The sequence below is a fragment of the Topomyia yanbarensis genome, chromosome 1 (assembly GCF_030247195.1).
Source record: "Topomyia yanbarensis strain Yona2022 chromosome 1, ASM3024719v1, whole genome shotgun sequence".
Lineage (NCBI taxonomy): Eukaryota > Metazoa > Arthropoda > Insecta > Diptera > Culicidae > Topomyia > Topomyia yanbarensis.
Window position 1 is genome coordinate 50,281,084 of NC_080670.1, and position 243,793 is coordinate 50,524,876.

The 243,793-nt window shown below is 38.4% G+C and overlaps 3 protein-coding genes across 5 annotated transcripts; 2 read left to right on the forward strand and 1 right to left on the reverse strand.

Moving 5' to 3' along the window:
* Positions 1-19,158: 19,158 nt before the first annotated feature.
* On the forward strand, positions 19,159-31,953 carry LOC131676306 (zinc finger protein GLI4-like). Its single transcript, XM_058955422.1, has 3 exons — positions 19,159-20,869; positions 30,566-30,727; positions 30,798-31,953. Exons 1-3 carry the CDS (start codon positions 19,655-19,657, stop codon positions 31,374-31,376), a joined length of 1,956 nt encoding a protein of 651 aa, XP_058811405.1. The 5' UTR covers positions 19,159-19,654; the 3' UTR covers positions 31,377-31,953.
* Positions 31,954-32,223: 270 nt separating this feature from the next.
* LOC131677586 (shootin-1) lies at positions 32,224-75,152 on the reverse strand. The gene is made up of 7 exons (XM_058957476.1): positions 74,679-75,152; positions 59,130-59,701; positions 58,543-58,910; positions 58,363-58,475; positions 53,841-54,003; positions 53,107-53,587; positions 32,224-32,836 (listed from the first exon to the last, which is right to left on the reverse strand). Exons 2-7 carry the CDS (start codon positions 59,530-59,532, stop codon positions 32,406-32,408), a joined length of 1,959 nt encoding a protein of 652 aa, XP_058813459.1. The 5' UTR covers positions 59,533-59,701; positions 74,679-75,152; the 3' UTR covers positions 32,224-32,405.
* LOC131677584 (protein Skeletor, isoforms B/C) lies at positions 42,166-239,860 on the forward strand. 3 transcript variants are annotated; one of them, XM_058957475.1, is made up of 11 exons: positions 42,166-42,743; positions 171,167-171,240; positions 171,354-171,505; positions 215,390-215,501; positions 234,278-234,697; positions 234,775-234,795; positions 234,862-235,219; positions 235,279-235,759; positions 235,818-235,948; positions 236,004-236,173; positions 236,237-239,860. In XM_058957475.1, exons 1-11 carry the CDS (start codon positions 42,659-42,661, stop codon positions 236,405-236,407), a joined length of 2,175 nt encoding a protein of 724 aa, XP_058813458.1. In that variant the 5' UTR covers positions 42,166-42,658; the 3' UTR covers positions 236,408-239,860. The 3 variants fall into 3 exon arrangements, with proteins under 3 accessions (XP_058813458.1, XP_058813457.1, XP_058813456.1); XM_058957473.1 differs by lacking the exon at positions 42,166-42,743 and adding an exon at positions 109,279-110,723; XM_058957474.1 differs by lacking the exons at positions 42,166-42,743; positions 234,775-234,795 and adding an exon at positions 109,277-110,723.
* The last annotated feature ends 3,933 nt before the right edge of the window (positions 239,861-243,793 follow it).

A 243,793-nucleotide genomic window follows, 5' to 3' on the forward strand; every position in this document is an offset into this window, starting at 1 on the left:
GCGATATCTGTGTTGTCACAGTTACATTGACTGTCGGAAACGTAGACAAAAAATATATATATTGTTCAGCATACCTACCGCATAACGAATCATCTCCTTCTGATGATTTCAAAAGCGTTGTATCATATTGTAGCAGAAATGGGCTTCCGCTCATTATCGGCAGTGATGCGAATGCTCATCACATCATTTGGGGCAGCTCAGACATCAATCTGAGAGGCTCTGAACTGATGGAGTACATAAGTAGTACAAATCTCCATATTCTGAATGTGGGAAACCGACCAACTTTTGCGAGGTCTGGGAGGGAGGAGGTGTTAGACATAACACTTTGCTCTGATAGAATTTTGCATGAACTGGGAAATTGGCAGGTTCCAAATGAAACTGAACCGTCTCTATCCGATCATAAATATATATTTTTCGAGCATTTTGATGTCACCTTCAATGTGGTGACATATCGTAATCCTAAGTCTACAAACTGGGACCTCTTTTTGGAAAACTTAGCGACTAAATTTCATGGATATTTTCCAACAATTAGTCAACTAGACGACTTAGATGACGTCGTGGATACGACAAACTCATTCATATTAGCATCCTACGAAGAAGCTTGTCCACTTCGTACTGTTAAATCGACTAGGGGAACCCCTTGGTGGAGGGCTGAGCTTGATAGAATGAAGAAAGTTATGAGAAGAGCTTGGAACCGGCGTCAGCGTGATGACTCCAGGGCTTTCAGGTCAGCTCGTAGTGCATATAAGAAATGTCTTAGATCTGCAGAACGGGCTGGCTGGCAAAGCATATGCACTAATGTCTCTAGTCTGAACGAGGCTAGCAGATTAAATAAAATTCTCTCCAAATCGAATGATTTTCAGATGAACTCCTTGAAAACCAGAGATGGTGTTTATGTGACAGACGAAAAAGATGTTCTTAATTGTCTCTTCGACACACACTTTCCAGGTTGTATCGATCCGGAGTTGATCAATGTTCACAGATCTCATTCTGGTGATTCGGACTCGTGGGCGTTAGCACGCACATTGGTTTCCACTGAATCGGTCAAGTGGGCAGTTGACAGCTTTGCTCCATACAAATCACCCGGAAAAGATGGAATACTTCCCGTGCTACTGCAAAAGGGATTTGATATTCTTAAACATGTCTTGAAAAAGATTTTGCTTTCCAGTCTTGCTACCGGGTATATCCCGAAAGCATGGCGAGAAATAACTGTTAGATTTATTCCCAAAGGGGGGCGCTCAAGCTATGAAGAATCCAAGAGTTTTAGGCCTATCAGCTTAAGTTCTTTTCTTCTGAAAGCTTTGGAACGGATAATCGATCATCACATCAGGAACGTTAGTTTAGTTGAATATCCTCTGCACAAAATGCAACATGCATATCAGTGTGGGAAATCCACGATCACTCTGCTTCACGATGTTGTTTACAACATTGAGAAAGCCTTCTCGCTCAAGCAATCTAGCTTGGGTGTATTCCTAGATATTGAGGGTGCTTTTGACAATGTGTCCTTCCAGTCTATTCTGGAAGCGACGCGCTGTCATGGGATACCTGCATGTATCTCAGGTTGGATAAACGCAATGCTTAGTAACCGCATACTTTGCTCGTCACTGCGACAGGCTGAGATACGGAAGTTGAGTATTTGCGGTTGTCCTCAGGGCGGCGTTCTGTCACCTTTGTTATGGAACTTAGTAGCTGACGGCTTGTTGAAGAAACTCAATGAGCTTGGATTTCCAACCTACGGGTTTGCTGACGATTACCAAATACTAATTACTGGATTTTGCATCGGAACAATCTTTGACTTGATGCAACAGGCATTAAGAGCTGTCGAACAGTGGTGTCGACAAGTTAAACTATCAGTTAACCCAAGCAAAACTTCAATGGTTCTTTTCACGAAGAAGCGAATAACAACCGGGGTTCGTCCCTTGCAGTTCTTTGATTCTGAGCTGCTGTGTGCAGATCAAGTCAAATACGTTGGAGTCATATTGGATTCCAAACTGAATTGGTCTGCTCACATTGAGTTCAGAGTCAAGAAAGCGTGCATGGCCTTCGGGCAGTGCAGACGAACTTTTGGAAAGACCTGGGGTCTCAAACCTAAATACATCTATTGGATTTACACGACAATTGTACGTCCAATACTGTCATACGGATGCCTTGTGTGGTGGCAGAGGGGAGAGGTGGTGACAGTCCAGTCAAAGCTAAACCATCTGCAAAGAATGGCGCTCATGGCGTTGACTGGTGCTTTCACCATGACTCCGACTGCTGCTCTTGAGGCACTTCTAAATATCAAACCATTACACATACACTTAAAACAAGAAGCACTATCATGTGCATACAGACTGCAGGTTACTGGGCTTTGGAACAGTAATCATGTTGATCTTGCTACCAGTCATACACGATTGTGGTCACAAATGGTTACATGGGGTGAAGATATTCTTGCTCCCAGCGATATTACACTCACTTGTAGTTTTCCTTACAGGACATTCCATGTTAAGATTCCCTCTCGAGAGGAGTGGTTGTCTGGCTTTATGGAAAGACAACAACAAACGCAAGTGGTTTGTTACACTGACGGTTCTCTGATGGAGGGACGTGCTGGTGCTGGTGTCTACTGTCGTGAAATGAGACTGGAAGAATCTCACTCACTAGGTAGATACTGTACTGTATTCCAAGCAGAAATCTTTGCGATTATGTGCGGGGTGCAATCGGCCCTTCAACTGAGTTTGTCCGGCAGAGTTATAAACTTCTGCTCCGATAGTCAGGCTGCAATCAAGGCCCTTAGCTCAGACAAATCCCGGTCCAAGCTAGTGATCGCGTGCCGAACCCAAATCGAAGAACTAAGCATTGTCAACACTATCTACCTTGTCTGGGTGCCCGGACATTGCGGTATTACTGGAAATGAATGGGCTGACGAATTGGCCAGGGCAGGTTCAGCGATTGACTTCGTTGGTCCTGAGCCCGCGCTGCCAATTTCGACAAGTTGGATAAGGGAAAAAATACGGTCCTGGGCTTCGTCCGAGCACCGCAATTATTGGAGAAATCTACAAACGTGTCGCCAAACAAAGGCGTTTCTAGAACAACCATGCCCAGTGGTTTCGAAAAATCTCTTACATTTTTCGAAGCTCCACTGCGGCATGCTGACCAGGGCTTTAACCGGCCACTGCAAACTCAATTATCACATGGCAACTATTCAGCGCGCTGAGTCTTTTTCATGTGATCTTTGTGAATCCGACTACGGAACTTCATATCATCTGATATGCAACTGCCCAGGGCTAGCGCAATTGCGATTACGAGTCTTCAGCCGTCCTTATATAGACGAAACCATGTTTGGTCGACTGAAACTCAGAGACATACTAAAGTTTCTTATCCAATGTGGTAAAGAGCTTTAGGCTTATTCGCAGGCAAGTTGAACTACTTGTGAGTTTAATTTACCTGTTGTTTATTTTTTGTTTTGTGCTGTTTTTCCCACCCTTCCAAGTCTACTTCCCCACACCTCCTTGTCCTTTCCTTCCGCTCAGTAAATGATGAAAACACACGGCAAGGCACAAATCCCCGACTATGTACGGGGAACGTGCCATTTGAGCCAATATATTCTGATCTGTAGGAGGTAGGATGGGATGGTAGTCTGAGGAGGATGTGATGAAGAGGGATCTAAGGGGAGTTTGATGGGCACGATGGAGGGGGGGGGGTTTGAGAGGATATTTGTGCAAATTGTGGGGGAGTAACCCTCCGCCACGCACCCCTATTAAATCCAGAATATCTATTTATGTCAAAAAAATGGCTTGGATTAGGTTGACGATTTTCAGAATAATTGCAAAACTTCTGGATGAGAAACAAAAAGTATATATTATGATGATATAGGCATGTGGGGAATCCTATGTGCCCGCACCTACCAACTTGTAACTCCGGAACCAAAAGTTAGATGAGGATGAAATTTAATAGCAGCTAATTGAAGCATTGCATCCATCATTTCAAATTTGGATATGGTGGAAATCGGTCATGAATTTTCTGAGGAATGGGTGTGAAATTAACTTTGAACATTGGCACGTTCTCCGGGGCATTAAGATCGTCCTAGACGGCGAATGTGAACAAAACGACAGGCCTGCAAATCAAAGTTATTTAACACCCATTTTCATAAGTTTTGCATCATCTAGATTTCATGGTTGTATACGTTTATATGGGGGCATACACATGCGCATGCACATACACACATTTGCCGATGTAGGACTGTAGGACAGTAGTTCAGGGGCTTAACGAACCCCCGGACCTACTGCGAGTTGGGGAGTCTCGCTAGGATATGGTAGGGGAAGGCAACGTTGGGCTTTACTAAACCTCTAAAACTAAAAATATAAATCCGAAAGCAGCTCCGTCGAAGCGAGTCGGTGCCGCTTCCGTTAAGGTTTTATCCAAGACTTTAGCATAAAGCACCCTCACCCAGCTGGAGTGCCAACCGCCACAATCGGATCGATACCAGTAAGATCCTAATTACGGCATACTGGCGGACGAGCACGGATGTGAATAAGAATTTCATCGTAATTTATCCACAGACCGACAGCCACGCCATTCCACTACCCTAGTAAGGATGGGTCGCACTTCCTCGAAACGGCGAGTGGGCTAATGGTACTGGCTGGCCCCAGTCCCAATAAAGTTTTGGTAGGTCTCCAAGTACGTTCGAAACCCGGCACCTTAGCCGGTGGAAGTAGGCTCATTTGACTAGCGCCGATCCGGCTCTGAACGCGGTACCCCATGAAGGACCGCGTCAACCTTTGCATGCGACCTCACCAAGGATACCTACATTTTCTACGGCTGTAATTTTTCTGCCTACATTCTCCTTTCTCATACGACGCTGCTGTCGTTCGCTAGTGCAGGACGGCCAGCGCTGTACGACAGACTGTAAGCAAAGCAGTAACATGGCAAAAAATACTGCCCCCAGTACAGCCACCAGACGCGAGCGGTACAGTTTCTCTTTCCTGACTTTACACTTTTCAATATTTTTAATCTATTCAATATATTTAATCACAAACGACGGCAATGAATGCGGTTCATTTACGCCACGACCGTCATCAACGCTTTCGTGTGCGGGCCTCTCCCTTTGACTATGGAGAGAAAATTGTATAAAGCGAAAGACGCCACACTCTCACCGAGCATTCAGAGTACAGCAGCAAAACAAAAATGTATTTTACTGCTATACGGAAAATTGTGCTCGGTTTGGCTATCGTTAGGGCAAGAGCAGTAATGATGTGTCGCTGTAGCGGGCTGTACGGCTTGTATAAATGTAAATGTACCGGAAAAATGTAGTTTACCGGTACCGTTCTCATCCCTGGACTTCACTGCCCGCAAAGATAACCATGGGATCATGTGAGGCGACTAGTTATTACGGGCGTAGATAGCGGCTTGGAGTTGGGACCCAAAAAGCATGCAAGAAGACAAAAACAACAAAAATAAAAAAAATCTAATGGAGCAACTGTGGTGAACCCGTTCGCCAAAGGTGGGCTAGCGAGGTCGCCGACCCAACATGACGAACAGGTGCAACATCAAGTGCAACCGCAACAGCAGCAGCAGCGAGAGCAACCCAGGGAGGCCATACTGAGCACGAGCGGCGACAAACCAAGGACGCCAATGAATGCTAGGATTTCATATGCGCACCGCGAAACCAAGCATTACACAAGAAAACCAGCAGTCTGGGTTACCTAAAGTGACGAAGTTGAGGCAAAATATCGAAAGATCTAGTGATTAGCATCAAATCCGCCATAGCAGCACCCGAATGCGAACAGATGGCGGTACTAGAGCGAGCTGAAAACGCCGAAAGGACGCAGAAGACCACAGAGATAGCGGAAGCAGAAGCCTTTGAGACGCCGAAGGGTGGCCGGTATTTTCGTTCTGTGAAAAAAGTAAGGGAAACACCAGGAGATGAGGAGGAACCGAAGAAGCTCAAGAAGGTCGGTGAAAGACAGCGAAACAGTCAACAATTGCAGAGTGAATGGCGAACCGCAGAAACCGCTGTAGAGAAAAGGAATAAACAGAAATAAAAGGAGGAAAAGAAGAAAAAAAAAAAGAAAGAAGACCTTCGGCCGCGTTAGGAGAAATATAAAGAAGACGCTCTAGTTGTCAAAACAAACAACGGCGTGACGTACGCTACGAATCTGAAGAGGGCGAGAGAGGATCTCAAGCTGAAGGAGCTGGGAGGGAACGTTTTAAAAACCAGGCGTACTCAGAAAGGCGAAATGCTGTTCGAGCTGAAGAAAGATCCATTGATCAAGAACTTGGCCTATCGGAACTCGTGGCAGAAACGGTCGGAAGAGAAGCAAATAAGAGAGCTTTAGTTCAGGAAGCAGTGGTCGAGTGCAGGAATCTAGACGGGATCACAACGGAAGACGATGTGAGCAGCGCGCTGATAGAGAAATGTAACCTGGAGAAAGAGCAGATAACAATCAGGTTGAGGAAGGCGTACAGTGGCACACAGACAGCAGTGATACGATTATCGCCAACCGCAGCCAACAAGCTTATGTTGACTGGTAAGATCAAAATTGGATTGTCGGTGTGCTCGTTACGATTGATCCCTAGAGCTACTAAACAAATAGAGGTGTTTCAAGTGCCTGGGTTTCGGCTATCAGGCAAGAAACTGTAGAGGCCCGGACAGATTTAATCTGTGCAGAAAATGTGGGGAGAAGGGACACTAACTAGCCTGCCCAGAAAAATAATAAATTTTTGAAAACTCAATCGGCCCATCCCTGAGTCGATTGCTAGTCCCACCAGGAGTACTTACTCCAAATTTGAAGCAAATCGGACAAGTATAGCTACCGGACCAACGATCATGAAGTTTGTATGGAATTTTTCGACAATTTACATGGAGAAAACCCCCTAGCTTGCATTTTCACCGCTAGATGACACTGTAAGCATCATATTATCGCTGTACGTAAAAATAGTACACACAGAGCGAGCACCAGGCGATACACTACACCATTGGTCGGCGAAATTGCATCGTGACGCGGAGAGTGAAGGCTGGCGACCTTTTTGTGGAAGCTTTTCATACTGACATCCTAGGTCCTATTTCTAATGCCGATGAAATGTTGGGAACATTAGCGAGGGCGTGTCACGTATCAATGCCGAGGAAAATTGAGCCGAGAAACTGCCAGCGTATTGGCAGAACGAAAGGCTCAGTATCCTCCGTGCTGCCTGCCTGAAACGCGTTGCCGTGCCGTGATGGCTAAGATCAAGAGTTCAACAACGACAGCTGAAAAGTGTGCTGACAAATTCAAAACTATCGTGGACGGTCTCTTCCCGAAGCACGACCTAACCGAATGGCCGCCTACACCACACGTCGATGCAGACGGTGGAAATGCTGGGGACAATCAAGTCTCCAACGACGAGCTCCTTATAGTGGCTGAAAGCGAAGGAAGCTCCCGGTCCGGACGGTATATCCAACGTGGCACTGAAGACCGCGATCCTGGCGTTTCCGGACATGTTCAGGATAGTTCTACAGAAATGCCAGGACGCAGGCTATTTCCCGGACAGATGGAAGATCCAAAAGCGGGTGTTGCTGCCAAAACTATGGAAACCACCAGGAAATTCAGCATCGTCTCAGCCTATATGCCCGAGGGGCAAGCACTAGCTGGTTTGAGTGCGTCGTATTGAAAATACCAGCGTATTTTGAATATAATTAAAATAAATAATGAAAGTATTTAAAATTTCTGCTGTTGTACTTAATAAGGTACTTAATGTAATTAATTTCGATATGTACGTACTTAAAGTATTTAAAGTACCTGTTGTTGGTAATTAAAATATTTTGCGTATTTAAAGTACGAAGATGCTGTACTTAAAATCGTTTCAGTAATTCAAGTACAATGAGTTTGACACGTACTTTGCGGTACTTAATGTACTTTATGGTACTTGAAGGCACTTAAAGTAACTAATTATGTAAGACTTTTGGCACTGCGTCGTATTGAATATTTAATACTTGCCCCTCGTATATGCCTGCTGGATACTCTTGGTAAACTCCTGGAAAGGGTCATCCTCAACGGCCTGACGACGAATGCTAAAAGTGAGAACGGACTATCCAGAGGCAGTTCGGGTTCCGGAAAGCGATATCTACGCGAGCGAGGAAGCATTGAAGCAAAAGAGAAGGGGTAATCGCTACTGCGCCTTAGTAACGATAGTCGTGAAAAACGCGTTCAACAGTGCTCGCTGGGGGGCCATCACCGTAGCGCTGCACAGAATGCGGGCTCCGGACTATCTGTGCAAGGCCCAGGAAAGTTACTTTCAGAACCGAGTAGTGGTCTACGAAACGAACAGAGGTCGATTAGGGTCAAGGCGGGAGTACCTCAGGGCTCCATACTCGGCCCAACGCTCTGGAATATTACGTAAAACGGAGTGTTAACACTGGAAATGGCTAGGGGAGTGGAGATCGTCGGCATTGTAGATGATGTTGTCATGACGATAACGGGCGACACCCTTGAGGAGGTGGAGATGCTGACGACAGAGACAATGGGTATCGTAGAAATCTGGATTGCTAACGTCAAGTTGCAGCTGGCTCACCACAAGACCGAGGTAGTGCTGGTCAGCAACCGTAAACAAATCCAACGTGTCGAGATCAGCGTCGGGGGACAATCCATCCCATCGATGCGTGCACTGAAACATCTGGGTGTGATGGTCAACGATCGGTTAAATTACAACAGCCATATCGATTATGTATGTGAGAAGGCTACGAGAACAACTAACACATTGGCAGGGATCGTACCGAATAACGGAGGAGCAAGAGGCGGCAGGAGACGTCTCCTGACGGGTGTCTCATCCTCTATACTGAGGTATGGCGTACCGGCCTGGGCTGCAGCGCTGAACTCAAAGCGGAACCGGACGAAGTAGACAAGCACGTTTCGCCTAATGATTGTTTGTGTCGCGAGTGAGAACAGAACGATATCGTCGAAGGTGGTATGCGTACTTTCCGGGATGATTCCCATCTGTATCACTCTGGCGAAACACGTAGAATGGAATGGAGACGTGGACCAGCGGAGAAATGCGCGTAATGCAAGGAGACTTTGGGTAGATAGGAAGCACGGAAAGGTGAACTTCCATTTGATGCAGTTTCTGTCCTGGCACGGATGCTTTCGGAAGTACCTGCATCGGTTTGGACACGCTTCGTCGTCCCTTTGTCCGGAGTGTGTAAAGGTGCAAGTGACACCAGAACACGTGGTCTTCAAATGCCCCAGATTTGAAGAAGTTCGTAGGGGTATACCTGGTGTGACAGTGGACAATATCGTCGAAGAAATGTGCCACGTCACGCATATCTGGGACGCCGTCAACAGAGTGGTTACGAGTATACTCTCCGAGCTGCAGAGGAAGTGGCGAAGGGACCAACAAAGTAGCGCCGTTGGCTAGAACGCCACCGTGGAACCACAAATTAGGAAGTTTCGGAAGAAATTCCACCGCCGGGAAACTCTCCGACGGTGTACACTGGATCCTCCGCCGGGGACCAGCACGCGACGTAGAACCGAGTTCGGGTCGTCTGGCGCCAGTGAACCGAACTTCAGGCTCACCAGAATAACCATGAGTACGCTAGATCCATTAGACCGAGTAGACTGCGTCGAATAGCTAGCAGTGGGTCGTTGGGGCACCAGTGATCCGGAAGCTACGCTGCACCCGGATAAGCTGGATGGACGTCAGCACCTACTGGCTGGCCCGTTGAGTAGGCTAGGTACCGCCAGGTACTAGACCGAATAGACGAAGATGAGAGATAAATGGCACACGGAAACCAACATCGGTATCGCGAGCAACAAACACCGGTACCGAGAGAAATCCCGTTACCGGGGAACTCTCAGTCGGAGTAGGATGATATCCGAGTTGATCTCGATAAAGATGGGAGCTAAATGAATCAAGGAAGCGGGTATCGGTGTTGGAAGAAATTCCTCCGTCGACGAACCAGCAGTCGGAATAGGGTGAATTCACCATCGTAGACTACCCAAGTAGATCGTGATAAAGCTGGGAGCGTGAATCCCACACAGTGCCAATACACTACAGGCCAGTCTTTTGAAGCTTTTTAAACCTTACTATAAAAAAGACATTTATCATACTCGAGGAACTGAATCGAATGGTATAAGACACTCGGCCTTCCAGGTCTCGGTTAACGAGTCGATTTTCAGAGTAATCGCATAATTTTTATTGACAAATTTATCGGTAAAAATTATCATCAAAAAATGTGGTGTACCTGTTAATGTGGACACACCAATTTTGAGGGTATTCAATGCGTTTATATATAATTCAACAAACGAGACGAGTGATGTAGGAAATGTCTCATCAAACTTAACAGTTTAAAAAAACGGTTTAAAAAAACGTAAGCTAAAAACCTTTTTTTAAGAACACCCTACACCTTGATTTTAAATTCCAAGCAAAATGCAAACTGTAGCAGGTGGAGCTTATATGTCTTCAGCAAACATCTCTAAAATTAGTTGTTCTACTACTTCACCGAAGGTAGTATGGCTCTATCTAGAAAGATTAAAAAGTGATACTAACTTGTTTAGTGTTATTAAAGTGTTAAAACTTCTACTAAATTTGCATTTTGAACCATTGTACATCGGTAAAGAGAGGAATTCCGCCACCGGGCAACTCTCAGTCGGAGTAGGAAATTCATCGCTAGGGACTACCCGAGTATTTGTTCCAAGGTAAATGGCTCGCGTAGCCAGAGGATCTAAATGGCCTACTGCATGCAGAGACGGGTGGCTTGCAAGACGGAAGCTGGGAGTTAAATGGTTCAAATTATGAACAATTTATTGGATTAAGGGAGTAGTCGGAAAATTACCCTATAAGAGTAATGATTTCTTAAAATTAATTGGACATATTTTTAGGGGGGGGGGGGGGGAAAGTTTTGAAAATTTAGAGCATGGTACTCAAGTGAGAACAAGGATGTGAAATATACAGATCCGAAAACTAGTTATTGTTGTACTGTAGCAAATAGTAATGCGTTATAGTGCTGGAGTTACCAAGTTAATATTTTAAGTTTGATGCCTGCCGGCAGTCCGGCTTTCTCCCGTTGCACTTTCCCGTTACACACCGTCCTTATAAAACAGGGATTGACGACTCACATTTAGCGAACTGTATTGCACTACAGCGATTGACGATCTTATCGAACTCGAACCGGCTATATTTCTAGATAAGGGTTTCTCGATATGCGACATCTCCTGTAAAAACATAAATCTTCCCTACGCATGGAACAATTTCCCCCACAGAAACGCTTTGTTGCCACTAAGTGTGGTTATATTATGAAGACACAGCCCATGAACGATATTCATCAAAATTAGTTTGTAAACAGATTGTCAGAGTGTTTTGAAAACAGAAGGGGGACGAAACGGTAACCGCGCCACGCAAGGCATAACTCGTCTCAGATTGACTCATTTGCTCTAACAAAAGCATGAAATAATCACTTCTAAAGTGACTTCTCCCCCCCTATTTTCTGACCGGCCAAAAGTCAGCTCCCGGGAGGGAAAAACATGGGAAATAAATCAGCATGCTCAATATCTATCGTCTCTCAAATTTTAATGAGAGAAGTGTGAAGCCAAAGGGTAGGGAGCACATAGTCCCTAATGTCCCCTTCGTGCTGAATATATTGGATGGAATTGAGTGACATCTCTAACCAGGCGCTAAATTCCGCTGGTTATGGGTGTTTGGTGTTTTCGGTGAAACGTGATCCAGCGGTGAGAAAGTGGGTTTGCTGCAACAAATCGAGGAATTATTGAGAGATTTGAAAATGGGGTGGAGTGGATCAATTGGCGTGTTTTTCCCACGTGTGGTCAAATTGAACACAGCATCATTGAGCCGAGTCGGTGATAAATTAATTATCGTATTGCATTTTATATTACCAAACAATCCAAAAGGATTAAACGAATGTCCTTAGTCGAACGTTGAACTACCCACTTCACCCATCCACATACAAACACGCCAGCTGCTGTTTATCTAAACAGGGCACTAGAGTAAATATTTTTAATTGCGGCTTGTAATGGTAGCTCTAATTTCATTTTCTTGTTTTTTCGAACGTTAAGCCAAACATTAAATTGATGGTTACGATTATGGGTATGAACTTGGCTTTCGGTGGCTGGTGAATAGTATGAAAAACCACTTGAGATTCGGGTTCATAAAAGTGTGGGGGAACATGTGTCAATCGGAATCTTATCGCGGCACACATTTGGGGTGCACCGAATATACCAATGTGGATCTGAATCGCTTAGGTTTGATTAATTAAATATTAATTGAACATGTTATTCCTTCGCTACATTCAATATGTTTAAAATGGATAATAAGCGGAGAAAATGGATAATAAGCGAATCCTTCTCATCGGCCTAAGATTATGGTACATACATTCAGAGCTAACAAATTTCACGAAAATCAAACTGAAATCCGATACTTTTCTAGTCCTTAAAACACACTTCTCACATTGCCCGTTTTTCTCATCTGGCCCTACCGTGAATTCTACTTATAGTGGGCAGCCCATAAATGCATATGTAACCAGCAATCGTACAAGTTTGACTGATGGCATCGTGTCAAAAAAACGAGATGACAAGTCAGAACCAGAAAAAAAACGGTTTGAGGTCCCGTCAGCGACGTCGGGGTCATTTGCCCTGCATCGCTGGATGGATCGTTAAAGGAATCCCAGATGGTTGGATGTGAAATCTAGGACCGTTTCCACGTCTAAATGTTTTTTTTGTCGCCAGTTCGGTCGGACAGTAAGTTAATTACTATTTGAGTAATAACAAATCCAAATGTTTTCGATTTAGACGACGAACAAGTTTATTTTTCCTCATTCGGGCATGATCGGGTGTTGGATTGCGCTGATCGTTATGCTGTAGTTAAGAGGAAGATTAGTTTTACAGGAATGTCTCGTGTAAAGTTGAATATGGAATGAGCTGTCATAACCTTTGAGTGATTGATGAGCATTTATTTAGTTATGGCGTTGCAGTTTTACTTTTAGTGTTATCATGTTTCATAGGGTTTTGATTTTTTATACAAATAAACATTTCATGCACAGTTTTTTGTGGATAAACAAATGAAGCATTCATAGCAGCCCTGAGCATTATCACGAATCATTATTTTCACTGCTACCCAATACATTCAAACATTTTTGTAATAAATTATTTTTTGTCATTTTTGCAGAATTTATAGATGTTTGAGATTAATAAATTGATCAATTTTTCCTTGAATTGCAAGAGACCTGAAACCCGGGAGCCCTTCACACCTGTCCAGTATGGATAAGCATCACAAAAACCAAAGCCTTGGTCCAATTAATGAAACATGACCTTGTATTTTGACACACTCTATAGTCAATTGTTGGTGTACAATGAATTTTGCATAAATTTTGCTTGCAGTCATATATAAAAATATATAACCTAAAAATAAAACATTTTTCATCTGCCCAAATAATCGTTACTGCCAGCGTCATGGTATTAACCCATAATTAGTTTTTAAAGTTTTTGCGCTCGATCTCAAGAAATGTCCAAAATTTCATCTACAGATGGGATACACAAATCAATTTGTTTTTATGTTTTATCGCGTATTTTTTACTCTACATGGGCACACTTGCTGCACGTGTTTCAAATATGGAAATACTATGAAAAGAGGTAAGACCTAAAGTTTCGGCCTGGAAAAACAGCACGACACATGTTCTACCAACCATTTTTTTGTGTTTCGACTATCACTTCCACACAAACACTGGAAGTGTGCCATTTTAAATGACTTTGGCAAAAAATAGTCGAAATTTTTTTGATAAGCTACACGAAGTATTCAATTCACCATGCGCCTAGCAAACACAAACCGGTTTTTGGGCGAATGAAGTTTGTGAATTAGGGTTATAATTCTCAGGTCATCGGAAAGTAAATTCAAAGCCGTTACATATTACAAATACAAAGTCGCGTTTTACAAATGCTTTTGTGAGCTTTTTAGCCTTGTGGCACCAAAAATTTTTTTTTTTGAAATTATCATTGTCTATAAGTCTAATTACGCTATCCAATCTAGACACTACTAACTCTAAACGACAATCAAACAAAAAACCTGTACTAGCCTGCCCTAACTCTATTAACTTGTAAACACACATATTTGAATTGTGTGCACCGATTTTGGCCTTACGGAAAACCGATCAACTCTTTTCCATCCTTGCGCACTCCATGTATGGGGTCAAAAGTGTGTTTTATTTTTAATGTCTCACTCATAAATATGTTTTTCTTTGCTTGGTTTCTCGTAAATGACTTTTTTTTTCTTCTATTTCACTGCTCTTCGGCATTCGGTATTGAATAGAATTTACAGGAGTATGTACCGCTAATATTGAGATTTAGTTACTTTATTATTGTGCTGGTGGATGGCCCTTACCACGTAAACCCATAAGGGTGGAGGGATGGGGGGAGGGGTCATGAGAGCGACGCGAATTCGAAAATGTCTACGATTGTCTACGAAAGGGAGAGGCTATTTATACGTACTCTTTTCGGAAGAAAACCAAATATGTATCTATACCACATTATAATCAAATGTCAATGTGCAAAAATAGTACTTGGAGTTTTTCCACACTACTTTTGGAGTATTTTGCCGTTAGGTGGGGAATCGAGTGTCACTTACGCAGATAGGGTCAGTTTTTCTAGGCAATACTCCCACGAGCCGGCCGTTTGGAGTTTAACTTGCTTTTGTTTTGAAAACAGGATACTCTCGGTAACCGGCTACCCAGAGTTTAAAAAACCATCAAGCATATTTGTGTATCAGTTTTAAAGAACCTCTGACAGACAATTGAGTTAAGATTATTACTGCATTACGCCTCGATAGTGGTACATGGAGGAGACCGAGACGGCTTATGGGTCTTCTTAAAGTAACGAGCAACCATTAGTAGACACGACTCGCAGTGGGGGTGATTGTGTGTCGATTTATCGGTTGACTACGTCATCGTTCAAAGGCTTGTTAGAGAAATATAAATTAGGAGCCTATAAGGGTTAGTGTAGTGATGATTGTAGTTTTTAGTACAAGTCTAAAATTGTTATGCGCTAGTCGTACGTCTATCTGTGTATGTATTCGTCTGAGCATTTGTGACAGCTGGGTCAGAGAATGGATCCAGAACTGACGTATATGATAGAACAGCGGGTAATCCTTCCTAGGATTCGTTTGTTACTTTTTCTGGAGTTCAATTCGAGCATTCGGCAGAATCGGATTGGATAAATTAAGGTACGATTAATTTACCGATTCACGTGAATTATTTCCGGTCAGCATAGCATGATAAAATTCTAACAGAAGGCAATCATCGTTAATGGAAAATAAGTAATATTTGCTGGTATTTAGACGAGTTCAAGTAGTTTGGCTGCATGTTACATGTGTTCGTTTCTTCTACTTCTTTAGTCGGTTTTTGTTGTACTTCTATTGTTTTGCTTTTCAACTATTCATGTATTTTAAAAATAATATTGGTCAATTCATACGCTTCTAATTAATCTCTTTTTTCTTATTTTAGCGGCTTGTTATGTTTCCTTTTAGTAATATATCATAAATTAGATTCATACTAACACTCACTAACACAATTAATTGCATATTCTCTCGTATATACTTACAATCTTTCCTATTCCAAATGTACAAACGATCGTGGCATTCGCGATAACACAAACCTGCAATTGCAATCATTCACACATTCTTACTTCCACGATCTCGCCAATCTTAAACGCCCCGATAATTAAATGAACGTTTTAGCACCTCTAAATTTACAAACGTGTTCTCAAGCCCACCACTCGCGCGATTATGAATCGGTCACATCCGAAAGTCTCTACCGCCACTTGGACCAATAAAAATGACGCTCATATTCACTAGACAACAACAACATTGGAACATAAGCGGGAATCTAGTGCTATGGGGGACATCTTTTCTAGTTTCAGAACACACGATCGTGAAGACCTTAGGTCCACATATATCTTAGCCGTACAATAATTATCACATTCAAAATCACGGTCCTTTGCAATTGGCCTTGAGCAGTGTTTTCATGGGTTAGATTTTCCGTCTCGACTGCAATTGTGAGTGATTCTTCCCTTCCGAGACCCTAGCTCTACAATTCCAGGAGGATAACTCTCGTAATAAAAAAGAAAGAGCTGCTAAAACTGATGTCAATGGCAATGGGTGGGCGCTAGGGGGTTAACCCCCCAAATTTTCCAAAAAATATATTTTAAAAACCTTGTTTTTTAGCGACTTTTAACAAATTTGTTGCTCATTTGGTTTGAACAAATTATTGAGAAAAAGTTGAAGAAGGCTATTTCTAACAACCAGACAATGGTCACGAGATTCAGTATGCTTTATACTTTTGCTCTAACCAGTGCGAAGCGAACGACAAAAATAGTAACTTATATTGTGTGCCTTGTCTGAAAAATAAAAGAACCTGTTACTATTATTCTTGCTGTAGTAAACTGTCGAGATGAGTGAGTAGCAGAAGCAAGAAGTGGTGCTCCGGCCAAATATGGCGATTAGAAAATTATTGATGACTCGCAGAGGACTGAGCATAATGCGGAACATTTCCTGAAGGTGTAAATGGAGGTTAGACTGAAGGTGTAAATGGAGGTTAGAAGTCGCGTTTATCGATTTCTACCACGTCAGGCATTTAGCGCCCAACAAATTAGCCCAGACGACATCGCTCATTTCGAACAACTTAAAACACATGGTTGTGTGTCACAATGCTATAATTGAGATCCTCCTTTCTATGGACGATGAGAAAATCAATGTTCCGCTACAAGATCGGATACCGCTTACTCACAAATTCATGTCACATTTGGGATAAATGGAATCCATTCCAAAGGGCACGTATAGGAAATACTTTCCGGTACAAAACATAATGCGATAGTACCGTTACACAGAGAATTCTTTGCTTTTCTTATCAAGGTCAAATTAATACGTGCCAGTTCTGTGTAAAAAAACGGTACATTACGGTCTACCCTTCTTAGAAACCGCTAATTTTGAACAATTGCAAATTTGTGGCAGCAGCTCAGGTAGTATTGACAACGGCAAAAGTTGCGTCATGTACCTCAAAATCTACAACCAGTACAATCATTGAGGAAGTTCACACTCGTAAGGGCAAGAAGCAAAGAAGAAATCAGATATTCCCGAACATAAAGGCAGCAACTACGATGATGACACGGAAATGTACAATAGCGAGATAGAAATGAATGACTCTCCCTCCAAGACATAGTTGATGAGCAAAAAATATTTCTACGCCTCGTATACAGGTTTCCATGTGCAATGGCTAAACGCTTGCGCGATCTGTCATTTAACTGTTATGTTTCCAACAAAAAACACCTTTAACAGGCCAACGTGGGTACCCGGGTACCCACAAACTGCAATGCTCATAACTATGGCTTCCTTTATCCGATTTGGACACTTAGATTTTTTGGATTCAGGAACTCGTCCACTTTTTGATTCTGTAAAATTGAACCGGATGAATGGATCTGGTGCTTGGTAATCCGGATTTTCCTGGGTAATGTTCCTGTACTAGGGTATGATTTGTAAATTTTAATAATGTTCTAGCAATGTGAGTATCAAAACTCTTCAAATTGTCTCGGAAGTCAGTTATTTATTGTTACGGGACCCAATGGCAATTTTAAAAATGGAATTGGAATGAAATGGCCACTCACGGCCCCACGGGAACCTGCTCCGGAATGTCCGTTCCGGGGTCAAATCACCAAATGGTTCCAAAACCACGAGATATAGCCTACTGATGCAATTCCAAGAATTTTGATACCCATATTGCTAGTATTCCATTGAAGTTCACAAATAGTATCCCAGTACTGGAACCTGCTTCCGGAAATCCGGATTCCCGGGAACCAAATGAAGCAACTTGATTCATGTTTACCAAGTCCAAAAGCGGATGTTCCTGAATCCAAAACACTGAAAATCATCAAAATCGGTTGAAAATGACATTAGTTATTGGCATTTCAGTTTTGTGGGTACCCGGGTACCTACGTCGGCCTGTTACGTAGTAAAAAAATTCAGGAGCCCCTCATATTTCCCCCCTTACTATATCAAGAATATTATTAACCCAAAAGCTTGACTTAGTGAAGTTCTAAGATGTCGCAAAGTTTCAATTTCCAGCTAAGGATAAAACATAGGAATTTCATTAATTGAAACCTAAAAAGGTACCCGGGTACCGCGTCGGATACATAACGGTTAAACTCGTTTTATTATATGTATTGTTTACATAAGGAAATATATAAAAGACCCACGGCTCCGCTTGTTTGAATCTTTGAATTTTCATATTCATTGATTTTTTTTAAATTTTAACCTTAAGGTCATTCGCCTATTCGGGCTAGAAAAATCTCTTATGCAAATTTTCTATGTGCGGGCCGAGACTCGAACCCAGATGCGCTGCGTACAAGGCAATCAATTTACCAATTACGCTAGGCTCACCCCGTATTCATTGATAAAATATCCTCTCTGTCCTCTGTTTAGCAAAATGCTTGAATGCTTAAATGCACACCTCTCTGTTAACTTGAAATTTTAAACTCGATTACCTCGAAATGTTATTGCTCCAAAAATGCTTTTCCGTGATCACGATTGCCGAAAAACTACTCAACATATCTTCATTTGTTCGTTATTATTTTTTCTTGTGCCTTAATGATTTCTTTTTTATGCATAAATTTATATTTTGCTGATAAGAATTAACACAATTTTTACAGAAAATGCTCCCGTATGCAGAAAAAAGCTATTTATTCGACTAATCGTTAAAGTATGTCGAATACTCCTATACCAATGGAATTGGAGTTTTAGGATTTTAGTTTATCTGCTGGACTTCCATCGTGATCATCACAAGCCTCTTTAACAAAAAGGGTGTTTGGGGAAAAGACCATAATTCCACTAATTATCAATATTCATTTTCTAAGCTAATGTTTGATTTTTTCTCCGAAAAATGTACTATCAAAAAGCTAGAACATTTAGGGCCGATTTCTTCACTCTCGCTTAACGCTTAAGCCAGCTTTAAACGTACTGGTGAACCTGGTTTAAAAGTTAAGCGAGGGTGAAGAAATCGGCGCTTAATCTATTAAACTTTCTTCAAATTTTTTTCGCAAAAAGGTACGTAAGTCCTTAAGCACTAGGAAAGATCAAACGTAATAATGCATCGCCCCTGGGACCTGCATACAGTTTGCATTCTGGTTTTGCCCTATCACTTCACTTCGAGTGGCCGCCTAATTAATCTGCGGACATCCTAACTATGTTCGTTACACTTGCTTTCGGGAATGCTTCGCCGAGTGCAACCATTACGTCTCACTCTAGCACGCGTATTTCCAGCGACACGATCCCGATTTTTCCACATTTTCCCACCACCCCGCCCGCTACCGCTGCGTCAACGGTAGCATATCGCGAGATCACATCACCAACGAAAAGTAAGTGCCACACAGAAAACGTGCGTTCACCCAGATCTGACGGGACCACATGTGCACGAGACGATCCTGCTGCCGTTGCTGAGATGGTAGATGAGAAGCGAGATCAGCTCTTGCTTCTCTTATTTTTGTCATTCGTTTCCAAACGCCCGATCCGTCAGGACGTGCTTTCCGATTAGTCATCTGAGCATTTGTCAATTTTCCTCTCGATCGCGCTACTCGCAGCCTTCCCGCAAGTTTGTACAACACATAGACGGGTGTGTTCGTGTTTCAATTTATGCAGGATTTGTGATGTGTTGAAGATGTTTGAAAATAAGATGTTTGTTTCCAGTCAGGTGAACAGTGCACAGTTTGACATTCCAAAAGTTATCGATATTAGTGTACCAATCGCGAATTTCAGTAATATGTCACTGCTGACCCCGACTACGCCCGGTAATCTTAAAGACCCGGTTTATTTCGGGGAAATGTGTCCCGATGCAAAGATGTACTATGGTGATAAACCAAAGTGTTCGTTTTCTCCGGCATCATCAAGTCATTCATCGTATGAAGATAATAATGGCGAGTTAAGCAATGAGTTCCCTGCATTGCTAGGTGGATCAGGAAGTGCGTGTTATACGAGTTACGTACAGCACTCGACCACTATGCAACAGAAGAACGATGATCTGTACTTTAAATTTGATCCGGAATACATCGAAAAGCTGCAGTCATCGGTGTGTTTATCTCCGGCGACCACTATCGCGACCCCACTGACCTCCAACAGTGTTGTAAATTCTGAGTACTATAATTTCAATGACGTGAATTGCCAATCCAAAAACCAAAGTCCGTGCTCGTCACCTTCGTTGGACCCCTGGATCACTTCATCGCTTTCAATGAATTTCACAAACCCATCATCACTACATCCGTCGGTCTCACCGAAGCACAGTAACGTCGATGCTCAATCTGCATTTCAACAGTTACCTTCGATCAAATCCGCCTTTGGCAGTTCCATTCAATTTGATGATAGTTCTAAAAACATTGGTTTACACAACCCGCAAGCCTGCTATATGATCGATTACTTCGATACGAGCTTCTTGGATCAGTTTAATCAAAACGTAGAAATCAGCAACAACTCGAACACGAGCAGCAACAGCAACGATGCCTACCAACATCCGGAGGAAAACTACAACCATTCTGAGTTGGCTGAAAAACCGAACCGAGAGTTCAAGGATATTTGGCAGCAAAAGCAACCGGAACCGGAACGGCAACCTATGGTAAAGCGGGAAATACCTGATGAGGACGACGAGGAAGATGATTCAGATCAACCGCTGGAGTGCCTCTGGATGGATTGCAATTTGAAGTTTCCCGATCAGGGTACTCTGGTGACGCACATCGAGAAAAAGCACGTCGAGGTGAAAAAAGGAGAAGAGTTTGCCTGTTACTGGCTGGACTGCCCGAGAAGATACCGGCCATTCAATGCCAGGTACAAGCTGCTGATCCACATGCGGGTTCACTCCGGGGAGAAGCCGAACAAGTGTCCGGTGAGTGTGTTTATTTACTTAATTCTTGTATGGGACATTCGATTAGTCAGAGTCACTAAACAGCTTTATTCTAATATGAATAAATGTTAAAAAGTGGGTGGAGTTCAATAAGAATCGAAATTTGTTTTTGTTGTTGTAACGACATTTAATTAACAAGGGACGGGAAGGTGTGAAATAGTTTTCAATATTAAGTAACATAGTACTCAAGTAAGAGTAAAGAGTTGAAGGAAGAAAGTTTAGAAAAGCGTTGAATAGGGTCATAATAGCAAGCTTATGTCGTTCTTCATTGAAAAACACCGGGGCAGTGGATTGCACTGGTTTTGCACTTTCTAACAGAAGTGGGAATGAATCACGTCTAGTGGCTTGCTCTTCTGCTAGAAAATGCAACCCCAGTGCAATCCACCGCCCCGGGGTTTTTCAATGAAAAATCCCATTAGAGTTTCCCGTCGACTTAACCTTTTGTCTTATACACGCAGCAGTCAGGATATTTTGGTATTGAATACGAATGACCTGAGTCTGCGGCATGTCGGACAAGCGTAAAGTCACTTAGTGAGTTATGTTGTCCGTTCCGACATTCACTGTCGTACATTTGTGAGCATATAAATTCATCTGACAAATTGTCTTAATGAATAAAAAAACTTTAAAGCTAACTATGGCGAACAACACGAAAATGGTTAAGTAGCCGTTGACGAAACACGTTGGACGACATATGGTCGGTGTTAAGTCAGACCGGACTAAGTGACAAAATATTGATTTCGAGAAAAACGAGTTTCAAGTTTGAATCGCAGCATCCTTTACATTATAAATGAAAATTTATTTTTGCCATAATTCTTGTTTATTGTTGCATATTTTAAATCTGGCAAGAGTCTAATGTAGCTGAAGAAATTCTTTATAAAGTACTATCATTATCTTATTTTTTGATGTTTTGCGACTTAGTCCGCTCTGACTTAACACCGACCATATTAAAGTCAAATAAATCTGCAAATTCGTTGAACCGCACGCAAATGAATCAAAACGGGTCATGCTGACCGTATTGCGTATTCCGAGGTTCCAGGGACAGGAGGTTTCGGCGACGAAGAGGTCTCTCTGGAGCGTACAAATTTAGCTGCATAAGCAGAGAGGGGCAGTCAATATCGCCCGTCATTAGTTTTGCAGCGAATGAAGCTTGTGAGGTGATCCGTCTTACCTCCAGCGGTTCGATGTTTAGCAGACGGCAGCGGTCTTCGTATGGTGGCAAGTTTATTGGGTCACGCCATGGTAACTGCCGCAGAGCGTACCTTACAAATTTTCGTTGAACACCTTCAATCCTGGCGATCCAGTTAGCATGGTAAGGGCACCATACCACAGCATTAGATTCCAGCAAGGAGCGTACGAGCGAACAATACAATGATCTTAAACACAAAGGATCCCGAAACTCTGCTGCAATTTTGAAGATGAATCCCAATTATCGGTTTGCTTTTGATAGAATATCGTCGTAGTGAAGTTTGAAGGTCATTTCACGATCCAGAGTGACGCCAAGATCCCTGATGTGCTCTACCCGCGTTAAAGAGCTTCCACAAACTTCATAATCATATGCAATTGGCGAACTTTTCCGATGGAAGCAAATCACGCTGCATTTTGCGATACTTAAGCACATAAAGTTCTTTTTGCACCATTCCTCGAACAAATGCAGCATACCCTTTAGCTCCAAGTAGTCAGATAGGCACTTGATGATTTTAAGAATTTTCGTATCATCCGCATAAAAGAAACGACAATCAGACGGAAGCAGCAAAGAGAGATCGTTTATAAATAATGAGAACAGTAACGGGCCGAGGTTACTACCTTGTGGAACTCCGAACTGGTTTGAGCACATTTCCGATGTTGTCGAACCTATTTGAACCTGTACACAGCGGTTCGTCAAGTACGACCTGAATCAAGCAACGACCATTGCTGAGAAGCCAAGTAATTCCAATTTTTTTAAGAAGATATGCGGCATCGATTTGCCATCCGGAATCCATGTTTCGTATGCAGTTCGTGGTAAAGTGCATAAGATTAGTCGTTACGGAGCGTTTTGGAAAAAAAGCCATGCTGTTCACTGTCTGTGTAACTCTTGCAGCAGGCGAACAGAGTGTCGTTTACGATTATTTCAAAAAGCTTTGAGCAGGCACATAGAGAAGTAATTCCTTGATAATTGGAAACATTACGTTTATCCCCTTTTTGAAAACTGGGAACAGGTGGGAAAACTTCCAGCGTGCAGGGAACTCACTTTGTTGAGCCGAGAGGTTAAACAGCCTAGCCAACGGGCTACAGAGAGCAACTGCACAGCGCTTCAGCACAGACGACGGAATATCGTCAGGGCCAGCAATAAACGAGTTTCAATTTTTGCATGGCAGCTACTACCATGTCGTCTGTTATACGCGGAATACTGAAATCAAACACATCACACGGCATCCGGCACGTTGCTTCTTCTATCTGGATCGGAGTGGCGGAACGATCATGGAATACTTGTTTAAAGTGCATTACAAAAAGGTTGCACTTCTCGGTTTCGGTGCAAGCAGTTATATTTTCTGAAAACATGGAGCATGGCAGCCCCGTTTCTTTTATTTTGGAATTGATAAACGCCCAAAAAAGTTTGGGGTTCCGACGAAGGTTCTCTTCAGTGCGCTTGACATGACGATTGTACAGGAAGTGATTGTAGCGGCGATATTGGTTGCTTGTGGCATTCAATTGTCTTTTAAAATACGGCGACCGGAAGCTGCAGTACTTTCGCAGGGCAGCTGATCGCGCTCGCTTGAGAGCGCGTAATCTTGGATTTGACCACGGTGGTTTCTGCGGGGCAGTTTAGGTGGAACGGAACGGGAAACAGCATACTTCACAGCGGCACTGAAGCACTCCACAGCTTCATCAATACTGGTGGACGATTCAATAAATTGCCAATTGGTGACTAAAAGCATAGCATTTAATGCGGTATAATCTGCTCGACGAAAGTCCAGAGAGTTCGAAATGGAAGGTTCTTCAAAGATGATTTGAGTGGGCAGATTGAATTCCACGCTAAGAGCCGGGTGATCAGCATCAATATCAATCAAGGACTCGATGGGCGATGACACTGCGGTGACCGGCAAAGTAATATCATTTGCGAGTACGAGATCCAACAGACGTTCGTTCCGGTTCAATAACTTGTTGATTTGAGTGAATCCATGTAAATTGAACCCATCCAAGAGAGCGGAGCTGGCAGCCGGCATATGCGAGAGTAGAGGGTCGACATATGGTATGTCTCTCTCAGAGAAACGCCAATGCAAATTCGACTGGTTATAGTCACCGAACAGAAGAGCGGGAGTATGAGGACTAAATCGTGCAGATATCGAACCCAACGACTCCACGTGTTCATTGATACTCACCGTATCAAATTTTCGGTCGGGAGGTAAGTATATAACTCCAATACTGAGTGCGTTTTGCGGTATATCAACAACGACCCACAACTGTTCGAGCGTATTGGAAATGGTTGCGGAATCCATGTAAGCGTTTAGTTTAGTCGACACTGCTATTAAAACACCCCCGCCGCGAGTCTTGAGGTTGTGTAAGGGGGACCGATTATTCCTAAAAACGGTGTATTGATGTCCAAACAGTTGTGCGGAAAATATTTGGGTATTTAGCCAGGTTTCCGTTAGGACGATTATGTCGTACTCAGCTTCCGAAACGGCCAAGAAGAATGCGTCTATTTTAGTTCTTAGGCCGCGTACGTTTTGGTAGTAAACACGGATACTAGTGGAGGGCTCTCCTGGATCGGGAGGCACGGGGGCTTCCTCAATGCTTGTTATTGGCTCCAGCTGGTCCGTTATATCATTCGCGCTAGCTTGCGAAACAGTATTATCCACGGAGAGTGTTGTAAAACTATCCTCAAGGCTACGGGCTGCGGACTGATCAGCAGCATCGAGTGAAGCGTTGGAGCAGCGGGCGGTGTCGTCGTCCGAAAGCGGAACATGCTGCAACACGGAGTGAATTAGTGTTGGGGTCGTGTAAAAAATAGTGTCCGTGTCGTTATCATTATTGTTGGCTTGGTATCGGAAGTTTCTGGCTGCTTATTGTTCTTGCAGTATACGTTTATATTTACGGTAAATATAATGTACTGTTTGTGCAGTGGATAAGCAAAAAAGCGGTAAGTAGAATTGATTGCTTGCTTTGCTGATAACTAGAGCTCAACATTTTTCTGTTTCTTCTGAGCGAGATGAAAAGGCACGAAAGTTTTGTAAGTAAGGGATTTTTGTAACATTTTTTAATTCCACTATTTCTTGTATGTACGACAGTTACGCTTCTATCGCAACCCTACTAGTGTGGCTCATCAGCGTCATATCATATCCTACAGTCGAAAATAGGACACTAATGATAGTGAAATCACAAACATATCTCGCTAAACCGCCCAGGTCAAAATCACGTTAATCATGTAAAGTCCTATATTGCATCAGCCACACGCTGTTTGCCTTTTCATATTGAACGGTGAAAATCGATATCCGTGTGTCATGTATTATCGGACACAATTTGTTGAGATCGAATATTGTCTGTATGTGTATGTATGTACTGTACGTGTGTTACCAACAATCTCACATCGGTTACTCGGAGATGGCCGAATCGAACTTAACTTGAAAGGTACAATGTTCCCATTGGCTGGCTGCTATTGAATTTCATCCTAATTCGACTTCCGGTTCCGTATAGTTACGGGTTGAAGAGTGCGGTCACACAGTAAATTTTCAATTAAACTGGTACCACCATGATATCGCGATGGTACTAAACTTATTAAAATGGATGCAAAATTACTTGGATTTGCAGGTCTAGATCCATAACAGACTAACCAGCGTCGCGTTGCTCACATTGGCCACCTACAATGGTTCTTGATTCCATAAAAGCAGGTACTGGAAAAGGAGTAAAATAATTTTCAGAAATTGTATTAGTATTTTTGATACTAAATGTCTAGTGAAACATCGAGATTTGATGTTATATCGAAAAACTTTTTTGATCCTCCTAGCAGTAAGATGAGACATTTCTCATACCACTACATTGTTTTTGAATAATTATTTTTTTCAATTTTTGCTGAATACGCACACGACTATAAACAATGGAACAAATAAATAAAATGAATCAAATAAATTCCGTAATTCATTTCAAAATAAATAAAACAAACTAAACTAGTAAAGTGAATAAATATTAAGATGCATAAAATAAATAAAGGAAACAAAAATGACTTCAATAAATAAAACGACTCGATTATTCGAGGAAAACGCTTCGATTATCCGGGTGATTTAAAAAAACAATCAAATTTTAACTAGAATGTCTGATTATAGTGCTCGATTATTGCAGTCAATAGAACTTTTTCCGGGGAATGGATGGTCTAGGGTTAACCTCCTCTCTGATCTGCCTCAAAAATCGCTTATCGCAATTATCAGCGATTTACAATATAAACAATAACCTAAATTATTGTGTTGTTTTGAACCACCCCTCGGTCCACTCTTAATTTTAACAAATTGCTTAAAAACTTTGTTTTTCTTTTGATTAAATCTCGGGTACTGTTTGCACTAGAACCAATCAGCGAGATGATTTTTGAAGGATTTGTTTAAGGAATCTAGATAAAATACTAGCTTTTAGCGGTAGTGTTGCCAAATATGCAACTTTTTAGTTCTAAACTAGAAGTACAATTTACTCGTAATACACCCAACGGTTACTGAAGGCCTTTTTGACACATAAAATGCCTACTTTGCTCGGTCGGTTTCCGACACTCTCTTCGGATTATGATAATATGCTTCTCAGGATTCCATTTGGATACTTTCCAGGATTCTGATCGAAGTTTTCTTAGCTTTCCAATGAAAACTATTTCAGAATTTCGATTCAATCCTTATCAGCATTTCTGCGGTGTTTTCTCTGAATTTTGATGCAGGATTCTAGAGAAAAGCTTCCTAGAGATCTGGTGGAATCCTTCTCAAGATAGAATTCCGCGAAGATTATGAGTTATTCTAGATGCTGATAGAATCATATTCCTATTTGCAATGACATCCGGTGTAAAGGTCAGATGAATATCCTGCTCTGAGTTCCAGTGGACTTTGTCACAATATTGTTCTCCAATTATCGCCTTCAACAACTGATTCCTGCTCAGAATTTCAATGGCATGTTGTTGATAAACGATTACGTTTCTAAACGACTTTAACTTTTGTATTACACAACATATGTTTACAGTGACAAGAAAGGCTCTCAACTGGGACTAATAACTAGCACTAACAGTTATAAATATTGCTGCCAGGGATAGTTTCCGTTAATGCCACCAAATGGATTTGGGAATGTTTTCGTTGTTTGGAAATTATATTTAAAAACTGATAAAACTTTCTAGTTTAGACTGCCTTCATCTACTTTTTTCATGCAATCCCGAATAGAAATGTACAGTAACAAAACCATGATTTTCACTGTGACAGCACAGTAATTTTACAATAATTTACAGTAAGTTTTAGTGTTATGCTACAATACAAAAACAATAAACTTTAACGTTTTTACAGCAAATTTCTATGTAAAATAAACTTTTACTGTAAAAAAGGGGGGTGGTTATGTATCTTAACATAAAAAAAATCGATATTTCTTCATACATTTTTTTCTCGATAACAGTAAAATTTAATGTGAATTTACTGTATCAGTTTTTTGCTGAACAGTAAAATTTATTTTTACATAAAGTTTTATCGTAAATCTACTGCGAGAACTCTGCATCGAACAATGTTGAAACAGTAATAACTATAATATTTATTGTTTTATGATTGTTTGTAGAGTAAAGGCTATTGTAAAATTCTATCCGAGATGGGACTATATCGGAAGGTAAATATTGAGCAGCTTCTAGCACTGCGGGAGAAGCACCTATCTTTATTAAACCAAGTTTTTCGTGTTTTGTGACGCCAACATTTCGAAGGAAAAATAGCTTTGGAACCAATAAAAAAGGGTTAACAAGATTCTGTCAGTCACTGGAGGCGATTTCAATTCTTGGGTAGCTCAAGCGAAGATGGATATTAGAATATGTAAACAGGGCGCTAGCAGTACGTTCTCGTTGAGGCAGCCGGATACCCACCATCTACATTACCTTTGGAAGTTCTTTGCTGGTTACAAACATGAGTGGGAGAGTTTGCAACGACTACATGTGTAGTGATTACCTGATAACCCGGTACTATACTGGTCAACTAAATGATGCTACAAGGACAAAGACAAGGATCTCTTTGTGGAGGCACAAGTCGCACGCTTCTAACTAGAATGAGAATTAAAAGAAACGCTGTGATATGTGATACCACCACGTAAATTAAACTGGAGCCAAGAAACAGACGATTCCCAGCTTACTTATTTTTTTTTATTCTAGTATACGAGAAATCGAATGATTTACCCCGGAAAATCGAAGTTCCGGGTAATCAAGTTTGACCTGTATTGCAGAAGACACACCTTATTAAAACAGTTTCTCTTAGATTTTTTGCACAAATAGCTATAAACAATTAACACATACCAGTAACTCGTCACCAATATAAATAATAAATGAAAACCAACTCAAAATTCAAATTACACCCTTTGAAATTCTATTTGATTTTGATTATATTTGATATCGGCTTGGGCCAAAACAGGTACATTTACATTTACCATAATAGGAAAATTTACCCTGATCATTTTAGTATTAATTTCTTCGCGAATGAAGCTTAAATCCATAAAATAGGTAACACACAAAAAGTTTGACTCGATTATCCGGATGATTCTATTATCCGGGGTGAGATTATTTTGAAATCCTCGGATAATCGAGTCCGAACTGTACAATAATAAAACTAATACAATGTATAAAATGCATAAAATGAGTAGAATGAATAAAACGATTAAATTAATTGGATAAAATTGAAATAGCTAAAATAAGTCAAATAAATAAAACAACCACAATATATAAAACAAATAAAATAAAATAATATAAATAAATAAATAAGTGAATTAAACGAATAACATAACAAAAGAATATCACTAATACAATGAACCAAATGAACAAAATAAACATAATTAATTAAATGAATAAATACAATGAGCAAAACAATAAAATTAACAAAAGGAGTAAAATGTATCAAATAAATGAAACAGGCATAGAGTTTATCACTCATATGAGTAAATGCGTCCGGATAATTTACCACTGCGACAACAATAACTCACATTTTCACACGAGAAGTAATTGGCACTCACACAACTTCTCCGGATTAATACAACGCATTATTTTTCCGGAGAAATAAATCGTCCAGAGAATGCGCGAATGAGTTGATCGTGGTATCCTTTTTGTGCTCTCAGCCTTGCTAACACTACCCCAAAACTTCTATGTCGCTTTCCTTGACAATGAAGCGTATATTTTAGCGCTTTTATTGATTTCCATGAAAATAAAATATTATCAGCTTCTCCGGCGAATAGGAAAAAATAGATAAATTTTATCGGGATTCATCTTATCTCGGAAAAGTTGCACATCGGATATGTTTTTTTTTCTAACGTGAGTGAGTGAGACTTACAATGCCTGGAATAAAATGAACAAAATTAATAAAATCAATGAAATTAATAAAATGAACCAATGTATTAAACAAACGAAATGAACAAACTGGCACGGTCATAAGATACAGGCTTAAAATCTTACGAACTAATTATTTGTCTTCCGCTGGCAGGAGTCGAGCTTAGGTAGCATTACTATGAATCGCTCAAGTCTGCCAATATGTCTCCCGGCAAAAACTTTTCCGTCTTTTCCATAAAAAACCGGTTCTCATGGTAAAGAAGGACAAGTCTGTCATTGCCGGGAGGCACGTTGGTAGACTTGAGCGATTCGTAGTAATGCCGCCTAAGCTCGACTCCCGCCGACAGAAGACAAATAATTACTCCGCCTATTTCACGTCCTTGCTCTCACTTGAGTACTATGGCTCAAAATTTCCATTACTTTTCCTACTCAGTGATCTCTATCTAATTGAATGTCGTTAAAAAGTAAAAAAGAAAATGTGACTACATATTAGTTGAAATAAAAAAGGAAAAAAGTGTGAACCTTCGGTCGGCCACCAAATAGCACAGATTGAGCACTGGGCAGTACTTTCTTCCGATTGACGCTCACCAATCGTTCTCATTGAATTTAACGTCATAATAATTTAATCGGGAAATGGTTTAAGGGAGACAGGCATACAACATTTCGATTGCAGATTATGAAAGTTCCATTAAGGCCATCTCATAAATTGCGTGTGAATAAGGAATGGTTAGAAGCATTTTCTATTCTTTATTGATTCTACACAATGGCATCAAACTACCCGGATTAAAATCTTATGAACTTTTCTGTTAGCACCAGGTTTGAAGTATAAAATATGTTAGTGTTGAAATGCGGGAATAAGCTGATGGCGGTGAATGGACACAAAACCCAAAAGATCACATTGGGCATTTTCGATTCGTTTTTGGCCGTGTTGAGGCCAATTAAGGTAAAATGTGGTCGCGTCAAGCTAAAGTGCTATTTTGAATTTTAGATTATTTTTATACATTTTTGCCTTTGAACGAATAAAAAATATTTGAGCGTAAAAATAATATTCGTCAAGACTCAAAACTTCATGCTGAAACAGTAATCGCAGAAATAAAAGTTTTTCTCCATCATAATTATTTTTAACGAATGGCCGCTTTTATATCTTATTGTATTTATATAACCAGTTTTTTATTTTGCAGTTTTCTGGTTGCGAAAAAGCCTTCTCCCGATTGGAAAACCTAAAAATTCACCAACGCTCACACACCGGAGAACGACCGTACAACTGTCAGTACATTGGCTGTACCAAGGCCTTTAGCAACAGCTCGGATCGGGCCAAGCATCAGCGAACCCATTACGATACGGTAAATCACACCCGAACCCCGCAGTGCCGTCGCATAACTTTTAATTGATATCCCCTCTTTTTTCCAACAGAAACCCTACGCCTGTCAGCTCCCCGGTTGCTCCAAACGCTACACAGACCCGTCCAGTCTTCGGAAGCACGTGAAAAATCATGCCTGCCGTGCGGAGGGCCAAATCCGTCGCAAATCACACAAAGAGCATACGGTCGGTTCATCGGTATCCAGTAGCACGATCAACTCACTTCGAAGACATTCGGAATCCTCCATCAGCAGCCAGTACGAACCACCTCAAACACCTTCAGCCGAAGCTGCCGACAACGGGTTCGAATTTGACGAAGTATTCGAGGATACCCCCAATACCGTCCCATCCGATATTGGAGCATGTCCTACCGGGAATAATGTAAACTTTAACGATATATCCAATTGTTTTGCGCACATGTTGCCACGAAATGGGGAACCCAGTTCCTGCGGTGGAACTAGCGTAGCCTGTCAGGATGAGTACATTTCGTACGAATGTGTGAAAAACTTTCTCGCTGATGGCGAGTACTTAGAGGGATACCCGATGGAGGTAGGGTTGATGGAATCCGGAACGGAGAGCGCTACCAAAATAATCCCTTCTTTCGAGTATGATTTTTTTGATAGCGTTGTTTAAACCACTAATGTAAATAAATCAAGGACAAGCCAAAGATTATTAATTTTTTAGAAAATACCGCTAAACGATTGTAAGATATTGGTAGTATCAAAGAGAACCCCGTACTTAAATGAGGAGCTTTAAGAAAAGATTGGCGTGTTTCTTCCGAAACTTTAAGTTTTTCGATTTGCTTTATTTAGTTATAAGCCAAAAACCTATTGAAACCAGAATCAATCCAAAGGACATTGCCAAATCGATGTAACCGCTTCCAGTAGTTTCGTATTTACATTAATAGATCTTATTCGCCTAGGCTAAGGATATGCACGTATACCAAAATTGTACTGTTATGAAATTGTTAGAAATTTTATCGACGAGCAGAAAAGCTAGTGCAAGCGCAAAAGACATGTTCTCTATTTGTATAGAAATTACAAAAGTTCAAAAAAGCATTTGTGATCATGTTGGTGTTTCTTTTCGGACTGAGTTTGTCTTCCTGTGGCCATTTCCGATGTGCTGTATATTTGAGGGAAAATCACAGCCATGTGAGACGAAGAATACTATGTATATATTTTTGCTGAGCTCAGATTTTTCCAAACATTGTTGGATCTCTTCTAAGGTTAGACATGTAAGTCGAATTATAACGATTGAAATAAACCTATACCTTGTAAAGTGGTGTTTTTATTAGTCGAACAATTATGTTAATAGAAAGTATTTGCGTTTTCAACTTATATAATCGGACAAGATGGCGGATCGTCTTGATAGCTCTCGTGATCGGTTCGCCCGGTCGAAAACGGCAATTTTTTCCATGACCAATAATCATAAATATATTACGATTCTTCAAATTAATAAATGAGTTTTTCTTTTGTGATGGTTCTTATTTATTGGCATTATTATCATTAAAAACAACAATTTTAAAATTAGCTAAGTAAACAGGAAAACTTCTAGATCTAGCGGAATCAGTAAGTATAAAATGCAATATGTTAAGTTGAATCACTTTCCGTGTAATTCTAGTAATTTGCGCATATTTATCTATATATGATGAACGTCAATCATTTAAACATCAACGACACCGGTAATCACAGTCCGAACACCTCTCCGTCCAGTATCCGTAACGTCAACCACAGCAGGACCGGACACATCAGTACCCATCTGTTTTACTCCACACAGCACTCCCTCTGAAGCAATCTTGTCTTCACCAGCAGCCGACAGCACCAGGTCGGATTCAAAAATGATCTTTGATTTGCGATTCCGTCGCTTCATTCGCTCTAGAATTTCATACATTTCGCGAAGGGCGGGATTTTTCGCTACCATCTGACTGTAGCTCTGCTGACTTCGCCTGCTGCTACCGGCGGCCGAAGCAGAGGTGTGAGAGCTTGCTGAGTCGGTGTTGGGACTGGAATCACCTAATTCGTTCAGCACGTTCGGTTTGCGGCGTCGGAGTGTCACACGGCCGCTCTTGATGTCGGCAATCACCGAATCTAGACCTGCAACGAGAGAAGATTTTACGTTAGATTGGTAGTTGCATGAGATTATGTTGTGCGACATTATGTACGTTTTGTGGTTGAAGTTTATGCTGAATAAAGAGGAAAAGCTTTTGGAGGTTACATTGTCAATGATAATCCTATGGATATATTCACAACAGCACATGCTACGAATCGTAGAATACACTTTAGGCTGTTAATTGGAATTAATTAATTGGAAGTTTCCCTTTAATCATTACAAAATCATATTTTTTTGCTACGGTGCACAGTGGTTCAAAACAGTGTTTTGAGGTACTTAATTCATTGGTGAGAAAACTGTCTATATTAGCGATTTCACATATTTTTTTCTTTTTTTTTTAAATTGATCATAGTAGGTTATAGAAAATTTACCGGAAGCCACCATCTTGGGTTCCAAAATGGCGTAAATAACCAATTCTGGCTTTTGCTGACCATCCGCATTACTGATAGTGGTTTTCAATGTTTTGTGGTAACGGAAAATCGGTATCTTGATTCTCAAAATGGCTTCAAACATTAATTTCTGTTTTCTACTGAGCACCCCCTTTCAAATGACATCCATATTGATGACGGTTCTCACTGTTTTTTTGGAACTGAAATCATCTATTCCACACATGGTGTCTAGTCCAACTTAACGTGAAGAAATGTAACTCAATACCCTTTAATAGAAAAACTTCAAATATTCCCATAGACATATACTTAGGAAACCAACTTGTAGAAAAATGCAAAATTGTACGAGATCTAGGCGTAATCTTAGACTCCAAGGTCACATTTGTGGAACAGTACAATACCATAATAAATAAAACAAATAGCATGCTGGGCTTTACCAAACGCTTCAGCTTTAATTTTGAGGACCCTTACACAATAAAATCATCATACAATACATATGACAGCCCAATTTTAGAATATACTGTCCTGTACGAAGAACGCATCGAATCAGTCAAAAACACAAATTCTTTTGTTCGCACTTCGTAAACTAAACTGCACTTCCTCTTCCATCGTATAAAGCACGTTGCATGCTCATTAATATGGGTCATTCCGCGCGGAGTGATCAAACCACGTGTAATCGACCCTCACGAAATTGAACCAATTTCTGAATTTGGAGTTGTGGTCAATATATCAAAATCTAAGTTTTCGTGTCAAATTGAACCACCTCTCGGGCCATGGGTACACCCCCAAATTGGTAAATAAACACCAGTAATCTCAATATAATTTGAGCCTATCTTTAGATACACCGTTTTGAAACAAAAAAACACCAATTTCTTCTATAAAATCGCAAGCGCACAATGACAAAAATCCAACTAGAATACTGAATTTACACATAATTTATCGTCAAGTATACGAGAAATGATGAAAAACTACGTTTTTGTTTTGCCTCTAGCAGATCAGTGTGGGTTTTTATGACCATTTGAGAATTTCCTTAAAATTTGTCGATAAAAATGGAATTTTTTATGAAAAAATGCGAGTTTTTTTTCTTTCAAAACGAAGTATATCGGGGTTGGCTCAAATTATATTGAGATTTTAGGTGTGTTTTATGAAAACATGTCTGAGAAACACGATGAAATTTTCAAAATAAAATATATGCACAGCCAGAAAAATTAACTTTTGATTTTGCCTGGAAAAATAGCGCAGTTGGCAGCACTGCCACTAAAAACTAGACTCTTTGTACAATTTCCTTCCAAAAACATCTTGCGGATTGATTCTAGAGTAGATAGAACCGGAGATATAATCGCAAGAAAATTAAGGGGTTTTAGCAATTCGTCAAAACGGGGGGTGCTCCCATAGAGCTAGGGGTGATTCAATAGACACCAAAATTTGTAATTCTGTATATTGGCCCTAGATGAACGATTACTGTAAAAATGGTTTAAATGTGTGATGATCGATTTCAAGTTTTCATCTTTTTTATCACTTCACGTGAAATAATCCATATACAAACACTCAAAGAACGCCGCAAATTTACCATGCTTTGCTTCATCAACGACATTATTTCTCAACGTGTACAATCCACATCATTACTTTCGCAAATAAAATTATATGTACCTTGCCGTCAACTACGAACTCGTAATTTATTTCAAAAACAATCTTTTAGGACAAACTATGCTAAAATTAGCCCCGACAATAGAATGATGCGTCATTATAATAAAAATTGTGAAATAATTGACCTTTCCATGTCCAGAAAACAAATTAAATTTGAACTAGAACCGTAGAAATAATGTATAGTATATAAGTAAATATTGTAATACCATCCTATGCAATCTACATATGCATATGCAGCATATGCAAAAAAATACTTAAATTTATGCGATGGTTCTTCAAAACTCGTCCGTCACCCCATTGGGATGCCGAATATATCCCATAGCAAATCGTATTAATTAGGCACGGAACTGATAAACGGCTTTGAGCGCTACTAGGTTCAATTCCAGATCTTTAATGGCCGGTTTTATCCAAATCGGTCAAAAATTGACGAAATACGAAGAAAAAGGTAAAAAAGTGTCCTCTTTGCCGAAGGAACCAGGTTCCCGGAATGTTGTGTCAATTCGACCAAAATTTTTTAAAATGTTCTCTAGTGTGCTTGTTGATGAAGTTTAAATTGCCGAAAAACGGGATTTGCAACCTGTGGAAAAATGTCATTTTTGTCGGAGGAACCAGGTTCCTGAAGTAACCCGGGGTGTGTCTAATTTGGCCAAAACTCTCAAAATGTTCTCCAGTGCACTGGTTTTGCAAAATCATGAAATTTAATACCCCGCAAGACGCGTTTTACAATCGGTCGAAAATTGTCCTCTTTGTCAGAGGGATCAGGCTCTCATAATATCCCGGAGTGTGGCCTATTAGACCAAAACCCCTCAAAATGTTCTTTAGCGTACTCGTTTCGCCAAATGAAGTTTGACATGCCGCAAGACAGGGTCCAAATCTCGCGTGTTTTTTTCGTAAACGGCCAATAAGCATGCTGTCAAAATTCACTTTGAGAGAAAATTCCAGACAAACCGTAGCTCGATTTTTAATCTGCGATTAATCGTTTGGCTAGAATTTCCTCTCAAAGTGGATTTTGACAGCATGCTTATTGGCCCTTTTTAAAAAAAAACGCGTTTAATGTTTCCTTTTTGTCGGAAGCACCAGGTGCCTGGAGCATCGTAGGTTGTGCCAATTGGACCAAAAACTTGTTTTTTGCAAAATCATGAAATTTGTAGTGCCGAAAGACTTTGGCAACCAAAAAGCGTGGGCATAGCGTAGTTGGCAAATCGATTGGCTTGTACGCAGCGCACCTGGGTTCGAGTCCCGTTCCGCACAGGGTTAGAAGTTTTTCGTAAGAGATTTTTCTAACCCGAAGAGGCGAATGAATTTAAGGTTAAAACCTCTATAATCGAAATAAAAAAAAAAACTTTGGCAACCAGTCAAAAAACGTCACTTTCTACCGGAGGAACCACGTTGCCGGAATACCCCAGTGCGTGGTCAATTTGACCAAAAATGCTTAGAATGTTGGTCAATGTATTTGTTTCACAAAATCATAAAGTTGTTTGCCACGCAGGAGTGGTTTGAAAATCGCTATGAAAGTTTTTCACTTTTCGGAAAGGGAGGTACATAGTATTCATGGATTACTATACAATGCCATCTACATACTTTTGGGAGCATAAGTGCCTTCCGAAAATATATTTGAATTATGAAAACAATCAACTTTGCTTAAGACAGTCTATTCCCAACCAACAAAGACATCGGACGCGATACCCAGTGTAATTTCTGATTCCAACCAGACCAACGCAAACAGTTACTTTTATCTGGTGTACGTTGTCTGCAGAACAAAGGAGACGTTACTTTTATTCTTGCGTGGTGATCAATCAAGATGACTGCGTCTTACCAACAAAACGTTGTTCTTCGGGCTGACAGGGTGGCCAATGACTACCGATCTTTTCGCATGAGACTGAGTATGCGAGATGTGAAATATTCGCTAAGTGGTGAAAATGCTGCTTCAGTTATCGGAAGTCACCGTTATTCAGAACGAGCATGTCAGGAAATCGGTGTGTATATAGCGTTCAACAAATTGACTCAGGCGAAACGATTCATTTCGCAGCACAACTTAAAACAAGTGCTAGTTCGTGACAACGTTCAAATCAAGCTCCCCATAGATAATGGATAATGAAAACATGGAAGTTAAGATACATGATCTGGCTCCTCTTACCTGCAAAGTGACTACAAAGATTCATGTCATATTTCGAAGAAGTGGAATCAATTATGGAACACACATGGAGAAACTATCGTCCGGGTATTTTATATGATGTTTTTGTGGTGAGAATGTGGGTAGACCAACTCATTCCCTCGTACTTTACCCTACAGCACAAAACACTATGTGGTAGTACCGCAGTACCATGTTGCAAGATGTACTTTTAGTATTAGGATTAGTTGATAAGAAAGTCTGTGCGATTAATAGTCGAAGGCCTATATAAATAAATATTATACAGAACAGAAAGACGAACAGGAAAATACTGTGAACAGACGGACAACTCTGCTCATAAACTGCTGAGGAAAGTTCATCAGTTCATCTACGGAAAGAACTGTCAACACCCAGTCTCTAATGGCATTCCCAAACCACAAATGGATGGCAAATTTTTGGCTGCAGTTCAACCTGCAAAACCTGCGTCAAGTACCACAAACTCAACAGCTAATTCCATCAGAGGGTTCACGATCGTGACGCGTAAGGGAAAGAAGTTAGGAAGAACACCTGAACGTGAGCGCGATAATGACATGGACGTGTACGACGACGAGAAATATATAAATGACCCCCAAGATACAGTTTGCGAGGAAGCAAATATTTCCTCGCCACGAAAGAAGATCTCCGCGCGCAAGGGCAAGTCACGCGTACGGGATCGGATAGACTCTCTTTTTTATAAATTTATAATTATACAAAAAAGCAACGGCTCCGTGAAGCTCACGCTTTGAACCGTGACTAATAAACGAATTAAACAAAACAGAATTTGCTGGCGCTTCTATCAAAAAATATAACTGATCTAGATCAAAGTCATGGTTGTCAAACTATGGCCAAATTTTCTTCTAGACTGTAATGTTTGAATATACGAATGGAGTTTCTTCGACTTTGTGGTACCTATATGGTAATAGTAAAAATGATGTATCGCTCGAAGTTGAAACTCCATTCGTATATTTATTTTACCGAATACTTTAAACAGTCAGATTGCATACACAGACAGGTTCTTTTCGCTGTAAAAACAAAGCTTCCTGTCCCACTGTGCGATGTATCTTTCTGGCAGTGAATATAATTTTTATGTCAACTCCGAAATTGAGTGTACACCCGCTATGAGATTTATTTGTTTATTATTTTGAGTGGATATCGATTACATGTTTTAACACATATTAGGTGATTTGGACGAAATGTTTTACAGCTTTTTGGAGGGTTTAACTGAAATTTTCTATGCCGAATTAGATCATAGAAACTACATCAGTTTATTGTCATTTTTCGAAGAAACGGTTGATATATATATATATATATATATATATATATATATATATATATATATATATATATATATATATATATATATATATATATATATATATATATATATATATATATATATATATATATATATATATATATATATATATATATATATATATATATATATATATATATATATATATATATATATATATATATATATATATATATATATATATATATATATATATATATATATATATATATATATATATATATATATATATATATATATATATATATATATATATATATATATATATATATATATATATATATATATATATATATATATATATATATATATATATATATATATATATATATATATATATATGTATATATATGATTAAAAAGACCCTAAGATCATCGAAAATAAGTCCCTAGCTAGTTTAATTATTGTTTAGATAAGGCTTCATTCATAAATGACATAGCATTCAAAGAGGTAGGGAAGACTTGATATTTTGCGACGATATGTGACGATGTGGAGGTAGGGTCCAAGCAAAGCTACGTAGCATTCTTTGAATTAGAAAAATGTAAATTGAGTTGTGCACCTTCATAATAATAAGTACAGAAATAATAGAAACCCCCCCCCCCCCCATTTATTTAAATTTGTTTATATATCTTCAAGCCTTGATTACAGAGTTGAATCGAGTGCTCTGTATTAGTTGAATATGACTTTTCAAATATTTTACCTCTTTTGTAATTTACAATATGTCTGAAAACGAAATTGAAAAGTAGCAATTTTCCATCCCAAATGCATTTTGACGAACATGTAGGAAATAACAGTACTGAAATTTGCAATTTATTTGGAATTTTTTTCAAGAATTGTATACTTCACATTCCGAAACATACCGCGACCGCGACTACTATTCATTTATACCTGAATTTTCAATTGACATTTCCGTCCACGAATTATCTGAACACGACTGCACTAAAACACCTAGACGCATCAAAAAGACCTGGATCTGACGGAATTGCCCCAATATTTTTAAAAAACCTAGCAAAAGAACTTACTCTACCATTACACCGTATTTTCAACATGTCACTGAAAAATGGAACATTCCCAGAAATATGGAAATCATCCTTTTTAGTGCTAATTTTCAAATCAGGCACTAAATCAGACATTCGAAACCATCGAGGTATTGCCGTTACCTCATGCATTCCAAAATTATTTGAAAAATTAGTAAATGACAAAATATTCCAGCAAATCAAAAATCAAATGTCAAACAAACAGGATGGCTTTTGTAAAGGCCGCTCAACAACATCAAACCTATTAGATTTTGTAACATTCACTGTAAATGCAATGGACAATGGCAACCATGTGGAAACTCTCTACACAGACTTTAGTAAAGCATTCGACCGTATTGACATCCCTTTATTACTCTTCAAACTGCAAAAATATGGCATGGAAAATAAACTCTTGAAATGGCTCGAATCATATTTAACGAAACTCGAACAAACAGTTCGCTTTCAGAATATAGTCTCTGAACCAACTTAATGGTAGAAATAATGTATAGTATATAAGCAAATATTGCAATAATATTCTATGTAGTCTACATATGTTTGACGAAAATAAATAAATGTAAATGCCAGCAGCAATACATGCACAGAAAAAAATATTTTGTAATTTTAAGTTTATTTTCATGCACATATTTGGAGTATGAATATAAATGTAAAATTAAGTTCCACCAAAAATCCCAACGACTTGTTGTGCTTTCTGAAAATTATAGTTTCTTCAGACGGAAAACCAATGCACTTCCATGTATTTTTTACACGCTTATTGCTGTAAAATGACTGACATGTAATATTACACGAATGAAAGTGTAAAATTGTATGATTTTCGGTGCTCTAATTGAGTGCATTGATTTTAACGTAATTTTCAATCAAAGTTTTGATTCAATCTTTGGATGTTTACATTCGTTTTGATTTACATGTCGTTTAAATTTCATTATTTTTTTGTGTGTGTATTTCTATAAAAAAAGAGAAATAAGAAGGGGATTGTTATAAAGCTATGGCATTATCCAGGATGGGGGGGGGGGGGGGGGTGGGGATTTGGAACTTTGTGACGAAATGATTCGAAGGGTTTCAAAATCGCCCAAAAAATACTACGTCATTTATGGATGAACCCTAAATAAACTATTGTCATAAACTTTTATCGAATTCGAGCTTCTAATGCATAAGCAACAATGACGCCCGCGAATGCTCGCAATCGCACTACACTCATTTCAAAACTTTTAATTTTCTCTTTAAAATGAGTCGATGCTAGTTTGACGAAACCTTGCGATAAGCAGTAAAAATTTACAAAAAAACTGTCAATGTAGACGCGTGGTTATCTTTGATATTAAATTTGAATAATCACTTTATAGTTAGATTAAGGCCGCGAATACATGCACAACTTTCAAATAACATTGCTTAAAGTTCGGCAAATATTTCCAACCTTTAATAGATTGAAAATATTTACTGCTATATATCATTATCAGAAACTACGTAACTAACTGTTAAATTGAGTGAACACAGATGAGTTCTGGTCATTTGATAAAACTGTTTTGTATTGTACTGATTCATCTTAACCCATTACTACCAACTAATTTTTCATGCGGAGCACAAATTGAGTTTTGCGGTGGGAAAAAATTGAACCAGTCATTCAATTAAAAATATTTAGCTGATATAATAAGGTGCAACTGGTGAAAATTTCAAAATGATCAGTAAATTGGTTTTTAATACATCGTTATCACCTCTGAAAACTAAATAATAACTTTAGAAACACCATCAGGGTTGCCACTATTTTTCAAATAAAATCTGGTAGTTCAACTAAAAATGTCTGGCAAAATCTGGCACTTGACAGCAGCGACCTCAAAGTCATCGAAATTTTGCATATATTTTAGTTTTCATTGAATGTGCATCAATCAATTTTGGTAAAATTTGGGACATTATTACCCAAATTTCCAAAATGTGTATGTTGCAGCTTCTAAAACATAAAAATCTGGCAAAGATTTGACTTTTATCTAGAAACTGCCAAGACATCTGGCTGTATAATGGCATCCCAGAACACCATAATGAGATGTAAATCAATTCGTTTCAACATTGAAAATAAATTCAGCCTACAGTAATTACTATTAAAAAATCATTTGACTCGTAAAGATTAAATATTTACTTTTGAGGGACCCTAATAATGACTAAAGTATATTTCTAGTATTTTTTATAACTAGAATAAGAATTCAGCGTACAAAAAATTCTTCAAAGAAACAATGAAGCTTCGCAACAAAATAGTTATGATTGAGTCACCCTAATGAGTTAGAAATGTTTTTCTTAGCTAGTACATATTAGTATCAAATACGATTCAGTGCACGTAAATTAATATACAGGAATTCTAAGGACAGTTTCAACAAAGTAAGTATTTGTGAACTACCCTAATGAACATTAAATGTATATTTTTAATGTTTTAAGATCACAAATATTGACTTTAGTGAACTAATTTTGATTTTAGAACTCAAAACTTTGACTTTGGTTCACTATCTGTTTCAAACCTAACCACTGTGCATTGTCCTACAGTTACAAAGGGACTCTAACTTTATAAAGAAATATCCCGACTACATACTCGATTTCCAAATGAAACGTGCAAAACGAACAGAGTCCATAATAGCACCACATACCCTACTCACGTAAAGCTATACTTCGGAATGCATTTATCGGCCAGCCAGCACTGGCCGTTTTGTTTGCTCTTGCTCGTCCTGCACTACTCGGTTCAGTTTGATTCCTGCCGTGGCGCGAAGTGGACTGTATCGAGATTACCGCGGAATCTTGAACCGTGTGTGTTCTTTCAGTGACGCTTCCTGCTGCCTGTTGAACCTTTCCGTTTCCCGAGCTGCTTGATTTTGCACGTGCGTTTATTCGTAGTAGGATTGCACACTTATGGTGGCTTCCTGCGGTTCGGATCAATTATGTGTTCAGTTATATAGTTAAGTAATAGAAGTGGTGCCTAGTGATTTATGATAGCTTAGAGTTCGTTTCGATCTAGCCGTTTATCGATATTAGATCAACTGATTTCAACTGGGCATTGAGTGAATATTTGCCTTAACTTATCATTAAAGAGCGTCGGTCCAGTGAAACAGCAAATATGAGGAAAAGCTCCATCGCCCGGAAGTTGATAAAATCGAATCGGTTACTGTGATGGCGGAGGGAGCAGATAAAGGGAAATGGAAGTCAAATTCGATTAGCAACAAGTGTGCAGTGATTTTTCCCCTACATGCCCCCCACACCGGCTGTCAGCCTAGTGTAGTGGAAACCAACCGTTTGTCTACATGGTGATGATGCGAGTTCCGCTTGTCGACTATCATATACAATGGCAGCTGATTTGCATGATCGTTTATAGCCAAATCTGGAGCAGTAAGTGCAAATGTGAAATTACAATTTTTAATAGCTTTTAAAGGCTTCATTTTTGTGCATTGGAATTTTCGTAGTGTAAAACTTGGATGTTTAATATTCAATTATTGTCTGTTGTAACTTATAGGGTAACATCGATAAGGGGCAACATAAATACCCGTTCGATGACGGGTATTAGAAAAACAATCATTTTGTGAAATTGGTAGATTATGAGGGAGAACGCGACGACGGTGTAAACTTCTGAAAAGTTATCTCCCTATACATTTGTTGATCTGTTATGCCGTTTTTGTTTGTCCCCTTGAATTGAATTATGTAATCGATAGCTAAAAATTGCAAAAATTTTGGCAATGTGCAAAAAATGCAAGAAGCTTCGTTGCATGTAGTGAAAGAAACAATATTGAAGCCATATCATACATTCCGAGTTCAATTAGGGACAGTTTCAGTACGCGAACTAGTTTACAACTTTATGAACATTATTCATAAAACCAATGATTGACTTATGATGATTTTCATAGATATAGGAACATGAGTTCATAAAATCAAAATATTCTCGTGAACTATTTCACGAAATTCGGAATCTTGTTCATGAATCCTCTCAATCCCCGTGAACTAATTCTTGATCTCTAATATTTTAGCCACGATCCAATATGTGTACTCCTGAAATATTTCAGAAAATCATCAAATATTATTCATGTATTCGTAAACTCGTTCATGATTCCTAATATATTTGTTGAATAATATTATTCATGTATTCGTTAACTGGTTCATGAAAGCTAGTATAATAATCAACTTACCATTCGTTTTCGTGAAAAAGTTCACGAAATCATAAAATAATTTTTCATGTTTGCGTGAACTGGTTCATGATTCCTAGTACATGATTTACAAGCTATTTTGCGTGCTGGCGATACTTAGAAGATATCATTTACAGTTTCATGAAACATTTTTAACTCTTTCACAAAATTTGGAGTATTATTCGTGGAATCATTTTTGTTCCATGCACTTTTTCATGAAATGTCCAGATGCTAGCGACCAGTAATAGGCACGAGCAGTATATATAAAAAAAACTATTACGACCTCGAACATCAATATTCATTTAATAAGGTATTTTGATGTCCGGACAGAAAACGAAAACTGCACTGAGAACCCCAAATAGTGTGCATGATATAGTTCACAGAACAAGATATCGCGAATCAGTCACATTTTTATGATTCAGTAAAAGTAGAAAGTAACCAAAAAATAATAGATCACGATAAGGCGAAAATAATTTACGAATACCATGATAAAACTGCTGATATCATGAACATTAGTTACATTACTCTTTGAAAGTAACCCGAGCAGAAGAAAATAACTGCGGAATACTAAATTTAGGTATCAATACCAACGACTGTTTACCACAATATGGTATTAATGAGCTCTACATAAGAGGTAAAATACCAAAAAAAATAACACAGACATGTTCTACAAATAACTATTTGATAATGAAACGAGTCATTATAATACCTGAATAATAATGAAACATTTTTCTACCTTCCAATAATAAAATTCACGCAGTGGAGGTATTCAATATGGTATTGGTTTGGTATTTGTAAAACGCTTTTAATCCACCTAACAGTGTGATGAGACATTTCTTATAACTCTTATCACTCTCTTCGGATATTGTATCGTTTGAGAACATTTAGATCTTGATGCATCGCGATGTTTTTGATAACACATACTACATGGGATAGTGGCAGGACTCAGAGAATCGCTCAAATCAGCATAGGACAACATCAGTGCTAGAAATCTCAAACCAAATCAATGGGAAAGCGAAAAATGGCCCATAAAATAGACATACCAACGAATTATTGTTAATGCTCTGTTAATAAAATATCTAAATTGTGGTAGGAAAACTGAATTTTCCTAAAGGGGTTATATATTGTACTGAGCCAAAAAATTCGAATTTTTTTTTTGAATCGATTTGAAGTTTATACTTTACTCAAATTTCCAACGCGACTGAGAACTAAGAAATCAACGCTTTTTCTTGAAAACTACTAGCAGTGACACCATTCAAAGAAAATCAACAGTGAATATTTCCAGTGTTTTATATTCTAGATTACATGATTCAGTGATCGAAACCCAAAACTTCATAAAGTATTTGAAATTATTAAATTAAAATTTGTTTTTGCTATTGAAATTGACAAAATTATAGTATCGCCCCTTTGGCGATTGTTTACATTTTCGGTCCCACCTATCAGCATTAAAGTATCGCCCTTACGTTTTTTACAATAACTACCGTTTTACACCACCGATTTCGTCCGGGTTTTTTCAATAGCGATCATTGTTACTATTTACAGCTGGTATCAGCTTGATAATCCGAAAAAAATACGAAAATAACAGTTTCGTCTCTAAACTGCTAGCAAAAAAAGTATCGCCCTGTTTGTTTGCATGGAGCGTGGAGGGCGATACTTTAAATAATCAAACAAAAATACAGTTTCGTCCGTTGTATTTTTTGCTGTAGTTTAAGAAAGCAATATCGTAGAATCCCAATTTTTAGGTTAATTTGTTGCGTTTCAAAGCCCTCATTCGCATGTATGAAAAAAGCCTTATGTTTATATTTGTAAGTATCGCCCTTTTCACAAAAAAGCGTTGAAATGGAATCGCAGATCCTGATATCACGCTATCTCTGAAGTGCATGCGTGCATAGTTCCAAATTTTACTTCGACTTCGACTTTTTCTAAAGGTGACTTCCCAGTAGTATCCTTGATTTGAATTATTATCGCTAATCCTAATGCCAAAGAACAAATAAAAACCTCTCGAAAACGAACCATTTGGGAAAATCATCATCATTACTGGAATTTTCATTTTCACGAAACTTTTCGATAACCTTTCGTCACTTGCGTTAATGCACTGGGTGCACAGTGCTCTGAAAACCTAGCGAAATCGTCTTAGGGCACCAGCGGGTCTAATTCAGAGCTATCTGCGCGGCGAGTTAAATCTGTAAAGAATACTACAAATTAATTTCTCTTCCATCATTTTCAGTTCAGCAATTCGAGAGATCGTGCTCACCGCAAGCCATGAAAAATAGACTACGTTGTGAAGCGATGGTCACTATTTATTAAAAAATCACGGTTAAATAAAAAATAAAACTATTAAAAAATTTCAAATAGTTTTTAATTTTCACAAACTTATTAGGAAAAATTGTTTAATAAGCTTACGTAATATTGTGTAGGAAAAAAGCTGAAAGTTTCAGTATTTTCTCCATCTGCAACATATAAACCCTTAAGTATACCAATTAATTGGTATACGAATTGGAATAAGTTCGCCAAATTTTGGAAGAAGTCTATAAAATAACCCCTTGAAAGCTACCTAAAAATTGTTGTAGTTCGATGCAATAAAAAATCCCCAAAAATGAAATGTACCTATTAATGTGAAATAATACATACAATAAAGACCCATTTTTATCTATCTCATGGTGTATTTTAGGCTGACAAAATGGGGACATTGACTAAATCGGGCATTTTTTTTTCTTTATAATAAACTGAAGCTGTTAAAATATTCTTCCCGTCCCTTGATGTAGTCTGATAACTATTTCTGATTATGATGAACTTTTTATTTTTACATATTTCCATCTTCATGATAAGGAAAACATGCGCAAGAAAGGATTTACTCCAATTCAGTCTTGTTCGTCTGCTAGAGCCCATCAAAGATATGTTCATATTTGGCTGATAAAATCGGGGTTTCAATGTATTATAATAGATATTCAGCATTCGAAGAAGTTTCTTGTGAACGAGTGTAGAACGACTTTGTTTCTACTTGCTTGCCAGAAATTCGGTTTGGTGAAAATCGATCATACTGTCCAAACGGCATAATTCCGAAACCGTAATTTTTGAAGTTTTAAAATTATGCAGAATTAATTTTTCAGAAAATATTAACAGAGTTCGTGTTGTCTTTAGCGAATTTGTTGAGACTTTATTATAATCATGAATATTAACCTGAGAAAATTCACCATAAATACTTCTTGGACGATATACCGTCAAAATTATTTTATCGAATGATGCGCTGTTTAACGTTTGTAAAACTCATTGAAGATACTAAACCCCCAAAATTGGCGGTTTCAAAATGATGCTATCTTAACCTTAAATTACTGTTTTTGAACGTTTGACCTATACATATAATTGGTCATACAACAAAAATCAAATGCTCATCAAAATCGATCAGAACCTGCTAGAGTCGAATGGAAATCGTCATTTTTCATAAATTTCTCTCTACATTCGGAAAGTGTTATCCTCGTTATTAATCATATTACGTTTTCGTCTCAACTCGACGCATTCCAAAAAAACCTGTTTTAGGTGGGTGCAATTGTGCTTTTCTCATTTGTCCAGACTACGATTCCATGGCGGGTTATGTTCAATACAATGGTGGAAATGAATATTACATGTTCAGTACGATTTGCACATACATACAACGGATCGACAGCCACGATCTTGAGATACTATGTGATACTGAAACATCGCTTGAAACCAGCGGCGGATCATGGAGAAAGATCCGGAAGGTCCAGGCCCTGCCGAACATTTTCAACTTGTTAAGAAATTTTAAACTAGTTTTAATTTTAAAGTAGCAACCCCTCACTGCATACTCCCTCCGGGCCGGTATGATTGACGATTTTTAGAGTGATTGCATAACCTTTCTATATTAGAAAGGCAAAAATGTACCAAAGTCCAAAAAAGTCAATTTTTGTCAAACATCTCAATGTTTCATGCATTTTAAAGTCATTTGGCATCAAAAATACAAATTTGATTTTGAAATTTTTCATTTCATTTGTGCAAATCGATCCAGCCATCTCTGATTAACAAAGGTTACATTTTTTTCCACATATACACATACACACATATACATACACACACAGATATATTCCGATCTCGACGAACTCAGTCGATTGGCAAATGACACTCGGCCCTCCGGGTCGGGATTAGATTGACGAATTTTAGAGTGAATGAGAAAAGCAAAAACATTTTTAGCAAATGTTGAAAGTTATGCATTTTTTTGGTGAGCAGTTCTATGTTTCATAGACATTAAATCAATTTGAACTTCGCTTCCTATTAACTAAAGACCCTTATTACAGTACATTTCTACAAAAACAAGCTCAATTTGAAAATAAATCTGAGGATTATGATTGATTACAGAACTCTGGAATTTTCTATTGGAATGTTTCCAGGCAAGAATTTGATATTTATGCAATTAGACAACTGTGAAATCAAGACCAATAGATCAGTTACATATCAGGACCCCATTCCGACAATTTATCAAAAGTCCTCATGATGTTTACAACAACAGGTTATCAATGTACGGATCAAATAATTGTTATTGTAATATTGAATTAAATCAGTCTGCATCAATAAATTTTCAACTTCAATCCAATATTTTTTTGGGTCTGGTGGGGGAGGGGTGGGGGTTGTATGGTGTTAAACCCCAAAACTTTCTCTTGGCTACGCCGTTGCTTGGAGTTATTTATTTCGCTTTTCATTTTCCGATATGTTTCAGATCGATCCGATGGTTATAAGTTAGAAAAAATGCAGTCAAAAGGTTCGCACAAATGAACATTTTTGTACTGATAAGTTATCAAGTTCCTTCCAGACAACTTGGAAGTGTTCGGTGATTATTTCTAGCGGTTGTAGATAGAAAAATGAAATACAAAATTCGATTTATCGAAATAATGTTTGGCTTATTTCAATGGATTATTACTATATTGAACAATAAATAGGCGACAAAGAGTAATCCACAAACAACAAGCCATAACTTTTAAAGTATTCAAAATAGATATTTGAAGTCTTCAGTAAAGTTATTCGCAAAAGTAAGAGCTACAAAATTGCTGAAGGCATCATTTCGATACAATCACTTCCAAGAAAATTTGTGAAAATATCTCACTCATAGGGGGATTAATCAGCAAAAGCACAATACCAAAAGAAAGGTCATATTGCCTCCATTAAATTCTCCGAAGATACTATTGACCTAAAATAAGCTGTTTTGGCGTTAATAATAGATTATATGTTTTTGGTCATATTTCTGGCAATGGGAAATGATAAAAATCTTTCGTCCGCATTTAAAATTAAATATCTCTTTTGATAATAGTCCGATTTCAACAATCTATAGCTTGTTCGAAAGGTATTCGTTAAACCTGTCTAAAAACATATAAATTGTTAATCTATATTATCAATTTCGGCAGATAATTCAAAAAAACTGCAAAAAACGCCATTTTTACGCATTCAAACATTAATATCTTGGAAACTAAACATCAGAATCAAAAACAAATTAAAAGCGTTCATACTGTTTTTTAGTTCTTTCATTCAAAATTGGTTTGGATAAGATCGGTTCAGCCATTGCTGAGAAACACGAATGAGAGTTTGTCAGTTACATACACACACACACAGACATTGTCCCAAATCGTCGAGCTGAGTCGATTGGTATATAAGACTCGGCCCTCCGGGCCTCGGAAAAAATCTTGAAAGTTTGAGCGAATTCCATACATTTCTTTTATAAGAAATGTAAAAAGAACTGGAATACATAAATAATGCTAAAATAAGTATTATACCTCATTGAGGTATTAAGCAGGTATTGAAAAATGTTTCTTCAGTACCTGCTTAATACCTCAATGAGGTATAATAATCAATTAATACTAAGTTTTGGTATGAATACCAAAAAATAGTATGCTCGGGTTATTGCTCAGTTATTTTCTCCTGGTCGGGAAGCTCTACAATAAAATATCAAAACAAATAAAATGTCACGATAACATGAACAGAAGTTACAAAAATCGTGACTAATATCCTGAACTAATGAACACAAATCACACAATTCACGACAAAAATATCTAAAATCGAGACTAAGATCCTAAAATCATGAACATGAATGACTCTATTCAAGACTAAAATATCACGAAAACACGATCAGAAGTTACATATATCGTGACTAAGTTCCTGAAATCATGAACACAAATCACACAACTCGTGACAAAAATATCTAAAATCGTGACTAAGTTCCTGAAATCATAAACGTGAATCACTCTACTCATGACTAAAATATCACAATAACGTGAATAAAAATTACAAAAATCGCGACTAAGATCCTGAAATCACAAACTTCAATCCGCGAGTCGCATGAATGAATAAAATCAGTGGCGGATCCAGGAGGAGGGTCCTGGGGGTCCGGAATATTTTTACTTGCTAGGAAATTTTAAATTAATTTCAAGTTTATATTAGTTTCAAACTTAAATTCATTCCAAACCAAAATTGACCAACCAAGCTTATATTCATTAAATAAAGTTATTGCGTACTACTAACTGTACAATGTTCATTTTAAATTCGAAATTTCGGACCCTCCCTCCCCCCGAAATTTTTTTCTGGATCCGCCCCTGAATAAAATAGTACGGTAACGTGATGAAAAATCACAAAAATCGCGAATAAGCTCTTGAAATCAAGAACAACGTTTGACTGTCGGCTGCGTATTCCCAAATCACGAACATGAATCACAACAAAAACTAAACATGTCCAGGGAACATGTATATATTCGGGGCAAACTAGTTTTTTGAAAACACAAATAGTTTCATGGATAGGAGGTTTATTATTCATAATTTCAGGAACTTGGTTACGTTTTTCATAAATCTTTCAGTTCACGAAATCGTGAACGGATTTTTTTGTGTGGTAAACAGCAGTCAGGTCTATTAGGTAACCACCATCGCTGTTTTTAAAATGGGAGTTGGTAGCTTGTTAATATTAAAAATGTATCATTTGGTTCACTTTCTACTTACGTCTTCCCAAGCCGGTCATAGTGAACAAGCCTACAAGACTTGTATTGAATTGGTTACTAAAAAACCTGCCTTGACAAAAAATCCTATACAAAAGAATATGGCAAAGAACCGTTATTGTTATTCCTACATCGAGGATGGAACATGAATGAACCTCAAGGCGATATGCGCGCTTAGAATCAACATTATATCGATTGATTTCAAAGGTGACCAGACTCGGCGAAAACTTCAATGGAAGAGAATATGTGGTTTTTCCGAAGTTGAATGTCGACTCTGACCAGTTTTATCACATCAGGAATAGTGTATTGCTCACAATTAAGAAGTTCTAAACAAATCTAAACGGGACAATGTTACTGCGTACTATCTTAACTTTCCTAAAACTAAAAACTAGTTATCTTAACATTCAAATTTATTGTTGGCATTTTTGGACCTAACATCGCGACGATCAAGATGGCTGTCATACGCTAATCAGAAGAATTCGAAAGGCTAAACCAAATTTGTCATGCACGGTCAAATAGTATTCTTGACTATTATTTCTTGGCAAATGCATTTCCAATATCAGTTAGTTCAGTTCGAAGCAAAACACATCATTTCTTGTACATTTGGCATTCTTTAGCTTTAGATTTATGAGAAGAGAAGAATTCCGAAAAACTAAAAAAATGAACAACAAATACTTCTTTCTTTATTTTGTCGGTATTGTGAGAATTAGAATGTGCGATTCTTTACTTTACTAATCTCCTAAAATATCAACGTTCGCCGTTCAACGTGCTGATCGAACATGTGAAAACTGTGCTATTAAAAATACCCAATAAATAGAGAATTTTGCGCTTTGTTTATGAAAGCCACCTGTACACATCACGGAATACAAATATTTATTTTTAGTGATCAAGCCAACGTTCAAATGGTGGATGGTAAATTCGCCATACTTCAGCATTCCCCCTTGGCTAAAACAATCTTCATTCTCAAACAACGGCAAGCTACTATGATGGTCGGATTACCACATGTTAATTCTGTCAGGTTTCTGCTACATTTTGCAACTGCTATTAAGAGAAACGTCACACAGTATTTCATTATTGCTAACCTTCAAATGACTTTTTATCTTTCCAATAACTTTTACAATATGCCTCTTATTAGAATTATTCGATTGCAGCACGATTCTTCTCTGCCATATTCTTCTTTGTCATTTTAAACGCCATTATCATTAACTTAGGGTGTCTGAGGTTTTCCTTTTATTTTAATTCTGCGTATGATAGAGTCACTTGCTAATTAATTTTCAGATCAACTCAGACCATCTTGCGTGTATAATGCCACTTGGCGGTGGAATCTCTAACTATGTATTTTCTCCATTTATTTTTATGTTTTGTTGGCCTACTTGGCTCAAATTTGGAAGTCTTATAGTGGCATGAACAACCATGCTAAAATACATCTATTTACACTTGTTTAATGATGCCCCCCTAGTTTATTAGTGCCCCGAGTGGTCTTAAGACGGTCCTGACTTTAAGACTATTGGAGAAAATTTAACTATACATCAACTAGCTTCGAATTTAATGTCAACATATTCACTATGCCCAAAACTGGAAACATCTACCGCCATCGTCATGAGCAAACATCACTATCTGCATATCAGCATTACCGCTTAAAATTGGTAGTCGCTTTAAGAAAAGTGCACCCGCCCAGGTCTCGTTTATTCCGAAAGTGGAGGGGAAAACCAGCCACACAACCATCTTCCAGACAGAAATGTATACAATTTCCATTTTATTTAATAACGCTGTGGTGCCCGATTTCGTTAGTGTTATGTTCATTCTCCGTTCATCCACTTTATCGTTTTCGCAAGCGTCTTGCGAAGGGAAAACGGTAGGCGGTATCGGAAAATTGCCTTGCTTTCTACTACATTCTTCGTCCAGTTCGGAGAAATTGTAAATTAAATCAGCTTGACGCTTTTAAGGATGCGGCTGTTTATGTACGTGCACCTATTCATGAAATCTTACCCAACTTCGAACATTTTCCAACCTATTGTCCCTAAACCTACTAACTGACTACGCAACTGTGCTGAGCAGTGGCAGTAAATGTCAGTTTTTGTGGTTGTACAAATTCTTGACCGATTGTGGTGTTAATTATTAAAGTGGATTAAATTGGGCAGCCTCAACACAAATGTGTTGGCAAACGACCAAGCTCATATAGTTAACTATTTAGAGCTGTCTTCTAGAGAAATGTTGGAGTCAAGATGCTATCTGGGCATAGTAACATTTGTCAATTCAGCAGACACCCTATCGTACAAATGCACCACTCTTTAAAACCTACCAGATAATAAACTCCTGCCCGTGAAGAGAAAACTAAATTAGAACATCGTTGAAAGTAGTTCAAAGTATGTACCCACTTCCCGTTCGCAGGATGTTGCACTGAAAGGAACCACTCACCAGCCGGTGCAATTGCAGTGAGAGTGTTTAGTCGCTACCGAGCATTGTTAGTACAGCTACCTACAGCCAACGTTGCGTATAAGCCACACATAAACAGTTCTGAACATGAAGGGGAACGAGTGGGTGGTTAAAGCTGCGGAAAACTACTCCCAGACCGATCGATACGACCTACCTGTTGCTTGCTGCTGTCTGCTATTCGCATGCTTCATTCCGACGTGATTTAATTTTTGCATAGTGATTGCTTCGCTTAGTCCCACAGTACTTGTTCCGGTTGCTGCTGCACCAGCTGAAGAAAATCGTAATGGCGGCGGAGGAGGAGGTGGAACTGGGGGTGGAGGTGGAGGTGGTACTGTTTGGATTGGATCCAACACCGCCGTCGAGCCCGCGAATCCGCTCACACCGGACAGCAACGAATCGTTGTCACCGTCCCCACCACGGAGGCTCAGCTTGTCCAGATCTAGCTGGGAGTAAAATTGGCGCTCCTGCAACTGGCTGGCGCGAAGTAAGCTTCGCAAATCCCGTGCTTCTTCCTCAGCTCGTTCGGCGCGGTTTAGCGTTTCTGCGAGATCCTGCTTTAATCTATCCACCTCCAGCTGGAGTGTTATGATTTGTTCGTTGGTGTTGCGCGAAAGCTCCTGTTCCATTAGTGATTTCTAGGGTGTTTTGTTTTATCGAAATTAGACATTTGGGATGATAGCTTGTTTAAGGGGGAACTAAGCAGTCAGTGCAATTACCAAACCGCATAACATATAATCTAATGTAGGCATGCTTTCTTTTATACAAGATTGTGGTTAAATTCCTCAGCCAAACGAATCAAAGCTACTATTTTCGAATTAGTTCGGTTATACGATTTGTTATTAACTGCTCTAGAGGAAAATAAAAATAAAATATAGTTAGACTACTTACGTATTCTATGAACTGCGCCTCAAACGTTTTCCGCTTGAGTTCCATTTCGGATCGGATTTTCTGAATTTCTTCGTTGGGACCGGTTTTCGAATCTACCGAGTCCCGGTTTTGACGAGCTAGGTTGTCGCGTTCTCTTCGCACCTGGATGTATGAGTTCTCCAATCTGGGGAATAGTAAGGATAATTATACGGTTTTTATTTGCAAAATTGTTGGAATATGAGCATGAGAATATTATTAGGAATGGTCCGAAACATAACATGATGCGGATTGTGTGACTAAAGAATAAATTAAAGTGACCAATGGAATTAATGTTTGACATGCGCATGAAACTTATTGTAGATGTACGTTTTCGATATATTTGCACATCTTTTGATAGACTGAGAAACGTGAAGCTTCGTGAGACTACTCATACTAGTCGTCTACGTGAGGGTAGAATAACAATTGTTTGACACTTTTGTTGTGAAACGCAACCATCCCGCTTGTTTTTGAACAGCTTGACAAAAAAAACGAAAAGTTACACTTTTGGGTCCAACGCAACAATAAACTTGTCAAAAAAAATGATTGATATGCCTTCGTTAAAGAGTTTATTGCCCAAATAGCCATATAGAATGAAATTAGGCTCCTAAACCAGTGTTACGAAATTTCAAAATCAGTTACCTATTTCTGCTTGCATTTACCGAAACCGACATTCCGATTCAACGCCTCCCTATTCATTCACTTTCCAACTGACTGAAATTTCGTGCGGAATCGAATGCTTGAGTGCAGCTGAAATATAAATTCATTCATCAACAAAAGCATTCATTTGTTATTATGTCGACAGTTTGAAGACAGAAGTTAGCATCTTCTACATTTTCGAGCATAAGTGAACTGCGTAATCTATATTTGGTGCACTTTTGATCAATAATCCCTCTCAGAGCTAGCATGGAAAGAAAATTCACTTTGCTTCTGAAACCGAACATGTCCGTACCTGAAAGCGCTGCGTCGGGAGAACGAATGACGATGGAAACGAACCAAAAATTTCATTCATCGCTGCGGGCATGAGTTGAATTTTGTTTTCTTTCAAGTTCATGCAGCGATGTCAATTTTTTTAAGCTCTGTTCTAAACCATCGTCTGTGGACCTTTACCTTGTTTCGATTGAAGAACGATAAAGTTTACTGAAGTTTTTTTTAAAGAAGTTAGATATTATTGCAATAGCGGTAAAATATGTACAGTATTGGACAAAACATGTTCAACAAATGTTTTGTCCAATACTGCACGTATTTGAGCGCTATTACATGATCACGTTTATGATGAGGTTTGTTCGCGTAGGGTTCGAGCGTTTGAATGTTAAAGCGTTTAATCGCGCGGTGTTTGTTTGTCGCGTGTGCTAGCGTGTATGTAACTTCGCGAGTAGGGCAGATCGGGGTTAGTTGGAGATGTTATCAGTTTTATTTTTTTTACTGCTTTGCTTTAGGTAGATCATGCAAAATAGAACATGTTGCACGAAAAGGCAGACTGTTAGCAACATCTCTGAGTTTTATTAAAATATTTGATGCATTGTCTCCATTGCAAATTTCATTGAAAATAACTTAGAATGTAAAAACCTAATATAAAAACCAAGCGTAAAAATCGGACAGGGATCCTTTAGCATAATAATCGCTTAGAAAGTTCTCACTCGAAAAAGTAGGCTAGGATGAACCTCCAGTATAATTCTCTCGCTGGAAAATTTGTGTAACGTAACCTTCAAGATTAAAAAGTCGAATAAAGAAAAGTCCTTCGCAAGAATCGTATATATTTTTTAGTGTTTTTATACTGCAGATTGTTTTTAATTGACTCTTATATCGAAGAGCTCCTGTCCGATTTTTACGCTTGAAGTTTATATCCTATTTTTACATTCAAATATATTTAAAACGAGTTTACAAAGCATGTTCTGTTTTTGTGATTTTTATTTTCGGTGTCTCATTTAGTCCACTGACAAATATTCTAGCTAGTTTTATAGAATATAGATAGTTTTTGTATATCGAACAATAGTTATAGTTACTCTGACTAGTGAAAATCGGAATACTAGTGCTGTTCCACTTTTAACGAAATTAGGTAGGTATTCAATTAAAATGAACATAATCCACCATGAAACGTTTATGATTGAGAAAGGTACAATTGCACCGCTCGGTCGATTAAAACAGGTTTTTCACATTATAAAAACTACAAAATGTGTATGATTTGCATCATTGAGTAGGAAAATGATTAAAAATAGGCGATTTTGGGTACAAAATGACCCAGTACCCCACTTTTCACTTAACACTGCTTACCAAAACAAAAACAACTCTATGGATATATAAAAGTGATTGGAGGCTTGTGAAATAAGACTGCTCGACAAAACAAAACATCTTACATGTACTGAGACGTGCGTCAGGATATTCAAATACCCATAAAATATTTGAATATTTTTGTGTCTTCAAAAAAGTTGTTTCTAACATCATTCTCAACAACTTGACCGAAGATATCAAGCCTTCTAATAATGTTTTGAGTTGATTCTTAATAATTATTTGCAAGGGATTAATCACCAGAATTTTTTTTCATTAGATGCGCTGAATTTATGTAAAAAACTGGTTTTGACCATTTATTTCAGTATACTTGATTTCAAGAGTGCATAACGTGTGAACGTGACCTTGTATACTAATTACGCCATCAATTTATCACTCAAGTATAAGCCATAAATAGTAACTTACTTCTCTCTCTCTCTCTCTCTCTCTCTCTCTCTCTCTCTCTCTCTCTCTCTCTCTCTCTCTCTCTCTCTCTCTCTTTATTGTGCGAAATTTTAATCCCACCTGGTGGCTATTTTGTATCATTGGCAGTACAAAAAATCCTCAAATATTCTTAAAAACAGATTCTGACGCACTCATTTTCCATCATTTTCCTTTCCTCGTTCCGAAAAACAAAATAAATTCGGTCTTAACCAACTCAAATTATTTTTTCAACGGATAATGTCAAAAATGTCAAATTAACATGAATCCCTCGTTTTAGGGAAATAGAGAAATGGATGATTTTTTATTGTTGGAAACCCTCCAATATCAGTATAAATTAATGATCTTTCAATAAAAGTGAATAAAATATGCTAATTTTCATTTGTTTATTTTACTAGCGAATTCAAGAGGAGCCCTCAGCTAGTCCAAATTTAATATTTTAAATTACCTTATGAACCACTTTTTATTTGCGAGCCAAATCTGCGCATACATGGCGTAAATAATATTCACACGATGAAGATATGTTTCAACTGACATGATAAAATATATCATCCATTATTAAAAGAGTTCTAATTCGTAAAAATTGACAAATTGAAAAAAACCCGCACGATGGTAATATTGAAAAATTCAATAAATTTTGGAAAATTAATTTGACTATGTCTAAGGGTGATTCAAAAATAATATTTGGTCATAATTGCTTAGGTGAAAAACTTTGACTAATTACTCGCCGAAGTTATGATTATTCATACCCTCAAACAAGTGAGATTTTTTTTAAACAAGAGTGAGATTTTTTTAAACAAGAGTGCCCCTTACCATCAGAGGCCATCAGCGCCAAAAAATGATTATCATGTTGAAGTGATGCTTCAACATGATAATTTATGCCTAACGTCCATTATGCCTAGCCTATTTCTGCCGAACGTCTATTATGCTTAACATACGTATGCCAAACCTCCGTATGCCTAAAGTATTTATGCCTAATGGGGTACATCCGGGCAATACAGGTATACCTCGACAATACGTACCACCTTCGCTTCGTTTAGCGTTCGTTTTATCGAAAGGGGTGGGCGTAGCGTAGTTGGTAAATCGATTGTCTTGTACGCAGCGCACTTGGGTTCGAATCCCGACCCCGCACATAGGGTTAGAAATTTTTCATAAGAGATTTTTCTAACCCGAAGAGGGGAAAGACCTTCAGGTTAAAACCTCTATAATTCAAATTAAAAAAAAAAAGTTTTATCGAAACGTACGTAGTATCGAATCACAATAACAGATTTCAAAGTGTTACTTTTTCTTTTTAATATCGTATGAAACATTACAAAAATAATACTAATCACTAAATTAATCACCCTAATAACGATAGTACTAAGTGTACTTAATTTTAGAATGTTATGGTTTCCATCAACCAGAATGGTTTTTTTGATATTCACCAGACTTTCCTAATTTTGTAAGTTTTTCTCGAAATGTTTCGTTGAAGTAAAACGTGGGGTCTCGCTCTAGCATATTCTATCCCATTACTTTGACATATGTGTACCCGGGGCAATGTGTGCCAAACTAATGGGCCTAGCATATGTAAGAGCGAGATGATAAATTATCAGTGATAACAGCGACATGCGACCTCTAGTAGTTATAATCTCTTTTGATTTTACCCTAGAATGATCGGATAGAAAGGGCAGATAATGTTCTAATTTACAGTGTCATATCCTTATTTAATAAACTGACACTCAAATTATCAACAATCAACAATATGTGGAACTCCACATGTAAATCAAGCAAAGCTTTTTCCCTTATCTAAGACACTCACCGCTTGCTTGTATCAATTGATTCCAGAATGTTGACCGACATGAGGCGCGCGATTTTGCTGAGTTCAGCATTTTCCGTACGCAACTTTACGTTTGTCTCCTCAACTTGTTGCTTCTGCGGATGATACAAAATTCTGTTATCGTGTAGCAATGCTTTTCTCTCTTGTTCAAACAAAACTTACACTCTCTTGTAGCTCGGATATCTTCTCGTTTGCCTCATACAATTGAAGCTCTACATTGTTCAGATAGGACTTGAGCTTTTCCATCTCATTCAGCAGACTGTCCATTTCGCTTTCCTTCGAAACATTGCCATCAACAATGGGCACTGCATTCGAGGATTTTGTTCCGCTTTTTTCAGCATTTTCATCATCGCTGCTACCTGCATCTCCACCGGTGGGAACTATTTCACCGAGCTTTTTCTTCAATTTACGATTTTTGTCGATGAAGTCACTTCGTTCCTTTTTAAGGACGGCCATGTCGGCTTGAAGGGCACCTACGCTTTTCTTCAGCAGTTGATTGGTACTTTCGAGATTTTGATTGCGTTTCGTCACTAGAATGGCAAAATTTTATAGGAATTTTAGATGTAGTAGTATATCAACGTAAAAAAATCAAAGAGTAAAAATATGCAAACACCCGTCAATCATTATATTCAAAGCAGTAAAAACTTTTTCCCGCGGTTCGCCGATTGACGGAGTTTATGTAACTTAAATGCGAATCAAAACCGCTAACGACTCCAGTCAACACATATACCTACATACGTCATACTCACTTTCTTCGCACTTGTTGATCAGCCGGTTGTGATTCTCACGCAGCTGCAGATAGTCGTTGGTGCTGATTTCAGCCGCTGCTGAATGGCTGCTGCCGGTGCGGGGAACATACAGCGAACTGTGCATACCCATGGCCGTGGCAGACCGGGAGGACGAGGCCGAATTGGTCGGTGAAAAGGTGTCGCCCTCCAGCATCATCGTCATCAGTCTGCCCGGGTGGCCCTGCTGGTCTTCGTGGGTCGAGGAAGCAGACGATGTCGACGGGGATTGTGAGTTTCCCCTCGACGATTGACCCTGGCTGATCGTGTTGGCTATGTACAGATGAAGGGAGCTCTTGCGCTTCGGAATCGGTATGCTGCTGCGTCGGGGCGGCGATGTGGATGAGGAAGACTGCGAAATGTCCATAGTGCAGGCCGATGGAATTAGAGTCGGATGGCAGACATTAGCGGGCGCAATGAATCGGTGTGAGGGCTTGTGCGGTATTGAATGTTTGCTTTAAATTTCACCTGCTGCTTGGCTGTAGCGGAAGACAGGTTTGAACTACTCAAGAGCGAAGACGTCCAACGGCGATGTGCTGAAAAAAAACACAATAAGTTAGTGGTACGGCCGTTAGCGCGGGTTAGGAATTAAAAGTTTGCATATAAATCACAATTAATCTTATGGTTGGTCATCGTTGGGATGATTGACGGCGTTGTGATTTTCTGAGAAAACTCGTGATGTAAATAGTTCGCTGTCTGTTTGGTTAGCCGACAAATATAAACATTGCAGCGAAAGCGACTCTACCAAGGTATTTAGAGTTCTAAGGTGATTCGTCTTTGGCAGTAACTAGGTGAGGAGTGAGGTAAGCGTGCAGCAGACTGCGGGAAGAAAAATGACAGCCAACAACTTTGTTTACCCACTGAAATCCAAGCAACAAATGGAGAGATCTAGTAAACAATGTTGTTAGCTGTCGTTTCTAAAACCAACATGGCTGATCGGCGTTTTTGAGGATCGTATCACCTGAGAATTAAAACTCCTTGGACTCTACTATGACTCGGATCCATAAACGAAATCAGTATCACCAACGAAGCAAAGATTCCAATACTTAGCGAAACAATGTGGCATGCAGACTAATGAGCTAAAAAAGAGCTCGTTTACCGTACAATTCGAAAGACCAAAATAACTAGATCTTAAATTAGTCTATAGACGACAAGAGATATTAACAATACACCAGTTATTGACCAATATATTGATAGTGTAAGGCAGCAGCGGTTTTCAACGGAGTGTAAGTCATTGCGTTTCAATCATATTTTTTTTCGATGCTATGAAATTTTGCACGCCAAATGAATTGTTGCGGCGAGTCTAGATGCACTGAGTAGAACTTTTAATTTCCGTATATTGGAATCGAACCTTGTTTTCAATCGGCAAGCCGATGCGTAGAAATATGCTATATTTCTCCTTAAGAAAATTAGCTTAAAATTGGTTTAGGGGTGTCCACAAGCGATATCTCCAATTTTTGGCTAGCCTCAAACTGGTGCCATAGTCAAGAACCAGATTCTAAGCACTCGAAGTCGAAGCGCAAATTTCTTAACTTAATATGGCATGCTAGCCATGACATACTAAGGAAAACTGCATTCCTGGGAAGCCAAACAGAATTTGTGTATTGAAGCAATATTGTCAATATTTTATTGATGAGATAACTCGTTTAGAATCCGCCATACATAGGAACGGGAAACCATGCATCGATGGTGAACATTGAACCTCGCAATCCAACACGAATGAAGCTGCAGACATGGAGAATAAAAGAAACTAAACAAAACAACATCACTAGGTTATGCGCTTCGCTCTGCGCAAATCATAAATAGGCATACCACTTTTTTATGAAATGCGTGTCAACTTAAGGCAGGCTGGGGGCCAATGTTTACTGATACACGCCGGCGCACAACTCAGGTAAGATTTTAAGCGAGAGAATAACCTGAGACCGTTGCCTTTATGTGTGCTGTTTCTGTCTTTGGTCACGAAATTATAGCCTATACAGCACTGTACGTTGCCGGGAACAACTTTCCTTCATTTCCGCTGGCATGTTTAGCATTGTTCGCGGATTTTCCTTTTCTTCGCTATCGTTAAGCCCTCGAACAGCGTATGCTTGGTCGGTTCACTTGTTCCGATGGAAAGTTTCTCCTGTTGGATCGGGTCGAGCGGTGTCCGATAACAGGTTCGGCTGGTTTTTTGCAACGTGACCTCTATTGCACTTGCACTCTTTAGATGGCGGTCAGTTCTGGCAATTGGCCCTTGTGGAACAAGCTTTGTAGTGTATTGGTTTCAGGAAACATTGCATGGGGAATGTACTTTTCAGTAAGGTCCACCTAATGTCATGTAATTATCTCAGCAATTGTTGAACCGATCTTAACGATCTTAATTTCAAGAAAAAGTCTAGCATGACAATTTAAAGCGTTTTATAAGTTTTAGGTTATGGTTTGTAGTTTACGAGAAGAGGGTGATTTTGTGAAAGCACGAACTGTTTTAGTAGGGTGACCATACGTCCCGGTTTCCCAGGACATGTCCTGGTTTTGCATTGACTGTCCTGGTGTCCTGGTTTTTCTCCTGTAAGCCTAATATATTTCTATTTATTCAGTCTTCGATTTTCACTATGCTCCAGATCGCAGTAACGACCGACCACAACCATAACTGCAACGTATACTCATTAGGGTGGGGAAAAATAGATTCCAGCTCCGAACAACTTTTTAGGTACCATTTGGGTCCTAGAACATCTGTGCAAATTCTTAGCTTGATCCCTGAAACTATATTTTTGCGCCAACGCCAAGTTTACATGGGATTTTGTATGGGAAAATTAACTTTCACAAAATAATTCCTCCAGGAGTCGCCCATTGCTCCCTAAAAATAAACCGTTATGTGACTTTTGTAGAAAATTTAACAAAGAAACAAAGTCTCGAATACTACGAAACGATCTGATGCTTGAGAAAAAAGTTATTACGCAGAAACCGATTGATGCTCTGACGATTGATAAAATATTCATTTTTTCTAGCACCACTGCTGTTGGTTGTCCAATTATATACGCAATTTTGTTTTAATCTTCTCTTAATGTGTCTAGATCGTTTATCTGTACAATTTGGCCACTACGCAAGGTTTTGAGGGATAAATTGAGGCTTTAAAAGGAAAGTTTAAAAATTTGTTTATAATTAGACCGTCAGAAGCAGTAATGCTATGAAAAGTTAAATTTTCATCAATCTTCAGGGCACCAATCGGTTTTTGCTTAATAACTTTTTCCACAAGCATCAGATCGTTTTGCAGTCTTCTAGACTTTGTTTCCTTGACAAATTTCCTATAAAAATCAAAAGACAAGAGTTCGTTTTCGCTTTCTCGTCAACAAACCTGAGCTTCTGTATTTGCTTCTCGGGACATAGCTCGGGACAAGTCAGTTGCTTTGAACGTTCACATGTGTCGTGCGAACCGTTTGGATTTTTTTGTGTCTAACTAGTGCTAATTTGGGTACTAGTTTAGATACATCGTCTAACAGGACACCCAGATGGTGCTAGTTACTGACGAGATGAATTCGAAACACAAAAAATAAAACTTCATTTATTTGTTTTTATGTGGACAGTTTGAAGGCAGAAGCTTGCATCTTCTACATATTCGAGCATAAGTGAACTGCATGATCTATATCTGGTGCACTTTTGCGCAATATTCCCTCTCATAGGTAAAATGGATCCTGAATGCGCTGTGTCGGGAGAACGAATGAAGAGGAAACGAACCAAACAATTCATTCATTGCGACGGGCATGAATAGAATTTTGTTTTCTTTCAAGTTCACGCAGGGATGTCAATTTTTTCAAGCTCGGGCTCAAACTGATATTATTTATACCGGGCTATCCGCCAGTTTTCATATAACAATCGATTAACGGAGAAATTTTTGGTAACAACGTTAGGTTTTGCGGCTCTCAAATCGAGAGATAATGGTTGTCAATGGAGATTGCCAGGCATAGCGCAGGGAAGCTACTTGGGATACCTGATGTTTCTGATTTACGTCCATGTCGTGTTTTTAGTACTAAAACACCTCGCCGGTCCTGCACAGACCATCTCAGCATGAAACGTTTGCTTATGGTGGTGTAGCAAGAACTGCCCCTGTGGAATTCCGATGAAGGACTTTCTGTAAGAGCTCTTCCTCCCAGACTCCCATAACTTTTTTACTGTCCAAGCTCCGCCTGCCAGACCCCAGAACTTTTTAACTGCCGAAAACATGCGGAAAAGGCAATGTCGATTGAGAGGTAACGGGGGGAAGCAGTACCCTTTCGACTCTCCTGATTTTTTACTCGTCTGATATGGTCACCCTAGTTTTAGATACATAACTTCCGACCAAAGCATTTTTTTCGCATTTATGAAAAAATAAAGCTTAAAATACCTTTCAAACAAGACATATATTGTTAAAATCCGTCAACAAATAGCGTAGACATTAAACATTAATTTTGTATTATTCTTTTACCATTGTCCATTGGTCAAAATTGAAGCCGTTCCATAAATAGAGCAACTTTACTGGTGTTTTGTGAGCAAAACATCGATTATGTACTTCAACAACGCCTTAACTTATTATATTGTTAACTCGTGCGAAATATCTGACGCGCTTTCATTGATGACGAGTACTTTCCTTTTACATGAGCACGTAATGTTTCGAACGGAACCATGAATTGTTTAGAGGTTGATAGAATACTGGCGCCATCTTGAACAGATGCAATTGCATTCTTTGTCCTCTTCATTTCGTTTTTGCGTTATTCGCACGAAAATACACACAATTTTCCTTCCAAAATAATTCAAATTTACATTATAGTAGTGATCTATACTGCCCATAATCACAAGTCAGTCCCATGTTCTATGGTATTCCCTATCTACATGAGACTGACTTGCGACTATAAGCAGTATAGTGCCCACAAACGGCTGACCTACCGAGCCCCCTAGCGTATGTTTCATGTTGATGTCCGTATTTTTTCAAACTTAGCAAAGATAATGCCACATACCCAATAAAATCTTCATCAGTTCCGTGACGATATTACTTACAAAAATTGTTTGTTTTTGTGGATTTGACCCAGACCCCTACGGGTAGGGAATAGAATGATTTATTAATATAAACAACCATATATGAAAGTTTTACGGCCAAGCGCAGGATTTAAATGGTTTATGTTTATGTTTATTACCTTCACCAACAGGCCCCTTGGCCCCAATGGTGGTTGCTTAAACTAATTACATTTTAAAATTGACAACATATTCGCTTTTACCGCATTCCGCGTCCGGTTGAAGTCAAAGGCCGTCGCCACACTGTTAAAAATTCGTTGGAGTCCGGTTACAGCGCTCTGGCAACCATAGTTGGTTCTCCTGAACGGAACTCGCAGAAGGGAGTTATTGCGTAGAGCTCGAACGCGGGCTTGAAGATCCAGACGCCCGAGGATTGTAGGGCAATCCACTCTGGCAGAGAGCAAGTCCGAGACGAACAGGGCTCGAGAGCAGTCCCTCCGAATGCTGAGTGTATCGAGGTGTATTAGCTGGCAACGGTTTTCATAGCTCGGCAGCTGAAATCTGTTTCGCCATGGGAGATGACGAAGGGCGAAGCGTATGAACCTGCGTTGGACAGCCTCGATTCTGTCAATCCCGTTCTGGTAGTACGGATTCCAAACAGCTGAACAATATTCTAAAGTTGAGCGGACCAACGCGCAGTAAAGCGATTTAAGACAATATACGTCCCTGAAGTTTTTCGCTATTCGGAAGATGAACCCAAGCTGTCGTGATGCCTTATCCACGATGTATGACGTATGTGGTTTGAATGTTAATGCCGAATCCATGATGGCTCCGAGATCTTTGATGTGAGAGTGTCTTGGAATGCTCGAGCCGAAGAAGTGGTAGTTAAACTGAGTCGGTTGGCGTTTCCGCGTGAACGTAACGATTGAGCATTTGCTCGGGTTTAAAACCATTCTGTTTAGATCACACCACGTGCTAAAGCTGTCCAGATCCCTCTGAAGAAGCTCGGCATCGGTTTTATCCCGTATTTGTTGAAAAAATTTCATGTCGTCGGCGAAAGAAAGGCGGGATCCTTGTAATGTGAAATTGACGTCATTAAAGTAGAGGAGGAATATTACTGGACCGAGATGGCTTCCTTGTGGTATGCCGGATGTAGCAAAGAATGGTGCAGATAGACAGTCCTTAATGCTGATTTGGAGTTGCCTTCCATCGAGGTAGGAACGAAACCAGCGCAGAAGTTGTCCATGAATGCCGAGTTTGTCCAGCTTCGCTATTGCGATATCATGGTTGATTTTGTCGAAGGCCGCAGATAGATCCATATAAATAGCATCGGTTTGAAATCCGTCAGCGAATCCTTCCATTACATATGTTGTGAACGAGAGCAGGTTTGTCGTTGTCGATAGTTTAGGCATGAAACCGTGTTGGTCATCTGCAATGTATTGTTTGCAGTGAAAGAAAATAGGAACTAACACAACCAGCTCGAACAGTTTTGATGCAGCACTTAAACACGAGATTCCCCGATAATTGTCAATTTCGATTTGCTTTTTATGAACTGGAAACATGTGCGCTGCTTTCCAGCAGGAAGGGAATGTACCAGTAGTGAGTGATAGCTCGAAGACTCGCCGAAGTGGTTCAAGAAGCCCGCTGATGCACTTTTTGACAAAAATCGAGGGAACACCATCTGGACCCGGGGAACAAGATGCTTTCAGTTTGGCATTTGCTGCAAGAATGGCAGCATTATCGACACAAATTCGGTTGATGGTTCGTCCTAGAGAAGGAGTTAAATTAGCGGCGGCAGCGACTTGTTGTGGTGGCAAGCGCTCGTTGGAAAAAAACGCTTGAAAATTTGTCGGAGAACAGTTGGCAAATTTCCTGGTATCCTATCCTGGTATGGTATCTATTAGCTGCCTATAACTGGTAAAATGTATGTACCCAGCACTGGAAAATTAAAATCTATGAAAAATGATCAGCTAATTTTTTGGGTACATTTAATTTAAACCGATATAAAATTAGGAAAACATTAAAATTTCTGTATAGCAGCACCTTCATTTTATTGCAAAAAATATTATATCACAGTTGGTTTTTAAAGATGGAAAGGGACCATTCATAAATTCCGTAACACTTTTAGGGGGACGAGGTGCGACAAATTGTGCCATATGGGGGAGCACCCATAACTGGTTATATTACCCTACTAAAGTTCTTCCAAACCTACTTTTCAGTTAAATTAACATTTTTTTACCACTTTGTGTTGTTAGGTCCCATCAAAAGCTGGCCCACTTCGTCAAAGGCTCAATAACTTTTCCTTAGCTTCATTGATTTGCAATCTCCGACACTTACAGCGATAATCGAGATATACAGTGCCGGTGCAAATGCGTGTTAGTGTGTTTCGTTCTCGAAAAGTGTCGAATAAATTCAAGTCAATGTTTGTATGTATATGATTTATGGACTCCCAAACGGCTTAACCGATTTCCGTCAAAATTTATACATAGTAAATATTTGTTATGGAGCGTGTTTATGTGCTATTGATTGGGGATTACCTGCTTGCCAGATGGCGCTTCGGAACAAAATGTGTTTTCCTCCTATTTCGTTGAAAGTCGCAGCAACGCGCGATGGATATTAGCTAGATGTGAATAAAATGCTAAACAAGTGACACCTTCTGGTACTAGTGAATAATAACAATGAATCTGACTCGATCATTCCTACATTACTAGTACACGGAAGTTAATCCGGCGCAAACAGGAGCCAAAAAATACTTGCTCCTTTTTACTACGATTTGCTACCAAAAGCAAAAAAAGAGAAGAAGAGAGTACAGGAACGATTTTCTCTGGAGTACTTCCAGTTTCTCCTGGTGCTGCAACAAACCAGCTGTCTGGAAATAGCTTGATTCCACGAACACAAATACTACACCGGCAACAATTTTGACTTTTTTCGGAACACTGCTAATTCAAATGGTAATTAGATGCACTGATCATATGCTAAATATGAGCTTTTTCCGATAGCTCTAGTTTACCCACAAGAGGTTTGAAGTTTTTATTAATATATATACGGAAACTCGGAAATAAAAACTTAAAATAGAAAAAAATCCACAGTAACTCTGCATACCTCAAAACCTTTGGTCGCGTAGCTTATTGTATGATGAGCAGCTTTGTTGAAGGTTGCATATTGATTGGAGTTTCCTCAATAAAGTTATTTAACTTTGAAGACCAACCGATTTTTTGGAAAATTCCTATTCTAAGCATGTGCGAGAAAGAGAGGCGACACATAACTTTATATCTTTTTACTGCAAAATCGGATCAATTTGCAGTCTTCTGCAATGTTGATCCTTACACCTTAAACTATATATTTGTAGATTTTGGGATGCACAAGATGACACTGGCATTTTGTACTGAATTTATTGCTTCTATTGCCTATTTTTCATATATTTTCACACACAAACTTCAAAACTTTTGTGAGTGAACTAGAGTTTTCGGAAAAAGCTCATATTTGATAAATGCTATGCGAAGCTTATTACCGTTTGATTTAACAGTGTTCCAAAAAAAAATAATCAAAATTGTTGCCGGTCTAACCACTACGCATCGCACAGTGGTCCCAAAGAGCGAAAAAGGGGGTTTTTAGATTGCGTCAAAACGGTTGACTTTAGCAATATGTTGTCTTTGAGAAAGTTTCTTGGAGTAGAACTCCTCTTCTTTTTGTTTTATCGGATTAATGATTAATCTCCCTAAAAGTGAGTTACGAAATTTATTTTCTTCAGTAATTCAGATAGACAAATACTTACTTCAGCAAAGTTGTAGAGAAACTAGTTACAAACATTTTACCCGAAGACTTCAACTCTCTATCTTTTAAGCTTTTAGAGATATGGGACATTATTTGTAAAAGGCCTCTTAAAAACAGTTTTTTCATCATAAGTTTTCTTCTAGATTTTTTCCATTATATAAATGTTCTAGAACATTGTTTGGACTATTAAATTGCATTACTTTGCCGAAGACGGAAACTTGCTATCGATAATATGTGATGAGATATTCACGTTTTTTGATTGAAAATAGCACTTTTTCCAAAGCCGGTAACTTTTAAACGGGCAAAAACGGGCAAACCACTTTGTAAACAAATTAAAGTGCAAGAAAAGCACAACAAATGCTGATAAAATCAGATTTCCCCAAGGCGGCCCTCTATGGAAATACTAGAGCTGAAGTTTGTCTCATTCCGTCATCAAATGCAAATGATTACTCGCCGTTTGGTTGCACTTGCGCCATTGTTATGAAGTAGGCGCAAGGGAATTGTCAGTTTCCGGTGCCAGGCGTATGCATTGAGTTTTTGAATAACTGTAACTTTTGACCCAAGCAAACAGAAGTTCGGATAATACTTAAAAGCACACTTTAAAATTCACAAAAGGTTCTTAGCGAACTTTCAAGCCGCTCAAGCTTTAATAGAACTTGTTAACCCGCTATTAGAACATAAAACGTATTGCAAAATTACTTAAAACGAGAAGCTTATGTAGCTCCTTTATATCAACTTTTGGGAATTTATTCAAGATGTGCTTACAAAAGTAATTATTAATTATTACGACTTTAACCCTTTATTTCAGAACTAACAGTGGGGGTGGGCGTAGCGTATGGTAGGTGTTGGTAAATCGAGCGCACCCGGGTTCGAGTCCCGACCCCGCACATAGGGTTAGAAATTTTTCATAGGAGATTTTTCTAACTCGAAGAGGCGAATGACCTTAAGGTTAAAATATCTATAATCGAAATAAAAAAAATAACAGTAATACACGGTGATGTATTTAATGCCGGAACAGCTCTAGTATGGACAAACTTCAGCTCTAGTATTTCCATAGAAGGCCGCCTTGGGGAGATCTGATTTTTCCAGCATTTGTTGTGCTTTTCTTGCACTTTAATTTGTTTACAAAGTGGTTTGCCCGTTTTTGCCCGTTTAAAAGTTACCGGCTTTGGAAAAAGTGCTATTTTCAATCAAAAAACGTGAATATCTCCACACATATTATCGATAGCAAGTTTCCGACTTCGGCTAAGTAATGCAATTTAATAGTCCAAACAATGTTCTAGAACATTTATATAATGGAAAAAATCTAGAAAAAAATTAAGATGAAAAAACTGTTTTTAAGAGGCCTTTTACAAATAATGTCCCATATCTCTAAAAGCTTAAAAGATAGAGAGTTGAAGTCTTCGGGTAAAATGTTTGTAACTAGTTTCTCTACAACTTTGATGAAGTAAGTATTCGTCTATCTGAATTATTGAAGAAAATAAATTTCGTAACTCACTTTTAGGGGGATTAATCATCAATCCAATAAAACAAAGAGAAGGGGAGTTCTACTCCAAGAAACTTTCTCAAAGACACCATATTGCTAAAGTCAGCCGTTTTGACGCAATCTAAAAAACCCCCTTTTTTGCTCTTTGGGACCACTGTGCATCGTATAGACGCATATTACTGTAATTCTGAAACTACCGATCTTGGAAAATAAAAAGTAAACATGAACAATTCAGTCCAATCCAGATTAAGTTTTTAGGATCCGCGTAGTTTTCGTTTCTAAATTTATGCATCCGGTATTGTAGAAGCTGTAAAACAACAGCTGTCAATAGTATATTCAACTTGGATCACCTAAAATTTTTTTGTATCTTGATATTGGGTCAAAAATCAGCAGAGATTCGAAGACAAATCGTTTTTGACGTAAAAACCCTTGTTAACAATTGATTTATGGTAGTTTTATAGCCTCTCATAAAACTTGGATTGCACTTGTAGAATTGTTACTTAGGAAAAAACGTAAACTGCCATAATATAGCTAAAAAATATTCAATTTCGATCGGAAGGATATTGGAAATTATGAACGGTAGAATTGAAACCTGGAAGGCATCGTAAAACCTCAGTCCAGACATATCGCATCATCTGATGTTTCGCTGAACAAATCGCGACAAATCTTGCTGGCCAATTGAGGAGGACTGGAACCTTGAGGTAAGAGGCAGAACTGTAAGACTACGAGATACAGGGCTACAGAGCTACTTCAAACAAAATAATTGCTTCCCATCCTACTGACTTTTGGAAGCAAACCATTTTGGACTGATGAAAGTAAGTTTGAACTGAAAAACACTAAGAGGCGGAAGCGAACGCGTTCCTCGAAGTAAGAGCGTTTGTAACCCCGATTTTCTCTAGAAACTGTTAAGCACGGAAGATGATCACTGCTACTATGGGGCTGTTTTCCCAGAAATGAAACTAGCAATATTGTCAGGATTGATGGGAAGATAACCAGTATATCCCACGTGAAGATTTTGGATGAAAACTCCGTTCACTCCGGAAAATGAATATGAGGCGCTATATTTTCCAGCGGGACAATGACCCCGAGAATACATCAAAAATTGCTAAACATTATTTCCAATCGAAAAAAATGCCAGATCTCAATCTTATTGAACATCTGCAAATAATTTTGGATGACAACATTCCAACGGATTGGCTGAAAATCCTAATGATTTTTGATACGGTATTCCTCTTCTCACCAAATGTTGCAAAATTAAGGCCAAAGTATGTAGTGTAAAAGAGAATCTTAGAAGTCACACAATATATACAGATACACAATCCACGAATATTGATTCCTTTGATATATTTTGTTTTCAACACTGTTTATTTTTCATTTTCTAAGTTGAATCTCCATTGATTGAAATAACAATCAATATGTATAAAAAATGCATGTAAGATTACTTGTTCAAAACCTTTCTATTGCCGGCGTTACTTTAAACATGTAATTCCCACAAGGCTTTAAAATTTTGTGCTGGTTACTTTTTTAATCCCCCTTCACTATAATCGATTACAAAATTTATATATAAGTTCTATAGAATACTTTTTTTTTTGTTTCGCCCTCAAAAGCCAAGCTAAAATCGTGACTTCAAGAAAATGAGAACTTCCTTCGATACGTCGAAAAATCAATATGCATTGGCAAGAATCCTGGGATTCAAGTGAAATGGGTCGTTTATGTCACTTTATTTTACCAACTATTAGTCGTAAACCTTGGTTTTATAAACTAAACGTTGGAAGATTATTTATACAAATCGATTGAATGCATACGTCACGGCTTGATGCTAGCAGAAAGGGAGAAGAATGATCGCATGATCGTTCTAGGCGAGGATTTGTGAAGAATTTTTTGCCGGCGTCGGCGGTAAAACATGATGATGAGTTATGTTCTACCATAGACCATGCGGTAGACTTGGGTGAAACGCCCAACTCCTACTCTGCAGAAGGCAAAGAATTCTTCACATTTCCTTTCGATCATGCCCATATGAGCCTGCCTAGTTCTAGTTTTCCGTTCTAAGTTTATAACTGATTCGCTCTAGAATACCTATCCGTCTTTCAATTTCATTGCTTTCGTTTCTCTTAGTCTCAAATTTGCCGAAAATAGCCAACAAAATCGATACAGAAGTTACCTTTACCGCATTAATATTATTGAAACTAATTTATGTGAATGTTCAGAATCATATGAAGACATTGACCATATTATTTTACATTGTCCTAGATTCTTTGAAACAAGACAACATTTTCTCTCTTCTCTTTCTGCCACAGTGAGACAAACTTTCCATTCTGTAAGAGATGTATTATAAGTAATAGAGAATTTGTTAGCTTTAAAATCATATTTGAATTCCTTTTAAAATCTAACATCAAATTTTAATACTTCATATATTCTAATATCTTTACAGGTACACAATGGATAACTGATGATGAATTACTTATTATGAAAATTATATAATCAAGACAGTTAAGATGAAGTACAGCTTCGATATGGTTTTTCTTTAACGGAGTGAGCTAAACAAGTTAAGGAATTTATTATATTTACATATTATTGAAAAAATAAGTAGATCTTTTATGCCTTTTTGAAAAGAGATTCAAATTAAATTTCACTCGAAGGGGCGTTTCCCTACTTCTAAACAAAATCAAAGAGTAGTAATAATAAATAATAAAATTAAAAAAAAGAAACTAAGAACCAGTGAAATTAAAAGCCTCTTTTTAGTTGTTTTGTAAATGGGAGACTTGAAAGCTCGAAATCGCTCGATCATTTCTATTTCTAATTCAAAGTTTATTCAAACTAGGGAATTATAACCAGCCGGTTCTCTAAGACCCCTTGCCTTTTTGAGGGTTAAAAATACAGTTCCTCGTCATATTATTTAAACTATGAAATGGATTTTTTATTTATCGATTTAATGTGTTATTCCTCAATAGATCTCCGTCTTTCTAACACTTGGAAATATTTTCTGTAGTTTTTTTTTAACATTCACCATGTGCCAAGCATATGCCATCTAAGCAGGGTAACATACAAAAACAAACAGAGAACTGTGCTTCATCTTAGTGGAGAATAATTAGGTACAAATCAATTTTTTCTCCATTAAGGTGAAATTTGTTTACGCGTGAAGAGCACAAAACCTATAACTAAATTAGTTATGGAATTTGCGTTTCGACTTCATCTCATCAGAATCCGACACTAACTTAGTGACAGGATCGACGTTAGCTTTAAAAAAAACGGAGGCATAATTTGTGTTACAATTTAATGTGTTCTTCTATATTCAATACCCGTTTTACCTCACTTTCAGTCAAAGTAGGTATGTAATATTTGACCGAAGTCCATCCCACATATGCACACACAAACGCTGACATTTTAATCAAAATCGTAGAAAGCCAATACGATTGGTAACAAAACTTTGAAAAACTATCCCTTAAGTATAATATTACCAGAGAGTGTGTATCCCAATTAGTCTGCGATTCACTACACACACCTGCTTGAAAGCTCTCGCGAATCTATAGCGGCGACAAGCGATAGTCGCAGCTCTAACACGGTCAAGCACACCAAATTAGCACTGAAAAACCGCATCTCGAAACCACCCACTTCACAATGGCCGTAACTGGAAACAACCACATTTTTACTAGCGGCAATGCCGCTCTACGACGTGCTTACCATTCCAGTCTGTGGTCACTGGACAGCCAAGTTGCGCACCCCAACGCAGATTCCAATCACTATTCCGTCCGTTTCATTGAGCTCTCCATCAAGTGTCCATATCCTCAATGAGTGGAAAAAAATGCTTACGAAATCTCCCAATTCAAAGCATCATTGAGTTTGGCACAAACTCGTCCCAAAGTAGAGGTACTCATATTTTTGTTTTCGTCGAACAATCTTAATGTTATTTTACTGATTCGAATACTTCTGTAATTTGGTTATAGGGTGGATACATGAATATTTTAAGTGTACCATTAGCAACCACCACAGGCGACAATACTACGTTTTGTCAATACACGGAGTATTGATTATAGTTTTGATAGTGTAATCGGTCGTAATATCACTGAGTTATAAGTTTCCAGAATATTTATGTAAGCATTTGCATTTATTTTTAAAAAGCGTAGCTTTCCTGTGGATTGGGGAATAGTATTACAGCAAGAAATTTGGTTAAATATATGCTGAAAATTCTCAAATGCCCTTTTTATTAAATGGAATACTAAAAACATGTCAAGTTATGGAACATGTATCTACACTAACTATTTTGCATGGATCAGGTCATGATTCTTTGTGAAAATTTTCTCAATCTTACACTATTTAATTTATTGCCTTTCCTTTATTCTGTAAACATCAAAATATATAAATTTTAGCTTGCTTTTCGCACGGGCATTCGCGCTACATGTTCAGTAAATTATATCATCACTGTCGTCCACGAAGTCAGGAACATTTAAAACGTCATGACTAGGCTTTGTTTTGACTTTCGTATTAAACTATCCAGCGATATGATGTACGACCAGCCCCCTGTTAGGCAGCCATTTTGTCCTAGCTAACATCTGCCTTTGTTAAAATCAAAACAACCCAATGCTATTGCATGGGCGACGTGGGCCTAGATGCAGCTGGGCCCATCATATGTTGACTACTGTCAAAGTCCGTATATCTCCATAGCGGATGACAAGAGTGACACCCTGCTGTGTACGACACAACATAGCTCTGCTTCCATTCGTCTAATGTCCCACGGATATACTAATCCGTGCAACGAAAGTAGCTTGTATTAAGCATGGGGCTGGCCGAACCTCAATATTTTTTGCCGGCATGACCATATATTTTAAGCTCTCAGAAAATAATAACCCAGTCATATAATCCCAACCAGATAATTATTCTCACGTAACCCGATAGGACTCGCACAGGATGTGAATTATAACCAGCCACAGTCCAATCGATACGACCACGTAAACTGGTACATAGTTCGATGCAAATCAGCTGCGTAGGATAAATTTTGCACCCATTATATGCAATGCAGTCCAGTTCTGAGTAGGTAGGTGATCGCAAGATTCAGTTATTCCAACGAACGAGATAACCAGTCATAACATTCGATATCGCGCCAATACATACAAAATAATCAACTGCCACTTGCCGACAAGGCGGATGAATCGGTTTCTACTGTACGTTAAATCTTATCAACTTTTTGTATGTCACCCCATCAGCGTCCTACAATAGCACACCCCCACACAAGACACAACTAGCATACCGTTAAGAACTTAATCGGTGCCACTAAAGTCCGTTGAACTTACATTTCTGCAGCAACCATGTAACGAATGCGTAATTAATCACCACGACGCAAAGAACATCCGCCCGATTCGCACAACACTGTTCAGACTGCTGTTCAAAACTTTAAGCCACGGGATGACTCACGCTCTGTAGCTTTGATCAACTTGTTTTTCTCTGTTTGCTTTTATTTCTTCACCATTCTTCACATCTGCCACATCCAAAATCCAACAAAGCTAAGTGCACACAACAATCCCACGGTTCCACCGGCACACTACTACAGGAATGCATGCGCGGCTATTGCAGCCTACCCGGGCTGAACTCGCGGGAACTACGAATACACAACGAACGAAGCGACACGCGCAAAGACAACCGTTCAACTGAACGCTAAACTAGCAACTGGTTGGAAGTCGGGGTATAAAAAGTGAATTAGGTATAGGCACACAATGTTAGTAATAAGCACAAAATATCAACACACTTGCTGGCCTATAGCACTGTTGTTGGTGGGACTCGCAGAACCGCACGCTGAACAGTGAGAGTGCAGGGATATACGGCGGATGGGCTTCAGGCAGGTTTCAGATGTTTGGTGGGCTCGAAAGAAGAATGTTTACACTATGCAGGGTTCAATTTAAGGGGGTGGGGAGAATTTTGGGAAGCAAAACGCCATTCAATGATCGATGTACGGTAAAATTGTTGAAAAGTACAACCAGGTGCAGATATTATCTAATTTCTTCATAACTAACTAGTCGTGCTGAATCGAATGGTTCCTACATCGCACACCTTCCAAACGTGGGGTACAATCATGTTTGGAGATGTTGCATGGTATTTCTGGGTATCGCCTAAATGTATATAATGTGATCATAAAACTACCATGACACTCGAGTTTACCAAAGTTTCGCAAAAGTTTAATAGCATTTTTAGCACTAGCGACTGTTAGTGTCGTTATAGTAATTGTACCAAATGAACTGTTTAGAAGGAAACAAGAACTGGGGCTCTACAATTGATTTTTATAACCGTTCGTCTTAAAATCAAGACTAACTGAGGGAAACGAGGGTTCAATTTTTCTAAGATAGTTTGGGGGAGCAATGTTTGAAGAATGCAGTGGTCATCAGAATGCACCGTAATGACGATGGTTTTGGAAATAGACGATCTGGTGACTCTGCTTATTCGCAAATTTCGAGAATTTCTTGCTAGTGTTTCAGTTTTTCGATCCTAGCTCACAGATCAGGAGATGAAACATGGGAGATTGCCAGGCAACCTCATTCACTTCTAAGTCAGGAAAAACCCGGGGAATCCGCTCAATTCAGTATTGTGAGGCTCTTCAATAACATTCTGGCAGAGCTATGTCTGCGAGACCTCCAGAGATTTGTTTACGATTGCCGAAAACCCATTTTGCCAAGCGTTCGAACGAGACCGCATGGTAAGAGTGGAGGGGGAGGGTTGTAGTCATCATCTGTTATTCATGAATGCGGTTCTTACTAATAGGTGTAAATTTTCAAATTTCAATTGATCTGAAGGGTTTGATAGTGCTAATAAGGGCTAATTTGTTTTCCAAAAAAATATTCTCCGGGTGGAAGATTTTTGTTTCAATTGGCTCCGGTTACTAGCACGGAACTGCAGAAACTAAATAATGCAGACAGTCCAAGGAAGCGGCGTGTTCTCTCCCGATGTTAATATGCAGTCTCTTGAAAAGAGGGCATTCGTCAAGGTTGAATAGCCACATTCGACTAAAATAACATTTTTTCTGTTCAAGATTTGCGGCTCGATGCACGATATTAGTGGGAATCAATGACGAACGATCTTCGGTTGGATTTTTTAAAATCCGATTTCTTGTTCTGTAGGCTAGTACTTAAAAACCCCTTAAAACCTCCCTTATCTCGAAAACTCAACGTAGGGGTTAGGTATTTTTTACTTAGAATGTTCATGCAAAGTTTGAAATAAATCGGTTGAGTAGTTTTTGAATGGCAGTTAATACCGCAAATCGTGTTTTTTTCCAGAGACTTTCTACAAATAGCTTCGTCACCGAGTCACTTGTCGATATTTTGCATAGAAAAATTACAGAATGTTATTGACATGATACAATAAAATGTATAATAGTTTTGATTAATTCGCTTTCAATTTTTTATATCTAAAAAAAACAAAGGTTCCTCTTTGAAATGTTGCAAATCGAAAAGTCGTTTCGATGAAAAATAGTTTTAAATGGCATGAAACGTGTCAAAGCAAATAAAAACGTTCAAAAAACTTCGAAAATTCGTCTCGTGGACTTCAATTTTTTGTGAATAAATACTCAGGAAGATTTTTTGTCCTAACCATTAAAAATTTCTAACAACTTAATACACAACGTGTAATTGTTTGAAAAAGAAATTTTATACAAGCCTTAAGTTCATTTTGTAAAAACATCACAGCTTAAAACCCAAGTTTACAAGAAATAAAAAAAAACTTCTTTGAAACTTTAAACATTTTTGTATCCATCCAATTTTACTCACATCCTTCACATTAGAACAAAACCAAAAATCACCCGAAGTTTGGGGGTTCCAACTAACCTGTCGTGAAGTAATGTTAGAAAAAAATTGGAACGGAATTTCACAGCTACGTGAAGTTGTAATTTTAAAATTGATGCAAAGTAATTTTATTTTCACAGTTATACAGTAAATATATATTTATTAGATATAGTAAACATCATTCTATAAGTGTGCCAAATTTCATGCAATTATCTGAAGTAGGGTTTGAGATATAAAATTCACAGCTTTATCGAGCATTAAAGTTTAAGGGTTAATATCTTAAACAAGCTTCAACGAAATATTTGTACCGGAAGCTACACACCACATCCCATATTCTAAAAGTATTATTTCACGAAAATCAGTGATTTTGCGAAAAATTCAAGGATCACTTTACATGGCTTTACTCCGTTATAAGAAACATTGCGACAATTGTTACTGCGACTAACACCCTGTTAAAAAATCAAACCAGTTCTATTTGCCCGCATGACACATATATCAAGAGCACCGACGCGAAGGCCTGCCACGCTATACTGATGTGTGTTGCGAGTTGCCTTCACACGACATCAGTCTGGCTTGTACCCGTGCGTGTGTAGAGGAAGTCAGCAGTAGCAAGAACAGCCTATAGTTTACCGATTTCTACGAGATAAAACAGCCGCTCCTCTCGGTTTTCTATTTGGACAATAGAGAAGAAATATATGTAGGTACCCCCATAAACCATTTCTTCGCCGCTACCCATCGCACACAGGTAGCGCCAAAACAGCCCCCGGGCTAAAGTACTTTCCAAGTGAAAGGTTTCCATTTTTTTTCCTTGGAATCACGTTCGTCACAAATTGTCTGACTAAACAAAATCATGCAACGAGCGTTCCAGTGATGAATGACCGTCGTTCGATCGCAATTTTGTTTTGCTTGCCAGCGACATTGATAACGACCAGTTGCAAAGATTCATAATAATATTGTCTTGCTCAGATCTGACGGTGACTCAGAACTATAGCCAGGTTGACTTAGTCGTTTCACAGACAGCTGGTTTCTCAGTTCGTAGGTTCCCGCCATGGTACATCGGTACATCGGGATGGTACACAAAGGTCTCCTGTTGCGGTAGGATCAACACTTCAGTTTCAGCTGGCAATATTTAGGGTATATCATTTCAGCCGAGAACATTCATTGGATTAAAGTTTCGCTTATCTGTTGAAATGTCAAAAATATGTTTCAAAATTGTCTAAAAAGTCCTCCACGGCACTATGCATAAGACACATTAACAGCAGTATATACGTTTGTGAGTTTGGTATTTCGCTATACGATGATTGCCAATTATCCTTAATACGTCTGATGTTATAGAGAATAAAGCTAAAACTGAAGAAACGTCGACTTTTGCTTTTTTTCTAGAATCCACTAGCATTTCCATACTAATTCGAAATAAACCAACAAGCAAAACAGTTACTGAATACTACGAACATAGTCTGAGAGCCGTGTATAGGAACAACGCTATCATAATTTGCAATCAACAATTGTTTTTGACTTGTGAAGCGTGCTATAGGTTTTCAAATACAAACACGATGATCGAAACAAAGAACACTCAGCCCAAAACAATTGCTCGGCCGTCTCCCAATAAAAAAAAACTAATGATTTTATATGCAAAGTTTTGAGCCACGTGCATTGTTCTACAAGTACCTACATGTTGATGCTGTACCATTTCCATCCTTCGTTTGTGCATTCAATCGATTGTTCACGCTGTATGGCTCACCATTATATGCGTTATATCAGAGAGTGTTAGGGTCGTCGTCGCTTGGTGATGCCGTTACGCTTCAGAAGTCAGTTGATATATTCAACATCTAGGTGTCACTGTGCTCGCGATTGAGTGCTGTCTCTGCTAAATCGTTGCAGAGGATTCGGGTAACCAGTACCATAACAATAGTTCTTGTATTCATTTTATTTAGTTGATTCATTCATAACATTTTATAGAATTTTCCATACTTTTGGAACTGGAACACAGTTCTATTAAAGTAAGTAATACGATTCGCCGATTTGACCATTTAACTGGCGATGCGGAGCTAATTGGTAATTTTTAAGGGGGTCTCCTCATCAGTCAGCTTTAAAAAATCGATCTCTTTGCCCCAATCGACAGCAATATAATCTGAGAATATTTTTTCAAAGTTTCAGAGTATAGCTGATCAACATTTCATGCCTGTAAATTCTCTTTAATTTTAATTTTGTCCTTCTAAAAACTTCAAAACCCATTTTATAAAAACCATGTATTTTTACAACACCGTACACGATTACAAAAAACTATAAAAGCTATGTATACAACTAAAACTTTGTTTTTAGAGAATTTAATTGAGGGAACTTAAAAAAATCTTAAAAATCTCATTTTACAGTGCTATTAACACACGTGGTTTTAATAAACTAAAAATCGAGTATTTTACGATCATCATCTATCCTGTGCAGAAAAACCTGCCGAATAAGGAAGTATTTCACTTTTTTGTTTCAGGTGAACATTGCGGACTGAATCGTGCATGGAATTTGAATTGTCCGCGGAGAACTTTTGCGCGATAATAATTCCTCCATTTTTATTTATTTTGACCTTCAAAAAAAATTATTGTTGAGTAACTTTTATGAGCCACAGATGAGGGGGTTATAATCAAAATATTCTGTATTTGGAAGTGACTAAACACAGAATATTTTTATTATCATTCTGAATACCAAGGGGGTAAAAAAAAATGGGAACGCTTACTTTGACCGCTCATATCTGAGCTGTTGCTTAAAGGGTTGTATACAAAGTTAGATCTCAAAAAATCGAGAAAAAAAATATTTTTAAATATTCTGAGAGTACATACTTTTGAAAATATCTGTGCGAAATTTCATTCAGATCGGAGCACTAGATTTCAAACTACAGCCGTTCGCAGCGCGCTGGTTCTTCCGCGTATGAAGTTAACACAAAACGTTAAGGGGTCATGCATAAATGACGTAGCATTTTAGGGGGTAGGGGGGTATACCAAATTTGTGACGAAGTGTGACGAGGGGGAGGGTAGGGTCAGAAGTTGAGCGACGTAGCATTAAGTTTATTTTTTTTTGACAGGCATCAAAACCCATTAATTGGAGAAAAAATTTAATGTTCCTCCATTCCCAAGTTGCTTTTCACGCAGTTTTTCATTTAGTAAATTTTACTGTTCGCGGAATGGCAGGCTCGCAAAGAAAAGAAAAGATTTTTCATGTGGATTTAAATTTCCACATTACTTAGCTAATATTGCTAACTAGTAGACTTATTTTGGTAGCTGAATTAAATTTTCTTTCGGATTCATTCAAGGAAAATTTAGTAATTTAGTTCAGCTTATGTTTCCTAAAATCGTTGGCAGCTTCAGGATTGTGAACTTCTCTTCATGCTCTATGACATGTAAAATTCTAAACAAAACTATCCACACTTTATTTGATATGAAATGGGCTTGTTTTGTAGACAATTTGCTGTTATAATGAAAATGTTGATAAAAGTCGTCAAACATTTTGTAAGAACATATATTTAAAAGAAGTGAAAAACATACGTAATTTTTTTCATCTCACGGACGCGTTGCGTGGGGGGGGGAGTAGGGAAATGCTACGTCATTTACAAGGGGGAGGTATGAATTTTGTGACCAAATGCTACGAGGGGGAGGGAGGGGTCGAAAATCGCCAGAAAAAAGCTACGTCATTTGTGTACGGCCCCTAAACGCAATTATCTCGGAACTAAGTTGTTTAAAAAGTACCGTTGCAGTGAACGTGATATCGCAAAGCTATTCATCCGACCTTCATATTTTTTTTGAATTGTTTGTATTTACATTTTTGTGTACTTTTGCATCCAGAAAACTTTGATGCCATGAATTTTTGTTTAAAACTTTAAACACCACAAACCTCAATTTTTTGGTTAGCATGTTTTTTTCGCAGGAAAAAAAAATTTATTGGGAAACTGATCCGTTCAAGTACACCACAATACATTTTTCTTCAACAATTTTTTTTACTTTTTTGATTTCAGTTGAGCGATTCGGTATGGAGAGCGTTCACCGCAAACCTCTGCCAAAAAAAAACTCGCTACGGGGGATGGGCCATAACTCCGCCAACCTTCAATATTTTTTTTAATTCAACTTGTTTTTTCGAACTTCGATAGTACTACCAACGAGCAGTCTTTTGCGTTTTCAAAAAGAAATGCATAAATCGCTTTAAAAAAATCACGAACTTAGCTCACTTTTTCGCCACAACTATGTATATAGGGGAACATGGGGAGACTTGACCAGGTTTTCAGTTAAAACTGCATAAATCTCTAAAAAAGCCTTCAATCCCTCAAAAGTCATTCAGATATAATGCGCAAAGTTATTGCGCGTCTTCATGATTTTTTGCAGAATTTTTAATTTAATTTTTGAAAAGTTACAAAAGTTTTTCTGTGATCGTTTTTTTCTGGTCAAGTCTCCCCATTGCGGGGAGACTTGACTAAGGCGTGGGGAGACTTGACCAAGAGAATTTTGAATAATCATAACAAAAAATAATGACATAAAACCTACTGTAATTATTTTTTTCCCTATTGTCGAGATCCTTAGGTAACAGTAAAAAATATAAAAGAGTTGCATTTGATAAATTTTGATTTTTTTAATGCATTTCTTTTCAAGGATTAACTGTACTGCTTGCATTGCATGTTCACACGTCACGAAATCAGCCCTACTATTGCTAACTTTGTTTACAAATATTAAAATATAAAGACTTATGTTTGGGGTGGAATTTTTTTATGGCGTGATTAACATTAACAGTAGATACCAAAGCTTAATAAATATTAGGAATTTTGTATCTTTCTTCAGCTGATCGCCACTTGGTCAAGTCTCCCCATAAAATCTTGGTCAAGTCTCCCCAACATTAGTTATTGCGTTCAATGTCATGCAAATTCTAGTAATAACTTTTCCAATGTTCCAGTTTATGTTAAATCGTTTCACTGCTCCACAAGGATTAAGATGGTATATTAGTACATTAATAGTAATTAGTAGTCGAGTAGATATATCCATACAAAGTTTGATAAAAAATTACATCATTTAATTCAAATTTATTAATCAAGTAATATTTTCTGTAAGGAAAGGATATTTCATTCCAAACTTTTAAAATTACCTTAACGGATCGAAACAAGTATAAAAATATTTTTGAAAATAATTTAAGAATCGAATAGAAGACGCCATAGCCGAAAATAGAATTTTGCGCTTGGTCAAGTCTCCCCATGTTCCCCTAACCCCTTAATCGATTTTAAATCCGTCTTCACCAATGGAAAGGTATCACGCAGAAAAAATAGCATATTTAAACCAAAAATATGTGTTATTGAATCCAATCATTTATTGTTTATCACTTTAACAAACAAACTTATTGGTTTGAAAACATTTTCTTATTAGAACAACAACAAATTTTTGATTTCAATAAATGCATTTTTAGTATCAATAATTTTCTTTTAATTTCAATAAAATAATTATTGAAAAACGGAACGATAATTTTGTTTTATTAAAACAATAAATAAATTTTATTGAATTTAATGCATAATTTTATTGAACCTACAAATCTTTTTTCTGCGTGTATGTCTTTTGTTGTCTGTTGTTAAGGTTGGACAGAGAAAGAGCAAAAATCGAAAACGAAAAAAGCAGTTTTTTCCATATCGTGTGTTAGATCTTCATAAAAATCAATCAGCTTATCGAGAATGTTGTTACAGTACTGCTGATTGATTTTTATGAAGATCTTACGCACGGTGTGGAAAAAATGCTTTTTTCGTTTTCGATTTTTGTGCTTTCTCTGTTCACCCTTAATACGAAGAATAGAGTTGTCTAGCGTAAGTTATCGTAAAAAGAACAAAGTCAGCGAGAAAAAAAATGGGAACGTTACTTTGACTTGCCATATCATAGCTGTTTGTTCACCGATTTCAAATTTTTCTTCACCATTGGATAGGTACATCTTTTACAAAAACAGTGATCATATAATAATGAAAAAGAAATTAGTATATCTGAACTAATTGTAAAAACAGTAACTGAAAGTCAGTGTAGACAAAATGAGCTTTTCTGTTCAATCAATCGTATCTCGACCGTTTGTCAATCGTTTTCAATTTTCCTTACGCTAATAAAACTTTTATGTAAGCAATAGATAGTAGATTTTCAAAAAATACTGTACTTTTTTGAGGTTTTAGGCGGTATGATTTTACCAATGCGTGTGGCACATGGTTGTTTAAACTTTTTTCCGCCTTGTTTAGTTTTACGGTTTGAAATGTATTCCACATATTACATATGGATATTATTATATCAAAATGTTCGTACAAACGTGGAGAAACGTAATATTATATGTAAGTTACAAAATAATAGTAAATAATAGAAAACATTCAACAAATACTAAAAAGTTCAGAATTTTTAAAATGTTCGTCATATAACTAAATTTCAAAACGATGACCGATACTTTTTTGTATACCAATCGATTGTAATTGATTTCGGCTACAATTTCTTAACGATCAATTTTTATATTTTCTAAAAAAAATCACAAACATACGAAGAAATCATTTACGATCGATTGCTATAAAAAGGTATAAGTCGTCCCTTTGAATTCGGCGACATTTGCGAACAAAATGAAATTTCTGATGTTCTACATAGTTTTGTCTATTTTTTGAGAAACTGAGAAATGAGAAAACATAAACTCTATTCTTCTAATCTAATTCAATGCCGAAGTATTAACAAAAGACATACCTTTCTAGTGGTGAAGACAGATTTAAAATCGATTAAGTAACAGCTCGTCGCTGTTGTGCTATCTTATGACAAGCGCCATTTTGTACATTTCGAGAAAAACGATTTTTAAAGTTTGAGATTGAATATCTTGAAACTTATAAATGGTATAAACAATTCAAAGAACACAAATGATGCTTCAATCTATTCTGCATTAATCTCTCAAATATTATGAAAATCGGTTAACTACATCGCGAGTTTTCTTTAAAAATGTAAACAAAAGTCGGTCTCACACGTGTCATAGGTGTGTATTGATGACAAAATTTGTATGGAATGTCATAATCGTGCATGGAAAATTTTCCATAGAAAAAAATCATCAATTCTTAACTTTTATTCATATCTTTGGCTTCATTTGGTCTATAAACAATCGGTGAGATGCATTTTGAAGGAAGTTAGTCATGGAATCTAGAAAAAATAGCTTTTTTTGGTTACAGTGTTGCCAAATATGCTATATTTCCAGTTTAAAACTTAAATTGCATTTTTCTCACAGTTCGTGCATTTTTGTTTCGAAAATGATTATTCCATTGTATTTATCAGATAGTTTTACATGTAAAAACATCTCATACATAAAGATAATTAGAGCCAATCCCCAGACACAGTCATTTGAAGCAAAAAATTAAAAATTTCTCAGCACGTTTCTCGCTATATCTCAGTAACCAAGCAGAATGTCAAAATTCGCTAAACGCCACTTTGTAGAGATTTTTTAGACAAGTAATGTGGCATATCTAACTCAGTTTACCCCAAAATGGCGTTTGTCATAAGATAGCACAACAGCGACGAGCTGAGATATGACCGGTCAAAGTAAGCGTTCCCATTTTATTGACCCCCTTGGTAGTCCGCGTAACTTTTTATCCCCTTGGTATTCCGAGTGTTATAATATTCATTATAACATTATAGATACCAAATCTATAATAATGATTGAAATATTCTGCCTTTAGGGGAGCGTCTGGTGTAGAGGGCAAAAATAATCGACTTCTTGTTTATCCGCTCAATTGTTAGTATTGAACCTCTTTTTTTCTTCCTATTATTTTAAAGAAAAATGAGCGAATTTTACAGTAAAATATAAGATTTTTCGGTTTTCATAAAGCTATTTTCCGAACTTTTTTCAATTTTTTGTGGTTCATCGATTCACTACAAGTCTAAGCATTACAAAACTTATTGAATTTCCCGTATCAGACAATTTTATTGAGAATTATCGTGTTCACCGCGGCACTCCTCGACTTGGAAATGGTTGGACGTCTACTCTTGGAACGCTCGTATGACTGAAAATATTTTTTTTTGGTACACAATGAATGTATAAAGCGATCCTAACATTGTTGTCTTGTCTTCAAAATCGTAAAATAAAATAACTTTAGTTTTCAGCACTTTACAACAGAGGCTCCTCTTTACTCTCTTGAATTTGATCCGGTTCCCCAAAAAGCAATTAAGTTATTTAATGCCAATGAGATGCACACTGATCTTGTGTTCCTAGATGGAATGAGAATGTATGCGTAAAGTTTAACCCAACTTAAGCTACTTTATTTAATTTAACCCTCAAAAAGGCACGTGGGTCTCAGAGCCCGGCACGTTACAATTTTTTAGTTACAAAAAAATGTGTATGCAGTATAAGCTTGGGCATGGAAATTTTGATAAGTAGCTTTGAAATCTATAACAAAAATAAAGAATTGTGAATTTTTCATCTATGGAGTGATGCGCAGCTATGTTTGAATTTTTTACATGCACAAAAAGGCAAGCCGGGCCTGGCAGACCCGGTGTGCATGCAATATTTACTAGGAATACCACGGGTTTTATACATTGATATTTATCTGAAAAAACATTTTGATGAGTTCATCTTCTAATTAGCAGGTATTTTTTCCAAGTTTTAATTGATTTTATCTTTTTACTTTTCCTTATAAGAAAAAAAAAAGCATACGATAATGACGAATGCCATATTTTTTTGGATAAATATTTATATTTCACCCATTGTGGTCTACTTGACAATTATTTGGATGCAGCATAACCTAACTTTGTCGTTATTGTCTATTTTTGTTGTCTATTCTTTGTGTTATAGTTGTCGTAATTATTCAAATTGTAGCAACAAACAATTGAAATGGCTATAAGACGATGCGAATGATATTGCTTCCGACGATGAATCTGATGCAGACTCGGAAGAAGAATCTGAATATGTACTTCGATTATGCATCAGAAGAAATTAATGCCAACCCAGAAATATTTATTGGTCGTGTTCAAATGAAATGGAGCTCAGAACCAATCGACGGTCGACGTGATCTTTCGAATACCTTTTGGAAAAATATTTCACCTTTTTACATCCATCGCCTTATACCCTGAAATCGGGATTTGCTGCGTGTTCGTACTCATCATCCTGTAATTCCGGAACCGGATGTTGGATCAATTAGAAATTCAACAGCAGCCAATGGGAATGCTGTACCCTTCATTTGATACCAAGTTTGTAAAAATCGGTAAAGCATTCGCTGAAAAATAGGTATGACATTATCTTAGAAACTTTACCACAATAGATCTAAATACTGGTCGCAGTGGTTAGTCTCCAACAAAAAAAATCTTAGGAACTTGGTAAGTTCCCCAGGGACATCAAGAACCGTCATAGCTAGCCAATGTGGTCGAAGCGCCTTCGGTGGGTCATTAATGATCTAGACATGCAAAGCCAAGTTATGTTGCACACATTTTAATAAATATTGCATCATTTGAACATCATGGTGGTACCAGTTTATATGGAAATTTGCTGTGTGATCGTACTCTTCAACCTGTAACTCCAGAACCAAAAGTCGGATCAATAAAAAAAATCAATAGCGACCGATTGGAAGACTGTACCTTTCATTTGAGGCTAAATTTGTGCAAATCGGTCCAGTCATCTCTGAGAAAAATCGGTGAGACATACATCATCATACATACATCCATATATACATACACACATACAGTCATTTTACGATCTTGACGAACTGAGTCGAATGGTATAAGAGATTTGGCCCTGCAGGTCTCGGTTGAAAAGTCGAAATTTCGACCGATTACATAACCTTTCTATACGAGAAAGGCAAAAAGGAGCTTGAATTTAGACGGGCCTGAGAGGCCCGGCTTGCCCTTTAATGTTAGGATTTGAGCTTGCCTAGGGTTAACCTCAACCGTCGCACTAACACAACCACACATGGATCAAAAAATATAAAATGAGTAAAAATTATTTTGGAAATACTAGATTACTCATACAGTGCACAAGCGTCTGTTCCGCATCCCCAGTATTTTAGCGATTATTTTGCGTCTCAAGAAAAGTAGTCGGTAAAATCCGATTCCATTGGATTGACTGTAATGAACATAAATAGAACACACCGTTTAAAACAACAACTTCACGATTAGAATCAAGCTAACTATGGCTCAACATTTTCAATACGTACAAACCTAAGAGGCGTGATTTACTGTTACACGTAGCAAGCGGGAAGAAAACCAGTCGCTAGGATACGTGTGCAAGTTTCAAAGTATTCCCCAAAACTGAAAACACTCGGTTGGAATGCTGATGAGTGCCGTTTTTAACACATCCATACGGTTGCAGTGTTAAAATACAGCGCGCAGTGCAGTATATAAATATGTCTGCCTGCGGCCGCTGTACTTTCCCACCCAGCGTCCGATGGTAGAATGAAGGAGGATGAAGTCATTTATAAAAGCGTAGACTACCGAGTGCCCAAGTCTGTCGTTCCAGACTAGGAAAGCGCAACCTCCTGTATGGAAAGGTATGGTATTTTAGCTATGCTTTACATTATTCCAATTTTCAATGCCATACTATCAAACATCAATAGCTTTATCTATTCAAATCAATTCTTAGAAGTATTCCTGAACTATATGTGCAAATATATTGAAAATTTATCGTTATATGGCTAAATTATAACCGTTCAAAACCTAATCACGTTGAATTTGTCATTTTTGTTGAATTTGCAAAGTGTAATAATGAGCTAAATAAGTTTGTTTATAAAAAGCTCTTTAGCTTTTTGAAGAGTTAATATTGAATTGTAAGACAATTAGACACCAAGTAACTTTGTGGAAGTATATAGTAGTTCATTTTCATCTGTACATATTGTTTACCTACTAAAGCTAAAGGTTTTCTTGCCAATTTTAATGGATAAAGCGGCCGCTGTTTCATCGTCCATTAAGGGGATCTTCTCCTGGATTCGACGAAAACTCAAAGCAATATTTCTAAATTTTTGTGGAAAAATTAAAAGACATACGAACTTCTGCTTTTGATCTTTTATTCTTTAATTTCGATAATTAGAAAATGTATTTTTTCCTTCAAAAATTCAAAATGATGACTTCAAAATGGCGTTTTCCTCGAAACCATGTTTTTTTTTCTAACGGCAAGAACAAAACTTGTTCTATTTATCTGATTTCTTTCATCCGAAAAATGTTTAGAACGATATACTTTTTTGTGTGACTTATATCAAACGGGAGGGAATGGATTAAGAACTTTGATTTAAAGCTATCTTTGTAATCGTAATTTGAAGTCTACTGAAACATCTATTTTCATTTTATTTTACCCTTGGTTGAAAACCAATCTGTTAAATCGAATCCTGAAGATACCACTACGTCATCAATCCTCGGTTTAGTTTTGAAGCTCGCATACACAACATCCAACAAGGTAAAAGCGATTGATTATGACTAGAATCGGTTGTGTCACTGGAGCCGGAATGCAAATTAGAACCAGCTGGCTGATTTTCTGACTGAGCTTAACTGTGTAGTATTCCGGCGCCAATAACGCAACCAATTCTAATTAGAATCGATTGTATAACTGGAGCTAGAATACTAACTACAACTTCAACTACATCTACTTCAAGAAATAAACATTAGTGCGTACCCTGGAGCAAATTGGCACACACGAATTTGTGGCAAGTTGATACAGTGTATCAACTGAATTCAATATTTTGTCATCGATACGGTAATTCCAAAGATGGAATAAAATAATCACTTTTTGTATAAAATTATAAATTTGATTCCAATTTATCAGTATGGCAAATGTCATAACACGGAATCTTGCTTTCAAACAACGGTCCTGCGTGGTAGTGCAAAATTCCTAGCGGTAGCGATAAGAATTTTATTTTATAATTCGAAGTAGCGTACTGTCTCATATGGTGAACACTTGTGTCTTCAACTTTTAACTCAAACAATTTGAAATTCTATTAGAGCTTCGCCTGTCAAATGCATTAGCATCGCTTTTTTATGATGCGATGCGATGAGCTGCAGCGATACCTACTGTAATATAATGTAATGTTCAGATGTGCTCTTTTCAATATTATCGATGCATTTCCCAAAGGAACCAAAGGATCATCCGGCATTTGCCATGGCCTGCCTGACACAGGTCATAACCATAGGTAGATTAAACATTCGAACGTTCGAACATTTTGAACGTGACGTTTGCCGCTCACGGTCATCAAATCCATATCCACAGTTTGGATAAAATTCTCGGAGTAAGTCAAAAACTATTGAAACGAATTAACAAAGGTAATGATCCTAAAATCATAGGACATGTCTGCATTGCTCGACGCGGAATTTTTCTAGTGAATTTATAATAAAATTTATTGCAACAATCAATTTTATTGTCCAACAATAAATTATATAGTTAATTAACATTTCGTGTTACTGTTTCTAAGAACAGTGTTCTGTATCTACTATAGTTCCGAAAGGCAGGCTGAACTGAAAGTGTTAAAAATGATGAATAAAATGTAATTAGACATTAATTGCAACAAAATCAAAACAAACAAAGCAATTCCCCGATTGCAAGATAGTGCCAGTTAACGAAATCTATCAATATTTAGGTAACTTATGTGTTTAACTTTACAAACACCGAAACAAATCAAACCTTGTCTATCTTTGCCGCTATCATTGTTTAACATATTGTTCAAACTCAATACAACGTGTTATCGCATAAATTGTTCGTGAGGCCCAGAGACAGTAATTGGATTCACTTTTCCACTATTAGTCCGAGTAGCTAGTTCTAAAGCTCTGTCTGATGCCAGCAAAGCTATGTTAGTTTTTAACTTTCCCTTTCAAATCCATCCCTCCATCCACCACGATTCATTACACAATTTCACGAGATGTTTTCCATTCTCACGTCGTAACAAACCTTTGCAGCCGACCGAAGTGCAAGAGATTTCATTGCACACCAACTTTTCCTTTCGTTTGTCTCGATTAAGCAGCACATACCTGCCTAGATGCTCCAAACGGACAACCAATGCAACATTGGTGCAGGGTAGGTACAACCATAAGGGAAAAAGGTGAATGTCTCACCAATTGTTCCCGGCCGATGCAGGTTTATATGTTGATACACATTTGCATATTTAAGTGCACAGTACTTTAATGTTGTTCGCACGGGATGCACCTGAGTCCATGACCTGCCACAAGATTACATCAACGGTAAGGAAAACACGAAGGGTCCAAGGTGGAACGACATGCGTGTTGGAAACAATTGCTGCAAGCCAGCAGCCAGCCAGTCTGCCTGTCGGCTCCCTTTTTTCCAGTCGTCCGTAACAATGTCCGTCGTTGTAGGAAGTGAATGAAACCATTTTATACATCAAAGGGGAGAGCATAATGATAACAGAAGAAACAGCAACAATAATAGCAACAAAAGCCACAAGCATGGCCTTCGCCGAAGAACGACGTGAAGTGCGAAAGAGACGGCTGTATGTGACGGGAGAGGAAAATTTTCAGAATTTTCAGAGAACGGGGTCAGGGCCGGGGGGCAGATGGAGCATCAGCAAAGAGAGGTTTTTCGTGCGCGCATCCAGTGGGTGGGTGGTGAAGGCGCTCTGCTACTAGCGATTATTTGCATGTATTGGTGAAATCCGCCGGTCTATTTCATAAATGGCGCTATACGAAAGTGATTATCGTGAGAGAGCAGTAGTGAAGCATTCAGTCGCGGTGCGGCAAATATAGGAGGAAATTAAAAAAAATTCATCCTTATTAGCGTGGAGGGCATGAAAATCAGAAATTTGAAACCAAAATATGCTTTACTTGACAGCAAATTGTTTGATTGTGCATATATGAATTTCTCTTCGTCTTTTACTCCCAATTGAGGAATTCCACGAAAATCTTTATAATCGTGCCAGGGACGAATGACCACAGAGTTAAAATACCCTCAAACAAAATTATCCTATCCTATCCTTTATAATCGTGATCGATCATATTCGATTCCAATGAAACTTTACACTTTTCACCCATATGGAAGACTAAACATTTTCTACAGTCAATGAGATCATTTTTAATTAAGAGCTATTTTTAAAAGAGAGTTTTTGTATGTAGTATTTAAAAAAAATCGATTACCGTATTTTATACAACGTGACAATCTGAAAACGTGTTACAGGGAACGCATACTTCTGCATGGAAAAAATATACTGATAAAAATGTGATTTCATTTTTCACAAAAGGAAATTTATGTTAAAATTTTATCTTGCTTAAAAACTCTTTTGCTACTTTTGTTATATTTTGTCAAAACCTAGAGGCAACAAATATACTGCTCCTTTGTCATCCAATTAACCACGTATTAAACATGAACAATAAAAAAAATCGTCAGTTTACGTTTCATCGTCGTAACAGCCATGCACTGCCCCGTACTAGGAAGAAGGAAAGAAAGCTCCCGCGCTCGCCACAAGAGAAGGAACCTGTTTGCACAGATTCAAAGCAATTTCTTTCAAAAAAAAAAAATTGAATGTGCAGTAGGTTGCGAGATATTTGAAGTTTTCTTTTAACAAAACAACGTTTCTCCATCCTGAACAATAGGGTTTTCAGAATACTCACAAAATTTCCTGTAACTTTACTTTTGATATCAAAGCAATATTGTAAGCCATTTAAAAGCTACATGAAAATAATAAAATTATGATTCAACTATATAGTTTCATCGGACCCTATGGTTGAATCATATATTGTTTTCGTGTATTTTTCTGTGTGTTTATCGCCTTGATAGCAAAGAGAAAGTTGCAGGAAACAATATGAATTATAAGAAAATTTTAAAAGTATTTGTTCGAAGATCTGTTTTTGATAGCATATTTATGATCCAAATACGTTAAAAAAGTTTCTTACGCCTTTGAAACAAATACAAATACATACAGGAATTAATAGTGTTGATGGAGCAAAATTGCAAATATCTCGACAACTGTCGCATTTTGGAAGACTGTTGTTAAAAGCATTTTGATTTGCTCTATTTTATCTATCAATTAGCACAAAATGATGAGCTTTCTCCGAAAACTGTAGTTCACTCACAAGAGTTTTCAAGTGTGTATGTGAAAATATATGAAAAATTGGTAATAGAAACAATAAATTGAATACAAAATGCCAATATCATCTTGAGTATCCCTAAATCTGCAGATATATAACTTAAATTGTTCTGATTTTGCAGTAAAAATGTATTCTGATATGAAGTTATGTTTTGCCTCTATTTCTCGCACATGCTTATAATAGGAAATTTCAAAAAAATCGTTTGGTCTTCAAAGTTAAATAACTTTGTTGGGGAACCTCTAATCAACATACAATCTTTAACGAAGCTGTTCGTTATGAAATAAGTTACGCGACCATAAATTTTGAGGTATGTAGTGTTACTCTGTAATTTTTTATTAGATGTTTAGTTTTTAGTTCCGAGTTTCCATATATATTACTAGAGTAACTTGAAACCTCTTGTGGGTGAACTAGAGCTATTGGAAAAAGCTCATATTTTGCATCAAATTACCATTTGAATTAGCAGTGTTCCCAAAAAAAGTCAAAATTGTTGCCGGTCCAGTGTGTATGTATTAGACCGGCAACAATTTTGACTTTTTTTCGGAATACGAATTTGAATGGTAATTGGCAATGAAAATCATATGCAAAATATGAGCTTTTTCCGATAGCTCTAGTTTACCCACAAGAGGTTTCAAGTTTCTATAGTTATATATGGAAACTCGGAAATAAAAACTTAAATTCCAATAAAAAAAATTCACAGTAACTCAGCGTACCTCAAAACTTATGGTCGCGTAATTTATTTTATAACGAACGAGCTAGTACCCATCGCGCGTTGCTGCGACTTTCAACGAAATAGGAGAAAAGCACAATTTGTTTCGAAGCGCCATCTAGTGAGTAGATAATTCCCAACCAATAACACACAAACACAACGCTCCATAACAAATGCCTACTATGTACCAATTTTTACGGCAATCGGTTCAGCCGTTTGGGAACCCATAAATCATATACATACAAACATTAACTTTTATATATAAAGATAGATAGATAGATAGCTTTGTTGAAGATCGCATATTGATTGAAGGTGTCCCTAAAAAGTTATTTAACTTTGATGACCACCCAATTTTTAGGAAATTTCCTATTCTAAGCAGAGTTAAAAATAATCGAAGCTCTTTTTTGACGACTGAAAATGAACCTGATGCGACTCCCGGTGAATAGAAAAAATATTCACTCAAATATCCATGTTATTCAGTCAGTTGAATATCGTACAATATATTCATTTCACTAATTATCTAGGAAAATGTTTTCAAATGCCGGTAAAGCATATGAAACAACAATCATCGTCGCTTACATTGTGTCAGGGCCTACTTTGATGCGTTTGATTCGTTGCTGCACGGTCGCTTCGTGTAATAATCGGAGACGAATGAAAATCTACATGGATGAATGGGCGGTTTGTTCGTTTGACGTTTTCAGTTGCGTCACTGAACATTGAAAATGAATGCGGCTGAATATGATCAATTTTCATTCAATGAATTTGAATATTTTTAACTTTGCACACCGACGGCTGCGCTTCCCTAGTCTGGCACGACAGATTTATGTACCTAACGCGCAACGCTTCTATGAATGACGTCACCATCGACTATTTAAAGAGCAGATTTGGTCGGGCAAGCTCAGTTAACTCTTGGACAGCAGGCAGAGCAGAGCACTGCGCTGCATGCTCCCACAGCCAGTGTAGCAGAGGCTAGCGTCGTGGTACTAGTTGCCTCTTTCGCACCACCCATCATCACCAGCGTTGACTCATTTTGCTTGGTGCGTATCTTCCATTCGTGTACGGACACTATGTACTGGCACAGCTTTTTGATTCAAGCACGGTACACCGTTCGCTTGGGTTTATTGTTTGAGGCGAATGTGTTTATTTTTTTACAATGGAGAAGACTGTTTACGTACTAACCCAGTACATGTGCTATTGGTAGGTGTCCAAGCTACCACACGGGGTGTACTGGGGGCGAGTCGGGCTTGAATGGTGACGCTGCCATTAATACCGACTAAACTCCGCCATCGTTCCCCCAGGAACTACCTTTCGTTGCGCGAAGCGAAAGCTTTCGGTTTTTCTTTGCGTTGTCGTCTCCATGACAGGCTAAGGAGACGAAAACTTTCTTAGCAACAAATTTACGCGAATGGATAGAAGAAAGTGCGACGAAGGTTTATTATTTACGTTTCATCAATTTATTGATTCCACGAGATTCATTTCCACTCAACCTATCCCACTTTGATTCTACCAGTACATAGGTACTACAAAGCCTATTTATGAGTGGATGCACTGTCACTAAAAAATCACTGCAAAAAATGCATCTAAGTCCATCCATAAAACTATTTTCGATTCTTGTATATGTTTTGCTTCGATATATGATTAAGACCACTGCATTCGCTACATTTATGTGTACTTTAGGAAAATTACAATAACGGCAAAATAATACTATAAAGCTTGTCCTATACAAGAACTGTGACTGTATTGTCTAAAACATGATTTTTAAGCATCGGTCTGGTTGTTTACCCCACACAATAGAATTTTTTTTTAAATTATGAAGCAGTTCCAGATATTAGTTCGGTTTTCCATCACAGTTTTCTGTCTATTTTCTTTAATCGGATTCGATCGCTCATTGTAAATAAAATGTTCTGATGAGCAAGACGGTTTGATTCATGAAGTGAACTGTAGAAAGAAATGTTTGATTAATTATTAATCCAAATGTAATAAGAAATTAAATATTTCACGTATTGCAGTCCTACGTCTGCAATTCGTACAACCCCATAGGGCTGTCCCTTGTAGTTTTTACTTCAAAATCGGATCAATTTGCAGTCTTTGGCAATGTTGATCCTTAAACCTTAAGCTATATATATGCAGACTTTGGGATGCACAAGATGATACTGGCATTTTGTACTGAATTTATTGCTTCAATTGCCTATTTTTCATATATTTTCACCTATACACTTGAAAACTCTTGTGAGTGAATAAGAGTTTTCAAAACAAAAACTCATATTTGACATGTTTGACCGTTTGATTTAACAGTGTTCCGAAAAAAGTCAAAATTAGTTGCCAGTCTAGTTTGTATGTATTTACACTAATGTCATGTAATTCTCTCAGCAAATGCTGAACCGATTTTAATGAAACTAGTTTCAAATGAAAGATCTAACGTAATAATTTAACACTATTATTTTTGTTTTTCGATATGTTGTTTACTTTCTGAAGTGATATTTTTTTTAAAAACGCAACATGTTTTAAGCAAATAATTTTCGAACAAAGCGATCACGTCGCGCAAAACATAGAATGCTTATAAATACCTACCTTTCAAACAAGCTATAAATACAAAAATGAGACCGTTACATACTAAGTATTACTTTACTGGTACTTCAGGGGCAAAACTATACCGATTTTAAATATCGGGGTAAAGAAACACATCTACGTGATTCAAGAAATTGGATGCTGAAAACAGTTTGTGAATTACCTCAATAATAAATAAACTATTTCTCAAAAATTAATATGTAAGTTTACTTCAAAGACAAAACAATGCGTGAGTTGACTTCATAGTGAACTTTTTTTCTAGAGTTCATATATTTATCCCTTGGATTCGGGGCCGGCGTCACACTTTTGGCCTGAGTGGGTAGTATGCATACAGTGAGGGTAAGAAAATAGGAATTTGTCTCATTTTCGCAATACACACGCTTGAATTACATTTACATTAAGTACCTTGCTGTGTGTTTGTGCAAATGGAATCATCTTACGTCGATATTTTCAAATGTGTGCCCGAGATACATACGTGGGAGACTTCAAATTTATGAAAGGGTCCAAAATTTCGAGTGGGTAATTACCCACTCGGTTATTTTCGAGTGGGTAGTACTACCCATACTACCCACGGTATCCGCCGGCTCTGGTTGGATTAGGCATTGCGTTCAACCGTGAGGAAGATGATGAAGGGTATATTAAGTCACAGATCATCAAGTAATCTACCTAGTAGTAAGATATTCTCAGAAAAATATTTAACTTAACTGGGTAATAAGGATGTTTGAATAAGAACATTTTTAAAAGAGACTTTCCACGTGCGTTATTTAAACTCTTCGTATCTCTATTGAATTTTGAATAAAAAATGCTCAAATATGTCACGTGAAAAGTAAGAACGCCTTTTTCATGATGATATTATTGCAAATATATAGGGGTGAGCGGGGCTGGTTGGCCGAAGGGGCAGGCTGACCGAGTGCCTTTTATGAAAAGTCTATTACGCGCAGTAGCGACATCTATAGTGATTTTGGTGGGGTATTAGGTCACCTACGTACCGACGTAATTTCAGGTGTTTCGGTGGTGTCGTTTGTACAGGAGCACGTTTATTCTTTTTTCGGCACTGGTGAGTAAATTTCTGTTTCTGAAAAATAATATGTGTAACGCAAATCAATTTACATCCGATTTCCAATAACTTGGTACTGCTGGAAAGGATATTCAAAACCCAACAAAATGGTATAACGGTTACCAGTGTAACCTTATATTTGTTTGTGTAAATCGTGATTGTTCTCGAAAATAAACATAGGGGTAGGTTGGCCGAGTTGTACATTTAGTGTAGAGTAATGTGCATTTTGATATTTGTGAAATGCCATCCTTTTTCAAAGCAAAATTTGATATTAGGCTAATATTGATGATTATAAGGAAAAATATACACGAGAAATTAGTAATCAAAATAATTTAAAATTGTTACCAAATAGAAATAAGAGATTAGAATCATTGAAAGTCGGGAATTGTTTATAAAAAAGTTGATTCCGATATTTTATGAAGTAAATGCCAAGCTGGTTTGAGAGTCTTTGGCGTGGACCCCTTCAATCCTGAAATTTTTCCTCCTGAGGAGTTTCTGGTAGGATTTGTCACAGATCGACCCAACCCCGAACAAAACTCGTCCATTAGCTTAGAATCTGTAGCAGATGTCAGCCTCTCTGAAGACGTCAGACCTCTTCCCAAGATGAGTACACAATCTGATTTGAAGAAGTGGCAAGGTCGTAAACGCCGATGGACTCAAATTTTGACCGATTCCCCAATAAAAGCTGTATTGGAGGAGCAGAAAAATGAAATCAAACGTAACCGTACGCTGGCGGATGAAAAAATCAGCGAGAGCTGGTAAAGTAAGTTCACTAAAGCTGCCAAAACTAAGACCAAATAGGTTAAAAAGACTAAAAAGTGAAGAGTGGATTTTATTTTCCTTACTTATATACGAAATACTGATGTTTATTTTTAATTAAAAGTTTTCCACTGAAACATTTGACGTGTTTAACTTATTTTACCAAACTCGGGCAACCTACCCCAGCCATGGGGTTGGTTGGCCGATTTTTCTTTCCGCATTTGTTTGTTAATAACTTTTTCCCTGATTTTTTTCATGAATGAAAAAAATTACATATGTGTTCAAGGGTTGTATCTTCATGACAGCACAAACCAGTTTTCAAAAAGTCTAACCAGTACACAAATTCTGAAAGTAAAACTCGGCCAACCAGCCCCGGTCTCCCCTACTCATTGTATTGGTATGAAATATTATGAAGAATGACGGATCAAAGCCGAAAAAAATCTACGAAATAGATCAGGGAAATTAGTCTTCCTAAGACCCCACTCTCGATGGTGGATGCAAGTACAATGTTTCTTCTAACTTATGATTGTCCATTTTTGCTCTGTACTGAGTACAATTCAATTGATGTTTCAATGGCAGACACAATTCGTAGAGGGGCGTTGGATAATTCAGTACACGTTTCGTTTGAGTTCTCCGTAGTGTCTAAGCAAATTAGCGAAGATTATAATTAGAGTTTATGCATTGGACAGATAGTTCTTACTACATTTTTGCCATACACATTACTGTGTAGCAACAAATGAACCCGAAGGTACCCTTTTCATGACCTATGTGACCAGAAACATATTTATTCGCAGAAAATTAAGACTTGTAATTTCAAGCAAGTTTTCATGTCCAGCTGCACTTTCAATGGCTACTTGCGTTTCCAACAATTTCAATACTTATCCTGACAGTTTTTCATAATATTGGTTTGCATAATACCCATTTATCCATATTTCCGGAACGAGAATTCCGAATTAAGCAATATGCACGCTATAAGGATGACTGAAAAGATACTGAATTATAATCAACTGAATGCACGGCTTTTGTGTTATCGACATAGCCTAGAAACTTTACACTATTTACTTTAACGCAAATAAAAACTTTGAAATATCTACCTGTCCCATTCACGAATCACATTTTACCTCTGTCGCTCTCTGTTTAAGAGGTTTGAAAGCGCATGTCGTCGCTGTTGTGCTATCTTAAGACAAACGTGGGGTGAACTGAGTTAGATATGCCCCGTTACTGAATTTTAAAATATCTGCAATGTGGCGTTTTCAGAATTTTTAAATTCTGCTGGGTTACTGAGATACAGCGAATCACGATTATGACAAACGCCAATTTCTCGAGTGAGTGCAAATCAATCAACTTTTCCTACCATAGTTTTTTTTCCTGCGAATTGTTGGCTTGTGTTTACAAGATTATTGAACAAATTTCCTTTTTAGGTTTCCACTAGTTTTGGAAAGTATGCCGAAATGTAATGATGGATTATGCAAGAAGAATATTTGTTCGTCCATTCGCCTGCCAACAATAATATTGTTTGATACATATTGTCTCTAAATTGTTGATGAAACCAACTTTTATTTATTGATTTTCTCGAATAAACGAAGAAAATTGTGAAAAGTTTGTATTCCAGTTCCATCATTTTGTAACCTGATATTGCTGCTACCGCATGAAAAATTATAATATTAGGCATAGTGATCTATAACGCATAATATTACGAATCAATTATGATTTTTTTTATATGAACTCTTCTGTGCACATTTGTGACACCTCGTACATATTTTATCATCAATACACGCTTATGACACGTATGCGAGCGACTTTTGTTAATATTTTAAGCAAAAACTGTCAATATAGTCAACCGATCTTCGCATAAATCGAGAGATTACTACAGATAAGATAGAAGCATCGATTGCCTTTTCCAAAAAGATATTCAAACTCAATCTTTAAAAATCGTTTTTTTTTTCGAAAAGTGCTAAATGGTGCTTGTTAAACAAATTTGACAGTCTCCGTCGTGCCAAAAAGTCTCACGGTGTTCCTAAAACCGTTATTAACTAAAAAAAATGACCATAAATTTGGCATACGGCATTCGAAAGATACAGTATCCAAGCATCTTCTCAGTGAATTTCAAAATGATCCATCGAGGGATTCGAGAGATATGGCGATTTGAAGTTTTATGATACGTTTCATAAGGCTACCAGCAAACACCCACGGGTTTGGTCCAATCTCTATAAACAAAAAAATATTTGTCTACTTATTTAGTACATGGCATTCAAAAGATATAGTAATCAAGTATATCCCTTGTAAGTTTGAAAATATTTCATTGACGGAATCGAAAGTTATAACGGTTTGGATGTGGTATACGGTCATAAATGGGTTTTCTACCAGACTTCAAGCGTGAATCCATGTTTGTCCATTGACTATTTAGATCGTTTATAGTGTCGCGATTTTTAAAGGAAACCCTTACCATTTTATTACATACATATAATGTACAAATGGTTTTATTAATATGGTGCACTGAAAAAATATGAAAATAGGGTTGTCTACCAAACCTTAAATATAATGTGTAATTTAAAAAAATAGATGAAAGTTGGAATGTTTACTTCAAAAGGCCATATCTCAATGGTATGTTGACTGATTCTAATTATTTTTTCATTATTGAACAGGTAGACGTTTCATCGTTAATTTTCATCAAGAAGAATATAAAATAGAGTTGTCTACATAAATAAATAGACAATATAATTGGTCTCAATTATATGTATTATAAATATTTAGTGATTATTTTTGTATTAAAAATAGCGGCCTATCAATTTTTATATACTAGTTGATTGCAATTGCTGTTTACTACAAATTATGGATATATGAAATGTTAAAACTAACACAGTCGTGATTCACTGGTCGCTCAATTTTTAACTGGAGCCGCTTTTTAGTTGGACCTCCGCTAGTTGGTCCATTGTCGACGACTCATGTTAAATTCAATTCGACAATAAAACTGACAATAGTTGTACTTGTACTAATAACATCCCCTTTGATCCCCCTACTAATAACATCCCCCAGTTTTAACATCTGTCAACCCAACCAGCGAATCACGATTGTACAAAATTTCCAACAAAAACCGTATCATAACATAGATTGATCTCAATCAGCAAATACCTTCATATTTTTGAATATATGTATTGAATTTATGGTTTTATTTTTCCATGATTTGTAGTTTGCGTTCGTTGCATTCAACTAATGTATAGAAATTGATAGGTCGTCGTTTTGAATATAAAGATATTTGATAATACATATAGTTGAGAATAATTAAGTTGTCTATTGTTTGAAGTAGCCAACTCTATTTTATATTCTTCTTGATGAAAATTAACGATGAAACGTCTACCTGTTCAATAATGAAAAAATAATTAGAATCAGTCAACATACCATTGAGATATGGCCTTTTGAAGTAAACATTCCAACTTTCATCTATTTTTTTTTAAATTACACATTATATTTAAGGTTTGGTAGACAACCCTATTTTCATATTTTTTCAGTGCACCATATTAATAAAACCATTTGTACATTATATGTATGTAATAAAATGGTAAGGGTTTCCTTTAAAAATCGCGACACGTATAAACGATCTAAATAGTCAATGGACAAACATGGATTCACGCTTGAAGTCTTGTAGAAAACCCATCTATGACCGCATACCACATCCAAACCGTTATAACTTTCGATTCCGTCAATAAAATATTTCCAAACTTGTAGGGGATATACTTGATTACTATATCTTTTAAATGCCATGTACTAAATAAGTAGACAAATATTTTATTGTTCATAGAGATTGGACCAAACCCGTGGGTGTTTGCTGGTAGCCTTATGAAACGTATCATAAAACTTCAAATCGCCATATCTCTCGAATCCCTCGATGGATCATTTTGAAATTCACTGAGAAGATGCTTGGATACTGTATCTGTCGAATGCCGTATGCCAAATTTATGGTCATTTTTTTTAGTTAATAACGGTTTTAGGAACATCGTGGTCTAGTTATTGGAGACGCTTCGTTGATGGCTCGTCAAGAGAAACATCAATGAGTACTCTTTGGAACACAGCCAGAAGAATGAGGAATCGAAACGTAACTAATGAAAGCGAAGATTTTTCGAATCGCTGGATATTTAATTTTGCCAAGAAAGTTTGTCCAGATTATGCTCCTGCGCAGAAAATCATGCTCCCACAAGTAACCATTCCATAGATTCGCCTTTGACAATGATGGAATTGTCAATTGCACTCTTCTCATGCAACAATAATGCTCCGGGTCCAGACAGAATTAAACTTAACTTGGTGAAGAATCTGCCTGACCTAGCAAAAAGACGCTTGTTGAATGTATTCAATAAGCTTCTTGAGTAGAACATTGTCCCGCACGACTGGAGACAAGTGAGAGTTATCGCCATTCCAAAACCGGGAAAACCAGCCTCCGACCATAACTCGTATCGACCGATTGCAATGCTATCCTGCATCAGGAAATTGTTGGAAAAAATTATCCTACGACGTCTCGACAATTGGGTTGAGGCGAACGGCTTGCTATCAGATACCCAGTTTGGTTTTCGGAGGGGAAATGGAACGAATGATTGTCTGGCGCTACTTTCGTCAGAAATCCAACTAGCTTACGCAAAAAAAGAACAAATGGCATCTGTGTTCTTAGACATAAAAGGAGCATTCGACTCTGTTTCCATTGATGTTCTCTCAGAGAAACTACATTAATGTGGTCTTTCACCAATATTAAATAAATATTTATACAACTTATTGTCAGAAAAGCACATGCATTTTTCATATGGCGATTTGGCAACATTCAGAATAAGTTACATGGGCCTCCCACAAGGTTCTTGTTTAAGCTCCCTTCTCTACAATTTTTACTTGAATGACATTGATAATTGTATTGTCAGCCCATGCACTCTAAGGCAACTTGCAGATGATGGCGTGGTTTCTGTTACAGGACCAAAAGCCATAAATTTACAACAACCACTGCAAGATAGTTTGGATAATTTATCAAGTTGGGATTTGAAGCTAGGCATCGATTTCTCTACGGAGAAAACAGAGTTGGTTGTTTTTTCAAGGAAGCGTGATCCAGCTCAGCTTCAGCTTCAGTTGGTTGGTAGAACGATAGCCCAAGTCATGACCTTTAAATATCTCGGAATTTGGTTCGATTCTAAAGGTACATGGGGAGGTCACATTAGGTATCTGATAAAGAAGTTCCAACAAAGGATAAATTTTCTCCGAACAATAGCCGGATCTTGGTGGGGTGCTCATCCAAGTGACGTGATAAGATTGTATCAAACAACGATACTTTCAGTAATGGAATATGGATGCTTCTGTTTCCGTTCAGCTGCAAACACTCACATTATTAAATTGGAACGAATACAGTATCGTTGTTTACGAATCGCCTTAGGTTCCATGCAATCGACACATACGATGAGTCTTGAAGTACTAGCGGGAGTTCTTCCCCTAAAAGATCGATTCTGGGATCTCTCCTCTCGTTTACTTATACGATGTGAGGTTATGAATCCATTGGTAATTGAAAATTTTGAAAGACTTGTCGAGCTTCAATCCCAAACCAGATTCATGACAGTGTACTTCAATCACATGTCACAAGAAATAACGCCTTCTAGTTATGTTATGACATGTGTTAATATACTAGATACTCCCGATTCCACTATTCCATTATTCGACATGTCCATGCAAGAGGAAATTCGTGGAATCCCGGATCACCTGCGCTCTCTGGAGATCCCTAAAATATTCATAAGTAAATACCAACACATTGACTGCCATAAAATGTTCTACACTGATGGGTCACGAATCAATGAGGCCACTGGCTTCGGTATTTTCAACATTAACACCTCGATCTCTTTCAAGCTTGCAGAATCTGCCTCTGTTTACACAGCCGAACTAGCAGCAGTTCACTATAGTCTGGAAATCATTGATACTTTACTTCCTCGCCACTATTTCATCCTCACAGATAGCCTCAGCACAATTAAGGCACTACGCTCTTTAAAGCTTGATAATCATGCTCCGTTCTTTTTGAAGAAGATACGAGAATACTTAACTAAATTAACAAATAAATCTTATCAAATTACCTTAGTGTGGATTCCCGCTCATTGCTCCATACCGGGTAATGACAGAGCTGATAATTTAGCCAAAATAGGGGCACTGGACGGTGACATCTATGAAAGACCTATTGCCTTCAATGAATTTTAAAGCGCTTCTCGTCAGAGGACGCTTACTAGTTGGCAAACATCATGGGACAATGGTGATCTGGGACGGTGGTTGCACTCAATTATCCCTAAAGTATCAACGAAGGCATGGTTCAAAGGGTTGGATGTAAGTCGAAACTTCATTCGTGTGATGTCTAGGCTCATGTCCAACCATTATACGTTGAATGCGCATCTCCGCCGTATTGGGATCGCAGAAGATAATCAATGTGCTTGCGGAGAGGGTTACGAAGACATTGAACATGTTGTTTGGTCTTGCACTGAATATCGTGAAACCAGATCCCAATTAATAGACTCCTTACGAGCCAGAAGAAAACCATCCTATGTTCCTGTTCGTGATATCCTCGCTTTACGAGATCTTACATACATGGGCCATATTTAAATAACTATCCCCACAACGTTTCTAGTTTTTTCCCCTTACCACCCACAAACAATTTAGATTACTTCGCAGTTAGTTAAGTTAGATAAAACGATATAAATAAAGAAAAAAATTAAAGGGTTGTGTACAGAACACGACCACGGTGACATTAAAAATGTAGCTTTTTTCAAGAGCGTGCAAATGAATTTTATCTATCACACATATCGACTCACGTTCTTCCTCACTTGCCTGTTTTCATATGTTACAATTTGCTATATACCCTCTCCATTAAAACAAAATTTATTGAAGGTCATTTAACGGTAATCTATTATTACAATTAATCAAGTATCTCAATAGGTGATTGGCGTTATTTGGTTGAGCCATCTAGTAAAAATAGGCTAGTCTGTCCAGAAAATATATTCAAAAGAAAAGTTCCATATTGAGAACTGTGATGAGGAAGCCCACGCCCGCCAACGGAAATATACAGATTCTCCATGAAATATGAAATTTCATTTTCCATTTAAATTTTCAATAATGTACTAATGAACTTAAGTAAACAATCTTAAGGTTAAGTATTTCTTGATCGATTAGTGATTGAACAAATGAAATTATTTGATAAATTACATTGTTATACAACGTTCGCACTACCAGTTAAAACGGGTTTTTATGCTATCTTGGTGACATTTTTCTTGTTGCTAATTATTAAAACGTGTTATAACTCTGTAGTGTAAACATTGTATTATTAAACCAATTCTGCAGCGTTTTATGTTATATAGGTTTTTATGTGGTAATAGGACTGACATAATTATATCTTCAGTACAGCGGTTTGTTTCATAATTTAAAACAGATTCATTTTAAAAATTAAATTGGTATACCTAACCCTTCTATTTGTTGTATACTTTAAAACGCGATTAGAACTGTGTTTTAAATACATAGGGCAGGACAGACACTCTGACTGCATAAACTAGGAAAACAATTTTAAGTCCAGTAACGCTTAAGACATGGCTTGAATTTTAATCGAAAAAGAACACCCGCCTAAACTGCTGCTGGGACGGTAAGTTCTGTTTTAAAATTTTTCGTTTTGTGCAGTATGAAACAAAAGTGTTTGAAATTAGAAAACAAAAAGTTCTGCTGGGAATGTGATTGTTTCCGATGCAATTACAGATTTTTTTTACGCGTAAATGAAAACCGCGTAAATTTCAAAAAAACGCGTAAATGAAAACCGCGTAAATTTCAAAATCCGCGTAAAAAATACCGCGCAATAAAAACCGCGCAAAAAACCTGAGTGTACTCTCCTATATAAAATACTACGCTGCTGAACAGTGCAATAACTACAGAAGCACGTTGTCAGATGCCTTACTGATAAAAAAACATATAACCGAAATATGAAACATATGAAAGCCAATAGGCTCTTTACTCTACGCAGCTACAAAGCGCCGTAAACATGGATTAACAAGTTATAACGCACACGCATGCATAAAATAAATATTTTTTTTCAACGCAACACTCTCAAGCAGCACACATAAGTCGCATCCTGCCGTATTGAATTAAATCCAAACCACCCCACCCACCCACTTTGCAAATCATTCTGTGACACCGTGCTGGTACCCGAAAAATCCGCACACGGCCACCGCTGCCGAAAATGCATAGCGTCTACCGCTTAGTGCAGTGTCCAGACGCTCAGGCCATGATCTTACCCGTTCGACATAAGAACAAAAACTGATTCAAACGTTTACGCGTCACCTCTATTTATAAACTAACCGTATATGGTTTAGTCACTTAGGTGCGAGTGTGTGTAAATGCCAACGTTGCCGAAAATCGATAGCGCTTATTGCATTGCCCGGAGACGATGTTGCTCGTATGGGATATTAGCAACAACTGATTTAAACGGACATGCGTCACTTCTATTTATGACTTTTCGTGTTTGATTGAGCTACTAAGGTGCCCTCTAACGACGGCTGTGTCTGAGAAATCTGCCTCACGAATGGTAATTTTCCCATTTTTCGTGAACTTTTTAATTTTACCAATTTCCAAAAGTCTACTTTTATTGGGGAGATATTAAATTATTACCAATATTTAAGTTAGGTGTTTCTGAATCGATTGGTGTATGAATGATTAAAATCCATCTAGTAATATCGGAGTTATAAGCGTGCAAACCTTACATAGTTTCGTTACATGGGAGATAGTTTAGATTTTAGAATGACACCTAGCCCCAGATAGTGGAGTAAGACATTTTTAATGTCAAAAAAACAATGATTACAGAAAAACTATCAATAGGTTTACAATGAAATTCAAGAAAATAGAGTATAAATAAAAATATTCAAAATGATGATTATCCTCAGTGTTATCATTAGAAAGTGAATTTTTATTATAACTTGATAGTCTTAAGAACTTTTGTAACATGTTATGTAAAAAAAAACCCCGGCGTAAAAAAGCTTTTGCAAATGCCGTGTCAAATAAACGTTTTATGAGAAAAAAATGGCGCTTGTCATAAGATAGCACAACAGCGACGATCTATTTACTATTTAGTAGCACACTTTTTGCAGGAAAGTACAGCGATAAAGTAGGAAAGATTCAAAATGTAAGAAAATGGAAAAAAATATTAGAACGAGCTCACCGGCAATAAATACGAGGTCCAATACAATCCTACTTCAATGCGGCATGCACTTTCCTGGTTGTAGATTCCTCCTCCAGTAATCGTAATATCTGCCAAAATAATGCTATGTTGTTGTTCCTTGGACAACTTTTCCTTAACGCAAATGTTGATTTGAAAGCGCCTGCCACTTTTTTTTCGACTTCCCTATAATTCCTGTACTCGATCTTCTCGGCGAAACACGACTTCGGTAGGAACCTGCATTCGGCGATCACGTTTCAATGTCGGTGATATAGGGATAGCAAAATATCTACAAATTGGGTGTTTCCTAATACGACGTATATGAACTAAATACGTCATTTCCGGTTAAGTTTTCAAGCAAATCACTGGCTTCAAACTACACTAGATAGTTGTAGAACTTCTTGCATTTTTCGAAAATTGACGGGAGTTAACTTTTTCATACGGCGCCTACGGCTATTACGTTTCGAATATGATTCAATAGTGATATGTGCAAGAGATGTCTCATCTTATTGCTAAGTGGATTTAGTTGGTTTTTTGTAGGTATTGTATTTTCTGCGTCTTCTGAAACTCGCGCCTGATTTCTTGAAAAATCGGCAATGTTCCGGATTTTCAAAGCCCCATATATTCGGCGACAGTTGCGTGCAGTGAATACAGTGGCGGATCCAGGGGGGAGGGTCCTGGGGGTCCGGACCCCCTCCGAAATTTTTAAACTTGCTGAGAAATTTTAAAACAATTTCTATTTTATTTCGTTCTAAACTTAAAATCATTCCAAATAAGATTCGACCACCAAAACTGATTTTAATTAAATGAGGTTATTACATATTACGTACTGTACAATGAGCATTTCATAATCGAAATCTCGGACTCCCTCCGAAATTTTTTTCTGGATCCGCCCCTGAGTGAATACATTCAATTGCGTTTTGATTGTTGGAGTTTTTCTCAAATTTGGTGTGTATTCTTTATAATTTTGCTACGGCTTCTGAATTGGCCCTGTGAGATAAGCCCTTGATGGAAAACTGTGCGGTGAACAAGTTTGATTGCGTTTTGATTGTCAGAGTTTTTCACAACTTTCGCTAAATAGCTCTCTGTATTTTTGCTACGGTTTCTCAATTGGGCCTTCGATTTGATGAAAACCGGTCATGTTCCGGAACTTAAAACCCTATATCTCCGGCCAAATTCGCGTAAGGTGAGGAAATTTAATTGCGTCTTGTTTGTTCGAGTTCTTCACAACTTTGAAGTTTGTAGTTTCGCTACAGCTTCTGAATTAGGCCTCTGATTCGATGAAAACCGGTAATGCTCCAGATTTTCAAAGCCCAATATCTACGACCACAGTCGTGTGCGGTGAACAAATGTGATTGCATTTTGTTTCCTATAAAAACCCGCAACTTTTGGTGTTTATATTGATATACTTTTTCAGCGGCTTTCAATTATATATTCTTTTTTCGTTGGATAAGTGGGTACTGAATGCAAAATTAACGGTATCTTATCTGTCATATCGTTCGGTTTCTGTGAGAGATGGTTAAGTGGAACATTATGTTAAAAAATGCAAATCAATAAATAACAAAGAGAAGAACAGAATATTCTCCAATAATTGAATGTATGTATAAACGATGCAAACTTCTGCGTTTTTTGAATGCTATGTGGCTGTCAGATCTGATGTTATTGAATGTCTTTCTAGATTTAAAGCAACCCGATGGCATGAAATAGCTGTCGAAAGTTTTTTCGAAGAATTTAAAAAAAACGAATCTGCTTCTCCTTAATGTAATTTTTTTTACAAACCCCCAATTCATCATTCAGGACTGGTATAGTGTAGCTGGTAAATCGATTGTCTTGAAAGCAGTTCACCTGAGTTCTAACCCTTCACATAGGGTTAGCAATTTTTCAAACCAGAAAAAGAGGCCCTAAGGTAAAAACCTCTATTATAAAAAAATCATCTGAGATGCAAAAACATTTCTGTAATAATGTTCTCTGTAATTATTGTTCTCCTAAGCGAACCTAACAACTTTTCTAGACAATTATTTAAGGTTGGTCGAACCACTTAGTTTTAAGTTAGTTCTTGGATGACTTGTTCCGAAATTTTTAATGTTTAGTTTTTGGAGCTAAAATAAATTAAATTTTTGCTGGGACTTTTTAGCTGAGAACATAGGTTCGAAAGCTGTTTTATGTTGGTGCTTCAGGTTTGTAAAGTGGAATGATATTTATTGAAGATGTTTTAAATTATAATATTTTCGAAATATCAACGGTTTACCCAACCACTTTGTACATGATTTAAAAATTAAACTGAATACATGACTAGTAGGTAGTACCATTCAGAAAACTTTCATCAATCTACAAAAAACTGTTTAGTGTAAAAATATTATTTGGAAGTGCCATTAGTGCGCTTCCACCTGCACACCTTACGCTTCTTCCTAAGATAAACTAAGCTGGATAATTTATCACAAATAATACAAAAACTCTTAATTTGCCTCACCGTCATAATACAACCACCGTTGTACACCGTCACCAATACCACATTGACTTCGAGTGAGAGGGAAAGCATTCCATCACACCACACGTTCTGGTTCCATCCAAACACCGGCTCTGCGCCACCCTCCCGGTAACCGCGCATCGATGGTGTTCGCCATACCACCCCACATTCAAACCATTCCGAGAGGGCTTCCAATCCCCTTCCCGGATGCCACCGCAGCACCGTGTGGTACCAGTACCGAGGCACTGATGATTGTGGCTTTTGGTCTTGTGGGAACGGGCACCGTGAGCAACAGCTCTCGGACGTTTCGCTCTCAATCGACTCGCGCGCCAACTCCAGTTGGGGCTTTGCGGGAGCGTACGCACAACTTCAAACCGCGACCGACCATCAGTCCGAGACGAGAATCCCTGGCGATAACATTCGAAACCAGCCACTGCCCACGTCGTGGAGGTAGTGCGTTTGGGGGCAAAAACGCAGCAGTAGTTTCAAGTACCTGTACACCAACCCTGAAGAAATAGAAAATTGCAGTACAGACAGGTGGCACGGCATTCGTAGACTTTTCCTAGAAAACGAAGCACTGGGGCGATCGCTTTGGATCGACAGATACCTTGGCAGGATATTCTTCCGGATTCGGTTATGCTGATTTCTTTGGAATGTAAACGCACATACTACAACAACACATCAAACTATTCAACAATTTGGTGAATTTATTACTAGTGATATTGTTTTTTATTATGCATCTCTGCACTATTGTGCAGTCAAGAGTGAAACAGTTGTAGCTTTTTTCGACTTATCTGTACTAGTATCTTCGCAGTGTACAGTATTGGAGCCAAGTAAAGTTCCGGCGAATTACTAAATCAGAAAACGGTTAATGTAAAAATTTGAATCAGCAAAAACTGGGCGCGGCGTTGCACATCCTGGCGTGAAGAAGGATTTTTTTTGCTGAAAAAATGATTTAACCTTGGGAAGAATCTAACGCAAATTAGCAAAATGGTAGACGCCATGAGTTTAACTGTAACTTGAAGAAGATCAATCAAAAATGTGAAAGTGCAATAAAAGAAATCGTTTTCCTTTTGTTTCATTTATTTTTCCATCGTCGTCTCTTTGGATGCACACCCACTGGATACACAACTAAAGCCAAGTGAAATTTACACGACTGTCTATTGAAAGTTAGTAAAAATCTGTGATATCTCTATGAAAACGTGTGACAATAATTAAAAGTGTAACATATAGTATTTTAAATGTGAGCATATAAAGTAGCTAGTTTATAGTAAACAACCAATCAAGCGAAAATTATCGAAGAAAAGAAGTTCAATTACAGTGTGTCCCCAGACAGGTGCGATTGGAAAATTATCTAAACGGAAAACAATTCCAAATTTTTGGTCCTCGCTGACACGAACGTGAATGACCGCCATTTTGAAAGCATAAGGGTTATTCTCGAGTCACCAGTCATTCTCTCTCTCTCTCTGGCTCCCAGTGGGAACCTCTGACGCCCCTCCGAGTGGCAACCGGGAGCTGAGCGGAGAAAGTAATCCAGCCAGCCAGCCAGCCCAACCAAACCAACCGACAAAACATCCTGCCAGCCATCATCGGCCGCCATCATGCTTTCCCCCATCACCGAGGGTGGAAGGACACACGGCCACAGCAGAACAAACCACCGATCGGCCCCACCGCCGGCGGTATACGACGCGTGCCCCCGGCCACAACGAAATGATTTTTGTTCTACGGCTACTGCTGCAACCAAAGCCAGGGATATCGTCCTAGTAGGACTAGCACTGGCACTCCTACTAGCCGCGCATGGTGAGTACAAGTGTTGTTTGTTCAGTCTGCTTGTTTGTTTCAACTTTCGGAATTGGATACTGTTTCGTCGAACGACGAACAAACGCCGGCAAGGAATGGTAAAAAAAAAGTAGCGGTGTTTTTACTGTTGAAGTGCAGTGCGGGCTCAAATGTATATTTTTTTCAAATAATCGATCGAATCCTAACTAACAGCAATGCAATTCATGACATTAGAATATAAAAAGTGATGGACATGATTGGAAGCGCTTGAACAAGGATAGGACAGCCTTGATTAATATTAAGATAATGTTATATTCTTAATTTATTCTTAGTACCTTAAATAATTTGGTTGGTATATTAATCATGTTGAAACCGCCATTCCAAATCACTAATGTGTCTATGAGACGCGAACATGTTTTTTTCCCAGCATCAAGAAAATCGTCTTTGCTTATTAGCATACAATACCGCAATTCATGTGCTATTCAATGTAGCTTCTAACTGCTCTCAGTCATTAAAATTCTGCGCTAACCGACAACCCTCAGAGTCACAAAGTCCAAAAGAATAATGCCGACGCCCTTCCTAGAACGCTGTTCACAGACAATTCGTTTTTCGCATGGCTATCATTCATGCTGGGGGACAATTATAAAATTTTTATTTTTACCTTGACTATTTTGATCCGCCTATCGAAGTCTAGCCTTTTTTGACTTCACCCGCTATACCGGTAACAATTAGTGCTTCCAATCAACTTTGGTATTATAAGAATTAGGCCAAAGTTAATCCGGATACCATTATATTGTTAAACTTCTAATCATTAAAATACACACAAAAAACTAAATTCCAGGGCCTTGAAACTAATCATAATCTCAAGCTTTCAAAACATTTTGAACTAACCATCGAAAACTTAGATGCCAGTGACATGGTTGAAAATATTTGGAAATAAATCATTATTCTAAAGTTTGAAAAATTTTATTGAGTGTGGAACTAGAAAACAGCTCGACACAAAGTTAGTAAAAATGACATTCTGTCCGTTTAGCTGGAAATATTTCATGCATTGAGAAGAATAAGCCTAACCTTCTAATAAAGATGTCAGTGTTAAAATGCCGGAATCTTTCGATTCCTGATCGTTATGATTTATCACCTTTAAATTTGTTGATTTTTTTGCGCTATTGTGCAGTTACCATATTCTTGTATTAAATTTCGAAGTATGTACTACAAACACAAACAAAGTAAAACGATACATTTTTCAATTAATTAATAATGTTGTCAAAGCCACTATTGCTTGTGAACGAACCATAACCCATTTATCAATTTATCAAATTAGGTCCTGGTTTTCCCATTTTCCTTATTTCATTATTTTCTCCAGTTTTAGGACTTTTCAATGTTTTTCAATTAATTGAATTTTTCAATTTTCTTTTCACAGTTATAATTTTATTTTTCAATTTTCTATTATGCTATCCGCCCAACCTTTCTATTGTTTTCTTTTTCAGTCTGCCTATGTTTTCTTTTTCATTATCCATTTTTTTTCCTTGAACTTTCCTTTTTTCGTAGTTCTGATCTCTCTATTTCAAAGTATTTTTCTTTTTTTGCATTTTTATTGGAATTCCGTATTATTTCATTCATTATCGAATTCTGTATTACCTCATTATTGTTATTTTACTGCATTTTTTCCATCCGCAAAATTTTCAATTTTTCCTGTTTTTACGTTATTTTTTTCGCTTATTTCTAATATTCTCCATGTTTACCATTTAATTTGAAAATCATATTACATTTATTTTCTTGCAACCTTTCTCATATTGTATTTTAAATATTAGTTTTCTTTGTTTTGATTAATTTATTTCATGTTTTGGGATTTGTTTGTTTCTCTTTAAGTTTTTCTATTTGTATTATTCCTATTTCCCATTGTTAGTTATTTTGCGAAGAGCTACTTTTCATTTTTAGTTTTCTGTTCGATTTATCTGTTTTCTTGTTTTTGAATTTAAATTATTTCCTTTTCTCGATCTTTATTTAATGATATTTTTATATTTGTTTGCTTATGTTCTATTTGTTTTTACTTTTTTCACATTTTTCATTTTTTCTATTTCTTTATTCAAATTAAAAAAAAGTCTTACTTCTGAATTTCTCCATTTTTATTCATAAGGTAAGGCGGGGCAAATCCGACCTAGTAAATGGTTTTGGCTGTAAAATGCTCATTTTACATCGGATCAATTCGTTTTATATGCCAAATTAAAAGTTAGACTCCTGGGCAACTTTCTATATATATAGCATTATATTTATATCTTGGGAATATATTGAGATACAAATGTTTTACAAAAATGTTCATTCTTGCTGTTTTCAAAATGGTGGGGTAAACTCGACCTCCCATGTTTTTCGTTGGTTTAGTACAGATATTACTCAAATTTCATGGTGTTTCAATGATAAATCAATGAATGTTATGTTATTGAATTGTAACATGAAGAAAATGGAGTTCAATGCCAATCTTGGAATGCTAAAATCACGAGCAGTAGCACGTAACGATATTCCCATTTGCATCGGAGCAATTGCTAGACGAATATTCTAATTATCATGTTTTTGTGTCTTTCGTTTGTAATTATGAACCATTTTGCAAAAAAATAATAAATAATAACAATAAAAATATATTTCAATTTGATAAATAAAAATTTTCTTAGCAAAAAAGAGGTCGGATTTACCCCAATATTTAGAGGTCGGATTTGCTCCACTGCGTCATTTTTCATGACGATGCGATTAAAAAAAAATATGAAAAAGGTTGAACTAAATTCATCTATACCCTTTGTAGGACTTAAATCAAAAAATTTAAATCAACTTACATTTTGTATGCAATCGCTTTAACAATCAGAAATATCCTGTAGTCAATGATGCACAAAAGTCAAATCAAAAGTTGTAAAAACACACTTTTTGTCGTATCTCAATGTAGACTATTAAAATGCTGTCATACCATCATTATGATTATTTTAGATGCTCTACACGACACCATTGATATTAGTTCACGTAGTGCTTCTGATTTTCGGTAACAGAGGGGGGTCGGGTTTACCCAACGGTCGGATTTGCCCCACCTTACCCTACTATTAATACATTTTAGCTATTTATTAAATTTCTCCATTTTTCGAGTTCATTACTGATTTCTTTTTTTTTTCTTGTCCTAATTTAATTTTTTTCAATTTTTGTTTTTATTCTACAATCGCTACACTAATATGACATAAAAGTTCTTGAAAGCCACAAAAAGTTAGGATTTGTGACCGGTAAAGTACCAAAATTTATGTTGCCAGCATTGAATTGAAACTCAGAAGAAATTATCGTTTATTGCTTAAGGGGAGCGTCTGGTGTAAAGTGCTCAAACCAAAAGCTATTTTGATTTACGATTTTGAAGGCAAGGCAACAATGGATCGTTTGTGTAATGCAAAGATTTATTTATACATTCATCGTTCATGAAAAAAATATTTCCAGTCACGCAAAGCCACACATACGAGCATTCCAAGAGCAGACGTCCAACCATTTCCACGTCGAGGAGCACCGCGGCGAACACGATAACTCTCCATAACATTGTCTGACACAGAAAATTCAATAATATTTGTGAAGCTTAGACTTGTGGCTACTCGATGAACCAATGAAAATAGAAAAAACTTCAAGTTTTGGGGGATGGCATCATGAAAACCGAAAAATTTTATATTTTACTGTGAAATTCGCTAACTTTTTCTCTAAATAATAGGGAAAAAAATAATTCGATTTTCTGTGGTTCATCGACAGGCTATACATATTGTGCATTCTTATGAAAAAATAAGTCGTTTCGTTGATTATTTTTTGAGTTATCGCCAATTTGAAAAACGCGGTTTCAAGAAAAATGCTATTAAAAGGAGTCTTATATCAAATTGCATCCCGAAAAAAACGCTGTAGAAAATAACCCATTGGATATTTCTCTTGAAAATTTGGGTAGAAGGAATCTAGCGTCTACACTGTATTTTTATTGGCGATTCTACGTTGAAACGTTTCCAAAAAGCGCTAGAAGTAAAGTGTTGCTGATTTCATTTTGTTCTGTCATAGTAGATATATTTTCTGTAAACTTTGGTAAGAAAATAACTTTTAAACAACATATCACCTTTAAATTTGTTGATAATTGTTTACGAAAACGAAGGAAAGCTATCATTTTATAAGATTTTTTTATTTCGATTATAGAGGTTTTAAACTTAAGGTCATTCGCCTCTTCGGGTTAGAAAAATCTCTTATGAAAAATTTCTAACCCTATGTGCGGGGTCGGGACTCGAACCCAGGTGCGCTGTGTACTTTTATAAGATGATGAGTAATGCGAAAAGGGTGTAAAACATGGTGGATTCTAATATTATTCGTAAAGCTACATGTGCGCGGTTCCGAAATGTAATTTGTTGAGCTGCCAGATGATTTCGTTTAAAATTTGTATTGTAATGATAAACAAAACTGCATTTCTCTGTATTCAATAAACACTGGCGACTTGCACGACTCTATAGGTTACATCATCAGATCTACCATAGTTTGCAGATGAAACTTGGAATTGCAAGCTGCTATCGCATTGCAAAGTACTAGATCATGCTGTGTTGGGTGTTGTCCCGGTAAACAATAAGGCGAACGAGATATTTGCAGATACGTCATTTAGTGGGACAACTGACAGTTTGTTGACTGAATTTAATTTAGTTTTTTTAGTCAGAAAACAATAAATAAGATTTAAAAATAATATGAGTGTACTCGTAAGGACACCCACTATCAATGCATATGAACAACTGACACAATATTTCCAAATTAAAGATCCCGATTCAAAAAAACTTTAAAAATGTTATTGTTTATTTGACAATAGTTTGTTGAAGAAATTGCCATTGTAAGTAAAAACGACTGCAGGTAGTGCCCAATAAAAACGTTTTCAATTGAAATTTCAATCAAATCTGTATAAATCTGGTAGAAAACAGATAAGTCTGTATAATTGGTAGCTCTGCTCGTGGCGCTTTTCTTCGAAATGACACTTCTATCTAAGATATTATTTCTTTACATAAAATGGCAATGTTTAAAAACATGCTTACTGCTATGTTGAACCAATAAACATTTGGCAGACTACGGGAGAATTATCCAATTTTAATAGCGCATCTTTTGAATGTCTGATTCGGTGCAGATAGCTCTAATTTACTATTAAAAGATGACATAGAGACTCCTTTTTTGGAGCGTGACCTTCCACCTCTTCGGAATCTACTTGCAACACCAATTTTAGTACTTTCCGGTTACAAATTACTTTCGTAGTTTTCAAGGAATTTTATGTTATATTAGTGTCGAGCTGGTAGAATAACAATATTGTATAACACTTTTGTCGTGAATCGCCATCTTTCCCGCTTGTTTTTGTACAGTTTTATAATCAATCAAGAGAAAATGAAACTTGTTTTGTCATATTTTGCGCGGTGGGGAGACTTGACCAGGAAAAACGATCACAAAAAACATTTATAACTTTCGAAAAAGTAAATTAACAATTCTTCAAAATACATGAATACTTTTGCAGATTACATATTATTTAGAGATTTACGTAGGTTTAACTGAAAACCTGGTCAAGTCCCCCCATGTTCCCCCACTATTCCCAACAAACATATGATTGGGCGTTTAAGTCAACTGGCAAAATTCACTTTAAGTGGAAATTCCATACTCGCCATTCAATATACATGAACCATAAACTTGAATTGATTTGAATAATTGATGATAATACGATAGATATCATTGTTTTTCTTGGAATTATTGAATTGAGCTGTATTTAAATGCTAAAAATTTCGACGACGAAGAACACTTCAGTCAGCTAATGGAAAGGCGCTTATAAAGCAGTCTGTGCTTCCGACTTTTCGATCTTTACCGCTCGACGTGCTATTACAAGATTCAAGATTGCAAGATGTTTAATTATGATGTTATTCCAATGAAAAGTGTATCCGTCGATCAATATTGGCAAAATCACTCCAAAGACAAATCCGTAGATTTCCATAGAAAAATTAAATTCCCGTAGATTTCATCCGTAGATCAGTAGACAACCTTCAAATTCTTAGATCTACGGAGATTTCCGCAGATCTGACATCGCTGTATGTGAACACCTAAAGCAACTGGCGGGTACGATTAGCCAAGCACAGAAGCTCTGGGTCGCTGCCGAGTATAGGGAAACGAACTCTTATCTTTTAGCGTGAGCGCTAAATGCTTGATATTCTGTAATATTTTGTCCCTGAAGTAGAAAAAATTGGATGAAGCAACTTGCGCACACCTAACTTAGACAAAGTGGATTTGAGTGTTTCGTGTTCCACTCGTCAGTGACTGACACTAACTTGCTGGCACAAATTTGGTGTTTATCCTCTAACTGACAGCAATTTGGTGTCAGTTACTGACGAGCGAAAACTGCAACATTCAAATCTAACTTTTCTAGGTTAGCTGTAGTGCCCTCATGCGGTTGGTTCATTCATTTTTTTCTTTAAAGAAAAAAATGTTACATATCGTACATTTTGAAGTTCTGAAACAAATATGCTCAATGATTCAGTTACTCTGATTATTACAATTGTCATTGGTAACAATGGAATGGAAACGTCCTACACGCTTAAACTATTTTCCAATAATAAATGCGACTGTAAATAATGGCACTGGTTTCTTATTTGAATCTCTGTAAGTCGACACCGAAATGTCAAGATATGGAATTATTTTCATCAATTTCGATTTTTGTTTTGCTGGTTTTCTCAGACAAAAAGTTATCCGCACAACGAAAAAAAAAACTACTATCCTATGCCATCTCAGCAAATAATCGTTCCGAGTTCCGGTAAATTAATTCTTTTACCAAGACTCCGATGTAACACCATTTTATTGAGAAAGCTCTGTGATTTATTTTACCAAGCTCGTATTATTAAGTAGATGCACAACTTCGCTAGACCCTATAATTCTACTACCTCGCATTAAATGGCACATCATTTTGACTCCTCTAAGGATTTGTTGATAATTGATGTTTGCTAGTTTGTATCGTTCGCTCCATTGCCATTGCATCATTGATCCGTCTAGTCCAAACAATTGCCAACGCAAGGAGAATGGCATGTAATTGTTATTCCTCATCTCATGTTGAAGTCGTTGAAGTTGCTGCTGCTTCGCAGTTGCAGGTGATCTAGACTGACGGCGATGAAACACGTGACTCATTCTTTTTTTTTACGCGACTGTGTTGGACTTGAAGGTTATTCCAACCAGCACAAAAAAGAACGGTTCACCTTTTCGTTGCTAAGAAAATGGAATAGCTCTCTGGACTATTATTCAAAAGCAGGACCGGCATCACACTTTAAGACCGGTTGGGTAGTAAAGTAAGTATAGTTTAAGAGGTCTATTACTAAGCATTTGTCACATCTACGCAATACACACGCTTGCAATAAGTTCACATAAAATCATTTGCGGTGCTTTTGTGCAAAATGAAACGAGGCACATCGAGGTGTGGAATGAATGCATTATGTGCCCGAGACATATGCGTAACAGATATCAAAAGTTAGCTTATTTGGAAATTTTTGAATGGGTTGCCCACTCGGATATTTTCAAGTGGGTAGAGCTACCCATACTACTCACGTCATCCGCCGGCCCTGTTCAAAAGCACGATTATAAATGACAAAATTTAAGCTAAAGTATCAGCCATGCTTCGATGATTCCACACGGACTGAATTCTTATTTAAATTCAGTTTTATCGCTACACGAACGGCTATCAGAACAAATCTACGGTTTCCGAAAGACAGAAAGTTGCGAACTGTTCAACGATGGCAGTGTTGTGGTGGTGCGCGTCAACCAGTTCAGCGCCACCATCGTATCGAGAGAAAAGTTTTTTGCGCCAGATTACGCAACTTGAACGCGCACTCAAGACCGGTACGACCGCACTATTATCAAGTTTTCGCTTTCTTTCGTTCGGCTGTGCGGATGAAAAGTGAGACACGGGGTTTACACTTTTTCAGTTCTTTTCGAACCCGGTATTTTACGGGTGTGTCTGGTGCATCGTCGGTGCGACGGTGGACGTTGTGACAAGAAATTTAATTAAACTTTCGCGGTGCCAAACCCTTTCGATCGTAATGCGATGTAAGATTGCCGCTGATTAGGTATGAAAAATGTTAGAAACATGAAAAACAATTTCAAATATAGCAGTTTATCGACAATTTACGATCAGAGGAAAAACTATTCAACATAAGCCGCAAAAATTCGACTTCCGCTACTCCAAACAGATCGTTAGTTTAAAAAGACCTCCACTTGGTTAATACCTATACAGGCTATAAATTTCAAATATTTTTATTATTTGAAATTCAAATTGAAAAAAATAAGGTTTGTATTAAAGAGACAAGACACGACCACGGGAACATCGGAAATGAACTAATGTTTTCTAAGCGAGTAATTTTCATTAAGGAAAAATTTAACTTCAATCCGTCATACAAATTAATCCTGGAATTGCAGGGAAAAATAGTTATCATGGTTTGTAAATAAATAATGGATATATTTCATAGCTAGTTAAGATATCATCGATGTTCGCCGCTTTTCAGTGTTTTTCCCGTATTTGTTTTAACGTTGGGTGGTTGAAGTTTTATCAGAAACTATATTTTACGGCATTTCTATGTTAGTAGTCAAATTTGGATCGGAGACAAAAGAGAACTCGAAATCAAATACCAGAATTGATTGTGGAACCGGAGGCGTTTGTAATAACGAAATCACCACAGTAATGTCATTAATTAGTAAAGACTCTTTTTATTGATTATAGATTACAATTGTTCTGGAATATTTCAGATACCAGTGAATTGCATCTTTTTTCGGAACGCACTAATTTATTTTGAATCGACCAATATAAATTGGCTGATTTTCCAGGTTTTTAAGGACATTATACACGCGAGCCACAACATATCTCCTACGCCACACACATCCCTCTCTCCTGCCTAACCATATACCTGACATGAGAAAATATAAAAATATGTTTTTCAACACATTAACCTTGCCGGAGTGCCACGAAACTGCTACTTGAGAAAGCTAAAACATTTTCCTATACAATCAACCCGAGTTTTTGACGGAATGCCATCTATAGTTCTTATTTTGTGCGAAAATATCACCCCTCTTCACGTGTGGTTTCTTTCGAAACACTCTTATTTTTCTTCTTCTCAGTTTAATCGCACTTTTTCAAATGCAAACGCCACTGAAAAAAACACCCGCGAAACTTTAATCGTTTACTAAAAAAACTTTAAATTTTCCGCCACTGTGCAGATAATCGAAGACAAATGTCTGAAAACTTTCATTTGTGCATTTGAATTTTTACATCAAATTACATTTTTTCTCAATGTAAACAAGCGAGTCGGTGCCTAGCAACAAGCGTGCGTTCCTGGCTTCCACATATCTAGGGTGACCATACGTCCTGGTTTCCCAGGACATGTCCTGGTTTTGCATTGACTGTCCTGGTGTCCTGGGGAGTCGAGGAAAATGCTTAATTTGTCCTGGTTTTTCTCCTGTAAGCCTAATATATTTCTATTTATTCAGTCTTCGATTTTCACTATGCTCTAGATCGCAGTAACGATCGACCGCAACCATAACTGCGACGTATACTCATCCTCAATCGGAATGCGACAAACAAAACTTAATACAGTCGAATCTCCCAATTGTATCTTCCGATGTTTTTTTAATCTCCCAAGAGTGCCTCGTCAATATCGATGAAACAATGGTTACCAGCGCTTCTTCTCTGCTTAAATCGTCATTCAATCCGGGACCCGAAGAATTCCCTTTGGTACCTCTGAAAAGACACATCGGCATTTTGGTGCTTCTGCTTCTACTTGAGTTCTCTTGCTAGTGGCTTTTTTCGTCTTACTGGAAATCCATTCCATAAAAAGCAAAATAGCACCTAATAATATATTTCTATCTATTCAGTCTTCGATTGTCACTATGCTCTAGATCGCAGTAACGACCGACCGCAACCATAACTGCAACGTATACTCATCCAACAATAATAAAGTGTGTGAACAATAAAGCACCGTTACTTTCATCGATGCGATATCGATAATTCATTTCAAGATGTTTGAAACTCAACAGCAAATTTGCAAATGCAGTTTAGATTAACGGAAGTCGTCGTTATACAAGCTCACCACACTCGTTACTGATAACATTTAAAACTTTGGCTATAACGGAAAGCTACGCAATGTAAGACAACATGCAATACGTCGTTGAGCATGATAATGTTAGGACCAAGATACCCGTTTATATTGACAAAGATAAGATTGATATGCATCTGCTCAATCTACACCTGGGTATTATTAATAAATTTATTACAACCGTCATGTCGGAATACGTAACGGTGAAATCCTTTAAGTTTAAAACCCGGAGAAAATTTAGGTATTTCCAACGGTTTTTGTTTCGTGAGATGTGATCTGTTCCTTCATATCTGAACTTTCAATTTAAAGCAAGACGCGTGACCAAATCTCAAATCACGCTGTGCACGTATGAAGGACAGGCCCCTACGTGCCCTACGTTGTTACACACACTACGAGAAACCATGTACACAAACCTCTAACGAAGCAATATCAACTGCAAGCATACCCATCACACAGCCCTTCATCAACATCAACTAAATCACAAACCACCGGAGTTGCAGCTCAGGCACCAACGAATACTGGAACAACAGAACGTACGAACGAACGCACAGCGTGAACGATCATTGTGATGTGCCTACTACTTACCAAACAACTGGCAGCACCACCGATAATAAAGTAAATAACAAAGAACATGGATACGCGATCGTGACCCGTAGGCCCCACAAGCAACTCAAACCAGGTAATCATGAAAGTCCATACAACATTAACAGCGAGAATAGCATGAACGATAAACCTAGAGAAAGCAGACTAAGTGATCCACAAGCAACAAGAGGCAATGAAATAAATAGATTTTCAACAAGAAATAAGATCTTTAGGCAAACTAACAAATCGCGTATACAAGATCCAATGGATATACAATAAAATTCGATTTATTTATTTTTATTTATACATTGATAATATTAAAAGTTCTACGGCGCAGGTAATGCATTGAGGAGTGTCGAATAAAATGGACGATTAACATGCCTTCACGCCTGGACGCTGAACAGCGACGAATCGCCGAGTGTAGCATCCTACCTCAGTCAAAAAAATGTGGACGAACAACATAGCGGGGAGTATGTAATGTCGCGCTCAAATACGTGCTGCGAAATTTCAAAATCAGTTACTTATTTCTGCTTGTATTTAACGAAACCAAAATTCAGAATCACCGCCTCCCTCATTCATTAACTTCCCAACTGACTGAAACTTCATGCAGAATGGAACGCTTGAATGCAGAGGAAATATAAATTACTTCACCAACTAAAGCATTTATTTGTTTTTATGTGGAAAGTTTGAAGGCAGAAGCTGGCATCTTCTACATATTCGAGCGTACGGGAACTGCATAATCTATATCTGGTGCACTTTTGCTCAATAATCCCTCTCATAGGTAGAATGGAACCTGAATGCACTGTGTCGGGAGAACGAATGAAGAGGGAAACAAATCAAACATTTCTTTCATCGCGACGTGCATGAATTGAATTTTGTTTTCTTTCAAGTTCACGCAGGGATGTCAATTTTTTCAAGCTCGGGCTCAAACTGATATTATTTACACCAAGCTATCCGCCAGTTTTCATATAACAATCGATTAAACGGAGAAATTTTTGGTAACAACGGTAGGTTTTGCAGCTCTCAAGTCGAGAGATAATGGTTGTCAACGGAGATTGCCAGGCATAGCGCAGGGAAGCTACTTGGGATACCTGATGTTTCTGATTTACGTCCATGTCGTGTTTTTAGTACTGAAAACTCCTCGCCGGTACTGCACAGACCATCTCAGCATTAAACGTTTGCTTATGGTGGTGTAGCAAGAACTGCCACTGTGGAATTCCGATGAAAGACTTTCTGGCAGAGCTCTTCCTCCCAGACTCCCACTACTCCTACTGTCCAAGCTCTGCCTGCCAGACCCCAGAACTTTTTAACTGACGAAAACATGCGGAAAAGGCAATGCCGATTGAAAGGTAACGGGGGGAATCAGTACCCTTTCGACTGTCCTGGTTTTTTACTCGTCTGTTATGGTCACCCTACACATATCTTCACCTTAAATGACGATGACGCTTCTAATAGTGTAGGACAATGTCACCATCAAGAAACTTGATAAATTATTTCAAAAGCGTCTTTTGGCAGAGTCGTGCGGGGGTATCGTAAGGAACGCCGCGCTGTAGATTTTCTGTGCCGAAGTGGAATCCAGATAAACCTGCTCAGCGAAATCAAATATCCGACGGTTTGAAAATTCCACGCTTTTGTTGGCCTTGGTTCCGTTTTACATACGTCAGGCCGTACCTCAAAGAACTCAACGATGTTACCCTCGTTAATTCGTCAACGAAGCGGCGCCAGTAGTCACGATATTTGGTTTTCATTAAACTCTTCATTCGCGTTTTTGACGTCGCGTACTGTCGATAGCGAAGAGGTAACACATCATCTCGGAACGCCTTATATGCGGTGGTCTTCTCCGCGTATACGTGTAGGCATTGTTGTATGTTCGCACTCTTTTCATCTGATGAATGTTTCGTGTGAGGACATACAAAACATTGATCGATCGAGACTACGATCAGTAGATGGTCGCTAGCCTCATTGTATCATTTCACCCCCGTTCAAAATTGTCAAATCGAAGTTATCGCAAGGATCGTGAGTTAAGGAAGATCGATTCGCATCGTAAAGGTAACCCCATGCCGTACCACGAAAGTTAAATTATCCTGAAACTAGTCGTGTAGAAACCGCGTTTCTAGAAGAATAAACACCTAGAAAAAATCATGTCAATTTACGTCTCCTGATCCTGACATATACGAGCATCAAAAATAGCAGCTTTACGTTTGATTTTAATTTCACATGACGCTGAATTTCGTACATCACGTAATTTTACTCCACATATAGCTTTTGTTTCGACTGGCAGTACGTGTAATTTTATGTCATTGCGCATGTAAAGTATATGTTTCATGTAAAATTAAACGTATCACGAACACATTAACATTTCGATCCCGAAAAGCATTCCTCCGTAAGGGGTATTTCGATCCAGGCGAATTATATTAAATTATATTATTAACATTTTTAACAAAACGCATAGCATCTCAAACTTCTTATTAAAAATATGAACTCCTTCGGATGTACCGTGAAGTACTGGGAGCTCGTTATCTGATCCTAATACTCCGCGACCAGGAGCTATTTACTCCAGTTTGGTTACAACACTTCCAAGAGACGTAGCTTTCGGAGCCCTGTTTGGAGACACCTTCTTTCCAAAGATCAGTAATTGTTCCCTCTGGTGAGCCATCGGCGACGCCCTCGTTTGGAGTCGAGAGAGCATAATAGTTCGCCAAAAGTGGTCGCTCAGCTTTGTTTATCATTTCAGCGAAAGAATGCATGGAACGTCCCTCGAGGTAATATTTAATTTATCTCAGCATAATTTGTACGTGGAAAATATCGAAATATTATGCAGACACTCTGCACAGTAAGGACCCTTTTCCGCATTCTTACTGCTCGAATCTGCCACATGCTTCTCGGCATACTTTCTGCAGCGGACATTATTACTACAATGGGTGGTCCGATCGTTTGCAATTAGTGCAATTCATGACCCACGGTACTAATAGACAGACAGGAAGCCGAAACTCGTACTAGAGGATGTAGTTCGATAAAGCAGTTCCAGCGAAGATCTCCCGATAAAAATTCGAATAAGGGTGAATTTGTGTATGTATTCTTTTCATTCAACGCTTGCATCCGAGTATTTTCACTGACTGAAGTAAGCGGCCTCTAAAACAGCAAGCCCCATACTTCAACAGAGCCTCGCATGACAAACTCTTTTCGTTGACTACACCTTCAATCTCTACCCTTACTGCTGCTATGTACACATTACCACCACTGCTTGTATATAAACATTAGCTACCACTGCACTGACCTTGTCCGAGCGAACCTTTGTTAATTCAGTCGCAGACAAGAACCGTTCTGTCAGGTGTTTGAATCTGTAAAAGATTTAGTAATTTAGTTTTGGGCCGAAAAGAATGTCTTACACAGAACGGTCGCAACGACCCCCTCCTCTTCCTTTCCCTTCCCCCTTTCCTTAACGACTATGTAAAGCCTAAAATATTATGTTAAACTTATTTGTATTTCAGGCCATTCTATTGTAGAACAAATTCCTGGTTTTCTTTTTGTGGGTCTTTCTTGTCAATCTGCTTTGAAATGTTTCCGATGGTTAAGGTAAAAGTGTCCTGCTGAAACAAGCCAGAACGTCGATCCTTACTGGGTAAAGCCGTGAACTAGTCGGTATTAGCAATTACCGCAGAAGATCAAGCGACATACAAATATCCACAAGTCAACTATTTTTTCAACTACATGTCATTTAATAGTGCATGTAATATCATGTTATATTTAAATGAAAATCGTGTAAATTCCAAATCACATGTAAAGTTAAAATACAGGTAATGGTAATGAGTTCTGAATATCGCATGCATCGGGGGAGCCAAGGATGTCGTTTTTGATTCTACCTCCATTTCGCCATCGAGAGAGGGAACCATCGACACTGTCAACGCATGGGGTCAGCACCTGCATAGACGGGAAAACCATAAATGTGTTTAGAAAGATTTAAATCATTTATCGTGAAACCGTTTCCAACGACACACAGATCTAGCCTATAGCTGGCTATTGTTTTATACTCACTGCGCGAAAAAAGACTGAGCAATACAGCCACTAGAAAAGAAAGCACGAAGCAATACCTAGAAAAAGCGTATATTATCACACACCGCACCGAATTTAAATACACCCGAACGGTCTGAAAGTTACTGTACGAATAAGAAGTCACCCAACTATAAGGCTAATATGAACTATAAAAAATAAATAAAATATTTCCGATTCAGTGAAGTGATAAGCCATCGAATGGTTGGTATTAAATATGTACTTCGTATGATATTGATGTTGAAATACATTGTAAACTAAATCCTCCTCCCCTCCTGATATGCAGGATATCGTGAAGAGTCACAAGCTGGCAGCTAAAATGACTGCTGTCGATTCGGCTTCCTCTTTTTATTTCATCGCTAAAATCAAACCATTGCCTTGGCGCGAAAAAACAAAATCGTTTGTAACTGTCTGTCGTACCGTCAAGTCACCAGTCACCGTGCGTTTAAGCAGATTTGTCGTGACTTCAAGCTCTATTTTCTTATCAAAACGATAATCGCTCTCATAGTCACCGTGAAAATATTTTCATAACACGTCACAATTTAGAAATTATATGAAACTATTAGCAACAAAACGAGAATTAGGAGTTGAGGACATTTGTTTGGAACATGTCATAGTCACCAGTCACCGTTCTATGCACCATTAACTGTACATGAAGGGATCCATCAACCGTGTATTTAAAATTTATATTCAACTTCATTTAGAATGTTTCAATAAAACGATAAAACGATAGGATTTGTGATTTTTAGGGAACTAGTTCCATAAATTTCGTGGTTTTGAAACTGCACGGTGAATGGAGCACGCACGGCGACTGGCGACTTGACGGTATCTCAGATTGCTTAGAAATTGTATCACTGTACGTAAGCATGTCAGCACATGCAGATGAATAGATTCTCTTCGCGGAATTCCGTTTCGTACGGGAAATAAGTGGCGAGGGCTTAGAAAATATTCGCACATGTCCGAGGACCATTCCGCCCTTCAATTAAGTTCCACAAGATGACGACATTAATGAACTCATGATGAATGAAGTACATTTTTGACAATCCTCGGTGGTTTATTTACATCAGTTGCGTGTGTTCGAGTGCAATTAGGTTTTACATCAATGGACATAACTCCACAAAATGAGCCGGATGAACTTCGTTTGACAATTCTCGGTGGTTTGTTTACATACGAGTTACGTGAGTTCGTGTGTAACACATGAGCACCCGTTGCACTCGAGCTAACAAGTAAACAACCGAGATTTGTCAAACATGAACTTCATTCATCATGAGTACATTAGTGTCGTCATCTTGTAGAACTTAATGGATATTCATCTGTTGCATTCGAACTCATTTAACTCCCGTATAAACAAACCACCGAGAATTGTCAACGAAGTTCACCCGGCTCTTTTTATGGGGTTATGTCTGTTTGTGTAAAACTTTATCAATCATATTGCAGAAATACTATAAAAATTTACATAGTGGACCGATCCTTTCCAAACAATAAAATATGCCCATCAGTAAGCTTTTGGCATATATATTTCATTCAACTTCAATGCCATAACCGTACGCTCGCACCTTCCGACTAACTCCACTCATTAGGTTCTGTACAACATCTGGCTGCAGCTTCTTCTGTAGTGAAACCCACTTTTTCTTCATGCCTTCTTTGCATTTTAACTACATTCGATTAGCTAGAGATTGCTGGGTAGGGAAAGTTATGAAAATTATAGCCATAGTACTCAAGTGAGAGCAAGGTTGTGAAGTAAACAGATCGGAAAACTAGAAGTGGCAGGGTCCTTAAAATAGGCTTAATATCTTACGGGCTGTCGGGGTCGAGCTCAGGCAGCATAACTACGAATCACTCAAGTCCACCAACATGCCTTCATGTCTTTCTCAGATTTGACCTTCTTGAGATGCTTGCGTAGTGCCTGCTTCATAATTTCCCAGTATTTTGCTATGGGTCTTAGTTCCAGTGCGTTGGAGGGAGGGGGGTTGATGGAGACGAAAGTGACCCCGTTGCTTTCGTACTACTTCAGGACAACATTTGAATAGTGGCACGATGCTAGACCTGGCCATAAGATCGTTGCTTCAATAGAGGAAGCAAGTGCTTCTGTAGACACTCCTTGAGGTATATTTTCTGGTTTACAGTCCCGGTAGCCACGAAAGGCACACTTCGTTTGCCACATGAGCAAATCGCTTGCCAAATCATGTATTTATTGAAAGTTTCTGCTTCCTTACTTTCTCCGGAACAACAGACTTGTACTGGGTGGTGAAGAACAGTAGCCCCGAAAGCTGCCGGAAGTCCGCCTTGACGTAAGACTCATCATCCATGATGAAACAATGAGGCTTCGTCAGTATCTGGGTATACAGTTTCCGGTCCCTGACTTTTCCACTGTATTTTGTCGTTCGTCACGATTTGGAGCCTTCTCCACATTGTACATTTGCAGTCGCTCCCGGTCCTTGGCTCTCTGAACGAAAAACTCGGACAGATTCAACTTTTTGACAAAATCCCTGACCGAAGCATTGCGATTCCGCTTAAACGCTTTCACTGCACGCATGTGATCCTGATCACTAATAGAAAATCCATTGTGAACGCATTTCACCTTCCGTTCGATGCTCAGAGTTTGATAGTAACGTTTAATCACACGACTCACCTTTGACTGCACGATTCCGAGTTGTTTCCCGATGTCCCGATGAGAGAATTGAAGATTTCCCAGGGGCTTGCGCAAAATCATTTCGTGACGTTGTCTTTCAGGTAACGCCATTTTTTCCAATTTTCGAAAAACTGACTGCGATAAAAAAAAACAGTAAAAAAATCCACACTAAATTACTTCTACCCTAATTTGCAAGAGAAAGTATCCAATAAATTATTTTCTACAGCGTTTTTCCGTGATGCAATTCAATGTGGGACATCCTTTTTTCATGAAAAAATTCCATTGAAAAATTTGCATTGAAAAATTTACTAAGGTTGATCCAGAGAAGAGACCGCGATTTGCAAAATAATTGCTCACGCATCGAGTAGTGCAAAATAAACGAATCGAAAAAAGGACTTTCACAATCTTCATTTAATATAAATAAATTAGTTTTTAATTTCTTCAATAATTCAAAGTATTTTTTAAATTTGTTTTTGTGATAAGAAAACTTATCACAAACTCACAAATAACATCGGAAGCATCAGTACTACCTTGAAAAAATCTCAGATGATCAAAAGCGAATTCTTCTACCTTTAATTTTGCAAAACAAAATTTAGTGATTCTCAATGGATTCCCTCCAGGTTAACACAAATTAAGCAGAAATAAGCTCGGTTCAATATTAAAGCCGCGTTGTGTCACCCGACACTTGACCAGCCGTCACTCTCAACATTGACGTACGGGTACGGGAGAACGCGCCAGCTCCGATCAAATATCTCCAAATATTTGCCAAAGATCTTTCAACGTCGTCATCTTTCCCATGCTGGTCTATAATAAAATGCTACCGCTCGCCTGGCTGTAGATATACTGTAGACTGGTATGGTAGCGGGAAGGGTAGCTGGTAAGAAGCTCGAAAGCAATAAGCCGCACTCTCTGGAGGGTTGTTGTCATTTGATCGATTGCTTTTTCATTTGATTTGGCACGGCGATGGAAAACAACAATAATATGCGGCAAACAGACAAACCGGGCTTCAGCTTTCGGTCTACCCACCCGTTATATATCCCGAAATAGATGCAAGTTTGGAAGATTGCTGCGTCTTCCACAAGCCTCGAAAGAATAAATCAATAAAGCATGACTTTTATAAGACATATGAGTGGGTAACAATCAGGCGCAGAAATATGTTTGGGACGAATTGTTGCTATCTGCGTAATTTCGCAAACATACAAGAATCACTTGTGTATGGAGACTTATTTTATGGTTACGATACTATATGTATGAATTTGAACCATGTCTAAAATGTGATACAATTCGATATTTCAGGCGCTCTTGAAGGACAACAGTCTCTTGTATCATATAAGACTCGTTTGGTCTCGTATCAAATCGCCATAGAATCACGAGTTTGAGTTCCTCTAACATAGTATCGACGATACTAAGCACCTGCTTTCACCTTGATTTAACTTGATAAAAGGAATTATAAATTTCCACACAATCTGCATCCGTCAGGCTCTTTACCAGACGGCTCGGCGACCACGGAAAATCCTTCAGCCAAGGTTCCCAACCCATGATCCACACACACGCACACCGCTGCATTCGGCACGTATGTGACACATTCACTTCCCTTCCCATCACATCCAAATGGGCTGACTGCACAATCAACTTTTCCTTCACGGTTTATTTATATCTTTCTGCTTCCTCGCAATTTCGCTGCTATAGAACCGGCGCATTATTCCGGCCTGATGGAAACCGAGAATAAGGGAGAAATCGACCCTCGGTCGGGGGTGTGACTTTGTCGTGTATTCCGTACTGGTTTAACAAAAAATATGATGTGCCACCAAACTAATAACTTTTAATGAAGTGTTTTCCGCAACAGGAAAATAGAGGTTCCGGTGATTTTTCCCCGTTTCTCCTTCCCTTTCCCGGCACGGTAACGTTACATGATGGAACGGTTTGGGGTGAGATTCCCCCGGTTCACGCCTACGAATCCATTCGACGATGGGAGAGGGGGAAATCGGAGTAACGAGTGGGATATGATTTTTGCATTAACGCTCCGACACAATGGGTGTCGACTAATTGCAACCAGTTCCTAATTGAAGGTGGAATAATTATCTGCTCACAACACGATACACATATCCAAAATCACTGTCCTTGTTTAAGGCTCAATGGGAATGCTATTTTTCGCAACTGTGGCTTTCTGGGAAAAAATTATTTGAACCGAAGTGCGTAATGAGCTTTCTATTGGAGCTAAATAGAGTGTTACAAGTATTTATGCCGATGGCAACAGATCAGGTCACGAATTAACCAGGCATGGTTCATCAAACATGTTTGTTGAATCAGAACCATTTCTAGGTTTATCTATCTGTGCCATCAAACTAGAAGTTTCGACTTGGGCAAGAGACCTACTACTAAACGATAGGCGTAACGTAGAAAGCGCTCGATAAGCTAAGACATTAATACATCCACATACAACGAGAGCCGTAAAACTAATGAATCTATAACGAAATGATTTACGTATAATCATAGGTTTATTTACTGGACATTGTCCTGCCAAGTATCATCTGAAAAAATGGCAAAGGTCAAGATAACATTTGTCGATTCTGTAACTACAAGCCCGAAAGCTCGGAACATATTCTTTGCCATTGTGCAGTAATTTTTCTTCGCAGGGAGCGATACTTCGGAAGGCGTCTAATGACGCCTCGTAAGGTATGGCAAGTGATGTACCAAATCGGGTTTTTATAATTTTGGGGAAAAAACCCAAGGTTTTTCCCGGTTAAAACGGTTTTTTCGCGGGAAAATTGGGTTTTTTGAAATTTTGTGATATTTTAGTAATTGAACATTAATGTATTGTTATCCAAACATTTTTATTTTATTTATGAGCATTATTGTCATAAAGTTTTGCATGTATATGAATTATGAATGGTTTTTCTCGATTGAATCATTCCTATAGCGGTGATCCAACATTTCTTTACAAATATTGTGGTTAAATAAGTGATAAAACTTTTCAACACGTTTTGAGCTAAGTCGATTGCGTTTCTTACTGTGAATCCACCTAAACGCACTAAACATTTTTTCTACTGTTGCTGATGTAGTTGATGCCGAAAGAATTCGGATTGCGATTTGTGAGAATTCTGATTACGGTTCATACTAATGACGAATGTCAAGGCCACTCGCTTTCTGCATATTACTCGCTTTTACTTTTCACCGAACAAAATAGGTATTTTCTAAATTTTGTTTGCATACCTACCTCATTTTGCTAAAAGTATAGCAACCCCTAAAATGAGTAACAAGCAGAATAAAAGTAGTTTGGGCATCACACGATTATTCTAATTTTCACTAGTTAGAGTAACATTGACTAAAGGGCGAACACGAAATTATTGCGACACCGAAAATGTCATGCCAATTTTCTTATAATGTTTAAAATCAAACCAAAATTTTAGTTTTATACATATATTTACTTCAAAAATCAAAAGAAAAGTTAATCGATGGAGCCTTGAGTGTAAAATTGAACGCATTTTCACTTTATGCCCTCCATCAAAGTCTTTACAGTGTCATCCGGTACCAGTTACTCAGTTTTTTCCATTTTCTTAACATGTCCTTCTCGTCTTTGACTGTCTTTTTGCTCTTCCGAAGTTCCCACTTTATCATTGCCCAGCACTGCTCCACCGGGCGCAGCTCCGGACAGTTTGGCGGATTCATGTCCTTTGGAACAAAATGGACAGAACTGGCCTCATACCACTCCAGGACACTTTTAGAATAGTAGCATAATGTCAAATCTGGCCAAAATAGCGGAGCTTCGTCGTGCTGCTGCAAGAACGGCAAAAGATGCTTCTCGAGGCACTCAGAGTTGTAGATCTCGCCATTTACTGTGCCTTTTGTCACGAAAGGCTCACTCCTTAGTCCGCAAGAGCAAATGGCCTGCCAAATGAGATATTTGCTCTTGCCGGTGATAAACTCCAACCCCGGAATTTGCTTAAAATCGGCTTTTATATACGTTTCGTCGTCCATCACACAGCAGCCATATTTTGTCAGCATCTTCTCGTAGAGCTTCCGTGCCCGAGTTTTAGCCGTCGATTGTTGCCGCTCATCGCGGTTTGGGAAGTTCTGTACCTTATATGTATGTAGTCCAGCTCTCTTCTCTGCATTCTGGACGTAGCTCTGCGACATGCCGATCTTTTTAGCCAAATCATGGCTTGAGACGTTGGGATTTGCTTTAATCAGCCGCTTTACTATTCCCTCCGTCTTTTTGTTCTCCGTTCCCGGTTTTCTTCCAGCTCCTTTGCCGTGGTCCAACGTCAACCGCTCCTGGAACCGCTTCAACACTCTGGAGACGGTTGAATGGTGGATGTTCAACATTTTTCCCAACTGCCGGTGTGACAGCTCAGGAAATTCCAGGTGTTCGAAAAGAACTTGTTCTCTCGACTCGCGTTGGTTCACCTCCATTTTCGTTGAATCGAAAAACACGACTTCGAGTTTGACAGCATGTAAACAATACACATCAATGAGAAAGTGTGCAAAATTTGGTTGATTTTTACCCAATGGTAAAAAAGTTATGCCCTGTTGAATGTGTCGCAATAATTTCGTGTTCGCCCTTTATTATTCCCAGCATTATATGAAACAAGTTGGAAAATGGAATGGACCGAAATTAAAGTCGCAGGAACAGAAAATGCTTCATAAAACCCGTTATAAATATTAGAATGTGAAAATTGGATTTAAATTTCAAGTTTCAAAATCGGACAGGAGCTTTTCGATTATGTCCTACAGAATAAAAACTGTAAAAAAGTATACCCGGTTCTTACAAAGAACTTTTCTTTATGCAACTTTTAATCTTGAATGTAACGTTGTACGGAATTTCCTGTGAGCGAATTATACTGGAGGTTCATCCTTGTCGACTTTTTCGGGTGAGAATATTCTAACGGCCGATTTCTTCACTGGTTGAAAACCGGTTTTCGCTGAAAACCAGTTTTCGGTTGCTGGTGACAAATTAGCTGAAAACCGGTTTTCAACGAAAACCGGTTTTCATTTAAGTGAAGAAATTGGTCGTAAGCGATTCTCGTGCTCAAGGATCTCTGTCAGATTTTTACGCTTGATGTTTATATTCGATTTTTACATGCTAAGATAATTAAGTTTTGTTTTTTTTTTGTGTTTCGAATTCATCTCGTCAGTAACTAGCACCATCTGGGAGTCAAACAGTTCACACGTTTGGAATTTTTTGTGTCTAACTAGTGCTAATTTGGGTACTAGTTCAGATACATCGTCTAACTAGACACCCAGATGGTGCTAGTTACTGACGAGATGAATTCGAAACACAAAAAAAAACAAAACTTAATTAAAATTAGGTCTTGTGCCCTTAACGCGCAAAACGGTTTAGTCCAATTTTTATAGCATGCTAAGATATCTGGAGTGGGTTCTACAAAATATTTTTATCCTTGCTACTTTTATTTTCGGTCTCTCGAATGTAAATGCAAGGTTCTTTAACCGCTAGATTTACAGAGCAGCGTGTACTCAGTGCACTAGCGCAACTGTCGAAAGGTTAAACAACATTAAATGAACATCATACATTCGGTAAAACGAAAAAAACCCATATTTTGTCCGGGTTAAAATGATTTAGGAAAAAACCCGGTTAAAACCCAAAAATAAAAACCCGGGAAGATGGAATTTTTCCCATCGGTACATCACTGGGTATGGCATATCTGTCCCAAACCGATCCTAAGCTACATTAAGAATATACTACCCGGTTGGGACGATATATGTGCACAAAACAAACAACTCGCTTCTAACTACATTGGATTCGGCCAATTTGTAACATATAGAGCAAACAGGGGCAGGCATAAAAGATAACCTTAATTGAATAGTGGTCGTAGTGGCAAAGTTTCCCCTGACAAACAAATATATCAGGTTTGCATTGGGCTCAGGTTTTTTTATATTTCATCCAACAAAAGATCCCTAAACCTCTGCCGCCCAAATTATTATTGATTCCTAATTGTAATGAGAAAACCGAAAATCTTAATACCACTTCACTTCATTCCTTAAATTTTCAATATTCACCGGCGGATTTATTTAATATAATGATTTCAATGAGCAAACTATGCATTTGGGAATGTATTGAAGAAACATTCAGAGTAGTGCCGAAAGCGGGGTTGGACATCAGAGGGTAACACGAAAGAAATTCCAATTACCCGAAACTTGTCAGCGCTACTGGTTCATAGAAACATTTGCTGCGTCAATAATTACACGGTGCTACAGTGATTTTGTACTTTTTAAGTGACCTAGTATAGGTTGTAGATCTCGCCAAATGCAACACAAATCAACGTTTGAAAAATGTTGTATACCCTCCAAACCTTGATTTATGGCAAAAAAAAACTATTTTTCGGTGCTTTCGACATTAAAAAATTTTCCGCGCGGGTATTTTTAAACCGATTTTTATTTTTTTTAGTGTTCTGGAAAGAAGCAGAAATTATCTTCCCAACGGTATGCTATATTATGTTCTTTAGTCTAAAAAGCTTTGCGGTTTTGGGTCAACAATATGAAAACAACCATAATTTTGCGATTTTTCCATGAAAATTATGAAGATTGCTCAACATTCTTCTAAAGATGCGTATTTGTATCAAATAAAATTTAGAGAGGGGAGCATTCAATTTCGCATCCAACGACCTATTTATCATCAAAATCGGTTGAAAAATGGTGCAGCTATTAATTGTGTTTCCAAATTAGAAACTTGCTCGCATGAAATCTTAAGGGGCTAGTGAGGTATTGTCTCGCACTATAAGCTGCTATAATTATATCTTACGTTAGTTTTTCCTACCTCAAGCTCAAAGTTTACACAAATACTTTTAAATCTATTTTTTGAAAATTTTATATGAGACTGTCCCCTGGAAAGTTCATGCCAGCAAGTTTCCAATTTCGAAAACTATTAATAACTCTGCCATTTTTGAACCGATTTTGATCATAAATAAGTGGTTGGATGCAGAATTAAATTGTCTCCTCAAGTTCTTATTTAGACAAAGATGCTCCTAATAAAAATGTAGAGCAACTTTCATATTTTTATAGAAAAAAATCGCAAAATAATGGTTGCTTTCATGTGGTTGTCCCAAAACCGCAGTACTTTAAAAAAAAAGAACATAAAATAGCCTACCGTTGGAAAGGTCATTTCTTTTTCTTTACAAAACACTTAGAGAATTTAAAATCCGTTGAAAATGACCGCGTAGAAAAATTTTTCGTCTTGAAAATCCTGAAAAATGCTATAAATCAAGATTTTGAGGGTAGATTGAATTGATCAAACGTGGTTTTGTGTTGAGATCTACAACCTTTAACAGACCACAAGTATTCATTTTTTTAAATTTTGTAGTACCGTGTTATTTAAGAAATTGATAGTAGTGGGCTTAAGAATACCTAACTTTTAATCGAAAAGACATGACGTTCAACAGTCATCCATCAAGTTGTGGAGGAGTTAATTTCCATAAATTTTACTAAAGACATGTTGTCATACACAGTTACGGGTTTGGACGATATTTCAATGAAAAATTCTTAATTCTTTCAATTTTTACTAATAACTGTTTTGTTGCATCCTATTTATTGTTTTCTATGCTCTGCTCTTATTCTTTTGAAGTAGAATACTTCCAATATAGGGACCCCGTTTCAAAGTTTTCGGCTGGAATTTTACACGATGTTTTGAACGGGAATATCTGCTGTTGTATTGAATAAAAAAATAGATTTTGACGCTATTTGATTAAAAATATGTAAAACAATTCGGTAACTAATTCTGTAGAATGTACAATTACTGAGAATAACGGAAATAGCGGATTTTGTGAAAGCAGTTATTATCTGTACCATAATTGGTCTGTACAATTCGATTACAAGCAAGCCAGACTTTTTTGTAAGGGGAATCTTTGCCACTGCGACCACTATTCATATTATCCTTTGTGGCTGCCCCTGTTTGCTCTACATGTTACAAATTGCCGGAATCCAATGTAGTTGGAAGCAAGTTGTTTGTCCACATGTGACGTCCGAACCAGGTAGTACATTGTTAATGTAGCTGAGCATCCGTTTGGGACAGATATGCTATACCTAGCGAGGCGTCATAAGATGCCTTCCGAAGTATTGCTTCCTTCAAAGAAATAGTATTGCACAATCGCAGAGAATATGTTCCGAGTTCTCGGACTCGTAGTTACAGAATCGACAAATGTCATCTTGATTTTTGTCATTTTTTTCAGATGATACTTGGCAGGACAATGCCCCGTAAATAAAACTGTGATTATACGTAAGTCTTTACGTATATGATCCATTAGTTTTTTGGCTCTCGTTATATATGGATGTATGCATTTATTAGCTTTCCGAGCGCCTACTACTTTACGCCAGTCGTTGGTCTCTTACCCAAGCCGAAAGTTCTAGTTTAATGGCACAGGTAGATATGCCTATAAATAGCATGTCAGACTAATTTTCGTTCGAAATTCCACCTGATTGACAATGCAAGTAAACTATTTTTTTCGATGGCCGGCCCCTTTGACTTCAAACGTAAACTGAGCCAAGTACAAAACCGGGGGTTGTATGCGAGTGCGGTATCATTCGTGTGGAACACTCGTGCTGGCTAAACAGCATGTCCTGTCGACTGAGTCCATCATTTGCTGAGAAAGGGTCACTACACTGAGCGTGACGGTGACGAAGCACCCGTCTACCTGGTGGCAGTGATGGAAGATCTTGCCGCCACAGTATTGGAGCTGGTAGTAAACGCTGTCCGTGATAAAAAGTAGACCAGAACCATCCCCTATCATCTGCAGCTGGCTATTCGAAATAACGAAGAGATGAAAAAAGTGCTCTCCGACGTGATTATTATTTATTGTCTTCGAATTAATAATTTTCGTACAGACTGAAATACTACACTAACTTAAACCTATTTTCAATTTGAACATTTCTCTACTTAAATTAAAGTCAAAATGATAAAAAAACACTATTGAAGAGCTGACAGCAAACATCTACCGGGTTATTTTGGCCGTACTGCGCGCGATGAGTAGAGCGCCGAAAGAAGTCCATTCTCCGCAGAAACCTACCAGGAACGTTGAAGCCCAGCTTAGCGAGAAGCAGAGGGCAGTCAATGTTGTCAGCGAGAAGATCGAACACAAAAAGTCGCTGCAGAAAAACTCTCCTGTTTCTTAGCGAAGGCAGGTTGATAAAAGCACAACGATGCTCATACGGTGCTAGTTCAAACCGATTTCGCCAGGGAAGCCGTCGAAGGGCATACCGGACGAAGCTCTTTTGCACCCGTTCTATGCGATTAATATGTACGGTGTGATACGGGGCCCAAACGATAACTCCATACTCTAGAATGCTGCGTACCAGACTGATGTACAGTGCCTTCAGGCAGTAGACGTCGTTGAAATCTTAGGTGTTTCGTTTGATGAGTCCTAGTACTGCATAGGCTTTATCAGTTACTGCATTGAAGTGTTCGATGAAACGTAGCTTACGATCAAGTATAACACCAAGGTCCTTGATTGATGAAACTCGTTCTACTGGGGCAGCGCTCACTGCATACTCAAACGGAATTGGCGAGAGTATTCGTGTGAATGTGATTATGTTGCATTTCTGAATGTTTATAGTCATTCCGTTTCTATCACACCAACTCATGATCCTATCTATGTCCATCTGAAGTGCACAACAATCTACCAGAGTCGTTATGATGCGATAAATTTTCAGACCATCTGCGTACATCACATTACACGATGTCAATTCGCTGCAAATGTCATTCACAAAGAGCACGAAGAGAAGAGGTCCAAGGTGACTTCCTTGAGATACACCCGATGTGATGTCGAATGGGTCTGAAAGTATAGTTCCAATTCGCACAGATGCACTGCGGTTTGTTAGGTACGAGAAGATCCAATTGGTCAGCCAGTCCGGAAATCCGATTCACCTGAACTTTTTAACAGCTAGCTGATGAGGAAGGCGATCGAAGGCTTTGGAGAAGTCTACATACACTGCATCAATTTGTTGTCGTTTCTCTAATTTATCAATCAGCGTTGACACATAGCTCATTAGGCTCGTCGTTGTTGAGCGCTTTCTAACAAACCCATGCTGATCTGTAGTGATGATGTGTTTTACTGCATGGTAGAGAATATCTAACAGCATACTTTCAAAAACTTTTGGAAGGCCGCTCAGGATTGAAATTCCCCCGTAAATTATGACGTCATGGACATTACCGGCTTTATGAATTGGTGTTATTAAAGCCTCCTTCCACTTGGCGGGAAAAATACTTTCACTGAGAGAGCGATTGAAAAGCATGGATACGGTACAGCTAACGATGAAGAGCATTCCTTGACGAAACACGGTTGTATTCCGTCCGATCCTGGTCCCTTTGAACCGTCAACACCACGTAGATTGGTGTACACTTCGCGTTCGGTGAAAGATGTTACAGGTTAATTCAAGGAGAACGTCGGCAGACTACTCAGGTAGGATTCAAACAAAGGTGGTGGGTTATTACTTAGCACACTTTGAAAGAAAGACGAGAATAGATTTGCTGACTCCGCAGGTGTCGTTGAGGTCCTGTCACGGTAGTTCACGTTTTCAGGAAATCCACGGGTGGATGTTTTGTTCCGCAAATAAGCCCAAAATTGCTTCGGCTCGTCCTTCATGTTACTCTCAAGTCGTGAAACGTATGATCGAAAGCAAGATGCATTCAATGATTGAAATTGTCGCTCTAAATCTCGCCTCATGGATACTCATGGAGGAAATGCTAGTCGCTGCTGTTTCATAATAGTAATGCCAAATGCTTTCGCGAAATCAAAATATATTACGTCCAATTGTTGACGCTTTTCGACTGCTAGAACTAGAAAACCTGTTTACGTCATCAAGTTCGAAATGGCCGCACGTTTTTTACAAATCCGTTTTGACGTTCATGAATGATATTGGAAGATGCATCGCATTGTGAACAAATTTTTGCAGTACTTTTGCCTGACAATTCAGTAGCGAAATTCGGTCTTATACGGGACGGCCTTCTCCACGTACACGTCTGAGCACTCTTTGTCGCAGCATGGGTTGGAAAGCCGTCCGCGAGAGTTCGCGTCTGGTTAGAGTTTAGCCTGAGCTTGAATCGCAGTTTCGAGAATCAAGCCAGCCAGCAACCCGTACTCTTCCTCCGCAGGAAACTCTTGTGTGGACTCGCGTTTGCCGGATATCGCGGACGCGTAGCAATCAATATTTCGTGTGAGGTCATACAAAACATTGATTGTATTCGTTGGCCCTAAACCGTTAGCAATATTAATCGATTGAAAGATAATCTCTGACGTGGGGACCAGTTATTACCTTCCACTGGCAATCTAACACAGCGATGTCGAGCAGAGGGACAAGTCTAAGGTGTTCGGGCGCGCGGCGAGAGCCGGAATCCGTGTCATTTTATCCGTGTTTAAAATGGTCATATTGAAGTTGTCGCAAAGCTCCTGGAGTGAGGTAGATCGATGATGTCCATGAAGGCAATCTCATTCCGTGCCGTAGAAGTTGAAATCACCTAAAACTAGCCTCAACGCGGGGAGGAGTTCCGCAATATCACAAAGCCTTCGGTGGCCAACTGAGGCTCTAGAGGGGAATGTAGGTAGGAGTAATATAAAGACCTTTTCCTTTAATCCTAGTTTAGCAAGCGACATCGTCAATGTCTGGTGTCGAGGGGATTCGATTAATTCGATTGAAAGAATATCACTTCTTAATCCGCCAAAGTTTTCTCGATTCAAGCAAATAACAATGAAAGTTGAGGTCTATTCCTGAAGTAAACCATGTTTCGCATAATGCAAATGCATCGGATTTCAAGTTATTTAGTAAAAGAATCGATTTTCGAGATCGCTGAAAGAAGGGAGCTTTTTGCAGTCAGAATGATTTTACTGCGTGAAGAAAGGTTATTATGATGCTTTTAAGAGGTTCAGAAATATTTAAAGTTGTAAAAATACGGTCCAGCTTCAGTTTATTCTCGCGCTGTTTGTACGCGTGACACGTTAGGAGATCATGTGGGTTTCCCCCGCAGTAGAGACATTTTTCAACATCCCTTCCACAGGAATCATCCACCTGATTCCTACTGCATTCCCCTCAAGAACCTTATTGCTACAATAGAAGGCTGTATGTCCCAGTTATTTGCAATTCATGACCAGTGACACAAAAAGGCAAACAGGTAGACGAACCTTGTCAAAGAGGAGGTAGTTAGGTAGAGTAGTACCTTCGAAGGTCACCCGATAAGAGTTTGAGTCGGCATATGACCGCTTCCCGTCAGCTGCGACTAATGCTGAATGCAAACGTTTGCACTCCAGTATCTTCATTGGCTGTAGCATGGTGTCTTTGAAACAGCCAACCTCATGTGTCAGCAGATACGCAATTCAAACTCGGATCGGTGACTACCCCGGAACATTGAACCCTATTTGATACTACATATACTCTATACTCTTTCGTAAAAGGCTCATAGCCAGCTTTAAGCTATTTACCACCACCATGCCAGGTTTGAAGATATTTACCACCACCCGAAACTTATTAGGGTATATTTTCGATATTTCTATCACGGCCGAATATCCTTCCACTTGTTGTCTTTGGCCCGGAAGAAGATTACTTAAGGCCCGGTGATCGAGCATGGATAAACCTTAAACCGGGGAGCCGATTTTGTTCCGACATCCATCTCACCTTGAGATGGACCACTGTTAGGGGAAATCATTTTTGCACGTGCCTATTTCCCAGTGCAAGAATGGGAAGTGTTATATTATAACAATACTAAACTTGTGTATATAACAGTATCCAGACGGTTTATTAGAAAAAAAATACTGCTTCACTGCTCACTGGTCGGATAAAAATTAACTCGCAGAAACACAAAAGAAAAGAAAAATACTGAAACCTCGAAGAGGCGGAAAGTGCGCAAGATAACCTTGGCAGCGAATTAGCACCATTCTTTTTAACGTTACACTACACGGAATGATAGACCGATCGGTCCAAAAGTCACATAACAAATGACACTGATGATGATCGTGAGTAGTGATCGAAATACGTTTTCTTTCGATACAAGTGATCTGAAAGACAGGCTTTAAAAATATACCATGCTCAAAATATTCTAAAATCCACCCTTATTTACTTACACCTACTATTACATTTCTAATCACTTCATCAAACAGAATGTACACCCCATAAATCACGGCGCCACCAGAAGAGACCTGATCGTTATTATTACATATTTATTATTACCCATCAATTTGCTTTCCTACTGTTGTAGCACAATTTAATCGCCATAACAATCACCGGGGTAAGGCTTTTATGCTCGTGCGCTCCCACCAGCAGACGATAATAAACAATAATGTCGCTATCTTTCCCGGAACATCGTTATTATGTGATCCCTTTTTCATAACTTTTTATGAACTGGCTACTGACTACATCGAAGTTCAGTGGTGGTGGTTACACTCGGTAGACATTGTGGAGCGGTAGTGGCTGTACCTAATATACAAAATAGATTTCACTGAATGGAATGCTTTTCGAACGATGTCTTCTCTAGCATCACCATCATCAGTCGGACACGTGCTCCGGTAATCATGTTCGTATTCAAATTAAGTCATAAATAAAAATCTTCGTTTCACTTGCTGGATAAACTGCAGGATTCTTCGGGTTCTGTCCTTCACCGCCCCCTGCGGTATGGACCCAGTTTTAGCAACATTTTGTCACGGTTGTTCGCCGGTTTGTTGTTGATACTGTGATTTGGATCAAAGCTATTATTACCGCTATCCTTTGTCGGTAGGGTGCTACCGAGTAGGGCCAGTGCTGCCATCATTTCTGAGCTGGTAATGGCGATAATAAAATAAGCGCTATCGAAATGACAAGTAACATACATTGTGTTGGGATGGGGTCCCAGGTCGAAATTCGTCGATTTTAGGGTAAACTCAAATTTACTGACATACAAATTTACAAGAAAAACAGTTTTAACAGAGGTTATCAAATCTAATACATCTTGTAATCTTTAAGCATAAATGGCCTGCGTTAAGCCAAAGTGAATTGAGTGCCATAATTTTTTTCTGGCATTTTTCAAGTAAAAATTCATTTCTTCTATAACTATAACTAATTTCTATAACAGATAAGAAGCACTTATTTGCTTTCAATTAGTTTTAAAGGCTTTAAAAATAAAGTGAAATGCAATCCGGTGTTATGGCATCGCTTCCGTTTGCTTAAATCCTCAAATCGTGCCTTTGGATCGATAACGCAGTCAGGCAAAATCCACCCTCTCTCACTGGCAATAAGCACCATGCCCAACCGTACCCACATCTTCCCCTCGGGCCTGTTCTATAAGCTGCTTCATAACGACGTGCCTATTCCCGTTGTTAGCTTACATCGATTTATCCTTTCGTTTGCACAGGGTGTCCCCTTTCGTGGAGATTTTCCAATTTTTCTTCTCCCATTGACTGATCAAAAGCAACAAAAGACTCGACAGCGGCGGTAAAGAAAAGAAGTAGCAGTATCATTTATAGATCTAGTTATTAAAAATTATTCCCCCTTTTTTCGGTTTCGTATCACAATCAGATATGATGCCGACATCCTTCGAATTCAACGGACCCCTTCCTTTGCCACATGACCACTGAGAGCTTCTTCCATGTATATTATGAACATCACGCACCAACGCCTTTCGAACCGAGCTGACTAGGGTATTTTTTTTAAACTTGGGCAACCCAGCACGTAAGCGGTCACCGCATAAATTGGATGTGAAATGAACAAGATTTTGCTATTTATGCCTGTTTTGCCGCTTCTAGAGACATTCTCGATATACCCAGCACATTCATAGGACATTGTAAGTTGGTACAGCCCAACGATGGTTGTGGAGGCGGGTGCTGGTTGATTTATGACCAGTTTGACTTTTTCATGGCAGTTTGGCTGTGGCAAGATTGTGTGTCATTTCGATACAATTTTATGACCACAAATGATTGCCTCGAGTTTGCGGTACGCTTTTGTAACTAGCCACTAAAATCCATAGCGCAAACTAGACATAAACAAAACTGTACTACTCGTATTGTTACGGGTTCAGCCAATAGATTACCGAGAGATCAGATGTAAATCGCCTATTGGTTTGTCTACTAACTGACGTAATTTTCGACTATACACTGTAGTATATTTTTAAGCGAATCTGACTGCGTGCAAAAGCAGTCAAATTCCGAACATTGTGTTTTCAGGCAAATTTTTTTCAAATTTGGCAATTCATAAACTTTCAAAACAATAAGGTTCACTTAACCCACCCATATGAGAATTTAAGCGGTTGGCCACCAGAAGACTACACCCGCCATAAATAATGGTTTGTGCCGCTGTAACCGCAGATAAGCGATTTACAATCGGTTTCGTTGAGCCTGGCGTCTACGAAAATGCGACATATTACCGGGAAAATATTCCAGAGACTGCTTTGATGCGATGGGCTATAAAGATAAACATTTCGCTCGCAAACCATGGACGTTTCAACAAGACTCGGCACCGTCTCACAAAGCACGAGTGAACCAGGAATGGCAGAAAACCAACGTTCGGAACTTCATTTCGAGCACACAATGGCTCTCCAATTCACCAAATGCGAAACCAATGGAGTATTCTCTCTGGACCATTTTGGAGAGCAAGGTCCGAAGCCAAAAATACACCAGCCTCGAGACGCTGAAGAAAGCCATTGTCCGTGAGTGGGCCAAAATACCGGGCTGCTTGATTTTTGACAGTCTCAAGACTATAGTCAGGATAAAAGGTGGTCATATCGAGCAAAAGTGAATTATTTTTGATAATTTTCACACATTCTGCACTATAAAGTAATTAAAAATAATTTTCTAAACCGCATTTATGGTTACACTTTGAGTGCCGGACCCTGTAGTTTTTTTTCAGGACTACTACTAATCTTCCAATAAGGAGCCAGAAAAGGCAGAAGTGTAAGTTTTTGAACGATAGTAACTTCCATTATACTGTACGAAATTATCAATTTTTGCATATATCAGTCGAAAAGTTTTTTTTACCAATACACGTACTATCGAGGTATGGATATAAAAAAATTCAAAATTCAAATGATTTCAAATTGCAACTGTCTGGAATTGGCTCGAGTTGCACGTTATTCGGAGGTTTGTGCCTTGCCATCACTTTTCTGATGGGAAAGGAAAGGGAGGTGAAGTTAGGAAAATGGAAAATGGCAACACAATACATACACTCAATCACAACATTAAACAATAAATCGCCTCTATTATCACTCCCGAAGTAATAATGATCTCTTTTGATAAAACCTATAGTTCTTGGCAACACTGAGCCAGGAACAATAACGTATCCTTGAATTTTAGCTCCCTGTGCATGGGTTCATCTATATATGGTGTAAGTAGGGGTTAGTCCACTACTCGGGTTCTTGTTTGCCCGGCGGACCCTTCTTTTCAGGACGGCCTAGGTGCTCCTACCGGAATTTCGGATTTTCGTATAATAAAAAACCGCAGTGCACTTCCCAGGGGGAACCTTTGTCCACCCTGCTTCGTTCTCCTTGGCTATTAGCTATAGAGGACAGCTAGGCTCGTTCGACTTATCCTCTATAGCAAGAACGGTCGGTGTTCGGTTCCTTGGATTTTAGCCGGGGACGCAATAATGCTCCTTTACGGTTAGTTGTCCCACTTCGGCGAACCAACACCACTCTCTTCACTAGTGCCCGAACCACGACCGACACTTTTCGACGGGATTACTTGCCGTCGCACGCGCGCACTCAACTCTCTGTCCAGTGGCGAGAAACTGTCCCGAAAAAAACACTATTTACCGACGTCTGTTCTACGCCGTGGTTCGTCACTTTCTGTCTTCTCGATGGCCGCCTTCCTCACTCGACCGAAAACAAACACCAACGCCAAAAAACCGCACCGCCGCATAGCTGTCATAGTTATTGTACAGCATAATCAGACCTCTTTTTTCAGCGAAAGGAGATCGGTAACCTAACTAAACCCAACGTATACACTAATGTTTAACAAAATTTTCTACACCTACCTGCACGCACAAACCGTAAAACTATACAAAAAATTACAGACTAAACGTGAACGGTATCGAACAGCAGCGAGCATAACTTTACGTAAACAATACACTCTACGGAGTGTATACGCAAAAAGGGTATATTTCCACCCAGTGCTAAATTGTTACCCTGACGGGTTACAATGGAGAACCAAAAATCCGGATATTTCTTTGCCATGGTCGGACTCACATCCAGCGGAAAAGTTTTTTTTTGATTGCAAATTTACAAGCTAGGCCAATTCTTAGCATGTTCGGATGTAGCCCAAGTGCGAATCTTTTACTTTCTCCGTTTTTCATGTAGACTTATAAGAAGCTAAACTTCTACGAGCAAATATCCAAAAATATAGAACTACATGAAAAGATTTCAGGGTCAGTCGTCGGTGATGACTCCGTACAGCCTGGAAAGTGTGTTTCAAAGAGGCAATTGAGTTCTTCGTTAGGCGAGTATCGTCTCAGTTTCAAGTCAAGCCATTTCGGCATTCCATCAATGGGTTTCTCTAGAAACACGCTTAACTCGAAGCGAACAGCCTCTTCTATTCTGTACCTATGAGTAAATTTAATTTATCCATGACCGCGCCCAAATGACTTGCAGCTTCAATCATAGGAAATACCCGTGAAACGTAGTCGCCAAAGGCCTCTTCGAAGAGGTTAATGTGGGATTAAAATATGTAACGATATCTAAAGGATTAAAGATGAAATATTTATGATCAAATAACGACGGTTAGAACTCGTTCGGACGAGCCAATTTGCGAACTCATGCGCAATACTGTCAGAGCAGAAAATGACATCTAACACCTTTTTCCTACCAGACTGTGCAAATGATGAGTTATTTCCTCTATCGAGTATATGCAGATTTATTCTGTTTGATGGAATCTCAATTCAGTGTCTCTCAAATTGATATCTCAGCTGCTCCAAAATATGATGTACATTTGCATATATCTTAATTATTAGTGAAAACCCATTTCGGTCACAATATGATACAACCCTTTTCAAATCATCAGAAGGATATGATTCATTCGAACAATAGATGTATTATCTGTTTATGTTACAAATAGTCATATTTATTGTGAAAGCACAAATATCACGAGTGGTCAAGTCGAATATAAGAGTCAATAGCACTATTCGCAAGTACACATGCACGAGTTATTTCACGTGGATTTTCCATACCATTTTCATCGAGAGCTACGAAGACGAGAATAAGTAGCTTTGCAACATATAAGCATACTTAATAGAAATATGGTTTGTGCACTAAAGCTATGGAAGTTTTTCCATCCTGCGCAAGGCAGAATATATTCACAGTTGCTATACGTTTATGCCGAAGATTAATTTGTGCTATTCAAATTATTGTTCATCGCAGTGCTGCACATTTCATCACTAGCACTTATTGAACAGCAACTAGAAGATACAAAGAATTTTTTTACTTTTTAATGAAATTCAATTAGTTAGAGTTTACTGAGTAAGTTATGAATATTTAGAGCCATAATGCTTAGATCAGGGATGTGAATTTCTTTTATTCAATTGCTTTATTTGATAAGGCACGTTTGCGTTAGCTTAAAGATGACTTTTTTTGTTTTACATTTTAAATTTTTAAAAACTAAAGGATTACATAATGATATTTTTTGTTGTAATGTAACTAAATACATTTTAAAGCTATCTTATACATATACACGAGTGGGTAATATAATTTTCGTCAGATTAGGAGGATCATTTAGTTTTTTCATAGTAATACAGTTTGAAATATTTAGCAAGGAGATTATTGGAGTGAAATATACAGATCGGAAAACTAGAAGTAGCACGGTTATTAGAAACAGGCTTTAAATCGTACGGACCAATCTTTTGTCTTCTGCTGGCAGGAGTCGAGCTTAAACCGCATTTCACGGCAAAGACAGGCTTGTCCTTCTTTACCGAACCTTTTTAAGAACCGACACTTTCTAAATTTTCATAACTTTCCCTATTCAGTACTCTCTAGCTAATTGAATGTCGTTAAATAGTAAAAAAACTGTGACTACATATTAGTTGAAATAAAAAAAGGAAAAACGATACAAAGCACGTTGGCTTAGAATCACTTATAGCAAATTCAGAAATGGGTATGTGCTTTCAAAGTATACCTGTATGGAGATGAAAAATAATTTCAAAATTCAAATAATTTCAACTCTCTAGCTTTAAGAAATATACATTGTAAAAGAAAGAAATTAGTGCCATCAAGCTGATGCAAGCGTGCCAAGTGGATCAAAATTCTGTATAATTGATGATTTTAACGCTAAACATCAATCCTGGAATAGTGCTCAAAGCTATTCCAACGGTGATATACTGTTTAACGATGGCTGTGCTGGAATGAATGCACTAGCTTCATAAGTCCTTGTCGTTGTCAAAACTAGACTATATGACCGAGTTATAAGTAAAGCGGTTGTAATTTCCCTTCACAAATGCAACGCAATTCGACCGTATTCCCTCTTCCATCATATGACGCACACTGCATACTCATTCACATACAATCACTTAAAGATCGCTGCGAATTTTAAATGGTTTATCTTGTTACCGACATTATTTCCCAATCCCCATAGCCCAATCTGTATCATTACGTTGGCAAATAAAATTTTATGCACCGAGTCGTCATTAAAAATCTCGTAAATTATATTTAGAAACACTTTAAAAAAAATTATGCAAAAAAGCCCGTTCAATAGAATGTTGTGCAATATAACTAAAATTATGAACAAATTTACCTTACTATGTACATAAATAAATTAAAATTAACTTTAAAGCCTATAAATAATGAGTAACATGTAAATAATCATTGTAAAATCATTTTTGTTGCCTCCATCTGTTTGACGAAATAAATAAATAAATGACTGCACAGACGTGGCCAACATCGTTTCTGTAAACAATCTTCTTGGCAGATATTCAGCGGTAACTTCCTGTTGGTACGAAGTTTACACCTGCAACAGAAGTCCTGCCGAACCAAATATTTTTTTAGGAAACTTAGGTTTCTCTATATAACAGAATTATTTTGTTGCATTTCGTTGCATAACATTACAGAAAAACATGCCATGAAGCCAGTTGAAGTCTTCTTTGTCCTAAGTTTTGTTATCCATTACCACGTAGGAAAATTCTGTCAAATATCCACAAAAAAAGTGTTTAGGCTTCATAATTTTGCTTTCACTTCACGGACGTAACTATGATTTCTTTTAATGACATCATTCCTTAAAGATGCTTCGTATTATTCACCCACACTTTACATTTTTATTTTTTACATTTTAACGACATTCAATTAGCTCGAGATTACTGGGTAGGGAAAGTTATGAAAATTAGAGCCATAGTACTCAAGTGAGAGCAAGGATGTGAAGTAAACAGATTGGAAAACTAGAAGTGGCAGGGTCATTAGAACAGGCTTAATATCGTGCGGGCTTAATCTTTGTCTTCTGTTAATGAGGGTCGAGCTTAGGCAGTATAACTACGAATCACCAGAGTTCACTTACATGTGTCCTGGTAATGATAGACGTGTCCATCTTTACCGTGACAACCGACAAAAATTAAGCCACGCAAGATCACCACTGAAAACCAGTGTTTCAAATAAACCACACATTTCACACCAAGGAGCCTGTTTCCAAAGGAGCGGTGGAAACCAATCATTGTTATGCACGTTTCTGGGAGTGAGTATAACAATCAAAGCAATCCAAGTGGGTTTTGACTCTTAGGTTTTCACTCCTGGTTTTGGCTCCTCCTGTCCACTCCGGTTTGTGATTCTTCTTCTGTCGCCTCTTATAGATCGAATGTAATTACAAACTTTGATAACAGGTCTTCAAAATTTGTATGTTTAATTCCTCAATTATCCCAACAGAAGGTACAGGGTGCGCCAGCTGGATGTATCTTTTTTCAACATTGAACAACTCCGCCATTTTTTTAGCCGTTTTCACAAGTAAACAAGTCTTTTTAGGATATTTTATGCCATTTATTATAAACCAGGTTTAGAAAACAACGTTGATTAAATCACCACCCCATTTGATACACAAAAAGCAGCTCTTTTGCGGCCATTTTGCATGACATTGGACAGCATTTTGGGCATAATCGCAACAATTTCAGCTCGTATATTAGCTTTGAGTTCGCCAAGGTACTTAGGTTTGCTAGAATACACTTTACTTTTCAAGTAACCCTACAGAAAAAGTCTGGCACCGTTAAATCCGGAGAACGAGGAGGCCATTCCAAATCACCATTTTTTGAGACAGCGCATCCTGGGAATTTGCTCTGCAAGAACTTGATTGCGGTGTGGCAAGATGCCCCGTCTTGAAGTTTTTCAGACCTTTTTTCTGCATTTGTGGACAGACAAAGTGCGCCAAAATCCAGCGGTAGCGTGTGTTGTCGATGGTCTCTCCCTCTTTAAAAAATAAGGACCAATGATTGTTTTGGAACACACTCCGGCCCAAACAGTTACTTTCTGGTCGTGCAGTGGTGTTTGATGTATGACGTGTGGATTCTGTGTCCCCCAAATTCGACAATTTACTCCGCCGGAAAGGGTGAAGTGGGCCTGCCATATTTGTTACGATAAGCACGCAGTTTTCACTATTGAACGATCGTTTTCAATGTAAAGCGCTACGATTTCAGCGCGTTCTTTTGGTGTAATCGACTTATACACAAAATGGTTTCAGAATTTTTTTTATCTGTCAAAATCGGCTGGAAAATGGCGGAGTTGTTCAATGTTGAAATAGGATACATCGAGAAGGCGCGCCTCGTATATATTGAAGCAAGTCATTTGTTTTCAATTTAATTTTCTTTAACAAATATATATTTCTAACAATTATCACGGGCAAATCTCAAATCCGGTGCAAAAAGGTTTCTGCTGAAGTGATGAAATCCAAAAGTTCAAATGCATAGTGGAGGGATGCAAAACAGGTGTACTATTTATTACTGTAATGGCCTAAGCCTAGCCTAGTACGCTAAACATTAAATGCTGATCTTCGAGGTCTATCGAAAAGAAGCTTTCGTCATGAACTGTACCAATGATCTGTTTTTCATACGTATCCCAACCTTTGAACGGAACGGATCGTTATATTTCACAGTGGTGTTCGGTGTGTAAATTTCAGAAGAAATTTCAGTGAGTGAAGGTCATCCTTTGTTCGTTCGTTAGCTGACATTCTGCTGGTGCCGGCAGTAAATCCAGTACATTGTTTTCGCTGGTGCGGAACAATCGACGTTGTTTGCAGATAAGTTTTGCTTTATTTTTTTTCCTCGTTTGCTTTCTTTCCTTTTCCCTACTTTTACTCTACCTTGTAATCAAATAATAAGACACATTCCCGTTTATATAACGCTCTGCCCTCGTGCTTAAATGGCCGAGGGCGAAATACCATCTGATGTAATCATGGAAGTCCCTGATCCCCCTAATACTCGCATTGCTCCCCGTATAAAGCAGTACCCAGAAGGTTCCTCTGGGCCATGGGTGGTATATTTTCGGACCGGAGATAAACCGGTTAATATATTAAAACTTTCTCGAGATCTGACTGCTAATTACCCGACCGTAACTCAGATAACACGTGTTCGGGCAAACAAGATACGTGTTCTAGTGAATGATCTCGGCCAGGCAAACGCGATTGCTTGCTGTGAGCGCTTTACGCGGGAATTTAAAGCGTACGTGCCTTGTGTGGCCTGTGAAATCGATGGGGTAGTGTCCGAACCGGGCCTGAAATGCGAAGAACTGTTGGAGCACGGGGTTGGCTGCTTTAAGGACCCCTCTCTTGAACAGATTAAGATCTTAGAATGCAAACAATTGTATACCGCAAACACCGAGGGAGGTAAGACTACCTACTCTCTATCAGGCTCGATTCGGGTGACATTCGCCGGGTCCTCTCTTCCCAACTACATCCTCCTTGACAAGGTTCGCCTACCAGTTCGCCTGTTTGTACCACGGGTCATGAGCTGCAGCAATTGCAAGCAGTTGGGCCACACAGCCACATATTGTGGAAATAAGAAACGATGCGGCAAATGCGAAGGAGAGCATGAGGATGACTCTTGCGACAAAGAAACTGAAAAGTGTATTTGCTGCGGGGGCCCTTAACATGCTCTTAAATCATGTCCTGCGTACAAGCAGCGCGGGGATAAAATTAAGCGCTCCCTTAAGGAACGCTCAAGGCGTTCTTATGCAGAAATGCTAAAGAATGCTTCGCCATCTGTCCTGTCCGAAAATTCCTTTGCTCTTTTGGCTGGCGTTGAGCAAGAATCTGACGACCCACGAGAGGGAACATCTTTGGTTAACCCAGGGGAATCCAGGAAGAGGAGAAATCCAGCCTCCCCTACATTGCCTCGTAAGGGTGCCAAGGTGTCGTCCACTCAGAGTGCGCCAACTACAATCAATAAATCCAACGGAAGTGATGCACAAAAGCCGAAGCAATTTGCTCCAGGACTTGGAAATATTAATTCTAACAAGGAGTACCCACCACTTCCAGGGACATCAAAAACCCCAAGTGTCCCCTTTTTTCAAACATACTCAGTCCAGTAGCGGACTAATGAAATTTTCTGACATAGTGGACTTAATTTTCACAGCTTTCAATGTTACTGATCCTCTTAAAAGCCTTCTGATACGTTTTCTCCCTATAGTGCAAACATTTTTGAAGCAGTTGACTACTAAATGGCCCCTCCTTGCAGCGATCGTATCCTTCGATGACTAAGTCATCGAACGAGGTCACCGATTCGATCACTGTTCTACAGTGGAACAGCAGAAGTATCCTCCCGAAAATCGATTCCTTTAAATTTTTACTAAATAATTTAAAATGTGATGCTTTCGCATTATGTGAAACTTGGTTAACTTCCGATATAAATCTCAACTTCCACGACTTTAATATAATTCGTCTGGATCGAGAAAACCCCTATGGAGGAGTACTTTTGGGGATCAAAAAGTGCTATTCTTTCAACCGAATTAACCTCCCTTCGACACCAGGCATTGAAATTGTCGCTTGTCAAGTTTTAATCAAAGGTAAAGACCTTTGCATTGCTTCCATCTACATTCCTCCTAGAGCCTCGGTAGGGCACCGAACGCTTTGTAATATCACGGAATCCTTACCGGCACCGCGGCTAGTTCTGGGAGACTTTAACTCGCACGGTACGGTATGGGGCTGTCTTCATGATGATAATAGATCAACATTAATCCAAGATCTTTGCGATACTTTCAACATGACCATCTTAAACACGGGAGAAATGACGCGGATTCCTACACCACCAGCACGCGCAAGCGCGTTGGATTTGTCGCTTTGCTCGACATCGCTACAGTTAGATTGCATGTGGAAGGTGATCTCTGATCCCCACGGTAGCGATCATTTGCCTATCGTGATTTCAATTGATAACGGTTCAAGACCATCGAAAACAATCAATGTATCGTATGACCTCACACGGAACATTGATTGGAAGAGTTACGCGACCGCGATATCCGTTAAAATCGAATCCACTCAAGAACTTCTTCCGGAGGAAGAGTACAGGTTTTTGGCTGGCTTGATTCTCGACAGTGCGAATCAAGCTCAGACTAAACCAGTACCCAGCGCGAATACCCATGGACGGTCTCCCACCCTGTGGTGGGATAAAGAGTGCTCAGAGCTGTACGCGGAAAAGTCCACTGCATATAAGGCCTTCCGGGAAGACGGGTTACCCGCTAGCTATCAACAGTACGCGTCGTTAGAAAGGCGAATGAAGAGTTTAATGAAAGCCAAAAAACGCAGTTATTGGCGCCGGTTCGTCGACGGGTTAACGAGAGAAACAGCGATGAGCACTCTTTTAGCTACGGCTCGACGTATGCGTAACCGTAATAGTACCAACGAGAACGTGGAATATTCAAACCGTTGGATATTCGCTTTCGCCAAGAAGATCTGTCCGGACTCTGTCCCGGTACAGAAAACGTGCCGCGCCGCGTCTCCTCACGATACCGCGAACGAAACACCGTTTTCGATGGTGGAGTTCTCACTTGCTCTCTTATCGTGCAACAATAACGCCCCAGGGTTAGACAGAATCAAATTCAACTTGCTGAAGAATCTGCCTGACACTGCAAAAAGGCGCTTGTTGAATTTATTTAACAAGTTTCTTGAGGGTAACATTGTCCCTTATGAATGGAGGCAAGTGAATGTCATCGCCATCCAAAAACCAGGAAAACCAGCCTCCGACCACAACTCGTATCGGCCGATTGCAATGCTGTCCTGTATTCGGAAGTTGTTCGAGAAAATGATCTTGTTTCGCCGCAACTCCAGCTTTTATTAATGGGTGCAACGATCAACCAGGTTTTCACATTTAAATATCTCGGGGTCTGGTTCGACTCTAAAGGTACCTGGGGATGTCACATTAGGTATCTGAAACAGAAATGCCAACAAAGGATCAATTTTCTCCGAACAATAACTGGAACATGGTGGGGTGCTCACCCAGGAGACCTGATCAGGTTGTACCAAACAACGATATTGTCGGTGATGGAGTACGGGTGTTTCTGGTTCCGCTCCGCTGCGAACATACACTTCATCAAACTGGAGAGAATCCAGTATCGTTGCTTGCGCATTGCCTTGGGTTGCATGCACTCGACCCATACGATGAGTCTCGAAGTGCTGGCGGGCGTTCTTCCGCTAAAAAATCGATTTTGGGAACTCTCATATCGATTGCTCATCCGATGCGACATTCTGAACCCGTTGGTGATTCAAAATTTCGAGAGGCTCGTCGAGCTTAATTATCAAACCCGTTTTATGTCCTTGTACTTCGACTACATGGCACAGAGCATCAATCCTTCTTCGTACAATCCCAACCGTGTCCGTTTCCTAGATACTTCTGATTCTACTGTATTCTTCGACACATCCATGAAGGAAGAGATTCGTGGAATCCCGGACCATATACGCCCGCAGGTGATCCCCAATATATTTTATAATAAATTCCGAGAAGTCGACTGCGACAAAATGTTTTACACTGACGGATCAAATCTCGATGGGTCCACTGGCTTCGGTATCTTCAACAATACTATCACCGCTTCATTCAAGCTCAATGATCCCGCTTCAGTTTACGTCGCAGAGTTAGCTGCAATTCAGTACACCCTTCGGATTATCGACACTCTGCCCACAGATCACTACTTCATCGTTTCGGACAGCCTCAGCTCTATCGAGGCTCTTCGTGCGGTGAAGCCAAAAAAGCAACTCCCGTATTTTCTGGGGATGATACAGGAGTCCTTGTGTACGTTATCTGAAAAATCTTATCAGATTACCTTTGTTTGGGTCCCCTCTCATTGTTCTATCCCGGGCAATGAAAAGGCCGACTCATTAGCAAAGGTGGGCGCATTAAATGGTGACATATACGAAAGACCAATCTGCTTCAACGAATGTTTTAGTATTTGTCGTCAGAGGACGCTCAACAGTTGGCAAACCTCGTGGAGCAATGGGGAACTTGGACGATGGCTACATTCGATTATCCCAAAGGTATCAACGAAGCCTTGGTTCGGGGGGATGGATGTGGGTCGGGATTTTATTCGTGTAATGTCCCGACTTATGTCCAATCACTACACCATGGATGGATGCGCATTTGCGGCGTATTGGGCTTGCGGAGAGTAGTCTGTGCGCTTGTGACGAGGGCTATCACGACATCGAACACGTTGTCTGGGTATGCGCCGGGTATTGTGACGCCAGGTCTCAGTTAAAGGAATCCCTTCGGGCCCGAGGTAGACCACCCAATGTACCAGTCCGAGATATGCTGGCAACTCGTGATTTCCCCTATATGTCCCTTATTTATACCTTCATAAAAACGATAAATATCCCAATTTAGCCCCTCTCTTTTATTTCTCGTTTTTAGAGTTTCCTCCTGCCTTGTGGAACCGATCAGCTCCAGAGTGCCACTATGTAACCGCCGTCGCCCTTACCACTACGCCTGCATAGAAGGAAACTGAAGCGAGAGCGACTCGAGGTCCGATGACTTTTGAAGGATTCCCCGCGGGTCCAAAGAATACCATCCGCCAATCCGGTACTCGACGACTTACTAGACTGAGGCGCAAATTTATTTCGCTGATCCCCCTCCCCCCCCCCCCCCCCTTCGAGCGAAAGTTGCAAGTTTTGCTCTTCTTTCCCTGTCTCTCCCCTGTCCTTGATACAACTGCTGCTACACTGATGCGGGAATAAGCCACCCTCTGAATATCTTGACCAAGCATAAGTTTTAGTTAAAAAATTCAAATTAGTATTCTGTATTCCTAGTTTTAAGATAGCTATAATTTTTACTCTTTATTGAAACTCTTGTCCTCCATCTTGTAAATAGAATTGAATCCCTAGTTTTAAGATTTCTGTGAAATTTCTCATAAATATTTGTTCCCCCCTTTTGTGTACTAAACTATATTGTTAGTTTTAGGATAACCGTAAAATATTTCGTAAAATACTATTACTCCCCCTCTTGTATATCAAAGTGAATCCCTTGTTTTAAATTTTTTCATAAAAAAATCTTTTGGCCCTCTCTTGTATATTGAATCTTATTTCTAGTCTTAAGATAGCTGTAAATTTTCTTTTCCTTTGTAAAACAAAAATATTTCAACATTGTAACCTCCTAGTTTTAAGATATCCAAAATGTAAAAACAAAAGTATTTGGCACCGCCAAGCTAACGCATTTGTGCCTATCAAATAAACGAAATGAATAAAAAAAAATGATCTGTTTTGCTTTTGTGCTTGATAAAATGCGAATTGAAAAGCTAAATTGAGCTCGGGCTTTTAAACTGTATGCTGCAATTATAATCTAGTAACCTGTTTTCACTCCTTGGCGGTTTTCACTCTTCAGGAGCCAAAAAAACCATGAGTGATGAAATCATGGATTTTAATGATTTGTCAAACTATGGTTTTTTCAACGCATGCTGATTGGAGTGATATTTGAAACACTGCTGAAAACCTGTCGACGATTAGCATCAATCTTAATGATGATTGCTGCTGTTCATCTCATTTTTATCTTCCTAACAACGGTGCGAACGGAAAGGTCTGGCATTCTTCTAAATGTTTGTCTCACTATCCCATCCATTTGATCTATTCTTTACATTGTTTTCACATTTCTTTTATTTGTAGCTGTTTGCAAATGCAGCCAAGCTTTTTTAGAATTATTATTAGTGTTATTAGATATCCCTTCGTTTGGAACGCACATAACTTCTCTAACATGAATTTCTTTTGAAGCTATTTTTGAAAGCGCCTTGTACATAGGGTAATGTGTCTATGTTTGCAATAGAGCCTATTATGGCCCTATATAGCAATTCTTGGTTTCGAACCAAGGCAATGACAATATCCATTTGGCTAAAAGAGATGTGTGTGTATACAATCCATTTGGCACTGACCGGCAGTGCTTTTATAGAAGAAACTTGTCTGCATCTATGTAGTGATATATTTATTTTCATCGATAGATGTACACATGTTTAGCCCTGAAAATAAAAGGCTATAGCTCTACTGTACATCAAACGACCCATTTCAAGAATACCTGTTCATACAAGTACATTCTGAGGCCGCCTTCATGTACAATAAACCCCGCGCGGATACATCCACGTGTCAATTGGATATTTGCAATATATTCGCACTTCCAGAATGAAAAATATTTTTGATTCTGGCACGTATTTACAAAAAGGAAAATATTTATGACAAGCATTGAAAAATGACGCGAAACGATCTCACCAGCTCTGAATAAATGAATTCATAAGATTTCTGTGAAGAATTCTCCACCATCCGTGAAATTGTTGCATCAGCTACACAGGTCCAGACGGCGCTGTAGGCGCTAAGCGGAAGGAATAGGCGTTTTTTGCGGCTTGCTTCACATCTTCAATGGCAAAGTTGTGACGATAAATCTCTATGCAAAATCACAATTTTCTCACGATATTTCAACCTACTAACACGTAACTCAACAGGAAAAACTACCTACTAAACGATTGACTTCATTTTCCTGTTGAATATGCAGTATATCACTGAAAGGCTTTGAAAAATATTGGAGGTTAACGACAGCACGTCTGGGCGATTCGCCAGTGCTGCCACCTTGAATAAATTGGTTCGAGTTATGTTCTTTGTTAGTTATGCACATATTTATTCAGACCTATTGGCTAAACCTTTTACTTTTTATTAAGATAAAATTACCTTCTTGAATTATCTGCTAGTTCACCTCATTCACATACTGAAGCGAAACAGAACGAAACGACACTTGGCAAATTCCACAATTGTGAATTTATTTTAGCAGGAGAATCTATCTATTATTAATTCACTAGAAAAGCACTCGTTATACGCTAGGATAGGTCTAGTTTTATAATACGTGATTCATAATGACGGTGGTAAATATTAAAGGGTGTCCCACATCAAATTGTATCATGGTAAATGCTGTAGAAAATAAACCATTGGGTATTTTCTCTCGAAAATTTGGGTAGAAGTATTTTAGAGTGTATTGTTTATACTGTATTTTTATCGCCGTCTGTTCTTCGAAAATTGGGAAAAATGGCGCTGCCCGAACACTAACATCGCGAATTCGTTTTGCGCAAGCACCTGGAAAACCCTCAAAAAGAGAAATGCGGTCAGAATATAATAGTGTGCAGTGAAAACGTTTAAGTGGAATCCCATGCTTCGGTCAAGGATATGGCTAAAAAGTTGAATCTGTCCAAGTCTTTCATTCAGATAGCCAAGGACAGAGAGGAACTATATACGTACAAAGTGCAGAAGGCACCAAATTCTTACGAACGGCAAAATAAGGTGGAAAAGTCCCGGCCCGGAAACTATACCCCCGGATACTGACGAATCCTCAATGTTTCATGGACGATGAGATTTACGTCAAGGCGGACTTCCGGCAGCTTCTGAGGCTACTGTCCTTCACCGCCCAAGTTTGATGTTCCAGAGGAAGTAAGGAAGCAGAAACTTTCAAAGTTTGCCAATGAATACATCATTTGGCAAGCGATCTGCTCGTTTGACAAACGGAGTGGGACTGCAAACAGCGAGATCTACCTCAAAGAGTGTCTAAAGAAGCGCCTACTTCCTCTGTTAAAGAACACGAGGGCCCTACACTCTTTCGATCGAATCTAGCTTCGTGCCACTATTCAAATGTTGTCCTGGAGTGGTACGAAGCCAACGGGGTCACTTTTGTGCTTAAAGACATGAACCTCCCCTTTTGACGCGCCGGAACTAAGCCCCATCAAAATATACTGTAGCAGGCACAACGAAAGCATCCCAAGGAGGTCAAATCTCTGTAGAGAACCTGAAAAAAATCGTCGACGTCGTGGCAGACCCCACACTCGCTAGCTGCGTGCAATCGAGGAAGATGCGCATGCGGTGTGATTTCAATAAAACTAAACCAAGATCGAGTAACCTGGAAATTTAAAATACATTCGGTCATCATTCGGAGTATCTGGATATTTCAGCCACGGCGATGATGATGATGGCAAATATCACCACTTACCAGTCAGATAAATGACTTGTTGGACTATTTACCAGCTTGCCTAGGCACAGTTGCTATACGTAAAATTTTACAACGGATCAATACACTCTTGTACAATACCCAACAAACATTAGGAGCTGAACTATAAGACTACTTGCTGATTAAAAGCAGATTAAAGGCTATTTAACCTGAATAATACATTCGCTGAACTATTTAAACATTAACAGTTTATTCAGCCTATTTAATCTCCAGTATTCGCCACTTCAAACTAGGCTGAACTATACTACTAACAAATGTTGCAGCGACAGCATTAATGCTTTTATTCAACCATCTTAATTAGACTGAATTACGAGTTGAATAAATGATGCTGTTACCAATACTATTACCTTTAATCATTAAGCTGAACTACATGTCTTCAAAAGGTTGATTCTACCTATACATTTGCTCTTATACCACCTTTGACTTTTAGCTGAATTATGTGTTTAACAAAGGTAATTGTACCTACTCCAAAAATTGACACAATTAGCGAACCATGACGAATGGTAACCGACCTGGGTTCGAATCCCAATACACGAACATTTTTTTTTTTACTTTCAAGTGAAATACTTCTCACTTAGAACCCTTTTCTTATTCTATTTGTTGCTTCAACGGTTTGCTCTAGTAACATTTATACAGTGTTTTTTTACAATTCATGCAGTTAATTTGCAATTTCAATTTCGGCCTGAAAAAATGTCTGCTAACAAAAAGAAGCTAACAAGTTGGTTCGATGCATCAGTAAACCTAAAAAATAATTCATGCCAAGGACTTGCATATACATACACACTTAGTTGAACCCAGCCAAATCCCCGCACAGTCGAGTAATAAGTAATGTTTTTATTGATATTTCGGAAAATTCTCGATTTTTCGAGACAAAAAGATCGATTGTAAGAAACAAAAAAAAACAAAAAAAATCTCGATTCAATGACAATTTTGAAACAAAAATCGATTTTACCAGATCAATTTACAGTTAACAACATCGATTTTGAAAAATTCGTTTCTACATCGCCCATTCCTATTTCGAAGTAAGTGCCTATCTGTGGACTATAAAGTCCCTGGAATAACATATGATTATTACATTGGCGGCAACTGTACTCCTAAATCTTTCAAGCGAGATATATTTTCTAAGTGTTTCGGTATATTCCAATCGAGATGTTTTCATATATTATGGTTTAGAAACAATAACAATAGCAAATTTATTTTGCTGTTTTATATCTACTGAGTTTTCAGCATGTGAAACCAACGATTTACAGTTTTTCAATGTAAAAGCTTGCCAAATCATACGCGCAAGGGCGTAAATTTTCCTTTTAATTCAAAATGGTCTGTTTACTTATTGAACACAAGAGAAAATTTTTGTTCGAACTATGCTGTAAATTTTTGACATCAGAATTGTTTCCATGTACCATTTGCCAAATGGTATGGCAAATAAATGAAGGAGATTGCCACCTTAGAATTATAAATGGCTTCAATCCATCATTCAGTTACCACCACTTTCATATGACACTCATTTTTACTTGTCTAAAAGTTTTGTGACATCCGTAAGTCCTCATCTTGGATACAAAAACGTCTACAATCATTAGTTTTTGAAATTAGTAAATTGTCCAATTTAAAATTTCCGAATGTTCTTAAAATTATCGCATAAAAAAATTATCGTAGGTTGGGATTTGAACCCAAGCCAACCAGATTCACTCAAATCTATAAAAGGCTAATGTAGTCTTTGTACAGACTCTATTCAGCAGCCTAGACTTTTCGGTACATCGGTGAAATCTTAAGCATTCGATGTATACAAGATTGGTGCAGACAGTAAGGTAAGTGCTTAGTATTCAACAGGTTGCTGGTTCGGATCCAGGTACATGATACGACTTCCAACAAGGTAATACAATTTTTCTATAATTGTAACGTAACACTAATAAAAGTATATGGCTTCCAAAGAGATTGATAGCGTGTGTAACTTGAAATAAATGTCTTTTTAATAATTTTTATATGATAATTTTCTCAGCTGAATAGCGGTAACGAAAAGGTTTATTGATGAAGCTGAACTGTGGTTTTCTTCAGGCTGAAGAATTGTTCTTTAATGTGTCTTAATCAGACAAGCTGAATAAATTCTCCAAATCCCGGATGTTTAAGGGTGGAATAAACAATATATGATTACACGTATACCTACAATGTTCAGCTAGAGCTGAATAAAGCAACTGTTAAAACGTTTAAAAAACCACGAAATGTTTGTTGGGATATCCTATCCGATGAAAGGGCAGAACCAAACGCGCGCCAGACCAAGTAGGTAATCATACAAAGTAGTATGCCGGCTAGAGTCAAGCAGACATTAATTCCCCGTCGGTTATATAAGTTTAGCTCTGAGGTGGTGATTGTGGCTAGACTGATCTTGTTCGTTGTTAGTCTATATCGAGCGAAGCATGGCAGAAGTGGATGTCTGCACGAAACGAGGACAGACTAGGTTTTGTGGTGTGTCTGTTTTGAATGGCTAAATGACGCGCGCAGATCGCGAAAGTGAAAGTAAATTCGCCTGCGCTGCGGTACGTTCGATTGACTCAAGTTACCTAACAGTTGATGTTATGTGTCCACCATTCGGATAAAGTGCGTATGCGATATATTCTCGTGTTAGATAAATGGATCGAAATAACTGGGTGCGTACAGATTCATTTATTATACAGAAGTAGGGAAATGACGTAAGATGACTTTCCAAAAAGTTGTTGAGACATTTTTAGTACAATTGTTATGTATATTTGAGTCAAGATAACGAATACATTTTGAATTTCCATAATAAAAATGTTTAACCTGATTCACAAGAGACAATGAATCTCCGTAAAAATAAAAATATCGAATTTCAATAATCTATTCCAGCCAGTGTCTACCCCGATTTTCTCAGCTTCTATATATTTATAATATCGAATATTCCAGAAATCAAATCCCGCTTACATAAATCATAACCATACCTCATTAACCACCTACATCCAGTGCGCACAAGAATCGAACCTACAATTTGACCCTCGGAACAAAGCTCGAAATGCAGGAAGAAAGTCCAACGAAAGCCGCTTTCATCGAAGGTATCAATAGCGCCAGATAAGAAAACAACGCTACACAAAACACTCATAAAACCTCATCACGATGCCGTCGTTCCATGCGACCCGATTCTCCTATCTCTTTCTGCCTGTACACACCGTTTGTTCCTCGTCGATCTAATTTTCCACCCCCAGCATAATAGGATTGTATCCGTCAGCGTGAACCGTTTTCGTCTCATTTCCATTATCGTCGTTATCATCGTCATTAAAACCATCTTTGTGGGGCTCGTATTTTTTCCGCTTTCCACACGGCATACACAGGGGTGTCGTCCTTTTTTTCGTTCGTCACCCGTTTGCTTTTCGCTCAGTCCTTGGGCCGTTTCCAATCGACCGACGCTAAATCAGCAACACTAATGCTTTCATCACAGAAAGAAAAAAAAAACGCCAAAGCAAAAAGCTACCTCTTCGAATCTCGAACAAATCACTCCGACGGTTCCGGTGCTCCGGATTGTACATAAGCATAGGATATGAAGGAATACATCACAGATATCATTCTGTATATATGTATATATTCCGTATCACCACACAGAAAGTGAGACCCATGCAAACACGAATACACGGAAACGATGCTGACTGACAATTCAGCACCCCCCCCCCCCCTTCCACTCCTCCTCGACAGTAATGGATATGTGGTTGGGGACAATGATTCGCAATCAGGCCAGGTGAACGGATAACCGATTTGCAATGATGCATCGCACTGAATTCGACACGCATGCATTTGCCTCGATAGGTACACATATGTGTTGTATGTGGGGTAACGTGCCTATAATAACAAGAGAGCCTATTGTTACCCTATTTCGTACCTCTTGATTCCGAAATAAGTATATGAGATAATGGCAATATCAAATTGACTCAAAAGGTGTACAATGATAAGATCTGATTATTTTCTTCATTAATATATGTTTAGAACTATCAGCTAAATACAACTTTTAGTTAAATCTAAATTAGCTTCTTAAAATATTTGCTACCTCATTCGCATACTGACCTGAAGTAAGCTGCAAGTGTGCATAGCGATACTCACGAATATATGCGGCACTTTCCTGCAAAATATATCATTACACCGTCACAAATGTATCTAACTTTACACTCAAAAAACCTTATTGATTAATTACCAATTTTATTGTTGAGCAATTCACAATTTAATTACTTGTTAAACGCTAGGATACCCCTAGTGCTATAATAGGTCATTCAGAACTACGGTTTTACCAACTCTAGCAGCTTCCAGCACACAGGAAAGAATCATTAGTGCGAAAATTTATCGTAAAGTAATCTTAGGTACAAGAATACAATTATTCAAGCTATTGAACAGATTGCTGATGGCAGAAATTTTATATTTATCTGCAATAAAATTCGGCTCAAGTCAATGTAATATTCGATGTGAAACTAGTCATTCCTAGTTGTTAGTCTTCTAACAGCAATTTACTGCAAGCGCAATTCCTTTTTCTATCTCCCAATAAAAAGCCTCCCGATTTTCCTCACGGTCAAATCGAGTTTGGTCGGTTAAATCGGGCGACTTTGAAACCGACGAATTTACACATTGTTGCACCAACTCTTATCAGATTTGGACATGAGCGTCTGGCAACACGCCAGGCTACGAAATCGGTCGAAGTAAAACAACTAAATAGGTAAATTAGTCGACAGTTTAAAATTTATCGAAACCGTGCTGTTTCGCTAGAATATTTTATAAACATGTTCGAACCACTTCGGCATTTGTAAAAATATTTTTTTTGCTTTATTTTTCACATTGTTGATCAGGATCCGGCTATTGGCTGTAGGGGCGGTGAAATCATCTGATTTTCCAAACTAGGACCGTCTTAAATCGTTGCAGCTCATCTTCAAGCGGTTTTCACTGCAAAATAAATAGTCATAAGTGCAATCATTCAAACAAGTTGTCTATCTAAAACACTTACATTTCAAGCATGAATATATAATCTGACAATAGCTCAGAATCAGTATCTTTCGTTCGTCTGTTAGCTGCAATGTATGTTTCCGGTTTGATGAAGGTTCTGCCTGTTCATGCGGGATATTACTAATCAAGTACAAAAGGAAATACCAAAATCTTAATGAGTTTTACCGAAAATTACACGAGTGTAGAATATCTCCATTTGTTTCGCCCGATCCACAGTATTAGGCAGTAAAATATTTTATCAATACGTTGAGAGACGACTGCTGTTGTCAACGATACGCAAACCGATTTTGTGACAAGTAAATCATCAACCGAGCTTTCAATCGATATAGTTGAGCACGTTGAAGACGCATTCTCATCAACATAGGCCATTTTAGTCGGCCAATCAATAGGACAATCTCAAATGCACCCGATTGCGTCAGTCGAGTGTGTAACTAGCAAATTTTCTATGGGGCGGCTGATGAGGTTCTGTCTAAAGATACTAGGACGACGCCGCTGGTTGAGTGGTAAGCGCGACTGGGTAAGCGGTAAGCACTGGTAAGCGCTAGTCTGGGTTCAATCCCAGCCGAGGTCGTTGAGATTTTTTCTGAGGTGAAAAGATCTGTGCATCGCAGCGGAAATAGGCCGATGCAAGATAAACCATAGAACTAGAAAAAGAGGGAAAAGAAAGAGACTAGACTGACATTTTCCGTTTGGAATTTAAATTCAGCTATAAACTTTCTACAGCCGAAATGGACTTCCATACGAAACATGGCGTCTCTTTTTTATGCTAGTCGCTTTAGTTCTGTCGTATGTGTGATGTTTATCAGAGTTTATGTAAGAAGAGTTGACTACAATTCCATATTATGTCTTTAAAAGAGAGATTTGTAAACTAACTTTTGTTTTAATTTCTTTTAATTTGCTGTAATTTCAATACAGAAAACATTTGTAATTGCTTCTTCAAAAAGTTAAGATTAACGTGTATTTTCTAAGCAATTTTACTCAGCTTCAGCAAAACATTATTTACAAAAATTACAAATGAAGAATTAATATTGAATTGTCTAAGATATGGATCAGTCATTCTTTGTCATTCCAAAGCAATCAAAACTCTGCAGTGGGGAGCGAAAGTAGTATTTTTTATTTTACAAGTCATGCAAAGGCGTTCATGTTAGATATTTTTCCGCGCCTCGGAGATGAAGTTATTGAAAAATAGGCACACTAATGAGAATGTAGAAAATTGAGTCATTTTCACTAAATATGTATTACATAGAAGAAAAAGAAATAGTACTGATAGTCTGTTCTTTATTCTGCTAAATATTGTAAATTATATTACTTCACTTAAAAGTTATTCAAACAATAGCGCGGCACTCTCCCCAAAATGGGCCCATTACCCTACATTTGTACGCACGGACCACTTCGACGGGGTCGACAAATGGAACTTGAGCCACAACTATCGATCGATTGGAAATATTTCAACCACGGCGTGGCGTTTCAATTGAAATGTGATATGAGTTGGCCCCTTTGAAAACCGTGATGCTTTTCTCGTTGGGAGGATTTTCTTGGAACAACCTTTAAAGTGGTAAATAAAAGTTAAGTAAAATTTTCAATTTGTTTACAAGACGATGAGATTTTTTGACTAGGTGAAGTAAGGAAAAGTTGAAACTACTTGTAATACTGCGTTGAACTTTTATGCTATACTTTTCATTCGATTATAATTTAAACTTGTTCGAAAAAACAGATTTAAAACAAAAATATCATGAAATATAAACGTAAAATGAACGGCTTTAGGTAGCATTAGAGCAGTGAGTAGCTTTTGCGAATTATAAATATATTTAAAACATGTGGACAGCAAAGGATTCCGCGGTATATGTATGTGTTCAAATGATTCTCCCGCATCCGCATCAAATGTCGGACTAACATTTCTTCCTTTTCCAGCAAACGTGGGTGGGACAGTAATGTCGAGGCATCTAAAACATAAAAAAAATCAATTTAATTGAGCGATAGAAAATAAAAGTCGCAAGGACAGATCATGCTTCGTGAAGCCCGCTCTAAATATAACAGAATGTACACATCGAAAATAAACGTCAAAAATAGAAATCGGACTGAGATCCCTCAGCATAAGAATCGCTTAAAATGTTCTCAACCGCACAAAACTCGCAAAGGATGAACCTCCAGTATAAGAGCCGCATAAAAATATATAATTCGTACGCGGTAGTTTCCGCATATCATGACGTTCAAAATCGAAAGTCGGCTAAACAAAGCTACTTTTTAAGAATCGGATTTATTTCTTGGCGGTTGTTATACTGAATATATTTTAGCCGAAACTTGCAGGGGAAATTCCCAGTCTGGTTTTTCTGCTTGAAGTTTATAGCCGATTTTTATATTTTAATATATTTGAAGTTCTACGAAGCATGTTTTATCCATGTGACTTTCAGTTTTGGTCGCTCAATTTTAGTTCCGAATTGTTTTTTTTTCTTAGAATCCTAAATATTTGACATATTTCAACCAGATGTGATATAACCCTCTGTTATCTAAATGGAAGTAAAATGTAACATAAACCAAACAAGTTATTTTGCTTATGTGTCATTTCAATCTATTACTTGGTGAACAGTGAACAGCCTCTTTAAGATTTATAGACAGCTTTGTTAGTGTCTAATAAAAGTAGGTATTGAGCGAATTTTTCAGCGTTTAGTTCATTGGCCCATTTGTTCTGATCGAATTTTAACATTTGTCGTCAAAGGGTTAAAAGTTATATTTTTGATCAGTTTGACTTACCTATTATACCATGTTTTATGAATGAAGCAGTAAAACCAGCTGCTTTCTTCTATTCAATTTGTATAGAACTTTTAAAATCGTTGATTGGAGCTTGTAACCCATCAGGGTAACAATTTGCCACTGGGTGGAAATATACCTATTTTTGGATACTCTTTCCGTAGAGTGTATTTGTTTTGGCAACATTACGCTCATCGCTGTTTTGTACCGTTCACGTTTAGTTGTAAATATTTGTTCATTTTCGTGTTTGTGCACGGTTTTATTCATGCAGATAGGTGTAGTAAATTTCGTTTTACATTTGTGTATACGAAACATAGGGCTTAGGTAGGCCACAGCTCTTCGCGTGAGGAAGGTGACCATCGCGTAATAGGGTAGATAGTTACGAACCACGAAAAGAGAACCGCGCCGTGTTTTGTGCCCCGGTCGTTATAAAGTTTTTTGGTAGGACACATTCCAGCCGGGAACAATTGTGATGTTGAGTTGCCGGAAAATGGCAAGCTACTCATCAAGGAGTCGCTCGCTTTCCCGGCTAATTATGAAGAACCCCGAGACACCTATCCGACGTAAAACCGCTTCGGAAGAGGAATACATCACACCCCGTCGTTCATCCAGTAAAATCAGTAAAACCCGGCCGTTGTTGTTCCGGCCGGACGGTACCCGCCAACAGCAGCAGTTCGACGGGAAGCGGAAGAGACAATGGCATACAGTTGGTAAAGTTTTTATTTGTTTGTTTACCTTTTTCTGTTTATGTACGCGAATCCGAGATCCTGGTAGGAGCATCTAGGCCGCCATGCCAATAAGGGTCTGCTGGGCAGGAAACCAAGCAGTAGGAAAACCCTTACTTACAAGCTCTAGGATACTTTTATCGTCAAGATTCGTTCACTTTGTTTAAGATTACGTGGATATTGATTGCGATAGTAACTGCATAATTTGCAGCAGTTCGACGGGAAGCGGAAGAGACAATGGCATACAGTTGGTAAAGTTTTTATTTGTTTGTTTACCTTTTTCTGTTTATGTACGCGAATCCGAGATCCTGGTAGGAGCATCTAGGCCGCCATGCCAATAAGGGTCTGCTGGGCAGGAAACCAAGCAGTAGGAAAACCCTTACTTACAAGCTCTAGGATACTTTTATCGTCAAGATTCGTTCACTTTGTTTAAGATTACGTGGATATTGATTGCGATAGTAACTGCATAATTTGCAAACCGAGACTTTTCAACCAGCTTCAAATCTTTAAAAATAATCTCGGTTGCCGGCCGCTCAGGGCAATCAATACATAATAACATGATAATAATTGGTCGGTATTAAGTCAGACCAGACTAAGTCGCAAAAACATAAAAAAAATGAGATAATCATAGCACTGGATAAAGAATTTCCTCAGCTAGACTCGACTTTTAGCTGATTTGAAATATGTTACAATAAGCAAGAATTAAAGCAAAAATTAATTTTAAATTATAATATAGGGGATGCTGCGATTCAAACTTTAAACTCGTTTTTCTCGAAATCAATGCAATATCACCTAGTCCGGTCTGACTTAACAGCGACCAATTGGTAGTCTACTAACAAATTTCCTCATCCCGTGGTATGTGTGGAAACGCAGAGGATTCCTCGGTCTCTATCGGCAACATGTATCGGACTAACATTAGACTCCTGGTCTGCATTCGGACGTGACCGTGGGCGCGGGTATATGAAACATCATGTTAATGGCACACGCAGAAAAATCATTCGATATTCAACAAAATGTGATGCATCGTGACAAACATGTTTGTTATCTCGGGGTTAAGAAATATTTTGGTTGATTTCAATTCGGAATGCAGATTCTGCAATCGTGATAGTAACCACCAAAACTAGACATGTTGATCATTTCAACAATCATTTTGGTTTGATCACCAATAATTTTAATCACTTCAACTATCAGTTTTGTTGAGCTTAAATGTTATGTCAGTTGCATTAGCAAACATTTTCGTCCTAAATAAACATTTTTGTCATTATGAATGTCATGATTTTTTATATATCAAAGAAACGTTCATATTTTTCGTACATGTTTTAGTTATGATTGGTAATTAATTAAATATACTTGAATGCGGCTCCAGGTCAATTGGCCTAAAGCAGTTCGGCCGAATGCCATTTGGTGGAATGGGTCATTTAGACGATTGGGCCATTTAGCCGAATGCCGTTTGACTGAGTACTGTTTATCCGAAAGAGTTGTTTGGATGAATGCTAATAGGATGACCTAATGGGTCATTTGGCTAAATGCTACTTGGTGAAAAGGGCCATTTAGCCGAATGCCATTTGAACGAATGTCATTTGACCAAATGCCATTTGGCCGAAAGTCAATAGGCTGAAGGTAGTTTTTCATCATATTTTCCGCAATTAATTTGTTTATTTGTTGTATATTCACCACCTGGTTCTCCTGAACGGTAATCGCAAATGACAGCTCGAATGCGGGCTTGAAGATACAGGCGTCCGAGGATTCAATCAGGCAATCCACGCTGGCAGACAGGAAGTCCGAGACGAGCAGGGCTCGAGAGCAGTCCCTCCGGATTCCTACAGTGTCGAACTGTATGAACTGACAACGGTTTTCGTAGCTCGGCAGCTGAAATCTGTTTTGCCAAGGAAGATGCCGGAGTGCATAGCGTATGAACCGGCGTTGGACGGCCTCTATTGTGTCAACGCCGTTTTGGTAGTGCGGATTGCAAACAACAGAACAATTTCCTGGTGTCAAGCGAACCAACGCGCAATAGAGTGATTTTAAACAGTATACGTCCCTAAAGTTTTTCGCTATTCAGAAGATGAACCCAAGCTGATATCCACGATGTATGAAGTATGCGATTTGAACTTTGTGCCGAATCCATGATGACTCCGAGATCGTTGACGTGAGAGTGTCTTGGAATGCTCGAGTCGAAGAAATGGTAGTTAAACTGAGTCGGATGGCGCTTCCGCGTGAACGTAACGATTGAGCATTTACTCAGGTTTAAAACCATTCTGTTAGATCACACCACGTGATAAGGCTTTACAGTTCACTCTAAAGAAACTTGGCATCAGTTTTATTCTGTATTTGTCGAAAAATTTGCATATAGTCGGCGAAAGAAAGGCGTAATTTGATATTGACGTCATTAAAATAGAGAAGGAATATTACTGTATCGAGATAGCTTCCTTGTGGGATGCCGGATGTAGCGATGAATGGTGCAGATTGACAGTCCATAATGCTGATTTGGATTTGCCTTCCATCGAGGTAGGAACACAACTAGCGCAGAAGTTATCCATGAATACCGAGTTTGTCCAGCTTCGCTATTGCGATATACCGGTTGATTTTTCTCGAAAGTCGCAGATAAATCTATATAAATAACATCGGTTTGCAATCCGTCGGCGAATCCATCGACTACATATATTGTGAACGAGAGCAGGTTGGTTGTTGTCGATCATTTTGGCATAAAACCGTGGTGGTCGTCTGCTACGGCAGTTAATACGAGATTCCCTGGTTCGGTAATTTTTCTCGACATCGTTTTGCCGGCCAACAAAATAAAACATAATTCGTTTCGGTTTTATTTGGCAGCAGAATGGTATGGATGTTAGGCAACACACCATTCTGGGCAATGGTCACGCCGGAGAGCAATTTGTTCAGCTCTTCGTCATTTCGAATGGCCAGCTGCAGCTGACGGGGAGGAAAGTCCCGGTTGTTTTCTGCTAGCTCCAATATTTCGGCGGCGAGATATTCCATTACGGTAGCTAACTAGACGGATGTTACGACACCAACACGCTCGGCGTTGTAGTCCTTTCTCAGCAGACGGTGGATTCGACCGACAGGAAACTGGAGACCGGCTCGAAACGAGAGAGATTTTGGGTTTCCTTCTTTGCCGCATCCAGACAAACTTTTTTGCGAGGGAGTGCAAAGCTGATGCAAAAATGGAAATTAAATGCATTTTTTCTAATTTGATGCAAATTTGTTATACATTCTTAGAGTGATCTGCCCCTAGGGCGGGACCTATCCCGTGCTATGACGATTTCGGATATTTTTCACGATCGAATCGACTGTCCCGAGCTTCTTAGCGCGATAAATATGATCATTCACCCTCGTTCTCTTCGCAATATTCCTCCGATTACCTCTTCGCCGGACTAACTATGGAATTAACGGAGCCATCATTGGCTTGCAGCGGACTTTCAACACAGTGTCATCCGAGTTTGATCTTCACATTCCACGTTGCATATTGCAATCTGATTTTTTAAATATATTAAGAAATTATCATTAGGACCACACTGTGTTTTAAACAATCTACCACCCTGGTGTTTTTCAATGAAAAACTGCCGGTCGAATTTGTATAGAATATTGCAAATTTCCATTTTCTCTTCCAGCATTCCGATCAAACTCGCTCAGTTACTGCCGAAATCGAGTCACCTGAAAATTTAATTAAACCATGATTTGACTGACGTGCATTCCGTTCGATAAAGAATAATGAAATCGAAATTCAAAAATCAAACATCAGCTTCTGTCCACTTACTTGGTGAACAAAAAACCAGCTGAATTGATTCGAGCAGACATGTCTCTGACGGTAAGCGTCGCTGTCATATTGTGTCCCCTTCGGCGGATGTACCTTCCTTGCCGACAGTTGGCATACTAGTCCTGCCAGTTCTGCTGATATGCGTTTCTCTAGCCGTTAGGAGTAAAAACTGGCTGCCAACATCAAGGCAAGCGGTCCTGACAGGGACAGCATAACGTGGATGGGGGGAAATGGATGGAAATTACAGCTTCAATTGTTGTCAGCATTAATTACAAATTGTTGATGGCTTTATTGTATGTGACAAGATTTGTGACGTGCGGATCGTTTAAGTGCGAAGTATGAATTTCCAGACCAAAGCATGCTGGGTTTAATATTGCATGTGGAACTATACATGGGACACAAACTTATTAGGAATTGTACCTTTCTACAACAGAAGCTTAACGTATAAAGTACTGAATCTGTTTTTTTTTCTAATCTCTTTTCAGTGGAATCCAAAGCCCCAGATCACTATTTCGGGCGCGAGATCGGACATTTCAACAGCTTCGGTCACGGAGTTCGGGTAAGCTAAGCAACCAAATAATCCTCTACTAATTCTAAGTCGAACACCAGGCTCCTACTATAATTGTTTGATTTTTATGTCTCTCCTTCCTCTATGTTCACCCCGAAACCCAGGGCCGGGTATTTGCCGTCGACGAATCAACCCTGTTCGTGAAAGGCTTCGCCTACGACGGCAGCGCACCGGACGCGTTCTTCTGGGTTGGCAATTCTCCCCGACCCAGTCCCGAAGGCTACATCATCCCCTACCCAGAGGAATACTCCGGGAGGTAAGTTTTCATTTAGGATTACAGCTAGATAGATTGAGGAAAGTATACCTCGAGCCGTTTTTCGTTGTGCGGAAGGCTAGACTCGAGGATTATGTGTAGCCGGGGTTGATACACCAGACGATGAGGACCTGTCAAAGATAATTTATTTATCTTGCTAGAGGATTACAATTGCGAGGGGGAGTGGAAACGGCATTTTAAGTCTATGTAAATGACTGACGACACTGCTAGCGCAGGATGTTGTCAACTATTTCGGTGATCTCAATTAGAACACCGACGGGAGGGAACTGAGGAGTATATTGATCCGTGATGCCATATACATGTTAATTTATTTTGCGAACAGTTAGCTAAAAATGTCGATCTTTTCTTATCGAATTGCGTACAGGTACTATACAGAATTCAAAGACTATATAATTTACTTACAAACATCACATAATCTAGAATTAGGGCATACAAGCCAACATGCATAATTGAATTTCCTTTCTACAGTAAAGAAAACTTCTCTTCTGTTTATAACCAACAACTGTGCATTGCAAGTTGCCTTTTTTTAAGTATATTTGACGTTAACAAAGTTCCGACGTATTTTGCTGTTTGATAATAGGATTTTACATGTTCTGATGAAAATTTAAATATTGTGACATCTTTGATGTAAAACTCAGACTGAATGACCTTGGGAAAGGTGCACATCTTTCATTTTTACTTGTAATTAAATGTAAAATTATGTGAATTGAGCTTTATCCTTTTATGTGCACCGTGCAAGACGTAAAGTTACAAGACTTTTTAAGTGTGTAGATTACCTGGCATTCCGGCCACCGTATGACAATCGCTCTTGCTGGAAGTTGATATGCATAAATTCAGCATAAATTTTTATTTTCACACCCTCTCGGCGGGTTTCTATCGACTGCCTGGAAGGAAGGGAATTTCAGTAATATATTTCCTTCCCTTCACGCCGAACCGAAAGAAAAATGGACTAAAGAACTCAGAAGAGCGACATCTCAACATCCGATCTAATCTATTTCGCTTAAGAGAAGCTTTAGGGACCATTCATAAATTACGTAACGCTTTTAGGGGGGGGGGGAGGGGGTTCAACAAGTTGTTACATAGTGTGACATAGGGGGGAGGGGGAGTAAGCTAGATCGTTACGTAACATGTTTTCACCGAAGAAAAAAAAAATTTTTTCAAGGAATTTGTTACGTAATAGGGGAGGGGGGGATAAAGAAATTTGTGACAATTTGTTACATGGGGGGAGGGGGGAGTAAATTTTGGGTAATTTTTGCGTTACGTAATTTATGAATGGTCCCTTACTCCCTGCTGCTGCTGTGGCTACACACTGTTGCACTTGCTGGGCTGCTGATTACAGCTTCCATAACCGCTTCACTATCCTACGGTGAAAACCGTATGAAGAGCTGCATCCCGCAATACTGGTATGTAGGACAATTTTGCCAACAATGCCGTCCTAGATTATACACACAGGAGGGTAGTGGCTGTGCGGTACTCATTCCAGTACAAATCTGCCACCCTCTCCTTTCTCGCCGTCAAGAGCAAAAAACGTCGTTCAAAATCATTTACGAGGATTAACGGCCCCTAATGTTACCACACTAACATTTTGTCACGTTTCTCCTGCTGAGTGCGTATTTCATCCAGAGCTGCCCTTCCACGTGAACTGCATGAATGGGAACGATGGCACGGCCTAGGAATTAAATGCTGAATGAAGGAGGTGGAGCTGCCACTGATGATGATCATCATTACGTTTTATAAGTTAATTAAATTGTACGGTGCAATGGCAAGATAAGTCCGTACTTTCCTTATATTGCGAATTATTCCCTCGTCGTCTGGATTCCGTCTACCGGGCGGACCACGTATAGCGCGTAAATTTGTATGGTAAAATTAAGCCCAGAGACTGGCGCCAGAACCGAGACCGACAGCGTAATTCATACGAGCGTATCTGCTAAGGAATTGTGTCAAGTAGTTTTTCAAGTGTCTCGTCATCAGATCCGTATTATTTAATAAAACCTCGGTACCGAAATTCGATAGCGCAATGCTGGCCTTCTATTTCGACGTACTCCGTAGCGGATTACTGTGTATAAGACTTTAACAGAATTAGTGGAAAGACTTGACTTCCAAAAAAACTCTAAAGGTCGATCGACTCCTGAGTCGAGATGCATCCGGAGTGTCGAGTTCCATCGACGCACAGTGGCGTAACTAGACCAAATTGCTGGCCAAAATTATTTTGCACGTTTTTAAGCCTTATTATATCTCAAAGAGCAGTAAAAAGTGATTTCTTACAGTTTTGGACAATATACGAATGAATAATTACCGCATTAATCTTCCTAGCAGTGTAGTGAAAAACTAAAATTAAAAAAAAGTAAATTACACTTCGATGTTGATTTCTTCAAATTTAACGATGTTATTGGGGATGCCGGGTGTCAATTAGAAGGTTTCGCACTTAAAGGTTTTGATTTTATGAACGTAACCCCACAAATTAAAATATTTTTTTGCTCATAACATTTCATAATTTGCGATAAAATTGAGCTAGTGCAATAAAGTTCTTCCGCCAGCTCATCTTCTAAATTACCAAACTTATCTTAAATATAGCAGGAAATTGTTTCAGAATTTGAGAACGATATTTTCTTATGTGCCTTTTGATGCTATCGGTATCTAGAAAATAACCTCGTGGATGGTTCAAAAATAGGATACTTATATAAATCAAAATTGTATAATATGTCAATAATGAACAATGAAATAAAAAGATTCAAATTTTAAACAAAATTCCTAAAACCATTAGTCAGATGCTTGTCAGTAATCTATATGAAAATCAGAACAAACTTTCTAATTAATAGACTATGTATGAAAAAAGCATTAATATACAGTATCAAAATTCATAACAGATACAACCTGAAAAATGACGATTTACCAACGTTTAGAAAGCAACTTGTGTGCGTGACTATTCATATAGTAAGATTCGGGTTAGTTATATTTCACATTCTACAATAAGCAGAACGTGCATGCGATTGTAAATATAATTGTCATAATGGATTGCATAGATTAATGAACAAAAGGTCTTAATTTTTAATTATCTTGATTTAAAAAAATATCCACATCACAATAGAATTGAAGAAACTTACGGAGACACTAAATAAATCATTGTATACCTTCATACATAATCTAATCTAATCAAATTGAGATGTTTAGTACAGCCTCAATAAAGGCTTTGTTGCTTATTTTGCCCATATTTTGGCATAAACATGCCATTTTCAAACTGCTGTAAAAGCGGCAATGTGATTAATTGGGAATGTTTTTTCGTGAAACGGAGAGAAGAGAGCCCAAATAACCATGTCGTTTAAACGGATTTGCCCGACAATACCCGACAAGATGCTTTTTCCACAACCGAATTTTTAATAATATTGATAAAATTTGCGCATTTTGAACCCAACTCAAAAGAGGAAAAAATGTAACAAAAATAGATGTTCTTTGGTCAAACTTGTTGGTGTTTGTTATGCAAATTACGATTTTATACCAGATATTGACTTTGTATACTTAGTTTTTGGGCGATATGAAAAATTGTGAAACAATGTAATTCAAAGTTAGAAAATCCGTTAGAAATTCACCATTTTCAAATACTCACATACAAAAATTATCAATCGAAAAACCTATTTTCCTGTTGTCATTCATTAGAGTGTGGTTTGAAAAACTATTTTGTAGAAAAAAATTGGAAAGAGCACCAAAAATTATGTTTTGCTATTTTGGCCAGGATTTGGTAGTAGTTACGCCACTGTGCGATGCATGAGTCTATTTCCCACACGAGGTGTCTTCTCCAAAGATGAACTATCGGATCAACGGACAGTGATTCCTCTTGATACAATAGTTTGAAAACCTCATAAAGTGGAGTAAATATTGTTAAACATAGAATTTCAGACTTAACCAGACATTTTGTGACTTTAGCCAAAATGTCAAGTTACCGTAGCTAATCTTCATGAAGTCATTGCACAATGCAATATTGTCCTAACGCAGTATTTGGGAAGACAAAATAGTTCCCACAGATGCATAGTATCTGAATTAATTTATTTGGGCATAAACATAGGTCGGCTGTGGTCTACTAGGAGGTTGATGACAATCTATTGTCACTCTCTGGACAAAACCAGCCTAGAGGCCGTGTGGCCGATAAAAATCAATCCACTGGATTCCTGCTCCCATTTCGTACAAATCGATTGAGAACAGGAGACTCTAAGTCAAGGTGTTTCTCAGTGTCGAGAACAGAAATTCTGGTAGAACTAAAATATGCCAGTTGCGCCCGGCGTTCCAGGGGCCTTTTTTCCAAAATTGTAGGATTCAAATGATGATCATGTCCCTAATACCCATTTCGCGGTTTGCTATAGTCGATTTTAAGCCAACGTGTTGGATATTCTTTCTGTCACAGTCATACATAGGAAATATGTACGCCCAATGTTCCGTACATTTGCAGCAAAACGAATCATCGCCTTCAGTTTAGGGTTCTGGCCGAAATTATCTTCCACTCATAACCGGCAGTGATGTAAATACCCATAACATAACTTAGGTTAGCACAGATATCAAATATGTGCAATGTAAGAAATCGCCCAATAATAGCATGATCTGGCAGGAAAGTGGTGTTAGATAAAATCCCTACGCTCCGACAGTATTATGTACAGTAGCGTTCAAAAGTCTTTTGTAGGTTGTATTTCGTCGGTAATATTGGCATCTCTGTTATCGACAAAGGAGAGCAGAAAAGTCTAACGACGAAAAAATCCTACGTACGTCGCTTTCTATTGTTATAAGGAATCGCAAAAACTTTAGTTTTAAGCTCTAGGTTTGAAATTACGAGAGATAGGTACCGCGTACCCTTTCCAAAAAGAGGTGTCAACGGGAAAATGCTGCATAGCCGCGCTTGTGACAAAATCACCATAAAAAATATATTTTGTTCTTCACAACTAGTATTATAAGTCCCAATTTACAAGATTCCGATTTACCTCTTTATTGCGTCTAGAAAAAATCCCGAAATATGCCTATTTTTTCGTGTTCTACAGTGGTATGACCCCTTAACAGCGCTGCCCTAGCGACTGAATTCTAAACTAATATGAAATGATCGAATAAAGCACTAGATGCCATGTAACAACTTTGCCAAAGACACCATAACTCTAAAACGAAAGATAAGAAAGGACGCCATTTCTCAGAAAATGCAGGAAATGAAGTACCTACAAAAGACTTTTGAGCGCTTCTGTATGAGTTGGCTGGCTCGTATCGAATGAGCTCGAACCATCGTAATCAGATCATAAATACATCGTCAATTCTTAGTAACTCTTTAGAGCGTTGCTAAAAATGGAAGAATTTTGAATTGAAAGTCGTCTAGAGTTCAAAGTTTATATAGGAATTGTTTTATCAATATCCTAGTGTCTCTTATCAAGGAATCGGTAGTAGAACAGTTCCGAATCACGCATTGATTCGTATCTCATGTGATCAAAACGTTAAAATAGCATTAGAAAGTCAAGTAGAATTATACTAGCGTCAGATCTGCGGATGTGGCCAAAAAATTTGGATATTCACGACATTTTAGATCGTCAATAGGCAAATCTACAAAAATAAACTCCTCCGAACTCCGTTTCTGAAGTTGGAAGTCAATTCTGTTCAGTTTCATCACATCAGGAACGATGTACTGCTCACAATGAAGAAATTCAAAGCAAAGTTAAACGAGCCAATGTAACTGTAACTATCGAGTAAAGTATCCCGCCCTACTTCATCCTATTGGATCAAACTATTCATCCTCAAACAACGTCGTGCAGGAATCAGAATCAGTTAATTCTTCACGCTAGAAATAGAAGATTCCTAGCCTTAAGCTGTGCTTTTATCCAACCCACTTGCCATTACAATATGTTTCTTTAGATATCATAGATACCCGATATGATATTATGCTTCAATATTTTATTCACTAGTATTGGAAACCTTAGGGTGGCCAGGATTTTCATTTTTGTGTGGGTATTCTGTGCATGACAGAATCGCTTGTCAATACATTTTGGGATCAACGCAGATCATCTTGCGTATATAATGCCACCTGGTGGCAAAACCATCTCTTTTCTCCATATATTTTAATGGTTCTTTCTATACAAACATAATTTTTGATTCAAATTTGGAAGAGTCTTATTTCGTTTTTCATTGAAAAACACTGGGGCGGTGGATTGCACTGGGTTTGCACTTTCTAGCAGAAGTGGGAATGAAAAACGTCTAGTGGCCTGCTCTTCTGCTAGAAAATGCAACACCAGTGCAATCCACCGCCCCGGGGTTTTTCAATGAAAAACCCCATTAAAGTGGTATGAAGATCCATTCTACTATACATATGTTTCATGATGGCGACCCCTTTGTACAATAGTGCCCACGGGCCCCGAGTGATCTAAGATGGCCTTGATGGTAGCAGCATACCAAGAAGCTTGTCCGTTTCAAGTCATTAGTGTTTCTAGAAGAATCCCTTGATGTAATGTAAAACCTGCTAGTTTATGTGACAAGCGACTAACGACGAGCTCAAAGAAGCGTCGATGCGACTAAAACAAAGAAAGCCCTCGGTCCGGATGGAATACCAAACGTAGTGCTGAAAGCTGCGATCCTGGCATATCCGTACATGTTCAGGATGCTACTGCAGAAATGTTTAGATTATGGCAATTTCCCCGAAATGTGGAAGATACAGAAGCTGGTGTTACTGCCAAAGTCAGGGAAGTCACTGGGTCACCTAGCCTCGTACAGGCCAATGCCGCAGCGCTACACAGAAGAATGAGCCAGATTCTGAAGAGCTACTTCCACAGTAGAGTACAGCTGTACGAGACGAACGAAGGGCAGAAGTCAATGCGAGTCGCAGCGGGCGTTGCTCAGGGCTCCATTCTCGGTCCAACTCTTTGGAACGGGATGTACGATGGAGTCTTAACACTGTGGCTGGCCGGAATAGTGAAAATCGCGCGTTTCGCGGACGACGTGTCACTAACGGTGATGAATGAGACACTTGGCTAAGGACGCTCCGGCTCGTGGTCGTACGATTGCGTACAGAACAATATCTTCGGAGGCCGAGATGATCCCCATCTGCATGACATTGGCACAGGATATCAAGCGCTACAATCAATGAAATGCATGAAACGTGAGGAAAAAGATGATGATGAAATAAATGAAACGCTAGAAACGTGAGGAAGATGATGAGAATCGATTCGATGGTGACGTGGCAGCAGGAATGGGACAATACGGAGAAAGTAAAGTGGACCTACCAGCTCATCCCAATCATGTCGACGTGGGTCACTAAAAACACGGAGAGATGACCTTCCACCTGAAACAGCTCCTGTCGGGCCACAGCTGTTTCAGGAAGTATCTTCATCGGTTCGGGTACGCAACGTCACCGTTGTGCCCGTGTGAGAACGTCGAGACACCGAAGCATGTGGTCCTTGAATGTCCGAGGTTTGAAACGACGTGCAGGGAGCTTCTTAAAACGGAAGGACCGGGCATCAACCCGGATAATGTAGCTTACAGAAGGACAAGCGATGTAAAAACAATAGAGATGATGATCGTCTTACAGTGGAAACGGCGTGATGAACATCGAGCAACGGTTTCGAGAGAGCAATCACCGCCAGGGAACTCTCCGCAGGAATAAGCCAGATCCACCGCCGAAGACTGGTCAAGTAAACTGCAACAGAGCACCGAGTATGGGTCGTCGAAAAGCCAGCGAAACGGACGCCACGTTCCATCCGGAATCGCCGAACTGACACCTAGCCGATTGGCTCCGTTTCGGGAAAACTTCTCTTGCCGGAGAACTCTCCGTCGGAGTCCATCAGGTCAATCGTCGGAGACTAGACCGAGAAGTTCGCGAACAAGTCAGCTTATCAAGGAAGTAGTGCTAGATGGCACAAGAAGGGAACTAAAGGGCTAAAAGTAGTGCAAAATGGCACCGGACACGGAGCCAAAGGGCTCAAGAAGTTTTGGTACTGAAACCAAAGAAGAATCGGGAGAACTTCATTCGTCGGGGAACTCTCTGTCAGCGTACAGTTAGATTCACCACCGGGAACTAGACTGAGTAGACCGCGACGAGACACCACCAGTCGCGCCGGAGCTCCAGTATACCGGACGCCCTACTCCACTGGAATCGCCGAATTGACCTCGGCATCTGGCTGGTTGGCTCGCTTTCGAACTTCTCTCGCCGTGGAGCTCTTCGTCGGAGTAGGCTAGATCCATCGTCGAGGACTAGATCGAGCAGTTCGCGAACAAGTCGGAAGCTTAACGAGGAAGTTGTGCTAAATGGCACAAGGGAACGAAGGGCTCAGTAAATTAGACATATATACATTCATTTATTTAGTTCAACATCAATTTCATGATAACACTGAATCAACAATTTGCCGCCACAATACTCAATTTGAAGCTGCAGCTCTCCAAAGTCGGTTATGCCCAATATTCGCCAAATCACGTTCCACTTGGTCCGCCCATCGTGCTAAAAAACATATATACATACATACAAGATATATTCATATCCCTCTCGAAAAATTTTCTTACTACGCCTGAATCCAATATAACTCGAAGCCCGGTTGTTATTTGTGAAAAGAACCATTGAAGTTTTGCTTGGGTTAATTGATAGTTTAACTTTTCGGCACCACTGTTCGACAGCTCTTAATGCTTGTTGCATTAAGTCAACGATTGTTCCGATGCAAAGTCCAGTAATTAGTATTTGGTAATCGTTAGCAAACCCGTAGGTTGGAAATCCAAGCGCATTGAGTTTCTTCAACAAGCCGTCGGCAACTAAGTTCCATAACAATGGTGACAGAACGCCATCCTGAGGACAACCGTGAATACTTAACTACCGTATCTCAGCTTGTCGCAGTGATGAGCAAAGAATGCGGTTACTAAGCATTGCGTTTATACAACCCGAAATACATGCACATTTCTGTACTCATTCATCTTAGCTCCGGTATTCATCCCACACACTTTGAATACATTAGTTACAGGTCAAAAGCTTGGAATCGCTGACGCAGAAACAAATTTTCACAAACAACACTACTTCGATTGCAACTCGGCTTACAGTGATTGGATTGCGCTTAAATAAGCATCAGCACGCTTGCTTCGTTCCTAATAAGCAGTAATCTCGTTTGGAAAATGTGAAATACTCGTGTTTAAGCTAAAAAATAAAGACGAGTGCAACGCACTCTTTTTTATCCTTTCATTTGACCTGTAACTAATGTATTCAAAGTGTGTGGGATGAATACCGGAGCTAAGATGAATGAGTACAGAAATGTGCATGTATTTCGGGTTGTATAAACGCAATGCTTAGTAACCGCATTCTTTGCTCATCACTGCGACAAGCTGAGATACGGTAGTTAAGTATTCACGGTTGTCCTCAGGATGGCGTTCTGTCACCTTTGTTATGGAACTTAGTTGCCGACGGCTTGTTGAAGAAACTCAATGCGCTTGGATTTCCAACCTACGGGTTTGCTAACGATTACCAAATACTAATTACTGGACTTTGCATCGGAACAATCGTTGACTTAATGCAACAAGCATTAAGAGCTGTCGAACAGTGGTGCCGAAAAGTTAAACTATCAATTAACCCAAGCAAAACTTCAATGGTTCTTTTCACAAATAACAACCGGGCTTCGAGTTATATTGGATTCAGGCGTAGTAAGAAAATTTTTCGAGAGGGATATGAATATATCTTGTATGTATGTATATATGTTTTTTAGCACGATGGGCGGACCAAGTGGAACGTGATTTGGCGAATATTGGGCATAACCGACTTTGGAGAGCTGCAGCTTCAAATTGAGTATTGTGGCGGCAAATTGTTGATTCAGTGTTATCATGAAATTGATGTTGAACTAAATAAATGAATGTATATATGTCTAATTTACTGAGCCCTTCGGTTCCCTTGTGCCATTTAGCACAACTTCCTCGTTAAGCTTCCGACTTGTTCGCGAACTGCTCGATCTAGTCCTCGACGATGGATCTAGCCTACTCCGACGAAGAGCTCCACGGCGAGAGAAGTTCGAAAGCGAGCCAACCAGCCAGATGCCGAGGTCAATTCGGCGATTCCAGTGGAGTAGGGCGTCCGGTATACTGGAGCTCCGGCGCGACTGGTGGTGTCTCGTCGCGGTCTACTCAGTCTAGTTCCCGGTGGTGAATCTAACTGTACGCTGACAGAGAGTTCCCCGACGAATGAAGTTCTCCCGATTCTTCTTTGGTTTCAGTACCAAAACTTCTTGAGCCCTTTGGCTCCGTGTCCGGTGCCATTTTGCACTACTTTTAGCCCTTTAGTTCCCTTCTTGTGCCATCTAGCACTACTTCCTTGATAAGCTGACTTGTTCGCGAACTTCTCGGTCTAGTCTCCGACGATTGACCTGATGGACTCCGACGGAGAGTTCTCCGGCAAGAGAAGTTTTCCCGAAACGGAGCCAATCGGCTAGGTGTCAGTTCGGCGATTCCGGATGGAACGTGGCGTCCGTTTCGCTGGCTTTTCGACGACCCATACTCGGTGCTCTGTTGCAGTTTACTTGACCAGTCTTCGGCGGTGGATCTGGCTTATTCCTGCGGAGAGTTCCCTGGCGGTGATTGCTCTCTCGAAACCGTTGCTCGATGTTCATCACGCCGTTTCCACTGTAAGACGATCATCATCTCTATTGTTTTTACATCGCTTGTCCTTCTGTAAGCTACATTATCCGGGTTGATGCCCGGTCCTTCCGTTTTAAGAAGCTCCCTGCACGTCGTTTCAAACCTCGGACATTCAAGGACCACATGCTTCGGTGTCTCGACGTTCTCACACGGGCACAACGGTGACGTTGCGTACCCGAACCGATGAAGATACTTCCTGAAACAGCTGTGGCCCGACAGGAGCTGTTTCAGGTGGAAGGTCATCTCTCCGTGTTTTTAGTGACCCACGTCGACATGATTGGGATGAGCTGGTAGGTCCACTTTACTTTCTCCGTATTGTCCCATTCCTGCTGCCACGTCACCATCGAATCGATTCTCATCATCTTCCTCACGTTTCTAGCGTTTCATTTATTTCATCATCATCTTTTTCCTCACGTTTCATGCATTTCATTGATTGTAGCGCTTGATATCCTGTGCCAATGTCATGCAGATGGGGATCATCTCGGCCTCCGAAGATATTGTTCTGTACGCAATCGTACGACCACGAGCCGGAGCGTCCTTAGCCAAGTGTCTCATTCATCACCGTTAGTGACACGTCGTCCGCGAAACGCGCGATTTTCACTATTCCGGCCAGCCACAGTGTTAAGACTCCATCGTACATCCCGTTCCAAAGAGTTGGACCGAGAATGGAGCCCTGAGCAACGCCCGCTGCGACTCGCATTGACTTCTGCCCTTCGTTCGTCTCGTACAGCTGTACTCTACTGTGGAAGTAGCTCTTCAGAATCTGGCTCATTCTTCTGTGTAGCGCTGCGGCATTGGCCTGTACGAGGCTAGGTGACCCAGTGACTTCCCTGACTTTGGCAGTAACACCAGCTTCTGTATCTTCCACATTTCGGGGAAATTGCCATAATCTAAACATTTCTGCAGTAGCATCCTGAACATGTACGGATATGCCAGGATCGCAGCTTTCAGCACTACGTTTGGTATTCCATCCGGACCGAGGGCTTTCTTTGTTTTAGTCGCATCGACGCTTCTTTGAGCTCGTCGTTAGTCGCTTGTCACTCGGCTGTGTTTGCTCCTTCTTCTTCGCAGTACGGTATCGGTGACCAGGTAGTTGGATCGTGCTTCCGGAAGAGACCCTCAACGATTATCTTTAGCTTACCAGGGCATATTTCAGCTGGTGTCGACGGGCCTTCATCTTCGTCATGACGACTCAGTACGCGTTCCCCAGGGATTGGCGTCTACTTCTCAGCACAGCTACTTATGGTTAACTGGCTTGTTAAGCTTTCTAAAGCGTTCCTAGCTTCTCGAAACGTCGCTCCTCTCTCACATTTCGATTTTGTTCTCTGAGCCCGCCTTCTGGCTCTATGACAAGCAGCGTGTAGCGTACTGAGCTACTCATTTAACCAGTAAGCTAAACGCCGTCTACTGCATGGCTCCAGTTTTCGTGGCATTGTAACGTGACAAGCCGTCACAATCCTTCTTGTTAGATCAGCCGCATCAACATTCTTGATTCCAATCTTCTCTTTAGTGGAAAAAACTGTGTTTACCTACATTGTTTCCACTAAGGAGAAAGATAGCATAATGACAACTATAGATTTTAGAATTACACGTAGCCCCCGATTGTGCAGCAAGACATTTTTAATGTTTAAAGAAGTCAGGCTACTTGTGTGCACGGTTAAATGACTGGTGGATGTAGTGACCGGTAGGTAACCCAGTCGAGCTGTCAGCTACTGATGAGACGAAGTGAAACCCAAAAGTCAGACTTTTTCTAAATGTTTCTATTTTTGAATATACATTTCCATACAGTTTTAGCCCACAACATATTTGCAGCAAAAATCTTCCTTAATCAACCCAGAGTAATTTTTATAAAATATTTTGTCAACCGAGCATCAATCCTGCCAAAGAGACGCTAATCATCCCATTAATAATCGACGATTCCCGGAAATGAATCCCTTCAGATATAGTACCGAGAACAGTCCGCGATTCTATTAAGCTAAAGCCGATATCGTAGTCTGATGTCATTGTTTCTTGAAAATCCCCCGATGCCGAACTTACGACAGCAAAACAATCATCGAATCAAACAGACACTGGTGGAAAGGTGTATGAATCATTATGAATGGAAGATGCTATACTACTATATAAATATTTTCCACTGCCCGAAGGGTCGCTCCGGTAAATCCTTTTGACCATCGTAGTACAGCCGGGAAATGAAAGACTCTTTGTCATCGAAATTCTGACAGTCAGTCTGTCCTCTAGTGGCGCCATAGGGATTGTTTCCATAGCACTTCTATACATTCGACAAAATTGTACTTCTCAACACGAACCACGCTTGCGAAATTGGAATAGGAATAGGTTGCCTAATGTACTTCATTGTTGAAGCCACGTGCCGAACCGGGTGGCCTGGGTAGGGAAATTCGTTTAAAATGATTATTGCTATGTTTTCACCTTCGGGCAAACGAGGCGGGGGTGTGGTTGTCATCGAAACTGGGAGACGAAGTGTTTTATTCGGAAGACGTGCCATTCAGTGACATGACGCCGCACATTTTTTGGCGCGAATCCAATGCGTTGATAGCCGTTAAGCCACACCGGAAATAATCTTGAACAGCCTACGACGACGCAGTCCTCCCAGCCTACATCATATTCCTTACCCTCGTTCGTTCGTACTGGCACGAATCGGAGGGTGAAATAGCTTGTTGAATGCTAAAAGCGATCTTTATTTTGTGGCATTGAAGCGTGAGCTTTGGAACGAATGGCGGGACCGTGTTGGAAAAAAATCATATGGTGTCAATCTTACTAAGTGGAGTGCCAATCTCATAAATGAGTAAACGTGCAATGAGTGCAGTCTTTGCCGCCTCAATGCAGGTGAGCAGCTTGCATTGTGTGGATGGAATGTGTTAGAAAAATCGTTTGCGGAGGCCCGTTATATCGAGTATTTTTATCAAATGATAAGTGCGGGAAAGCGGTGGCGAAGTACATTCTTATTTACACATTCTTGTTCGTTACATTAATTTGACACGGTTAGCTGAAGGAGCATAATAAAGTTAGTGTATCGTTTAAATGTTTACAAGAATACCCCAGTCGGTGTTGATTTTGATCCGGGATTCCGTCCAAAACCGGATCGAATTGGTTTGACTAGGATATACAAATAAATTAAAGCTTCTTGGAATTGTTTGCTAGATTCGAGGATGTACAAAAAATTGCATATATAAATATTACACAATTTGGTTAACAATATAAAAAAATGTGAATCAAACTACAAATTACGATACAAACGGAAACAATGTCGAATAAGTTACAAAAATTAAATTTTTAAAATTGGTCGAATGGCAGTTGTGCATTGTTATCCATCGAATGACCAATCTCTTACAATTTTCATGTCCGAACAAGAACAGATAAACGAAAGATTGCTTGCAGCAAGCGTTGTACGCAGGACTATTGTGTCTACGTAGCGTAAACCGGGGTGACATTGATCATTTTTCGAAGTAATCATTACATATTTTTAGACGCAACACATTTTATTCAAGTTTAATATTTTTAAACCATGTACTGATGTATGGAGAACAAGATTGGATGGTTTTACCTAAAATTGTCCGCTTACAGCTATTTTTCCAAAAATGATTTCAAGTCAAGTCCGTTTTCGTATTCCGGGGTGACTTTGATAACCTGCATGTTCACCCACATTAAGTTATTGATGTCAATGTTTTTCATTCAAATGTTTGTTTAAACTAATTCTAGAAAGATACTCATTGTTAAATAGATGTTAATTGGTATTATACAAAATATTTCAATGTACTGTAAAGTTCGAGTAACCAAAATTCGTATAATTTGTGTTCAACTAGAATAAAAGAGTCTAAAAACCTTTAAAACTGTTAAAATTGCTTCGTTTCAGTGTTTTATCAATGTACAAAAAGTTTCATCCATTTTAACACGTTGGAATTTAGAACAATAAAAAAATTGTTGCGAATTTTAGCTTAAAATAATTCGAAATAATTGCCGACTAGTTTCACAAAAAATGTATTATAAATAAACTAAATTTTTAAACTAAATTTAGCATATCCCAATCCAAAGGAAAATAAAAACTCGCTTGTAATTTATTACTCCTGCTCAAATCTGAGATTTATTTGTTTTATAAAAAATAGATACTTTACGAAGCTTCGTAAAAATCAGGTAAAGTCAAATTTCGGTTTTTTGTGGTTTTTGTACCCAAAAACCAAACAAAAAGTATAACAAATCAGTATTTTATAAGTTTAGAGTAAAAATCATTTCAAATTAAAATGATTCGGTAGACTATTCTGGTTTAATAAGCGATCTACGAAAAAAGTTTCGAGTGATCAAAGTCACCCCGATGATCAAAGTCACCCCGGTTTACGGTACCTGCAAAAGCCGTAGAGATCGATAGAATGATCTCCGAACCGGGTTTGAAATGCGAAGACATTTTGGGGTATGGGGTTGGCTGTTTCAAAGTTCAAAATTCCAAAGCGATTGCATTCAGCGAAAACAGCGAACAACTAGAGTACAACTTATTCTCTATCATACTTGATTCAGGTGTCCGTCGCCCGCTCTTCTCTTTCTAATTATGATCTCCTGAACAAGGTGCGTCTAACTATTCGCCTGTTTGTACTGCGGATCATAATCTGCACTAAATACAAAAGTTAGTCACCTAAAGGGTGTTAAACTCAAAAATTGGTCAAACCAGAATGTGTCTAAATCGGTCAATTTTTTGTGTTAAAAATAAAATCATGCTTCTTTTACAAGTTCTACAAGTTTCAGCAAATGCAAACTGCAGGATCTATCGTTTGCCTCCTTCCATCATCTTTTGCACAGCTTTTTTGGCTTGTTAAATTTATTTAACAAGTTCTTTGAGGGAAACATTATCCCTCATTATAATAATTATAATAATAATTATTGGAGGCAAGTGAAGGTCATCGCCATTTCAATACGAGAAAAACCAGCCACAACTCGTATCGGCCGATAGAAATGCTGCCCTGTATCTGAAAGTTGTTTGAGAAAATGATTCTATTCCACCTCGACAATTGGGTTGAGGCAAATCTCTTACTATCAGATACATAATTTATATTATAAGGGGGTTTTTGATTTAGTTTCTATCAACATTTTCTCAGAAACGCTGCACCAGCATTATCTCACCGATCTTAAATAACTTTTTTCCATTTCATTCACGATCTAACATCACGAGATAGCTACATGCGGTTTCCTCAAGGCTAATATCCAAGACCCGTTCTATACAATATTACGTGAATGATATTGACGAATATCTTGTCAATTCCTTCACGCTACGACATCTTGTAGACAACGGGGTTGTCTCTGTAAGAGGACCCGAAACTATCGATTTGCAAGGACCATTGCAAGATACCTTGGACAATTTGTTTGCTTGGGTTCTTTAGCTGGGTATCGAGTTCTTCATGGAGAAAACTGAGCTGGTCTTTTTGTAGAACGCGTGAGCCAACACAGCTCCAGATTCTATTAGTAGACGTAACGAACAATCGGGTCTTAATATTTAAATATCTCAAGGTTTGGCTCGACTCTAAAACTATTTGGAGATGTAACCTGAAACAATTTTTTTTCCAAATGATCTATTTTCTCCCGACAATAACCGGAACATGTACCTAATTACAGTAGATTGTGTCCCTTGTCATTGTTAATAATAATGAAGAAGCGGGCTCTTTGACTAAGGTTACATCTATGAAAGCCATATTTGCTTCAATGAATTATTCTGTATTTATAGTCGGAGAATACTCAACAGTTGGCAAACTTAGACGATGGCTACATTCCATTATCCCGAAGCACAGTGTCGCCTAACCGGACAAAACCTCAAAATTTTATTTTAGATTTTTCATAATTTAACATTTTTCTCTGTTTCTTAACAGGTTGAATAGAATCTTCTCAAAATATTAAGTCCTGAGGACGAAAGAGTTTTTTTTACAGAATTTCTAAGGTGAAATAGATGATGAATTCTGAGGAAAACTATTTTCAAACCCAAGTTATTCAAATGAATATATCTTTTTAGTTAAGATTCCGATTGGGGTCAAACTAATTTTTTTGAAAGGTTATTCGCTGTACTTATAACTGCCATTCGATTTAGTCGATATAAGCCATTCTTCTCGCTCAGGCCTGAAAAACAAATAATAAATCGTGCAATAATTTAAAGTTACAATGTTCAAAGTGGCTGTACTTTTTTTGAAACAGTTCGGAAAGATCGCTTGTTATTCATGATACTTGAAAATTAGTGTACTTTCCGAAAATAAATATCTTGTTTTGCCCCTTTCTGCCACGAGGTATGAAAAAAGGTGTCTTATCATTATCAACAATTGAAAAAATGTGTATTCTGCTAAAAAATTCACCACACCTAATTTTTTGAAAATGAATTTTCGGAAATAGTGCACTTTATATTCGTAAATGTTGAATTTTCGAACCACCCTAAGTGTCAAAATTTTGAGGTAATAAAAAAACAAAAAATAAACATCAAATATGAATTCAGCGTCACAAAATTACCCTAATGTGAAGTTTTTATCAAATTCGGGCCAATTTTGAGGTTTTGTCCAACTTTTGTATGGAAGGTGATCACTGTGCGAAGGTTTCGACGAAGCCTTGGCTCAAGGGTATAGATATGGGTCGGGATTTAATTCGGGTAATGTACCGGCTTATGTCAAATCACTACACGTTGGATGCACTTATCGCTAATCCAAACTAGTTTTTTAATTTATTACTTTTTTGTTTTTAACGACATTGAATTAACAAGCGACTGGCGGGGGTCAGCTATTTTCGTCCGCGCCCCTTATCACCTATTTTGTAAGGTGATTCATCAACAGTGCTATCTTTGAAAATGAACTACCTTGGTTGAATAATTAATAATGAATAATTTTTCCGATCTTATTTTATTGCAAATCATTATTTTATTATTATTCATTATATTCAGAATTGCACATAGTGTGTCGTATGTAATTTTAAATGATCTTTGATTTGATGGCATCGCAAGGGAACACGTATCCGCCGGTTAATGCCAATCTAGCTGACATCTCTTTGGACTGAGCAAACTAATTTATTTGTTTGTTTAGTGTTCATTTGACCAAATCGGGAACTAATCCACTGGGTATTTAATGTGCGTGAGGAACACGCATGGTATTGTCTAAGTGAAAAAATGGGAATTGATAGTTTCTCTAGAAGAATCAGAAGCCAGCTACCAATTCGCAGCAGTCATACCAGCACGAAGAACATACGTTTTATTGACATACTCATTGGCTCACTTTTAGGCCAATAAATCAATTTAATTAAATGAATAATTTATGGTCCATTTTATATTGTCGACAACACTCCCGGCAGCCGGCTGTCCGGAGTTCAAGTTGTTTTCGATGAAACAAACGCTCGATAAACGGTTATCCAGAGGTTAAACACCTTCGCATCGCGAACATTTACGTATCCTAGTCAATAAACTATTCAAACTTCTTATGCACGAAAATAAATTCTCAGTCGCATCGCTTGCTTGAGGCGAATCCTGACTAACAACCCACCCACTACCCAATCCGTGGTACTTACGGGAGTGTCACTGAGTCGGGGCCTTCCGTTAAGTAAGTACCACATCAACACTTCCTTTCTCATATCCCAAGCTACGGTAAAGATGGTCGTGGCCAGCAAAGGTGGTTCTCAGGCGAAATTCTCGCTTGGACTGGATCAATTTTTATTCCCAAACAATGCTCCTCAAGTAGTCTGGCTGGAAATGAGTCATCAGTCTGCAATCTACGAAGTATACCGTGCTTACACAACGCAACGCATCGCAACATTGAATTAACAAGCGACTGGAAAATGAAGTATATTTTTCAATATTAAGAGCCATAGTACTCAAGAGAGAGAGCAAGGGGTTGAAGGAAGAAAGTTTTAGAAAAACGTGGAGTCATATGAGCAAGCTTAGAGTTTACCGGCGACTTAACCCTTTGTCTGCTACCGCAGGAGTCAGGATCTTTTGGCATTAGAAATGCATCAAATCACGTTAAACTTCCATACTAAGCTTTTTAAGACGTCGAAATTCATTGAATTAGCTAGTTTTTGCCCTCACTAGTTGCTTGCCGAGGTGTTTATTTAATCGGGATTTTGTGTTGCATTAAAAGTTGTGGCGTATGGTCACTGTGTGCTGATTGAACACGGCGTCGACAGCTATCACCCAAAGCTGCTGGATTTAGTCCCCCTATTTTCATTCTCAGAAGTTCCCTTTCCGCCTATGTGGAACCTATTATCACTAGAATGCCACTATGCGACTGTGACAGGCCCGTGCGCAAGGGAAGAGTTTTAGGGGCTCAAACCGCTCCCATGAGATTTTAGAATTACTGTTGAAAATTTCTTAACTTCCTGATCAGGAATAAAAAATGTACACTACGAGTCGATTTGGCACACATTGTCATTTGAGTTCGGTTATTCTAGAAACAAATCTTTGAAGAAACACTGCGAGGGTGGCTGTAAAAGGATGTAAAACAAGTTGGTCGGCATCGCTGGATCGGTTTACATCTCGACAAGTTTCAATATTAACAACAGTTGTGAGTAGATCAGTTACACAGCAAAGGTCGGTCAGCGACCTAATAACAGCAGCTAAGGAGGTAAAATAACGAAAGAACAACACGAACTCGGACAAAATTAGGACATCATTGTCTAGAGAAATTTCACCGTAGGTGATCTTTGCGCCAGAGTAACTAAGAACTAAATTGCTCGTGAAAACGGGCATCGGTATCGAGAGAAATTCCGCCGCTGGGAAACTCTCAGCACCAGCTAGTAGGTAAATAGTCGATACGGTAGAACCTTGCGGCAATTAAAAAACATAGTAACTATCAATAATCTCAAGTATTGGTCATTATTCCTATTATGTCCGTTCCGGACAGAGGCTGTTCTATACAAAGTTTAAATATAAATGCAAAGGTTCTTCACATATTTCATCTATTAATCTAATGATAAATTTAATCTACCCATCACTGCTCATAAACACAATTTCAGTAAGTACATCCTTCATCATTCATTTTTCAAACCATCCTGACAGGTCCATATTCATAATGTTCCATCAATCCTTTCCATTTTCGTATAATTATTCATGAAGTTTGAACGCACCGAGATGTCCAAATAATAAACACATCACAAAACGATCCCATCCAGTTTCATTATGCGTACATATTTGCGAAAACGAAATTAGTCTTAAAATTTCATTCATTGGATACGCCTTTCAGTCATCAGGTTATCCCCCGTCAGTCCTCAGCCCTCAGCCCAGCCCCTCTCAGTTCCGAAGAGATTGTACGTTCGACTCCCCGCCCTCTGCTCGTTAACTAAATTAGATCAAAAAGTGCTAAATCCGGAAAAACGCACCCCTCTTTGCGTAAACTGATGAACGTGAAACTGCGAGCCTATAGACCGGCAGTAAAGCATGGCTTTTCAGCTTTTCATATTATGTGTATAGGTAGAAGATGTACGCACGATATGAAAAAGAGGGGAACTTTTCGTTTGAAGTGTTGTGTGTTTTCAGCAGCATAAATTGATTTTATGCGATTTGATAAATTTGGTAGAAATGTGATCCTTCCGCCGCTAGGCCGATTTGATGGCCGTATCGTATCGCATTGCGATTGAAAGTGGTCCAGTTCCAACAAGATTTATTCAAAATAATCTTTTTTTTTCTGAAGCAATGCATTCTAGTTGTTCTTCCCGTTCCGTTTCAATTATCCTGCTAGGACATAATCATCGTTTGGAATTTAATAGGTGATTGTACTAGGTACAGACAGGCACGTTTCTCGACGAAATAGGATAATGGCATGATTATGCAATAATGATAATTGTTAATGGCAGTGATAACACCGGGGGCCTTGCATGACTTTGGTGCTGTGCCTTTGGCGCATAGCTGGAAAATAATCTTCTGTTTTGGTGGCATCTTGCCAATAGTGGTATCTGTATAAAAGATTGCTTGTCATGAATATTAATTGCGGTGGAAATAGTTGGCATGACCGCGAACGGAGGCTACTGCCATCTCATCCGCGTTACTATACATTCAGGCTATACATACTATAAACGAAAGCATAAGCTTGTGAGTTTTACCGTGCCGCCACGTGATAGAGGTGATTATGATAAAACAAAACTATAGCAACACGTGCATCTTCAACATAACACCGCACAGATTAGTAACGTGGTCTAAAACCTGACTTGAATCAAAAAATGTTTTGCGTAAATACTCTAAATAGTTTACGTTTGAAATGATCTTTATAAAATACTTTACTGTAAGACAACAATATACAGTGTCATTTATACCTTCACAATTTCACCAAATTTGCAGGGCTTCTTTGAAAGCTCCAGAAAGTAAACACACACACACTTAAAAATGTATGTATCAATTGTAAATTTTAGAGTATGCTACACTTATTATTTATATAATGAGCGCCAACTATTGAGAGAAAGGAAGACCTATTTTAAGTTTTTTTGTAATAATTTATAAAAAATTATTACAATTTCTCCCTTTTGCAAATACTTGTTAATATTTTTATGTTGTAACGACATTTAATTAGTAAAAGAGGTGTGTATTTTTCAATAGGAGCCAAGGAAGAGCAAGGAGTTGAAGAAAGAATGTTTAGAAAGGCGAGTTTAAAGTTTCCAGGCGAGTAAACTTTTTATCTTCTACACGCAGGAGGGAGGTAATGTTGGCATTAAATGCGAATCACCTGAGTCTGCGGCATGTCCAGATAAGTGTAAAGTCACTTAGTGACTCATGCTGTTGGAATCGAGTGAGAATATTGTGTTTCAGGGATGCCAGGTGATATTTTGAAAAATTTGTGCGCGGCCCATTTAAAAATCTGTGTCTATCTGTGTCACGGAAAACGTACAATTTTGGCTGAAATGGTTTTTGCGCGTGTCAAAAATTAAGTGCAAGGTAAAAAATTGAGAAATCTGTGCTAATCTGTGCATTCTAGAAGAAAGCTGTGGAAATCTGTGCGTTAAAACCGAAAACTGTGGAAATCTGTGCAGTTCTTGTAATCTGTGCAGGGCCGTCGACAGCCGCGCCGGGCCCCAGGGTTTGAAGTACTGACGGGCCCTACCATATATGACTTCTTATTTCAATATCGATTAAAGAAATTATACGGATGCAACCGTTTCAATTAAACATTTTTATTATGAAAATTGTTTATTTGACACGATTCAATACGTTAGCTTAACAGAGTCGTCAGCATTATAAACATGTAATAGATGGAAAAAATAAAAATTAATAAAGTAATATTTGTGGCTGGCCTTCAGAATGGCTTACCTCCAACTTGCCATTGCAATTGGAATCCTTTTTTGCGGCGTTGCCATACAGTCCATATCGCCATCGTTCATGCTCCCTTGACGCACGTTAATGCCAGCATCGTTAATGCTGCCCAGAATCAGAGCTTAGAAAAATTGACATCGCTGCGTGAGCTTGAAAGAGAAACAAAATTCAATTCATGCCCGCCGCAATGAATCGAATGTTTGGTTTTTTTCCCTTGTCCTTCGATTTTTCGGTACAACGCATTCATGTTCGCATATGTTCGGTTTCAGGAGCAAACTGAATCTTGTTTCTATGCTAGCTCGCAGTTCAGTTATGCTCGAAAGTGTAAAAAAACTTTTGCCTTCAAACTGTCCACATAATAAAAAATAAATGCTTTGGTTGATGAATGAATTTATATTTACTCTGCACTCAACCATTCGATTCTTCATAAAATTTCAGTTGGTTTGGAAGTGAATGAATGAGGGAAGCGTTAAAACTGAATATTGTTTCAGCAAATTTATCAGAAATAAGCAACTAAATGCGAAATTTCGCACCACTGATGCTGCCTTGTTTCTTGTTGTTTGTACATACTGTTGATTTTGAGGTACTGGATTCAGCTATTGCAGTTGTCACTATGACCTGAACGAATTTTCTTTATCGGTTTCTAAACATGGTAAAATCGGTTTTAGAATCAGTTGTTACACTTGCGCTAGCATTCAGAGAAAAAAACATTACGAAGGCGATGACTGGGATCCAAAAGCGAAGTCTGCTGTTAAAAAGACTGAGACAGAGAGTTGTGAGAGAAAGAGTTTCAACTTTTGGTGAATACTAATGGGTAGAATAAGTATCTAGTTAAATTCCCATATTTTTCTTCATCAAATGTGTATACTGGAACCTCCATTTACGAACCAAGCCAAGGGTTCGTAAATTGAATTAGTTCGTAAAAAAGTGTTCGTTTTTTGGAATTTAGATCGCAAAAAAAAAGTTCGATTTACATTCTTACTAAAATTCATTGGTTGAGCGACATTATCGATAGCCCCAACAATATTGGTATTTCCGAAACGGGCTTGACAAGTATATGATGAAAATGGATATTTGGTACCTTTTTGAATCCAGGATGGAGACTTCCGATTGAACAATAATCTCGATAACCCTAAAAATTTGGGAATTTTTGAAACGAGCTTGACGAGTAGATGATAGAAATGGTAGCTTGGAGCTATTTCGAACAATTTCTGTATAAACTATGAGGTATTTTTAAGCGGGTTTGACGAATAAATGAGCGATGCCCTTTTGGAGGCCAAGATAGTTCCTTCTGGTTGAGAAAAGTTTTCTATAATCATATCATCCGCATCCCAAATCACTATATCTATGTCTATGCTATGATTACACTCAAGTTTTTTTTTACGCGGTTTTTTTTGCGCGGTATTTTTTTACGCGGTTTTTTTTACGCGGATTTTGAAATTTACGCGGTTTTCATTTACGCGGATTTTGAAATTTACGCGGTTTTCATTTACGCGGATTTTGAAATTTACGCGGTTTTCATTTACGCGGTTTTTGAAATTTACGCGGTTTTCATTTACGCGGATTTTGGAATTTACGCGGTACACATCAATGAGGTCCCCTTCATCGCGGATTCTTAAATTTAAGTGGTCTTCATTTACGCGGATTTTGAAATTTACGCGGTTTTCATTTACGCGGATTTTGAAATTTACGCGGTTTTCATTTACGCGGATTTTGAAATTTACGCGGTTTTCATTTACGCGGATTTTGAAATTTACGCGGTTTTCATTTACGCGGATTTTGAAATTTACGCGGTTTTCATTTACGCGGTTTTCATTTACGCGGCTCGTATCCCCCGCGTAAAAAAAAACCTGAGTGTATTTTATTTCGAAATGTCAATATTTTAGGTTATACAGATAGGGTAACAACCTAATTTGTACCCCTACATATTTTGGACCCTGTTAATGTAGTTGCCTCCTACACTGCCAAGTTTCTCAGCATTTGTTTGGTTTGATGCAGCAATTACATTCCTTGGGTTGTCTATTAAGTTTCAATATCATTAGTTCATCTCTTATTGTTTAAAATTAAACAGAATCCACAGTTTTCAAACGTATCACCGAAACGTTTCATGTTTCAACGATAACCAAGAGGAACCGGTGGAAATGATTCATTTTCAAATTGGATTTAAATGTACAATTATAATATTTTTTATCGATTTAATCAGTTTGTCTGATTTGGTATTATTCATGTTACGTGTTTGAAAAGGTTTTTTCGTAATGTTTTATCTAAAACATCTTAAATAAATGGTGTCTACAATATGTCTTAAAAAAATTATATCAACTTATTTTGGACGCTCCTCGATTTTCTTTCTTGATAGCTATTTGTTTATCGAGTTAGAATAGTGAAAAATTTCGTAACGGTAGGTCGCCTGCTCCTTTTGGTCAAATTATTTAGAAATATTCAAACCAAAGGATGTCGAAAATCAAACGATTGAGAAACATTTCATTGAAGACCACAATATAACCAAAGAGGGGACTTCTGAAATCCATGTTGAAGAAAATTTGTAGTTCGAATTTGTTGAATTCGACGAGCTATAGGTTGACAAATCTAAGAGACATATCACAGCTAAATAATGATAATAAGAGTGTGCTTGCTGAATTCCTAGAATCGCCTGAAACACTCACACGAACAGGAACATCACGATTCAAGCGACGTAGTCCTGCTGTTTTAACATTGCGCCGAACAGTTGAATACCACAAAGCGAAAACTGAAGAAAAAGGGAAAGTAAAAGAAGAGAAACAAAGAAAAACTGAGCTTAGAAAGAATAACAAGAAACCACCTCGTAAACAAACGAATTAAAAATAATAATATATTGTACAAGAAGATTCCTGACGAACTTTGAACCTTGATTTATCATCCGCTTGAGGATGTTACTCCATAATACTGCTACAGATGAATTGTTACACGAAATATATTATTGTTAACTCTATTGTATAACATTTATTGCTGCTTTGTTAAGTTTGCAGTAACCTAATTGTACCGAAAGTTTTTCTATTTCTCAAAATGATAGAACTAAAAAAATACTTCATGCAATCAGCCTTTCATATAAAGATTAATGTACCATTTTTGATTGGCAGTCACAGATTTGCTTATGTTCTTCTTTCATGCATTAACCTAATTGTACCGAAAGTTTTTCTATTTCTCAAAATGATAGAACTAAAAAAATACTTCATGCAATCAGCCTTTCATATAAAGATTAATGTACCATTTTTGATTGGCAGTCACAGATTTGCTTATGTTCTTCTTTCATGCATTAAATATACTGCAAAGAAAACGAGTCAGTAGGTCAGTTTAGTAGAAAAAACTTCACTGTTTCCAAAATATATTCAGTCACATTCAGTGTGTCCAAAATATGCTTGAAACACTGTCCAAATTAGTGTGGAAGGGTCCGAAATGTGAAAAATTCATGCTGTGAAGAAATGTCATTTTCGAGTTTATGTCAATGTATAAAACATCCATTGACAGTTTTCTTTCAAGAAGTAATTTTGGAGCAGACTCGTGCATGTATTGCATTAAAAAACATAGGCAAGCAAATATTTTTTGACGTTCACGTGATTTCACTTTCTCTAGGGGTCCAAAATTGGTTGGTCACCCTATCTTAACTGGAATTCGCCATCTTAGTTTTCAAAATGGCTTCATACATTCATTTTCGTCATCTACTCGTTAGTCCCATTCCGAAAATACCCAAATACTTTTATTAGTAACAGTCAGCTACGAATATGTTAAATTGTATACAACTTCATACTGTACTATTCAACCTTTTTTTTACGAACACTTTAAAAAACACTTGCGTAAATGAAACAAGAATGGTTCAATTGCACTGTTAAATGAATCTAATAGGGTTACGTTCACGTACTTCAGAAAACCATTGGAACGACTGGAACGTAGTTGATTGCGGTATATTTGCAGTGCCAACAGAAACAATAAACTTCAACAATTAAATTAAAATAAATTAAATTCAGTTAAAAATGCGGGCCCCCAAACCAGACCCGGGCCCCAGGGTAGTTGCCCCCCCTGACCCCCCCTCTCGTCGGGCCTGAATCTGTGCAGCATATTGAATCTGTGAAACACAGATAAGTCTGTGCACCTGGCATCCCTATTGTGTTTACCAATGTATTGTGTAGTGTAAAAGTCTCTCCTTTTTTCTCTTATGTTGCGAAAAACTAGTAAAGAACGCAATCGAGTGAACTTCTGTGACTTAAGGCTCAAGTTACCTCAAGGCTTGGTAGTGTGCGTGAGAAAAATTGTGTTCAGCTTTGCCACCAGATTATCCATTTAAACCTTTTCAAAACTCTAAAAGAAGAAAATATCAGTCGATTTATTAGATCATCACGATTCAATTCATGCAAAATACCTGCTGGAAAAACCATCGGCTTAGCTGAATGGTGCTATTGAAAAAGTGGCTGTGGTTTTTTCATTGCGCAGTTGTGTTGCGTACCCCAGTAAACTGGTACTTATTTAGCGGAACTTTTGATAAGATCTCCGTTCGAATATACTGGTCCAGCAGTTTTTCCATCAGTTTCAGAAGTGTTGATGTCAAAATAATAGGCCTGAAGGTCGTGGGTAGTGTCAAGTCTTTTTTACCCGTTTATGGAATAAATATTACCCTAACTTCTCTCTGCTTGTCTCCAACCTCTCAGGTTCCCGATACTCGCCAGGTTCTGCTCCACTTGGTCCAGCCACCGGGAACGCAGCGCTCTTCTCCGTCTTGTACCTGCCGGGTTGGAGGTGAAAACCAGCTTGGTGGGGTTGTTGTCCGGCATCCTCACAACATGCCCCGCCCCCGTACCCTTCCAGTTTGAGCTACTTTCCGGATACTTGACTCACCATAGAGTCGCGCAAGTTCGTGGTTCATCCTTCTCCTCCACACGCCATCCTCCTGCACACCACCGAAGATTGTTCTCAGCACCCTTCTTTCGAAGACTTCCAGTGCTTGCAGATCCTCCTCGAGCATTGTCCACGTTTCGTGCCCGTAGAGAACCACCGGTCTAATCAGTGTGTTGTACATGGCGCATTTCGTGCGGTGGTGAAGCTTCCTGGATCTCAAAGTTTTGTGGAGCCCATAGTAAGCACGACTTTCAGAGATAATACGCCCTCTGATCTCCCGGCTGGTGTTATTGTCCGCAGTTACCAATGAGCCTAGATAGATGAACTCGTCAACCACCTCGAACTCGTCGCCGTCGATCGTAATACTACTGCCCAAGCGTTCCCTGTCGCGATCGGTTCCGCCAGCCAGCATGTACTTTGTCTTAGACACATTTATCTTCAGTCCTACTTGTGCTGCTTCGCGCTTCAGTCGGGTATACAGATCTGCTACCGTTTCCTTGTTTCTACCGATTATGTCCACGTAATCAACGAAGCACACGAACTGTCCGGGCCTCGTGAAAATCGTGCCCCGTATGTTCAACCCCGCTCTTCGCATTACAGCTTCCAGTGCTATATTGAACAGCAGGCAGGACAACCCTCCATCATTTTCTATAGCTCCACACGGTCCACCGTGTCATATGTGGCTTTAAAGTCGATGAACAAGTGATGTGTCGGGACCTGGTATTCACGGCATTTTTGGAGGATTTGCCGTATAGTAAAGATTTGGTTGTTTGTTGATCTGCCCTTGATGAAACCGGCCTGATAACTCCCGACAAATCCATTTACCAGCGGTGATAGGCGCCGGAACAGAATTTGGGATAGCACTTTGTAAGCGGCATTTGTCACCGTGATCGCTTTGTAGTTTTCATAGTCCAAAGGCGACAATCTTGTATATCGGGGTGATGACCCCTTCCTTCCACTCCTCCGGTAGCTGTTCCCTGTCCCAGATTCTTTCGATTATTCGGTGCATGCATTCCGTCAGTTTCTCCGGACCCACCTTGAAGAGTTCCGCTCCTAGACCATCCTTACCAACTGCCTTGTTGTTCTCGAGCCGTTGAATAGCCTCGTTAACCTCATTCATATTGGGCGCCGGTACATCCCCGTCGGCTACGACACTAACATAATCGTCCTCCTCGAACGCCCGATTGTCCTCCGGCGCACCATTCAGATGTTCATTATAGTGCTGCCTCCACCTTTCGACCACCTCACGTTCGTCCGTCAAGATACCACCTTTCTTGTCTCTACACATTTCGGCCCGCGGCACAAAACCGTTGCGAGAGTCATTCAGCTTCTTGAAGAACGCCCGTGTTTCCTGAGAGCAATACAGCAGCTCCATCTCCTCTCTCTCAGACTCTTCCAGGCTGCGCTTTTGTCCTGAAAAAGACGAGTCTGCTGTTTTCGCTTCCGTCGATATGACTCCACGTTCTGACGAGTGGCTTGAAGCAACATCGCTGCGTGTGCTGCGATTCAATATCGTCCAACCGTTCCGTCGACTCCTCTGTACGTGTCTCAGGACGTTCTCCGCAGTGCTGTTTATGGATGCTTTAGTCCTGGTCCAGCAGTCCTCAAGGGATGAGCTCCTCTTTCGGTGGCAGCGCTGCTTCAAAATGCTGCGCGTACGTTGTCGCGACGTTGGTTTCCCTCAGTCGGTCCAGGTTATACTGCGGCCGGCGCCGGTATCTTACACTGTTCACTACGGATAGTTTTGGACGCAGTTTAACCACCACCAGATAGTGGTCCGAGTCGATGTTAGCGCTCCGATAGGTCCTTACGTCGATAATGTCCGAGAAGTGCCGTCCATCAATCAGAACATGATCAATTTGCGTCTCTGTTTGTTGCGGTGATCTCCAGGTGTATCGGTGCAGGAGGCGGTGCTGGAAGAAGGTGCTCCTTATGGCCATGTTCTTGGAGGTGACGAAATCGATTAGTCTTAGGCCGTTCTCGTTCGTCTGCTGGTGGGCGCTGAACCTTCCAATTACCGGTCTGTATTCCACCTCCTGGCCACGCTGAGCATTAAGGTCGCCGATGACGATCTTGACATCATATCTTGGGCAGCGATCGTATTCACGCTCCAGCTACGCGTAGAATTCGTCCTTGTCGTCATCGCTACTTCCGAGGTGGGGACTATGCACGTTAATTATGCTGAAGTTGAAGAACCGGCCCTTGATCCTCAACCTGCACATTCTGTCGCTGACCGGCCACCATCCGATCACACGCTTTTGCATCTCCCCCACCACCATTAAAGCTGTTCCCTGCTCGTGTGTACTGCCGCAGCTCTGGTGTGGTTCCCGCGAAAGACCCGCACCGCAGACCCCTTCCAACACACCTCCTGCAGCGCCACAATGTCGAACTTGCGGTCTTTCACTATATCGGCAAGTATGCGAGTGCTCCCGATAAAGTTAAGGGACCTGCAATTCCATGTCCCAAGTTTCCAGTCTCTTGTCCGTTTCCGTTGCGTATGTCTGTGCCAATTTTGTCCATCCGGAATTTCTTGTTGAACTTCCTGAGCATGCTATTTTTATGGGTGGTTAGCTAGGCCTGCGCCAACCTTGCAGTAACGCTGAAGGATCACGGGAGGAGAGAGATTTGGGCTAAGCGATTATTTAAAGGTGGCGCTGACTCGCCTTGTCAGGGCTTTTTATATTCATTTCGTTTATTTGATAGGCACAGTTGTCAGGGCTGCTTTAGGGCATGTGGTATTTAGGCCTAGAACGTGTAGAGCCCACTACCTCGTCCTACCACACCCGCAGTCAGCCCCCGCTACTGGTTCGGGTCGCGAATCACAACTAGTTGCTATCGCGACTAAGCATTATCCACCACCTATGACCCGCCCGGTTGCTTGCAGCTCAGCTTCCCACATAGCGTTCATCCACCACCATGGGGCCCGGGCTATTTACATGGATCTATTTGCGGCCTTTGACAAAATCAACCATTTTGCAAAAGCGAAGCTGGACAAACTCGGTATTCATGGACAACTTTTGCGCTGGTTTCGTTCCTAGCTTGATAGAAGGCAACTCCAAATCAGCAATCACAATAAAGGACTATCTATCTGCTCCATTCTTCGCTACATCCGGCATCCCAGAAGGAAGCCATCTCGGTCCAGTAATATTCCTCCTCTACTTTAATGACATCAATATCACATTACAAGGGCCCCGCCTTTCTTTCGCCGAAGACATGAAACTCTTTCAACAAAAACGGGAAAAACCGATGCCGAGATTCTTCAGAGCTTTAGTATGTGGTGTGATCTAAACAGAATTAAGCTCATTCTCCACGTTCACGCGGAAACGCCATCCGACTCAGTTTAACTACCATTTCTTCGACTCGAGCATTCCAAGACACTCTCACGCCAGGGGTCTCGGAGTCATAATGGATTCAGCACTAACGTTCAAACCACATACTTCATACATCGTAGATAAGGCAACAAGACAGCTTGGGTTCTTCTTCCGAATAGCTAAAAATATCTGGGACGTATACTGTCTTAAATCGCTATATTACACGTTGGTCCGCTCATCGTTAGAATATTGTGCTGCGGTTTGGAATCCATACTACCAGAACGGGATTGACAGAATCGATGCTACCCAACGCCGGTTCATACGCTTTGCCCTTCGACATCTCCCATGGCGAAACAGATTCCAAGTGCCGAGCTATGGAAACCGTTGCCAGTTAATACACCTTGATACACTCAGCATTCGGAGGGACTGCTCTCGAGGCCTATTCATCTCGGGCTTACTCTCTGCCAGAGTGGATTGCTCTACAATTCTAGAACGCCTGAATAATCAAGCCCGCATTCGAACATTGCGTACCAACTATCTTCTGCAACTACCTTTTAGGAGAACCAACTACGGTTACCACAGCGCTGTTACCGGACTTCAGCGAGTTTTCAATAGAGTTGCCACAGGATTTGACCTCCACTAGACTAAAAATACGATTAATGGTCTATCGTTAAATGTAACTAGGCTAAGAAAACCACCATTGGGGCCAAGGGATCTGTTGGTGTTGGTACAACAAATAAACAAACAAAAAAAAATTAATTGATATTCATAACATTCATATCTTTCTTATATCTTGTATAGAAACACCCCATAATACATCGGAAACGATTAGGGTAAACTTATGGAAAAGAAATCATGGATAACTCTTGTTAATCGAAATCCGTGAAAAATCGTTCTTTACAGGGTGTTTGGTTCATGAGTAAGAATCTCTCGAGGGGTGATTTACTGTCATATTTGGAGCAAAAAATCGCTCTACACATACCATCAAATCTCAACCGTTACAGAGTTATTGAACTTTTTGTGTTAAAAACTTAGTTGTCTTAAAATAGCTCAAACTCAAAAAATATACTTTGTATTTCAAATCTTTTAGATACATTGGATAGGTGAGAAAATTTTCCACTGAAAAATGTCCTCAAATGTTTCAGCTAATTAGGTTAAGTAATCTTTTCACAGTAATTTTGATCGATTTTTCGTTCACTTCGCGAAAATATTAATAGTTAACATCACTATTTTAATAATTCAAATTGTTAGTCTTGAAAAGTTGTATAATTTGTTCTTTGACATGATATACTTATCTTGACTTTTTTTCGTGTGTTTGGGTTATTGAACTTGGATATCTTTATCTCATATTCACTAATACTAGCTCTTATTGAAAAAGTATGGCACTTATTGTACCTTTTCTTATTTTTATTCGAAAGCCAGGAAAATTTCGCAGAGAAAAATGTATTAATACCTTCCAGTTAAGTGAATTTAGTATACTTTTAAAGATTAATTAGTTTAAAGTTAGTGTTATTATTAGCATTTTCGTTATTTTCTTAAAATAGTAAATAATAAACTTCACCATAATTATCATAGAATCAATGCATCTCAGCAATTTCTACAATTCTTTCTTTGACTCCATTCAATTATCTCTTTTAGTTTCGAAGCAAAATAATTTTTATCTTCTCGTTGCATATGCAAAAACAACGATTTCGAACCCACTGCATTTGTGATAAGGCCATGCTGTGTTAACTATTAAATTGCAGCGAAATGAAAAGCGATAGGGATAAAGTGTTAAATAACAAGTTGTAGAGAATATTAAGGGGCACCAAATGAACAATAGTGACGATAAATTTAGTTGATTAATAATTAGAATAATTACAAAAATCACCAAAAACGTAAATTTTGAGTTATTTTACTAGTGAAAAGTCATGTAATACACTTAACTAAAAGATATCTGTACATACATCGAAAGGAAATTTTCTCAGCTTTCCAATAAATCCCTGATAATAGCGATATAAAGCATATTTTTTAGATTAGAGTCTTTTAAGAACTTGCAAGTCAATTACAGGAAAAGTTTAGAAGTCAAATTACAAGGAAACTAGAAGAGATAGGGATATTATGTTGAAGAACAAATTATGTATCGTCCCCAAACCCAACTTTTGGATAATAGATATTGCTATAATCATAATTTATTATTTTGAGAAAATTAACAAAAACCTCATCAAAAATACTAACTTTTAACTACTTTACAACTAAAAGGTAATTAAAACTAATTATCTGAAAGACATGAAAACATTATTCAATAGAAAATTTTCTCACCTATCCAATGGCACTAAAATATTTAAAATACGAGGTAAACTTTTTGAGTTAGAGATGTTTAAAGATAAACAAGTTTTTTACACAAAAAGTTCAATAATTCTGTAACGGTTGAGATTTGATGGTATGTGTAGAACGATTTTTTGCTCCAAATATGACAGTAAATCACCCCTCGAGAGATTCTTATTCATGAACCAAACACCCTGTATAAATAGATGATGTTACAAGTAACGCATGCCAAACGTATATTTACTGCTATTTGCCAGTTAATGCCGTTGTTAAAGATAGCAGCATATTTATGCTGATTACTCAATATACGTTACGATCATCGACCTATCCTAAACGACAGTTTGCCATTGGTTATCCGCTCTAGTTTCATGAATTTCACGAATTTTGATACGTACCTTTCTGTAGTACCCTCTCCGCATTTGCACCCTTGATTCAGTTTTCATGGCGCACTCATCTAATCGATCATTATTTAATGAAGTGTAATCTCCGAGATAGATATTCGTTTCGTTACGCTTGTTTTCCAGCACAGATTACTGCATCGGTCGGGGCGACAGGCAAGCGAAAAGGGAAAGGTCTCGATGTTCCATTTCGAGGATGCTAACCACTATACATAAACAGGTATATGCAATGCATGTTCTGCAAATACATTTTATAGGGATTTGTGTTGCCATCAACGAAACAACAGACGACTTAACAGTTAAAATAAAATTGAAAAAATATGTGCGACTACAGCACAGTGAACATCTTTTTTCTGGTGGTACAGAATGTGAATCCCTGGCTCCATGAACCATTCGGTGTATGTTAGAGCTGCAACGATCCAGGAGGGGTTCTTAGTGTCATTTTTATCTTTGCTGCATGTCAGGAATGGTTCAATTGACATAAATAAGAGATTTACGCAAAGTAGGTTGAACCAAAATTGATTATGATTATGATAATAATAATAATTATACCCAACATATTCATAGCATAATGCATTTTATTATTTAAATCAAATCGCCCAATCAATTTAAACTATATGGCACACATCAAAAGTATGATAGCTATTTTGAACTGTTTTATCATTAAACCACAAACAGGAAACACCCTAACAGCTCGTTTAGGATTTAACCAAATCCCAGGGTGAAAAACCAGAGAATCCATGGTATTTGCGGAACCAGCCAAAGCGTCGCCGGAATGTTCGGAGAGGGTATCACAGGAGCTGCAACGTTTCGGTTGTTATGATATCGTGTTATTTAGCCACACAAGGTCGTTGCAACCACGGTGGTGGTGTAACGTGAGCCTGCTTTCAGCAAAGATTAGGAACAACATTGCCACCTAGGGTTTCCATATCCCCGCACCACCCACTCATTCCATCTATTCGGTACGCACAGTCTCTTTTTCATCATCATCATCATCGTCATCAAAGCGTAAAACCCTTCGCTCAGTCTAGCTGGATTTTTGCCTTGGGTGCTATACTGCATACCCTCCCACAACAAAGTCGTCCTCGTGCCTCGGGGAGTTTATTTCCTTCGCGCTACTTTACGGTAATACTCAACAATCTGTTCATTATTGCTTTTTGGATTGCTAGCAGGGAGGGTCGGAATACAGGAGGCGAAGATTTTTTTCAAGGATTTTTATAAGCGTCGGGTGTTGATCCGTTTGGCTTATCGAATAAAGTTTTCGAGTTGAACGTCTGAACCTGTGGGTTCTGGGAGAGTTGTCGTTAGCTGGCAGTTGGCAGATTATAAATTTTGGGGAAATCACGTTACAAATTAGCATCGCTAAACACAAAAACAATGTCCATTTTTTCTTCAAAGCAGCGTTCTCGAGATTATTTATAAAAAGCATTTTCTGGATAATCTTTGATAATATCTCGTACGACCACATCCGTACACATGTGTACTGGCTCTGATCGCATATCGGTCCCATACAGATAAGTTTCGCATAAGAGGTAGTGGAAAATCCATTAAAATACCCATGATTTGTTGGCTACCTAACAGCAAATGTAAAAGAGACTTTTTTTTTAAATTATTTCGAGTAAAATATATTTCATGTTTAAATTGAAAAATACATCGCGACACAAAATGAATTACCTGAACTTCTATCCTCGGGCCAGATTAAATTAGATTAGAAGTTGCAAAAAGTCTTCAGATAGATTGCTGTGTTAATATCTAACGAACTTTTAACGAAATAATGACAGTGGCCTCCGGGTACCATAAAATAATGATTACCATTGTCAATATGAGTATTATTTAATAGATGGTGGTCAGAAGATGACGGTAATTGATAATTGAAATTATTTGGAAATAGAAATTGGCGGTTTTCTGTTACCACAAAACAGTGGAAACCATCATCAATATGGGTGTCCATTAAAAACTGATGGTCAGTTTAAAGTACCAGATCACCACTAATCTAGGTAGGCAGGTGCCCTCTATTTGTTAGGATCTTTATGAAAATCTGGAAAAATATTCAAGTAGTTGTAGTGTAAATGATCTTGAGTGGGACTCTTTATTGATTTTTCAGAAGCAATTCCAATATATCCTTCGATTTTGCTTTCAAGATTTAAGTTTTGTAGAAAGACACGCTTTTTATTAAAAGCTATACTAATAAAGTTTCATAATTGATTGGTTGAACTATAATCTTCTATTTTAATTTTTGTATATATGTACAACTATGCTCACCTAGAATGAGATTAAAAATAACTTTTATTGGGACTAGGTATGGACTTCAATACTTAAGCTTGTCTCAACATATAAAAATTGTAAGCAAGGCGCCAAGTAATAAAAAATTAAACAATAATGATACTTTTAAATTTATTTAGGTATTAGAGTGGTACGTGATTTTTCATGAAATCTGGAATTCAGCCATTTTAAAATTCATATTCTGTCGGGCTCGGACAAGTTTTAGTTATAATTCAAAAAAATTTGCAGTTATGCTAACCTTGGCCTTTGTTTTGTGAAGTCTGGAGCAACAAGTTGTTTGTTTTTAGTTTTTTGATTACGGAGTTTCCTCTTCGCAGCTACTGTTTTTCTCTCGACTGCAGCTTCAACTTCCAAGGTCCTCAAAAGCTCTCGTGCGGATTTCAAACGCTTCGTTTCCAATAGAAAATCATTTTTAGCATCAAGTAGTTTCTTTTCGCGTTCGGCTTTGGCTATTTTTTTTCTAAATTTCCTGCTTCTTTAGCCACTTGTTCTTCAAATTCTCGTTTCTCCATTTCCTTGATAATAGAAAGATCTGACATCACTCCATATGGCACCTTCAAACCATTCCTTTGGCTATTAGAAGTCACAACGGATGGAGACGTTACAATGTCGGTAGATTTCCGAGGCCTAGATGTCGCTACGTATTGGACCTCGATGGGCTCAATTATGTTGAGTTGTTGTAAATGAAAACGCAGGTTATCTATTGCTTCACGAGCTTTCGATACAAGTTTTCGTATGTTTTTTTTTATTAACTACCTTACTACTCGAAGTGTAAGGTGAATGATTCTCATCATTGAGATCTTGATTAAATGATCTGTTGAATAAGCCCCCCTCTCCGAAAAAAAAAGTTTAAATTTGTATTTCGTACCCTAGTTGTAAGATAGTTGTAATTTTACCTCTTTGTTAAAATTATTGTCCCCCATCTTGTAAATAGAATTGTATCCCTAGTTTTAAAACACCTGTGAAATTTTTCAGAAATATTTGTTCCCCTTTTGTGTACCAAACTATATTGTTAGTTTTAAGATAACTGTAAATATTTCCTAAAAAACTATTACTATTGAATTCCTTGCTTTAATTTTTTTTTCTAGTCTTAAGGTAGCTGTAAAATTTTTCTTATTTCTAGTCTTAAGGTAGCTGTAAAATTTTTCTCTTTTAAAAAAAATATTTCAACATTGTAACCTCCTAGTTTTAAAATATCCAAAATGTAAAAACAAAAGAATTCGGCACCGCCAAGCTAACGCATTTGTGCCTATCAAATAAACGAAATGAATAAAAAAAAATAAATGATCTGTTGACTAAATCCAAAATATATTTCCTTCTTGGGTATCGAAACTTACTAATTTAGAAGAAGTGCAATGATCGAATCTACCAAAAGTCTTATGTGATGTATCGGTTTCAATTGATGACACATTTGCTTCTAGACTAAGTTCTCCAGGATCAGAATGTCCACCAGCTGCTCGAAACCCGCTTTTTCCTGTGGTTGGTTGTTCGAAGACATCAACGATTTCCAATGCTTCGGGAGATGGTTCGATGGTGCCTATCTTTCGTGTCAAACGATTAACTTTTACGACGTTAACGTCAAATGGCTGAAATCCAGTGGAACGCCATCCATTGACAACGGTTTCCTGTTTAAGGATATCATCTTTAGTCTTCTTGAGTAGTTTAACAACTCAACTTCATTAAACACTCTACCAGGATTGTTGGATTTCCACTTCTGGAAAAGCTCAGTTTATTTTGATTTCAGGGGACCGAAAACAGCAACATCGAGCACCTGAAGGATATGCGTCGAGTTGGGACACATGACAACTAACTTTGCTTCATGCTCATAGCACCATTTGTATAACTTCAGAGAATGATGTCCTGAGTATCCATCAACTACTAGTACAATAGGTCTTTGAACCCCCATTTCAATCCATCGAGGATGCAAATGTTGCGTAACAAAGAAATAAAATGCATCTCCTTTCATCCTTCCGGAAACTGTTTGGTTGAACCCAAAGTTCGCACCGATGGAGCCCGATGCACTGGCAGCAGCAAACAAATATTCCTTAAAAGTGAGAAGTGGCGGAATGAAGTTCCCATCAGCACTAACGGCATATGTGCAAGTAATATTTTCTTTTGGTTTGCCTTGTTCGACATTGTAAACAACTTTGGCACCTCGTCTGGCGTAAACAGTTTTCGGAACTGGATTCATAACAAAATTCGTTTCATCCACGTTCCACCACGATGCAATGGTCCAATAGGCTCAACATTCCATCTCGAGCAAATTGATTGTATAGACCATCAAAATATCGTACAATACGGTCAGACCGGAAGATGCCTTGCCAAGTAGTTTAGTTCCGCTTCGAAATCTTGGGATTCCGTTTTAAAAACCCTCTTCAACCATCTTGATGATGGTGTACCTGTTTTAGAGAATTTTCAGAATGAGACGCAATTTGATTTCATGAAAATTAATAATTAAAGCTTTCTTATTGTAAAACATAATAATTGAAAATATTGGAGACGATTATATCAATGCTGTCAAAATTTTTATTCAATATTTTATTGCGATAAAAATTGTGCATTCTAGGTTTTTTTTAGAAATTCCACTTAAGATCAGTTTTCGTATAGTCTCAATCAAAGTTATTTACCCTACTTTCAGACAGAGCAAAATATGTTAATTTTTTTGAAAATGAAGAAAATATATAATTATTCGTAGTTGATGGATGAACCATACAAAACCATGGACATCTTCTCGGAATCCAAGTGACGGTCATATTAAAACCAATTTTAAAAAAACTAAGAAATTTTGTTACTTTATGAACATCAAATTTGGTCGAATTCAATAACAATCAAATCGCATTAAAAATCTGCCAAAAACTGGCTGATCAAAACGGATCATCACTGTATTAATTTAGGTCATTATTGATGTCATTTAAAAGGGGATCTTGAGTAAATGACGGAAAGTGATGCATCCGGCTACTATGAAATGTCCAATTGCGACTTTTGATAACAACAAAACACTTGAGACATTAATAAAGATTGAATTCATTATAAGATTAGGGAGTGGTTAGCAACGGCACGGAAAAAAGATGGATGGGTATATATGTCAGAGACATAACCGGAGTGAAGCAGAATACATTTTAGGCTGTTAATACGAATGCTACAATTTTGACTATCTTCTGGTAGGTTGTATTAAAACAAGTTATTTCGTTATTTCTAATTGAAACCCCGAAATATCGGTACACGTACATAGAAATCTAAAATATTAAAACATATGTATCCTACTATGGTAACCGTGAAAAGAGCATTTAATGAGAGTGAAACAATTCATTTGGCAACAGTAGAAAATCGGATATACGTGTACCATTATTTCGCTATTTCCATTAAATACCGATATAACTTATTTTAATAAAACCTTTCTGAAATTAGTAAAAATTGCAGCATTCGTATTAAAAGCCTAAAGTGTTATGTCTCTGACATTATCTAACCATCCTTTTAATCTGTAATCGAAAAATTGTTTTGAAAACCTAATAATTGCATAACCTAAGGCAATTTAAAGCTACTTTCGTGAAATCCCGACAGAAAATAAAATTAAGTGTTTGTCCAACGAGCTTTCTGTCCCGTTGTTGTAGTGAATTATGGCCTTTTGTTGTGGTGAAGTTTACCTCCGCACAAGTGCATTTTGCCCTGCACATTTTAAGTGTAATTTATAATGATTTTTCATGTTTTTGAACATTTTGCAAAGCGTTATGATTGCGATTACAGGGAAAAATGTTGGTAAAAAGATATCATTAATTAAGTTCTCCTGATTTATGTTCTATAGCTAAATCATGATCATATATCCTTAGGGGACGCGTTTTACTTCCTCTTTTCCTGAATAATAATATGCTCAAACCTTAACCCTCCGGCAGTCGCGCCTATTTTACACCAAACGAGCAGCCGCTGGTGCCCTAAAACTATTTCGCTAGATTTTCAGAGCAGTGTACACTCAGTGCACTAGCGCGACTGCCGGAAGGTTAAGCAGATTTCTTAGAGTGAAATTTTCGCGATAACCTTGTACTTGTCACGTATGATAATCGACAACGAATGCAGTACCAGGACATTACTTTTAATGGAGCCTTTCACATGTTGAGCAGCGATATTCGCAAACAAAATAAGTAAAATGCACATGGCGTCATTCAGCTGCATATAAAATAAACCGGCCCTAATGTGGATGTAAAAATCCCGTCATGCATCAACCTGTTATACAATTAGTCTGGTTTTACGAATATTTATTTCATTGTGTTTATAGCATGATGACATGTAAAACATCATTGGAATGAAATACTATTAGCGCTTGGTGGCAGTCATGGGATTTATTACCTACCATCGAAGAATGCGAGCTACCATGAAACGCAGCAGCTGCTACGCTTACAACATCAGAACTAATGAATTTTTCTTATGTTCCCTTTTTATACGTGTCGAGGTTCACTGGATGACAAAGGGGCAATCCTAGCAACGCTCGCTGCTTGGTCGAATTGTACCGACCAATCATGATAATTACTGCTTTCATAAAATCCATTATTTTCGTTAGTAATTGTACATTCTACGGAATTGGATACAAAATTGTTGTACATATTTTCAATCAGATAGCGCAATAATCTTATTTTTTCATTCTGTGCATTTTCCGGTGACACGGCCATTAGCAAATCGATCTTCTGCATGTGAACTAGTTCACTACTTCATGACCATTATTCATAAAGGTTGACTGGTGGTTTAGTTAATAGATTTAGGAACATTAGTCAGAGTCCGACTATAACACATGATCTAATTTAACATTCCCTGATTTTTCATGAATCCTTTCAATCATCATAAACTGGTTCATGATTGCTAATGTATTAGTCATGATTCAATATTCATACTCTTGAAATAGTTTACAAAATAATAAAATATTCAAGAATACGTGAACTGATTCATAATTGAATCAGTCAGGACAGACCATTCGTTCTTGTGAAATAATTCACCAAATCTCAAAATATTATTCATGTAGTCGTGGGCTAGCTCGTGATTCTTGGTATATTAGTCATAGCTCATCATTCGTGCTCGTGAAATATTTAGCAAATTCTGAAATCTTATTCACAGAAACGTGAACTGGTTCATGGACCCTAGTGCTTGATTCACGATATATCTTAGGCTTGTGATATTTAGAAAATATCCCTAATCATTTTCAATTTGTTACAACTCTACACATGGTCATGAAATACGTGAACTATTTAACCAAATTTGGGTTTTCCATGAAATATCATATAGTAATAGGTGCAAACAGCAGATATAGGAAAACTATTAGGACCTCAAACATCGTTATTCATTTGATAAGCTTCCGGGATGAAAACGAAACCTTGGTATTCGAAAAATACATTAAAGAGTCACAAATCGTATTCATTATGTAGCACACAAAACAAGATAACGCGACTCTGTCACACTTTTATGATCCACTGTTATAAATAAAATAAAATAAAATAAATAAAATAAAATCGCTGACCTCATAAACACGTGTCACATTACTCCATGTGATAAATTCGAAAGTGAGCTCAAGAATAAAAAATCACGATAACGCATACAAACTACGAAAATCGTCGCTAAGACCCTGAAATCATGAACATAAATTACACTATTCGTGTCTAAAATATCAAAAATCGTGACTAAGATCCTGAAATCATTAACACAATTCGCCCTACTTATGACTAATATATCACGATACCGTGAATATAAATTACGAAAATTGTTACTAAGATTGTGAACTCATGAACATAAATCACACTACTCTGCCAGAAAAATTAGATACGGTACTTGTGAATGAAATATCACGATATCGTGAATTTTAATTACGAAAATCACTAAAGTCCTGAAATCATTAACATAAATCGCGCTACTCTGCCAGAAAAATCCGATGGTAAACTCCTAAATAACATGTCACGGTAACGTGATGAGAAATTACGAAAATTGAACATTGCTCAAATGTCGGTCCTCTTAGTTAATATACTTTATACAAACCAGTGTATCCCCAAAGAATGAACAAGAATTATAACGAAAACTAAACATATCCAGCAAAAGAACCACAGTAACCCAACTACACATTGGAATGTAACACTATGTATATTTTTAGCGCGAACTAGTTTATTGAAGAAAAAAACAAATAGTAGCATGAATGTGAGGTTCATTATCCATAATTTCAGGAACTTGGTAACGATTTTCAAAAATCGTTCAGTTCACGAAATCATGATTTTTTGTTCATGAATTTATGAATGTGTTTTTTCCGTGTAGAGTCTAAATAGGCACCTTTCGATCCGTACACATTTTTAAAACGTTTGTTACTATGGGTGTATTTTGAAATCAGATAATATGTAATTGGTGGAAATTCGTTATTTGTAAATTCAAAGTAACTTTTTGTTGCCCTACTATACAAACTCATATTATCATTTAAAAAAAAGTTGAGGAGAAGACAGTCAACGGCCTTGGTTGAAAGGATATCTAAATAAAGATAAAAAGTGTTTGCCTTGTCACATTAACTATGCCGAAATATTCAAATATGCTACGTAAGCCAAATGAAAAACTGATTGCTACTGGAGGTTGACAACAAAAATATATTTATGGTTGAATTCATTAGCTGTTCAAAGATATTACGACATCTACTTTCCACCTTCGTCATAAGAACGGGAAATAGCAATAGATGATTGGTGTAAAGTATTGTTGAAGAAACATGATTAGAAAGCAATCAGTCGTGATCAATGTATAAGCTTCAATAATACACAGTGTGTTTCTTCGAGCATCTATCTGTGAAATTTGAAGTACGTAATATGTAGGGTCTAGTTGAAACTAAATAGTAAACAAAATAGAAAAGCTACACAACAAAGCTTGTTGTCACTTATCATGACTTTTGTTTTCGTATCAACTTATCCTGATATGGAGTGTATCAATCTACCCTGGGTAAATTAGAACCCATAGAAATACGACGGGTTTAACTAAAACATTATGCAAAAAGTTGAGATGAAAATGTTAAAACAATTGTGTCATTAACAGACGAAAGAAAACCAAGAGAATATCTCAATGTAGCTAAGGTCCTAATGAAGATGTGCATATGTAACCTATGCGAAAAACTACTTTAATTAAGACAGAATAGCAACTTGAAATGAAATATATTGTAAAAAGGAAGACAGGTGGACTGATATTGGAAAGCAATAGTAAACGAATCACATTTCCAAGAGTTAATTTGAAAAAATGTAAAATTCGTATTTTGCTTTTTAGGTATAACGCTGAATCAAAAAGAGAGTTTTTTTTCCATTTGGACCATTTAAGAAATTGTAGATTGATATGTTAATGCCTGAAACAATACAAGTCAATATGTACAAATTCTATATTCTGCTCAGTTTACCCTTTAAAATGCTTTAGTTCAGATTTAATTTTAAAGAAATTTGGCGACTTCAGCACACATATCTATAACAATATTGTATTAGAACGTTAAAAACGTAGTACAGATAAACGTGCCCGAAGCAAACAAGTTATTATCAATATGAAACAAAAACATTATTTGATTATTTCAACGTGTTCTCTCGCTAAAATGCTTTTCAATTTATTTGAAGAATTCAGCGTGTCGCATTACTACTCTAATCATCTGGTCACTTTTATTATAAAAGCTATAACTGAACGATGGAATGAGTTTCGGTTTTTTTTTTCAATTTGTTTATTTGATAAGGCACGTATGCGTTAGCTTAAAGGTGCCATTTTTTCATTGTTTTACATTTTGAATTAAATGAGTTTCGGTTGAAACTTGAGGAAAACAAATATATCGCCCCCAAAATAATACCAGAAAAATAGATTCACTGACGAAAATCACAACTTTAATATTTGACTGCTCTACCGACCTGTTCACATGCCGAATCGTTCCAAAGTTGCACTCCTTCTCCCCACAGTAATAACTGCAACCCACAAATTGCAACATGACACATATCATCAAATACTAAAATGCCCATGAATGAACAATAATGGAGAGAAGAAAAGGATTCGCCGGCGAGATGCGATTCGAAGCACAGAAAAAGGGGTAAAAACCAATTGTCTAAAAAGCATATTCTACCGTGTGGATATTTTTTCTACTTTTACTTGATGTCGACGATGTTGATGCTGCTGTCGCTGGAGGAACCGGCAAGATTTCGAGAGCGGGGTCTGTGAAAAAGCCGGAAAATAGACCGTGAGCTATATATTTAAGAAAGGAAAAAAGGGGAAATGGCACGTCCGTTTAGCCACCATACACCGAGAAGAATCGGGCAGGATCGGCTTAAAAGGCAAATGATGAACATTAAATTTTGCTTACTTTTTAAAATGCTGCTATATACCAAACCCACCTCGGTCCTTCCTTGTTTGCAGCCGGAGCCCCGAAGCGGTGGCGGTTGAATTAAGCTGATTTCTGTGCCCTCGTTTCTCTGTGGCATTGCATTGTCTCAACAAGTCCTCGTCATCGATTTCGAAATTTATCCATAAAAGTATAGGTAGGTACCTATTCCGTCTGCTAATGTAATGAATCTTTTCCCCTGCTTTTCGAGTCAGCTAAATCTGTTTAATCTATGAAATTGAAAAACTGGAGCTCGGTTCTTCAAGATGTTTTTAGAGAAAACGTTTCCCTCGACAATAAAAAGGAGCAAAAAGGTATATGTTACACAACGGAGATTAATCTTCCATATTTGATAGAATATCGTTCCCGGTCTACCTTTTCACTCTTTGCATAATAGGATCGATTATGTGTTTCGGGCGCTTTTTTATTTATTTAACCAAAAGTCGATTACTAATTCATTCCTGTGTTTTTCTATTGCCATTACAGAGAACCGCCTGCACTGGGACAGCATGAGAACTCCGATATAATTCTGAAATTACCGATGGGTAAACGACTTCGGGATATCCGTTGGCTGTCGGTGTGGTGCAGAAGATTCACGGTAAGATTGTGCATATTTTATTTTTATTTGTACGAAATCATTCATGTCGCTATATGTGGAAATTCCATATGCTATATGGAGTAAAGTGTCTATTTTCACCATACAAAGGAGGGTGCCTCACAAATTAATTACTCGGACTGCAATCAATGGAATGCATACCAATTGACATCAACAGCTTTGCTTCGTTGTTAAGAACCCAGATAATCACACACATGCGCTAAAAAGAGTGAAATTCTCCTGTTTGAGCGCAACAAAAACTCGAATCGAATCACCCTGATACAGGCAAAAATTATCAAAAATCAGTATAAAATTTAGAGGAGACTGAATTACTGTCGCACAGTGTTTTAAAACATCATTTTCATGCTCAAAATTAATAGCGTCTAAACCGTTAACTTTCGAAGTACCTGTAGTTCAGTCGGAGAGTTTTTTTACCTTTATGATGCGCATCTATAGGAATACACCGTTCAAAGATGAAGTAGTACCTGGCGCTAAGCGAGGGTGAAGAAATCGGCCCTAAGTGATATACGAAATTTATTTTCCAAACTAATTAAGATGAAGACTTTGTGTCTTCAGCTTAATTGTAGAGTATTAGTACAAAGGAAATTTCTGAAGACACCATATACCTAATTTTAACAGTTATCAAGTTATTAAACATTTTATATAGAAAATTCTTTAAAATTTAATAACTTTTCAGCTATTCTCTTACACGCAAAAAATTTGCAGTATTCGCTGTTTTTTTTGCTGCACTTTCAACAACTGAACGTTCGGTAATCAGTTCGGAAATAGTATCAATTAGTACATTCGGTAATTCAACTTTCTGATGATCTGTCAAATGCTACCGAATAGTTTGCAATTTTCATAAATAAGTTACCGGACGTTTCCGGTACATTCACTTATTATATTATATTATATTATATTATATTATATTATATTATATTATATTATATTATATTATATTATATTATATTATATTATATTATATTATATTATATTATATTATATTATATTATATTATATTATATTATATTATATTATATTATATTATATTATATTATATTATATTATATTATATTATATTATATTATATTATATTATATTATATTATATTATATTATATTATATTATATTATATTATATTTTTTATTATATTATATTATATGAAAAGAAAAAAAACCTAAATTTAAACGTTTTTCGGACAATTTTAGGAACTATTCTAAACATATTGGGAAGAATTTTTCATTCTTCAATGCTTCAATTTGTAAATTGAAATTTTTGTTATCAGTAATTATTTATATTATCATAATAAGACACTGGAAGCAATCTTTTAATTGCAGTATATGTATAAAGGAATGCTTGCGATTATTTTTGATGATATCCACGATATCCGGTCATTTTTCACAGGCACTAGCACTGAAAATTAAACACAGCTGATCACACCAATAAACTTGTCTAAGTTACAAATGGCTACTGTTTGACCGTTCCCTTCGTATTTCAGTAATTGATAGATATATTAAAATTTATATAATCCAGTTTTACCTAATATAAAGGGTGTCCCACATAAAATTGCATCGCGAAAAAAAATTCTGTAGTAAATTACCCAGTGGACCGATCCTTTTCCAACTTTCAGACAATCAAATATAACCCATTAGTAAGCTTTTGGCATATTTATTTCGTTCAAATTCGATACCATAACCGCACGCTTGGACCTTACGCTTAACTTACAGTTCTGTACAACATCTGGCTGCAGCTTCTTCTGTACGGAAGCCCACTTTTTCTTCATGTCTTCCTCAGATCTAACCTCCTTGGGATGCTTTCGTAGGACCTGCTTCATAATTGCCCAGTATTTTTCGATGGGCCTTAGTTCCGGTGCGTTGGGGGGAGGCGGGAGTTCATGTTTTAGAGTACGAAAGTGAGCCCGTTGACTTCGTACCCCTTCAGGACAACATTTGAATAGTGGCACGAAGCTATATCCGGCCAGAAGATTGTAGGCCCCTCGTGGCCAACAGACGCTTCTGTACACAGTCCTTGAGGTAGATCTCCCCGTTTACAGTACCGGTAGTCACGAACGGCGCACTCCGTCTTCCACATGAGTACATCGCTTGCCAAATCATATATTTATTGGTTAACTTTGAAACTTTCTGCATCCTTACTTCCTCCGGAACATCAAACTTGCTGGACGGTAAAGAACAGTAGCCCCATAAGCTGCCGGAAGTCCGCCTTGAGGTAAGTCTCATCATCCATGATGAGACGATGAGGCTTCGTCAACATCTGGGTATACAGTTTCCGGGCCCGTGACTTTCCGACCGTATTTTACCGTTCGTCACGATTTGGAGCCATCTGCACTTTGTATGTATGCAGTCCCTCCCGGTCATCGACTCTCTGAACGAAACATGGACAGATTCAACTTTTGAGCCACATCCCTGACCATTGGGATTCCGCTTAAATGCTTTTACCACACGCTTGTGATCCATTCTGACCGCATTTCTCTTTCTGTTCGATGCTCAGAGTTTGGTAGTAATGTTAAATCACACGACTCACCGTTGACTGCACGATTCCGAGTTGTTTTACGATGTCCCAATGAGGAGGATTTTCCAAGTGCTTGTGCAAACTCAATTCGCGACGTTGCTTTTAGGGTCACGCCATTTTTTTAAATTTTCCAAAAACTGACAAAGATAAAAATACAATGTGAACAAGCTACTTTTCTACCCAAATTTTCAAGAGAAAATTTCCAATGGGTTATTTTCTACAGCGTTTTTTCCGTGGTGTAGTGTGGGACACCCTTCATTGTCTTTTTTTTCTCAGCATTCAGCAAAACAATTCTTATTTGTTGAATTTGAAACGATATTCCAAATTTTGTAATATTTTTAGGGTTCCACCTTATTTAAGGCATTAAAGAGCAAAAAGAAACAATATTCGGAGTGTCCCGGTTTTGACAAACAATTCAGCCATTATATGAAAGAAAAAACCTAGTACTTTCAGTATCTTATAATGTTGTGTGCTCCCTTTTGCTTCTTAACGGGCTATGTAAGGTAGATCTAACCCTATAAATATCGTAAATGAAGATTTCGACTGTAATGGTGTATATAAATTTTCTTTTAACGACTTTATCAGTCTTTTGAAAAACTATAGAACGAATTTTAATGTTTGTCCGACGTTTCGATGCTTTTGGGCATCATCTTCGGGGGAATCTAGTTTATAATTTTTGCACTATAAATGCTACCGCCAACTTGCCCCGTGTGCGTTACCGCCAACTTACCCCAACCGCATATTTTATTAAAAAAAAGGATTTTAAAAATTACTTTTGGTATGAATTGGTATAATATCTATACGGACACACTATCGAAAAATATAACCGTTCGTGGAATAGATTGAAAACCACCTTAAATAACACAAAATGTTTAAAATTAACAGTTATGTGTCCAACAAAAAAAACACCTTTAACAGGCCAACGAGGGTACCCGGGTACCCACAAATTGAAGTGCTCATAACTATGGCTTCCTTTAACCGACTTGAACACTTTTAGATGTTTTGGATGAACTTGTCCACTTTTTGATTCTGTAAAATAAAACCGGAAGAATGGATCTGGTTTTTAGTAATCCGGATTTTCCGGAGTAATGTTCCAGTACTAGGGTATGATTTGTAAATTTTAATAATGTCCTAGCAATATGAGTATCAAAACTCTTCAAATTGTCTCGGGAGTCTGTTTTTATTGTTACGGGACCCTATGGCAATTTAAAAAATGGAATTGGAATGGAATGGCCACTCACTGCCCCACGGGAACCTGCTCCGGAATGTCCGTTCCGGGGTCAAATCATCAAATGGTTCCAAAACCACGAGATACAGCCTACTGATGCAATGCCAAGAATTTTGAAACCCGTATTGCCAGTATTCCGTTGAAGTTCGCAAATAGTGCCCCAGCACTGGAACCTGCTTCCGGAAACCCGGATTCCCAGAAAGCGAATGAAGTAACCCGATTCATTTTTACGAAGTCCAAAAGTAGATGAGTTCCTGAATCCAAAACACCCAAAAATACCGAAATCTGTTGGATATTACCTTAGTTATGGGCATTTTAGTTTTGTGGATACCCGGATACCGACGTCGGCCTGTTACGTAGTAAAAAACCTGTTTTAATCCACCTAGCGGTGCAATTGTGCCTTTCTCATTTCTCTAAACTATGGCACGGAGGCTTTTTATGTTCAACATAATTGTGGAAATGTCCATTACATTCTTAGTACACTTTGCACTTATACACAATGGCATGCCAGCCACGAACTTGATGAGCTACGTGTCGACGGTGAAACACTTGAAACAAAAAAATATCATACTCCATTAGCCTAATCAGCATTAGATCAATGTTATCTGCTTGCTAACTCATTTTGTCATGCGGTGATGGGTATGTGAGGAGGGCGAAAGTCCCATGAACGAACGACTCCCCAGCTTAAATTGGTATGCTTTGTAATATAGTGGTAGTTTAAAGATGATGGGGTTGAAAGGGAGGGGTATGAGGTGGTGGTCTGAGGGGTGATTTAAGGAGATTTTTAAAGGAGGGGAGTGAACAGTAGAGGGGGGGGGTGTAACCCCTCTCCGTAAACCATCAACTACGCCCCTGTTAAAATCCAGAAACCTTATGCGAGTCGAAAAAAAATTGGGATTAGGTTGACGTTTTTCAGAGTGCTTGCATAACCTTTCTATATGAGAAAGGCAAAAATGTGCAAAATCCAAAAAAGTGAATCTTCGTCAAATTTTTTTCGTGTTTGCATCAAATCTCGACGTTTTATGCACCTTGAATACATTTAGCATCAAAAATAAAAATTCTATTTTTAATTTTTCCTATGGTTTTTTATGAGAAATTTCTGTGTGGCCGCACTCTGAAACCCGTAATTCCGGAACCAGAATTCCGATCGATACAAAATTCAATAGCAGCCGATGGGAAGGTTGCACCTTTCATTTGAGACTAAGTTTGGGCAAATCGGTCCAGCCATCTCTGAGAAAAATGAGTGACATTATTTGACACATACGCACATACATACACACACACATACACACACACATACACACACATACACACACACATACAGACTTTTTCCGATCTCGACGAACTGAGTCGAATGGGATATGACACTCGGCCCTCCGGGCCGGGATTAGGTTGACGTTTTTCAGAGTGATTGCATAACCTTTCTATATGAGAAAGGCAAAAAATCAGGAGCCCCTCCTCACTCCCCCTCTTACAATATCAACAATATTATTAACCCAATAGCTTGACTTAGTGAAGTTCTAAGGTGTCACAAAGTTTCAATTTCCAGCTATGGATAAAACATGGGAATTTCATTAATTGAAACTTAAAAAGGTACCCGGGTACCGTTCGGACACATAACGGTTAAGAAAATTTACAAAGTATGCTCAAAAACAAAATATCGCCCACAGCTTCTACAAAATATAATGTTTCGCAACAAAAACACATTGGACAAAACGTTTCACATTACGTGAGGTACACAACGAGAGACAGCGCTTTATGTCTAATAGAAACGGAGAAAAGGTTCCGCCAACTTACCCCAACCGCCCCAACTAGCCCCGGACTCCCCTACCGAACTAGATTATGATAAAGTATGGCTTGGAATCAAGAGGTATTACTAAAGGGCTACCTGGACGTGTTGTCAGAATTGTAATTTATAACAAAGTGTAGGGAAGAATGGGGCTAGTGGGTGTTGTTTTCAGTTTTCATTTTCTAACGGTTTGATTTGATTGCGTTGTCTTTGTTTTAATAGTTAAAAATAAGGGATACAGAAAACCCGCCAACTTACCCCGGCTCCGGAGTGAGCTGGCAATATACATGTGTACGCTAGAAAATAAGCAATCAAATGAAGATTCAATTACTTCAGGGGTTTTTGTGAAACGTGGTGAATGCTTTTCTAAGAAAACTGTATATTAAACGACATTTGCCATTATTTTTCAGTCTTATACGGTATTTTGACTTCAACGCGTACTCCATACTCAAAATCAAATTTATGAAATTCTTCAGGCGATTGGCCGAAGCAATAGTGTCCTATATTGACGAGATGTACAAGAAAAAGATTCTCTTACTTTGGAGAGAATTCTAGAAAAAAAAATTGATGGCTTTTTTGCACTGTAAATAGTACCGCCAACTTACCCCGCGTGTGTCACCGTTAACTTACCTCAACCGCACATTTTATGAAAAAGTATCAAAAAAATGACATTTGTTTGTGGATATGTGTAATATCTATAGGGGAATTATGGTTAAAACCGACACCTTAAGCTTAACACTTTTTCTAAGTTGCCACAAAACCAATAAAATTATAATTTTTATGCAGAATTCTTCTTCAGAAAATTCTTAACAAGACTTAATTTTTTCAGCGCTTCAAAAAATTAATTTCATTAAAAAATATTAGTTGTAAAACTTGGAAAACAAAGTGACTTTTTGTAAGCACTGCGGGTAAAACCGACACCCCATAGGGGTAAGATCGACACCCCCTTTAATTTATTTTCTCTCCACTTTATTAAAATCTTTATCTTTATTAAAAATGCGATATATGCGTGATTAATAAAATGTGAGTATGTATGATGCAAATATGTGCTTTTTATTGCTTCATCATGTAGTGAGGGGAAGAAAGTTCGAAAGCGTAGTACTATAAATAAGAGTATTTTATGCTATAGGATTATTTATTGATATGAGTATTTCCAAATAATCCTTGCGCACATCATTGCAACCTCCAGTGTCATTTTATTTCATAAGAGAAGATTTTCAAGCGTTCTACGTTCTGCTAATTGGATTCATTCACTTATAAGTGACACACATACACTTCTTAGTAAAACTATCTTTTTCAGATTTGATTTTTCGGACTCTGATCATCAACGATCTATTGGAGTATACATAGTATCATTGTCTCATTGTGATAAAATTCGTCTATGACAAACCAAGAGAACACTAGAAATTCGGTTTGATGACCTTTTTGCAGAAATAGCAAAAGCTTCGTTAGAATCAGATAAGTAAAAATTCCAATTTTTGATTTTTAAAGAGACTTACAAGAAATAAACACAATAAAAGTATTTCTATGTATTTCTGCTAATACTATAGTGTTCTAATAGGCTAATTGAAGTGTCACAAAGATCCCCAGTATTTTGAAATGAATTGCAACTATACACAACCATCTTAACAGGGTGTCGGTTTTACCCTAACCATAGGGTGTCGGTTTTACCCCAACAGCGCACATTTTTTTATAAAAGCAATTAAAAATATTGAATTTTTCAAACTCGTCTTCAATGCACCTAGTTGATCATAGGACAGGCCGATAATAATAGGTACTGAAAAATGGGGTGATTTGAAAAGCTTTCGTTCGGTTAAAACCTTAAAATCTACCAACGAAATTTTACATCCAGACGAGTATGAACGCTGCTGTCGAATGTTTTGTTAATTTTTATGACATTCGGCGCACTAACGTAAATCCAATTTTTCTTCAAATGCTCTAAATAAACGTACTAATAATATTGTATCATTATGAAATGAATAAAAATTTGATTTCTAGGAAAAGTTGTGGGGTGTCGGTTTTACCCACAGTGTCGGTTTTTCCCACAATTCCCCTACGGATACTGAAAACACTTTTCACGCACTATCGAAAAATATAAACGTTAGGAGAATAAATTGAAAATCACCATAAATAACACAAAATATTTAAAATTAAGAAAATTTACTTATGATGCTCGAAAAAACAATATGGCCTGCCACTTGTACAAAACAAAATGTTTTGCAACAAAACTACATTGGATAATGTGTTTCACATTACTTGAGGTACACAATGATAGGCAATGCTATATATCTAATATAAATGGAGAAAAGCGGATTCCGCCAACTAGCCCCGGGCTATGTAGGGATAGTGACGACATGTTAAACCAAGAAAAATAAAAGTTTTGGCAACAAGGAAATTTTGTGCTGACAACAATAGGTTTGTTCCAGTACCAGGAGAAACTGGAAGTACTCCGGAGCAAACAGGGAGAAAATCGTTCCTGTACTATCTTCTTCTCTTTTTTCTTCTTCTGGTGCCAAACCGGAGTAAAAAGGAGCAAGAATTTTTTGCTCCGGAGCAACAGGGAGTAACTTCCTTGTACTGGAACAAACCTAATGTTACTGCTTTAGCCTGGAGTGACTTTCCGATTATTTTTGTTTATGTTTACTTTAGCTTTAATCGATTTGCATATAACCTAAATCGCCTGATTTTGCGTGGCAATATGTAAGATACAATTAACGAAATTCCCGCTAATTTCCTGGAAAAGGAATGGAGAAATCATGTGGTGTTCTTTTGTATCGCAGCAACAACCAGCGGTTTATTAAATACTAAGCCCCCTTCGAAGTAACGGAAAATATTTTCATATACATGATATACATATACAGAAGCGACATTCAACGAACACATTGGTAGAATTAGAACAGCATCCGTAGTACATACACAGGGCCGTATCGTGCGGTTGGCCAGGTTGGCTCCTTCCAAGGGAACCAGCCTCAGGGGGGCGCTGAAATCTTGATCTGTTTTACAAACTAAGTCAGGATAAGTCATAGAATATGTCAGAAGAAGTCATAGAATATGAATAGAAATATCAACAAAGCAAACATTTTTAAGCTGAGGTCTCAGTAAAAGTGACGTTTGATAGTTTAGACTCGAACAATATTTCGCCGAAAATCAGCAAACAAATCTTACTTTGCTGAGATATCCAGTTTCTAAATTTGCTGACTACACGGCTATTGGGAAATTGCCGAGCTGAATTGAGTGTGGCACAATTCGGTGGCTCCCGGGAGGTAGCAGTAGGAAAATAATCTCGTTTTGCTTCGATATTCAGATTTTCACAATCGAGTTTGGAGTACGATCAATCTCGTAATAATCTCCATTATATGGCACATCATATATTATAATAAATAGCGTTTCACTTGTACTCTATGTTCTATCGAGTCAAATAAACCAGATCATTTTCTCACAACTGCTTCAAAAAGCACACAAGACACAAGTTCGTATAGGAAAGACTTATCACAACAGACAACGATGGGGGTACATCGTACGTGCAACATTGTAGTCCACCAACATCAATGAGTTTTTTTTTGCAAATTTCCGTCGAGTTCTTTTCATCTCATCAGCGGTTTCTGCGGTTGTCCAGAACCTCCTACACACATAATACGGCTATTTCTCCGTAGGAACAGCAATCTGCGCAAATAAATAAACAACAGGGCATATCTAAATAATGTATATGTCAATAAGAGCTATATTTTCATTCATTCTGTGGTAAGAAGACTAACCACTTTAAAGTTTCTATATATGTATTCTCTTACTACTCTACACTGATTCCGACCACTCTTGTTGAAACGATTCTTTATATTAAAGTAAAAATTTAACTACAAATGAGAGAATCCATTTATCACACTCTCTAGTATACTATAGAGGAAAATGAGAATTTTCCAACACCCTCAATCATAACCCCCATAAAAATCCCGGAGAGAAAGGCACATGCGCAGTCAACCACCACTTCCACACCAAAGTATAGAGTCGTCCTTTTCTGCCTAGCATTCAATTGAGCAAGAATTCTAACGTTATCAGCCGTTGTTTTTTAGTATGTTTTGGCATAGCTTTTCTCCGCTCCACAAAAACTCTTCCCCACGGGGAGAAGAAAAGAGTACAATACATTCCCCAAAATTAGTTCTCCCCCTCCAGGTTCCGCACCATCCATCAATTCCGGTTCGTCGGGGGGTTGAGATTTTCTTCGTTGGGGAGGAGTGAAAGATTAGATCGAATGGGATGGGAGGTAATAGGGATACGTTTGGGCAGCAACATAATGCATGCAACAGACGAAATTCAGTGTTATTACAATTAGCCATGGAGATATGCAAGTTGGCACATATAGACAAAATGGTGACGTCTTGTCGATGGGAAAATGTTCATTGTACAGAAGATTTGCTCGATTTATCAGAGTACCGTAAAACGAGGGAACTATGACCACTTTTTGTAAAGTTCACCAAAAAACATTTCTTGAAATAGTAATGCTAATAATATGATAATAATCTTAACATTGTGTATTTTTGGACCAAGTACTGGCACGGATAGATTAAAAACATTCATATTGTAAGATTTATTCTACTGGCCACACCATGAAAGAACTAACTGCATATTAATGGAAGAAAGTATTTTAGTTGTAAATTTGCATTCATTAGTTTTGTGGCAACTTTGATTAGTAAAACCTTGCAATCGCAAAGAAAAATATCGCTCCGAAATACAGTTTATTGCATAATTTCAGGTAGATTTTATAGCATAGCTGGCCAATGATAGCCAAGCGCCGTTTTGAAATACATTATTAAAAAACGCTATCGCATCCAATGCAGCACTAGAAACAACCACATCCATTTAATTTTGAGAGCGTAAATAGTAATCGAAAGCAAATCACTCATTTATCCTTTATCACTCTCAGTTAATGGTACATTATAGAAAAATGGATTTTGATTCGAAAAACACCAGAAAAATTATGGCTTAACGCAGGGCAACTGTGCGATGTTCAGAAAAAACAACATCGATTGGTATATCTTTTATGGGGCTCTTCAAGGACGTTGAATCGTGGATAGTTTAATTGTCAAAAATGGTCGTTGTTACTAAAAACTGATCAGTTATAGAGAATTGTTTTCATGTATATACAAGGAATTGTTTGAACTAATTGAATACAATCAAAAGGTCGGAATCCATTCAATAAGTATTGAAACACCCATATTGAAAATTGCGACACCCCTGAACATTTTAACATCGCCTAGAAAAAGATATATTCGTGTTGCTCTCGAAATCCTGATTATCTACATAGTTACTCTCTTCAGTAAAGTTGTTCCTAAGGCCAAGACGGTCTACCCGGTAACCATTTGAGTTAAGAATTCTGTCACTGCATGACGCTAGTATACATGTGAAGTTACGGATTTCAACTTGTATCATTTCAACACTTTAAAAAAGCACTGTTTTTGAGCGACTTAGTGGAATGTTATATTAAACAGTTTTTTATGATTTCTTTCGTTTACTCCCACATTTTTTATGAAAATGCAAAAATGCACTGTCATATCACAGATACGTATTTCGGCTACGACTTGCAGTCTCCATCAGTGTTTGTATACTGATACAAACACTGATTAAGGCTGCAAGTCATAGCCGAAATACGTACCTGTGAAATGAAAGTGCATTTTCGAATTTTCATAAAAAAATAGTGGAACTGAACGGAAGAAATCATAAAAAGTGTTTCATTTCGTTTTCCCAAGGAAACGCAATTAGAAGGTTTGTAGCTCCAAGAAAAATTATTCGGAAGGATATGACCATTGGCTTGGCAAATATTCTAATGCGGCAATCCACCGTCATATGGCACTAGTACGTAAAATAATTACAACAATAGATCTAAATACTGGTCGCAGTGGTTCATCTCCAAAAAAAATGTTAAATAATACTTTATTGAACATATTTTACTTTGCAATCTAATGACGGCGCCGGTGGTTGAGTGGTAAGCGTGACCGCCACTCATTCCAATTTGCCTGGGTGCAATTCCAGCCGAGGTCGTTGAGATTTTTCTGAGGTGAAAAAATCTGTGGTCTGTCCTTCGGAAAGGAAGTAAAGCCGTTGGTCCCCGGTCTATGAAATTGGTGGATCGATATCTAGTCCAGATAGTGAAATCAGCTCTCTGGTGTCGGTAAAGAAGAAGTGATCCAACTTCTATACTCTTACTAACAAAAATATCCTCCTCCTGTGATACTTGTACAGTGCGCAATAGTATATACGGCCTCTCTAGCAAAAGCAAGTATCGGACTAACCATTCCTTCCCTTTCCTTCCGCGATCTACGTTCGGGCCTGGCCGGCGCCGGTATTGATCAATACTTTAGGATTAACCAGGAGTTGCACATTGAAAGATGTTTCGCTACTCCCAAGCATAATTTTATCTACTTATTCTCTGTGCAACTTCAGTTAGTCCAGATCGATAACGGAGTAGCAGCCAGGGGTGGTCGCACAAGCTCAAGCTCATATTTTACTTTGCAATCTAAATTTTATATAAATTCACGACTCAACGAAGCTGTTCCGAAGAAAAAGACCATATAGATAGTATCTGTTTTACTTGGATTTTTTTCACCATATGGTGTACATACAGTTACGGACAAAACAATGAGACCACTGCGGTGCAAACATTTCTTCATGCGCCACCAACCTCCACGTTATGAATAAGATGATTTCAGTTAGCGGCAATCACTAGCACTGATGTGTCGATAAGGATTATCAACTTTGTGGCATGCAAATAATGCGATGCAAATAGAATTGACATTTTGACGGAGATATCATCCAAACGACGAGACATGATAGTAGGACCAAAAGATAAAAAGCAGAAGTTCGCATGTATTTTATTTTACACAAAAAATATCAATATCAAAATATGCTTTGATTTTCTGCCGAATCCAGAAGGTTTCCTTAAATCCAGACATTGCATTTATCACTCATAAGAGTAAATGCGTCCGGATAATTTGCCATTACGACAATAAAAACATTTTTACACGAAGAGTTATTGGCACTCACACAACTTCTCCGGATAAATTCAACGCGTTATTTCTCCGGATAAATAAATCCACCGGAGAATGAGCGAATGAGTTTATCGCTATTCATTATACCCTTTTTGCGCTCCCAGCCTCGCAACCGCTATTCCAAACCACGAAACAACAAGTCTATCGTACTTCTTTTTCACTTTTCTTGGAAGTAAAGTGTATATTTTGACACTTTTATTGATTTCCAAGAAAATAAAATATGTGAGAAGTAAAAAATTAAATAAATTTTATCGCGAAAATTATTCACACGTTATTTGTGAAGAGGAAGAATTTTGCGACTCATCTAATCTCGGAAAAGTATCCGATAGGCTTCTTCTCGCGTGAGTGAGTGAGAATTACAGAATGCCTGCTTAAATCCGTCCAACGCGGTTTCTATATTGGAAAAGTTGACTAAAGGAAGGCCCTCTTTGGGTGATTTTAAAACAGACTTTTCATAGAGACGAACAGTCGAAATCGAAACGGCCAAACGATCAATATGAATTATGTTCGAATTAATTATAGATTTCTATTTCGAACAACAATCGCAAAATTAATTAAGGTTATAAATTAAATTTATACGTTCCATTCAAAATAGGACACATTTTCGTAGCAATACATTAATTTTGCGGTAGGAGCATTTGCAACAAGTTAATAACATGGGGTGGGTACCCGATCAGAAACACATAACAGAAAAATTCAAAACTATATCTCGCATTGTTACTTGCTATAAATTTCTGTTATTTTAATTACTAACGAGACCAACATGTTACAAAAATTGTGTTCTGTATTTCATTCTGATCGGGTATAGCGTAGTTGGTAAAGCGATTGGCTTGTACACATCTCATCTGGGTTCGATTCTCAGCCCCGCACATAGGGTTGAAAATCTCAATGTCACAGCAAGGCATTTTTTCGAGATTACTCTAGATCTTGATATTTCAGAACATTATAAGACATTTTTTTTTCCAATTAATAGAGACTTTTTTCGATGTGCTATATATTAATACCAATGTATTGAGAAAACTATTTTTAGGAGCTGTGACTTGGTTTGTAAATTGTTGATTACAGTGCATTATATTCGAATAATCAGTCCATCGTGACATTTCGGATATATCCCAGATATTATCCGTCCATCTTTTCGCACATGCAAGTAACATAAAGCTGCTTTTATGATCATTTCGGACAAAGGTTTGGTAAAATGGATGTCGAACAAGATGCGTCATCACAGACCCTTTCAGTTGAAAATCATCCACATTGTACGCAGTCGGACCATATCTGATCTTCTTCGGATCAAAGATAATCCACTATGTATCCTAAAGCTTTCGAAAGAACCAGGGGCGGCGAAACACTTTAGGCCCGAGTGGGTAGAAAGCATAGGGAAGGGGTCCATTAGTAAGGATTTTTTTCCCTTTTCGCAATGCACACGCTTAAACGTTCGTTTATGCAAATGGTATTGTGGTACATCGATGTTTTCAAATGTGTGTAGTGCGAGATACATGCGTTGCTCATCTAAATTTTTGGAAATGGTTAAAAATTTCGAGTGGGTAATTACCCACTCGATTATTTTCGAGTGGTTAGTGCTACCCATACTACCCATGCTTTCCGCCGGCCCTGGAAAGAACGGACACAAAAAATTCAGCGGTGACAGATATTTTGCCCAGCTCGGCTCAGAATATATTCTGTCTTTTATAAAGGACTACCACGTCTACATACCCGCTCACAAAGTTGAGATCGACGGTGCAGTGGCCAATTCGAGTTTTCATGCGGGGATCTACTGAAGCGCAGGATTGGTTGTTTCAGGGACCCATTACTCTGGCGAGCAAAGATGAATGACAAGCGCACTGAACGGGACAAAACTATGTATCCTCTCGCAATTCGTGCCAGGTAATCTTCAGTTGTGGACATCTTTTATGCTCCCAAAACTATAGGCAGATGAGATTGCTTGCAAAGGTTTATATTTTTCTTTTGAGAGGCCGCCAAATATAACAGCTCGAGGAAACTCTGACACAAAGTCTTAGTCATTCGAGATAAAACAAGGAATTTCCAACGCTTCTACATTTCAACCAGAGATTCTACTTGGCGCAAATCTCGTTGATGGCAACTGGCAACTTGGTGATTTTGCGAAACTCTTCCCGGCATCGAGAATACTTCAGCGTAACGTAATTTGGTGAGACCTCAGTTGTACGTTACTTTGGTGTTTACATTGGGCTTCTTTTCCAGTTCGATCTTCAAACAATAATTTAATGTGTACTTGGAAATGGCACTCCTATCGTGACTTATTTTATGATTTATCCTCACATATTTTATAAAATACATCACGATTTCAACGCCCCACTAAACTTGGCACCCTTCCCGATCAGAAACACATAACAGAAATATTTCAAAACTATATCCCGCATTGTTACTTGTTATAAATTTCTGTTATTTTAACTACTATAACTACTAACGAGACCTAATTTATAACACAATATGTTACAAAAATTGTGTTCTGTTATAATCTTGTTATTTCATTCTGATCGGGTTGGCGGAGGCCAACCCGGCCAACCGCACACTACGGGCCTCATCATACCTCATAAATTTAAATTGATATCACACAGAGCGTTGCAATTATTCTTCGACATTATAGAACTGTATATAAGCTCCACCGATCCTGTACCATGACACGACACGACCAGCGAACGGGTGATCTAAGAAACAAATCAAAATACTGAAAAACTACTAGCACAGTTTCGAAAAAAATAAATCTTGCTGCATTTCACACCGTACCAGGGCAAGCGGGCACAAAGCAAAAGTTTCCTTTTATGTGTACGTTTCATAATTACTCACTAAAGTTCCTCCTTCTGAGTTTTCCTCGATGACGCTCTCGCTAGGCGTGTAATGTTGAGTCAGATGAATAGTGGGCTTGAAGCATCGGTTTCCACCCGGTGCATTCGGTTGGTCAGCTCTGCATCCAATCTAGTTACTCACACTTTTTGCTATCATTTTTTGTAGGTATTTATTTTTGTGAGCATAATACGAAGCAAAATAGTTTCCCGGGAGGAACATTGAATGAATGATAATATTCCAGAGCAAATTAGTCCATTTAGTTGAGAATTTGCACGGAAGGAAAAATGCGGTCAATTGAAATATCCTAATGAATTTTTCTCTACTAACTAAATTGAATTGGAACCGGTTTCGTTTACTTTTTGGATTGTGTTGCACAACTTGAACGATATTCAAGAAAACAATTAGAATTAAGGAAGCACGCGGAAATTTCTAATAAACATTATATATAGAATTGATTTTGAATTGCTAGTCAGTTCCAGAATTAAATAAACATTTCTTTCGACCACCTATTTTAATAGCCCCTTACCCAATTATATAACAAGAGGGTGGAAAATTAAATAAATGTCAACCGCAGTACTAGTCGCCACTTGAACTTTCAATGCACCCTAATTCAAATTTGAACTCTGGTTTTCCTTATGGCAATGAAATATTCATTGAAAAGATGTCATATCCAGATAAAAGAATCTCTATAGCTTGTCTTTCGAAAATAATTTGAGCCAACATTTCTGTGCTGCATCAATCCTTTTTATTTGAATGCGATACTCCTCTGAACTACACCACTACAAATCCTTCATGAGTATTTCAGGAGACAATTTAGATTAGGACATAAGTAACAATGAGAGATTCTCTCTGGGGTCTTTCCCTTCTGTTTATTATTCGGTCTTTTCAACATTTACTACTCAACTGTTTGCATAATATTCTAGCAAAAACCGTCAGCTTTACATATCGATGTACTTGAAAATTAGTGCAAAATATTATAATGACGTCGTAATAATTGAAAGAGTAAGTAAACAAAGAAAGGCTCTCAATGTTACTTACGTACGTCCTACGTTTTACGTTTTGCCCCTATTAGGGAGCTGGCAATTGTTTCAATTTTAAGCATAATTGAAGATGAATGTTCTATTTTGTGCATCTATTCTCACTGCATCGCCTCCTATCGACGCCTCATTGGCGTATTAAATTTCACGGCATCAAAAAAAAATTATTACATTGCGCTGACATACAGATGTGAAATAGCATTACAAAATATTTTCAGGTTTATGTTTTAGTTTGGCCGCTCTACTGATTCTCTCCTGTGAGCTGGATGTAGAAATATTATTTTGATTAGGGTAGTGTATCAAAAAGTAGTATTTAGTAGTCTTATAACACTGGGCATATTCTAGCGTTTAGCGAGTGCTTTTATAGTGAATAGATCTTTCTTGCCAGACCCAACCCCTGTTTGACTTAATTTTTAACAAAAGAGTTCATTTTTTGGAACAAAATTCTTTTGATGAGATTTCCAAAACTATTCCTTATTTTTAACATTTAAAAAAAAATTGCGAAATGCAAAAATTGTAACCCGTCAGGGTAACAATTTAGCATCAGGTGGAAATGTACCTATTCGTGCGTACTCTCTCCGTAGAGTGTATTGTTTACGTAAAATTATGCTCACCGCTGTTTCGACACCGTTCACATTTAGTCTGTAAATTTTTGTATAGTTTAACGTATAGTTTCACGGTTTTGTGCGTTCAGACAGGTGTAGTAATTTTTGTTTTATGTTTGTATATAAGAAACATAGGGTTTAGTTAGGCTACCGCTCGCATTTCGCTGCAAAAGTGGCCTGACTATGCTGTGCTATAGTGATGACAGCTATGTGGCGGTGCGTTTTTTTGGTGTTTGTTTTGTGGAGTGCGGAAGACGTCCATCGTAAAAGGGAGATAGTGACGGACCACGAGTAAGAACAGATGTCCACAATGTTTTGCTTTCGGGACAGTTTTGTGCCACCGTAACTGTGGAGTTTAGTGCGCGCGTGTGGCAGTAAAAATTCTTGTCGAAAAGTGCCGGCTTGTGTTTCGGGCACTCGTGTGTGGTGTTGGCTCACCATAGAGGGAAAGCCAACCGCAAAGGAGCGATCTCGCTTCCCCGGCTAAACGTTAAGGAGCGAACGCCCACCGTTCTCACTGTGGAGGATCAGTTAAACGAGCCAAGCTCTCCTCCATAGTTAATTGCCAAGGAGAACGAAGCAGGGCGGACAAAGGTTCCCCCTGAGAAGTTTACTGCGGTGACTTACGGGATCGTTTACGGGGAGTAGACGATCCGGCGATTCGTCGCCAACGTCGCTAGGGAGGTTCAAAAAAAGGAGCCAAGCTCACCTCCCTAGCTAAACGTCAAGGACCGCTGCCGGAGCAACCAACAGAACCCGGACGAACACGCGGCCGTTGTTGTCCCGGCCTGCCGGAAGGAAACCGCGTGCCTTCGATTCAGCAGCAGCATTGGGATCCCGCATCAGCAGCAGTTTATTTGTTTGTTTATTTTTTTTGCTGTTACGAAAACCCGAAATTCTGTAGAGGCACCTAGGCCGCCCTGAAAATAAGGATACGCTGGGCAAATAAGAACCCGAGTAGTGGGCAAACCCCTACTTACATTTACTTACAAAATGTTGAATATTTCTTTACCAATACAAGAATGGTGGGACATAAAGTATTCGTTTGGGCAGCACTGTTTTATACACCCAAAATCCGACGGGTAAGTTTCTAATACTTTTTGAGAAAGATTCTATAATATTTTTGGTAATAGATCATGCAACTGCGCATAGTGGTATTAAACCCATATTTCCGCGAAGATACTGATCGATTGAATGGCGAACTTCGGTAGATATACATGTATGTGCATCACGCAACCAAATAGTTTTCCTGTATTCTTCAACCTCGGCTATGTTCTTATGCGAGATAATTCGGGCGATTTCTGTGATTGTATTAGTACTGAGCCAAACCAGCCGGAATTGGTGTTGGAATACTGGCTAATTTCTGCCAAAATAAAGGCAGAAACCAGACTTTTAAAAAAAAAATTAAAATGAATACGATGCTTTCTACCGGACATTCGCCTTGGGTTCCAGATACCTGGTTCCGATTTAAGCCCAGAGCCAGATTCAGGATCGGGAACAGATCGCGGGTTCGGATCAGTCCATGAATCCGAACTTGTTGAGTCTAGATCTGGACCAGTTCCCGAATCCGGATCAGTTCCCGGCTATAACCCTTTGCCCTTACCAAATCCGAACCTAAGCAAGACCCAAACGTGATGTTTAGATCCAGACAAGTGTCTGGATCCGGACCCTCGAATATTTGTGGATCTTCAATGTTAACCAATCCCGCCTTGATTCTCTCTATTTCAGGTCGATTTCGGTGAAATTTTCATCCCACCAGGACTGGACGTTCCCAAACCCCGAGTGCTGCCCGAGTTCAAACGATTGGCCCATGGGCTTCGGTCCAGCAACATCAGCATCCTGGATGCTAAAACGTTCTACATTCCCAATCTACACTACGACGGTGCCGGACCGGATGCGTACTTTTGGGTGGGCAACGGTTCCGAACCAAACATTATGGGTATCAAAGTTCCTAACGAGATCGGTTCACTGGAACCGTTGCGCGGCTATCAGGGCGAGGACATTGAGATCCAGCTGCCGGGCAATTTGACCATGTACGACATCGACTGGCTGGCGGTGTGGTGCGTCGAGTATCGACATAACTTCGGTCACGTTTACATTCCGAAGGATCTAGATATTCCACCAGCGCTGGGGCAGACCAAAATAGCGGTAAGTTTACTTATGATATTAGGAATAAGTGTTGTAGACATTTGGTGTCGAACTAACTGAAAATAATAACTTGCAAGCCGCCCTGGTGGTACAAACCGGTACGTGGATATGTTCGTTGCTTTTTTCATGTACTAAACTATTTTCTATCAACCAAACCGACACAGACAACATCCTCGACGATGCCAACGCTGATAGCGCACGGGACCACCACCAAACCGAAGAACGTCAACTGCAAAGAGCTTCTTCGATCTAAACTCAACGTCATGTGGGAGGTGGTGGGAGATTACGTGGAGATTGAGCTAATCGGACGAATCCGTGAGGATCAATATATGGCGTTCGGCATTTCCGGCCATAACGGTCATCCTCAGATGGTTGGTGCGGACGTTGTTGTGACCTTCTACGATCGCAAACAGCGTCGGTTCCGGGCCGAGGACTACTACTTGTCAGCGCTGGCGCAATGTGATGGCAAGCAGGGTGTTTGCCCGGATGAACGGATAGGTGGTAAAAACGATGTGGAATTGAGTAAGACTGTCTGATTCCGATCAATCATATTGTTTAGCGCGAATGTTATTATTTTTTAGTTTCTGGAGACCGCAGCCATGGAGTTACTCGAATCAAATACCGCAGGTTGTTACAGACCAACGAAGCTGTAAACGATCAAGCCTATCCCACGAACCGTCAAATTTCGGTAGTTGCTGCCATAGGTCCGCTGAATTCACAGGACGAAGCAAATGCACATGCTCACCAGGACGTAACGGTAGATGATATTCAGATTAATTTCTCGTCGAAAAATGATCATACGTGTACCGATGCGCTGGACAGTGTTCGGGAAGTTGGTGGCCCGGAGCCGTGGCCAACGCGAGTGATACTCGGCGAGAAAACAATTAGTGTCAAGATTGGCCCAACAGGTGGAAAGCGAGGATATACACCAATCACTGGTCATCCTTCGTGGGGCATTGCTTGGTACCTGAACGATATGTTAATCCCGGAAGTATATGTAGAGCGTGGTCAGACATACACTTTTGTGGTGGAAGGAGGGGACGATTCAACCCAACCGGCTAAGTAAACGAATTGATATTTGACAGAAAATGCGGATTGGCTAACGGCGGCTACTTTACAGATATCATCCATTCTACATCACAGATTCCAGCGAAGGTGGATATGGCCAGTTAACGGATGCCCAACGGAGACGGGAAACCATTTTCGCAGGTGTTGAGTACGACAAGGATAGGTATCCGATCCCAACCGCTGGTAAGTTTAAAATAAAATCTAGTTTGATTTCGAAACTAATTAATCTTTCACGCAGCTGGTAGATATTGTGAATGGAAACACAAAACCGTAGACAAGTCTGAGGAAACCGAAACATTCGAAGAGTACAAAAAGACACTGTATTTATCGTGCGATGACCCTGATGGACAACCGGCGTTCCTGAACTGGACTGTCGCCGACGACACACCGGATCTTGCGTACTACCAAGTATTTAAAACAATAATTCAACACTATTTATGAAAAAATTATACAAAACTGTCTATTTTTCAGTGTTACACTCATCGGAATCTAGGTTGGAAAATCCACGTGGTAAACGCGGGTATGACGGATAAAATCAACGGTTCGCATGGTTTGTTCGTTGTGAGTTCGCACAGTATAGCTCTGCTGGTGCTAACCTTGTGTATTGGCTTTTTGTTGACCGAACGACGTCAACAGTTTTGATAGTAACATTACGAATTTATTGCCCTCGGGAACGACCCCTTGCGTTCGTTCTATGTGAAGGCGAACGAGGTAGAAAATATCTAGCTAAAAATCGAATACACTCGGTAATGTTCCATCGAAATGTCGCGCTTGCTGATGGGTTGAGTCCTTGGTGCGTTAATTTATGGCTTTATGTTACATATACTTCAGCATTTTCTTCTGGATGAGCAGAATATTTTTTAGCGTAGGACATTGAAAAATGCTGCAGGCAGGTGAATTTGCTTATAATTTACAATCTATGCTGTTATATTGTCATGTATAGTTAAACAATAATATTTCGCATTTGAAGCAAATATTTGCTAAACCTATAAGAAATTTGTTCATTCCATTCCATCTTCCTTCTTTCATGGATATTGGTGGTGAATATAATAATGAGCATACATAAGTAACTTGATAGACTAATTTGTTAACACGAAGTTATATTGTTTTAATTAACCAAAGTTTCCAACATTTTATATCTATATCCGTCCACAATGAAACAGGAAAGCAAAATGTTTCTTTTCAAACCGGTGACAAGCTATTTCAAGTAGGTACATTATAATTTGGACAGCCCATGCAACTATCCAGCTTTCGCACATAGTAAGCTGGGTGTACCTATATCTAAGACGCTAGTACACTGCATCAACTATATCTAGCCAAACATGTCAAATGGTCCTAAGTGCAAATGACAGTTTCTCTTTGTTTACTTTCTCTTTTGCTAATAACTCGGCTGTTTATACGTTTGTTACTCAACTCTTAACACAATTAGATAGTCGAAATCAGAGTTTTTCGATATATCCTGAAACAATATTGAAAAGCTTTAAGATGACGCCGTAATAATCGAAAGAGAAAGTAAACAAAGAGAGGCTCTCATTAGCACTTAGGACCATTTAAACTGTTTGTCAAGATATGACAAAGATGGCCATTTGTCCAATGGCCACCGAGTTTCTATAGAGATAGACTGACGCTTAATGAAATAACGGATGATTAAAATGACTGCGAACAAACGGACAACAGGATACTAGTGGCTTTAGAGATATAGTACTAGCGTAGTACCCATACAGTAGATAGAAACTAACCACTTATTTGTGGTAATCTCTGCTGAGATTCGGCAGAAAAAATTAAGTGTGTATTGCGAAACTTTTCTAAAATCCACATCGAGACATTTCAGCCATGCGCCACCAAGCCGTGCGCCGAATTACGCGCATGTTCACTTTGCATTAGAGCAAACGAAAAAACGGTTTGACGTTTATTTTTGTTTCGTTCGCACTCATTTGTGTCACATATAGCAACAAATCGACGAAACGCTAGTTTTTCTTGGGATAGGCAATAACTTACGTTTTTTTTTCGTTTTTTTATGTAAATATAGCGCGACAGCAAACGTTTCTAAACTCGTAAATCCGAAAATTGTTAGTGAATTCAAAATATCGACTCGTTGTCCAACCACCAATTAAGACCATTTTTACAAAAAATACAGTTTTTTACAAGGCTGATCTGGTGAACCACAGACTTTTCACTTTAACCTTATTTCCATATTTCCTTTTTTATCGTCCTCAAATTTCTAAGAAAAGGTCGAATTCAATTTTTATGCTTGTTACTGAGGCAGATTTTTTTTGTTTTCAGTGATATCACCGGAAAATTTTCTGTAATCAAAATACGTCACAAAGATGTCGGGGTAAAACCGCAATCGAATTCCTGGTTTTTTTTCCTGGAAAAAGATAATTAGTGATTTGCACAGAGTAGTTGTTAATTTCGACCTTCTTTATGGGTACTACGCCAGTATGTACTAACTTTCTAGATAGACCAAGTTTACCGTGTAGAAAGCAAACCATCACTGGCCGGCGACTGTTCGATAGGGAGCGTGCTGTTGCGAATAAATTGACACAACCTGAAAACCAACCATGCGATATCGCTTGAAAAACATATCTTTCGTGTGAATGAGACACATTTTGCGCGTAACTAAGTTTCGGTAAGGCCTGCTCGAAGTAAAATCAAGGCGACATTTTGCTCTGGCGATCGAGGAGAACTAATAAGGGATTCAACTTGGCATAGCCAACTGCGTGTTATTAAGTATGCATTTCGAGCAAAATAAAAGGATGTTGAATTTTACGGTATGCTTGCGCATAGTAATAGGTTAAGATTACGTTATAGATAATAATTTTGGGTATACAACTCAAACAAAATCTTGACGACCTGGTAGATCCGAAGGAGTCAGATATAATCAAAACAAATTGGATTGACCTGATTCGTTGAATAACAAATCATTTTTACTTCAAGGCCATTTGTTTATTTTGAATTGATTCCATCTCCTTTGTTGCATATGCAGTTTCACTACAGATAATAGACGTCTAGGCTCGTGTTCGAAGTGTATGTCAATACCAGTAACCGTCGTTTCAAATAAAACGAGCGTCTAAAACCGATTAAGTAAACGTGCGTAGGTGGCGCAGCGATCAATGCTACGCAGCTGATATGCAACCGTCAAATACGTTTAGCAGAGTTGAGTAGATGGCAATAATGACACACCGATTTTCAGCGTTTATAGATTTTATACTTTATATAGGTTTTCAAATACATTTTGTTCTAACCTACATGTCTGTTATCTGAGGTTTATCCTTTGCATTATTTGCACCTATTCCATGCCCAAAAACAACTGTTATTCTTATATTTTTTGTAAGCCTGGCTCTGGCAGACAACAATGACAAAACGGGTCCTAGCTTCACCGTTTCCAAAGTTTTAAAACTATAAAAAGCGGAATCCATCGATTTAGTTAATATTTGTTACAATAAACCACCTACACATGATGCCCAAATGCTCCATATGTCTTACATCTGAATTCTGAATCTAGAAAGTTGATTATGGTCGTCTTCAATACTACTGAACTGTTGTCGAGTGTTGAGCAAACGTTATTACACTCAACGATAGCCACATGTCATTGGATTAAAACATAACCTCGTTTACTTTCCGTCGTCCATGGCACCCCGAATACTTTGGTCCTTTTGAAACATAAATAAAAAAATAAATGGACTTAAAACTCTTTTGAAAATGTAACAATCTTTTCCACGGATACGGTACCATCTTCAGTTTCTTATATTTTTTGTAATGTCTACCAGAATGTGAAAAGGTTACCAACTGCTAGTATAATTCCATTTTTGGGACGGACTCAAATAAATTGAAGTAAGAAATGGTGCTATATTTGACGAAACAGGTCTGCTTTAAAATAAAACAAATACAAAAGGAACAATAATGCAAGAGACTTTACAATTACAAAGCTTTGTCTTATCGTACATTTGAACATACATCGAATGGTTACTGTCTGTTTATTTTTTGTACGCGATATTATTTTTACTGTTTGTGCGACAATAACAAGGGCAGCCCGCAAAAAGAGAAGCTAATTTTTCGTTATGTTTATACACACATACAGTTATATTCACTGACTATAAAACAGAAAGCAGAAAGCGCAATTGCACTGAATTGCGACTGTAAAAAATGATAATGACAATAACAGAAATCAATTCAACCTACTAAGTAAAGATAAATTAGTGAATAATAAATCAAATTAAAGTAAATTTAGCATACACAGACTAATGGTAGATATAAACAACAATTGAACTAAGTGACAATAAGACAGTAAAGTCAAAACTATATGCGTATTTTTACGACAATAAACAGAGACATGAGAAACTCTACCGACAATAAATATAATGTTTCAAATTTGAATGTTTTTTGGAATTTCACAACTTAGATAGATTAAGAAATACTACCATTAAACGCCCAAGTTGTAATTAATTCTAAGCCTGTGTTATTGAAATCCAATATTCGTTTATCACACATTACCAAAACAATGTATAAGTTTACGTTTTGAATACAGCACACTGAAAAATTGTTACTGAGCTAATATATACTTCTTAGTACGGCAATAGTTTTTGATCGAGTGATTTTCACTATCATAAATCATGTAAATTCTAAGTGTACAACAAAACGAAGCATGCTCGAAAGAAACGAGCGAAAAAAAAACACGAGAAACTGTAAATTTATAAAAACGAAACTCAAACATAGGCTGGCGTAATGCAATTCATTCAATTTTACAACAGAAAATTAACAAACACTACACTTGTTTCTTTCGTACTCGTAAAATTTGGAACTATGTACAGTACTCGCTCGCTTGAGTGAACACTCGGTATAGTGAGAATCCCGGTATGATAAGTGATTGAAATTGGCCTCACTATATCGGGTGGCGAATAATGTATTATCTTAGGAGAAACTTTAAACGTGTAAATATTTAAAATACTTGTATGTGAATTTCTGTAAGCCTACAAAGCAAGGTGAACAACAAAGTACTGCTTCGAACTGCTAGAGTGAGGGTAGAACAGCAGAACAACAAATAAGCTTTACAGCTTTATGTGTACAGAGCAAAATACTTGCAAAAACGCAATTTGATCAACAGACAATAAATGTCAATTACTGACAATATTTAACGATAGAGAAGAAGAAGAAGCGAATCAAAAATCAAACAATACCTTGGCGATGTTGCAATGAAGTGATGCAGTTTCAAACAAAATAATGTTCTCAGCATCTTAAAAACATTCAGACATAAAACAACCAAACACTGCAAAGCTATAAAAGTCTTATTTTTTGTTATTTGTGAAATACTTTTACTCATACCAATCACTTACATAAGTTTTCCTTAAAATAAATCAACGTTAACATCATATCATTATTTTTTCTTCGTTTCTGGCAAACGAAAACATAGCTAGAGTATCATAATCATGACCGAAAGAAAGCCATATTTTTGAGGTTTGCTTTACTATTAGAAAGCCTTGCTTGCAGGATCCGATATTCACACTTTTCACCCTACTATAGTCTTCGATAATCAGTCTGTAAGGTGTCATCAGCAGCTTTGTATATTCCAGAATCGTTCTCACCGGGTTGTTATACGGGTTACCAAATGGACTGAGAGCAAATTAAGGACATCTCTGTCAAATCCATCCGGAATTTGAACCTGAATCAGTTATGTCACTTGAGCCAGAATTCTGGATAAAGCCAGACGAAATTCCGGCTAATTTTCTAGCGGTTGAACTGGGGTTGAATCTCGATCGAGATAAATTGAAATCGTGTAGTACTAAAAATTGAACAAAGTTATTCACTTTGGCCAAACCTCATATTGAGATACCCAACAAATTTTGGTTCCCTCTGAGTAAAAGAAATTTTGGTTGCAATGAGTTGCGGAAGGTATGGATTGACAAAAAACAGCTGAAAGGAATTGAAATTGGCAATTGGAATTGATTCTCTTGGAATAAACTTTATCTGAATAATTTAATACAGGGTGATTCGTTATGAGATTTTTTTAATTTAGCAAAAAAATTAGAAAGATGGAGTAAATCGCGAAATCTTTATTTTCAATTGAAAGAACATTTTTGCAATTTATTCTTTGAATTTTTTTTCTTTTTATGTTGATCATGTTGGCGCTTGAGGTAGTCCATTCGACTGGTCCAATTTTTGATAACGGATTCAAGTATTTCAAGTGGTGTCTGGTCAATTACTCGAGTAATGTTGGCTTCTAATGCTTGGGGATGTTGAATAATTTGAAAACGGTGAGCCGGTGTAAGTCATTCCAATATGAAATGGCAAACAATACTAAACTACAATAGCATGACAGTTTGCAGTTAGCACCCGTTAACTACTAGAAAATGCTCTGTTAAAAAAACCTCATGTTTAATCAGCCTGTATATGCCAAGGACATGTGCTTTAAAATAAAGACGGTTGGTAACCCTAACCATACTAGTAGACTGGGGTGAAACGCCCGACTCCTACCAGCAGAAGGCAATAGATTCTTCACATTTCCTTTCGTCCATGTCCATAGGAAACTGCTTAACTCTATTTTTCCGTTCTGAGTTAACCGATTCGCTCTATAATACCATACGTGTTTCAATTTTCGTATCTTTCTTTTACCTTAGTCTTTAATTTACCAACATATCGATATAGTAGTAGTTTGCGGTAATTAAAACATAGTTACATTAGTTCGGCTTACTCTATCCGTTCTCCAAAAAAATATACAGCTCCTGGTTTACCTAGAGTTCTTCGAATGCAAGTCTTTCTCAAAACTAGGAACCATTCATAAATTATGCAACGCGTTTAGGGGGGGGAGGAGGGGGTACAACAAGTTGTGACATATGGGGGAGGGGGAGTAAGGTAGATTGTTACGTAACATGTTCTTATTGAACAAAAAAAATTCGAAGAGGGGGCGTGGATAGAGAAATTTGTGACAATTTGTTACTTGGGAGGAGAGGGGAGTCGATTTGGGGCAATTTTCGCGTTACGTAATTTATAAATGATTCCCTACCTTTATTTTACACTCAATCTTTTTCAAGAAGCAATCTTTTCTCAAGAATACTTCAGCCTAGATCTCAAAACATTTCATCTCAGCTGCTCAATTCAGAATTGCAAATTTCTCCAACAGCTTGAAATCTTCACTCATTGTGGTGTAGCAAGAACCGAAAATTCGAAAAAGTGCTCGGTGATCGAATTCTCACGAAAGACAAATATATGAAAGAGCTCTGCCAGTCTGACCCTCAGAAATTTTTTAAGGCTGCCGACAGATAAACTGGGGAGAATTTTACCAGGCACGTACAAGCGAGAGGTAGCGGGGCGGGAGGAAACGTCGTGGGTTTTTATTTGTCTGATATGGTCACCCTATTTAATTCTTCCAACATTTTTCTCCCAGAAAGACTGTGTGCCAAATACCAAAAAGAAACGAAAACGGGTAACTTCTCTACCCGACAATCCAATTTATTGTAGCAACTGATTCGATGTTTTACCCGAATGTGAAGTTGAAGAGAATAGTAAATTTCCACGCTTTGTGCTTAATGCCAATGCGAAATAACTTAAAACTCCTCGGCCGATTACAGTGATGATCTCCGACTTCACACGCTCGTTCAACATAACTCAAAAGTGAGTGACCAGCCCTAAGGGCAGATCACTCGCGATGCATTTTTCAAAATCAACAAAATTAAATGCATTTTCTTGCCTTCAAAATAGAAATTTAGAACGTATTTCGTGTTGCGTGTAAGACGTCAAAACCCTGCAAGAAACTAGCTTTACATCCAACAAAACATCGAACGAATTGGATCGGCGTAACGAGTTTGTTAAACAAATTTGTCTGTGAGGGAGTGTAAAGTTGATGACAAAATGGACATTAAATGCATTTTTTTCAAATTCGATGCAAATTTGATGTACATTTCTAGAGTGATCTGCCCCTAGGGCCAACCACTCAATTTCATAAAAAGTGCACATAGTCAAAAAGTGAGTTTGTCTCGTTTACTCAGTTCTGAGTTCGGGTTAAGTAGATTTTACTCAAATGCAAAATATGGG

Bases quoted from the DNA above. Each gene is read 5' to 3' on its own strand.
- LOC131677584 (XM_058957473.1), top strand. From the start codon at position 110,525: ATGCTTTCCCCCATCACCGAGGGTGGAAGGACACACGGCCACAGCAGA. The intron at 171,506-215,389 runs GTAAGTTTTCAT...TTGCCATTACAG, and splicing joins CCAGAGGAATACTCCGGGAG to AGAACCGCCTGCACTGGGAC. The intron at 235,220-235,278 runs GTAAGACTGTCT...ATTATTTTTTAG, and splicing joins TAAAAACGATGTGGAATTGA to TTTCTGGAGACCGCAGCCAT.
- LOC131676306 (XM_058955422.1), top strand. From the start codon at position 19,655: ATGTTTGAAAATAAGATGTTTGTTTCCAGTCAGGTGAACAGTGCACAG. The intron at 20,870-30,565 runs GTGAGTGTGTTT...TTTATTTTGCAG, and splicing joins AGAAGCCGAACAAGTGTCCG to TTTTCTGGTTGCGAAAAAGC. The intron at 30,728-30,797 runs GTAAATCACACC...TTTTTCCAACAG, and splicing joins AGCGAACCCATTACGATACG to AAACCCTACGCCTGTCAGCT.
- LOC131677586 (XM_058957476.1), bottom strand. From the start codon at position 59,532: ATGGACATTTCGCAGTCTTCCTCATCCACATCGCCGCCCCGACGCAGC. The intron at 58,476-58,542 runs GTAAGTTTTGTT...TATCATCCGCAG, and splicing joins TATCCGAGCTACAAGAGAGT to AAGCAACAAGTTGAGGAGAC. The intron at 53,588-53,840 runs GTAAGTAGTCTA...AAAACACCCTAG, and splicing joins AGGCGCAGTTCATAGAATAC to AAATCACTAATGGAACAGGA.